Consider the following 264,052-nt stretch of genomic DNA (forward strand, 5'->3'; position numbering starts at 1 on the left):
CCCTTAGGGGATATGAAATATTCAGCGAGAATCATTTAATTTATTATTATTTTACTTTTGAAGGCAAGACAAAAAAAAAAAAAAATCAGAGGGCAACTACATTTGCTCCCCCTTGGCTTTCATTTCGTTAAGGATGAAACATAAACTCATATCCTGAAGAAAGTCACTTTGTGCTGCATACTGTAAACATTTGGAGGAAAATGATGGAAATTCAGCAAGGGTCAGACAAGGTTCCCGATGAATTTCGGCATGCTAAGAGAGCTTCGGCTCTCTGAATTTCAGCATGCTAACACACACACATAAACACACACGCACACATACACACTGTTACACTTCTCAGTGGGTATCCTCCCGCCACAAAAGGTGAAACATTTCAGCTTTTCATAAAAAGTGCTTTCTCATTAATGGCAGCAAACATGAAACAATGACCTTGCCTCTTGTGTTATTTGGTGCCTATTTACCTAAGTAACGTAAAAGATGTGACAGTGGATTTGGAATTGCCTTCACCCCCTCTTGGCCGAGGCAACACATCGACCAGCTAGGACAGAGACCACACTGAGAGGGACGCAGTTGTCAGTTTGTCTGCACATACAGCACATATACCTACAAGTATAACACAAAAATTAAATTAATTAATATATAGCATAATAATAAATAATAAATCCTAAATTGCAAGGTGGTGGAGCATATAGGCTTTCACCACTGAGAATTAAGTCATTTTTTGAGGTGGGTGAGAGGTTGACAGACATAAAATACAATGACCCTTAGGTCTGAGTTCTCACAATTATACTTCTGTACCGTAAAACCTCATTTAGACAAACAGAATTCAGATACAGCTTAATATGACTACACAACACATTTCCAAAGTTTAAAATTTCATTCTACAGTATTTAGAAATGTATTCCTCTTCTCCTCTATTTTAATTTACTTACTGCATTGAAAAGCCTCCTGTACCTCTGAGTCGTCTCTCCTGTTTTCACCCAATAGCAACATCTGTTCATTGCAGTCAACTGCAAATGAAAACAGCAATATTGACTAAGACTCTACAGCAGTGACATCCTGAGATATCCATATGTTCAATGTTAACAGTTGTCCTTGTTAGCAGACATGGTAAAGACTCATGGCACAGAAAGAGAAAGCAAAAAGCTAAGTACAACTAAGAATCAATAGACAATAATAGTACTGCTAAAATAGAGAAATAATATTTGGGAACAAAACTGCAGTTCTGAAATACATTTCCTAGTATTGTTGATTTACAACCAGTAATGTGCTGTATGTTTACTTGTCTGTGGACAGATGTTTATTTTGGGAGTGGGTGAGGCAATGCTTGTTTTAACATAAAAATAAATTCTTAGGTGGTTCTCCATCAGTTCCCCTTAGAAGCCAAGAAACTAAAATAGTGAATGGATGGTAATAAATCAAACGGGGAGTCCAACTGTGGGGAGAGCACTTCAGTAGTTTTGTGTCTGTCTGTCTGTCAGTCCACTGCTTGCTCTCCTTCATTCTCTGGCTCTCTCTCTCGCACTCTCTCTCTCTTTCCTCCACATTCCTGTACCCCTTTCACTCTCCCTTCCTCTCTTGCATGCTCTTACTCTCTCTCAATTTTCAATGGCACTCTACTGGGAAAATGCAGATTTTGAAGCACAAAAACCTGCATGGTTTAAACTGTAATTATTAGAGAACTATTTGATATTTAACAATGTATGTTTACAATGATATTTTAAAATTCTGGAAAAAAAGTTATGAAAGCCGAGCAACAGATATGAAAGCCGAGCAACATGTCTTACCGATGTTGATTACTGAAGAGCATCGGCTTATGGTATTGCCGATTTATAGAGGGAAACTGCTTTATACATGTAAAAAACCTGTCATTTTTGTATGCCGAAAGCATTTCTGGGGAGATGTTTAAATTTCCATTCCATTCCATTACATTTCATTACTTCATTTAGCAGATTTCCATGGGTGAAATTAACTTCTCAATCATGGATTCTGACAGATTTCTTTCTTCCTTCCTTCCTTTCTTTCTTTTTATTTTTCTGACAATTGGTTATAATTCCAGTAATGCTACCCAATTTACAGAATGAGAGAGCGAATTATAGAAAAATGAAGGAAGGGAGGGAGAGAGAGAGAGAGCTACCTTTGCCTCACAGCAACTATTACTGACTGTCCTCTCACACCGAATACATTGCTCCCTCCTGTGTAAGGTTGTTTATTGCTGATATTTTCAGGCTGTGATATGGGAGGTCAGCATTATTGTCAGAAGGAGTTTCAAGGCTAAAGGCAACATTAACATACGCGTGAGCATGATGATCCAATAGATGGTGCTTATTGCTGGAGCGTTGAGCGATGCTGCATGATCAGTGTTAGATGAGAGCTGGACCCACAGAACTCACAGCAGCGTAAGCGTGCCAGTGAGGAAAACAGTCATGTCAAGTGACCCATCTACTTGCAGTTAAACATCTTCCTAATAACTCGGCAGCAGACACTTTGATAACCACCCCCTGTCTTGGAGGAGGGGGGTGTGGGGGGAGGGGGGTCGAATGAGACATGTATTCCTGGGGCACTGGCACATTTATGCCTGCAAAAAGCAGTGAATCACTACTTAACCCCCACCCCCCTTCCCGGCTTGCATTTCACATGAATCAATATCCATTTATAGAAATGGAAAGCAGTATGAAAATGAAAGTGCTCATTAAAAGTTATGATGGCAGGTCCAGTAGTGCGCCGAATACTACGCAGTAATTTTGTCTCCTCCCTGCCCACTTTCCCAGAAGATTTACAGGGAGCACTTCTATCGCAGCAACCATCTCAATAGCGCAAAGAGGCATTTTTACCACAGTAAATCTCAATAGAACTACATACCAGAGCCCCACCCGCTGTCTGCAGAGTGTGGACAGCATCACCGGGCTGCTGCTAGGCAACATCTCCTCGCTGGAGGACAAAGCTGCTCATTGTTCTCTGCCGTTCAGTGTCTGTCTCAAGGTCTCTCCTATGCCTGTCTGCTCCTGTCTCCTCGGGGGACAGCACACCTGTGTAAGCGCTCACAAACAGGGACAGACAGGTTTGGGGATCTATCTCAAATAATAACATTCTGTCCATTGCCTTTAAGGAGCTTCTGGAAGCACATTTGGAAAACCTGCTGGGTAAGTGAAGTGCTAAGATACATACTGTTACCAACATTTGGGTTGTGGAACAAAGACTCCTCTCTGATGTGTAGCTGTTTGCCTTTTTCAGCGACTCTGTGCTTCAGTGTGGCTCTCGTTGGAGGGCTGTGAAGTTATCTATGTGTAAGCACCATGTTGCACGTCAAACCTCATGACATAGACAAGCAGTCAACATGTTGAGACCTTGTGGATGAGTCACTCACTGGCTGGTTAAAAATATCCATCTCCCATCTAGTTATCGCTCCTCTGAATCGAGTGTTAGGGGATCTAGGAGAGGACCTCACACATCAGGGTGTCAGGACTGAATGACTCAGACACTAACGCTCTGTCACTCAACATGGCTGAGTATGCTAGGCCACGCTAACCACTGGCCCATACACGCCCATGCACACACACACACACACACACACACACACACACTTCTGTCTGGGGTACAGCTGTACCAAGAGGCAGAGCTGTAAGTGGTGAAGACACAGGAAACATTTTAGTTGATAACTACACTTTGCCACAGAAAGTTCTACAACCATTTCTTATGGGGAAAACAGGCAGTGTATTTCCTAGCTTGCTTGCTAACATTAGAGCTATTTGCCGTTTCTGGTCACTATGATAAAGAAAGACATATAACCAAGAAGTATTGCTGAAAACTCTACAGCGCTTGTCACTGATGTGCAGGTGATTACTCTGAAACCAAATGTTATAGCGCAACACGTCTAGCTAAAATTCTCTCATTTTTAATGCGAGAGACTTTATGTGAGAAAAAAAATTTTCAAGGGAAATGATCAAAGTTTAATATTCCTGCTGTACTTTGCATTTCAAATAAATAAATCTTTTTTAAAAACTGTCCTATTTCTGTGTCTGTAAGAAATGAACAATTCTGTCTCAGCTCTTATATAATCCAAAGCCAGTTATTTTTCCCTAATTCTTATATTTTAATTATGTTAATGACCTAGCCAAGGCTAGCCAAGTAATATCAAAGCCTCATACTCCTGCCAGTCTTACCTTGTGATCATATGTTGATTAGATAGTTTGGGTTCACTTACAGATTGAAATGTGCTTTGTGACAGACCCAATAAGCAGCCCATCAAATCCTAAGATCACATAACATGTCCTAAATTGAGCTATAACATACTGGGTGAAGCCTGATAGGATACTAGCATTGGAGTTTGTATGCTTCTCCTGTGATTATTGCCTGCAATTTATAAAAAAAATAAATCTCAGGCAGTTGAGACAGGATCTGGGGATTTTCCTTGAGGGTTTTCCTCTGTAGTAAAACCCCGGGTCAGAATTAGGCCAACTCCCTGTTTTGGTGATATCAGACTGCAAACATTTTGTTTTATAAGGGAAATACCCATTGCTGTTTTAGACCACAAACCATTTTCAAAGAAGTACAGAGAAAGTTCAGCTCCGGTTAGTTTACATGTGAATTGTTTTGCACGTGCTGCATGGTAGACCCCAGTTGCTTCAGAAGAGTGTGTGTGTGTGTGTGTGTATGTGTAAAGCATGTGGATGAAAATGTGTGTGGGTGTAAGCATATGTGTGTGTTCACATGTGTGTGTATATGTGTCTACGGGTGTTCACATGTGTGCTTGGATCTGTGTGTCTTAAAACCAACTGCTATTCCTAGAGCATTGTAGATACTCTTTGATAAACTGCATTCCAGAAAACTCACAAAAAACATGACACCCAAAGACAGGCGATTAATGTTATGTAGGATTTTAGTTTGATTTCCAGTGATAGCAAAAACTGTTTAGGTGGTGATAAAAGATAGCTTATCTATTTTTAATACACTACCTTTGCTTGGGGGCATTTTCTTTTTTCTTCCTTTCAAAACAAGAAAACTTGCAGCTGGCCTTTGTGATAAGCCATCACTGTGTCAGCTGCAGCTTGCTCTTGAGTTTCAGTGAATGTGCATGCATGGAGCAAAAGAAATACAAACAGGAAGCTTTAACTTTGTTTTGCTTCCTGTATCCTGTGCACACAGTTCTGTACAAACCACAGAAATGGTCGCTGCCAAAGTCTATTGTGAGAGTGGAGCACATTTATGTATACTACAGTGCATTGGTAGATTTAGGAACATATCATTCTTTGTGTCCATTATTAGTGCCTCTATAACCAGGTAATTACTTAGTAATAAGGTAGTAGCAATGTAGGTGTGACAGTAATTTAGTATCTTAAGCTAATCATTTCTATGAACTTTAAGTGTACATATTAGGTACTTTTAACTAATCTAACAATAGTTCCTATTGCACAAAGTGTTATTATCATACATGGAATACAAAAAATGAAAGGGTAAAAATGAACATGGACATTCCACAATATGTCCCCCCTAGTATTTGGTAGAAAGAAGTATGCCCCTGGGTTAAAATGTTGGTCAGAGCAAAGCAGACCAGTATAAGGATTATGGTGTACTCAGATGAGCACCTGAAACCAGAAAGGTCGCTGTATGCGTTCTTGTTTTCTCCCCCACACCCAAAAATTTCTGACCTACTAAATACTGAAAGACAAACTTGAAAAAAGACTTCACAATCAAACGTTAATGAACTTCATTCACAATCAGGCTCTACTTTTTATAATTGTCATTATCAAACTATTCTTCCAACATCCAGGCTACTTTCATTCTGCAACACTCACAACATTACAAAATGAATGTAGAAATAATTCAATTGAAATAAATGAAACATGACACATGAATCGAAGAAACAGACAAACTTAATGACTGTTAAAGCAATCTGTGCTTGAAGTACTAGTGAGTACTAGCCCTGTAAGTGATCATACAAACTCTGAGTGATCGCATTCATTTATCATTATGATGTTGGCATTCTAACATTATCTTTCAGTTCATTAAAAACTTTATGCTGGCTCTCCCAAGTGGCTTAGCCAGCAAGGTGCTCACCTCTAGTGCAGACTGAGCCCTAGGTTTGAAACAGCCTGTGTCACCTAATGACAATGACAGGGGGCATACAGCAGCAGAAAAAATCGGCTTCATTCTGCCTGGGAAACTCAGCCGGGGTCCCCTCGTCGCACCACTCTCAGCACATGGGAATTTTCTAGTTGCTTGGATGACATCAACGGTACCTATCCTCCAATTAGCATCCCCTTCACTGTAATGTGCTGTGGGAGCTCTGGTGTGAAAAACAGTTTTATAGTCATGCAGATAGAGGAATGCGTTTGAGGGATTGCATTTGACTGGCTCGTGCTTCTGTGATTGCAGAGGTTGTCAGGGTCAGATGGGCACAACTGGTGATCAAAAATGTGAGAAAAGGGGGGGGGGGAGCAAAGAAGGTATGTGCTATATATTATCAAATATCACTTCAATTTTATGCAAACAATTTGGCCCTAAGCATGTACTAATCTACTTTAATCAGCCCATTAATTAAAAACCAAATAATTACAATAGTAAGGATTTATTAAAATAAGGATTTGGTCTGATATACCTCCAAGTCTACAAGAAGCTGGTGATCCATTTGCATTGCAAACTAAACCAATAAGGACCTGGAATAAGAAACAGGAAGGACGGGACACTGGAACTTAGCAGGTTAAGGGTATCAATAGATTCCATTAAAAAGTTCAAAATTTTGAACCATGCACTTTTGTGTGCCAACTGTGTCCTTTTAATCACTAGCATTTAATTCCTTCTGAGCCACCAACGGAGAACAAGCACACCTGCTGAACACAGCCTGAATCAAAGCAGTTCCTCTCTCAGAACCGAGCAAGCAAGAGCTCCTGCCTTTGAATCTGCAATGGGATCTCAGTGCAGTTCCACATTAGTCACTTCAGGTGAGAAAAATAAAGGGAAAGCAGGCAAGAACACACACACACACACACACACACACACACACAAATATACAGCGATGGAGGAAATGGCATATTTAAAAACTTCAAAGAACTACAAAAATACAACAGGGAGAATGAACTCCAAAAACAACAATGCAAAAAAAACCAACATATTAAGGCTAATAATTCATTACGTAGCACTGTCAAATGCAGGGACAGTGAGTCCAATTCATTTATTAGATTAGATTAGTCAGTTATTACATTCTATAAAATTTGTTTCTGTTGACTCTTGGAATTAAAAGCATGGGTTCATAAAAGGTAAAAATTACAAGGATGACATCTAAGGTGACATCAAGCAGAGGAAATATGGTGAGTAGTCTTTTCAATGTTTACATACATAGACTACAATTTACTCTACAAATAATCAGTGTCATAAGCATGGAATATGGGTTTAAATGGTTATGAGTTAGCCGATCCTGCCATTTACAGTTTCTGTAATTACCTTTTGTGTAAATAATGCAACAGTGTGTCCTGGGATCCATAACTAGTTATTGATACTTACACCTGTAACCACAGTGTGAGAACATAAATATGTCAGATGCATTATAATGAAACTATTATATGATAAACTATGGCGATTATGTGACTGTGTGATTTTTTTTCATCAGAATGGGAATCTAAACAGTGAAGCAAATAAACATCATTTTAAGCAATATTTAATTTGCCACCGTACATTTACTTGGGTGTGCTGTTTAAGTAAGACCAATGTTCCAAATTGAAATTAATTGGTATCATCCCTCTAATAGCCGTTAGCCATTATGGCTACTTTCACTCATGGGGTTGCACACAGAGCATCAGGGCCGATCTTGCCTCTAAGGCTAATTACAGATGGGCTACAGAAGTAATCATTTTCATCTGTGCAATGCTGAAGACATCTCATCCTAAAAATGATTAATTATGGATGGGGCTGACAATATGAGGCTTTTCAAAATTCATTGGCAGTGTCCCAAAGGTGTCCACCTTCAGCAGTGAATTGAGGAATATGTGCATGATTAGAAAGCTGTCACCTGTTATTGGTATTGCGTTAATATTTGAAGGGAGGTGGTGATGCACATCAAAAACAGCACCAAAAAGATAATCTTAAATTCAACAGATTAACGCATGATTGCCGGGTCTAAACAGGTATAATAACTGTACCACTGCTCACGCAAAGATTAAAAAGACAGATAGGCAACAGGTGACTGAAACTGACTGAATAAACTGCACAGTGGATAAAAATAGTAATATAAATGTACAGATTAATGAAAACAAATATATGAAAATCTCTAGACACAGTTATATTACAAGCTGGCAGCCTGATATATGTATCAAACAATAACAAGTATATACTACAGACAGTTGCCAACTATATAGACAGATGGGGTTTCACCACAGCATTTTTTTCTGAAAAAATGCATTGCGAGTGTAACTTAAAAACAGCAAACAGCAAGGGTATTGTGGCTGTGTGTGTCCATCCCCTTTGGAGCTTTTGGCAGACTTGGCACACATCATGCGTGACTTCCCTGCACTTCTGTCTGTTGCTTTTGGGAAATAGGAATGATAGACTTCAGAATCACAGTTCTGATAACCATTTCGCGTTTAGCAATGGCAGGAAGTCAGGCCATCAGTGATCTATGATGTTGCTGTGTGTTGTTGCTCCCCCGTTGCAAAACTGAGTCGTGCTTGCTCTTGGCACACATGGTGTTGATGTTGTTCGGCATTTGCAATCAATGCAGTGTTGATGGTCAGGTGGGACAAACAACCTGAGGGACTTCAATGAGTCCAAGGCACAATCCACCCAGCTCGTCTACCGGTCAAATTTATCAGTGGCTACCCATCTGTCCCAGAAGAACAGTTGTAAAGGATGAGGATAGCTTCGACAGATCCTTTTGTTTCCTGCATGTTTACTTTGCTTTAACGCGAGTGTGCTGAAGCATGTGTGCTTAGTCCAATCCTTTGGCAGCAGTGGAATGTTCAGCTGTCAGCTAAGAGGGACAGCAGCGACGGCAGCCATTGATTAGTATGCTATCCACCACCTCCCAGCTGAGGGAATACCCGGCAGAGGGGTGCTGAAAGCTCAAGGCTGTTTCGCACTGGGCTCCCAGCGATGTTGCAGCCAGTGCCATCTCAGTGAGTTGTCCTTGTCCACACACTGCAGGCAGCTTGAATTACAAAGTGCTGGAGTGGTACGTAGGGTTGCCATGGCTGAAATATAAAAAAATATTGGTCACAAGGTAGATGCCACGGCTTTGGATTTTTAAGCCTGTTTTGTTCAAATCTGTCATGAACATCAATATAGCATCCATTCTTGACATTATATTTTGTTCGTAATCGAAGTCAAACATTTAATCACTCCCCGCTGAACAAAACCATGGTTACAAAGATGACCTCAGACATTTACTTTTGGTTTTTTCCCCTTCTGCAGTCATTGTTTCTTCTTGTGGTGCTGTTAGTCCGATACCAAATCACTCATTGATATAAACTGTGTCACACATACTGTGCCTCATATAAACTGTAACAGGTGAAAATAGGATAATATGGACCCCTGCGTCCTGTATAACTGCATTTGCTTTGAATGCAAGGTGCCTTTTCGGTTAATCACTTCCCGTTCTTCCTCAGTCTGGAAGAGCGGGAAGTCGGGTGGCGTGGGAGATGGCCCCTTCGCTGACCAGAAGGCGGCTGATGAAGTGAACAGATGGAGGGGAGGGGTGACCGTATCAGGCCACAGTGACGGTAACGATGATGATGATGATGACGACACCAATGATGGGACAGGAGAGGCCAGGTGCAGTGGCAGGTGTGGGTCCTTGGGGCTGACATGGAGGCGGCGGGGCAAGGCCAGTGAGGCAGCAGGATGCATCACAGACAAGTATGGAGTGCCTTCTGCTGGTGAATCAAACAGATTGAGAGGTGAAAGGTGCTCAGACATTCTGCACGCAAGGAGGGAAAACCACACACCACTGTGTTACTGCACGCAGGCATTTCCTACCATGCAAAAACACAGAAAAAACAGATCTACAAGAACATTTTATTATTATTTAGCCCCTATTTTAGCCCTTTAACACTGAACAGAGCACTTGCTGTAAAACAGGTTTCACTGTGAACCGTATTATGGTATGGTCAAGAAAATACTGTAATCCTTTACCAAATGATAGAAGAGTTACTTCTTAACTGACATTATGAATTGATGCCTCTCACATTGGTTTATGTATTACTACTGTGTAGAAAGTACCTGATTCAGGAGCTGCTTGATTTATTTTGATACTGTGAAAAAGGTGATGCGATCACCTGGTGAATTGTACAGTGTACAAGGAAACTCAAAGAAGACGGAGAGGGTCATGTGGAGCTGGTGGAAAGGCAGAAGTGACTGAAAATGATTGTCCTGACATTTCATTTCTTTTCAGTTTCACTTACTTCTCATATCTATTACTTGTTTTCCTCAAAGGAGCAATTAAATCAAAAATGCCAATACCTTCAAAAGTTGAAATTCACAGCACGACATGACAGTGACTTTGAAGCTCTCTCTGGGGATTCGGTAGTGACATGGATGAAATGGATTTCTCTTTCAGTAAGGATGAGGAGGATATAGCTTATCGATTATACATTGATATATAATGATACATCCATACAGCTTCAAGTGATAAAGATTTTTTTTTTAATCCAACACCCTGTTGCAAGCTGGTATATCGCTAAATTATCCAGTTTTGGGTGGGAAGTGAAGTTTGATTTCCAGCCCAAGAAATGGACCTACAAATAACCACTTAAAAGCGTTCTCCATATATTGTTATGACAGGTTATTATCATTATCATTGTACTTATTTTGAGACTAATATTAGCTAAATTCAGCACTCCGCAACAAAGCATGTATTTAAAGTCTCCTTTGCACCGAATCATACTCTTCTGGTATAGTTGCCCAAATCGCTTAACATGTATGTAGCTTTTTAATACAAGGAGTTACAATGCAATTTTCCCTCACACCATTTCACATTCATGCTTTTCATACACAGAGTCTCAGAGATGAATGAATTGTGGAACAGTCTGTACTGAGTCCTGATTACTGACTCAACAACTAGATTGTTACAGCTCTGATGAAATATCTCTCAGGAAACCAACAGCCTCTCTGATCTGTGATGAGGCTGTGAACAGGAAGCACTTTATCTCTGTACATTCCAATTGTCTGGACCGATTCCTTCATTTTCTTGATCCTAATCTTCTCTGGGTGCAAGTATTAGTCCCTCAGTCATTACTATCTATCAACACATTCCTGCTTATAATGAATCTTTGCACCCTTTACTACCATTATATACTGTATGGGTATTTGGGGCCAACATCATAGTCTTGCAGTAAAATTAAGGAAGGACCTTGGATATTGTGCCTGATATTTTTCTGCTCAAACAGCAAAAGCAGACTCCAAAAAGCACTTCAAAAACAGACTGTTCAGACCAATTTTTTTCCACTATTGGCAGAAGAAATGAACGCAAATATGTTCCACAATATGAGTTAAATTCAGTGAAATTATATTGTGTGTATGTTTGCGTGTGTGTGTGTGTGTACGTGTGTTTGTGTCTGGAATTTGTGCATACATGTGTGCCTCTATGATGCACGTGTGCCTGTGTGTTTATGCGAGTGTGTTCCTGTGAGTTTGTGTGTACGTGGGGGAGAAGACGAGGGGGCTGAGGCTTCAGCAGTCAGCAGTGATGCCTGAACAAATGGATCTGAACAGACAGAAAATGAGAAACGGCATGGCACCCATTAGCTCAGCTGGTGGTCTCAATTAACCTGCAGCAGACTGGAGGCTCCATGGGAGTGCTAGAGACTGAAATCAAAATCTAAATGTGCCCACTAATTAAAGAATTCACATGCCACAATCTCTCATCGCCTTCTGATTGAAACACCTATTTCAGATCTGTTCTGTCTGGGATGAAGGCAGCACAAACAGGCAAGCAGTCAGACATCTCCCTGAGAATGGTTCAGTGTGAGCAGCGCCCTGTCATTTTCTAGCAGTGCAGTGTTCAGGAGAACACACACAATCAGACACACACACACATACGCACACACACACACAAACACATCAGTTAAATGCCTGATCTTAAGATGCTGCAGTTATTGGGGTATATATCTCAGTATGGCCATGACAGGAGATCTTCATCGTTATGCGGAGAGTTGGTGTGGGGTGGGGTCTTGCGTGGGCTGCCTCAGAGGTCACCATGAGGTCATTTTTGGTGGAGAGTAATGATGACAATGTCAGAGGTAAGGCTCAAATGCGAATCAAGGTGTTTTATCATAGCTTAATATGTCAACATAATAGAGTGGAGTCAGGCTGGAAGGAACAGGAGTCAGCACTGAGCACTGAGTGCCAATTTCAGCAGAGACCGATAGAAACCCAGATGGAACTGAGCAAGAGGTGAAGACAAGAGTAACTGACAAGGCTGCAATCCTGAATTGTCCTCTAAATATACTTTATTTCAAAATGTGTTTAAAATCACATATAATCACATATAAACTGCAATGACAATAATAATGTAATCATTGTGAAAACTAGCAACACAGCAACATTGATTATTCAGAGGAAGTACCAATTAGAATAGGTTCCAAACAGTGTTTGCTCTACATTCACAACTTTAGCAGCCACAACCTCTAGTCATATTCAGAGTCCCAATGACTGAGTTAGGATGCGTGCTCCAGCTAACTATCAATAGCATCATGTGGCTATAGTAGCTACATTGTACATAAACACTATACAATTGTGTGTGGTGTGGTAAGTCAAAACAACTACTTGCTTTATTTCATAAAAATCTTTATGAGACAGTTTCTTCATTTCCAGAATTGTTTTTATACAGGTTGCCTGTATACCTAACAACCTATCAAGCAAATTTATAATTGACAGCTATCTAGGTTTGCCCCTCAGAAAAAATTGTCCATAAAAACTACATACAAATAGGTAAATAATACGAAAATACATGAACCCTATCATTTATTGTGCTGCCACTGGCTTACTCTACACCGCTGGTAACAAAGCCACAAGGTGTGCTGGCAAGAAACCAAGAGTAGGTTTCATATTTCTCTGATGCCCAACAAAGCCTGGTGGACCGCCTGATGCCACTGAATACAGAATCAGGCTCCTGGCGTAGAGGACATTAATACACAATGTCAGTTCACAGGATCAATACCAGATCTGGGAATTCTAAGAGATGGACACAGAGAGGGATTAAAAGACAGATGCGCTGAACTTGGCTCCAGGCACTTAATCACAAAAGCTATAAAACAGAAGAAACACATAGCCTGCCCTGGTTATGGCGCCGTCCCTGGAGGATCCTGTTCAATTCAAGCCTTGGCTTCAAGCTTGCAGCATGCTGTTATGCGTTCTATCTCTGTGGGCCAGAGCCCTTCTTAATAATTCATCTGTGTAAATTATAATCCTGAAATGAGTGCAACATGCAAAAGAGGATTTCCTGACGTGAACTCCCCAAGCTCCCGGGGTGCAGGTCGGTCAGACGGAGCTGTAATTATATGCTGCCTCCTGTGAGTGACCTCAGGGAGGACAAGAAGTGCCAAAGCCAATAAGAGATAACGGCTGACAGCACTTTGTTTAATACCGAGCAAAGGAAACAGACGGCTACGACGCATTTGTATTAGAGAGGCGTTTGGGAAGATGACCGTGACCCATGACTTTGGAAGAAGACAATAAAATTCACATGGCTGTGACGATTCTTTGAAATTGGTGGAACGGAAATTCCCCACAGTTAAATCCCAGGGCAAGACCTCACCCTCCTCAAGCTTCCTACACAGGCAAATCAAGATGTCGTCCTCAGAGTGGGCGCTGATTGCTTCCCCTTGCTTGATGAGTGCATCTAGGACAAATATATGCTGTTCCTGACGACAGGCAGCTGGGGGGGGCTGGTGGGGTTTCTGCTTGTTCTCAGTCCACATCAGTAGTTATTCATATTGACAATAGCACCTGACGCTGCTGTCTAAGATTTTTGACTGATCATCATCTCTCCACCAATTTCTAATTATCTGGATGGGGGCGGGGCCTGTACCTGCACTGGGGTGACCCACAGGCACCACAAAAAAATTTTCCAGCCGAGTAACCCTTCCTAACCTCAACCTGTTCACAAACAGTTCCCAGCTTGAAAGCGTCATAACGCTGGGCTGTTAGTCTGATGCATTGTTCCAAACTGTCAGTGAGACAGGCCAAAGGTGGCCTCTGTGTGGGAGGAGATGGCACAGCTACAGAGATTGCATTCTTTTCCTTCTTCGTAAATCAGCAAAGTACCACTGCAGATTGGCTTTCAGGATGCAGGCTGCATTTCTGTACTAACCTGCACACTGCAGGCTGTTTGTTGTCCATGACTCCACGGACCACCATGATACTGCAGCATGGCTTTGCTGCCGCACTGGGCGTGTCTGCAAACTTAGTGAAAGCACCTGTGGAAACAATACATCCATGCACACTGGCATTCATTACAGTTGGAACAGGGCTATATTACACAAGGCACCATCGGGGCTGTGGAAAACAACCCTTTTTTTTGTTTAAATTTGATTTATTTTTTGTCTCACTGGACAAAAGCGTAGTATCTGTCTCACATCCTGGGCTCAGCTGGAATCTTAGACACAACAGAGCAAGAGCCCTTAATGTCATTTGGTCTCATTCTGGGCATCTGGACACAGCAATAGATCAAAGGAGATGTGCTTTAAGGTTGGGAAAATCTCTCACAGAGCACACAGCCCAGCCCCCCCAAAGACCCATCACTCATCTCCACCCTGTCCACACCAGGTGCCCAAATTGGGGATATCTTATTTCATCCACAATGTGGTTAAGTTCTTCTACAAGGCTGCATCATCCAGCTACTTTATCACAGATCTCTTCTGGGCTTTGCAATGATAATAAAATAAAAAAAGAAAAGGGTACAGCATTAGTTCTGTGCCAACAGTCAGCCTTCAATATTTGAGACTAGAATTAAATCTGAATCTGAGAATACTTCCTCTCGCTCTCTCTTTCTCTCTCTCTCTCTCTCTCTCACACACACACACACACACACACACACACACACACACACACACGCATACATGCGACCACAAAGGAAAGTAAGCACACACACTCTCACATTCACAGAAAAGGTGAGGTAAGGGCACTAGAAAGCTCAGCATCAAACATCACCTATGAGTCCTGGGGTGTTTGAGTGACAGGTCAGACTAGCCACAAGCACCTTACATATTTTTAGTTAACACATCCATATCCTGCAGTTCCTTATGGTAGATGCAGGGCTTCATACTTCACTATTGTTTGGTCTCTGAGACCAAAAACAAACCTCTTGCATTGTGTGAATGGGTAAATGCAGTTGCCATTCACTAGCACCCAATTCAAATGTTAATATCAGGAAATATAATAATGTTCATGGAGTGCTCTTAACTGTAGCGCCTATATACTGACTGCTCAACAGATATAGCAAGCAACCTGTGTCAGATAGCTTTATGCCCTGCAGGAAAGACTGCATGTACACAGCACTATTCTTTCAGTGTATGTGCATGTGTATGTATGTGGGCATGGTGCGTGTGTGTGAGTGTGTGCATACATGTGTGCTTCGGCAAGTGTTTGTGTTTATACAATCCTATACCTCTGCAAAAACTGAAATTTCGTTGAATAAGAGTGTGTTGAGACCAATAAATTTTTCTTTTTCGATGGTTATAAGAGCTTTGCAAAGAGCTCACAGGTCTGAGGCAGATAGAGGAGGCTCTCTGACTTGGCAAAGCTGTGATTGTCATAAGGGGACTGAGTCACGCCCAACAAGAACGGAGTAAGACTACACTGAATGTGATCAGGAGGCCCACACTCACCCTACCTGTACATGGTGACTCTCTCCTGCACCCACACAGCATCCTACCTGCCCTGAACGCGTTCCTCTTGAACACAAGGCTTTTTCAGCCAACGTCAGTACACTAGAGCTCCTAATTATAGATTGGGTTAATCACACCTGGCTGTATAAAGATAGAGAAGGCAGAAGTACTGTGTGCCTTGTGGCAGCATTCTAACCATAATGGGATTGTGACACGGATCCAGGCAAGTAAAAGTCAGAAATAAGAATTAAATCTGAATGAACATAAGTATTAACCCTGCTGTGTTGCATCAGAGCAAGAGGCTGCCTGAACCTATCTGTCTTTGATGTGGGGAAACAGCCTGATAGGTGGAATGACATTAAATACTGAGCAATGCTCCTCTGCTAATTATCCCCAAAAGCATTGTGTACTTTATTGCTGTAGCACCAGAGGCAGAGAGAGAGAGAGGCAGAGAGAGAGAGAGAGAGAGAGGGAGCGAGGGGGGGGGGGGAGAATACTGAAGAAGGCATGGAGGCTTGGGGTTCCTAATGTCTGAAGCTGACAAGGAAAACTGACTAATATAGCTGTTTACGTGCAGAAGATATCCATTGGCTCAGGCTCACGGGGGACCATCCTTCTGAATGCATGTGTCACTTTTGGACAGATGCATGCATTCATCGCTTCAGCTAACAGAGAAAACAGCTTCATTCTGATTTTACTTTGTCATCTTTTGTTGTGTGATTTTTCTTCCCATCCACAGGAACCTTTGTGGGCTCATCTGTAAAATTATGATTATTTTTCTCCTTCGCCCCAAATTATTCATCTCTGTTAGCGCATTCCAAATGTGACTAAGGTACTGCTGTTAATACCTCTGAGTTTCTAAATGCAACTATGAACATACTCTTCCCCAGTTAGCTAAGTAAAACTATAATAAATGCAAAGGTACTTAGTGAGGAAGTCATGCACTAAGAAAATTGTGCTAAAGGCTACAGACAACATAATGTGCTTCATTGTTCTTATGAAAAAGTAACCTTTAGTAAAACATGAACGAATAAGAAATGCAAAATATTAGGAACAAATGCTATATATGTTAAATCAGAGTATGTGTAATGGAATAAAAACGTAGAAAAGATTGTCCCCCTGAAATAAATGTGTAACACAAAATGACACCCCCTGTTCAAGCATGTAACAGTTTCATGAGTGCAGTTTCATGAGTTATCCTGTAGTTGCAAATGCCATTTTCAGTTATTTTAGGACCACTCCCATGGTGTGGCACAGTAGAGACTTGTAAGCTTGAAACAAGAGAGGTTGTAAATGTACTTTTAAACAGTTAATTGTCCTGAACTTATCTCTGATTCTGAATTCTGTGTGATTAACAAATGAGCCATTTTAGATAAGGGCTATTCATCAATATATTTTTATTTGATTTTGCTTAATGTGGTGGCATTGAGTTTGTAGCCTTTAAGACTATAACATTTTAAATCATAACACAAAAATAGGTACAAAATTAAGACCAATCTGCTTCTTATTATCAGTTAATTAATGTAGCCCGATATACTTATAGGCTACATGTAGCCTGGTCTGTTATAACTTAGATTTAAGTACACAAAGGTATTTCCACCACATCAGGGGATATCAAATATAAAGGAAATCAGTTGCAGTTCAGGGATCCTTATTTAAATATATACACTTGTTTATCATGCAAAACAATCAGAGACAGGTTCAGCACACTTATTAGTTTCAAGGAAGTAGGCATGTGGGTAGATTAAAGACAGCAGTTTCTACACACCAGCTCACAGCAATCCACCAGTGTTGAAGTATGGAGTTGGCCTGCCTGGTTGTTTTAAGGATCTCTTTCATTGCGTGGGTTTATTTGTTTGAAGGTTGCCCAGACGCCAAGGTAAAATTAGGACAGTCCAATTTATGAGCACTTCTTCCATGTTCCAACAGAGGTATAATTCGGATGCTACTTGTCTGGATATTTAGGTTAGATATTGATATTTTATTCGGTGAAAGCTTTTTGGAAAGTCTTCATAACGGTGTTGAGTATTTCTGATAGCAGTGAGGCTGAAGTTAAAAATATATAAACAAATGCAGGCAGGACACAACACAAAAAGAATGTTAAAAGTCAAATATTAGGACTGTAAAAGGCACCCTTGTCAGAGTCCTCCAATAATCAAGTCACCAAGCTCTCAGATGCCTATTGCAGTACAGTGCATCAGCATTCATACCGCTCCATCAGCTGTGAATCGAACTTCGTCTCCTCTTTGTACCTGGCTCATTCAACAGTAGAGGGACAACAGCAAAATGTCTCATGAAAATTTTAGTTAACTTTGTTTATATCCACCATTGAATTGAAAAATATGGTGCATTACTTGCTTTGTACTATTGGAGAACACAAATTCCAACATAATATAAAGACCTCTTTGTTTAATATGAGACAGAACAATGTTCTAAAGGGAAGAAAGGTATTTTACACCAGCTAGTGTTTATCAACAGAACAGTATCCCACGCATTTTTAGGCACAGCATGTTGATTTATTGGATGATTGACATTATCCATGAGTTTTCAATTTTTAATGATCCTTGTAAGACATGTTGGGTGATAAAAAATGGAGAACATTGAATGAACTTACTTGAACTTGCTTAATGAACTTGAATGAAGGTTTATTTTTAAATAACACAAAAAAACTTTAAGTTTCCAGTCATACAGTTCTCACTCATCCGTGATGTTGAGGAGGTTGCTGCCAATGTAGTACCTAACCCCAACAAAGCTTTGTTGTATTCACTTGTTTTGAAGAAAGTTGCCTACTGCAAAGTTGAAAGGTAACATAGTTGGCTCTCCTCTTTCATTTACTGTGATAAATTGACACTCTTAAATTTTTAAAGTGTTGTTTTGATATCACAGTTGTGAAAATCATGCTGTAAATGCATGAATGGATAAGTATTAGTGTTTCTAAGACTAGTGGTATCAGTTTTCTTTACATTTAATGTAAGACAGGAATTTTTAGCTAACAAGTCACGTCAGTGATGTACAAACTGAAGATTAAAGGCCCTAAAACAGATACTTGAGGGATACCCGTTTTGAAGTGCAGGCTTTACAATACCAGGACCCATGGGAATAGTTGTTTTTGGAGAGTTCAGACATGTTTTTGGGCATGTTTTGCACCTCCTCAATGATGTATGAATTGTTGTTTTGGGTAAAATAAGATGTTATTGTGTGCCTGTTTAGCATGCACGCTGTTGTTTGATCAAGGCTACAGCACTGTGCTGTTAATATTAATAAACCCCAGCTGCTGATGAAGAGGTTTCTTCCACAGCATTGCTGCTTGACTGGAACTGAATGCTGCTTCCTAAATTAACTTTGTGTATCCCTAGGGGATCTATGTGAGGAACTGGACAGGGTGAGTGTGTGTGTGTGTGTGCGCGTGTGTGCGCGTGTGTGGGGGTGGGGTGATGGCGATACGGAGGGTAAAATAATAAAAAGTAATTTTCTCTGTGATTAATACCCTCTACCTTCTTTTACTGAAAAGCTGACACACATACTCAATCAGGCACTGAGTCTATTAAAAATTATTGATTCAGAAAGGCAGGTGGGTATGGGGAGAGTGAGTGTGTGTGTGTGTGTGTGTGTGTGTGTACGCGCACTCGTGTGCATGTGCGCATGTGCATGTTCGTGTGCATGTGTGTGTGTGCGTGTGGTGCTGGTGGTGGGGGGGGTCACATTAAATATTTTTGGATACATCCTAGCACAGTAACCATTCTTTAGTAATCAAGAGACCAATTTTAGTTTTTAAAATGTATTTATAAAGTATTGACGCATGGGGCCCTCAAATAACGTAGTGGCTGAGGTTCTCTCCTTGGGCGTAAGCTGAGCCCTACAGCCAAAATTCAATCCCAGCCATGGTATCAGCCAACAATGACTTGGAGCCCACAGCGACGGAACAGACTGGCTTTGGTCTGGTGGGGATAGGGATGGGTGGATTGGCCGGGTACCCTTGTCTCACTGTTCTCAGGCACCCTGCAAGTTCCTTGGATGTTGTCAGCAGAGTACTGCCCATCCTCCTCTGAGCTCCACTGCAGCTCTCTGTGTCACTTGCAGTGTGGAAAGCAGCCATTGACTACATGTGAGTGTATCAGGGAACAAAGGACATTCCAAAATAAGGTTCCACTAAGGGGAAAAGCATTTAAAAAGTATTTGCACATAAAATGTTGATAGTCGATGTAGTTTGTGTGTGTGTGTGTGTGTGTGTGTGTGTGTGTGTGTGTGCGTGTAGCCCTGCTGCAAAATGGTTTGTTTTGTCCCGGTTATCCCCTGGTCTGTGACGGCATTTTCCATTTTGACAGTGGCATTATTTTTTAATTGCTAGGTGCAGCTGTTGACAAAGCTTTGTGTTTAAAAAGAGGAGGAGGAAAGTGGAGGAGAGAATGGTTTCATTTCATTTCTCCCCCACTTCCTCTCAGACTGCGTGTGTCAGTGGCCCCCTCACCTCTGCCCACCCCCACCCCCACCGCCCCCCACGGCAAACCTCCTGTCCATCTGCTGCTGAGGCTCTTGATTCCTTTTAGCCTCACGGCAGCTCATCACCTCCGCATCACAACAGCTGTCATTTCCTCCTGCAGCTCTGCCTCCGGCCAGCTGGCATCCATGCACAGCTCTCCAGGACGCGGCTGTTACCCTCACTCGACCCCTCGCTCTGCCCGGACCACCCCTGCGGAAAACACAGACATCACACCAGCCCGACAAGCACAGAGCCACGCAGCTGTTTGGACACAGATCGTCCTCAGTCAAAAACACTTAAGCCCTGACCCTGACACTGAAGAATGGAGGCACACCTGTGGCTCAAGGCTGCTTGCATTGCACATGATACTGCATCCTCGTTTGATGAGGGCTGAGAGAACCCAACCCAGGGGGCTTCAGAGAATCCAAGCGCTCGCCAACTAAAGTAAACCATTAAAAGTTTTTTCTTTCCTCAGATTTCATTATCTTATTCAGAGTTTTGCTTCACTGCTGTAGTCAGATGGCATCCCAGCATATGTTATAGCATGCTGTGAGATGGTACTGTAGGGGTCCAGAAAAGTTAGGCTGGCAGGAGTGGGGACAGGTGTGTGACTAAGCCCTCTTTAAGAAATGATTGCCCCCCCAACCTTCACAGGGACCACACCGGTGTCTCTGACAGCTGCAGAGGAGGGAATTACGCATGCTAAATACAGCCCTCTGCATTACCGGTGCAGTGTGAAGGACCTGGACGAAAGCATTCAGATGAGAGAATATTTCTTATTATTTCTGATGCTTGCTGCCGATAGGCTGACCGCTGGACTGTGAAGGGAAGTTAAAGGCGCAGTGGGCAGGCAGAGAGCATACCTGCAGTGTAAACACCAGCACGGAGCTTAATTGGGAAATGCGATGCCAGTTGTGCTGTTGTCACCTCATCAATCACGTGGCCCGGGGAGACGGCGGTGAGAGACAGCGCTAACAAGATGAATGAGCACGTCTCCATTCATTCATTATTGACTCTCTCTCCCCTGCACTTAGGCCCCAACAAGGTGACTCTACCTGCAGATATTCATATTTTTTCCTGTTTAAAATGCAGTAGAAATTCATTCAAATTCAGCACAGCTTTTGTGCTACACGGTAACAAGCAATGAGCAAAAATAAGCGTCCAAACCTCCTCACTTGGCTCTGATTTAAACGGCCCCCTCAGTCTTTGCACATCAAGTTTTTGTGACCCACCGGATTTGCATGCGAATGAGAGATGCATTAAAGATCATGGGTATGGTTAAAGGGACACTTAACCAGGTCATGTCCTAATCAATCAATGATCAGAACTGATCACCAGGTGTAGGATTATTATCATAATCACTGTGTTCATGTTTACTGTTATTCCTGTGTAGTGAGGGGATCAAACAAGGAAACAGAATTGCTGCCGAAAAGCTGATTGTCTAAAACATAAAAAGAAAGCCAAACCTCTTTTTATGGGCCTATGGGCTTTTTCTCACCTAAATGTGACAATATGGTTATGAATACACATTAATATTTGTATTCAGAATGACTAGCTTTTAACCTCTCATGTTTTCAAATCTTGCATTCATGTTTTGTGATGCTCATTTTTGGTGGGAATCACAGTCAGGTTAAAAATGATCTAACACACATATTTAGAATTAAAAACAATTTAACTTGCAACCCAAATAGAAATCCTATTGTTTCCAGCCCAGTTTATATCTGTTTATTAAACATTTAAAAAAGATTTCATACAGACGCATTTCAAAATCATTTCACAGAAAGTATCAAAATATTTATGAATTATTTCATTATTTTAGTGTATAAATATGTCAGTATAAACAGGCCCTTGAGTATAAAGTGTGACGGAGCAGAATTGGGACAGCAGCTGCCTGCTGTGAGCTTATTGGTCAATTCCAGCTGTCTGTCTTGGCTTTGTTCAAGCTGTTTCCACAGATGAGATACCAAGCAAACGTCTGCTGCTGATAGCCAGCTGAAGTGAGACTTATTGGCTCCAAGAGCCTGTCCATTTTTTTTTATGCACGAAGAGCGAAGGCTGGCTTTTTTCAGACCAGTATCAGTTATGGATATAATGTGACTTCAAATTAGATCTATTCATCATCACATTGAGACGCATTCAGGAAGGCTCTGGGGTAGAGAGGGAGTAGGGCAGAGGATCCTTTGTTGACATTAGGAATGATGTCACTTTCCTTTTCCAATTAACTTACTCCTAGCCACAATGACTACAAATAGCTAGTGATTATCTGATGGGAAAAACATGGAAAATTATGACAGGAGACATGGTTAATACACATGCATATTCATGCCACTTACTATATGTGTTCATGAAAGAGATTGACCATAAATTTATTTTTTCCGACATTGAATGGGAAAGATTTTCTTGAAAAGTAGTTGGCTACAGGTGGCAGAAATCTGTTTTTTTTTACATCTGACAAGTGATTGAAAGTGAGGCTCCACGATCCACAAAATGGGTGTAACATATGCCCTCATTGACTCATTGATTGGAGTAAATCATAAACAGTGTTTTGCTGTCAAGAGCAAAGTAGTTTAGGTTAGGTTAGATTAGATCAAATTAGTCAATGATTGACAGCATAGAGTAGTTTCACCCTTTAAGATGGATCATCAAGCTTCACTTTCCGATCACTAGTTTGTATGTTAATGTAGTAAGGTGATAGGACATATGCATTAAAACATTCATACTGACATGATCAAAAGGCCGGTCTAAGTGAAACACCTTGGAGGTAGCATCTGATGGATAAAGCCACATCCTCACATTGCAACATCAAACAATCAACATATACCTTCTTTTCTCTGTAACAGTCCCCAAATTGCATGCAAGGTTATGCAAAAAGACTAGGTCCTTGCTTTTAGGTGTATTTCTTCACCTTTGAAAGAAATGTTCTCTTTTTAACAGGAATATCTATCAAAGCAAATGAATGTAAATGTACGTTTCCTTTTATATATAATCATTCAGCCCCCTTCCTTAATGTTTAATATATTGACATCGAAATGAATGTATATGCCTTACTGTTATGTAGTACATAAATATTTTAAAATATAAAACTCAATAAACTGCATTTTCCTTCTAAAATTTCAGTTATTCCCGTTTCCTAAAAAGAAAAGCTGTGGGCATTTGCTGACCTTGTGGAAGTGGAGCCACAGCTTACTTGTGTTTATAATCTAATTTTGGATTCAGCGATGTGTGTATCATTAGCATAACTCAGTAACTTTTCACTAATTCTACAACACCTCAGGTCTTTGAACATACAGAAATATAAAACTGCTACGAGGGCCACATTTTTTAATTTCTGAATGTCAAAAAAACTCATCAGTGCGAGAGACATCAAAAGCCCCAAGGCCATGATTTTGAATTAGGCCCAGTACTCAATCAGCCAACTACAATAAATGAGAGGATGAAGAATCTGCTGTCTGGGGCTCCATTAGCATGGCAGGGCCATTAGCCTGCGGCCCGATCGCTCTCGGCCCCTAGCCTGACAGAGGGAATTATGGGAGCTGGGCTCAGGCCCCACTCTTCCCTCCCTCAGCACTGCTCATGCAGCACATCTCTAAATAGAATTTATGTATTTCAGTTTGGGCGGAATGACAGGCACGGACTTCGGCTGTCTATAATTATTATCCTCCTGATCCACTCTTCTCTCCAACAACCCTGCTTTTAAGGGACCCGTCACACCTCTGAACAGTAACAATGGACAAGACTGTAAGCATTAACAGCAACTAAACACGTCTGTTGTTTGTTTGAAAACAATACCCTTTGGCGAGCTAACTTTTGCTATCTGCCCTCCTTATTTTGGTCATTACATAATTATACTGAATTTACTTCTGTTTAATTGTATCTAATCATTTGCCCAAATAACTACTGAGGAAGAGAATGAAGACTGAGAAGAGAATGTTTTCCAAACATATATACAAATCTAAGGCTATGTCACTTCATTGCAACTTTTTAAATTCATCCTTGATGCCACTGGACAGTCATGCTTGGAAGGTCACTGTTTGCCTATAATGGGCCTTTTTTGTACATCCACAATCATATAATTCTTCAAGAATTTCCCCACCCATTTCAGAAGTGTTGCATCTCTTAATTGCTTCATTGATTCAGAGCTGTAAATGCATTGTATATTTGATATATGGAGCACTCTGAATGTAATTCCAATATTATTATTCCAAGATATCAAAGTTTTTTATAGTTAACACAGTAATGTGACCATGTTCATTTCTTTTATCTTGGACAACTTCAAATTTTCACAGTAATGCTAACAGTCATTCCAATTATCCTTATAGACATCACTAAGGCTTGGATGTTTTCTTGGACATCAACATATTACTTTGAAAAATGTGATAAGATTATTATCTTTTAATATGTATTTGTCCTTGATCTCCTATGAATTGTCTTTACTGTACCACACAAACAAAATAACCTAAGATTACTACTATTGAAGGCAAGAGGCAGTAGAATACTTCCACAAGAATATTGACACTACAGTCAGAGCGCAAAGATCACTTTTATCAAAAGACCAGTCTTCCAGCCAGGCTCATCTCACAGAAGAATTAGTTCACATTTGTGGGTAATTCTTCGCTATTTTGTCAGATAATCAGACAATTATCAATATCTTCATCAGTTCCCACTTCACTTTGATGTTGTAAGCAATGGTGCACCATCATGACATTAAGATATTGTCTTTCACACCTGTCAGTTCCATCACAACACACAGATCTTCCACACAGACCAAAACTGAGGCCAGGATGTCTGTCATCACATCCCACAACCCCCCACCCCCCCTAAACACAAGCCCAGCAGGCTTTTTTTGAGCACACAACAATGAACACTTCATGTAACAAGCAATTTATACTTGGTGCATATTTGCATGTCTTGAATCCAGCAGTCTCATTGTATGGACTAATCTCTGTGGGCTACCAGATACCATGCTGTCATGAGAGAATCACGTCTCAGATGGATGAAGATGTAAATTATGTCTTCAAAACATGATAGATGAAAATTACAGAAGGAATGGTTGATAACATTGGGGAAATTATCCTTGAGTTACTGCTTTATATTAATATATATATATACATATATATATATATATATATATATATATATATATATATTTATGTGATGCGTTATCCTACTCTTAAGCTCATTAAAGCACAGCCCTATTATCTGGGCTAATGGCCTCATCATCATTTATACAGTGCCAGTCCTTCTTGTTCCCCTTGCAGTGGCAGCTCACGCAAGCAGTGGCAGCGCAGCCCCCGCAAACGGACGCCACCATTCATTACTGTTTTGACATGGCCGCTCGCCGCACTTTGTATTCCTGAGAAAGCGGAGGGAGGGAGGCCAATAGAGGAGTGTCAGCAACTGCCTGCAACTTAAGTGTCAGTTTGTGTCATGTAATGATTTAAATACTTATTACAATTCTTCAAAATCACCAGTGAGTGTACTGCAAGTTAACCTAAAACACACAAAGTCTGGGTTACTAGGGGGAAACTGGGGAGTTAAGGCTGGCATACTGCATGAGTGCTGAAGTTGGGAAATAGCCACCTCAGGTCTCTGTAAAAAATTCAGAGCCAGCTGTCCACTGGTCACTGCTACCCTATAAAGTAACAGGCAATTTATTTCCACTTATCATGCTCCTGCTGTTTGTAGAGGTGGTTATTTGTAGACAGATTAAATAAGTCCTCATGCTCTTGCCACAGCTTAATAAACTCTTCATCTTCCATGTATATTTTCTATCTGGTGCTCAAGCCTTTTGCATTTTTATCTTTCTTATTCAAAGGCTGCCGTTGCCGCAGTTCTACAGGAAGCACAGACAGCTTAGAGAATTTTTTTTGTTGAAATATTAGCTACATTATGTGAGTATTATGCATACAAAACACAAAATGGAGAACTTCATAGAAAAGTTACCATGGCAAAGTAGCTTTTGGGCATGTTGCTTTGGGGGTGGGGGGTGTTGTCATGAATAAAGAATTTTGTGGGGAGCAGTAGAAAAAAACATAAAAAGAAAAGAAAAATTGTTGTGCTGAATGTGAAAGACCACCTACTTCTATAAGCACTAATAACCACAAGGACCTCAAAGAACAGCCACCTCATAGTGGTTGTACAATGAATGGCACTGACCTGCCATTGAAGTGAACCCGGTCCACAAAAAAATTTTGTATAAATGTACCATGCCAGCTGGGCAGCTGCAGACTGGGAGAACCATGAAGCTGGAGCAAGCAGGGGGCAGGGTGGACGAAATCAAGCGGTGCTCATGTATGAGGCAGTGGGACACAGACCATGAGGAGGTGTTAATACTTCTCTGAAATAAATGATATATTAAATACTTCTCTGAAATCAATGTACAATGATATATTAAGGCTGATGTAATCCAGGGCTAATGCTTCACAGGAATTTGAGGTCAAAATGTGCACTCCATTTCTGTTTCAGATGGTAGCTACTGTTTTTGTTCGGCAGACGTTTCTGCAGGCTGCCCCGGCCCCCTCTGGAAGAAAAAAAAAATCACAGATGCATGCCAAAGGGTAATCGCTTGGCTTCGGGGATTACACTTTGAGCACCGGCCTCCACTCCAAACAAGCCAATTACCCTTTTTTCAAAAAAAAGAAAAAAAATTTGGGCCTTATACCAGATTTGACAGTGCAGCCAATTCAACAATTTGGGTCAAATGGCTGTATCCTCTAAGAAGCAATGGCTTTTTGCTGCTCTATGTTGTAAAAATGAGAAAGATAAACCTAAAGGATATGCACAGACACACACACGCACAAAAAAAAACTCACATCCCAGGAATCCGGACCATGTCTCCCTGCAATTAAGCGCTAGCTCTCATTATTTAATAGCTTTGTGGGAAGGGACCGTGATGGGGAAGAAAAGCCTTCTGGCCGATTGCTCGGATTGACATGCGTTTCAGAGTCAGGGAATGTGTTTACACTCAGGAGGCTAACGTTGCAGAACTGGAAAACAATACTATCACAATCAACAGAAACAAAAGAGGCAAAAGAGGAAGCAAAAGGCATTAATATTTAAAGGAGCTGGCAAGACCAGGTGGTTTCACTGACATCTCATGGCAACAGTCACCTAGGATTAATTCCTTGCCATTGTTATCAATTGCTCTACCTATGTGTTATTACTGCTGCCTTTCCTCTCCTGTATATTGGAATAGCACTGTGAGCAGGTACTGGGGATGATAAACATTCAGCCCAGATTTTAAAAGTGCTTTGGAAGGTTTTTGCCCGGAAGAAAAAAAAAAAAACAGGGGAAGGAAAGACATCTCCGGCAAACAAAAGGCTGGTAATTAGGCAACAGAAAGTCTGAGTCTTATTCAACAGATACAAACGCTACCTCCCTTTCCCATTCCGTGGGTAATCTTTTAATGAACTGCTCGGGAGGTTATCTCCCTTCATTACTTCACACTCAGGCTGGAACCCGTTGCTCTGACAGGAGCTCAGACCAGCGAGGTGTGGCACATGGCTCAGTTTACCTCAAATCTGATTCCCTCTTAAAGGGCACCCAGAACTGTTCTCTGAGGTGAAAAAAAATCTGGCGTTTAACCTCCTATCATCATTTGACATAAAAATCTGACTGAAATTGACTGCTTCTGGAGAAAATTCCAAATGCAAAGCAGCTGTGTAGTGTTAGACTGATATATAAATGTTTAATACACTCTCTGGGGTACATTTTCATCTGGAAAGAGTAGGCACTGATGCCTTTGAATCCCTTGACAGCAAGAGATAATGTCTGGCACTGATGATGTATATTTGGTCTGTGAGAAGAGTCATACAGGTTTGTGTCATTATTTTTGACACACTGCATATTTGAAACTTTCTGTTGCTGCACTCACTTTCAATGTCAGGGCCTACTTTTGAAGCGGAACTCCAGTCAACATCGATAAACTGATGATTTATGAAGTATATGGATATATATATATATATATGTATAAAATGATTTCTTGCATGCCAGAAAATATAGTGTGCGCTACATCTTGAGCGGTGGCTTACTCTGTTACGGAATTTGACCAGAGTTCCCTTTAAGTAATGCACCAATCTCTGTGGCTCTCTCTCTCTCGGTTATCATCAGGTTTTCAGTCTGGCCATTTTGCCAGGTAACCAGCTACAGGTCCTACCAGCTGCTGACAAGCCTCACTGATTTTATAGATGGAACACCTGATTTCTTTGGACTGACAAACATGCGCTAAGCGGATTGGAAGAGACTTGGGGAAGAGGAGTCAAGCTGTTTGGTAGGCATATTATCAGCCCCCCTAAAGCCCATCTGCAGTCAGTGTATTCCCTGTGTTCCCATAACCAATCTCAGCCTGGGCAGAATGCAATCACCGCAGTGTGAAGAGGTCCTCGAGGGAATAGGGTCATGAGAACATTTAAATTTATTGAGTTGATGGATTCTTGAGTTGCTTGACTTTGCTGTTGTGTTGGGCAAATGGCCCGCGTTGTTTCACTTTGTTTCAGATCAACAGGCATTGACACTGCATTAGGGGGCAGGGCTCTTCAAACACAGCTTTGGTTTTTGGAGTCAGGCATGTAAAAGACATCTTGTCATGAAGGTGTCTTTGTGATTTTTTTTTGGTTATTAATGTGGCGGAATCCAAGCTTCGAGTGGCCATTTTGGTCATTGTGTTTAGAAAGCTGAGGTATTTTTGAGGGGTGCACAGCTGAGAGTCACACAGGTGGACTTCAGTGCACTGATGACAGTAAAGCTGTGGTTGACTGACAGAACAGCAGCGGTAAACAGCCTGCAGGATTCCGTCTTGCCTTAATGCCATCTTAATTTACCTCATTTCCAGGGGAATGCAGTCTTGCTCTCTGTTGAAGCTGATTTAATTGCAAAATCTCTGTCTAGAGCATGTCTTTGAGACCTCCATATTTACCTTAATTTTTTTTTTAATAAAAAAGAATGGCTGCTATCCATATCATCTTTATGGCATAGTTACCAGCTCCCTTTTTTCCCCTGATGGCTTTGAAGTTAAATTCAGGCTTAAACTTAGCAGTGCAGTGCAATGGATAGGATGCTACAGGCTAGCTTCTGAAAGAGGAACTGCTGTTGTACCCTGGAGCCATTAAATGTTAAGCTGTATAAATGTATAATACGTAAGATATGTGGCCTCTATAAGTTGATGTCACTTGTGAAACAGTGACAACATTAAAGAGGAAGTGAAACCTTTTACAAGTAGGATTCTTACTACAGAGGATGTGTTATTTTGACAGCAAAACAGGTCATTGCTTGGAAGACCCCTTAGACAGTATAATTTGCATTTTGAAATTCCCTCCAACAAATGCGGGCTGCCACTGCACGTGCAATGTGTATGATATCACATGCTGGTTCAATGGCTCGGGAATGTGAACTACCCTAACAGAAACGGACTGGGACGCCTCAGTAACTTACATAAAAGAAGATTACATATATGCAGTAAAAACTGTAGAATGTGGTTGATGCACATTGGTGGTGTCCTTCTTTGCACTTTTACATTCAAATGCTGTTGTCAGGCTAAATGGTGAGATCTGCTGAGCATGTGCAGCTCAGTGGCAGTAGTGTCACACAGACAAGTCTTTTTCCATGAATAACATCAACTAACAGCTTCCAAAAGAGCAGGCTGCTGTGCTATTCAATTTGATTTCAGCATTTGAAAAAAGCAAAACGACATCAGCCCATGTAAAATAAATAGTTGGCTGCTTATGTAATGGAAGAAGCAGCATATTGAGAAAACTAATATCTGAAGTATGATCAAAGTTATTAACTTTTTAAAATAATGCCACAAGCCAATACATCTTTTATTATATATTTTAAAATATGGAATGCATCCTTTCTGGTGTTTCACTTCATTTACATTTTAAGAGATACAGTCTTTGTGCCTTCTGTGTTTGCTACAACAGTGATTGCTGTCATCACTGATGACCCTCTAATGACCTCTGACATTGGAATTCCCCCAATGGTCTGTATTGGCATGGTCTTAATGCATCAAAACATTGTTATGTTCAAATAGAGATACTATTTTTTCAAGCAGTATAACACAGTTCAGTTTAGCCAATGAAGAATAGTTCAGTGGAATAGTAAATAATCGTGAACTGCTGATGCATAAAACAATTGGGCATAAGTAGGGATGCAGTGAATAGTTGATTAATTGATTTGATTAGTCAACTAAAGTTTTAGCTGAGAAGAAAATGGAAGCCACTTGTGTCTGTCTATTGAACTTACAAGCCATCAATAATCATTGGAAAAATACAAATTCCACCTAACATCCCAGCTGCTTACACATGTTTGAGATAAAACAAAATAAAAAATGCCATAAAATTACACAAGTTGTGTTGTTGCTACAGCTTACAGTACATAGCTAACTGGCTACTTCAGAGTATATGTGTATTTCTAAAACTCTCAAAAGAGTTGATGGTTTTCTTAACTGCATATGAAATTAGTAACAGCTGGCTTTAATATTTTAAGGGACAGTTTAAACTGCAGACCAAAAACAAAATAAATAAAGAACTGACTTACAAACAGATAAAGTATAATTATAAGAAACAAGAACACAGAGTTATATCAACGAGTACTGCAAGATGAGAAATGTTATGCTAGCTAGGCAACAAGTAACAACTGTAAACCCTGGCAAAACAATGTAAAAAAAGGCTATCATTCAGAATATCCAAATATGCTAGTTTAACTATGTTAAAATAAAATGTATTAAATTAAAAACAGATACTATTACTCTCTAATAATCTAGTATTTTCTCTAGTAATCAACTAATACGCCAAAAATCAATTATTTTTTGATAACACTTGATTGACATTAAGTGTACATACTATAAACAGTTTTACATAGTATATATTATACTATTCATACAGGGAATGGAAAGGGAAGGCAAATCATCCTTGGAGGCCTTTTGTTTAGTATGCTTTCAGTGTGTCTCTGTCTGTCTCTTAATTGGTCATATGCTATCCCATTTAAAGCACATGTACTGGCTGAAAATGTATTCAACAGGGGCAGATCACTGCAAATATTGAACCGGCTGGCTTCCCTTTCTGCTCCTTCAGTGCCCCAGCTTAAGGCTTGATCCTTCAGAGAAGAAATTAAATATTAAATCACCCCCAGGCAATGGTTTTGCAATAGCAAATGTACCAATGAAAGATGGTTTTATAACTTTGGAAATGCCCTCTGACTGTAGTGATAGTTGACTTTAAAAATTGGTATGATGGCAATGCTGTGTTCGGCAAACCCCAAAAATCTACAAAAACTACATTTCTATTAAATGGAGCATAGGGAAAAGTCCACAATGGGAGTGCAGGAAATGGGTTAGATCATAATGCTCCGGACAGTAATGCATTGCATGTCTGGTGCAATAAGTACAAATTAAGATGTGGAGTCTTTAGTCAAGGACCAGCTGGAGGAGAGAAACACAAAAGACAATGTTTTAAATGCCTTCCCACACACACAGTAACTCAGAAGGACAGGAAATAAGGGAGATTTTCAAAGAGGCTCAGCCCAGTGATACAAATGGCCTATCATTTCCCCCCCAAAAAAAAAGATGGCTTCACTTTTCCAATTCTTTTGGGTTACAGGGATACCAGATGTTTAGCTTAAAGAGCTCAAGTGAATTGTGAGCGTGGCGTATCTTGTCTGGGACAGAGATAACCAGGGCTTTAGTATTCTGACCATACTCTGCTTATTTGACAACCAGGACTGACGCACATACAGCCGTGACGCAGCCGCAACGTTTAATCAATGCCTCCTGTAACCGAGGAATCCATGGTGGAGGAGGCCCAAGAGGACACAGGCAGGCATGTAATGGCTGCCGGGAGGAAACAACGAGGGCAAGAAACAGCAGGTCACAAGCCTGGGCTGCAGTGAGCTGGTTTACTATCCCTAACCAAGCCCATTAGTCCGGCAGCACTCAGATGCAGACAGAACTTGTTGAGATGGAGCATCTCTCTGAGCCAGGGTGGGATATGTCAAAGTTGGCTTTGTAACATCCCTTCTCTCAAACTGTGGTTTTGGGCCACGGTGGCCCAAAACCTCCCACTGAGCTGGGTGATGGGGTGTTGACATCGCACCATAATTTTTCAAGTCTCTCGGGCAGAGTTGGGGTCAATTCCATTTCAATTCAGTCAGTTAAAGAAATAAATTGAAATTCAGTTCATGAATTGAAAATTTCCCCATCATTTTCTAAAAAAAATAATTCATGAATTGAATTTCAACTCCTTTCAATTCCCTGAACTGACCGAATAGAAATGGAATTCACCCCAATTCTGCTAATAGGTATCCTGTATGTGTCAAAATATTACACCATTCTCCTCTCTCTCTGCCACTGCAGCATGCAGATGGTACTTTGCATCGCATAGGAAGGCCACAGAATGTTTGTCCAACTTTGTCCCAAGGCAGTTTTTTTTTTTTTTTTTTTTAAATAGCTTAATATACTGGGTTTTGGGATACAGAGCTCTCGCCAAGTATGTAGATCATTAGTGTGAATGTGTGCCTCTCTATTTTACGCCAAATCCCCTGTTGGCATACCTTAGTTATGCGTGTCATACTGCATGACATATTTACACCTCTGATGATCCTCAGTTGCTCAAGCAGAGCTAATGTCTCCATCCCCTCCCCCAAAGGAATCAGATGAGGATATATGGCAAGCTGTCATTTGACCAACAGTTTACTGCTCCCCACCTATTGGAGGATGTGAGCAAAAATGCTATCTATAAATCTGATAATATGCTGCTTCTTATGTTGGGGCCATCAATGCTATTTCTGTGATTCAGAAAAGAAATATATTCTATAAACCTGCACTGCAATTTTGTTAAAAGGTTTATTTCGATCAATGGATGCCAGATGCTGAAGGAACTGGGGATTTGAAAGTTAGACTAATCATGCGCCCCTGTTTACCCACAAATTGCTTTGTAGTGTAATGAAGCTTTCAGGCCTTGATTGATTTGGTTCACATTGTAGCTTACACCTACAGCTACAGTGGGATGTTGGTAGGTCAAAAGTGACATCATTCTAATTGCACAACCTAAATTGTTTTTATGTTGGAAGCTTTTTACCATTAAATGTTGAAAAGTGCATTTAAGAAACAGTTTTTTAGACCCTCATCCTTGCTTGTCTCCCTATTTCTAACATTTCCAAGGAATTCAGTTTTGAAATTGTGTTAATTGCTTGTATCTCTATTGCTATGCTGTGTAAAGGAAACAGCAATTTTTGTTGATTAAAATGAAGCTTTGTCAGGGCAATGCTGATTGATTGATGTACAGCAGGACCAGTTGAGACTGGAGGTGAGACTTTATGGGAGAAGAGGTGTTGATGCTGAATCTGGCTGGAAAATGCATATCCTTTCAGCAGTGGCAATAGTAAAATGTCCTAATGTTATTCATCCTCCAGGGGACTGGTGGCAGATTACATGACAGACCAGACCACTAAAATAGGGACCAACATTTACACTCTTTTCAGGTCATGACAAAGTGCTTGTTGATTTTATGATTTGACTGTTGTGACTATATATAATATTCTTGATTGCAAAGCGCTGCATGCATTAAGCTTCAACTGTATGTTATGGTTGAAGCCATATACTCTTTAGTTTTAGTGGTAAACAAAAATGTATTCTGATATATTGTAAATGGGAAGAACTGATATAACTGAAGAACTGAAGTTGGTTAGCTTTTGCTCCTTGAGTGGATGGATGGAAGAAATGGATAAAACCCAACCCAGAACAGTCAATTTATTACCTGCATGAAGCCATGATCAAAAAACATTATCAAACATAATTTTTAACCTGTATTATACTATACTCTTTGCCTAATACTGAAAATCAGTTCAGGTGAATTGATCATAAGTAATACATATAAATGAAGTCACCGTGGGTGAGCAATTTTTTTGTGTTATTAATAGCCTAACACTTGAGCTCATTTTCATTTAAGCTCTCTGGATGGACGCCTAGGGAGAGAAATGGATCAAATAACAAGGTCTCCTGTACCACATGAAACGAACTTGAAGAAAAAACTGAAATGAAAAGATATCTCTGGGAAAACTTTGAGTATATTTCTTTGGTTTCTAGACATAAAGTTTGGTTTTTTTATGTGATTCATTGGATGACTCATGCCCATGTGGTGTCAGTGACAATCTGTTCGAGCAACTTTAAACAGGGTGGTGGCATGAGGTCCCCTGTAGGAGCATTCTCTTAAAGGGTTAGTGACTCCAGGAGAATGTCAGTATCCCTCTGATCCAAAACATGGAGCCCGTTGCCCTACTGGAGAACCGCAAACCTCCTATACCAGGGAGAGAGAAGAGACGTACTACGTGACAGCCAGCTTCCCCTACTTGACAAGGAGTGGGTTGAGAGGGGAACTGAGGCACTTATTACCTACAGCAGCCTCAGTGGTGCAGACAGCCTCCCTCGCAACGAGTTCAAGGCGAACCCTCAGCTTTCCGAGACTGCGCCGGGGAGAAAGACGGCACTCCAAGCCGTTGGCTTCGCATTAGAGACACTCGGCACCACTTGACATATGCACTCTCAGCATCTGGCGTGCCGTTGCCTTCGACAGGCAACGGGGAACAGCGGGGCACGATCCCAGGAGAACGGCTCACCAAAGAAGAGTGGAGGTACCAAAAAAATGGGACTAAATCATTATCCTTTGAGTGAATCAACTGGGAGCTCTTGGCAGCAGTGCCAAACAAAAACAGCCTTCCCTGTTCTGACGTTTCTTCTCACGGAACACGCATAGTGCATATGTGCTTCAGATCAGCTGACAGTGAGACCACGACGGAGAGATTCTCAAAAGACAGGGCCTCCGTTGCATTGTCAGATGTCTTATCTGAAAATTGAAAAAAAAAATTGTCGAATAGAATTTCAAGAATAATTTATTTTCACATTAACAGCCTTGGGGATTTAATTCAAAGCCTCATTTGCCTCTTCATTTTCCAATATCAGGCACTTTGGTCGTCAGGAAAATAAGAGCGGGCGGAAATCTCAGGCAGAAGTTAAAAGGCTTAACAAATCACTCTCTGACAGGGATGTGGAGCACAGCATGCGTGAGAGTCGGTCATCTGCCAGTTGAATAGACTTTGCAGGTGTCTGCACAGATAAAAAATGCTCTGCTAACGGGGCACACCTGCTCCTTAGTGACCATAAGGACAGGGGAGGGGCTGAATCCCCCCGCTCACCCACCCCACACACAGGCGCACACATAACCCCCAATACTACCGAAATGCACTCTATTTCGTTTGACCTAAGCATTGCTCAGAACACACCAGATTCACAGATGTTTGTGCTTCAAAGCAAACGTAGTGTTGTAGGACTGTCTTTCAGAAACAAAAGTGGTCTCTGGCCGTATTTTGCTTTAGAATGACAACTTAAGCTAGACATATCTGAAGGAACATCAGAGGGGAAAGTGGTCAATTACATTTATCAAATACATTCCCTAATGTTCAGTTAAATGGTAAAAACACTGTCTATCTATCTATCTGTCAGGGCTTCCGCTAGAATTTTTTCTTGCCGGTCCAGTGTCCGGAAAGAATTTATTTTACCGGACAAATTTGAAACTTAGCGGTCACGTATTAATAACAATCTCAATAATAGTCTATGTTACAAACGCAAATATAATGTACACCTAGGTTGATGAAAGAATGACAATGACCTCAAATCAGTTTGACTATTTAATGAACAGTAACAATTAAGCAAAACAAACAGTAACCATTGAGCAAAACCTCAACATTAGCCGCTAAAATGTGGGCTATTACGAAACATCTGTAACCTGTAATATCTGTAGCCTGTTTAAAAAAAAGGCTAGGCCTACATGGCATCAAATGTAGCCTATAGGCTTCCAGGTAACATTTTATTTTCTCCTTTTTTTCATTGCAGCAAAGTCCTCTGCTGCCGACTTGAAATCAAACATGTCCAATGTGTCTTTGCAGCTTGCAATGCGCATAAGCCACGTCACTCTCCCCTCCTCCAGACGACTTCACAGCGCTTTCTTAATTCAATTCTGCAGAGAGAAACCTCTCTCTGCTGGTCTAGTAGCAAGTATCGCGCAATAAAAGAGCACACCCTTTTGGGGGAAAAAAGTATTGTAGGCTGTTAATAGGCTGTTTCGCTGTCAAAACACAAATGTCCTCTTTAGGGATAGCCTTCATTATAGCTACGTTTTGTATGAGCATTATGTCGGTTTTTTATAAATTTTACCAGGCAAAACTGATAATTACCGGATAACGGAAACCCTGCTATCTATCTATATGGGTGATCAGGTAATCCAAAAATGCATTCCTTGAATATTTTCTAGTTAGTTTATTTCTCAGTAGATCAACCTTTTTGTCACACTGGCATGTGTTCCAGCCTAGTTGGAAATTTTAAACACTATTTGTTTGGTGTGCAATCTGTATTATCATTTCTAACACTTTGTCTCCAAAAATTGGTAAATTTCTTGATGCAAAATACATCACAGCTGAGACATTAAGACATTAAGGCTTCATTCTGATAGACTCAAGGCTTTGGATGTAAACGGTGAGCATAGGTAAATGAAAGTCATTTGCTTACATGCCAAAACAGTGGTAATGTTGTTCTTGGCAAAAGGATGCTTTCCACATATATGATACTGCATTGCAGTGTAAACGTTGGTGTAGTGTTAACTTCTAAAATTAGCTGTCATATGTTTTCTCTCAGCATCTAATCTGAAGCCAAAACTGGAATGTTGACATATCTCATTTTCTGGTGACTCTGGTTGTGGAACATCACTTCATCTGCATACCACTTTATTCCTGGTTAACCAGCAATTACCCCAAACTAACATGCACAGCATGTATATGGACAATTTCTTTTAGTGCCTAGACTCAAATTATAAATAAGCAGACAATGGTCAGCACTATACACAGTTCACGTAACCATGTCCCACCACAACTCTGGACTAGCCTCAGCTTCTTCTGCCCTGTGCCTGACTGACTATGTGAGTGCAGTACAGCTGGTCACCATGGCAATATCATCAGGAAGAGGAATCGTGGAGGAACTGGAGTCAGTATCTATGCATCCCCATTGTCCACTTTCCTTGCTGTGTGACGGGTGACATCTACTCCAGGACTATTTTCCACTGAACACAGAGCTGTCCGCTTAAGGCTCCATGCTGGCCAGGCGATGCTTAAATTATATATTAAACTGAAAGCTTTCCAATATGAGACCCATTTTGCTCTCGTCTTCTTGATTTTATTGCTACTGTACTAAAAGGCCATTCAGGCCAACTAGCTGGATATTTTCCCTGATGCTGATGGAATATCTGCTGTGAGAAAATCACAGAAAATAGTATCTCACATCTTTTCGTCTATATGAATATTTCCCCATTAAACAAATCAAGGGGCATTATTTATCTTTTAAGAATGCTTTTGGGGTGAAGGATAACAGATTTGAAAGAGGGGGAATTTCTGAATCACTTTCAGGAAGTAAGCACTGCTCCAGGTATTTTTTGGGTAAATTGTTCCTGTCAAACCCATTTCTGTTGCATGAGATTGAGACATAGTGATGTGGTCACTCTGTCATCTGTAGGCAATTTTGAGAACCTTCCAGCAAAAAATAGAGCAAGGAGTTGTCAATGCCCCTCCTAGCTGTTCAGCTCAGCTCGCAACTTCTCATAAAAAGCACCATGAAAAAACGGAGCCAATTAATAAATGAACAATTAAACATATTTGAGGTTGTTGACTTATTCATGGCAATCACTCCATGAGTGAAAATTCCACTTTCTGTTCTTTCACATGCCACTGAGCAGACATAGCCACAAAATGCACAAGTCCAACGGACACATGAAAAATGTATCCGCTTGTCATCATGCTTCTGCATTTGGACGCCCTGAGCAGTGACATGCTGAAATGCACTGTCACTTAAGCTCACGAAAAGCATAGCAAATCAATCCCACTTTACATCACCAGACCTTTATACCTATGCAATTACAAAGAAATACAAAATGCTACACATTTTAAGGATTAGGAGAGCAGTAATAATCTCAGGCAACATTAGTAACATTCAACAATGGGGTCCTCAGTACCTCAGTTAGTTATTAATGCAGTGTTTCCTCACCCTTGTCCTGGAGGTACAGGTCAATAAAACCTAATTAATGAAAAGCTCAAGTGGGGGCAAAAAAACAACGGCAGACATACCATGCTCTCTGGACCAGTGTTGAGAAACACTGAACTTATGGTTTATGTTCCTTCATTTTGCATTTCTTTTCAACAGCTCCACTGCTGTTTTAAAATAAACCACTCTTCTGTCTAATGGATGCAACTCCTTTCAGTGGTTCCATACTCACATTTACTACCAAAATAATTTCAAAAGATACAATTTAATAATTGTCTAGTTGTGTCTTCCTCCAGAAGCCCAATACATACATACATAAAGAGGACCTTGAAATAAATTCATTCTTCTTTTTAATAAAACTCTTCACTTTCAACCTTTCCATTCCTGTATTTTCAGAATGGGCTGGAGAAAAAAATCTATTCTTCTTACTAATGGCTTCCTCCCTCAAAAGTTTCATAGATGCATTAAAGGAAAGGACTGCAACAAATCTTCTCTTCTCTGTACATAAAATCTTCTTTCAATAGCTTTGTACCTGTATTGACAAATAAAATCTGAAAATCCAATCTGCTCCTACATTTGATTCTGCTGCACGCTCCATATGTTTTAATGCATATTTTGTCCTTGACAAACTACACAGTCATAGCCAAACATTTGATTCAACTGTAGCTGGGAGAAGCCAACAAGCCCTGAAACAGTGACAGAGAAATGTCAGTTTAGTTCTCTTTTCAGGCCTCTAACCAGCACAACTGAATCAATCAGGCTGTTCACAAATTATAAGACTTGAAAATGAGATTCAGAGTTCAAGGCTAAATGAACAAAACTGTATCAAATCAGAGGACATTTTTCCCTCTGACTGAAGAGTCCATTCAGCATCACCATTACAGCCTTGAAACCTGCTGTTGGCTATGGGGCTAATATTCTGCATCTTCTCAGTGTGGACTGGGGCGATGCCGCTGGGCTCACTCTGTTGTCCAGCATGCTGCCGGGTCTGGTACCCAGCCTTGGGCTGGAGGTGTTAATGGCCTGTTTTAAAGGGTCCCAGCCCAGATGCCAAGGGGTGGGAGTCACCATCTTCAGGGAGCCGAGGACAAAGAACTTCAATTTCCGGCATAGGCCCTGGCCATAGGCTAAGCTCAGACTCGCACCAACAGGGGCTGGAATGAGCAGACGGATCGCATCTCTCAAACCTGCAAGAAGGAGCGGGTGGCAGGCGGCGTGGCAGGGCCAGGGAGATAATGGCAATGTCAGCAGGTTCTGCCTCCCCCCCTCCGGCGCTCTCTCTCATCAAGTCCAGTAAATGAAGAAAAAGCCCATGTGCTTCGTGTGCTTTCAGCTGCTGAAGGTGAAGATGAGTGATCTTCTCCAGAAGGCTGATGAAATATATTCCTGCGAGCAGGGACCCACAGCGCTGAGCTGGGCCTGTGACGCAACACCGGGCACAAAATGGTTCCCGTGCAAACACAGCTGTGTTTGGTCAAGACATCACATGACTCTGACGGCCTGATGTACCTCAACCACAGGATCTCTCTTAAAATAGATAGTCCATTCATCCCCAGCAAATGCTTACTTGAGCATGCAATTATGTACAAATCAGACAGGATCAAATCCCTTTTTTTCAAATCGTATGTGAAAAAACACATTATTTGAAACCTGTGGTTATCCTGGCTCACAAATGGGGAACACAGACGTCACCAAGACAGTATGAATCATTATTGTCTCAGATCAGATCATTTACAGTAAGTAGTTATGTTTTCAGTCAGTAAGTATGACACAAGTTCATTTTGCTCTTATGGCACCATGTGAACATGATATATGGTCTTGCTACATCTGTCATTGCCAGGATCTGTGTGTATGTTAGTTTGATATAAGTCCATTGTATTGTGACATTGCACATCATGTAATATGGTCCAAGATTTTTTTTAGCAATATAGTTGATCAATTTAACACTGAGTTACCATACTACTGGCTTTTCTGTGCCTGTGTTCTTGCTCCTGTTGTACATTTAATATGGCTTGTTGTGACTGTCCTGTAAGCTGCACTCAGTAAGAATGTCTGCCAAATGAATGAATATTAATAAATAATAAATGAGTGCAAGAGCCTAGCATGTAATAATCCATCAAACACTGGAGCCTTTGGGATGTTATGTCTGCTTTGATTCAAAAGACATTCTGCAGCATAGGAGAAACCCTCAGCTATAATGGTTGCATACACAGTCACACGGGCTTCACCTAATGCCACCAGCATACTTTGATTTATGTAATTCTGCCTACTCTATTGTTTTTTTCTTTCTTAACCTTCTCACACTCCAAACGTGGTGCACTCTGCACTATCGTGTCGACCCCATTCATCTTTGTCCATCCTTACGCTTTATCAGAGAACAATAAAGAAAAATCTTGAAAAAAGCGTAATATTGTTTTAGTGAAGCGGATCTGACACGCAAATTTATTTTTCTATTTAATATATGAGGCTGTGTGCATATTGCACTGAAATGCAAAATGTAATGACATGCTATTCCGACACGTCAGACACATCACACACAACATGGTTTCACATGATAATTTCATCCGGCAGGGCAGGCGGAGCTCGATAAAGCAAGGTTAGAGAATTCAGTAATCAAATTATCCGTGCAGTGACTATGTCAATTATTCACCTTTGACAGATTTCCTCTTCAACTCAAAACTACATAATGCAACAAGATTGTGTTTGTGCATAAACACAATGCATTCATTACTTGGAAATGTATTTAGTCTAGTGTTCCCAGAGACTTCACAAAAAATAAATAGCATCATGTATTTTGATGCGCACTATATTAGGGTTATTAAAAATGTCCTCTACAATAGGGCCGAACACCCATAATATGATGGATGGGGAGACAGATCCAAACGTTTTCAAGTGGAGTTCCAAGTGGACTCCAGATGCAGCTTAGTCATTCCCCCTCCATCATGTAGCACACCCTATTTTTTTGTTTGGTTGTTTGTTTTGTTTATGAATCATAAACTGGCCTCTTCAATGCAAAGGCAATGGCCAGGAGAGGTGATTCTTTGGTACTGCTTAGCATTCTATAACAGTATAAAACATACCAGGGCACACAGCAGTGATGCCTCATTTCCTGAATCTGCGCTTGAGTTTGTGCAGGGAGAACAAAATAAACACTCAGGAAATTGAGGTGATAGTGAAGCACCTTTTTCCTCTAATCTTCACAATCCAAGGTAAATAAACAAACCCAGGTCAAACTTCATCTGCACGTCATGTTCTGCAAGCAGCAGATGTCACAGGGATAGTGGCGAAGCGCTCCACGAGATGCATTTTCAAATTTGGCTACAGCAGTGGTTCCGTCCAAAGTAACGCCAGCTTAAACGCAAGCTTGCGCATGCGTTTCGAGCCCGTGTGCATCCTGCAGCCTGTGGTTTATTTGACTGTTTTGTATAACAGTTCACAGCAGTTTTTCTTCATTTTTGAAAAGTGGAGGCAGAAAGCACTTTCTGTAATGCCTCTGCTTCTGTTTTAATGATAGCACTCTAAAACGGACGTTCAAAAAGGGGGATCAACGTCTGTGATGTTAAACTGTAAAGGAAAGGATGCATTATTTACTGTGTTGACAATTCTGGCATATTCTTTTATCTGACTTCTAACACAAAAGACTAATTTTTCACAGTTTAGCAAAGATTGTTTTCATTTGCTTATTGAAAATCAAATGAAATTTTGATACAGCATTATTATTGAAGTGAGACATTAACAATACTATCCGCCTGAAACCCAAATGTAAACAACTTACCATTTGCACTGAAAAGTGACTGGCTATTCTAATGATATTTTACAATCACTCACATTAATCATGCATCAGAGTTGTATTATGACACACCAAACTTGCACATAGTGTTTGAGTTCTCCATTTTACTTGTACTATCAGAAACTGTGTCCAACATTCACTTAAAAATAGCTTGCCATTTTTTATGCCTCCTCAATTACTACATTCTCCCTTATCTAGGTACCACTAATGGGTTTAAAACTGTAGTGCCAGCCATCTTAATAGCATTGTAGAATATGGCTACATATCAAACCAAGCAGTTTTAACAAATGCACTACAGATCAACTCAATTACTCCTTAAAAACATGACATCATGTATTCCAACTGTGTATAACCATCTATTGTTCAGTTATTAATTTTGTTAATAATAGTTTTAAAGAAAGCAAAGCCAATTTTCCGGGGAATTCACTTTGTATTCCAGGGAATTCACAGCGTATTAAGCATAGTCTTACGTTTCAGTGAAATGGAAGGTACAGGCTAACCTTTCATTACATTTGAAACATACTCTCCTATTACATCTTAACCCAATTAAACCATATAAAGTTCTTTGAGAACAACTATAAAGAGCATGACTATAACTCATGACCATAAGTCGTTACAACAGGGTTTTACAGACTTGTGAACAATAACGGAAAGGTCACACAGTTTGGTGTGCTGGCTGTTTTGGCATCTTCTTTATTCTGAGCTAATTATTATTTCTTCAGTAGTGTTCACAGGATAACTATGAAGCCTCTTTGCCCATTCAAAGGAAATAAAGAAATAAAAACAAAAGGGTGTTCAATGTTCTTGTTTCTCTTTTTGACCAGCCTATAGCATATTAAAGGACATACATCTCCCTACATTTATATGGAAGCTCAGACAGTAAGTTTAGAGGGCTTTACCAACCATCCGTTTGCAATGTTTTATTGAAGTATGATAAATGCACACAAGACATCTTTTTCACATTATGCGCTCCCCTTGAGCCTTGTTCCTTATTGTCACAACGATTTCCTGACTCATGAGTTCTCACTGCCTGTGTGTTTTATATATAAAGGAAATATAAAACAATGCCTCACACAAGAAAGCATTTATTGTAGATTAGTGCATTAACTGGACATGGAGACAAAGATCAGGCCTCGTTTTCTTCCTCGGGCAAAAGATGTCTTATGTCACTGGGTATAAAAACTTTGCCTGCCGTTGCCTCAGAGGAGTGGACAGGATCCTTTCCTGTGACAGGCTGATTCGGCGAATACATTTCAAATTCAATGAGATTTTTTCAGCCTTTCAAACCAAATGAACCGCCAGTCACTTGATCCGATTCAGCTCCCCTTATTTTCTTGTCGTATCAAATCACCAAAGCTCTGATTTCTCTCCCGAATGGCTGGGTGGTTATTAGGGAAATGCTGGAGTCTGCTCATTTGTGCGCATATTCTCCATCATGCCCAAGGTTCCATTTCTTTTACTGCATATGTCTGCCTGCCTGCCTGCACAAGGAGATTTGAGTGGCTTGCGTCAGGAGTCTATTTTTAGCTGTATTCCCATGACAATAGCAGGCAAGTCCTTGACGTATCACGTGACAGAAAGCCCTGGAGTGGAAAACCTTTGGCTCGTAATGTGGTCAACATTGACCAAATCGATCCTTCCATTCAATATTAGAGGAAATTTCTTTTTAGCTTGAATTCTACCACCTAGCTGCACAGTGAGAGTACCTTCCTCTGTCATTTCCCATTTTAACTGATCTTCAGGTTCACAAGGAATTAATCGACAGCAACAATGCTGCAGACTTTAAACGCGTCATCCAAAGGAGTAACGTTGTGAGAGAGAGCAGACCAAATGGAAACTCAGTGACTTCATAACAATGCTTAAAAAGGAAAAATTGAGAAGCTGTGATTCACCCGCTAACCGGTCGAGCATAATAGAATCTTCCCTGCCTCAATTTAAGTGTGGAGGGAAGCGGAGTACTCACACAGAGGAAAATTGGACACTATAAACTCTGATATGCTCAGAATCTCAGTTCAGCCTCATACGGTATTTCCCTCCGTTTCTCCAGACCGCCCTGTCTCGATGTCTATTCCTCACTGTTTCCTGTAATGGCCACTGTGCAGCATTTGTTCTTAAAGCAAGAACACTAGCATTGCTAAAGCATTCCACCTATATGACAGACATTACGCTAATTTTGGCTTCATAGAGTACTAGACACAGCTAGAACACAGTGGTCTTCCTTTAATTTAACAACAACAACAACAAAAACTGCTTCAGAGAAACACTAAAGATAGGACATACATGGAGGTCCCCACTTTTATGACAGAATATCTCAATATGTCAAGAACCAAAACTTATTTTCCAATAAATATAATGCCACGAGAAGTCATTAAGTCATTAGAAGTCAACATAATAGCCATGCAATATAAAGAAAATATAAAATGTTGTATTTAAAAATGCACATGAACAACTGCATGCAAATTTTATAATTTTGTTACACGTTAAGGTGTTTATTTACCTTTAGGGCAAGTGAGACAGTACACATATGCAAAGGATAAAATAATCTTTCACAAGAAACACACAGAAAAACTTTGCCTTTTCAGACAGTATTATGATTCTTTTTCACACTCCCTGGTGTTCTAGATTGTTCTAGATGCCATAAACATGTTCAGAGTGTATTGAACTCATAGTTTAGATGAGCAGAAATGCATTTACATAAAATGAAGGGATCGGAGAAGTGAGAAGACTCCCCTTCACAAGCTGCAACAATGCTCTGAGATTATATGATTATGTCTGCCTTCTTTAAAACAAGACAAATATTGATGTGTGGCTGTATGGAGAACGGCTACATATCGACACATGCCAGACTGGAAGTCACTTTTAATTGACTAATGAAACATACATATATACATACATACAAATAATAATAAATAATGTAAATAAATGTGCATTTTATTGTCTATGTATTATATAGAAAGAGTACTTATGCAGCTTTTCTATAGACAGTGAACTACCAAATGCCATCTAAGAGAATAACTGTTCACTGCAGATGATACTTTCACAGATGATACATTTGCTTGTATCTCACATAGAATAATGTAAGAATGCTGAAACTGTTGGTACACAAAAATGGTTAAAAATAAAGATTACAGATGATGCACAGAATAATTTCAGTCAAACCTCTGGAGTATAGTGCAGTGACTACGTGAGTTAAAATTATAAACAGAGATGGATAAACTTTCATTTACATTTCTTGTAAACCATCAAAATGTCTTTCAAGCTAGAAAATGTACATACTAACTTCACATTGTCTTAGTCAATCCAAAATTGTATGGTTACTATTTACTCATTGTTGGCCAGCAAAGAGCATTATGATGTTACTCTGATGGCACTTAGAAATGCATTGAAATGGAAAAAGTCTGAATTGTTGCACAATAAGCAGATGTTTAAGCACCCCAAACTCAAGAATATTGTCTGCAGTAGTCAGCTAGATTGCAGGTTTAAGATAGCAAGGGTCATCTGATGTAGATAAAATTAAATGTCCCTACTCTAGCCTTTCTTTTATCATTATTTTTCACCAAATGGCTTTGAACCCAATTTGAAAATTGGTGCACAAGCACTGCAGGCATACCTCACCTCGTCTCCTTTGCAATTTGATTGTTAATCGTGATTTGATTTTTAATGCTTGTGGTCTGGTCTGATGCCAATGACTGACTTCAAATTGAGGGGACATGTTATTTGCAGCCTGGTATCATGGCCCAAGTGTCAATATCTGTCATTTTCCCGGGGTGAGTGAATGTCAATATTAGACACATGGGGTTGTGTCATGTATCAATATTAGATGTTCAGATGAAAAAAGCAAGATTTGAACACCCTATCTCAGCACTTTAGCTTTGCAGTTTAATACTTTACTTTACTGTAGCCTTCCACATATGAAATCCGATGTTTTATATTATGAAACATAATGTAACATTGGTGATGTATTAATCAATAATCCAGAAATATATAAAACATTACATTTGTGCATAAATACCCCTCTGCCATTCTTGTCTTCATTGTTTTTATTCTCTGACATTGATATTTTGCTCTGCCTGAAAAGGGATGTTGGTGATCGGCTGACCTCACAGGGTTGTTCTTATTGCCTTCCCCCAGACCCGCAGGTTGTGCCTGATTGGCATAGATTGCATCAAATATAAATCTAGTTCACTCTTTTTGCGCATATACAGTATGTTTTTGTCATTGCAGTGTTCATCTGAACTATGCTACCCTTAATTAGGAGGTACTTGCATCACTTTATGACAATAACAATGACACATCCTTTTAAAAAAAATGCCAGATCCTTTCCTCAACACGCAATCACTTTCCAGGCAATCAAGGAAATTCCTTTCACATTAAGCACTAATTATAGAATTGTGTTGTTGCTGTTTAGATGAACCTCGGCTTTGGAGCAGTGTATAATGGTTTGGACCTTTGACAATTCACAATGTGGGCAACCAGCATGAAATGCATGCACAAGCCCTGGGCATAATCTGTCCCATTCTCACATTAGGGCTGTTTCTGTAATGCTGAGTGCATACAAGAGTCTTTGGTATGTGAGGGCTGGTGGGCACCCTTACCTTCACCTTTTTTTTCCCAGGTCAGGGAGGTCACTCAGAATACAAGCCACTCAACTTGTCACTGACTGGTGGTTACAAGACCCTTTAAATCTTGCAAAAATAAACTCAATTTACTTTAGACATGTCTTCATAATGGGAAAAAAAAGTTTCAATCAGAAATGATCCTTGATTAAAAGTTTGGACCCTATACATTTCATTCTCAGCAATGCTCCTTCAGCAAGCTTTAATTAACATCCTTGATGGAAGCAGAGAATGTGGTCATTGTATTTGAATACAAGGCTCTAGGAACATGTTTCATTAAATCAGAGCTGTTGACCCTGTTCAGCAAGAGGAGGCCCCCAATCAAACTCAAGGCCAGCACGGATCTCAGGGGAACGGGTACAGCGAATACAAATGAGCACCTATTAAGCACCCAGAAACAAAGGCACGAGGAGGACGATTCACTCCCTAGTTCAGGAAAAGGGATACTAAGGTCAGACCCTTGGAGGGTGAGTGGGTGGGTGGGTGACAGGAAGGTTGGCCGCGTCGTCAATGTTGCGGGTCTGTTTGATCTCTTGCAGAGGTGAAGGTGGAGGTGATGTGTGGGGGGTGCAGATCGGAAGCAGGTTTATTAGTCGGTTCACTGGCTGATTGATCTCATCCTCCCTCGGTCTTCATCTTGAGGTTGAAACCAGTTGCCTTGTCACTCCTGCTAGCTGTGTGTTATGCAGAATGAAAAGAGTTTAAACCTCCTCCGGCTGATTAAAGCAGGGACTATGGACCAAAAGCAGGTATGCCTGGAATAAATCAGCTGTAAAGGTCACATCGCGCATAAGACTTAATCATGGTAATCTGTCATTAATATTGTTTTCTCTGCAGGTTAATGTTTATTTTAAGATGTGAAACTCATTATGGAATTCATTTATTCCTACTGGAAAAATGTGCCCTTGGCCAATAGAGACAAAGGCCCTGACAACTGCTCCATGCTAGTTTTCATATGCATTCACACATCACCTTTACATGTCTCAATGTGCTTTTCTTAGAGCACGTTCAAAAATGTGTATGTTTAAAATATGTTTTTGGGAGCATATTTTTTGAGATTATATTTAAAATAAGAAAATTATTGCCTGTTTGATATATTGCAATATGTCTCTGATTCACATTATTATATTTTAATTGTATTTGCAATATATTCTTGGATTGAACAAGGTCTTTTTTCAATATATTTCAATACAGTTCATCTTTGAACAATGACATTGGATAGCTGAAGTGGAAAATACACTGGAAAACTGGTCAGGTCACATCAGTCCACCTGATGCAAGCTCTAGTCAATAGCAGAGTACATTGTAGCTTTAAGTGTCCAGCTGTCCTTGCCAGAGCATATGCTGGTCACTGCCCAAACCACTGGTCTTTTGTGACCTGAAGTACTGGTGGGTGGGGACAGGTATCTTGCGAGGGCTTGAGCTCAGGTTAGGAACAGCCAACAGCTGACCACAGCACTGACTCCTGCTGGCTCTAGGGACACAGAACTGTAGGTTCCATCTGGCCAGAGGATTCCTAATGCTTCAGTTTCAATGCAGTGCAACCTGCAATGCATGTATAAACACAGCGCACCCCTCTGCCCTCCAATCCCTTTCAGCAAGGTCGTACGTTTACACGTGTGTACGGCTCACCCTACACCCAGGTGGGGTCTGCCTGAATTGATCATTATGTGAGGCAGCCTGAGGTGAATGCAAGAATAAACACCTGTTAAAACTGCCTCAGATATCAAAGATGGTTTTATGGTTTATTAGCCAGATGTGGGTGTTTTTCATTCACACCGCTCTCTTCTTTCTCACCGCCTTTACCAACAGCACAAAATGACTCTACAAACCGAAGAGACATGCAAAACATGCAACATGTCTAGAATGAAAGAGTAGGGGTATTTCACCTCTGTAAGCAGCAGTGAGTGAGTTTTCCCTCATGCAACAAATGAATGTTACAACCGTAAAATGGAATGGAAAATTACCCCAGCATCTCATTGTCTTTTCACAGGAATATTGCTATGCATTCTAGGGGCATTTGAAAATATATGGCCTGTTCCATCTTGCGGCCTGACACTTAACATTATTTATAAGCATGTTATTGTTGTGCCCGTCATAGAGATTTATGTAAAAACTAGGAATATAGTTTCAGGGAATTACATCACTGCACGCTGGCTGGACTGTATCCTACAATGCTAGTTAATAATGAATGAACCAGATTGACAGGTTTACCAACACAGACCAGACTCCTGGATCCCTCACCATGTCACGTACAAGTCACGTACACAGGAAAAAGCCCCCGACTTAACTCGGGGTCTGACATATCAAACGGTGCCATTTAGCCAGCATGCTGCCTGCGGGTGCCTCAGTTCCCTTAGCCTGGGCTGTTTGAGCGTGCTTGTCTCTCTCTGTCCGTGTGTGTTTGTTTAAGGCACAAATGTGTTTAGGTTCACAGCTTGGGACACTGAAAGAGAATCATCTGTCAACAAGCCTTTCGGCAAAAGATCGCCCTGGCAACAGTCCTCCCTGCCCAAGGAGCCAGGCTGTTAGACTGACACAAGAACAGTCTTATTCAGTGCAGGAGCCGAGAGATCCACTTAGTATGCGCCCCCTGTTCTCTGTAAATGTCCTCAGTCCTTTATCAGGCTAGGCTGTGTGCCTGGATGTCTCTCTCTCTCTCTCTCTCTCTCTCTCTCTCTCTCTCTCTTTCTCTCTTTTCTTTTCTTTCTTTCCTTTTGCCGCTCCCTTTCTCTCTCACTCTGTTGCCTGCTTCTTCTCTCACCGTCTGTCCCTCTCCACAGCTTCCCTCCTCCCTTTATACTACTCTGTATCTCCATTCTTCTTTCCCTCTCTTTATCTCTCTTCTGCCCTCCCTCCCCTCTCCCTTTCCATGCGGTTCCAGTCTCAGAAGCAGCCTGCTGCCCGGCTCTAAGCCGAGCGTTAGTCGATAACCAGAGAACATTAATTTTGCAGCAAACAAAACCTGCCACCCCACTTGAACCTTGCAGCGTGTTTCACAAAGCAGTGTGAATCTCTGTGTGTTTGTTTGATTTACAAACGCTTCCCTTTGTCAGAGGCTGGAAGGCTTTCGAGGAAGATTCCTGCAGCGCTCTGGTGTTCCCCACTGCAGTGTTGATGAGATTGTCACCGAGGCGGGGGAGGATGAAGAGATGCCGACAGCCCTCTCTGCGTCCCGCTACCTGCGAGATTGATAGCCTTCGGACGGAGTGCACTGCATGTGCTCTGAGAGTGAACGCTGCTGCAGGACAAGCAGGGAAGCCCAGAGCCCACTGCTGATCTGGAAGCATTTTAGTCATTTAGCACAGGGACATGTAAAACATGAACAAACACACACACACGCACATGAGCACACACATGGTCTCACACACAAATGAACATGCACTGTTAAACACACACAGACACATGCACACAAGCATAAATGCAAAAATATTTACGCATGCATACACTTAAACTCACAACATACACGCACAACATGCACACACACCCACCCACACCCACACACACACACACACACACACACACACACACACACACACACACACACACAAACACTCTCCAACCATCTCACCTGTCTACGACTGACACATACACTCTTCAAAGACCCTCCCCTTTACTCCCTAACTGATTGATGCAGATGGATGAAGCAGGAGGGAAAACGTCCTCTCCAGCTCTCTCTCTCTCTCTCGCTGCCTCTCACTCTGTCCGTGCTTCTCTCTCTCCCTGCCTCTCTCTCTCTCTCTCTCCCTCTCTCCCTCCCTGCCTCTCTCACTCTCCCTACCTCTCTCTCTCTCTCTCTCTCTCTCTGTCTCTCTTGCTCTCTCTCTCCCTGCCTCTCTCACTCTCCCTACCTCTCTCTCTCTCACTCTCTCTCTCCCCCTGCCTCTCTCTTGCTTTCTTTCAAGCTCTCTCGCTGTCCGCAACTCCACTACAAGCATCCGATCTCACACAGGGACGGAGGCGAGCTCACACACACGTACACGGAGCAGGGGGAAAAATAAGGAGTAAACTTCACATGAGCAGCATAGCGAGACGTCGGATCCGCGGGTTCCTGCGGGAGACGTAGGAGGACCTCCGCACGCGCGCGTGTGCGTGTGTGCGCGTATGTGTGTGTGTGCGCACACCATCCCCATAGCGTCTGAGCCAACGAGGCAGCCGAGGACCAGCTGAAATGACCCGGGCAAGGGGGAGAGCCGTGGAACGCCTCAGTGGGCTGGCCAGCTGGAGGACTCTTTGATCTGTCTGTCTCTCCCTCTCCCGCCGGCGGCCTGAACAGCGAGGACATGGTAACCTGCACTCAACTGGCTGATGGACACTGAAGCTCCTTCAGAGACAGGTAAGACTGAATGGGTCGATGTTATTTAACTCGTAGTTCTAGAGAGAGCAGGCGGCACTGAAAAAAAAAGCACGAGGCTCAGGGCTGCTGTAGGCTACCTGTTCTCTTCTCTGTTTTTCTCCTGCTTGAGGAGTTTGGTCATGTAACGGTAAAGCCCTTCCCTCTGGACACTGACAGTGTGTAACTTGTTGTGTGTGAATGTAGCTGGCTCAGACTAACGGTAGTCAATTCAAATGTGAAATATTGGCAGCATTTGGAAACATGATGATATCAGAGACACAAAGGTTAATTTAATGCAATACCAGGTGTCACACCAAAGCGACAGATTCGTTCATCTTCATATATACATAAGTCGTCTCAAGTCTAGATAGACAACGACATAGACAGGGATCTTCATAAGTAGGAGAATGAGAAAGCCCAGTCAGAGACTGTGAGTATATTGGGATACTAAACCCTTCATCTGATGTTAACATGTTTCAGGGAAGGATAAGGTATTTGAGAGGGAGGGGGGGGAGGTGTCCCATGTTTTGTACCTTTGGTGGTGCTGTAGTGTCCCTGGTTCCTGTGTAACAGAGAGGTACAGTTTACTTAAGAGCTCTAGACAGATGGTATCCTGAGAGGGTAAAGCTGTCTAAAATCTAAAAGCTTGCGGGGGGAGAGACTGCAGGACACCACTCGGCAGAAGCAGAGGAAGAAGCTACAGGTTGAGCAGCAGCTAAGCAGAGGTGCAGTCCGGTGAAGGACGGAGAGAGGGAGAGAGAGAGAGAGAGGCAGGCATGCTGTACTGCGGCTCTCCCTGGTCACTGCAGTGGATCCTGGGCTTACTAAACGACTGAGAGCACTTGTGTTTCTCTGAAAGTGCTCTGCTTTTGTTTGAAATACTGCAACTGTGCCTTAATGGAGGCATTAACGATAAGCTGTGACATGGTGCTGTTGGGGTGGCTTGACCTTCTGCAAAGTTCATGGGTTGAGGGGATGATTCCTTTTTGGTGGTGGAGGGCACTAGAAAGAATGTCATCATTTTAATGAGTAAATGTTTTACCAGAGAATATAATTTGTCAGGAGCACTTCCGTTTTTGTTTATTTACCCATTTACATTTTAAGATTTTTTTAAATCTTAAAAAAAAAAATCAAAGGATTAAATTATTTGAGTGGATCAACTGATCAATGATTTTCAGTTTGTTTTCTGATTGAATAATCAGGGAGGGCTTTCTGTGACTTCAGTGGTTGGCTGTGTAAGGTTTCATTCCTACATACAAGTTCAGCATATATACACTTCCATTTTTTGCATGTATGGAAAGTTTTCACACTGAATTGAATGCTCTCAGAGGCTCACAAACCGGACAGCATAGAGGAAATACAAGTAGTGTGACCTGTACCATCAAGATAGACACCAAGCCTCTAGCAACTACAGCCATGCGCAGGCCTTCTACAGCAGGACGTTCTGTGAAATGCACATCTACGGCAGCAAGAACAGCACAGAGCTGTATTTCAGCAATCAGTACAGTGGCTGTAAATCTGATCTCTCAGCCCCTGTGGACACATTAACTGCCCACCAAGATGGGGTGAAAACACACAGCAAACGAACAGTCCACGGTGCCCATATTTGGAGAAAAAAGCAGCGGGCATGTTTTCCTGCAGAGACTCGGCTGGAGGAAATTCATTACCTCACTTAGCCAGAGCCAGCATTTTCAATGCTGCCAACAGGAGTGAGCTGTGGGATCAATTAGCCCTTGGATCGACAGGGCAGAGTTACCCCCCTCCCCCCTACCCCACCCCATTATACTTTACTCCTGTAAATAGGGAATTGAAAGACATGGATTTGGAATACAAATAGTTTTGCAAAAGGGACTTTAATTCTCTCCCAATTAGTCAGTGATCGATAAAAAATGCCTCCGTTGAGCGCAGAAGTACTTACCTTGCATAATTTTTTTTTTTTTTTTAAATATAACACTAAAAGGTAAAGGGCCTCAGATATAATACTAAGAATACAGTGTTATTTAAATAACACTTTTCATACAATTTGCTAGCAGCCCAAGGTGCAACACAGTGATGTTGAACAGAAAGATCTAGGTTCCCTGGCTTGAAAACAAATGATGAGAACTGGCTATAATGGGGAATCACTAGCATGACGTAATTGTGTGTTGAGCGTAAGTGCGTGAAGAGCAAACAAACGAACCCCAAAAATGGCAAGAGGCAAACCTTCCAACCTAAGTTAGCCAAAGGTGAACTCCTGGGATCTTTTCTCTGGCTAGCTCTGTCCAGGCTCCAGCAGCCACCATAGTTACAGCCATGGGTTGTTATGGCTGGGTATCAGCCCAACACCGAGCTTTGTGGAACCAAAGAAAAACAGGTTACTCCAAACATGCAGTCTTGTGAGTCCCAGAAAAACGAAACAGCATATTTAAACAACTAGTGTTATGGTCATGGTGGACAGCCAAACACACTGTTTATTGTGTACTGGGTGACACAGACAGGGTTTGCAAATGACCAAAATCATAGTAATCTCCAGCAATAGATAAATGGTCTCCCCATCCAAACTGCCTCAAAACTGCACACTGATGTTTCCATCAAGTTAAGTTTTCTTTCTCCTCTTCACCCGGTCAGCTGTTCACCTTTTCATGCTTACCTGGAAGGAGAGGCTGCCTCTAGCTGCATGATTATGGCTGCAACAAGTGCCAAGTACTGATGATGTGGCCCTGATATGTATCGGTTGCCTGTTCCAAAGTTTTGGGGGTATACACAGAAAAGTAATCTTCTATAATTCTTTTTTTTTTTATTTTACCTCGAGAACATACAGGGGATTCACCTCAGCATATCTTTGTTTGGGCTGACATTCTTTTAAAAAGTCTGCAATGCTGAACAAGTGAAAAAGTCAAATTCAAATCCAAAATTCACGGGCAACCAATACAAAGCTTCAAGGACAGGAATAATGTGTCATCTCCTACTAGTTTGTGTCAACTGTGCAGCTGCTGCATTCTGTACAAAGACAACGCTACAGTAGTCCAACCTACCTTTAGCAAAAGCATGGACTAACCTTTTGGCACAACACCATGAGAGGACTGGCCTTATACTGGCAAAATTCTGGTTACCCTTTGTTGATGAGACTAAAAGCTCAAATCAGACATCTAAATTACCCCTGGATTCTTAACTTCTAGTTCCTAGATTTTTAAGAGTATCTATCATTTAATCCAGTGACAAATATCCCAGTCCTTCTTGGTTTAACTGGAGGAAATATTGTGACATCCAAATGTTTAAATCTCTCAGGGACATTTATTTAGGGATAGACAACTTTTTTGTACTTTCATCCCTAGACTTTCATCAACCCAGTGATGTACAGTTACAGAGTATTATCAGCACAACTATGCAAATTAACACCGTCTTTGGTAAAGATTTTGCTGAGGAGGAGCATATACAAGAAGAGTTAGGGGCCAAGTACTGATCCCTCTGGAACCTCACAAGTAATGTTATCCTTTACAGATTTCTCCTAAGGCAACAAACAGGTTTTCTCATCAGAAAAAGTTTAAAACTATTTAACTCCTGAAAGAGCAGCTCAACTTTCAAGACAATGTATCAAAGTATCACGGTCTACAGTATCAAAGGTAACATTCAGATCTAGCAAAATGAGGAGAGCTACTCCATTAGCATCAATACAGGTAACTGAACTGCTTAAGAAACTCCAGTGCTGTGATTAGACTGGAAACCTGCCTGAAATTCCTCAATAATGTTGTTGACAAAGACATTAAGTTGTCTAAGAAACATTTTTTCTTGAATTTTACTTTAAAAAGGCAGGCTTAGTATGTGTCTAAAATGACTTTTAAAAGTCTAAACTGCTTTTCTTTAGTATGGGTTTCAATATAGCAGTCTTCACAGCCAAAGTTTATATTTAAAGAACAGTTTCTAATAGCAAAGATACTGTAGATGAGTAAAAATGTATTTAAAGGAATTTGTGGGTATGTGATGAAGAGACTGTCTAGGGGGTTTCATCTCTGACAATTTTACATAGTTTCTGAGCAACACAATTCTGTAGCTAGCATTCTTTAAATGTTCATCTCTTGTTCAACTGCAGTTTTACATTTACATTTATTCATTTAGCAGACGCTTTTATCCAAAGTGACTTACATAGGTTACAGTTGTTTACAATGTTATCCATATATATCAGCTGGATATTTACTGAGGCAATTGTGGGTTAAGTACCTTGCCCAAGGGTACAGCAGCAGTGTCCCAGCGGGGATTGAACCGGCAACCTTTCGGTTACAAGCCCTGCTCCTTAACCACTATGCTACACTGCCACCAGGTTTCATCCATTTCATCCATTTGTGTTGGTTGTGATCTTTTTTGAAACTATGTTGCAAACTGGGAAACAAATCTCACTGCAAGGATTGACAGCTAAAATTTATCAAATCAATGGTGAAGAAAAGCTATTTATGGGTAATCTGTGTTATCAGCAAAAATTTTTAGAAAATGTGCCTGTCTTACAATTGCTCTGCTGTAACACACAAGTTGTTTTGTTTTTTTTTAACCAGTCTCTGAAGCTGTCTTCAGTCATGCACTGCTTTTTGACAATTTCATTTCAGCTGACTAATATCTTCATTGTTCCATGGTGTCTCATGTTCTGAGGATACCTTTTTTAGTGGTGTTGTAATATCAAGGGCTCACCTCCCCAGTCTCTCTTCATCCCAACACAATACAGAGGAAAAAACTTTAACATTTGCTAGCATAATATTTATTAATTGTGCATTTTATGACTTATTTTCCCAGTTTAGCTCTTTGTGTTTATATTAAATTCTGATCAGTTTTGCAGTTATTAGCCAGCTAGCTAATTTGCAATTATAGTCAGCAAACAATTCACCTTTATCTAGTTTTGTGTGTTTTCTTTGTCATTACTGTAGTGCAAAAAATTGTCATGGCCCCATTTGTTGTCTTATGTTAGACCTGTGTAGCAAGGTAGCTAGTCATGTTTTCCCAAAGAATTGTGACATGTTTGGTACTTTGAAAGGAAACGAAAATTAACCCCCCCCCCCCCCCCAATACTCCACAGACAGCAGGGTGGGGGAACAATGGATGGACATGAGGGCCTTAGCCTAGATGCGGGCAGCTGCATTGGGCTGCATGTGCACACAGTGTCAACATGTTTAACTTCTGTATTAGACCTGACCAAGTTCAATCACAACAATTCTCCGTCAGCCAGGTTTATTTGATGAAATGGTCTGATGAACCGACTAATAGCTACAGCTCAAATAAATCCGTTATTAACTATTGTTTGTTAACCCATTGGCTGCACATTTCCATCAAATTCCTCCACTGTAGACAAGCACTGTCAGCTAACCTTATCAGCTGTGAAATGGCTGCTTCAGGCTCTAAGTTGCTAACATGCTAACATGTTAAGTATCTACAGCATAGCCTATATGACCAACACTCCAGCTGGGCCATGCTATGAACAGCAGTTGCATAACACAGTGCTCCTCATACACCCATATGAATATGTTAAATCTCAAAGTTACCAGGTCATGCCAGACAGTGCAAAAGGCAAAAGGCCTCATACTCTTATATGCGCATAAATAGAGTATCCTTATAACCGCCGCATTGAGAAACATCAATAATAGACAGGCCTACAGATTTTAATTACTGATAGTGCGCTAGTCCGGCCGTTTCTGGCATGGGCCTGATGCGAATACCAGAGTAGCAGCTGGCAGAGCCAAGCTGCGCTGTGGAGGCAGATGAAAGCACATTATAAAAACACACCCGCACCAGATAAAAAACCACAGATTATACCAATTACATTGGAGGGCATTTAAATGATGCAAACAAGCGAGCATTATTCAGCTCTCCAAGACACTTGATGCTTTGCAATGAAGTATCGGCTCCTGCAGGTACTCTGTCTCCGCTACCTCCAGCCACCCCTGGTCATTTCTTTGTGGAGTGTCTGGCACACATCCTGTGCTACCGCAGGCGCCCTCTGATAGAGGACTTGGAGACCTGCCGTGCCCTCCACCATAACAAGGTACTCCAGCAGGAAGGCGAGAATAGAAGCTCTCGAGATAGGCTTGTGGCTCTCCAGCTCTTCAAAGAGCAGCGGTGTGTTAGCATTCCCTCCTCTCCCCTATCTCTCACTGGGTGTGTTCCTACTAACACTTCAGATGGCTTCACCTAGCAGAGAGTTGGCACAATGTTGTGTCCTGTGTGTTGGAGCAAGAGGAACAACCATCCACACCACAACTCCAGTTCAGCTGGAGTGCATGTTCGAGTTGTTTTGAGTTCAAAGTTCAACTCAGTGGCCACCAGCGTAGCTGTGGACATTTTATGTTGTGGTTTGTTCAACCTTTTCATTCAAGATGAGTTTTGTTTTTTTAGAACCATTAAAGGCACTTTTTTGAAAAAAAAAAAAAAAATCAGCAGAAATCAATCAAAAATTAATGTATATTTTAAACAAAATTTTATGTAAACACTTCATTGATCAGTTCCCCAGTACATAAAATAGTTTAAATCAAGATTACATGTTTCAAATAAATGTCTGTGTTTATTTACAGTATTTACATTTGCTGTTACAATAACCTTAGCCATGCCCTCATAAATGTTTTAATTTCAATTACAAATAGCAAAACCTTTGTTCATAATGCAATCAAAGTCCATACAACAACAGTGCATACTGAAATTGGCAGAAAACATTTGCATATAAACAACATGGCACTTGCAAGGTTTTAGGGTCATCCACAGACACAGGGAAACAACTAGATACTGATTATGCAACATTTAACAACTTGAGAAATTATGCACTTAATCCAACAGTTCATCTGAAGACAGTAATGTCTCCAGAAGGAAACAGCCAGACGCCTGTATGGCATATCTGTTAATGCTCAGGGGCTCAACTCTCTGTACACACATCCCTATGGACTGTCATATGTTGCCTAACATAGATGAGTCAGGTTGTTGTACACACACACACACATGCACACGCGCCAGTTTTCACTATGGTACTTACTCCAAAGTGTCAGCTGTGAGAGATTTTCTCTTGTGTGTGTGGACAGAGCTGTATTTAGCTGTAGGAGGTATATATGGTTCACACTAATCCATTATGAATGAATATGCATACAAGGCCCCCACGGCTCCTCACCATTCAGTGTGTTTCAGGGGTGGTAATATCTCAGAGGAGACATCACACAGCCTGTCTGAAGAACTTGACTGGCTGCCTTGATTGCCCCCTCTTCTGAGAACAAATGCAGCAGTCTTCATTCATCCATCTGACAAAATGCAGTCCTGACCCAGACACACAGGGACCCATTTCAGGTTGGAGAACTGATGGATTCTTTGCACTCTCTCCATCCTCTGTCTCTCTTTATCGTTCACTCACACATACACACACGCACACACACACGCACACACACATATCATAGGTATAATGAATAATTATGGTTTAGTATCTTATCTGCTCTTAGACTAAACTTCTTTTATGTAGTCTTGTAAGACACTCTGAATAAGAGTGTAGGCTATTCGATTAAATGTAGATGATAAAAAAAACAGAAAACACATTTTACAGTTTTAGTAACTGGTGTTCTGACTGGAGTGGAGCTTTATCTGAAATCTGACATTAAGATCATATTCTGTCAGACACATATACTCAATGAGGGGTGATGAGTAAGATGAATTTGAAACACATCAGAGTTTTGACATGAAGACACTTTGCTCCCTGTATTTCATTCTTGGGTGAGCAATGAGGCATGGAGTATTTCACAGGTCATTCAATGCATTTACTGTTTCCTCAGCATGTTCTCTTTTATCCTGGAGACTGTCTTATGTTCAATCACTACTCAACAGTCCTTCAGTCTTCACACTTCCAATGAGAGCTCCACTCACCCCCCTCCATTCAGTCATCCGCCAGCAAAAGGGACCTCAAGGCTAACGGTGCATCACTGTGTATATGCAACACTGGCTACAATCTACTCCTTTTTGTTTTAGGTGAGTGAACTCTTTGCTGTTCCCATGGAAACCTTTGCAACCTATCTCAGTGAAGGCATATCCTAACACAAACACAAACACACACACACACACACACACACACACACATACACACAAACACGCACACATCTACACACACCCACTCAAAGACAAGAGTCCTCCTACTCAGCTCCAAACGCAGCGGCACACACCACGGGCAAGGAGTGGTCACTAAGGGGTTAACTGCATCCATGCCTACCTGCCTTTGGGCAGGAGCAAAGCTGCAAGCACCAGGGAGCAAATGATTGCTGTTTATACATGGAGAAGAGCAACTTGATTTCTTTAAACACTTTATAAAGGTTGGGTAAGAGGAACAGGCTGAGTGAGTGGATAGGCATGGGTTTAGCCTAAGGGGTATTAGCAGAGCTCCCATCACAAAACACTTCACATTTAAATCAAGGACTTCTTACTCTGTATAGCACGTTTGTGCAGATAACTTTGAATACTTTATTACAAGAGAACAGGCAATTTTTCCATAACAGAAAATATTTTCAGCAACAAAAATTAGCAAATATGGAGTAATACAAATGCTATATTTTGAAGTACATTCTTATGATCATTCAATATTTTACAGGAATTTGCAGGATTTATGATTTTCATATTATTAAGATTCTTTCCCTTGAGATGGTTGTGAGAAAAAGCAGAGAATATGGCTTGTGTTGTTTCCATGAAAATCACAACTCATTGTGATGAATTGTGGTCAGTGGTAGTCAAAAGAAGTATGTCAGGTGTAGCATTCTCCTATGAACTAACACAATCACTAAGTATGTAGCAGTGCTACAAATAAGTGCTTTGGTTCAAATTCAGGATGATTTCACCTGTAGTACATATTCCCCTGGGCAAATTTTGTGTTGTATAACTTTCAGTCTCATTACAATATGTTCCAACTGCGTTAACCCTTATGCAGTTACACCGGATAAGATGGCTTTACTTTACCACACAAAAGCAGACCCAGTGTTTTCTATATCATTTACTGGTGGACTCAATGACCCAGAGGGGACCTTAACTAAAAATCCGAGCCTGTAACTCAGTTTGTGTAAACTTGCTGCACAAATGATAGCTGTCAATGCGGAATATGCACTCAACTTGGTTTGGCCAGGCGCGAAATTACATTTTTAAGAGGTAATGACTGATAACTGAGCATTGACTGCTTGGCTGTTATTGTCGCTTCTATCATTCTCAGGAGGAGAATGAAATCGAAGGGGAAAAAAAAAGTACCTTCCAAAGTTTCACCATCTGTAGACACATTTACGTGATGAATAAGTCATCACCGAATGCCTGTGTCGCTACGGTGTAGAGAGTGTGACTTGTGGGAGAAGGTGAAAGCTAGCAGCTGTGTGAGCTATAGAGCGGGGGTTGGTGGGGGTTGGGGACAAAGATAGAGAGAGACAGCAGGGCAGACACAGCCTCTGTCAGTCCATCAGGGCTGCCTTCAACATGTTACAGTCCAATATGCGCCCTAAATCTTTCATGAGGCTTTAACCAAATAAAAAAGAAAGAAAACAGCATTTGAAATGCATATAGATATATTCATTTAATATTTCAATAGAATTTAATGGATTCCTTTTTTCTCTTTCGCATTTCTGTGTCATATTTGTTATTCCTCTCTTTCTGGCCAAATACTCCTTCCTCCGCTTTTATGGCAGGATCAGAGTGGATTTAACCAATTGAACATAACGATGTGCATTAAGGTGGATGGCAGTCTTTCTAGGAATGGGCCAAAGAGGAAAAACAGGTTTTAAGGCCATATTGTGCAAATGTTTATGGGGTCTGTCCCACTGAGCGCTTTTTCTGAGCATTTTTCAGTTTTCACTCACGCAGATTTCAGCTGTTGGTATTCAGACTTTAACTTTACGTTCACATATCTCAGTAAGAGGTATCAGGTTGCTTGCTATGGACTAATTTATTTCACACTGGAAAAACCACACCTCCATTGCGAGACCTGGTGACCAATAGTCACAGTTCTACTACAGTTACTTATCCTCATTGGAAAATCCAGCTGCATGACACTCTTCTGAGAAATGAAAGTAGGCCTGGAACTGACATTTCACCTTTTAAGAACACATAAAAGTTCCAGAACTGCAAGTTGCAGTTGTAAATTGTGATAAAATATTGTATGTCACTGTCAGATTTAATTTAAAAAGACAGAAAAAATAGCCTATCTGGTTCAAAGGACCAATGTGAAAATGTTAAAATGCTTGCATGACATGATGTAGAATGTTCAGCATAGTAAGAAAACTGACACATCAACAGGATAATGCAGCAGGTCTGAAGCACCACACAATGGTCCAGACTACTGGCTAGGTTGCTAACTAGTAAATGGAATGCAAAATATTAGCATTGCTTTTGGAGACCAGGACTTTCAGTTGTGACATGTCAACAACATCCCCCAACACCTGCTGAAAGGACCCAGTGGCTAGAATTCAAGAACACATGCCTTAGTTTCAGCATAACCAGGTTTGCAGTGGATTGATTTATGTGGCTTTCCAGGTTCTTTGGATGAAAGCCGGCATATATAATAAATTGCTGTGCAAGGGAAAATTAAAGTGAGGGGGCAGAATGCAAGTATCCTGGTATTAAAAGAGAGGCACCCTAATTTCGGGCAAACTCCAGTCCAAACACTAGTCTCCCATGTCGGCAAACTCATGTACCAATGTCATAATTTGTGCAGTAGCAACAGAGCTGCATAACTCTTCTTGAAGCACTTAAACAGGGTTAACATGCACTTATCTCAGTATATATGTATGCATTTCATGCTCTCTGAATCAAAAATGAACAAATTCATTCATTTCACTTTTGGAATTAATAGGGACTGATATAACATTATAACATACAGTATAAATACCACCGTTAGGTGGATGTAATATGAACATACTGAGGTATTCAGGATAATGTGGTGAATATTCTCTGTACTACCTAGAGAGTACTAGGGAGTTCTCTACTACCTTGTTTAAGTACTGTGTGTTTTCATGCTTGTGAGCAAGAGTGTGTGTATGTTGATGCGATGTAGATGCTCCTGTTTCCCTTTGTAATAGCACACAGTGAAACCTAATGAACTCTGCACCTTTCAATGGTAGGTTACTTGCTGAAATACAAAGCCTTGCTGTTTGTTTCCTTTCATCATGCTTAAACCGCATATTGATACACATATTCACAATTATTTTTACATGAATCTCAATGTCTTTGAGCAATTAGACAGCTGTCATTTTTTGTAAATGCTGTTTAGTATTTCTGCTCTGGCTTGTAGTACAGCAGACATAGGTCATGGGCTGATGGGGCTTACAGGACATGATTCAAAATAACAAGAAATGATCAAATCTTATTTTTTCACTGGAGTACTCACTTCCTCACAAAAGAATAGCCAGTTTCATACATTTGCACTTTGCTTTAATCCACATTTTAAGACATCAACTGGGAGGAAAAGCACTGGTACAGCACAGAAGAGGGTGTTTAGGTAGGTCATGGAGGGAGTTTATGACTCCGCTGGAATCTTATCGCCAACACAAGGATGATCAAAGCTGAAGCTGGATCACTGGTAAGGCTGGGCCTAAAGCATGCAATCACATTGCAGCTTAATGCATGTGCTTTCAATACATTTGCATCAATTGCTGTGGTGTACATACGTTTTTTTCCAAATATAAAGTATCAATTTAGCAAACTCATAAAAGGCTGAGAACTATATTATTTTTGATATATTGATATGATATATATGATTTTTGATATTCATTGTGGTGTTTGCTTGACAATTGACAAGGAAAATTGAATTTTTATTTTTGTGAAAAGTTTAGTTTTTTGTGACCTATTGGATTTCATACCGTGTTATTGGATTACAAACACAAGCTGTTCTGCACTGCTGACACCTTCCATGGTCCAAATACATTTACCACCCACCCAAACAGATGTGTGTTGTGTCAAAAAGCCATTAGCTGCAAGTGTGTCGGAGGATTGGTATTGGCACATCTCGCTTCCTCACATGTACTGGCACTTCCCTGCATGAATGGAGAAAGATTTCACAGCATGACCAGTTAATGTTAAATTATGGATTACAAAGCTGGGGTGAAGAAAGGATCTAGTCTTAGAATATAGTTACACTTTTAAAAAGTTACATTTTTAAAATGTATATTTTGGGGGAAAAACTTGCCACGCCATTTTTATGCCATGTAATCACACACCTGGTGATGACAATATAAAATTCACACTTACAATGAGAAAAGCTACACAGAAGTTATTCATTGGTGAGGTAACAGTATGATGGTGACTGAAGTAGCTGTCACAGCAAATGTATATAGCTGTTAACAAGGAGACAAACATTTGTGCCTTGTTTTCTGTTGGAGAATAAATTAAGAAAATGCTGCTGGAACAGATTCAATGTGATTCACTTTGACATCACATTTAATATGCTGTCATAGGCATCAGACATTATAATGAGGAAAAAAAAAGAGAATTGTTTTCCTTGTCTACATCTGATCTCATTGGCATAGGTTCCATAGGAGAACTGCAAAAACAGTTGAAGTTGAGAGGAGAGTTGAGAGAATGTATTTTTTTATCACTGAGGTTTGTATTGTAATGAATGGTCAATTTCCCTTTGAGTGCATATTTCATGTTTTCTGTAAGTTCAACTTAATTATGTTATGCTCAAGGTACATTGACTTTCCAGGGATATGTCTATATATGTTACAACCCCTGTATCCTTAAGACCCTTAATCCTATTGAGTTTTGTGATAAGAGTGAATTACTGTTCCTCTATGGCAATGGGACAAGCAAACTGTACATTTTATTTTGAGCTAATATATTATTGTTAGTGCATTTTACTGTCTTCAAATTGCATTGCTTTACCCATAACCCTTCTCCAATTCAATGATGCTTGATTACACTGCCTGTTCTATTATGAGAACAACAGAGATTCATTATTTTCGGTCATGTAGTGCTTTTGTTTACCATTCAAATTACCCTAAGCTGATCACGCATACTCTTTACTACTTCGTTTCAGAGTGTTTTTGCCCCCAGGGCTCAGCTATTTGTGGCTATGAACAAATGCACTCTCAGAATGTTTCTATTTGTCTATGAAAATCATCCAGTGAAGGACACGAATGATAGGTGAGGCAAATCTGGAAATGACTTTCACTTTAGTTTTTAGAGGGTTGTCTTGGACAGCTATTCCTGTGCCGGGGCAGCTCTGTGGGACAAGTTCCCTGACGCTGCACTAAACATTGACTGCAGCTCCTATAGATGGGAGAAAGGCTGTTGCAATCCCCAGATCCACAATCAGTGATTGGATTGGATCAGAGCTGATTCCAGTGATTTCAGATAATGGCTGCGTATTTTTCTGGTTTCACTGGTATTGCACTGTGACAATATAATGCATAAAGCAAATCTCCTAGGAGTCATGTGTTGTTTGTCGGCTGTAAATACAGACATGTTAATGTGATGAGGGTGCCATGGGGGTGTGAAATGCTGCCCTGGCAACCACACCAGTATTTTGGCATTATGACATGAGGAAACTTTTCCAGATCAACTGGAGGTGCTACACACAGAGATACACATACACACATGCACACAAACACATGTGTATGCATACACAAAACACACACACACACACACACACAAAAGGAGGCCCCACTGCCTACCATTTAAGAGAGACTATTCTTTTTTTTGTATGCTCTGTTAGCATTACACAGGTAACAAAGAGAGATGACATCCTGGCGGGATTCAAATCACACATTCTTGCAAGAGCATTTCAAAATATCTTCACACATCATCTTGGTGTACGGGCATACTGTAGTATCTGTTCTGAAATTAAATGAAAATGGTAGCAGCAATGGGAAACAGCCATACTGAGATACATGCGCACACACATAAGCCCACAAATATGCATGCACAAATGCATCAAGGATTGACATTGGATGAAATATCTAGAGAGGCAAGCCAAATGTATTTGTATTACCGGTGCTGAATGATTAATCACCTTTATTGTCTGTGCAATTACACACTTCTATCGGTGTTCTCTGATTTTCTATTCAACCTGTACATGTTCTGAATTTTAATTAACACACAGATGCTCATAGCACTGTGCTATTTTACCAGCCTAATGCACTGCCTCATTTTGTGTTGCTGTTTCAGTTTCTATTGTTGTGCCTTGTCATATTATTTTTTAATAGAAGTAATTTGTTAACTGTAACAATTAATTGACATTGATTCCAGTTGTTTGTAGTGCTTATTTCTCCTTTATGCAACACTATTTTGGAATCGCCAATTGTATATTTGGCTCATCTTGCCACAACAACTTATCCACTTACACAGGACCACTGAGATGACAAAAATGCAATGATTCGTATGCAGGCAATGGCTTTTATTTTGCACTGCTAGTCACACAGTGCATTGCAGTGGAGTGGGTGCTCATTGGACGATAGGTGCTACTTTGCTGATGTCATGATGAATGACAGGGTGCCTGAAAGCGGTGAGGCAAGAAAACCATGGCTGACTCACTCATTCCATCCCCAGCAGAATGAAGCCCATTTGTTCCGCTGATGTGGGATCTAAGTCAATGTCAGTTGATGACATGGCTGGGATCAAACCAAGGCCATAGAGCTCAACTTGCTTTCAAGGTGAGCACCTGAACTATTGAGGTATTTGGGAGCCAGATTCAAGTTGCCTTAATGTCAATTTTCACTGGAATTTGCTGTACATGATAAATGCAGCATAGGCCTGGAGCAAGGATTTTACATATGATCATACCATGTTTGTCACATTGTGTATGACAATACCCATTAAGCCCTATATCTCAACCAGTTAACCATTCAAAAAGTTAATATTCCATGGTCATACACTTGTATTTTTATTTATGACTTCACTTCACTGAACCAATATGAGCCTGGCACTCAGTACTTAAAAAGAGTAACACAATCAGCATGATTAAAAAAAAAAAAACATCATAATAACTATCCCTGAGGTAACAATATGAGTTTCTATGCCTTTTAAGCTGCTGCTAAATTATAGACATTACCTCATAAGCGTTTTTCAAGACTTCCAGTAAAAGCATTAGGGCAAGCCAGACCCAACCTTGTGGCATCAGTAACCACCGTGTGAAGGTTGACTATTAAACCTGATTATGTTATAGCTGATTCATGAGGCCACATTTATTCCTGGTTTTCCCCACAGACCCGTGAACTAGCATAAACTGTAGGCAATTAGTGGCTCTGCGGTCCGACGGAGCTTCTGTTTATCCTTTTGTCTTCTTTCCTCATGGGACGGATCAGTGTGATAAAGTGGTGACACAGAACAGAGATTATGAACATGTATTAATAAAAAGAATGATTAATGTAAAATATTTATCATAGTGCTGTATCAGAGTTTTTGCTCTTGGAGCTCTCAAAGATGATTGAGGAGGGAAATTTCAACATAACCCCAGTATGATTTTTATATATAGTAAGTATAAGTATAATGCTGTATACCTGTATCCTCTCATGTCAGCTGTTTCCAAATTCCCTCCCTCCTTCATTTATATCCCTTTAATGTTATTTTGTTGAAGATGGCTCCAGAAGGTGGACGAGCTTATCCATAGGGGCTTTCTGTAGATGTGGTATCTATTGAATTAACATAGTTTAATTCGGCTATATCCTCTAACATATCTGCTGAACTTGATGTTTTGCACAGGTGAATAATTGTGTCATGGTGAATTATTGCAAAAACATTGCTTATCTGTCACTACTGTGAGATTGTGCGCTCACATGATAACATACTGTAATTACTTCCACAGTAATTAAAATGAAATTCCAGTACTGGAGTTCCATAGATCCGTAATGCAAAAAAATGGACCAAAGCATATGCACATCAAAGGAGCTATCTTATAAGGAGCTATCTTGCTATCTTGCTAGCTTGTGCCATCAATAAATGTGTCTTAACTGAAATGCATAGTGCATTGTCTTTTTGCTCCTCACAGAATTACTTCACTGACTGAATGTTTCTGACATGCATAGACGTATCGGATGGCAAAAAAACTTCCGAGTCTGATGCTCACAGTAAGTGACCAAAAGCTGGACTTCTGCCAAAAACCCTAGGCCTAAACTGTTCCCCACAAGAGTCTAATTATACAGAGGACAGAAAGAACACACAAGGGACACTTCCTGAAACCAACTCCATTTCTCCAGGAGGAACACCATGTCGATAAAAACTGTCTCCAGCTTTTCATATGTAACTAACAATTGGGTTTAATGGTGTGAGTACTTATTCCCAGTACCAACTCAAATAATACGCCTTTTAATACTTTAACCAGAATAATAGTTTAACCAGCATCAGGTGATCCCACTGCATCAATGCTCCACCACACACTGGAACCATTGTCTGCTAATTAGTGCTAATAAGGGTCCTTAGGCTGACTTGAAAACTGCCTTTTTGTCATGTTCACATCACGAGTCATTTGTTTATGTCACATTCAACAAAAATAACAGATCATTTTAGCTGGCATGCGTTGTGCTTCCCATCCAGACTAGCATATGGTAAAGACAAGAAACAGTGGAAGTAAAGAGTGGAGTGAGTCATGTGCCCCCTCTTGGAAAACAGTATACCATTACACTGAGAACTACAAGTGAAGTATCTAATCTGTCTCAGGAGCACATCAACCAGGAGTTTGAGGGAGAAAAATGTTAGACATGAAGTGCTGTCTTGCTATTTTCCCTCCGATATCTTAAAGGCATTTGACTCATACAATATTGCACAGATACATTTTCAGAGATGGTACTGTAGAGACACCATGAGTATGAATTGCATTGCATTGTATTTACATGTCAATCTAGGCACACATTTGTGATCTCAGCATGCATTGTGCTTAACATGCTTGTTAATGTGTTGCTGGTGTGCTGTTTATGCAACTTTTCACGCCATTTCATTAGATGCACTGTGTAAGTCACTCTGGATAGTCACTACTGCATATATATATATATATATATATATATATATATATATATATATATATATATATATATATATATATAGTGTAAACCTACCCAATATCTCCTCTGAAGTGAATAACAAACATGTTTTAAGCAGGGTGTGATTCAAATTGATTTCAGTAATATCCTATGGCATTGCCATACAGAAGAACAGGAAACAGTATGTTTAAAGACCATGTTTATTCTTGCTTGCTTAGCGTCACATAAAGACAAATATCTTAATTGTATTTGGTACATGTTTTATGCCATTCTATACAACTGTTCCAAACCTACATGATATTTTGTACAGTATTTCTCTAAATGATGTTAGTTTTTCCTAACCAAACTCACTGGGGCAAACTAAAGAAAATCATAATAAGATCCAGTAATCACAGCAAAAAGACAATTAGTTTCTTTTCCTTTGCATTTTCCCCCTTTTTCACATAACCTTAATAGCTGCCAATTATGCATTTAAACCTGTCACCACCGGAACAACAACCGATGAGCCATATCTGAGTAACTCATTGGTGCCCACGCAAGTCCCAGGGTGCCAAGAGCATAGGGACAAGGGGACCCTGGCCAACCTATTCACCCCTATCCTCAGAGAAAGAAAGCTGTTTTTTTTTTTTTTTTTTTTTTTTTTTGCAAATGTAGGCTCCCAGTCATTTGTTGGCTGTAGGGCTCAGCCTGTGCTTGAAAAAAGCCCCTATACCATCTGATCCACTTCTGAGTGCACAAATGCATTTCTATGCTCAGTGCAAGCTTTTTACATTTACAAAACCAAGAGTCATGAAAAGAACCACAAAAGAAAACTACTGAACTGTAATTTTGAAGCTATTAATCACAAAAACTGCGCCTTGATGAACTTAATGAGCGAAACTAAGTAAAAGAAATAATTGATTAAATTGTGGTTACAAGGTTTTTTTACCCCTGGAATTAACCCATGCCAACCTAAATGGAAAACAATGAAATCACAAATACCTACCAAACTACAAAAAGAGTTTTACCTAATTCTAGAATATGAGCAAACCAGGCAACAGTGGCACCAGGCAGAAATTTCACTCTGAGAAAGGAACATTATTGGAGGCTACACTCAATGAGATGGGTCCTTTGGATCATCGTGGACAGACAGAGGGTCTATCAACCATGAAGCTTTTCATGGAATCCAAAATATTTTTGTGCTGACTAGGTATGCCATTCAGCATGAGGTGGAGACTGAAGGAAGCACTACAAAAAACGATCACATTTAAGCAATCAAAACCCCAGTATTCTATGTTCTATGCTCAACAAAATCCATGTCCTACAGAGAACAAGTAAGCCATTAGATATGATTTGCCAGCTTTACAATCCTAAAGCAATGAAGTTAACTATCTGAAATGATCAACTGACTATAACTCACAAGGATATGTGTTAATTTGAATCATCTCACATTACCATCGGTTTCTACACCGGAGACGAGAGGCCAGAACACTCACATGAAAAGATTAAAACAGTATGTGCAAGTAAAGGTCCATCACAACCATTGTGCCAGGCGAAGTAAAAAAAAAACCCTCAATGGAGGTTTCAGGGTGATGAGTTAGGGAGTTCTGAAAAAGACTGGAGGCAGGGAGAGGACAAATGAGATAGAAAGAAAATCCATTCGCACACTGTCCTTCAGAAGGTGATCTGCACAAGGGGTGAGGGAGCATTGACCATTTGGTCCGCATTTAATTAGATGTCACCAAGTCTGAACGCATTAGGTGGCCTCTGACAAATCTTGGCTCGGAAGAGCAGACGTATCATCACACAGGGGGGCCGGGGTGATATCCAGATGGGCAGAAGCAAGCCCGGGGGCTTGTGGCCATGTGGCCAACTTTTCCACTCCATATTTGTGCTGATCAAACATGTGTGTGGAATGCAGCTGCTACCTACCAGCCCCAAAGATACAGCATTCATGCTCATTTTAGTCACATTAATCCTATTTCCCATAATTCCGTTCACTCAATATTGACAAGTATCTGAGGGCCCATATTGCTGTCGAGTGCTTTGTCCTTTCTAATAATACGCAGCTGCTGCTCAGAGCCATTGTGACGTAACAGGCCACCTTTGCTGTGTGAGAGGACTCACTTGAAATTTTAACAGAAACAGATGGCTTGCATGATATAAATGTATATGTGCAGTTAGAGTGATTGGAAACCTATGGTATTTCTGGTCATTTCTTTTTTAAGGTTCAAGGGGTTCTATGAATATTTTCATATAAATTGGCACTTTGCACAAAATACATTAATTTATTGTGCCCTTCACATTTTAAACAGCTTTGTATATGCATGCTTTAAAATCTCTATTCTAAATTTCATTTCTATAAGCATACAATTAATATAAGCATACTATACTATATTTCTCTCACAGTACCAAAGCATGGACTTTACTGTTTAAAAGATGGATTTGATGAGAGGCATATTGTTTGGTTTAGTAAGGATATAAAATTTCCTAATACTCCACTTTCCAAATGGCTTTCTATTGCTTTCACATTGTTAGTATGATAGAAATATGACAGCATTGTCTACATTTTTCTAAATAGGCAATTCTTATACAATTAGTGAGAAATTCCATCATTTTGTATGAGAGAAGGCTGCTATTAACCTTCACACTTCCTCATAATATGGTCAGGCAACACAAATTAAACAAACATCAAAATGTTCAGTAACTCTGTTGCTACCCTGTTATGATGAATGTGGAAATTTCTCCCTGGCAATATGGAACACAGAGTATAATATGTGGGATTCAATTTATATGCATGAGAACACTGAAAAATAATAAAAAAATAATAGCTTTCTACAGAGGTGTGATATCTGACTCATGGGTCTAAATGCAAGGTATATTAGGGAATTATTTTATAATTTGTTCCCACCATGTTCAGTCCCAGCTCTGTTAGCACATTGTTGTATTTCTTTCAGTCAGTAAAGGTTTTGGTGGGGGGGGGGGGGGGGGCAGTACAGTAGGGCAGTGGGGGTTCTTGAACGTCCTGTGCTGATGTAGTGGATCTGCATGCATGTCCCGTCTCAGGGGTACAGATGGCCTCCCACAGATCTTGCACACGACTGCATCCCAAACAGTTACGCAACACATCCCTGCTGTTCACCTCAGCTGTGACGATTCTGCTATGTGAAACGGTCAGAGGCCTTGTTTCCAGACGCCCACTCGCTAATTATATTAGCTGTCAGAGGACTCACTCCATTGTTGCGTGCCTCTTAAATGGAGGGTTTTATTCCCAAAAAAAAAAAAATCGACCAATGATTTGATTTGACTATTTTATGACCTTTCTGAATGATTTGAAGAGCTGGGAGGTTTATGCAACATGGGAACACAGTTTCAATCTTTCAGTCCATACCAACACGGGTGAACCACTTCCACAACAGGAGGACTCTGCCGCGCCTCCCCCCAGGTCTTTAGCAATGTGATAGTAAATTATTCATTTACACACAATGACAGCACCATGAATGTACTCTGAAAAAGTGTACTGTTTTTACATTTGAATGTAGTCTGGGCCATGCAGCCAAGGAAAACTGGGTTTAACAAATTAACAGGCCTTTGAACACGGGGTATTTTTGGTGCCCGTGGGATTTTAATGAATATATTACCTTTAACATGATGATAAGTGTAGTTTTTATATATTTGTAGGACATATTTATCGCACAAGATCAGGAGTGACCTCAGTTTTTTCTACTGTTATTCAAATATTAGTCTGGTTTAATTTACCGGGCCATGATCCACAGGACACTTCAGACAAGTTCATGTAAACATCTAAGATGAAATATCTTGAATCACAGAGAGAAGCATTACAAATTGCTGTCATTTCTCTCTGGACCATGACAAACATTAGTTTTGTTAATTAAATTTCATGGTGCATGTCCCCAGAATGTCCCACTGACAAATATGCTGCCATAACAACACACAAAAAAAGGACACAAGGATGGTGAAATTTTAGTATATCAGAAATAAATTTGTTAAAAAGACACACAGATTTAAAAAAAAATAAATACATCGCCGATATCAAAACCCCAAACAAAATAATGCCAAGATGGTGATAATACTCTGCCTGCATAACAACAATAAAAAGATCAAGCTTTATTTCTATAGAAGTACAAATTTGCAACCCAAAATGCTTAACAATGTGTTGTAGCCATTGAAAAAACAAAATAGAAAAAGTATGTAAGTACAAAGCAGAGGGAATATTATGTATTCTACTCACTGGTGAGCAACACTTGTTTTCATGAAGTAAATATTAATACGATTAAACATTTATAAAACAATGCCAATCATTAGGGATTGTGGGATTAAAATACAAATACAACTTAATTGTTCAATTAATTTGGAGCCATGAAGTATGAAAGAGTTGAAAGTAAACTTTTCAACTTGGAAATAAAAAATGAGAAAGTAATGAGCAAGAGTAAAAAATTAAGCTGCCTATACTTTTCTAAGTTTTTGTCTTTTTTGTACTAGTGACTACTTCAGAATAAACTCCACTCACTGCTGGGAATTGATTTGTTCACCAAGTGCCCATATTGCACATTGCCATGGTAAACTGAGACTGGTTTGACTTGAATAGAGCTGGTGTCTTCATGGCTGCTCATAAAACAACAGGAAAACAAATGACTTTGTGGTTTACAACACCTCTTAATGCCAGTAAATGAGACATTAGGTCAATAGATCAGGCTTTAACTACACTATATGGACAAAAGTATTCGGACGCCTGACCATTACACCAACAGGGACTGTAATGACATTGTATTCAAATACATATACTTTAATATGTAGTTTTGCAGCTATAACAGCTTCCACTCTTCTTGGAAGGTTTCCACATGATTTTGGAGTGTTTCTGTGGGAATTTGTGCCCATTCATTCTGTAGAGCATTTATGAGGTCAGGTACTGATGTTGGACGAGAAGGCCTGGCTTGCAATCTCCGTTCCAGTTCATCCCAAAGGTGCTCGATGGGGTTGAGGTCTCTGTGCGGGCCAGTCAAGTTCTTCCACACCCAACTCATCAAACCATGTCTTTATAGTCCTTGCTTTGTGCACTGGGGCACAGTCATGTTGGAATAGAAAAGGGCCTTCCCCAAACTGTTGCCACAAAGCTGGAAGCATAGCATTGTCCAAAATGTCTTGGTATGCTGAAGCATTAAGATTTCCCTTCACTGGAGATAAGGGGCCTAGCCCAAACCCTGAAAAACAGGTGTGGCCAAATATTTTTGTCCATATAGTGGATCACTTTTGGTGTGTCTTTGCTGGTCATACACAGACTAGTATACACTGGACTGTTGTTCCATTTATAGGCAAAAAAGCTGATTCATCATTTTCTTTCAGTTCTTTTTTACGCTCCATATTGTTTGTATTACCACAAAACAAGTGCCACAAGAAACACACAGCAGCTAAATGCAATATCATTATTACAAACCTGCATACGTTTCTGTTTAAAGCTCATGCTTGTTTTTCCTGCAAGACTTCATGTTACAGACTAGCTACCTGGCTGGAAAACAAATTATGAGAGATGGCCATAAAGGGAATAGGCGACTGAACCTAATTGTGTGTTGTTTGAGTCTATGGAAAAACAAAAACAAAAAACAAACCTAAAAGTGGCATGAGGCACACCTCCCAATCCAAGATAGCCAAAGTGAATTTACTGACTCACTGACTCTTGGGCTCTCCTCTGGGGCCAGCTTGGTCATCTGGGCACCGCGGTCACTGGAGCAACAGAAGAGGGTTGACTTTTGCTTTAGTATTTGTTTATTTTAAAATGATGGCGCAGAGGCAGTAGTCTAACTCAGACAGTAGTTTAACCGGCTTCAGGAACCTGACCGGGGATAGTGACTCCAAGTGCAAGCTTCTGAGTCCAGGTGAATGCAACCAGCTGTACCAAAATGACCGCTTACAGGCCCCGGACAAAATCTACTGCCTATCAAACAGTGTAAACAAAATTAATTAAAATCTTTCTAACCCCCAACCAAATTCTATCTACTGGTCTTATTAAGAAAAAACAATTTGCACACTCCAAATCAAGCAAAAAACCAACTGCGCCAAAACAATAGTCAAAGTCTCCATCAATCTCAAGTTTTTCTCTCCTCTTCTGATCAGTAGTTCACCTTTATAGGCTTACCTGGAATGGGAGGCTGCCTCTCGTTGCATGATGACATCTGCAGCAAGTGACACATCAAAGAAACAATACAAAAAAGTGTGATGTGTTGACACTCCATCCGAACATTCATCAGTGGCCGTGTTTTAAAATAAAGCCACACCCAGCCAACTAATGATTTAGCAGATGGTGTGTCTCCCATCCTAAGATAAGATAATAATACTAATTATACTACTACTACTACTGCTACTACTACTAATAATAATAATAATAACAGATAATTATGAGAATATGTAGGGTTTGTGATTTCTGTTACTTCTTATTAGGTTTATATTAACTTTTTAAAATTTGTTAGAAGTTGATAAATTTGCCCCTGTCCCTACCTCTCTCACACAGACCATAACCCCCCCCCCAAAAAAAAAGGGTACGATATTGATCCAAAGCTTAACATTCATATTCCTACATTCGTGGCGACAGCTCCTTACCTGTATGTGTTACATCCAGACTGGAGAGGGAATAAAACGTGGTGCTTGCTGTTGCAATCTTGCCTGTTTGTTCGCTGCTGTGAGACCGGCAGACATGATTAATGTCATGACAAAATACTCCTATCATGGCTCCATTGCACAAGGTCATTTAGAGTGGCACCTCTGTCCTGCATGCTCCCTGTTTATCCCAGTAATATGCAGGCGGCTGGAAATCTCAGACAGAGCAAACCGTTTCCTCCAGCAGGCTGATCTCGCATTGCCTTTTCCTCCCTACATTTTTTTTAAAAGCACTTTCTGATTTACAGGATGCAGATTCCTAACTTACTGTCACCTGATTGTCAAAGGAAAAGTCTTTGTGAAAGTTGTGAGGAAGAGTGAAAAAAGTGTGCATAAACCTCGGACAGTCAGTCATGGTTACTACTGATGTATGACAGTGCATTGCTATTTATTACAGTTCTCCCAGTCCAAGGACTTACAGTAAAAGGTATCATTAATTTCAATGCAAAAAAAAAAAAATCAGAAGGCATGAGAATATGCAACATATAATGCTCAACAGAACAACAGATTGACACAAGAGGGCTAATGGTTCTGAAATGATCAGGTGTGTGATATACGGAGTGACAACATGATAAACACAGTAGATGCAGTAGAATCTATCCAGTTTGGTATGTCGCGCCATCCAACTGGGTATCTTGTGCTGTCCACTTGGCATGTTGCACTGTCCAATTGTGGATATTGCGCTGTATATTTGGGCTGTATATATGTTCTGCTGTGATACAGATTGGTGCCAGTCAAAACCCATCCTGGGCAGCTGTATATGCAATGATTTTAAATTATGACTCAAGTTCAGTTCAACACATTCCCTAGCTCTTCCCTAGTCAAAATCAGGCTTTGTAAACGTTTTGCTAACTGAGGCCCACATAATTCAACGCTCATTGAACAAGAACCAGACTGCAAACTGGCTCGATAAAAAGGAAACTTGCAGTCTATACACTGAGCAGTAATTAGCATAGAAGTTAGTCATTTTACTAACAAAAAAGCCAAAGAACAACTGTGACCTGAGCTGTGTCTCCAGGGCTGGTGACCCGGCAATGTCAGCACCCTCAGGATACACTGAAAATGGAGAACAAATCGGAAGTTTCAGCTATGAGGGTTTTCTCAGAATTAATTAGAATATTTTTCAGATACCTTATTTAAATGCTGCAATGCAAATTTAGCAATGTAAACATGAGAGAATTCCTTCAATCCCTCTGTTACAGGTTGAAAATATTTCCATTTGCCCCTCCTTGACTTTCTTTTCCCTTGGCACAAGTTTCTTTTTGGCTACTTCGTCAGATATCAAAGGAGCAGTCGCTTCATCCCTGAAATGAAAGATTAAGCTGGTTCAGCTCCTCAGAAATATCGGCCACATTTATCCAGTTTTGTCGGGAATTCAGTGTCAATGTAGTGTATTGCTAAAGGGGACCTTTTCTGTTCAAAAAAACATGCATCTCTTTCCATAATTCAGAGGCAATTCAGTGACTCGCCCCTTGACAGCCATTCAATTTCACTGTGGTATGATAATTGGTGTGCTCACATTCTAACTGCTCACATAAAGCAGAAAAACATCTTGAAATCAGGGCATTGTTTTTTTTTTCATGTAGTTAATTGTTTTAATGGAAACATCATCATTGTAACTCTGGAGACATGTGCCTGATCACCAAGCAATCTTGTCCAAAATATGTCGTCCTTTTCTATCATGGAGGCAGTGCCATTTATAAAAATTATGATGGAATTTCTCCAGTCCATCTCCTTCTCCACAAAATACCTGCGGAGGAAGCAGAAACAGTCATCTGCTGTTGTTCAGACTGGCAGGTCTCTGCAGACAATTGAATCCTTTGGTGACTCATTTCATCAAACCTCATGGCATATGACCCACGATGGATTTGTGTTGTTGCTGTTGACAGCCATATTTATTGTAACTGGGACTGAATTTACATGCATAATCTTTGCTGTCTTTGGAGCTCTTTTTTTTTCTTTGTTTTTTTTTTTTTTTTGTCAAAAACTCATTACCTGTACTAAGGAGGTAATGTGTACTGTACTCTTATTGGACAGACCATTGGTGACTTCAGGTCCATTCATTTAGCTGGCTTGATGGGAGAGTCAAAACTGCTTTCAGAAACTACTATTTGAAATGCTTGGTGGGGCAAGGTGAACATTTAGATCCAGTCCAGCCTGTAGAACCCAGCCTGGGACCGATTTTGAGATCTGAGAACTGAGATCTGAGAACTGAGATCATTCAGTTTAAGACATTATTTTAAAATAACCTTGGTCAATTGTATGTAGCTTGAGTTTTCGAGTTTTCCCTTTTGTGTCAAAATATAATATATAATTCACATATATACTATATAATATACAAAATATATATTTTATATTCTTTTAGAGGATAATGTTTTCTATATTTGGATGACTATTCTAAGAGTCAGGCCATTATTAACAAAGCCATGCCGATGTGTTTTAGTTCATTAGAGAATACAAATATGTTTTTGATGGAAATCACTACTTTAACAGAGAATATATCAAGCAGACTAATAATAATAAAGACATACATTATAGTTTTAATTAAACAAATTTTCACAGTATTCAGTGTGATAGAAGTAAAGTCAAATGAATTCAACAGGAACCTCAAACGTATTGAGTGGACTGGCTACTGCAAGGCACCCAACTGGACAAGCCTTTGATCGGTAGGCACAAAACACAACATTAGACAGTATGAAATAGCCAATTGGATGGTAAAACATACCTAACTGGGTTGCATAAGTTAACTGGTGTGGCTCTATTTCTCCAAGCCTTTAATCCGCATGCACTTCATAGCCATGTCCCACCAGCTTCTCACTGTTTGGAGAACTGAATTTTGTATTTGACGTAACGTGATCTTGCACTTGATTATCAATATGAAGAAAATATCTATGAAAGATTTGTAAGGGTCCACAGATTTAGTACACCACAAGTACCTTGAGGGATTTGGCATTGATGAAACAAGTTCAAAAAGCATTCACTTGGTTACAGTGTAAATAGCTTGCAAGGAAACAGTGGAGGGCTGAACTGTACTGTAACCCCCCTCACAAAGACCTGGTAATGCTGAGAGAAAAGCATCTTCTGACTCCTTGTGTGGCAGTGCTGTGGTACACCGACTGGCACTTAAGAAATTCCACATTCCTGTTTGCAGCAGCAACATCCTTAAGTGAACATGATGTTGAACCTATTCAGGGAATATCGTACGTCCAGATGGTAAAGTTGAGTTCTTTTGTCTTTCCAGTAACATCTGTACTCGTTTTGTAAATGACTTCCCCAATATACAACAGGGAGACAGAGAGAGCTCTCCCATCCCATGGTATAAGATATTTAAAAATCAACCTCATTCTAGGGTTCTGCAAGCCTTGTAGTGCTCAGATATTTCTAGACACTTCATCACAGTTATTAAAGGGCTTTTTATTTTGTAGGGGGCCTTTAAGTAAATGCAAACAACTAGATGGAGAGCCCACAGATGAATCAATCATTTTATTTCCCTTTTGCTTTTAAAGGGAAGTCATTCACACTTCAAAGGCTGAAACTGTTCAGGGATAAGCTGCAATGCAGAGTGACGTGAGGAGTTCCTGGGCTTTTGCTCCTTCCTTTGGGCTTGGGGAACTTCAGAGAGCTGATTAATCTTAGACACACACACACACACACACACACACCACCTCCCCTGTCATCCTTGCCCCTCCCTCATCCTGACCCTGCCACGGCAGTCAGCTAAACAGCATGCCGGCAAGCCACTGCTGACAGCACACAAGGTCTCCCTCTTAAAAGAGTCTAGCAGTTTCAGATCTGGCCCACAGATAACCTTGATGAGATCCAACCTCAAAGCTCGGTTGAGACATGCGCACTTGTGAAAGACAAGACAACAAAAAAAAAAGAAGGAGACGAGGAGACGACAACCACAGGAGGACGAGATCAAACAACAGAGTGACAGAAAAAAATGTTCAGATTAGGTACTATTCTTTTTTTTAAAATAACCACAAACAAATGAAAATAAAAGCAACATTACAGAGGATCTCAGGGGGAAAGAATGCTGGGAGCTGAACTCAGCCAGAAGCAAGCATACTGTCAGCCTCCCTCGGCTAACACAGTGAAGCGTGCCGACTGTGAAATCACACCGCTGCATCCGTCATTATCAGGGAGAGGCACAATCCACCCGCCTCATTCCAGCCAAGTGATTACAGGCTAAAACAAGAGAAAATCTTATCCTTAAAGGACCGAGGATCACCTCACTCTTAAGGGGAGACAGGTTTTCTGCATCATCTGGTCTTCCTATCTGTATCTGAAATCTCATATTATGATTATGATGCTGATGATGACCATTATTATTATTATTATTATTATTTATTATTAGTAGTAGTAGTAGTGGTAGTAGTAGTATTAACAATAGTAATAGATATGTCAGAGCTTTTCACAATGACACCAAACAGTATAGCCTTAATGGACAATTAAACAATAAAGCCAACAAGCATATATAAACATATATGTATATGGATCAACAACATGTTATGTATCTTCATTAATCAAGCAATAATAACAGCACATAAATCAGCAATTAAGCAGTTGACCACTTTCACTTTTGATTTTTTTTTTTCAACTGAAAGCACATAGTAGTACTTATAGTAACTATTTAAAGCAACAGATAGTTACATAATCTCACTGAAGAACATAGAACACTGTACAGGGATTTGAGAAAAGGCTGGGGTTGGAGTTAAAACAAGGTTGGGGTTAAGGAGACAATGTGTAAATGCAGTACATAAACCACATTTTTCATCCTCAACTGTGTAATAATGTAGCTTACATAAGCGGTGACACATATATGGTACTTACTATATTACAGTATTGAAAGGTAATTGCTGGGTATGTAAAAAAGGCCACAATATAAAATGAGTATGTATATCATGTCCTGTTAACAACAATCAGATACAAGTGCTGTTCAATTATTTCTGTCATGCAGCTATATCCCATGTGGCAATCCCTATGTATACACCATAGACAAATACAGAATCCAGGTTTAGCCCTTCACACATGCAGTTAAATGAATGTCAGAGGAATGAACAGTCATGTGCATGTGTGAATTAGTTGCTAAACACTGCATTTGACTCAGACTTCACTTGCTGTTCCTACTGAACCTGTTTGGCACTGGTGTCAAAGAATGTCGCGTGGGTTGCATTATGAAATTCGAAATCATGCAGACATCGTAATTAAGATTACTGAGGATGAGAGGGAGAGAAGGATTGGGAATAGCACATCAGTATGCCCTGGCTCCTCCAGCCGTCTGCGAGCGGCAAGCAAAATCCAATCTGGTTTCTCGCCACGTTTGCCGAGAGGTGAGCGAGACAGGGAGGGGAACGGAATTCAATAAGCCATCTCCTCACAGGCCGGGGGATGCAGCCGGCACTGTCAGACCCAGCACTCCGAGAATTACGACTGCCGGTCTCACTGGAGACCCTAATAGGGTTACGTCCCAGCTAAGAGAAGCAAGGGGTGATCATTTAATAAAACCTGCTGTAGCACTGTTGGGCGGATTTGCCCAGGGGGCTCCCTCCCCTGTTTTAATGAATGGTCTCACGCGCAGCCCTCCACTGCGCAGTTAGGAAAAACACAGCACGGACACCGGGTTTCCACCCCAGTGCTCGTAAACACACGGAGATAAGGCTCAGCTTGCTGCGCCATCCGCTCCATTCATAACGCGCAGCCGGCTCTTAATGAGCCTCTTGTTGCTTGGATACGGTGAGGTCAGCCCACTGGTACATTGAGCCTAACCTTGCTTACCAGGTCTGCCTCGCTTGAGCAAACTGGCAGTCATCAGAGCTGCGTGGATGGTAAACGAGGCTACATTGGGTTCTCCATGGTGCTCTGCTTCAGAAATGTCTCTTCCATACTCATTTCCATGATGATTTATTCACTTATTCGTTCAAGTCTTGATTGAAAAAGGCAATACAGTTTAACAGAGATATGACTGATTTTTGATTCATGCATCATAGATGTTCCTAAACACAGATGATCCTAAAATAATAACCAAAAAAAAAACCCACCAGGAACATGTGTCCTTTCATGGTGTCCTATGTTGATTTGTAATATGTTGGAGAACAACACCCCCCTCCCCCTACCTTCCCATCCAATCTGCCTCCTCAATTCCTACCGACACTGGGATGGTAGGTCCTGTCTGGTTTTATGGTCTAGCTTTGATAGCTCATTTAGTGCTGCTGAAAATGTGTAGTATTGGGGAAAGCAGAGTGCTGAGGAAGCAGGAGATAAATCAGCATTCCACAGCCCCCACCCCATCTGTCAGATTTATGGCCGCCCGGGTCAAAAGGACAGTCACGTTAACATACATTATGCACCTCCCCCCACAGCTGTAAATATAGACTAGGGCACTGGGGGTGGGGGGTAACGCTCAGGTTTCAAGAGCACCATTGTCAAGAGATGGAGCACAATTCACCATCAAAGTGGCCTCCACATCACATGAATGGTAGCGGTGATTCATCATATGTGCTGCGTACGACCAACAGGAAACAATGGAGTGGAGAATAACCACAATTTCATGATGGAGATGGCTTAGTGAGTCACACTCCTATCTTCTGAACTTGCAGTACTTTAAACTACTTGCCCATGGATTTCTAGAAGAGAGAAGGTCCTTGGTGTTGTAACTCGAAGAGCATCGAAGCATTGAAAAACAATCATACAGAGAAGTGGTCTCAAAAAGAGGTGTTTGGAGAACTTGTCCAGACTGGGAAAGGGACTTTTGTTCTTTGCTAAGCTGTGGAATGAAGCTGATTTTGTTTGCACACTGAGTCAGCAGAGACATCAGCCCTGCTATCTCTGTAGTTCAATGTCTGTGAATATCCATGTGCAAATGGTAGAAGTTCCAGCAGAGACAGAGAGCGAGTGAGCGAGAGAGAGAGAGAGAGAGAGAGAGAGCAATGTGGTAATGTGTGCATAATGTAAGTCCTGTTGAACGCCAGCTAACATGTCACTGCAATCCATTCATTAAGACTGTAAATAAACATTTTGGCACTCCACTTCAAGCCCTGCTCTAGATGGAACAGCAGGAGAAAAAAAATAAGTGAATGAATAAAAAAGACAGAAATAAATAAACAAATAGATTAAACATGTCTCTAACGTTTCCAGAAGAGCGATGTGCTGTCATTATATTATGTTACTTTTCGTGCACATGTTGCCGGATTTTCACATTGTCTCTGTGCATTAGCTCCCTTGGCAATGAATAGCAACAACAAAACTTAGCAATTGTTAACTTAGCAATTGTTCTTTGTAGCAGGGAAAAACTAAAGTTTAAAGTAAAATCAATTTTTGATTAAGTTGGGTGGTTAAAATACCTGCTTTGGATAATGCAAGCTTTTAAGGGACACAACATATGAAGTCTGTGTGTTTGGCGGACAAACACAAGAATCTGTCACATCCAATACCCTGCAGCTTTCATGTGGATTCAATCTAACTCTCTGCGTCTTTGTTTCTGTCTCCAAGGGCAAGGTCCGAGTCTTGGTTTTGCTGTAGGGCTTGTCAGATGCAGTAGCACGTTCCTTCAGAACCGCTGCATTCTCACAAAGAATACACAATCTGTCAACATTAATAATAAAGTACAGGTTCGATTTGACCAGGGGCAAAATGGATTTTTGAAATATCACATGCCATCAAAATGCCAAGCGTCCTGTATAAAATTCTGTGAACATATCCTACATCTGAATAAGAGCTTGACTTATGGCAGAGTTGTGCTTTTCCCAAAACCATTTTCTGGCATCTTTTGCTTTCTGCACAACAATAAGCATCAATTTATTGTGTGAATCCTAAGGTCACCTGAATCTATAGCAGCACCTTTGGGCCTGCAGGCTGTGGTGCTGTGATGTGGTATTTCACCACATGCACTGCATACTATAGTTACTGTTCATTGTAAAAGTTCTTGGCAAAGAATTTCTTGGTAAAGAAAAAAGCAATATATGCTGACCCTATAGCCAGAGGATATTTAACTGATCAGCAGAGCCTGAATGGCCTTCCATCTCCTACAGCTATATTCAATTTATCTCAGAGGGATCCAAGTCCTGTGCATCAATCATTGATGTCACATCCATAAATGTATTACAAACCATAAAGGGGCTTATTAATAATACAAAGAAGAGCTCTGAGAGAGATGAATGCTGAAACTTATCAGGCTACTTTATTTTAATACTCCACAGATTTTATTATTGTATTTCTGAAATAAGAATGGGGTGGAAATGAGAAAGCTTATTATTAATACAAATTCGGCCACAGAAAAATCAGTAAAGACAGGTGCATGCTGGGATACAGAATTCTTAATTCTCCCTTTGGTGTCCTTTTAGGCAAGAAAATGAACCAGCCTCAAAATGAACAATCTGTGCATTCTCTTGGATTATAAGAGCGGGTCACTGTTGCAGAAACTTTAAAATGCTGGCTTTACTCTTCGGTCACCTTTCACACCAGAAACACCAGCAAAGTTCTGATGTGTTACCATTCACATGAGGATAAATAAAGTTCAGACCTTCATCTGGCCAATTTAAGAGGGCTATTGAAGTCTTTTAGCTAAAACATGTTTTCTATGCAGCTCTGTTTTGAAATCTCCAATTCTCCAATGTCTCACTGCAACAACCACTGTACCCATGGAGGAGTGCTGGGGTGTAGAAAATGCAATCCAATACACTCACCCACCAGCTGCGACTGTTTTTCACACTGCAGGTTGACCAGCACACTACAGTGAGCTAAGTGCCCATTGGAGGATGGTCACAGCTGTACTAATGTCATTCAAACAATCTGCAGGCACCTGATGAGTCAAAGGGTGCCTGACAGCAGCAAGACAAGCAGCCCCTGCCAGCTTACCTACCTCTGTCCCTGGTGGAACTAAATCAATTTCTTCCATTGCTGTAGCCCCCTGGTCATCATCATTTGATGACATAGCTGAGACCAAACCTGGCTGTACAGCTCAACATGCCCTCAAAGGGAACACCTAAACAACTGAACCAGTCAGTAGTTCAGACAGGTTGGTTTTTAAGTAATAACAATAATTTCTTTTACTTCCATTATCCCTGAAATGGTAATATATTTTATGCTGCACCTTGGGGAAAGTGCAAGGTACCACCAGTACCTTTCTTTGGTTGGTGCCATTTACTTTGTGGGATCAAAATCTGCCTTTTACCATCTAAAACATGCACACATCTGTGCAGGAGTAATTTTCCAAAATTTTAAGAGGTTGTCTTATTTTCAAAATAGATGTTATTCTTCTCTCTCCACTTGCCTGACAGGTGATAGATGAATTAGTAACCCCACAACATAAAAACACTCCACTCTGGTACATTCTTTTCACTCAAAAAGGGTAAATTCTTTGTAATGATTTTCTGATAAAGTGTGAATGACAGAACTAACATGGAATGAGGCTTTTCGCATGCTGTATAAGCCATTTCGTTCACTGCAACAGGGAGAGTGCAGGAAACCTTTTTGAAAGAAAGTTTTTGGTCACAGTTACAGAGAAGTTGGAACGAAACTGAAAAACAGCACCTAAGAGCTGTCTTATCTGTGCTGCAAATACAAAGAGCGCCAATATCCAGGGAAATATGACAACTTTTTTGACCCTACGATTGGCAAGGCCGCCTGGTGTTTATGAAACATCGTTTTTTTCCAGCTGTGCAGCGGTGATTTACCAGCTCTGTCCACACTGCACGAACTGCCTCAGAGGCAGTATGAAAAGGAGCTCCAAAAAAGCTGGCTAGGTTCCAACTAGGTTGTGGATGGACCCCTTTCACACCAAACCGAAATGCTCTGAAAATGCAGAAAGCCACCTACAGAGAGGGGCTTTTCCTAACCACGGGAGAGTGAGCCTTCCTGGACGTGAAACTGAGTGCAGCATACATGTACTGTCGATGACATATTGATCTGAACCTGTTGGGGTGTTTTCCTATCGAACACCATGTCTTTTGATTACGTCACTTTAGTATAAGTGACAGCACAAAGCAGCTCCACACATTATGAGGTTCGTGAGGCCTCGCTACTTGTGAAAGAATGACAGCAATTTAAATCCATCTCACCTTAGTAAAGCAAGGTGAGCAATGAAGCGTCATGATTTCTATGTGAAATCATGGTCTGCGAGCTATGGTCTGCATGCGAAAAACACAGTCTCACTGAAATATGTATCAGAGAGATGCACATCTCTCATGTGAGACAAAGTGGGAGTAATAAGGACTGAAGGGGAGCTCTCTCTTGAGTACTGTGTGTACCACAGACTCCACTAGTGAACAGCAGCCTCTTCTGTCTCTCTGCCCAGTTTTAAAGTGATGCTCTCAATTATGAGCAATGTCTGATGAACATCTTGCAAGCTCTCGAGGAGAAGATTAAGCAGCATTATGTCCAAAACCACAATCACAAAGATCATGCAGGGAATGCTAATGGATTGTATTCAAATGCTGAGTGTTCAGAAAAGTCTTGCAGGGCAAAATGACAGAAGGGTGAAATGTTATGGGCGGGATTGATTGTGCTAACTGGGCTCAGGGCAGTGAGAAAGGGGTGGGGGGTGAAAGAGGCAGCTGGCTACCTACCAGCCAGAAGCCTGCTCTGGGTGTCCTGCTCATGGGTTTAGGTGGGTGTCACAACAGTCCAAATATTGCTTGTCCAGCAGCCCCTGGCTTCTGATTGGCTGCCTACAGACATAAGCTTGCAGTGGTCATTGGATGGCCAGGTGGCCAGTGAGACTAGGGGGTTACACTACATACATACAATACGAAACTTTTAGCATAGCCCCACCAAAGTTCAGCCAAGCTTTCTTTCCCATGATGCACCAGTACTGTACGTCATCTCATTCCCAATTACTGCTGCTAATTGGGAATGGTGCGGTATGAATTAAAACTTCCACCTCATTAGATGCATTTGCTGTAATTGGCGTGGGGTTCTGTCGTATTGATTACAGACTGGTAACAAAGGCAACAGCAGTAATATTAGGTCTTAAACAGATGACAGATGACAAGAGATTTAAAATGCTTAATCACTGTAGTATTGGTACAAGAAGGCTCAGGGGGATTTATTATATTTAAAGTATTTAAAATGTTAAAAGGACATATTAAAGTGGATCACGAATGGAATTGTGTAACCAGAACAAGATAGTAAAGGTAGAAATTAGTTAAATTAAATCTGACACTGACACTATACAGAATTTCTTCACACATACAGTTATTAGGGAACAGATTAACGTCTTAAGTGTGCGGTGTATATGCTTTTGTAAAAAAAAAAAAAAAAAAAAAAATCTGCTGCTATTATTATAAACACGATGAATACTAGTATTGTATTGAATTTTATTTCATGGTCAAATATTCCTTTGGTTTTATCTGAAATTGTGTGCAAATGTGAAGCACAGTTTCATGTCTATAGCATGACAGAGATGTTAAGACTTCACCCCAAGGCAAAGACTTAAAATACAAGTGCTTTTCCTCTGGGTAGGGTACTCACGTCACTAAAAGCCTCATTGTAAGTTTAAGAGGCCTTTCTAAAATGTCATGAACTTGGATAGACAAGGGCAGCTCGAACAAACCACATTTATGCCACAATCATATGTTTCACATTGTCCAGAAATACACACAATATGCACAATTAAATCATCTATTAAACGCCCAGTCAGGATGTGAATAAAGGTTGTGAGGCATTCTGGGAAGAGAAGCAACACACCATGTTCTATTCCAAGCACATGACAAACAACCTGAATCAGCCTGTGTCAGCCTTAGCCCTTGGCAGTGTAATGGAGACCCAGAGATGGTGTCCAACTCAGCTCTACCATGGGGTGTTATAACACAATGCAAGAGAATGGATTAGTGGTGTGATATGCGGCACTCACACTCAGAGTGGCAATGGCCAAAAGCACTTTAATAATACATCAAGCTGCAAAAACCAGGCATGCCTTGGAGCTCCAGGTTCATGAATGAGTTGTGTCCTATTTTGTGATCACAGTTTGCGCCACATCTTAACCCTATTTTTTATGTTTTCTGATGTTTTGGAATCCTCATGGATCTGTAATAATTACCCACATATGCTATATATCTTCATCTAATTTGTCTAATGAAAATGCCATCAGAAGCCCTGACCGTGACTTGAATTTGATATGCGGTAAAGTAGTTTTCACTTGTTTCTTGAATGCCCTTCTAAAAGCAAATGTGTCAGCTGAGCTGTCTCTACAAAGGCTGATAATATTGATTGTCTAGATTGTATACATATAACAACCATGTCAGAGGGGCAGTCCACCGCTTTGTAATGTCGGTATCAGGTAAAAATGTGCTCATAAATCTGAAAGTCAGATAATGGTGATGTCTTTTTTAAAACACTGGAAACAATAAAGAACTATTTACATAATTACATATATAAAATAACTGCAAAACAACAACAGACCACATACATAATAATATAAAGTCAGTACAAAACAATAATATATAACTATACACTACTATATTTGAAGTGATTGCAATCCAATATGTGTAATAATGAATCAGTCGATATTTCAATTAAACTACCAATTAAAAGTAAAACTGCTTTTAATAATATTTGTCTTGTCATCTTCATGGTCAGCTGAGCTGAGAGAGACATGCATCTGAGTACACTGCAGTTATCAATAGGTGAGGGGATTACATCTTTGTTATATACAATTCTGTTCTTTACCAGTTTCTGTGGACCCACGTTTCTGGTACATAGCAAAAAATGAAAATGTGTGTATGTCCTGAAAACAGAAGAGATATTGAACAGAAATAAATTTGAGTTCTTTCCGAAGTAAACAAGAGAACCAATGGCGATGCAAAAATATAGGCAGACTTTGCACCGCTATTGTGGAGACGATTTTAAGTTTACCGATAATATTTGACACATTGAAAGTGACAAGCCTCCTGCACTGGCAAAATAAATGGGAAGTTTCTTTCTCATATGGCTGTAATGTGTGGTTTTCACATTCTTCTGTGCTTAATATACCTCAGGTGGTTAAATACAGTCACAAAAACACTATTCAACATTCCACAACTTCAGATTGTAAAATTTCTCACAGAGGTCAGTCAGACTAATGAGGCTGCTCCCCTGCTACACCATAAATTTAAATTATAAACCTTTGTTTATGGAAGAAATGGATAATAGGATTTGCCAGTGTTAGTTTCATACCAGGGTGTGCAAGGGAGTCTCTTATTGAGCTATGCATATTGATAAAACCTGCATGTTGAGGTACCAGTCACTTTGTCTTTGAAAAAAATGCATGCTTATGAAGATCACCTTTAACAAGGTTATCAGGATTGTGCTGGGTTGGACTCAGACTGATAACTCCTAACTGATAACGCATTTCATGCTAAGGCTGGGTTCAGATGTGAAGTCATCTGGCTAAGGTTGGATGGGGCTTACATTTCAAGCCTAATAAAAACAGTTACGTTAAAGATTAGATCCAAATGCTGCATTCTCCCCAATTTTATATCTGATACTGCTGAAATCTACCAATCACTGTGACCTATTTCAACCTATTTGAACGTGACACATTCATGCTCTTTGACACATCATGAAAACGTTACACCAGTATAGCTTATACATATATGTGTGATGAGATTGATAATTTAATCCCCAGATCATGCTTGGTTAAATCTCTCTAAACCAGTGCTGAGATCTGAAACTTGGTGAGTAAATTTTCTCATGGTAGTCCACATGATAATGTGGAACGTGTAATGGGAAATTCTTGATTAAAGGGTTTCAGCAAATTGGAGCTATCCAAAATCATCATTTCTGATGAATAATGCTGGCCTTGTTTTCCCACTAAAGTCTCCCAGAAAAGAGATAGCAGGCCATACATCAAAGCAATTGGAATCTTTGTAGACATCAGTCTAGTATACCTTTTCAGATTGTGTATTAAAAATATGGATTTGCGTAGCATGATTTACACTCACTCCATATTCATTTCAAAGCCTTGTTCCCTGTAAACTGTCGTGAGATAATTCATCACTGGTTTGAAACCAGTGACTGCAACCCACATTCTAACATGCAAAAGCATATTTATGGCTCTGACAGTGACAGACACATTTTATACCTTGCACCATGATGTGATATAACACATTTTGAAGGAAATAACCAATCATATAACCTATAATATAATATATAATATAAACTATAACCTTATGCCATCATCTCTCAAGAGTGATTACTTTTTATGCTATCATATCATCAACATAAGTTGTCCAAATTCGCTCATGTTTGTGTTTTTACCATGCATGTTCTGAATTTTGTATACATGTATACGGATCTGGAGAGCTAAAGCCCAGCCATATGTTGCATGCATGTGGAAGAAATGGCATAGGCCGAGACTTCCTCATTTTCCATTGCCTGAGGAAAGATGTAGTTCCATTGATCTGAAGCAGAACACTGCATCTGATGGCAGCTGGAACAGAAGCAGATTGGCTTTTTTGGGGGGCAATTTTAAAGATGAGACAATACAAAGGATGATTCTTTTTTCTTGTTGTCATAATGCAAAATGGAAATGGTGCCCTGATGTTGAACATCACTGGCATGAGAATACTTACAGCAACACTGCACAACTGTGTTTTGTATGAATGTCTACATGGGAAACTAGTTGGTGAACAGTAAAGCGAACTGAACTGTGCTCTTAATGAAGCCCCCTGAGTCCAAAAACAACAGTGTACATTTCAGAAACTACGTGATTTGTAATTATTATGTTTGTATATGAAGATGAGACTAAAAGATTAAAACGTTTTAACAACTGTGAAAGTTGTTTTGCTGGCATTTTTTCTGCCATGAGTTAAGAACTCTTTAACAGCCTTATGGAAAATAGAGGAGCTGACTTGCAACCAGTCCTTAATAAATTGTATACCTGCGGTGATGTTTTAAAATGAAGTCCCTGACAAATGAAGGTAGTATGACAAATGTGTGGATCTTTTATGAATGCAGTTAACAAAATCAATGTTGTTTCACCAAAAGACAAAGAACAGATGCAAATGATATTGAGTAAAGAAAGGCTCCATCAAGTGATGATTTTCATTTTGCAAACTGCTGTCTCCACTTCATAACTGTTTTACTAATTACCACCACAGGGGACACTGTGGATTTATTCAGAATAAACATATGCATATTCATAGATGACTACTAATGAAGTTGTTTTGCACAACACCAGAAAAGTACCATTACGAACAATGAGGGGCTGGGTGTCATTTCAGGAGATCACCTTCGCGGTCCAAAAACCTCTCACCTGATTTGTCTTATAAAGCCTCTGATCCATGTGATCAGCGGAAAAGGCCTTCAGAAAACAAGGAATTCCAGAAGCAGTGCTTAAAGCACAAAGCACTAAGTGCTGAAGCTAGCCTGAGTTCAGTGCCTTCATCAAGGGCGGTGAGATCTGTAGAAATGGCTGGTGACAGATCTTCAATGCCAGCAGGGAGAAAATCTATTCAGGCAAGAGCCTTGGAGACCACAGGAAAAGATGAGGGCACAAGGCACGCGATGTGGCCCTGCCACTTCTGATGAGAGTCATGACTTGGAAAGCGAGACGCCGAGGGATCTGGAGTGACACATCAACGCTCTGGCGTGTCAACAAAACACGCACTTGAAATGACAAAAACACATGGAGGACTCTGGCATCAGGTTGGTTTTTAGGAAGTGGGTGTTGTGAGCTTACAGGAAAAGCGCCTGTAACTAAACATATGTGATTTAAATCCCCTTCCCCATTACAGATAACTTTCTAATTAACAGTGGCTGTTCTGTCACTTTGTAAACAAGTTGCTCACCAGCCTGTAAGACTAGCAAGTGACTGTTGATCTGATTGACAGCCAGAACCCATAGTCGATGTGGAAGCAGTCTAAGTAATTATATGCTTTACCTCAGGACATTATGGAAAAGTCCACTCCATTATGTGCTGTTAGCTGTTGAGTCATCATCACCTTCCGCCTTGAATTATTCCACTTAGTTTGGAACGGGGCTCCATAAATGTCATCTGCTATTTTTGCGGGAGCCATGGTTAATTCACCCACATGGAAGTCTGTGCTAGGACTCATTTTGCACAAAGAGGCAAAAAGGCCAATCCTGAACTAGTGAACCGATCGTCAGTGGTTTTGGAACATTTACGTCATTTTTAGCACAAAAGTGTATTTGTCACACTATGACTGCAAATGATAAAATTGTTGTAAAAATGATAAAGTACAAAATGATAAAGTACAGAGCAACGCAATAAATTAATTACTTTGACATACATGTATATATGCATTTACATTATATGTGTTTTATTTGAAACACGATTTCTATGTTTTGTCCTCACACAAAGTTTTTACCAAATGTCATTCAGTGTCATTCAGCCCATTTTTGATCACTGTCAGGGCACAGGCACGGACTCAAACGCAGACAAGGCATACTCAGGTTCCAAGTGGTTTTATTACAATTGCATGGCAAATTTGTGGCGGCAGAACATGCAGGGTCAAAAATCAGAAAGGCAGTCCAAGGCAGAACAAACAAGGAGCAGGGATCAAAAACAGGAACAGGCTGGGTCAAACCGGGCAGGCAGGCAGATCAGGCGACCAAGGCAGGATGGCAGGCAGGGATGATACCAAACCATACCATACCAAAAAGAGACCCATGTGATCAAATGTAATAGAATCACAAAGACTGTGGAGGACCTGGTCACTCATGAAAAAAATGTTATTTCTTTCATAAATTTCTTTCGTGAAAGCTCTCTGGAGTCATGCATCCCTCACGTCTCATCAAAACAGCACTATTTGTCCCATTATGATTACAACTGGGAGAGGATGGATAATTGCAGTGATAACCATATAGCTGTGTGTGTATGAAAGTAATTAATTCAATAGCCTTAATCATTTCGAGTACAGATTGCCAGTACTGTGATATAAAGGAGTTTTTTTTATTTACTTATTCATTCATTCATGTGGAAAGGTGGTGTTGAGATGGTTAGGTGGTCTGCAGAACATCTTCTACATGGTAGGTAAATGGCCACCCAAAAACATTTGAGGGGCGCTGATGTAGCACAAGAAAAGGTTATTGCCAGACCAGATATCTATGCTTAGAAAACCCCTGGCAGTTTCTGTGATGGTAAACTTTGAATTTGTGATCATTTTATTCTTTGTCCATATGTGGAATAGAATGCCATTTTCTTTCAAATGTCTAGGAACTTTTTTGACCATCATTATACATTGATGTGTGCGCCTGAATACATAAAACATTAGAGCACAACCTGCCTCTGCAATTTCATTTTTATTTCTCTTTTCATAACCTGTGCATAATTTTTAAAAAGAAATTGTTGTAGCTGCCAATTTCTGCTTGTGTTACATGTGCAGGTTTAGGCTGAGTTGATTGAGGGCCTCGCCACAGTGGATTGCATGGGGCCCACAGTTGGCCATGACTGCTAAGTGTTCTGCCATTGTACCACTTCCAAAATATATAATTACTTTGATAAGCCTGTTGGAGTAAATTAAATATAATAGAAAAGAGGAGCATTAATAATAAATAAATAGGGGTTTTTCATGGGGGGGGGGGGGGGGGGGGGCATATTTTGTGCCTTTACATATACAGTTGTAGCCTGTATACAGTCTGAAGCAATGACTAATCCTAACACAGAACAATGACAGCTTGAAACTTAATAATAAATACAACAGTTGAAAGTAAATGCATAAAATTTTCATATCAACACAGCTCTTCCACGCTCACCTGAACACCTGAAACACTACCAACTAAAGCAATTTCTTATGTCTTAAACTTTGTTCTCCTTATTAAAAAAAATTCAGATCTATGGTTTCATGCACTCGTATCTCTACCAGCTAGCTTGTACCTTGTCTGGCCAACTATTGAAACTTGGTCATGCGGCACTTTTAATTTTGTTGACTCCTTATATGGCTTTTTGCTTGTGTTACACTCTGCCTCACTTGTAAGTTGCTTTGGATAAAAGCATCTGCCAAATGAATAAATATAAATGTAAATGTAATAGTGTTTCCATTATTTGTAACACCTTCATGACCATGACCATGGCAGTAGCATTTTAGAAAGCAGCTGTTTTTACATAACAAATTTATCTATCAAACATGTCAGCTGTCATGAAGCACTACTTTTGTTTATAAATGCTTTATATAGTATTTACAGTACACTACACTTATGGTGTCATGTGTTTTATGAAGCTTTTATGAATGATAAAAAGTGTGACTGTTAATCTGAACATGCATTTCATGCATTTTCTAGTATGTAGTGTCAAATATTGCATGTGCTCTTAAAGCATAAATGGAAACAGGCCTTTAGAATTATATGTTTAAACAACGGGTAATTAACTTTAGTGAAGCTCATTCTCAGCTAGATATCTCCCTATGTACTTAAACTTGTAACTTAACATTGCTGTGCAAATCCACCGCTCACAATAGAGCTTTCAATGGAATAAGCAGAACCTTGATATCAACTGTGTAACACAAACAACTGCCGGTGCAGGATATTTCATGTGATGCGTTCTGTTGTCCCTCCTTCATTAGAGTCAGATTGAACTGTAGTATGTGTTGAGCTGATGTAATAAGTCTCACTTTCTCAGACAAATTTCACTCATATTCTGTCACCTAACAATAGAAGAGCAGTGATTGATTCGGTCCTCAGTCAGTCATTGCATTTATTGCATAAATAGATTGAACCCATTTCAATCAGGAAACTTGTGTAAATATGCAATCAGATTATCGTAGGCACACGGGTTGCACACAACTGTGTGGGATGAACACCTCTGCTTGAAGAAGCTGTTGGGCAGAAGAATATCTGAACAGCATATTTGCCCTGTATCAGGGGATGTCAGGCCCCTATTAGACGTTGCCGGTAAGCTGTCGGGAGCAAGGCAGAGGTCTAGAGAAAACCGAAGCAATCAAATGCAACAAGGAACAAGTGCACAGACAACATTTAAACTTGTCGGAGGACTCTTTGGGTAATTAATCCCCAGACGACAGAGTGCAGGGTCAGGATAACACAGCACGGAGCTCCAGTCAGAACTTTCATTTCACTATCACCATAGCAATTCTAGTAACCACAAATATAACTATAAGGGATGAATGCATTATTCAACATATTACTAAAACACACCTGTAAACAAATGCAGGCATATTGTCCTACTATCACAGACACATTTTTTGTGACTACCGGAGCAAAGAAACGAGACAGCTGACAGGCCACCAGAGTGCGCAGAGATGTTGGGGAGCCATTTTAGCTCACTATTTACTTATTCCTGGCTACCGTTCAAAGGATTGATTTGCTTCTGCAGTAGTGTCTATGTGCTGATAATCAGCCTGCTATTGCCAGACCCACAGACAGCACAGCTTGTTCCCTGTCCAGGGTTATTCAATTAGAGTTAAGACAGACTGTGATGTATTTACTTATTGCTGCCAAACCAGAACTAACCAGCACCCAAGGTTCAAGAATTTCTCAGTGCACCTCACAGAGAAAATATTTAGGTGGGTGTAGCAAGCACACTCTGAATACATGATCCCAAATTCATTGACTCTTACAAGGCTGATTTTGTGTTTAGTTGGTCCAACCTTGCACTTACTGGGGGTTTCAGTATATGTATATATGGTAATATTTCAATAACAATTTAATGAATTATAGTATGAATGTGTTATGAATTAAAGAACACATTTTTTCTCATTTCACCCTATTGCAGCAAATAACCATGCACATTTCGTGACTGTGATTTTGAAGCTGGTACCGTGAACAGACATAAAAACCAGACAATTCAAATTCAAATAAGTTTTTACAAGAATCAAATAGTTTATTAAAGGAAAAACACATGCATCAGTACAGGTGAAACTTATCTATACTGGTGGCCGGTCACACAATTGCATAGACACAGATAATGAAACTATTGACATAACCTGGTTTGCAATAGAGTTGACAGAGTGAGCTCTGTTACGGATAAAGTTGCTATTGGAATAAACAAGGATTCCAATTAAATGCATTCACATTTTACAATAAAGAATACAATTAACAGTCAAACAATTAGTCACACAGCTTTTGAGGACATGTTAAGGCTTCTCCTTCACCAGCAAATATATTCAGTTCACTTCAGTTCATGGGTTTGTATTCAGTCACTAGACTTCAGAAAATGTTAGCATCCAATTGACTTGAAAAATGTGAGAGGGTATGCCTTTGTGTGCTGTTGTCGATGAAATCTTTTTGGCATTGTGCATTGTTTTGAAAAGACCAAGTACTTCAGAACATTATTGTGGCTTATCGGCTTATCAAGTACTTCAGATGGGATATTCTTAGGCATAAGTGGGCCCCTGAGAGCATATCATGGTAACTTAGAAAAAATCCCTGTAAAATGCTAAAAGGAGATGATTTAGAATTGGGCTCTGAAGGCATAAGTCTGGCCACTGTGGCTGTTCAAGCATACCAAATGATTGTGATATGATTTTAAAAAAATATGAGGAAAAATGAATTTCTTATTAGACAGATCAATACAAACAGAGCACTACATTGGCCCTGATAATTGAATAACAATCTCAAGGTGCAGCAATGGAACAAAGGCAGTCCTGTGATTTATGTGAGCATTGAAGACTAGATTCTTTGTTTTATTGTGTGCGTTTGTGTTTCTTGATTTAATGTGAGCAATATCAATACCAATGTGTTATAACTTGATCATAAAATCATCATCCAATAACTCATTAAACAGTTAAAAGTGATCCACAAGAGCAGCAGCTGCCCAACTTTGACCATAACAGAACTCTCACAAGAAACAAAACCCCAGTGACACCTCTGTCAGTGACACAGAGTTCACAGATTTTATCTGTCCTCTTAAAACTAATCATTTCATACAGTACATAAGTTCCAGGGTTTCAGATTCAGTTCTCCTGTTTATTTTTTTATTTTTGTTTTTTTTTTTTGGACAGATTGTCCCACCTCACAGACCACTGTTATTCCCAGTGCAGATGCCAATTGCTACTAATCCAGGTGAGGCCTCAAAGCACTGCCATGTTGAATTAAAATAAGTTAGGTAGCAGAAGCAAGCAAATAAGTAGAAGTGAAACCTTAATATAGCCCATCTATTCACTGGTCACTTCATTGCAAGTTACATCAGTGTTGGGGAGATTTGAGAGGGTGGATGGGATAGTCCATCATTAGTGGCACTGGGATGCCTGGGGTGTGAGCCAAGAGAAGAGTTGCCTAAAGGAAAAGAAGACTGGGTGACAGATTTCGCAGAGATGAACAATTTTGGAAGAATAAAAAATTGCCTGCAGAGAAAACAGCAGAGAGGTGCGTTAGGGCGGAAAGAAAGTTTGAGAGTTTGAGAGGTTGATAAAGCATCAATGCTAGTCTAGATTTTGGCGTGACAATGTTTGTTCAAGCAACAGCAGACAGCGAGCCATGAAATAATTGCTGGTACACTGCAGCCAGCGTTTTAATTTCATGTTGTCAAACAAAGTGTTGCTCCACATAATATTGCAGCCATCAGAGTCAGTGAAATGTGAAAGAAAGGTTAGCAAGAGGATGTCTTTTACGGGATAATATTTCAGTATTGATAATTCGTTAACAACGTAACACTTGTTTAAATGTTGTTTAAAGACAAAGCACACACGCGTTTGTGTAAGAATATTTTTCAAAGCCTGTAGATCTTCCCCAATTAGCCCTTGTGACCATGTTCACATGTGGCTTCATCTTGCTCAGGCCATACAGAAAGGACTTTGCTGAACCCCTGCTATTTTTATTACACATGCTTGCTTTTATAGAATGACTGGTACCATAAATGCTGATGCAAGGATTTTCACATCAGGACAGTTTAATCAGATGGCAGTCCTGTAAGCGGCGTTCTCTCTGTCATAGGCCTGCCGTCACCTATCACGCATTAAACACCACACTGAGGGATGTGCTCGGCAGAGACTCAGCCATATTTCAGCTCTCACACACAGCACAGCCCCCAGGGAGCAAGCCATCCATGACAGGGATTTATTGCCCTTAACTGTGTGGGTGACATGCATGAGCAATTGTAAATAATGCCAGAAAAAAGGTAGGGCTTTTTTTTCCCCCTGAACTTTCAGTGGATCTGCCGCTGAAACTGCTGAATGAGAAATCCCTCCGTAGGTGGATGGTAATATGTAACATGTAAAGGGATTTAAACATGGATGTTAAACAATAAAGAGGCCATGACTGGGACAAGAACATTAAGGAACTGCAATCTCAGATATCAGCTACAGAACAGTAAGGAACAGCAGGAATGACCATAGCCAATAAAAAAATTCCTTCTCTTCCCACAGGGAATGTGACAGAGGGTAATTTTGTGCTAGCCTCTGTATGAGCATGTGCATTGTGTGCATGCGTATCTGTATGTGAGAGTATGTCGGCACTTGTGTGTGCGCACATATGCATACATCTCTGTCTTTGCACACATGCATCTATCCCTCTGTCTATGTTACTAACATCAACCTTTTAGGCTGATAAAGTTATGACATGTTATTTCCCTAACTCAGGCTGATGTACATTACTTTCCATTTATACAACTGGATAAATGTATTAACAATAAAGGTTATGTGCTTTGACATTGTATATTGCCAGTGTCTCACCAATAATTGACTGACTACTGCCCCAAACTGCAACCCAACTGATGCACTGTGAATCCCACCCTTTGCCCCTGACAAACAGAAAATGAATGTGTGTACAGGTGGCACTGCAGCATGACCAGGAAAATCAACATGGATGTGTGAAAAAATGTGTGGAAGAAACAGCGTTTTATAAATATGAAAAAACAGGACATTCTCTGTATTCATGCGCTCCAGATTGATTGTCAATTTCCTCGTTGAAAGCATAAAAGGGACAGTCGGAACCTCTGGCTGCCTGGTGTTCTGGAATTATGCAATCGAAATGCATTGAATAATTTGCTCTCTTTCAGTGTTATCAGGAACAGCTACCCTTTGAAAAATTGAGTCCAGTCTGACTGATGTTTGGCGGTGTCACACTGACACTGGTCACGCCGGCTTAATGAGTGTCCATGAAACATTTCCACAATAGCACTTTCAAGTTAGCATCAAAGGGGTTCCCCTCAGATCCTCCATACTTTAGTGGAACATTCCTCTTATAAAGCTGTCACAGACAAAACCAATTGTCCAAAACTGTAGCAGCAGAATATAAATGGTATTATATCATATTATATCATATTATATTATATTATATTATATTATATTATATTATATTATATTATATTATATTATATATTATTTACCTTTTGTATATCATGTCAGTCAAAATGGGTCTTTGTAACTGTTAGTGAAAGGGTAGAAATGTGGGAATCACAGATGAATATTGGTGCCAAGCCAGTCAAACTAATTACAGTGCTGTTGCATCATGGTGGTGTTCGGTAAGACTGGAAGTGTAACTGATGATGTTCCAGAGACAAGCAATTGTTCTCTTACGGTATGCAGAGATTAGATTATAATGCATCAAAGCAATTACGAGTGATGACCCTGCTGCTAATGGAAGAGTTAATGGTCTCCTCTTAACTGAGGTCTTCTCTTCTGAGGTCTTCTAGAGCACTTCTCTGAAAAAATAAATGAATACATAATAATAAAAGATATAAGATAAATAGAATTTAGATTTGAATGAAAGAATAATCATTACTGGTCAATAATAATATCATAATAAAATAATTATAAATCAGCAGGAAAATAACCCCCAAAAAATATGTACCAAAGACACAACATGTGAATATATGGCTGATTCATGTTGTAAAGGCTCGTCCCTGGTTTGCCCAACCCCTTACTCTAGGTGATAATTTCGCAGAAGGCCACCAACCATAGGTGCCTGTAAAGGATTTTCAGTCCGGCCCCACAAGTAGCTTGTCAGCTTGTCAGCTGCCAAGGTGCTGACTTAATCAGGTTTTCAATGTGACTTGGTAAAGAGCATTGTGTAATACCTTGGGTTGGAGTGGTGGTTGGGGGGCAGAGGGTCTTTTCATCAGCATTAACCCAGAGTTTTATGTGTGTGTGTATGTGTGTGTTTGTCTCCCTCTACAGTGGCCTGCTCCCCCTGTCTGGCACTAAGTGTGATCCCCGGTCCCAAGAGTCCAGCCAGCAGCCGTCCGAGTTCAGAGAGACCGTAAGTGCGCACGGGTTAGACTCCAGCCAGCTGTCACTGTCACCACACCACGCTGTGCTCAGAAGCAGATGCATCTGTCCTCTCTGGACTTGTCAAACAGAGCGGTGCATCTTAAAGAGTGACTGCAAATGCCCCATCAGTAGCACTGATCCCTGTTTGCACAAGCTCAGCACATGCGTTCCATAGCTTTTCCATCTGGCCAGCTTCCATACAGGGAGACATGCAACGTTCGGAAAGTCATGGTTTTGCTTCGCTGCAAACTGACATGGCTGCCACAGACCAGCACAGGCTTTGACTACTATGGAGAGTTTATGACTCAGTACCTTGGCTCAGTGATAATCTTTGGCCTGTGAATCAATGAGGTTGTTGCCCTATTATCAAGGAGGTCTTGACACTACATGATTAGTAGGCTGTTTTTGTACCGTATCTTCTGTGCTGTCCTAATGAGGCGTTTAATCTGATTCACACACCCAGTCGAGCACAGCAGCTTCTCTGTCTCTGTCACGGTTCCCGTAAGACAACCAACCAGAGGCTTCATCCCCCAACTAGGCACAGAGGTTACCCAGCACTGGTGGTCATGACCCCCTACATACTCTCCTCAAATGCAAGGCATCTGGTAACTGCACTGTAGTTGGAATCAAATGAATCAAATGCAATGCCTTGGATGCAACTCCGGTGCAAAGGTTCACTAAAAGGATGCCTATATTTAATATCAAAGAACGGGGTACCACTACAGGGTCAGAGCAGGTACCCATGACCAGGCCTCTGCAGGGATGGAGAGAAATGAGTATGACAAACCTGCAGTATTAAGAAACAGTATGCTACACAAATTTGGACTTTCAGCCATTGGCAGGTTTGCTCCCTCACTGCAAAGATGGGAGGTATTCTGCGCATTCATTTTTTACATCGTAAAACCTACAGCTAGCTGCCAAAAACAGAGAAGCAGAATTGTGATGTCTCAGTGCAATTTCCATTTTATTGTTTGGTTTTCAACAGTCTCCAAACCTCTACGTGATAGCTTAACTGCTTTTAAATAATACTCAGCATTTTTTTTTTTCGAAGTGAGCTTTTAATGCCCATTTGTTAATGAAATGGATATCTAAAACACCAAATGAATATTAATTAATAGTTTAACAGTAAACATTAAAGTAGCTGCAATTATTTACTGACAATTTTTCACACACTATTTTACTGTTTCATCCACAATTTGTGTTTTCAGTATTCAAGAGCCAAGAACTGGCTGGCTAATTTTGCATTGTGTTCATAAAATCTGATTTGTATTCATCAGAAACATAAATTCACAAGGCACTGGGTATATGGCCTTCCACTATTTTTTGTGTGTAATAGCAACAAAACAATCATTTCTTTAAAACTGTAAACTGCCAGTTTAGTAGATTTGATGGATTGTGAAGTTAATATATTTCAGAATAAGCACTCAGATTTCTCTATAAAAATGTGAGACTGTGGATTGTTACAATTGAATTTGCCTTCAGCTATTTAGCAGAAAATGAATGGGAATTGCACCTTACGAACAGCTTGGCAGCGCATTTCACCCCGCTCCACTCCAATTTATTGATGACATGAAAGGATGATGAAACAAAATGTCAGAAAGCTACTCAAAACCAGCCGCCCCATCCCACGTGTTCACAAGAGTAATGTTAGGGAGATCTCTCATGCTAGGGATCTTAAAGAGTGAGAAGCCAAACTGCTTGTCATAGCCCTTGCTACAGCCAAAATGCAAGCTCCGGCCCTCTCTACCCCGTAGCTGTTCCACCCTCAGTGTCCTTCATTTCTGAGCTGAAGCCGGTGGCTGTGTACCTCTCCACAGGCCGTGACCCCGCCTCCGCTGTGCCTGCATCTCCCCTCCTCTGCGTTATTCTGCAGGCGGAGAAATGACTGTAGCGCACATCCACGCAGCCCCACCGCACCTGCTTTCACAGTTACTTTTCTAAAAGGGTTTTGTACATAGTGTATTTCTGTGAGAGAGAGTGTGTGTGGTAAAGCAACATGGCTTGCAAGCGGGAGGTTGCAAGCTTTAAACCCAGAAGAGACTTTTGTACCCTTAAACAACATACATAACCTGCATCCAGCAGTGTAATGTAAGTTACCCTGGATAAGGGCATCCACAAAGCAAGCAGATAGTGGTGAACTCACACACAGGCACCTTGTATGATCTTAGGTTACAGCAGTACAGTGGCTCTATCTTGAGTGTTTGTAATGCTGCAGTCTTTTATTGGATTTGGGGTATGCAGAAGCTACACCTTGCACTTACTGCACCTCTGGTTCTGCCCCTGGCCCCAGGCCTCAACCAGCCTTGCTCTCCCTGTCATAGTGTCATGAAACATTTCGGAACAATCTGTACCATGATCCATAAGGCATTAAACCTACCGTTTTACTGCACATTCAGCAAAGTACAGGAATGTGCCTGTTCGAAATCTTGATGGGCCACTTTGACATTCTCTCATGATGCTTACTCTAACCCTTGCTCTATTTTTTTTCAAAGGACTAGGTGTGCATTGAGAGGGAGATTGTATAATCTCAATACAATTTTCCTGGTAAAATAAAAGATACATAAATAAAACATTATAAATCCTATCCTAAACCATATTCTTGCCTTAGAAAAGTGCCCTTGTCATATTGCAACAAAAGTCTGTCCCACCATTAAATTTGTCTGAAAACGTAAATATTTCACAGCAATCAAGCCCAATGACTTGCAATTCATAAGTGGTTATACAGTACACAGCATTTTCAAACAAACATCTTTGTTTGGTGGAACATAATAGCTTTTGTCAGAGGAAATAGACTTTCGCAAAGATGGAAATCTTTAATCTGCAAAAACATCTTTGGCAATGGACCCACTTATTATTATTTTTTTGTCCTGCAAATCAGCCTTCTTAGGAAAATACTCATCAGCAAGACAACTTTCTGTAGTAAATTTGCAGAAAGAAATATCTCTTCATATATCATGAATCTAGTTGCCAGGGAGACGTTGCGTCAGAGTAATGTCAGTCTATGTGTTCTATGCTGGCGGTTGTGTCATTGTGTGCTGGTCCTTCAGTCATTGTGATGCCTGTGAGTGGAAACCCTGGCTGCTGGGGGAACCAAGTTTACTGAAGCACTGCTCCTGGTTTTACAGGCCTAACAGAGCACACTGAAAGCTGTGTCACACTGTGAACATCATATGTATATTAGACTCCTCACCATAGCAGGTGGAGGGGGCTCTGACCACCCCACCTGGTTAGAGATTATTTGTAGAGAGGATTTACCTAAGTATATGTGAGTATAGGGTTCTTGTTGTACAAATAAACGAAAGGGAAATATTTAAAAAGCAGTTATTTTAATGCATACGCAGTTTTGATAATATAGACATTTTGCATATTTTAATTTATTACCTTCAGAGACCGCAAATGTGCATTTCTACTGTTAAACCATCTGTTTTGCAATTGATTAAGGGTGTAGTGTAAAGTAATAATAACCACTTACATATTTGTGTGTGTGTGTGTGCAGTGTGTGTATGTGTGTGTGCAGTGTGAATGTTACATAATCCATTATGTCTCATCATGCTGCGATGGTGCGTTATACATATTTTGTTTCTGAGTGCTTCGCTGAGAAAAGGTCATTTCCATCAATGGTTGATCTTGGAACACATTTTACAGTGTTTAAGTGATTCATAGCCATAAAGCTCAGAGAAGGCTGGGTAATAGAACATTAGCGTCCTTATGTGCCAGTAAATTTCTCCAATACCGGACTGAGGAGAGGTAGTGTCTTTGTGGTTTTAAGAGTTTATCTTTACACTTTCTGATTCAAAGAAATAACCACCAAGCCAAATATGTGGTCATCCACAAAAAAAAAAAAAGTACACTGGCATCGGTCTTCCCTTCTTACGCAAATCTGTATTCAACCCATTTTCTCGAAAAGCCCTCTTTTCACTGTGTAAGAATGTCATTGAGAAATGCTTCAAAGGAAAGACAGAATCGCTTAAACATCTCTTCTCAATTGGTAAACAGAGGAGGGCCTATAGATAATCTGCATGTGGTCTTGTTTGTCGAGGCTCTGTAACACAGTTGACAGTTATTTACATTTGCAGCCACACCTCCACTCTCTCCCCAATACTGCCTTTCTCCGAATCCCCTGCTGAATAGACTGACTCACATCTCAGTGAATCAAACACTGATAAATCTCCTTCAGAAAAATGAGAGGAAGCTCCACACATCCCTCAGGGAAATGCCTCATCTGAACAGCTATTCAGCAGCGTAAGAGCCAGGAACAACATCGGCTCTGCAGCCCGGGCAAGATTTCTATCCTGGACCCGAGGCACCGCAGGCAGGGAGACAATCGGAGGGTTAAATCTCTCAGAGATTGGACTAGTCTCCCTCATCGAGAGGACCTCATTAAGGCTGAGACACGTGCAGCGCGCAGGCAGAGAAATGCCGTGCGACGCCTGTGGAATGCCAATGATGTACGACTCCTGTTTACAGGAAATTTAGGGAGCGCTGTGCTGGCTCTCGTCACACGCCCAGCTTCAGCGTGACCCCTGCCTGGCTGGCACCTGTGAGGGTGAAAGGGGCACAACGAAGGCGGATCAGCCCTCTGTAGTTATCAATCCCCCTGTGTGTTGACTCAATCCAGTCAGACACAACGCCACCTCTGGGTAAATAGCACGTCTAATGAACCCCCTTGCCCCCCTCCTCAGCCCACTCTTACACTACCCCCTCAACTATTCCACGCAAGCTCACTCACTCTGCTTCTCTTTATCCCCTGCCTGCATGCATACACACAGACACACACACACACACACATAAGCACGCACACACACAAGCACACACACGCACACACACAAACACACACAAACACACACAAACACACACAAACACACACAAACACACACAAACACACACAAACACACACACACGTGCACAGTGGAGTGGATGCTCAAACGGTGTCAATTATTCTTCTCTCTGCAGCTCTTTTGAGCTGCCTTGAGATGGAAGAGCCAACAATAATTCTGATGAATAGTGGGGCTATACTGTCGGACATTTCGTTTGAATTTTGTGGATTTTTCTTGCTTTGTGTAGTTAATAAGATGCAACGTCTTTGGTGGCACTATTAAACTATTATCTATTAAATAGATAAACCACAGGAGGCATTGAACCTCTTGTTAAAAGAAAACTGATTTCTTTTGCATTTAAGCTGAGGAAGGCTAAGTGGGGGGACAAAAAGTAAAAATTCCCATTTATATTGTGTTGCAATGGTAAATCCCTCAAATATGTGGACTTTTCTCCATTTAATATAAAACCATGTTTTCTTTCTTAACTGTGCTTGTAAGTTAATTGGTACACATGTCCTAATCCTGACTAACATAAAAACCCACTTCAGCAGAGTAGGACATTCATCTCCCTAATCTTTCTGTCTGCACTACTGTGGTACCAAAGAAAACACAGAACACTAAATATGGGTTGACAGTTTCGTATTGTTGTATTTACAAATATAACTCTATCTGGCTCAATGAACAGTGCGAAATTCAGTACTGATACAGATAAATCTAAACATTACTACCTATACTAGGACCCCAGGAAACAACAATATAAATTATTTCATATTGATGAATAACTTTGTCAGGATTGCAAAACATTGACATTATGCTATGATAACCAACAACTGTAACCCCTAACCAAACCTTATAAACAAAGGGGGACTCTCTGGTGTAACTTCTCTGAAAAAAAAAATAATGAATAACCTACTGATTTATCACTTAATATGAGAATATATTAAAAAATAATTAACATCAAAATCAAGTCTCAGCAGTAAACATTCTTGAGCATTCCCTCCTGCTGGCAAACTTGGCTTTCTGCTTACCATCAAATATACTAGCATTTATTGGAATAAACCTCAGCAATGTATTTTTATTTGTTTATAATGCTTTTATTAAGCATTTATCAACTGTTTATATGCTACCATGAAAATCAGTGTTACAACAAAATAAAAATTGAAATAGAAATTAAAGTAAGTAATAGGGGCCAGAAAGTCACACTTACTGAGATGTTAGCTAGGACATTTAGTTAAGATGCTGGGATATCCACATTTAGCACCTTGGCCAAATGCACAGCAGCATTGCACCACATGGGATTTGAACCCTTGAGCCCCTGGCGCCAGACCCTCAGCAGTACCTCTGTTACCTAAAGCCATCCTACCGCACAGCCGTCAAAATCAATTATGGCACTCTCATCCCCGCACGCCACACGAACAGCATCTTCTGGGACCTGTCAGCCTTTGATTCAGCATTTACAGGGCCCAAGTATTGCTTCATGAGGAAAAAAGGCTTGTTTACAGCTTATCCATTCAAACCTGTTCAGACATCACACATAAAGCTCCATCAAAGCCAGTTCTCCACCACAGGGAATGAATGTTCAAGTGATCCCAACTGTTGCTTTGTTCATCCATTTGATGTCAATGTTCTCTCCATTGTCTCTGCTCCCTGTGCTCGTGAAACTGTTTGTGTCATGTGTAATGACAGCATTTTAGGATCTGGACCAGAACCCATTCACGGTTCACAGGGGGTAAGACTTCGGACAAAAGTTATCAGAGTTTGCAGATATGCTCCCCCCCATCTCACCTCAGACCCACATGTCTAAATAGTGCACTGTGGATATTTCACATTCACTCTCGCCAGACAGGCCTCCTTCATTTTTAACATTCAGAGGAGGTTCCTTGGAGACTGTCGAGTCTGCATGTGGAGATTGAAGGAAACGCTGAAGCGCTGGTGTAGGAGTCGACCGTTGTCGTTGCTGAGAGCAGACTTTAATGGTTTCCTGTCTTGTACATTGTAGCCACGAAAGTACGTTCACTAAGCAGATATGTATTCATTAGGTTGTGTTGTATTTCACTCAATACAATGTTGTCTCTCTAAGAAATAAATGAAGTCAAATACAGCAAGTCACGGTGCACGGTATTGATTCAGTTCTTGTTTATGATTAAAGCATCTATTTTCATAGCCTCAGGGATAAACATTGAAATAAAAAATAACCCTACTCCTTTATCTGTGCAGTTGTACAGCATATCTCCCAATTGCATATTTCATTGGTTGTTGCTGTTGTTTCCTCAAAATGTTTAGATAAGAATTTAGAGACTTCCAATTCTAAGCACAGTTTATCAATCCATTTTACATGTTGAATGTAAAAATGTTTTGAACATGTGGTTTTACTGCTAATTTAAAGCACAACCCACAAGTTGGGAGTCCACAGGTACAAAAAATGTTGCGCACCATTTTGAACATAACACTAATAACTTCTATCAATGTCAGAGAAATAAATCATAGTGAATCTCATGAGAAAAGGTTTAACTGCATATAACAACTACAGCAGCAACATGTATCATCATAGGCCTTGCTTATCATTTTATGAAAGTGTCATGTAGTAGCTGTCCTACATACATGTGAACGCATAGCGATGGTATCACATGTGATGAAACATTATAAAGAACTTATTATGTAGTCTTTCTGAAGATGAAGTTTTAAAAACTATTCTGACAGCCATGTCTGGTTACCGTTCAGTTAATATGGATATTTCCATTATAAAAGCCCAATAAGTATTCTTAGGTATGTCTGTGTTATCCCCACAGCCAATGTATTATGGGATTTGTCCAAGACACCAGTCGGTAGTATAGCAAACTGTATAAATCTGTACTCCTTTTTAAATGGAAGTATTCATCCATTTATAATTAGTAAATTCCACAGCTTGAACATTGTTTCAAAAGCCATCAAGCTCAAATAAGCACCACATCCCTAAACTGTGGCATCTAATTGGATCATCTGTCATACTGGGTGACCTGCCACTCAGATTAATGAATTGTGTTTTCCTTCGAACAAGTTAATGAGTCCATTATTTATAATGTCTTCTAATGTTTTAGGGCTATCACTTTCAGAGACTATGAAACCTAAATAATCATAACAGTAATTCATATAGTAATTAAGACTGTATATTATATATATATACACATATATATACACACACACACACACACAGATGCACCATATAATTGGGCTGTGATTATAAAGTGACCATGTAGTGACCATGACCCTGGAAAAGGGGCCAGAGCTCAGAACTCTGTCTTTCCTCCCAGGGTCTGATGGCAGAGACAGTTGTTGTTATTTCCCGATACACTGTGTTTTTTACTATGACTATCAATGCAGCAGTGTCTACCTGGCTGGAAGGCATGGCACACAGACAAGAGCACAAGGAAGGAAGGGAGAAAGCGAGAGAGAGAGAGGGAGGGAGAGAGAAAGGCAGGAGACAGAGTTACAAAGGGAGATGTAGATCAACAGATAGAGAAAGAAGGACGGAGACGTGAAAGTGAGAGGGACAGCCATGAAGGAGGAGATGTGGGAATACCAAGACAAAGAGAAAAAGTGAGTATTAGATGAATAAAGTAGAGAAGCTGAGAGAAGGAGAGAGGCAGAGGGGCGAAATGAGGAAAAGGGCAGCTATTCTTGCACTTACCATTGACAAATCAGAAATACATTTTGAAGTAAACTACTAAGAATTATCATTCCGAAAGTCACCGGCCTGAATCCAGCAAAAATAAGACAGTGATGTGTTTGGAGGTGGGGCAGGAAGACTGTGCACCTCTTCATATGGCAGGAGACTGCCATTCTGGGCCCTTGTATAGCTTTGATGATCAGGATGTGACAAGAGGATCAGAAGCAAATAATTCTCACTGTCATTATAAGTGTCTGCTTAAACTAAGTTTAAGCAGACACTTATAATTAAAGAGCTGATTAAAGAGTGCTTAAGTAACTATAAAATGACTATTTTTAATAGAGCTGACATGTATTTGGAGGAAATAGTAAAGTAATACAATAACTATCAGGTAGTAAATAAGTAATAAATTGCTAAGTGAATAGTTGTCTATTATTTCGAAATAACTGTTTCACACACCTGCTGCTGTAAATGGAGTGAAAAAATTACTACCCACTTCCTACCCACTTGGCATTCTCTTTAACAAAGTAGTGTTTCCTCACTTGTGTATCCCAATAAAATCTCAGAATTTTAAAACATTTTGATTCAACATAGTTAATCTTGTCACTGCTTCATAAGGCGCATACCAACATATCCATTTGGCTGTTGTGTTCAGTGGTTCACAAAGCCTCTCCTGTTAATTCAGAACCATAGTGCCTGCAGTGCCCTACAGAGGCAATTTTGAATCCCAAATCCCATCAAATGTGAGACTTTGTTGGAAATAGGCAAAATGTTGATGTTGTTTACAAACAAAAATAAAAAAGAGGAACAGAAATATGTAAATCACATTCAAAACTATAATTGATGGACCCAAAACCAAAATACCCAGCCGATATGTGAATTCTTAATTTGCACATGGTTTTTGGTATTGGAAAAGGAAGTCTCCAGATAGCACAGTGTTTTTGTTATTAGGACTGATTGGAATAGCCCACTACCACAAAGAATTTTTTTCAGAAAACACCTGATATTAAGACGACAAGCAGAGAATGACAGACATGAATGTGAGGGAAAGAGCAATTTCGATATGTAAAGAAAGCCTGTATTCGAGAACACAAAGCCAAGTGTATGCTTATTTATTATTTCCTAAAAAATGTCATTATGCAACACTTTTCTCTCAGTAAATAGAAGTACTTTAACCTGAAGCATTGACAGGATCTGAAGTTGATGTCTGCATTGTTCATTGTGTGTCAGACTCTACAGCCAAAACACAGCAAAGTCTTGCATACACATCACACATATTCGTGAATATAACCTCATGCACCCAACGCCTTGTGCAGGCACACACACACACGCGCACACACACACACACACACACACACACATTGTACGTGCACCTCACACAGCCCTTCCCCTGTCGAACATTACCTCAGGAACATTGATCCTGGATCAATGCGTAAATGCATAAATGTTGTTCTGGGAGTTGCCATGGTGACTGCTGAATGGTAAGCAAGGAATATGTAAATGCAGCTAGCGCTTTAACTCTTTGCCAAACAGAACTTCTCTCCTTGGTGCTACAGTATTTCATGGGCTTAATGTGGTGTTTATTATTGAAAAGAGATGTCATTCTAGTAGGGATATAACAAAAATATAACAGCACTGCTCTACTATACCAGTGTATCAGTGAAGGACTGGACAAGACCACAGGTGCTTGCAGCTGTATTCAATGCAATAAGATGAAAGTAATAGGCCATTTCTTCTCTTTCTACCACTCTGCCATTTCAGTTCATAGCTTGCTGTGGCAGCCCAGCTAATACACATCATTCTCAAGATTCCTGTAATGCAGGTGAAATGAAAACTTTGCAAACAGATCTATAACATTGAATCTGTGAGCCAAGAAAAAACATGAACATAAGCTTGATGAGGAGGCAAGGTGGACGAGATGGAGTCAGACATTAATCTCTGATACGCATGTTACGCTTCTGGTGAAATGGAAGTGCAGTGGCTATTGTCCATTTTCGGGCAAATTTTTGTTACAGTCGTGGAGCTGGGGCAAACAGTTTTAAAGGTAGTGTGACATGTATCCTGCTTGTGAAGTACATGGCTACCCATTCCTCACAACTCCAACAAAAGGTTCTTCCCAACCTACTATCTACACCAAAATGAAATATATTGTAATATATTGAAAAATATGTATGTATTGTTCATATTTGTATGTGTACAAAATATAAGTATTGTGAATATGTGAATATATTTTAGATAATATATTTTAGATGTTATATAGATGCCATGTTTTATACAGCACCATAGTGTTGGCCCCACCTCTTTCCACTTGCATTTGAAGACTGTGTTTGTATTAGACAACTGTTTAGCCTGTCAAAATCTGGCTCAGTGTCATTTCACTGAGAGAAGTGTTACAACCCTCCATGCAAGAAAAACAAACAAAACAAAACAGGTTCTAGTGCCAGATTTTCATTCCTCAAAGCTGTTCAAAAATTACTGATCCATGCAATATATTTAAATTATTTGATGTTAGGGACTGATATGACAGCAACAATACAGAGGATTGATACGGATCACATGAGAGATCACATGATTTAAATCACCTATTGACCTCAGGATAGATATCATTGCATCATTCAATGCAATGATATCTATCATATCATTGCTTCATTCCTTCACGCGTTTTGTTTTGTTTGTTTTTTTTTTTTTTTGCTGGTGTGTTGTGAATTCGATAATGTTAGATTACCTTGAAAGAACATGTTAGCGCCGGAGATCGGGACACAAACGCGGACCGCAGGATGTTCCGGTTCCAGGCGATAATAGAAAGGGACAGGCAGTCCGTAAATCCAGGGACAGGCAGGGTTCGAAACACAGAGAAGCAATCCGGGGGCAAATCCAAAATCGGGAGTCAGGGAGAACAGGGTCAGGAATCAGGCAGGTGAGAGGCAGCGATCAGATCCAAACGGCAGGCAGGAATCATGGTCAGGAAACAGGCAGGATCGGCAATGTAGCAACAACTCTCGGGACGAGACAGGTGAAACACACTGAAACGAACTAGCAACAAGACAGAGACACGCAGGGAAGATATAGTGCTGGGGTAACGAGGAAATGGGAAGCAGGTGAGCAGGCAGGCAGGTGCAGGCAATGAGGGAATCAGGTGGGCGGGGACCAGGCGGGGAGCAGGGCGGAGAGGGAACACAAGGAAAACAAAAGCACAAGGACAGGGAAAACAAAAACACAGAGGCTTAAGGGGGCGGAGCCCTGACAGAACACCTGTCAAGCTTCAATAAGAAACACCATATCTCAATAGGTATTTTTCTTCAAATTTTCAAAAGGAAAATAGGACAAAAACCCTATCCTGGTCCCCTAATAATCTTACACTGTTTCCATTGTCAAAGACAGGACTGCAGATTAAGCATTTTGCACTGATAAAAATATCCTATTAGCCTGGTAAGTGCACTTAAGTGCCATCACATTCAGAAGCTTGCTTGCAAATGATATGAGCACCTACTAGTGCATCATAAGTCAGTGGTTAAGACTGTCTCGACATGATTAAATGCAGTCTGTTGATTTTCACAGAGTGACAGAATTCTGTTGCAGTATGATGCCTGTTCATTACTTTATTCAGGCATGAAAATGGTGCAGGCATCACTATGCTGAATAGGCAGTAAAACATGCATTAAAACCTTAAATTAAGCTTTGAGAGCATTCCTTCGCAGCATTTTACACTGCAGTCATTAAATCTGAATTGAAACATTGCAGTTTTAAAGGAACATTCATTTGTATTTTAAAGGCGCAATCACTTTAATCAGGGCACAATTGCACATGCGTGATTTCATCAAAATGAAGTGGGATGACTGTGATTTTACTGGCTCACACCAGCCCCATTCTCCTGAAATGGACCCCTGAATGTAAAGAAAACCACGCCACTTCACACGGGCAAAAACTTCATGCCGTGTTGGCAAGGTAATCACACATCGTTATGAATGAGTTCACACGCTAATCACACTTCAAAGTGCAAGGCCTTTCCCAATGCCTTCCATCAAGCAGCCCGGTCTGTCGACAAGGAAGAACATCCCCATGCAGCGTCTCCCATGGGATCTTTTTTAAAAACAAGCAGGGACACACATCTTTGATGTTTTTTATCTTAGGCCTAATTAATTAGCAGAGTAAACAGCTGGTGAATACGACAACACATTGGCACTTGGGGTTATCACAGGGTTGAATATCTTTGCTTCCGAGCTTTGCCATTCCTCAAACGTACACGGACAAGCTAGGAACAGAGCCTTGCTTCCATAGCTCACATACTGTACTTCATTGCCGGTGACTAATCTGTGCTTGCTCATTTGTCATATCCCATACAATTATAGCTGAACTGGAATTTAGGATACATCTGATTTTTTGCATGTGAGGTCAGACCAGGAGTACAAGTATTTTCTTTAATCATAGGTCGTCTCTCTGTTACTTTATAACTCTGTATACTTCGTATTGTGTTGGATAAGAGCATCTGCTAAATGCATGTAATGTAATGTAATGTAGTGTAATGTAATGTAAGGTAATGTCATGTAATAAGGTCTCAGACTACTCAATAAATATGACAAAATAATTGCTGATTAGCATTTCTCATGTCAACAGTTTACTCGGGCAGTTTTTCTATAACTTAAATATCAGCTAATATTCCCATCGCATGTCAGTATGAACCAAGAACCATAGAGCACTTACCCAGCTGAGTGCTTCCTGAGTTATTTCAATTCCCAAATAGCAAATCTTGCAAACAAATGCAACTGAAACAAGCTTCCTGTTTCCATCATTACCCTAAGCATTCATGCACTATGAGAGATCTGTGCACAGCAGATACATCTTGACTGTGCTTTACACATTTTAGGATTAAGACATTGCCAGGGACGTTTCTGAAGCCCAGGAGTATTACAGCAATTAGACACCATTCCAAGCTTTAGAATATCACTTCTACCTGCACACTGGAGAATGTGGAGAATCTGAGAATGTTTGGCCAAGACAAACAAGCTCTGTTAAAGCAGGTCCATCTTCAGGACCCTATTGATTGTGTTTCTTTCTCCTTTTGGGCAGTTCACACTGCAAATCATAAGTCATAAATCTCATGTTCTCTGCTAATAGTATGATGAGGTCACAAAGTTATGACTCCAACACATTTTCGTTGTGACAACATGACAATGCAATGTTGTGATTTCCACAACACAGTGCATTATCACCAAGTTGTGACACTGTTGCATTATAACACTCCGACATTGTTGCATTAGAACTTGCAAAAGCGCTATGGGCACCGTACATATTGTTGCATCAATCTTTTCACAAAGCTGAAACACTTGGTTTCAGTTTCACTTGGTTATTTCAGTTTTGTGATCATGTATAGCTTGATCATGTATAGACTGAAATTTATTCTCAGGGAACCCACAGGGTTTTATATTGGAACTCAATTCAAAATGTAAGCTACTAAAAATATGGAGAGACCAAAACAAATGCGTTTACAATAAGGACAAGGTAAAAATGTTAAACAAACATACAAATTGACAAAGCCCGCCTTATGTTTTACACATATTCTGATGAAGTGCAGCAACAGCACAAATTAAATTCGGGCTTGGAAAGGATCTCCATCTGAAAGTATCTGTAAGTCCTCTGAGTTTAGCTCTCTGTGTTACTCTTCCACTGCGCAGTTATTTCTCCGCAAACAGTGGCATTTGCACCTGGAACAGTAAGCACCAAGGAGGAAACAAATTGCCCTGCTCCACTCTCAAGCTGGAACTGGCTGCCTGAGCTAAGTGGCTCCCTACAATTGCTGCAAATCCTGATCTTTTGATCTCCGCAGTTTCAGACTCCTCAGAAGGTCAATCTGTATTATAGTACCATCCTGTTACAGAGCACTAGGTTGTAATACAGGACGGTCTCAAAGATAAAGTCCCAAAAAATGTATTTATTTCATGACCGTCCCTGACCTGTGAAAGCATAAATGCGTGGCTAATATATATCATACACTGCCTGATCATCTGATTTCTGGCATTGGACTGGCTGGCGTTTTTGGAATTTAATGAAACACGGCAAGCATTTGCACTATTAATGAACATGTATTTACTTTGTAATTTTTTTATTTTAAAAGTTAATAGTTTCAGCACAATAACAAATGGATTTGTAAACCAAAAGACGTTTCAAACAGGAAGTTCCCACTGCAGAATTTTAAAATGGCTTTGCTCCTCGGAGGCACTGTTCCCAGTGAGGCCACTGAGCTAGCCAAATAACAGCATTAAATGATAAGAGAGGGTGCAGACAATGCTTGAAAGAACTGTAAATCCACATAGTCTAAAAAAAAAAGATCAGAACTGCACTAGTGCAGAATCAGTAAAAATCAGGATTAATTTTTAATCACCCACAATGTTACAATGACATTGCCACTACATTGTGTCTGTCCCAATAACAACTTCACTGCAACCTTCTGACGTGTTTTTCCACTAATCTCAGGCCAGTAACCTTTGTCAAGGGCAAGAAATATTTAGCATGGATGATGCTGGAAGTAATTGCTCAAAGTATGTATAGTACCATATTGTACAGTATCTGTCCTGTCCTCTGGATAATGGCACCAATTTCCCATACAGCTACCAAAGTAAATGATCATAGCAATAACAAGTGGGTGTACATTTCTATCCAAAGTACTGTAGCTAGATGGAGCTATATACATTAGAAAGAGATGATTTCACATCAGAACATCATCCATCCACAATGGTGCGTGCGCGTGTGTGTGTGTGTGTCTGCTGGTGGGGTTCAGTGGAGTGTGAAACAAGTTTCCCCTTGGGACAGTTAAGAAGTGGGGTGGCTGATGTCTTATTTTGTTTCTTAATTTCTTAATTAAGAGCATGCTGCATTCATCTCAGAATCATGAATTTCATCTTTCTTATCCCTCCTTGCCATGTTTTTGCAGGCTGTCACGGTCATGAATTAAAGTGCAAAAATGACCAATGATAGCGAAAGCATTGCAATTGATTACAGCTAGGCCTAGAATCTACTTCTGGTAAAGTGACTGTTTGGACATTTCGTCTCCAAAACTGAGTTTCTCATCTCAAAATATTCAGAATGGAAAACATTTTGTCATGCATTTTGATTCTTTACCATTTCCTTACTTTTTCAGTCACGCCTTGTTAGACAGAGCTTTTCTGAGACAGCATTCCCTGAGATTTCTCCTCCTGTTAAAACTTCAGAGATTAATTTTCTCCATCTCTTAAATGAGTACTGAACCATGGAGTGCTACAGTGCTAAAGGATGAAACAAAAACCACCATGCCAGGCAGAGAATAACATCTGTGCTCCGCTCCTGTTATTATTGTAAGGAAATTAATCGGGAACATGCTACTTTTCCGGCCTTAAATGAAATGCTAAGACATTTCAATTTAATTGCAGAATGAAAGAAGCAGACAACAAACATTTGGATGTTGTCCCATTTCTATGCCTCAAACCATTAGCATTCAAGCATTTTTAGCAGAGCCTCCCTTAAAATTGAAATTAGAAACTGTGCATTGGCAGGATAAGAAGCTGGGTCAGTGATGACTCACCAGGCAGTTGCCATGCCTGTTTACAGGAGGAAGAACTTAGTTAAGAGACGTCAGACTTTAGAAACTAAAAGGAACATGTCTTGGAAAGGGGTTACCTGACTGACAAGAGCTGTATGTTTGATGGGTGTATACATTTAAAACTGACGTTTGCTTATACAATTACTGAAGCGAAACTGAGCCAGAGCTACGAGAGCATTCAGTCAAACGTACTACAGTTGTACACTTTGAATTGCAGTAATACATGTAGAAATTACTGCAAAGTAATGCTGTACTTCAACACCCAGATGAAATAAATATTCCAGTCTCACTACATAATGGGTTAATGGTGTTTACGCTTTTCAAAGCAGGATAAATACTGAGTTCATAATTTATATATTAGTTCCACTTGTGTGTTATCTTAGTGTTGTGTTAATTAAACGGCTTACACTGACTTACTTTGATTTTGGGAGAGGTATGACCATGTTGCAGCAGTCCTGGGCCCTGTGACATCATTGGATATGGTGCAGGAGAAAACAACCATCTCAAAGATGAAGTTTCACTTTAATTTTATTTCAATCAGTTTTCAGGAGTGAGGGTGATCTAAGTTTCCCTCATATTAAATTGCATGTAATTAATACTAAAGCACAGATGTTATTTTGATATTATCATTTTTTCAGTGCTTGCTACTTAGCTGCAATTGTGCAATGGCTGAGCAGACCTGAGTGAGAATATGTAATAGGAGAGATAACACTTATTAAAGGTACCAGGTGAGGCTCTCCATAAATGCCTCGTTGTGTCAGTGGTCTCAATAAGCTGAAGGGTCATTTGGCTTGCAGAGTGATGACGTAGGAGGCCATTAGGCAGGGAAGAATTTCACAGAATTGGCTGCAACGAGAAAGACATGAAACCCTCACTGCGTCTCTGCAGAGCTTGGCTCAGAGCTCGTGGACGGCTAGCCGACGCGGGCGGAGAAGCAGCTCCGCTGATAAATGTAAATTGTAATTTTGAGCTACCAGAGCCGCTAATTAGCTCCGCACAAACAGGCTAATGAACAAGTCTCACTGGGGCTGCAATCGCTTCCCCCCCGGGGCTTGCGGAGGTGAGCCACTCCCCTCCGTTCTGCCCGGCCCTCCTCCTCCCCCCTTGTCTTGCATGTAAACAGGCGCCGCTCTCTCCGCTCACCTCCCCGCTCCTGTCACAACACCACCGCCGTGCCGCAATCATCGGCGCTCCGTCAGCTTCACACGCATCAGAGAGTCTGTGCTGTCACCGCACTGTCTGAGCAGCGGGTTCGGGGTTCCGCAGGATTGTATTTTCAAAGTCAAAGTTGCGTGTCGCTACTGCACTATTGAGCAACGCCCTTGGGTTCTATAAGCTTGCGGACCTTTCTTAAAAGCAGCAGTGGAGAATTCTGAAGCCTGTCATCAGTTCAGTAGAGACTATCATCATGTATTGATTTGTTGTATTAACATGGTACAAGAAAATGTTTGCAGATGGTTATTTACTTAAGCTTTCAGGCTAAGTGCTTCCCAAGGTTATAAGCCTCCTCCTAAGATTCATACTTGTAACTATCTGGTTACATTGCACCCTAATCACTCATATTCTAAGTGTGTTTTCCATGTGCTTTCAGTGATTGTGCTGCATCAGGTTTTGGCCTCAGTGAGAGCTGAGATAACACTGTGGTATTAAACAGTTCAAGTAAGATAAATTACAGCTTTAAATAGCAGTGATCGCCCTCAGCATGATATTCTGAAATAGAGATACAGCGAGGAGGGGGTCCACTAAAGACTCAACCCCACCCCCCCCCCCCCCCGTCCCAGATTCCATCTTTGTTTTCCCTTATTTCGCTGGTGTCAGTGTGCTGCTGCTGATTGCTAGACACACTATTGATTAGTGATTGTTAGACATGATAAACTGAAGGAGGATTTGCTCTGCTGCTTAAGACTTTCCTGTTCAAATCTACTGCTGAGGAGGGGATGTGCAAAGCCATACACACACATATGCACTTTATAGTATCCTACATACACACACACACACACACACACACACAGACACACACACACACTTCCCTTCCTTTCTGTAAAATGCTAAATTGTAGAAATATTTGATAGAGGCTCCACTGTAGCTTTACGCAGATCTCTACAAATATGCATGCTTCATTTTTGTAGTCTCACTAAAATGCTCATTCCAAAAGACAGCTGTACCTGGGTATACAAAATGAATATATAAAATAACAAATCAATTTCCAGACTACATACACTTTGAGTAATTTAATGTTAGACTGTTACAGCTGGAGTCAAAAAATGTACGCTAGTGTATATATTTTCTTGTCCTTTGCCGAGATGTGCATTAACTGGATTAAAGCGCTGAGGGCAGCCAAGCATTCATTCATTTCCTTCTCACTCGAGCATGGCCTAGACAGCAGAAGTATTAAACGGCAAAAAAAGATGCTGGACCGCTTTTGAAACCATAATAACATAATAACAGTACCAAAACCTTCAGGCAGACCTCAGCCAGATAATTAACTTCTTCAGTACCATTGTTGGTGGAATGGCAGTCTGCACGGGTCATCAATGGTAGCAAAACGTGATTAATGGAAGAGCCTACCATGCATCACGCTGCAATTAACAGTTCCAAATTGTATGAGGAGATTTGGTTATGGACTTGGAGATTTAGATTTTGGAAAACTGTTGTGTCACAGATGCAGTTTTCAGACTAGTTTAGACTTCATCAACAAATTGGCTTCATCCACAGAGGAACCAAAATGTGAAAGCAAAGCGAGGCTTCGGTTGTGTGAGGTTTGTGTGCCATTTTTTTCATCACCGTTTCAGAGCCGCATTTTATCCACATAAACAGAAAAAAAAAAACTGTTGGCTGGAAGGCCCGAGACACAGAGCAGCAAAGCTGTTCACAGTGGATTGTTTGACTCTGTGAGCTGTGGTTGGCTCCATTTCCTCTGGAGTGTGAGGTGTGGGCCCAGGCCAGTGCTTGTGGTGAGGTCCGCTCAGCCTGGCAGGTAATTGCACATGCACGAAGGGCGAGCACTTGGTATTCTCAGCACACCGCAGAAAACACACAGCCAGAGATGGCAGCTGGAAAAGGCCATCCATCATCCTCTGTGAGCCGCGATATCGAGCGAGAAATTTCCAAAGCGGCCCGGGCTAAAACATGACGCTAAAGGAATGCACTTTCTGTTCCGTCTGTAATGTCCGTCCTGTGGTGCTGAGGTCAGAGGTCACAGGTTAGAATGGACGCTGTAGCTCGCCAGGGCTTGAAGAGTATAATGCAGCAGAAAATTCAGTTCAATTCAAGGAACAATCCATTATTCTGCTTCCCTGGGACATTTTAATCTGACACAAACCTGTGTTTTGTGGTGTGGAGTAACTTAGGGATCATGAATATTTAACAGAAATGATTTTCAATGCATGTTTTGATCCTAAATCAGAATGGCATTCTGCTTGCCCTGTTTGAAACATGAGTAAAAGTAGGCAATTGAAAGTAAGTAGAGACAGTCTTAGCCAATGAGATAATATCAAAGTTCAGGGTTTATGGGATAGTATCTTTTCTGTAACCTAAAGTGTGAACCAGATTTTTGTTTTTCTTTTTTCAGAAATCATTACACAAGACAATAAGCATAAACTTCACAGTGGCCATTCTTTTCATGCATGTAGGAGCATGCTGAAGTGATGGCATAATGCAGTCCCAATACGATTCATGTATTCTCACATAATATGCATGAGTTTTATGGTTATTTAGTTGTTTTTTATGGTAATTCATTATCTTTCAATCATTGCATTTTTGTGGACATACAGGACTCATGGACAACATAACAGCCCTCCCATCTTGCACAGTGTATGACTGATAATTCCAGGTGTTTGCTTCCTATTGCAATTGCTAATGAGTTCACTTACTCTGGATGGGGTATACTGTTATAGTTTTAGTCATATTGTACACCTGAATTTGAAAACCCTCTCCCACATGTGACTTAATTAGCAGATATGGGGAAGAAAAACCAAATATTTTCTTTGTTCTTTCTTAAGCAAGGGATAGGCCAGTACTGTACTAAAAGTTGAACCCATTTAAGGTGCCTGAAACCATTGAAAAATCCAGGAAAAAGAACAGGTTTGCACTGCTCTTAATGAGGACAGCTGTTCTTTTTAAAATGTAAAAATCAGGAGAACAGAGAAAGAAAAGGTATAGCTCTCCTCATTTAAAGGAGTGTGAACTGACCCGAGCACCAACACCCCCACCCACCCCCCAAACCGCCCCCCCCGGGCCGGTCCCAGTGGGCTGAATTTATTTCCCAGTACACCCCTGCTAGTATCTGACTATAAAACAAAGCAAAGAGAGGACTGCAGTCACTGAATGTTTGGGGCCAGTAGCCTACTATTAGACATAACCCTAACTAAAGACATTCACTCAGTCAATCTGTTCCAGAACATTGCTTGATGTGCATGCAGGAAAATGGGCAAAGTAATTGGCAAAGGGAAGTATAAGGACCATATGCAGCTTATGGAGCCAGTGACAGTCAGAGGCTCTGCGGCGTGTCGAGAGTGACTGTCACTTGAGCAAGTCTTTCTGTCAGGGCAGTGCCTGTGAACTGCACCGAAGGGTGACAGAGGAGTTATAAGGCCAGCAGGCAGGTGTCTGAGCCGCTCTGTCTGAACGCAGCCCCAGCGGCTGAAAGCAAAGAGGACTCCTCTCTCCTTCCAATCATCCGCAGGCTGACACCTCACATGCTATGAACAGAAAGGGGTCAGCTTTGAAATTCTAATTAAATACATTCAGGTGGAGAGGAGCAAAGCTAGGAGAGCTGCCACTATATATTTCATCATCTCATAAAAATGCATTCAAAAAAATAAACAAAATATGCATATATAACCGCTCTCCCTGATCAGTTTCCTCTTTTCATGAACATATGTGTCACAGGGAACATTTAATATCTCAGATTTGGGTATAATTCCAAAGCTTTTTAATTTATTTCCTGTTTTATTATTTTTTGCAGATATTGTGCTGTGACGTGTTTTATTCTATTCTATATATGTCGATTGTCACTCCTTGCTTGTTAATTACATTGTTATCTGAGCATTTTTAATGGTGTAAGATTTAAATATTTAATATTGTAATTATTGCCTTAATATAGCTATATTAGTTGTAATAGTAGTTGTAATAGTAGCATTAGTATCAGTAGTATTTTATTATTACTACTGTAATAGTCTCTCTGGCTCATTTCTCGTCTCTCTTTCCTGCACCGGCTGTACTCCCCTCTTTGCTCTCATCTCTCAAAGTCTGTATTTTCCTCCCACTTCCCCTTTTTTGTCAAATTGCTTGCCATCCTCTTCTCCCACTATCAGTTCTGATCTCCTTTCTCTTATTTTTACTGTTTTGTCATCTTCCCTCAGAGAGGGCCATTTTCCCTGAGACAAACACTAAGCTACCTCGGCTCACTCCGTCATCTCTTACTGCCAAACACATAAACAGCCTCTAATGTTGATTATCTGCTTTCTACAGTAGATGCACCAGATCAAGAGTTAATGCTTGTTGACACAGCATTTAATTTGCTGTTTCATCAGTTCAACATGGTTTTGCAACCAGCATTTCCATTAATTTCTCAGCAGCGGTTGCCTTATCACAATACTAATAAGCAGCGTGTGACTCCACACCCCGGAGTAATTGGGTATTAGCGATCCATGTCTATCGTTCATATGTGTGTAATTTACCAGCTCTGAGGCGCTCCGAGGAGCCTTGCCGTTGAAGCGGCAGACCACGCTCCTGAGCAGCTGTGCAAAGTGGACCGTGATGAGAGAGTAATAAAATTGTGTCCCCAAGCCCAATACACCCCCCCCCCCCCCCTTCCTGCTCATTGCCAAAACTGCAGCAGCCCTAGCTACCCTCGACTGGAGTCTGCTAGCTCCAGGCTGAGTGCAGGGGTCAGTTTTGTAAATGGATGATAATGTGGCAATGTAAGTTTAATGCACACCTTGCCTTTCTTCTGGGTTAAACCATTCCATACCTGGAAAGAGAGGGGAGGTATGTTTGTGTGTGTGTGCATGTGTGTGTGTGTATGTGGTGGGAGGTGTTTACCACCACATAAATCCAGATTAGCACAATGAGGGTACTGTGTGTGGTGGTATGTCGCAGGTTGGAGTGTTGACAGAGGTCTTGGAAAAACCGGTGCTTAAATTTGACCCGGTGTTCAGCTGTAATCAACAATTGCCAATAAATGTTAAGCAGAAGTAATTGCAATGTCATGCATTGTAAATGTGTGCATATTAAAACGGACATCAGAACAAGTTAAACGCTATCTCGGGCAGAAGGTGAGAACAAAACGCCAGGTGAAACAGGATTAAAGGGGTTGTGATCAACGCTGTTTGTGAAGGATTCATTGAATCAGAGGCTCAGTAGAGGTGAGAACAAAATGAACGAATGTGATGACAAACATCTTCCAGCTGAGTTTAATCATGTAGATAGTTCAACAAAAATGTGTGGCCAAAAATAGAAGCTAGAGATTAGAGCCTCCATGGAGGTCAATTGGTCATTTTTCAGGCTGCAGATCAATATTTACAGCCCTGTGAGGCACACCTCAATCCCCTGACTCTGTAAAAGTCTGGTTTCTTATATAAATATATTATTGAGGGAGATGGTGTAAAGTTATTCCATGGATGAGTAGCATTACGCTACTGCCGGCCTTTATGATTGAAGTCATGCCCAGTGACCTGCGGAGACCAGCAAAGCTTAACGTCTGCTTTGCTAACCTCGCCCACACCCCTGACTTGACCGGGGTGATCAGTCACGCACTGCCAGTTCGCACATTGGATGGTCATTTTATTGATATTATAGAGTGGGGCCATCGTCACCGTGTCTGCTCTGTACAGTCACGTACGTGACTGGGTTACTGAGATGACAAGACCACCATTGCGCAGAAGGGATGTCAGGGGATATGGCCAGAGTTGCTGGTCTCTGCGTCGGTTTAAGCCAGGACAATGCAGACCTACAAGGGCCTTCTAGCGCTCTTAATTCACTGCTTTTCAAAGGCAGAAAATGCCATTCTGGGGGATTTGTGTGCGTCTCTATGTGAGTGAGTGTGTGTGTGTGTGTGTGTGTGTGTGTGTACGTGTGTGTTTGCATGTGTGTGCGTGCATGCCACACATGGGATTCAGCTCCATCTTAAAACTTGCCATACTTGCTTCTGCGTCGCTGATCACATGCTATCGGCCAATCAGTGTCATAGTAGCATCTTACTAAGATGCACAGCTCCGCTCAAGAGAGAAGGCGACATCATGCTGTGAAACAAATGAAGAGCTGTGCTGAAGGAGAGTGACGGGGAGAGAGGCAATGAGTGAGGGAGAGAGAGAGAGAGGGAGAGTGTAATGTTTTTGGGGGTAATGCAGTATTCTTGTGAAGGAATACTCAGCAGCTATTTAACGCACGGACTGACACTGGCGCGGGCGTGCTGATGAGTAGCAATATTAATTTCTGTGCGCTGGTGAAGGTCACCGCGGGATATGCTCATATTAATTATTGCTGGGTGAGTCAGGGAGCTGTAGCCTCCTCAGCTGCAAACTCTGAGTCTGTGAGTGGATCTTGGGAGAGATGGAGTGTTTATCCCTGCAGGAGTGCAACGCCGTCCATCAGCCACGACACACCCTAACCAGCAAAAGAGTGCGACCTTGTCTGTAGATGCATATTTCCTCTTTGCTCTCTCCATCTCCAGCTCTATCTCTCCTCCCATCTTTCTCATTCATGTTTTTTTTTTCCTCCCCACCTGGTGTGGTAATTCATTCAAGTAATGCAGAGCTGCCAGGAATTCCGGGCAATCAGCTGCCCATCAGAGCTTGCTCGTGGCTGGGACACATGGGAAATGTAGTTTAGAGAATTGTGAGAGCCATATTTCTTCTCGCCACAGCTGTCTGGCAAAATAACCCCTGCTTTTGCAAAGCGAAATGGCTTCTGAGAGAGGATTGTGCAGTCTCATCAGACACGTTTAGTATGACTTGCACCTGCCGATTATTGCTGTCCAGCGTTGGAACAATCTGTCTGCTCCTCATTATCTGCACCGCCCAGCTTCTGGCCCAGACCCCGATGCTTGCCCACTGGGTCTGCTGTGACTCCCCGCTGTCTGGCGTCCCTGCCAGTTCCATCACACTGTGCCAGATCACACAGGGCTCTGTTGCCTCGTCCCAGCCCTGGCCGCCAGTCGAGACATGCATTACATTTCAAAACCATAGTCCCAGCATGGCTCTTCCACACCTGCGCTGCTCCTGCAAACCTTCTTCTGCATCTTTGTCAGCACCCTTGCCTTCGCCCTCCACTTATCACTGTCCGTCTACCTGTCTGTCTGTCCATCTGTGTGTATCGTCCCTCTGTTGCCCCATGCCAAGGACCCACTCATTCTTACATCAGACCTCCCAGAGTGAAAATGGCCTGTTCACAACCATCAGAAGGCACAACCACTGAATACTTCAGGTGACCTTATTTAGACCTACTACCTCTATCTCCTCAGGCAGTGCCTGAGTTCTGGGTAACAAAGTTATGGCTGGCACTGTTACCCACCATGAATAACTGCATCTTACAAATAGTGATAATACTGTACTCTACTGTATCTCAGATGTAAAAGTCATGTGGCTATATGTTGCCTGGGTTATACTGTATGTAACTCCAAAGCTCAGAAAAGAATCTGACCTACATTTTTGATTATTTACTTCAGAGATATATAGTTTATAACATTCATTTTAACTGTGAAAAGAAAGTATTTTCTCTGATTGTTTATTGTGTCTGATCTATGACTGCATTTTAATAGTGATACTTCTGTATATTTTCAATTTTACTTGTTTTCAATGTTACTTCATAAAAATAATTGTATTTTCAACACAAATGATATCCATCCTATTCTCAATGCAGGTCTAAACAGCATTATGGTCATTTCAACATAAAAGTTTTCACTGCTCATTGCCAGTGTTTTTATTATTATTATTATTATTATTATTATTTGTTTAGGTACTTACCTGGAGCAGGGTATGGCCTTTATGAGTTTCTTATCTTCATGTTTAAAGGAGACATTTCATCAACAAACCATGAAATGAACGGTGAACCAGGGTTAATATAGAGACTGTGATGCACTTTTACAATGTAGCGCACACACAGATGATGGTGGGTCTTGAGTCTTTCTCAAACTGTGCTCCTTGCTCACAAACATGCACAGGCTAATGCACATGTTCAACTGAAAAGCATTGTTATAGCCCCCTAGAATATGGGTCTGCTCTAATTATAGTTTTTTTTTTTTTTTTACTGTTAATTACAGTTTATGTATTTTGCTATGTACTTTGTTCTGCCCCTATCTCAGTGTTTGTACACTGCTAAGCCAGTGTGCGCATATTTTGCGGTGGGTCACTGCGCACTGACTCACAGTATGTTCTGAGGAAAAAACACAGTGTGACTAAGCAGGGCCAGGGCAGTGTGTCTGGAACAGGTTCTGTTCGCAATGGGGGCGGTTGAGTCATGAATTAATCCACATTCGTCCCTTTTCAAAAACCATTTTCAATAGTGCCCCACGAATGCACTCATTTATACTTGCTTTTCATCCCTTTTTTTTTGTTGCCGAGTAGTAATGCAAGACGAGGACAGAATTACGGAAAAGAGAAAAAGATCAATAGAGATAGCTGGGCTAATGACAGTAACCCTCTCTTTAGCCTAGCACAGCCTCCTTTGAGATCCTCAGGGAAAAGGTTATTATTCTGAAACCTATTTCCATTGCTGTTGATTCAGTTATCAAATGTTTTGTCAGCGGCAACAATTATGGCTTGTGTCATCCATAGAGACTACTTTTTGTGAAGAGGACTGAGGATTTAAAATACTTTCGTCGCTTCTTTTTCTTCAGAGTTGGATAATTATGCGATCCAAAATTTGTGACCGTTGTTCCCTTTCAAATGGATTTGGTGTCACATACAAAAGGCTCTATTAGTAGCAAAAGGACTGCTTATACAGCATACCTTGTCTTTCCCTCCCACCCCAGTCTCTCTTTCTATTTCTGTATTCCTATCCTTTGTTCTTAATTAAATACACTCTTGTAGGCTGCAGTAAGCTTTTTTGTGGGTGTGTATTTTTTCCAGATGGCTGCACGGCTGGTGGGTGGTGGTTGGACATGAACTCTTAGCATGATGAATCTGTGCTGGGAGGCTAATAAACCCGGCCACATGAACAAAATGCTGACACAGTACCTCCAACAAATACTCTCCATGGAGACCAGTCGCAAAGCCCTCTGACGTCTGCATTTACCACCAGCACCCAGCACACGTTGACGCATACACATGCACACTCACACACAGACACACAGACATGCACACAGACACACATACACAGGCAAGTGCACAGGCACAAAATAATGCTTTCAGTCTCAATTCCTTGTGTCATTTGTGTATTTGTGTATATCACTGTATATTACTGTAACCACCAATAAACAAGGTGTCAGTTTCATAATAATCATTATCATCATTATCATCATCATCATTTTATAATTTTTCCCTTTTGTGCAACCCTATTTTGGAATCACAAACTGGCACCGAAAGTCTCAACACAGCAACTTATGAATTGCAGTGGACTGGGCACTCATTGGAGGATAGGCATTTCTCCCCTGACATCATCTGAGCAACTCGCTGGGTGCTTGAGAGATTTGAGATGAGGACAAACTGGTTGAGTACCCACCCCCTGTTCCAGGAAGCATGAAGCCAATTTGTTCCACCACTGTCCCAGTCATCAGGCCCCATGATTTAGCTGCAAAATTCAATGAGGCAGCCAAATTGCGTCATTACAAAACATTACTATAAATAAGGCATAAACTATACATCGACAATGTTTTCCAACTTATAAATATTGAAAAAAAAAACCTTAAAATATTTTTTCCTTGTGAACCATAAGTCTTACATGTGTAAAATTTCACGCATTTAACCATCGTACTATGCACAACATAAAGTGCGAATAATAATTTCAGTTTACATAGGCCAATCAATTTGAAGTCTTGGTTTCAATGTTTCAGATATTATGAAACCAGCCATTTAAATTCCACAAAACTTGACAGATTTATAATGATCTAAGCAAAATGTGACTGTACTACATTTCTGTGCAACTGGGCACATGGTAAAGATAAAATTGTGAATTTTTACTTAATTTTTGGAAAATATTTCTTGTGACACAAACTTTGGGTGCAAATCCACTTCTGGAGGCTGCAGGTCATGAAAGCTTGACTGTGGTAGTTTGCATGGGAGCAGTTCTATGGGGGCATTATCAGCCATGTGAACATAGAATACCCCTTAATCCATATGAAAGGTCAGATTGACTGACACCACATCATACATGAACACATGCGGTGAAAATTTGAATTCCCAATTACATGTACAATATCATGACTCCTTCTGTGCCACATCAATCACAGGTTTAGCACTGTTGGTTTTTCCTGTCTGCGTGATCCATTGAATAATTTTCAGACCAGCAGTCGATCATATGAAGAGAATAAGAGAGGGGGAGACCGGAAAAAAAGCAGAGCAACAAGTTTGAAAACCTGGCGTGAAACCACTTAACTGTGCTTTCTAAATGGCTGCCATCTGGCATTGGCAGGGGAGCAATTTGTGAGGCGTATGAGCAGAGGGTGACCAGCCTTCATACTCCAGTAAGAGTCAGGGACAAGGCTGGGACATTGGCCAGGTAGAACTCTGCATTGCTCCTTATGCTGACCAGGCAATCTGCTGCCATTTAAGCAACTCTCTGATCACTCCATCCAAAAGCAGAATGTCGCTTTGGTGTACATTGCAATATAAAGTTACAGTACAATACTCAGGCTTTGCTTCGTATGAGCTGATTGCTGCATTAAAATTGCTTTAATGTGTTGCGTCGCCATTGATTTTGTGCTTGCCCACAAGCCTCTTTGGAAGTTCAATCTCTGCAAAAAGGGGAGAGCCAGGGGAATGGTGAAGCGGAGGAGATGTGGTCAAACTAACCAAAGAAAGGTCCATTGGTGAACTGAGCGTGTCATGACTGCTATAAAGTGACCATCCTGAATAGAAAGAGAAGGGCGAAGACAAAGGTGCGAGAGTCTAATGCAGTGGAATGAGACTGGAGTGGAATCATAATAACTGGCAATAATAACTAATCCTAGCCCTGCCTTCAGTTCAGTTGAGGGACTGGGATAGCTCCTCAGCATGATGAGTCTCCAAACCCTATGAGCATTTTTAGCATCTATTACTATTATTACAAAAATCAGATTATCTGTGTGCGTAAAAGACTGGAAAGGGAGAGGATGAGTAAAAGACAATTGCGGTGAGAAAGGGGATTACATGAAGCACAGGCTGATTTGAAATTCATGATCTGTTGCTGGCATTGCCACAGAAGGTATGAGTTTCACCTGTCAAATAACTGGTAGCGTTCACCAGAAAATGTATTCTTTTTTACATTTTGGCCTGAAGTAGGATAACTCACCTAGTGCCCACCTTCTGTGTGTGTGTGTGTATGTATGTTTGGGAAGGGATATATTTTGTTCTTAATCTGTATAACCAGCCTATGGAAAGATGCTGCATTGCTAGAAATGTTCTTTTTTATGGCTCAAACAGGATTTCCTCAGATTTAGGGATTTATCAATCGTCTAACTGACAAGCAATCTGGCTTTGAATTAAGATATTTTCTGTGTGAATGAAATTGCAAAATCACATTTTGAATGGGGGCATTTTAGAAATGATTTAAAAAGTAATTTAATCTGTAGCCTTATTAATGCAGATGCATATTATCCAGGGTTTATATAGAAACACTATTTAGTTGCTTAGCAGATGCTTAAAATCTTTCACGTTCTAGAATCCATTTATGCAAGTAGTTTAATTGGAGCTACAGAGGTTAAGTACCTCACTCTTTGTGTACCTGGTCGGGCACAGCATCCTAACTGTTACACTACGGTTGTGGCACTTAGTTTAACATGACATCCTGTTATTACCCCAACGCAGAGTGTCACGAATGCAGCAAGCAAGTACGGGGATAAAGTGACCCTCAGTAACATTTGGAATAAGGTCATACCCCAAAATGTTAAAATTCTGGCACGCATTTTGAGAGCAGAACAGCTGCCTGGACCTGCCTTGGTGATTTGGTCGCAAAGCCTGCTGCGAGGAGCTGTAGGACAGCCATATGCGCAGGGCTCGGCTCGCACCTCTCTTCGCCGCAGACGATGCGACCGTAGCCATGGGAACACTTGGGCTCGCCGATGCCCTTGGGATCTGTTTCCTGACAGAATCCCTGGTTCCTCTCGCAGGAAAGGTCGGCCCATCACCGAAGCCATTGTTTATCCAGACTGACAGATGCATTGCCCTCCGGCTGCCTCACCCCAGCTCTCCTTCTTTGCGTCTTTGTTTGCCTTCTCCTCTGTCTTGATCTTGTCATTTAGGGCTGTCTATATTTTTTGTGTTTTATTGAGTTCATTGTCCTGTTTGTGTGTTTTATCTGTCAGACTAGCCACTGTGAATCATTGGGTGTGACAGCCAGAGTTAGATATCTGTCAGTTTGTCATGTGATATGATTGGGAAGAGCTAAAACAGTCACAAACACTTTAATCGAACATACACATACAATACAGTAGAGTTACACCTTTAAATTTGTTATATATACACCAAAATGTGACCTTAAACTAACATTTTTAAAATAGAAGGGTTCAGATTGACTCATGTAGTCCAAAGGGTCCAATGACTACAGTATATTCATGTAGCTACACATTTTGCTGGTCACAATATACTTGTTCTTGTGATCTTTTGAAAGCCTCTCAAACAAGGTAGAAATTGGTGTGCGAATTCTCTGGGTGCAAATTCTCTTCCTAAACATCCAGTAGGAATGCTCTGGACGTATGGCACGCCACCTGAGTAAGCCATCTGAGTTTCGCTCTGGTGAATGACAGCCGGCCTCTTTGTGGAGGATATTTACAAGGCCTCCCTGGCCAGAGCATAAATCCCACAGCCGGCATTGGGGGACGTCGGCTCTCGGAATGGTGGACAGATATCGGAGCCGTTTGATGGATGCTGATCCCCGCTTAGCCACCCTCTCGTCAGGTTCCTTTGTGCGTACGCCTGTGGAGGGGAGCCACGCGCCTGCGCAGAACCGCGCGATCACCCGGCTCATCAGCGGAACGCCATCGCAGGGAGCGGCAGCATGAATTATTCATACCCCCACCATCCCGGCCCTAGTCTCTTAAATTGACAAGTGGTTCATCACCGTCAGGCCCCTTTTTGAGAAGTTTTCCTAGAGTGACAGCCTGTCAGCCTCCATTTGACAGGCCGTTCATAGTGGGAAGCTTGGGGGGGGTTGATTTAAAAGCACAGGGGGGAGCGGCAGGAGCGGGGGGTGTCCCTCCCTCTTCCTTGCCTCTGTCTCTCACTCTCTCTCACACATGCACCTCCTCTGAGCCACCTCCTGGTCAGTCATCAGAACCCTTGATCTTACCATCCTTTGGTCACAGTAAGTTGGTGAGGCATAAGAGTCACTTGCACTGGGAGCTGTTAAAGCCCGAATGAGCAATCAGAGGGTGAGGATGATTTTCAGTGAATAAATAGAAAGTAAATAATTGTAGGGCTTAATCTAAACCATATTGCATAGGAAAAAAAGCTTCTGGGTGCAACTGGAACAGATGTATTTCCTCAGCAGGTAATATCTGTGATAAATGAAAGGAAACACTTCTGAATTGGCACATAGTGTAGCGAATTATGTATGTTGTGCATTGGCAGATAGCATTCTCTCAAAAAGAGTGAAAAAACTCTCTTTGACATAACAATATAAGCAAGAATTTCTGGTGTTGCGTGTGTGTGTGTGTGTGTGTGTGTGTAACAGCACATTGTTGACTGGCTGTGCCTTCTAAAAGGACTCCTTAAAATCTGTTTGAAGATAAAAAATACTTTTCAACTTTTCCATATCCATCTCTGAAATCACTTTATATGGGTCTGTATCAGCTATCTCTGCATCCTGTCTCTCTTTCTCTGTCTCTCTAAGAATCAGACAGACATCAGTAACACTTCAGTCTCATTGATGTATCAGTGTCATCACTCATCACCAACTGTTATCAACAAAAACAATACAAGAATGTGTCTACTGGCATGTCTCCCTTATAGTGTTGTGCTCAGTGATTCAAGAGCCTCTCTTATCAGCTTTCTCCTTTTTCTTTGCAGCATTTGCTTTACATCCTTATTTCTTTTTCCCCATGTCCTGACTGTCCATCTGTGTCTCACAACTGGAAAATAATTTTATCTTTGTATTTTTCAAAGTATCTTTCAAATATGTGTTTGGCTTTGCCAGCATGAAAATAATATGCACAAATGTGTGTACTGCCAGAGTACTTGAAGGACCAAGCAGGACCAAGAGTCTCAGTATTTCTCTCTTTTCTCTGGTCTCTCCCTCTCTCTCTCTGTGTCATCTCATTTTCCTTGGTCTGCCTTCCTCTGTTTCTTTCTTTCACGCCCTCACCCACACACAGACATGCACAATAAGTGGCAGTGTAGTGAAAACACACAGTTCGGCATCAGACAAGGCGAGGCCCGCCGTATATTATTGTTCTGACTGTTGAACAGCTCCTTCATCAAGGCAGCCATTAGAGAGGGCGAGCAGATTCGTGCCGTCTCTGGGGGATTTAAGTGCTTTTTGACAGATATATTTGAAATATCCCAGAGTGCTTTTAAAGAAAAAGCTTCTGGCTTTTTCCACATCCCAGGCTCTCTCTTCAATTCTGATTGTCCCTTTATAAATCTGAGCATAGACATAAGCCCGCTGCCACTCACCACACACTTTGGAACACCAAGTTCCTCCTCCTGGATATCTCAATTCAGCTACTGTGTGTGTTTTTGTGTGTAATAATTGATATAGTTGTTTTTTTTTTTTCACAAATAGTAAACTGCAACCTGAATGATATTCAAAGTTTGTCTTTTATCATTATAAATTTCTCTTTTCCAACATGTCCTCATGGGCTGCACAGCTGGAATTGATTTCTTAAGTTTCCAACAACTTGAACTACAAACACCATTTCCAGCATTGCCCTAATTTTTCTTTAGAATGGTCTCCCTTCCCAGTATTACCCATAAGCCCATGCCTGCTTAGCTTCCACCCTGAGGCACAAGAAAGAAGCATGGTGGTATAGCTGCTGGCTGGCTTCCATGCACATAAACCCCTTACATTGATTTAATCACCCTCTTTTCAGTCCTCCGTCTTCCTTTACCTTACCAATCCTGTGTGGTCCCTCCTTGTTCTCACTCGTTTCTCACTCTTCCTCCAGGTGAATGAGTGCAGAACTGGAGGAGTCCATCGCCGTGATACAGCGCCCCATCCCCGTCCCCGTCCCTCCTCTCAGGGGATGGCCCAGGTCCGGGATGGACACACAGACACATGTGGAAGGTGCGTCGTCGCCATCACACCCACCTTTTTAGGTCCAAAATCATCCAGAGAGGGGGAGGGGGAAATTAATTTAACAAAGAATTGAATGATGCAACTTCCCCTCTCTGAGGCGGCAAGAAGGCTCACTGGCCGGACAGCATAGGATGGGACATCGCCCTCTACTTGTAATGAGTTGGCTGCATAGCAGCGTAATAACTACATGCATATGACTGTCCACATTCCCCTCTCACCAAAGCCTAGCTGTGGTCACAGCCTGTGCTCTCCATACTGCCTTCAGATTTCAGAGCTAGATCTCCAATGAATGCAAGAACGTTTAGGCATCACCGAGAGACCACCAGGTGACCGACGAGTCACAGTCATCTCAAGGTCATCTGACTGATCACCTGAGTGGCTCCTGATCAAATCAAGGGTGTGTGTTTTCAAAGAGGTCAGTTGAATGGCCCCTGGGCAGACAAGGCCGGGGCAGGGCAGGAGTGATGCTGGCTGGCTCCTCGGGCTGTGAGTGAACCCCCTGCTGGGCCTGTGTCTGTGTGTGCCTCAGCCCTGCGATGTTAGAGGAGAGCCACGATGGAGTGGACAGTGGTAGCCTGACCCCTGGTTCAGCTCGACAGGTCTGCATTCAGCGCCACCCCAGCCAGGGATTCGGCTTCATCGCCGGCAGCGAGAGGCCCGTCGTCGTGCGCTCGGTCTCCGCGGGTAGGAGACCCACGTGAATCGTGTGGACGTCGTGTGTGGTCTGCGCAGTCCGAGGGAAGCAGTCTGTGGCTCTCTGGTCCTTAGCGTCCCTCAGTCCCATCTCTGTCACATGTCACTCCGTGCGCCTGGGTGCTGTGTGTGAGAGCCTTGTATGCGTGCGTCTGCGACCACATGTGCCTGGGTGACAGCGCCTATGTATCTGTGACACACGGTGTTTGCTTCGGCCCTTTTCCTGCCTCACTTTGTGCACCAACGTGGCTCTGTGTCAGTGCGCATGTGTGTGTGTATATGCGTGTACCTGTGCGGCATCTCTCGCGAAGCTTCTCTCAACCGGCGGCTCTGCATGTTTGTGTGTCTCAGACGGACCCTCCGCGGGCAAGCTTCTCCCAGGAGACCAGATCCTGGCCATTAACGAAGAGCCTGTGAGCGACGTTTCTAGAGAGAGAGTCATAGACCTTGTAAGGTAACATCCTTTACTGTGACCGGGATGGGAGGGAAGGGGTTAAGTGATAAATCTTATTAATTTTGGGTGTGTCCTATTTTGATACAAATTATTGACTTGAAAAGACTATTCCTGTTTAATTTCTTTATTAACTTATGACAATGTTCCAGTAGTTTCACATCTGCACACATGTTGTACAGCATGTCAGTGCTTTTCTGACTGGCTGCTCTCAGGGAAGTATAGGACAGCTTGCGATATGCTGGCATTTCCTATCACTGCATGAATGAGCAGGACACGGACACTGAGGGGAATGGTGTCCTGCAGCCATGGAATAAAAAAATTGTTTTCCTGAGGGACCTTAAGAAAGGCAGACTGGGCTGGGTCAGGATTTCTTCCAGCCCTGTGAGATTTTGAAATCATACACTGAAGCTAGCTCAAACAGTGAGAAGAGTAACAATCTCTCTCTCTCTCTCTCTCTCTCTCTCTCTCTCTCTCTCTCTCTTCCTCTCTCTCTCTCTTTCCTCTTCCAGGAGCTGCAAAGAATCCATTGTTCTTACTGTACTCCAACCCCATCAGGTTAGTGATGTCACATAAAATGTCACATGGCCTACATTTCTTACAAGGCTTTCAGAAATGCCTTTGGGTTATTCCCTTCCATGTATTTAAGAAACAGATCCCTCAGAGGCTTATTCTCTCACAAAAGGACAGAACTGTAGACACAGTTGCGCATTCATGTTTTTGCCCTGCCCACACAATCACAGATCCTTGTGGACTCAAGCACGTAATGAGACTTTAATGTGAACCATTCAAATGACATTAACCTTCAAACAGAATTGCCTCACGCCAAACACAATAAAGCCAGACGCAGTTTAATAGTTTAATTGTACCAATGTGTGTATCTCTTTAATTTTGTTTGTGGCGCAAAACTCGTGGTGCAAGCTAAACATTTCTGTTGATCTGGGTAGAATATTCTATTAAGTGTCATCTAAACCAGTTGTCCTCCGTTTCTCTCTCCCTTTCTCCCTCTCTTCTGTCTTAGTCACCTAAGTCTGCCTTTATTAGTGCAGCCAAGAAGGCACGTCTCCGGACCAACCCCCCGAAAGTGCGCTTTTCTGAGCAAGTGTCTATCAGTGACCCAGACTCGGTATTTTCCACCGTCTTCCCTATACACACACCACCTTCAGATGCATGCATGTTTCAAGCACACAAACACACACACATGCAACGCTAACTTGTTGCCCTCAAACATATACCCTCTGTGTTGTCACCAACAAGCCCAGCATTTGAACCCCCCCCCCCCTCATCTAGCCACTACCTCTTTTCCAGCTGACTCAACCCTCCATCTAAAGCTGGTAATGTCTTTATCACCTTTTTATCATCTGTGTCATAACCCGCTATGCAGATTAGCTCAGGAATTTGCAGTCTGGTTTTTAATACAAGACTTGATGCTCCCTTGATGTCAGTTGTACTTTCCATCTTTAAATTGCCGATGACCTTCAGACAATGGGAGAAACATACTGGCAGGTCACACCAGAACAAAATTATTTGAAACCCACCATCGCAAGCCTTGAAGGTCTTAGTCGTTCTCAGTGTTTTCTGTGCAAATCCCTGGGAGCTGACTTACAAAGAAACCATTGAGTCGACTATTGACAGCTGGGCACTTTATGAATTACATATGAGGCATTAGCCCATTGCTACATTACCTGGATATTGTCACAGCTGAGACTTATAATGTTATGCAAATGTCAGGGGGCTGTGGATAGATTACATAATTCACTCCTCCAAAAGGTGTTTTATGGCTGAAAAGCCCTTACAAAAAGGCCTGACAAAAACTTTTAAGAAAGAGTGAATATCCCAAAAAATGCCAAGTAACATTACCCCACACTATGACAGTACCTTCAGACCAATAGCATAGTAATGCCATAAGATATCCCACCCATGTTTGCTCCCTCTTAGACGTTAAAAAAGGGACAGTAGGTATCATTCTTAAATGCTTCCAGAAATGTATTTACAGCACCAGGGGCTACAAATAAAATTCTGCAGCCATGTGGGTATTCAGTCCTCTTTCCTTTTTTTTAAGTTTCCACTGGTTTTCACCTCATAAGATTTTGGGTGCATTCCTCGGCCAGATGACCAAAAGCAAACTGTGGAAACGGGTCTTCCTCCTACAGAGGGAAGCTCATCACCCAGACCCCAGAGGCTGGCTCAAACCTCTCCTCTCTCTGAGATATTTAATCACACGCAGATATGTCTCTCGTGACGCACAGCAGCTGGAGGGGATCGATTACATCACAATTGCTTATCGCGCACGGCATGTCTCATGTGATCCGGCGTTTATCGACAGTGAGGGAAAAAGATGAGGACCGTGGTAGGGCTCTCATGATGGGTAATTTGATCATATGTCACCGTGTGCACACCACCCACCTCACACCGGGGGGCCTAAACGTATGGACCTGCAGCCCATGATAAGCAACCCTGTTTGATTTTTTTTTTTTTCTTATAATGAAATGGCCATCGCTGACACCACGGTCTTCCGCTGTTCCTGTGTGACTTATTAGACGCACTCCCTTTGTTATGCTAAACACTGCCATTAATGCTCCCTGTCTCATATACCTGCAGGGTAGTGGTGGTAGAAGCGCTGACCAGGCAATGTATTATAACCTCCAGTAGCAGATTGTGTTTCTACACAGACCTGGCTGGCACCTCTACTTTCAGAGGGTGTTTGAATCCACTGGAGCACAAGTTGTGACACCAGAATCGTGTGGTTGGATTCTACATGTATAGCAAATTGTTATGTTTTTAAACAATTCATGACCTTCTTTTGCAATTTTTTTCCATTAACACCCTCACTCCACAACTACTTGCGTGAAATACATAATTAACCAGCAGTGAACAGGGAGGTCATGTCTTCGGTGGCAACCTGACCGTGGCCTGTCAAATAGATCACATAAAATGGGCTGGGCTTGCACTACTTGATGTGATCCTGTGGGAAGCCATAGAGGGAAGCTGCAGTATTGATTATGCAGTTCACCCCCCCCCCCCACCCCCCGTCTCCATAAACCTCCATCTTAGCTCTGGTCAGGCTTCAGGAGAGAATGTTCCAGGCAGAGAGAAGCCAGCTTCCAGCTCTCCTAGCTTCACTCATAACAAGGATGTAAACCAGACAAGACAGGTCCCTTCCAGTTTAACGGTCTACTTAGAATATATTCCATTTCATGAGCTGAAGTAAAACAGAGAAAATGGAACTTGTGACAGGCATTTTTAATGAGCTGGACTATTTCTGTGACATTTTGCTCTGTTCGAACTCTACCACAGCTGCTACATATGGGCTCATACTGTTCACATATCAGACAATTGGTACATCCTGCAGATATCGTGCAGTCTCTTTTCCTCATCTCTGTCTGCTCTGATACAGTCATGGTTTTGCCTGAAGTAGGAGTAGAATAGTTCCCATCTCCTTCCACACCTCTAGCTCTTCTCCAACTGATTTGATCTGCAATGTTGATCTTTAAATGGATTTCTAAACATTTTATTTTCCCCCCTCTTTCCACAAGTCAGTCCAATTCACTATGTGTTTTTCTTGTTTTCATTCTCATTACTCATTCTCTCATTCTTATCCCCTGTCTCTCTCTTTCTCTCGCTCTCTCGCAGACAATGTTAAAAGACGACTCTTTGCTCCTTATCCCCAATGTGCTGAAGGTGTTCCTGGAGAATGGACAAATCAAGTCCTTTACATTTGACAGCCGTACAACGGTCAGGGTAAGCATGTGTGCATGTAGGAAAGGCAGTATTAAGGCTACTCTGGCTTCAGGGAGACACAGGGTTAAGTTCAGTTAGGTAGGATTAATGACACTCATTGGACATTGACTGTGACATCATTGTTCTGAACGAAGAACCAGAACTTTAATTCAAAAAAGAGCTGTGGGGGGGGGGTGTTTTTTTTATTGGAGTATATAAACGATTCATTTTGAAGGGCAGTCTGAACTAAGCTCACCCCAGCAATTGTCAGTTGAGATTTTTCAGAAACTCCTGGCTTCTGAAGTGATTGAAATCTCAAATCTCAGAAGTCTCAGTTACTAGAACCAGCAGTGCAAATATAGTTGTGAATGAGTTCGGGTTTTTAGGATTTCAAAGGGGTTCAGAAACTGTCAAATTAAAATAACCACAGCTATACCAGAAAAGGTCACCACGGCCTTTAAAGGCATGCGCTGAGAGACTGCCAACATCTCTTACCAAATGTATTGCAGCTCCATTATTGGATTCCAGTAATTCTTTTCCTCTAAATAGATTCTTATTTTTTAAGAAAGGGAGGAATAGTATTAGGGAGGGCCCTCTAATGTGGTTCTAATTAAATGTCCTTAAATTAGAACATAACATGAAAATCAATATATGCTTGCTGCAGCCTAAGTTGATTAGATGACATCATGCTATAAAAGATTATTACAAACAATGTGTATCTGGAATGTCCTCAGGGCAACCGCACATCTTCAGTTCTAAATCCAGGACAACAATTATGCAGCAATGTTCAGCCTGTAAAACTGCGAGAACACTGAGCCAAAGCGGAAGAGAGTGCTGAGCCTAGACATTACGGGAACGTTATGAAGCTGAACATTCACAGGGTGTCACAATAACCAATAGTTTTTAGGTTTTTGGGACCCTAACCCTGGTGGCACCTGAACTGTGTTGGTCTGCATCAATATATAATGCAATTTTACATTTATTGAAGATTGTTTAGTGTGCATAACAGGTAACATTGCATAGATACATATATTCTCTTTATATGAGTTTATATGAGTGTAGAAGCCCCATGTGATTGAGGCACAGTCGTGGGATATGTCATGCTAGCTTTTTCACTCTGTATTGGCATAGCAATCTCATCCCTTTGACCAAGGGTCAGTGGTGCTTCCTGCTGTCTGAAACACTTCAAATTATGTGAAAGCCTTGGTCGGTTAGTGATCTGAGACAGAGCCCCAGTGTGCACTGGACTCTGTGGTTCCAATCTGCCCTTTCACATCCCACTGCTCCTGTGCCATTGATCAAAACAGATATCATCTGACACACAGGGCATTCACACAGAGAATGTTACCATACATTGATGTGCTCTGTTCACTGGTCAATATTTACACTACAAGTTGTGTAGCGTCACTTAAACCCCAGTAAGGCAGTGCAACATCAGGGGTTGCATGAGACACTCAGTTCAATATATCTCATAAGACCTCTTCTCAAGCATAGCTGTAGGGCAGTGACCCAAAATGGCCTGAGTCTCTGAGAGTCAAGAAGAAAGGACCCAACCAGTTAACTATCAAGACTCCAAGTTAACCTGTTAGGTACAGTGCCTGTATTCATTGTCTCAGAGTAGGAAATAGCATTACATTATTCCCATTTCACAGATGCTTATTCAGAGCCACTTACATAGGTTACATTTTACATTACCCATTTATACAGGTGGAGGCAATTTTTTGGGTTAGATACCTTACCTTAGGGTACAACAGCAGTGCCCCTTCGCATTACCACTACACCATACTGCTGAAACAGGTTCTGAGCGATCGAAAATTCCGAGAGTGATGTCAGTTTAGTCTTACTCTACTCTGATGAGTAAAAGCTACAGTATTTATCAAGATTGTGTAGACCTAAAAGTACTCCTATTCTGGCAGTCCTCATTAGCTGTCCTTAACCATTAGAAGTTGCCAATCGGTGGCTACATCAAGGCAGCACGTATGCGTGTTTCGGGAGAGCATTTGCATTTTGCATAGGACACAGGTATCCAAGATATCCAATAGATAAGGAGGGCAGTTTTTTGTCACCAACCTCTACAAATGCTAAATATTTCTTGAAGATACCAGTATAATCTCATATTGTGGCATGCTGGTGTTACGGGGGATTTAAGTAGTTTAATATCTGAGAACTGGTGAGATGAGTTCGTGAGGAGGATTATTGCCAGGGACGGTCAAGGAAAATTAAAGCGTTACTGAAAGTAAAGCTCTAAAACCGGATGTGTTCTCTTCCTCCTCCCCTAGGATGTGATCTCCTCACTGCAGGACCGCCTGTCTCTGCGCTACATTGAGCACTTCGCTCTGGTTCTGGAGTCTGGCGGACTGGATCAGAACCACCGACTGCACCTTCTGCAGGAGACCCAGCCTCTGTCACATGTGAGTCTGCTCGCTACTAAGGTCAGGCAGCAATGGGTCTTCAGTCATTGACAGAGATCCATATGACTGTTTCTCACAAAACACAGATATCAGATGTGATAACTGAGTTCATTCTTTTCCCTCCAGACTGCTGATTATATTCTTCCAGTGGAAAGACTGACATACAGTACCAGTCAAAGGTTTGGACGCACCTGATTAAGATAATGGGAAACATGCATTCAAAGACATTTTGATCAAAAGACTTACGCTTAAATGCTTGAAATTTGTTCCTTTGCAAATATGAATAGTGAAGTTGATGCCTATGTGTGAATTAAAAAATTCATTTGGAAAAAATATTTTTGGCTATTTTGAAGAATCTAAAATATAAGACATTTTTTATTTGTTTTTAACACTTTTTTGGTCACTGCATGATTCCATTTGTGTTATTTCATGGTTTTGATGACTTTCCTATTATCCTAAAATACAGAAAACAGTAAAAATAAATAAATAAAAGTGTGTCCAAACTTTTTACTGGTACCGTATGTCAACACACGAGGTGTAGTTATGAAGTGTGTTGCCTTACGAGGGGTGCTACACTGCAGGCTGCTGCCCATGCCTCTTGTTGAGATGTGGACCAGGTGCTGATCAGGTTTTTGGTATTCCTTAGGTGGTGCAGAGGACCTACTTCCAGGGGATGAAGTGTCTGTTCCGCATCTGTTTCTTCCCCAAGGACCCAGCTGACCTGTTGAGGAGGGACCCTGCTGCGTTTGAGTACCTCTACATCCAGGTACCATCCCCAGCTCAAACACTCTTCAAAACCAAAAGCAAACACTTCTGTCTGTGGTCTCCAGTATTGTGACAATGTTAAAAGCTTGTGCTTTGTCATGTCAAAGTCTTGATGTTTGGTGACAGGCACATAATAACGACAAACATAAAATGAGAATAAATGGTGTAAAAAATATATTTCCACTACTAACGTTTCAAAATAGATGTTCAAAATAAAATACAAGACATGTGCAGCAGGTCAAAAACCAATGCAGATTTTAGTTGCTACATCCTAAATAGTCTGTTAGAAAAGACTAGTAGTAGCAGTAGTAGTGCAAACTAGTAGTCGTTTCACAAAAACTTCATATAAAGAACATATCAATATCACTTGTAGCTAAACACACCACAGTCTGTCACCAAAGTGAAAAGAAGCAAAGAATGAATGGGGTGAAGGCCTGTTGTCTCCTCCACAGAGTCGCAATGACGTTATCAAGGAACGCTATGGTATGGACTGGAAGTCTGACGTCACGCTGAAGTTAGCGGCTCTCCACATCTTCATCACTGTGTCGGCGACCAGGCCCAACCAAAAGATCTCCCTCAAGCATGTGGAGTAAGTGCCATTGCCCATTTCTCCCAACCAGGGGGGCAGGTACATGGTGGAGGGCTTCACATACATTTTACATGTTCATAGTCCAAAACTGTTGCAAGGGTTTGCATATTCCATTGAGGAGGAGTTCTCACTCCCATTAAAGGAAACCACAACAGCTGGAAGAGGGTTTGGCTATCCAGCATGCCCCAATCATGAGGAAAAATGGTAAGAGAAACACAGATGGTGAACAAAGCACTGCGATGCAAAATCAGTCAAACCATCTTGTACAAAAACTGCTGGTTTGCAGAGCAGCGCTCCAGCATTTGGTTGTGCAAAACCATTGGGGGTAGCTTTTCATTTTCAGAAAATTACATCTCTTCCATGTGCAGATTTTCTCTGGCGGGTTTTATTCTGCACAGTAGTTATGGTTTCCAGGCGGGTTTCCAAAGTTGCAAAAGTGCTATGGTGTCACAGTATGGTCTATGTTTTTTTACATGCTCTTAACACATGTAAATTGAATTGAATTTGAACCACTGAAGAGTGGTTGAATTGAAGGTGCAAAAACACATGAAAATGGCTTTTAGATCTCTATTAAATGCCAATGTGTGCAAGACCATAGAATATCTTAATCATGATACACCCCCTTTCTATGCTCTGCACTGAGTGATATCTGTAAACCGGTACCTGAGCTTCTTAAAGCTAGCAGGTTTACCATTTGAATTCTGTAAAGGGAAACAAACACCACTAAGAACCATGTATCTGTCATAGTACTGCCTCAATGATATTCCAAAGCATACACAACTGATATCCTAGCTTCCTTTTGTTTATCCTTTGATACCTTGTACATGTGAATGAGCAGCTTTTGGCTAGTTTGCCAGACCAGCCTACAGTCTAGACTACAGTCAGAATAGTCTGATGATTGCGGTCACCTGTTAAATGAAGAGAGGGAAAACTCTCATTTACTGTTTCTCACTACCCTCTCCCCTCTCTCTCTCTTTCTCTCTCTCTCTCTCTCTCTCTCTCTCTCTCTCTTTCTTTCCCTCACTCTGTCAACTGCCCAGGAAGGAGTGGGGCCTGGAGCCCTTCTTGCCCCTTACCCTGCTGCCTACAGTCAAAGAGAAAAATGTCTGCAAGACTCTCTCCCAGTTGCTCAAGACCTACCAACACCCCCCACCCTCAGGCAACAAGGTGCAACCAGAGATTCTTGATAACATTAGTTAATCGGATATTGAACTCTTTATAATTTACAACTGAAAGTTATGTCCTTGTCATCAAACATTCCTCCCCATAGAATTCCTTGACACAGAAAGTCAGAACTCCTAATCAGTGGCAATAGTGGCCAGAACTATCAAGGAAGAAATGTAGAATGCATAGTCTCCTTGATTAGCAGTCTTAGGTAAGACCACTGACTAATACCAAATCTGCAGTGACTCCCGCAGTCTCATTTTGTGATCATATTCACATTGCCTTTGAATTACAGACAGTGTGATTAGACTGGGGTGCTAGTAGGTCGTTGAATGACATTTACTAAAAGCAGAGATGCTCTTCCAAATGCATATGTACTTGCCGTTCAAATTGTCAGTCATTACAGACATATTATTAAAGTAATATGTTTTCTTGGAGACAGTAGCAGAGCTATGCTTTTCCTCCTTTGGCATCTTCACTGCTTCACTTTATCTTGATATGTATCTGTTTTGTTATTGGTGACATGAAATATAATGATGATCCATAAACCTTTTATGGTATCAGTTTTCATGATAGAAATAAATCTCAGATTTTTAGTGCCATTCCTTGCCATTGTCCAAAAAAAAAGCTTGTTGCTGTGGTCAACAAACAGGGCTATTAATGTTCAGTGGGAGTGTTTCTGCAAGATCCTTTTATACATAGTGAAACAGTGTCTCTTAGCGGACATAAGTGGTATTGCAACGGTCCTGCTCCATTGTTTTTCTGTCTCTCTTTCACCCTAGGTCCCTCCTTTGCAGGGGAAGCTGCAGTACATGCGAGTGCTAAATGAGCTGCCACCTTTTGGAGGCCTCATCTTCCACACCGTGGGTTTGGTAATGGTCACCACTCTTAATTTTATGTAGAAAGTGTCACCATAGGTCCAAGTATAGGAGCAAAGAATAGTTAGTTAAAGCACCAAGCTCTAAGCCTCTGAAAAAAAAGTAATCAATCCAGCCAATCCAAACCTGTGACATCTACGTCCCGAATTCACTAGTCTGATCTGACCCATGAAACCTCTGGACTGGCCCAATAATACATCTGCTGTGCATTTTGTTATGCAGTAAATACAGATGGCTGGTAGGTCTATTGCTGCAAGGCGAATGCACATCTTAGCTGAGGGGAAGTAATTTCACAGTGTCCAATTTTTAAAGTGTGCAGTATGTCCCTATGTCTTGTATCCAGATGTCTGTCTGGCATGTAAGTGGTCTCGTCCGCATCCCTCCCACCAGGACGAGAAGCAGTCGGCAACTACCCTGCTGGTTGGGCCACGTCATGGCATCAGCCACGTCATTGACCTGAAGAATAACCTAACCACTGTGCTGGCCGAGTTCAGCCGACTCGCCAAGATCCAGCTTTTCCGGGAGAACCAGGGTGTTGCTCGAGTGGAGGTGGCAATCATGGAGGCCAAGGTAATGAATATGACACATAAGAGTCCACCAGGGAGAAAGTGACACAGAAAAGCACAATACACACTAAGTCTAGCATTAATATGTACTTCCTGGAGTCTCCATGACTTAGCATTTTATGTCCACTGCTAATTATACATAAAACAGTCAAGGGAAACCTTATCTTTAATTACTGGTAATAAATGACCATTTGGCATGCAAATTTAGGATTGTAGTTTTGAATTGTTCACTATATATGTATTTATGTAAATGAAAATGCCACTTGGGTGTTATTTAATTCATAGACTATAATTAAAGATAAGAGAAGTTAATTATACCTTTTTTGATATCACACCACATGCCAGGATATTATTTTGTTCTGGCAAATGTATTTAAAAAGCACAATCTCTCTTTATATTACTCTGCCTTTCACCTGCCTCACTGCCTTCCTCCTCAGCCACTGGTCCTGTTGATGGAGTGGCCAGATGCTACTAATTTTGCCAGCCTCATATCTGGTTATTACAAGCTCTTTGTGGACCCCAAGAAGACCATCTACTGTAGGACACCTGGTCAGTCGGACATGATCAAGGCAGGTATGTTAGTAGCCATCTAGTTGATTCCGAGTGCTGTGCAGATATGGGACGTGCAATGCTAACACCTTTTTGTCGACTGAATGTGTGTTCATGTCTTGCATACCATGTATACCAGGGACTTAAATTATCAGAGCATTTCAGAAGATGTCCTTGTCACCAGAAATTGTTTCAAGAGCGCCTGGCTCCAAGAGAGATAACGAGGGAGGAAGAGTTTGGTTGTACAGTACGTGCTGTTTGTCATGTATAAATCAGTATAGGAAAGGCCAGCTACAAAATGTGCATTTGCTATGTCAAACCAAACACTTGCTTTAGATGTCATTTTCAAGTACTTGGCTACTACGCTACAGAAAATGAATAAAAACAGCCTCCACTTCTGTTGACTGTGGGTCTTATTTCATGAAATACATTCATCATTTAAACAGACAGAACACAGGAGGGATAAACCAAACTCTCAGTGCGTCATCTCACATAACCAAATAAAAAGACATTCTTCCAGAGCATCTCTGGTAACACCGATTGTACTACATTTTTTATTGTTGAGAAAATTTTCAGCTGCATTTATCATGAATGAAAATGATAATCAATAAACATTGCATGAGCTGTCATGTCAATTACAAGAAACAGCAATGCAGCCCTGGCTCCCTTAACTCTTTGTCTCTCAGCCAAGTGCCATTCATTAAAGACCACACCATCTGGAAAGCCAGCCATCTCGCTGCAGCTGAAGCCACCTGGACTATCATCCTCTTCATGCACGACTGGACCTGCTCCATTGAGTCATGTTAACAGTCATTTCTGGGAATGTCATTCATGCCACTCTGGCCGAGGTTTGCTCATCTCCATCTCCAACTTGACTCAGCCTGTTCAAAGGACAGCTCGGCCCCAATTCATCTGTCGGTCTTCATCTTCCAGAGCTTACATGCTGGATTTATTTCTTCATGCATCTTTGTCTGTGCTGAGAAAACTTATAACTGTCAGACATACAGCGGATATCTCATCAGAGGCCACAGGCCTGTGCCTGTGTGGGGCCTCTTAGTGCAGAGTGCAAGACTTTGCACAATGAAGGGAGGAGGCTGTATCTCCAGTAAGCCTCCAGGCATCCATCTCCAATAATCTCCATCCCACAAGGTTGAGCTCAGCATTCATCTGAGCAAAACCCCATTTGCCAGCTTTAGCTTTGCCATCTGGACACGCCCCATCTACCTTACGACTTTCTGCCTTTCAGCTGTTACGATAACTCCTGTCTTTAGATTACAGAAGCACCCACGCACCTCAGCGTCCCGTGCCCTCAGCATCCAGTGGTAGCCGGCGCTCAGAGGAGAGGGAAGGCCCTCCCAGGGACTCATCCCAGAGGTTAGCTGGCCCTCCAGAGCCTCAGCACCTGGGCCTCTGCCACCTGCACCTGAAGGAGCAACAGCAGCTGCAGGAGCTCCAAGTGCAGGCCGAGGCTGCCGTAGACATCAACAAGAACCTCATCTCCCAGGAGCAGGGTCGGCCACGCACCAAGTCCGACCCCACCCTCAAGAGCTCAGAGTCTATTGCGGGACCAGAAGGGGACATTCCAAACAGCCCGGAGCTCCGGAGCCGAGCTTATACGCTGGAGCCCTCCCAGCGGCCCACCCGCTTTTTCTGTGACTCCTGCAAGGCCAAGCTGAAGGCAGCAGCAGAGGGTGTGGTGGCTATGAACGGAGGGGGTTCCCAGCACCCGCAGCGCTGCTCTAACGCCTGCTCAACCCGCGAGGGTGGCGCCGTGGACCTCACCTCCCTCCCACTCCCGGGAAGCGATGAGGACGAGGAAATGGAAGAGGAAGGGGTCAAGCTGCAGCTGCCCCCGCCCGCCATCGCCGCCCCTCCACCAGGATTCAGGGACAACAGCTCTGATGAAGACGACCCCAAGAGGGCTCAGAAAGCCCAGGGCGGGGCCACAGCCAGGGAGGTGCAGGAGGAGGTGCCTGTGACGCTCATTGACAGCGTGGCCACACGGACGGTGCGAGATCACGCACAGGAGCTAGACGACGCACTGGTGTCCACCCTGCAGGCACTGGAGGCCCTGGCAGCATCAGAGGACTACCCTCACCATCACCAACAGCCCCCACAGACTACAGGTGGACACATCAACATCAAGCCTATGGGTGCTTGCTCTAGCAGCAAGGGCCACTATAGTAACTCCAGCTGCCTATTCTAATATCTCTTGCAGCCCTTTGATTTTTTTTAATCATACAAAAAAATTGAAATTCCACAATATTCTAAAATCCTTGGTAATCTAACTCAATATATTATAATTAAGTGAGGAAATATGTTTCTGAGTACTGTGCATACTTAGAATTTTTAATTTCACAAATGACTGAGTGTTAATTAAATACTTTAATGACTAGTATGAATTACCAGAGGGGTAATCAGTAAATTAAGTTTATTTGACTAATGTAGGCTAACAATGACTATCTTAGCTGAACAATAAGGGTCAATGACAAAAATGTTGCAACACATAATTACTCTAAAAAGGAACCATTCGATTTCAACTGAAATTGCAAAAACTTCAACATGACATTATATGCCATAGGCTCCAATTAATATTGTGTTTGTTATAACAACAATCATTTTGACAGAGCTTCATGCTTATTCTTTGTGTAGCTCCCTGGCATTTGCCAAACCTTAAAGGAAACAACACAAGTGTTTTTTTGCCTTTTTGAACAAGAGAAGGGCAGGGCCTTATTTACAGTTTTAACAGGCACAAACAGCTGCACCTATAAACTATGTATCAGCATTGCCTATGTCTCTGTGATGGTTTGAAAAATAAATATATTTTATATCACTTCAAAGCTCACAATCCCCACTCTTCTGTGAATAACTCCCTTTCTGGCTATTTCCCCATTTGGCTGTCTTAGGGAAAATTTTATAATACTATCTGAGGAATTGTTAGTCTATGAGTTAATCTATGGCTCTGACTCTGATCTGTGCTTCACTTTCTGCAGGGCTGATTGTGCTAGCAGCCATCACTCCTGAGTCTTCGCTGGACTCTGGACATGAGACCAATTCCTCTGAGCTGACAGATGTCTCCGAAATGGTCTCCGCCATGAAACAGAACCAGACCTACCTGTTGGCCCACCACATCAACAAGGATCGTCTCTTTGGCCGTCGTGACTTCCCTCTCGCAATCTCTGGCTGCACTGCCCAGACTCTGGGGGCAGGTGCTCTCTCTCTGAGTCAGTTGCGTGCCAGTTGTCCCCCTAAGCCCGTCATCCTTAGTAAGACTGTGCCACTGATAGTAAGCCCCAGCCAGGAGACCACCAACGCCAGCCTTACAGGAGAGCAGAGCAGAACACAAGCCCCTCTTCAGAGTGTGCAGAGCACAGGCGAGCTCAAGCCTTCCCCAGGGACTTCAGCTGACCCCTCTTCTAAGGTCATCAAGGAACTGCAGGTTGTTGACCAAGGTGAGAAGTGCCAAGGCAGTAAAGACCTGAAGGTGCCAGTGCCATGCACCACAGAGGGCAAGCAGAACCCCAAGCCCTCTGCAGATGTGAAGGGGAAAGCTTCTGGAGCTCCTAGCCCAGACACTACCAATAAAGCCTTACCCATACTCCTGCCTGTTGACAGAGCTGTCTCTGCAAAGATTCGCCAAACAAACATGTGCCAAGATGCCGAGACTGCCTCCAGTAAGACCAGCAAGCCTTCAAGCTTCATAGCCTCCTTGCCAGTTGATGACCTATTCTGCACATGTCCAGTGCGGCCAGAGCCCAAACCCCCTCTGCAACTGAAGGATCCACAAACGCACAAGGTGGTTGTGTTCCACTCATCCTCACCGACAGATGATGAGCGTCTGCGTGCCAAAGCCAAGGGCCTACAGCTGGCCGGCAGCAAAGAGAGCGGGGTACGAGGCCCAGAGCCTAGCCAAGGTAAACCCAGCCTCCTAGCCCCACCTAGATACTCTCCACGTGTCCCTGAAAAGAAAGAGCGTGAAGAGATGCCAGAGGTCAAGTCAGATAGTTCCCTGGGTAAAGCCCCCAGTGAGCCACAGAAAGGCTCTAAAAGCCTGCCTGCATTGGTAGAGACTACCTTGACCACCGGCTACGCAGATAAGGCGGCGACAATCCCTACCACTGAGTTCAAGAAGCAGGGCAACAGCAAGGCCCCAAAGCAGCAGCGCAGCGCCACTTTCCTCAGTTTCAGGAACCTGCTGTCGGCTACCTTCCCAGCTCGCCTGCGGCGCGAGACGGACGAGCGACAGGCACAGCTGCAGAAAGTGCGGCAGTACGAGCTGGAGTTCCTGGAAGAGCTGCTGAAGCCTAAGGCAGCACAGTCTGAGTTCTTGCCCCCAGGGCCATCCCCAGTGCCCGGGGGCACTCCCTGCTCCTGTCAGCTGCGCTCCAGCCCCGTGCAGAAGGTTCCTGGTGTATCCCGAGAACAGCGCCGCAGCTGTGACTGCAAGAGGCTGTGCCGAGGGATGCGGCTGCCTGACACGCCGGTCGGATCCGCCTCGGAACGCAGAGGAAGAGAGAGGACTGTCTCAAAGACGCCGCCGGCAGTCCCTAAAACCCCACACTTGCAGGAGGGACCCAGGAGACCTCAGACCTTAGAGATCAAGACTACCAGAATCCGCTCCTCTAGCCTGGAGTCCCGTGAACCCAGAGGAGAGGCTGCATCCTGCCTGCCCACCTGTACCTCCCGCTCAGAGTGCTTGGGCGCCCCACAATACAAGAAGCTCCAGAGGCGGTACAGCATTGGAGAGGCGGACAGCAGTGAGTGTGCACCCCTCTATGCTGAAGTGAAGCCCGTCAAATCCAAGAGCTTGGAGAAGGAGATGGAGCGAGTCAGGGCGACGGGACTTAGGCTTCCCACCCCTGTGGAGCCATGTTACACTAGTATCAGGGACGGAAAGAGGAAGGGGTTGTTCTCCATGCAGGGTGAGGAACTTCTGCGAGAAGGCCGGGTGGGCGAGGTCGTGTTGGGGCTGCCAAGTGAGGACAATGATGACAGGAACAAGTGTTGCTCCTTTTGCTTCTGCTACCGGAAGTGTGAAGCAGCCGATGAGAACAGCGAGAAGGACGAGCTCTCCTACTCCATTCCTTTGCAGGTGCTGCCCGGAATGCAGCTGGATGCTCATTCCCTTCCTGTGGTCAGCAAGACCCTGCAGGTCCTGAATGCGGAGGACTGCAGCGGAGAGGAGGAGGAGGAGGAAGAGGAAGAGGAAGAGGAGCCACAAACCCAGGAGATTGACCTGCGAGCCTGTGGAAGGCTGGAGGGAAGCCTGGCAAGGGTGCAAGCCCTGCAGGGAAAGACGTTCTCCCTGCCTGACGGCTTTCACAATGCCCAGCTGGACGCCAATGAGCTGCTGACTATCCTACGACAGTGTGCCAGCAGCTCCCATATGGAGGACGAGCCCCAGATGCAGCCCACGCGGCTAGCCGAATACAAGCAGGAGCTGGCACTGCGCTTCAAGGAGTTCCGGGCGTCATGCCGGCGGGTTGCAGGGGTTGAAAAGAGTCCTACACGAATGCTGAGCGCGGTCACTGCCAGCTTCCAGGTTCTGTGTGGCCTGACACAGACCTTCATCCGGCTGGTGCGGGGTGTGCGCTCAGAGGCCCAGAGGCTGCAGCTTCTGCGCAAGGTGGAGGAAGTAGCAGTGAACTACACACTGCTCCTGCGTGCTGCAGAGGAGTCCATGGGCCACTCCAGCAGCCTACCTGCCAAGAGTGCCAGCCCCCAAGCCGGCCCTCCTTCCACTAACATGGGCTCCCTCAACCGTCCTGTGAAGACTCTGATTACCAAGTGAAGCCCATGCTCCTCTCCTACACAGGGGTGTCAGTGAATATTCCACCGTCACCCCACCCCACCTGCTCCTCCCTCCCTCCAATCTCTGATACATCAGAGAAACTGACCTTTGACAGTCACGAGTGTAGTGGGTACATTCCCAGGCACTCTATAGTAATTTATTGTTTACATTAATTTCCTTTAACTGCACTTGCAATGATCCATCTTTGGACAGCATTGCAATGCAAGTGCTCCTTGACACATGTTTACAGGGGCTACATCAATTGCCCCACTATACTGCAGAGTGCACAGAACACCCCCAACATCACTACACAGGTGGGGCTGAGAACACACAACCTCCCACAGACACACACACACTCAAATACGCACACACACACACACACGAGTAACATGGACAGGTGTACATGTAAAACCCACACATTTGTGCTGCAAGGGGCATTATCATCTTTGTCAAAGTCTTTTTTTTCTTTTTCTTTGCAAAGAAAAATCAATTTTATGTTCAAAGTTATATTTATCATAATGATTATATCAGTAATCATGGTAATTAGGATAAAATATCCAGCATCTAATGAGCACTGAGCAAAATAATCCTCAAGTGAAACATCGAGTAGCGTATTCTGTAAAACGAGTTTGTGCAAAAAGCATTGGTGGGGTGATATGTTTGTTTGTACATTTATTTGTTTGTTGTGACAGGAGTACTCCACTGGGTATGGACAATTTTAAGTGTCTTAGGTGCAACTGTAAAGCATACAATATGTTCACAGTATTGGACTATGTGTCACTGAACAATTTTTAAAATGGCCACATGTTTGTACTGCGCATTTGTGAGGCACAGACACACACGCACACGCATGTGGAAAGGAGACACAGGTAAGGCACACCTGCTCAGGGCAGTCAATGTAGCAGAAATTCAAACTCATAGCTCATCCATTTTCAGTAGGGACTGAGCGCACTTCTTTGAAGAACTATAGTAACACAGCCTCTACCCCTGAAATCTGGCTTGGAGCTCTTCCCATAATCCACACCCTGCTATTCATAAGACAGAAGAGAGTCTTGTAGACACTTGTGTGCCCAATACTAACCTGGCACCTCATCTAATGCATTGATTGCTAACTCATTTCAATGAGAAAAGGCTCTTGCGGATGAGTAAGCTTGGAATCAGCTGTATAGCCTCCCATGCTTTTCCCATACACAACCAGCTCCTGTTTCTCTGCACATGCCATGCTCAACCACTCTGTTGTTTCCAATGATTTTATTGTTTCTGCACAGTATAGAGAAGTGAGCATTCATTATTTTTTACATTTAACAAATTCAACAGTGAGATCCAAACAGCCTTCTCTACAGTGTCCATTGCTTTTTTATATGAAGGAAGAGACCTTATTCGACATTGTCATAGCAAACATGTTACCTTCATTTTAAGAGAATCCTGCCCCCTTTTGCCATCAGACTTGACGCTGCTGTTTTATATGTACTGTTTATCCATTGTGCATCCTTGGAGATATTTAAGAAACATACACACAAAAGTAGTTTTTTATGTATTTTAATAAAACAAACACCTGTTCGCTGTCTGAACACTTCTCTGTCTCTTCCTGTACCCTCCTTTGACACACCTGATGAATATAAAGATTTCAAAATCCTGAATGGCATGTTTTCATTTGTAAAATCATTCAACCCTCTTTTTCCTGGTCCTCATTCTAGCTTCAGCGCTGGTGATGTTCATGATATGCCATGTATTGTTTTGGTACATCAGCGTATCCTGCATGCAGTCATACTTGCACTTCTGTCTTCCTGGATGTTCCAGTTAGAGATAACCTGGTTCCTACTACTGAGGATTCATGTTACTCTATCTGTGTTAGTGTACAGATGAATTTAGATTAGAATATGGTATAAACAATGCAGGTTTGTTTCACTGAAATAGCACTGGTCACAGAGAGATCAGAAAAGCCACTTGCAGACCAATGTTTTACCATGACACTGCTTTCATCTCTATGAAGGTGTATACTTATGTAATGACCTTGTAAATAATGTAAATCAAATAGGATATTTGTGAATGAATGATGAAACTTTTAAAATATTCAATATTGGCAGTGTGGAGATTTATTAAAAATGCTTCACTGTTTTGTAAAACAAACAAAAACCATCATAACATCACTGTACCATGTCATTTATAGTAGTACTGTATCATAGAGATAAATAGTGGAAAGCTATATTTTAAAGAATATATATAATATATATTATAACTATAAAGCATGGGCCATGTTTATTTTTATAAAATATTTCAATTTCAGTCTTACTTTTCTCCACAATTTTTAAAGTTTTTTTTAATGTTCTGTTGTTGTCGTTGTTTTCTCACAAGTTGAGAATTTTCTTGTGACATGCACTGTTTGGCTGCATTCCCAAAATGTGACTATATCCCTCTGTTTCATACACATGTGTATTTTTGTTTTGTATTGTATTGCCTTATTCATTTACTTATTAATGTCTTCCGTTGATTCTTTTTTCTTTGTCAATGATCTTGTCTTCATGTTGGTCCTCTGTCTGTGTATAATGTGGTTCATGTTTTAATAGCAATAAAGTGTATTAATGATGATCCGTTCAGCTTAGGAGTGAGTGAGTGTGTGTGCAAGTGTTTGTGAGAAACGGGGAAGACAGATGTGGCGACATTGAAATTACAACGACATGAATAGCAGACCAACAGACACTGGTGACGTTTTTTTTTTTTTGTGGCTTCACTGACGTTATCAAATAGTCCTGCCAGAATCACATGATCTATATGCGTCAACACAGTAACTTGAATGTCCTATTTGTTTTGGCTCAGGATGTGAGACGGATGTTAGTTCTGTTATCTGGCTTTTTGCAGTAAAGTCATTTACATCAGGTCATCACATGGGCCAACAGTGGCTGAAGCTGCTTAGCTCTCACGGTCTCTCCTAGAACATATGTTGTCAGCAGCAATCTCTGGAGAAATGCAGGACTGTGGAAATAGGCAGAGTATATTTCCACAATAGAGCTTCCACGGTAGCGCATCACCTGGATTGCAAGGTGGTGTGGTGGCGCAATGTTTTTACAAAATGTATTTTAGTCAGTGAAACATATCACATAGCGAAATGAGACCACTCATGAGCACAGCTGAATTAGGTATTCATCCCAGATATTTTCAGGTAAGTGTAAATGTACACTCCTTAAAATGTAAGTATTTGTTAGAGGTAATTTTAATATTTTACTTATAGAACTGAATCAATTTGACAAGAAATGGTTAGAACCCCATTCAGGTCAAAAGAAGGCACCATGCAAACACACAATAAACCAGCTTATACTTAACTGTTGTCTTCAGTGGCCAAAAACTGTTCTACAATTGATGTGTGTATATTTTCTGTATATTTCCAGCTAATCCCGACATTGGCCAAAACGTTTCAGAGTCTCTTTGTTAAAATCAAAATTTGCGATTGGAATGAAGTCACTGATGCAATGCCTCTCTAACGGTGACTTTTGAAAATCAGCCGCTAGATGGAGACTGCACAATATTCGAGCAGTATTAAATAAGTCAAGCTAAGAAGATAAAAAGCAAGCAGTTTTGCAATATTTATTCTTCCCAGCGGACAACCAAATATTTAACTAATTCTGTACCCAGGTCCCAAATCCTAAAGATGTGCAAATCATTAGTAAATCATAGTATGTCTGGTGTGCTAAATATGATGGTGCAAACGAAAATAAACTCCATAAACCATCGAGGAGTCAGGAATGTATTGCATTATGTATCATTGTGCGCGTGTGCAATGCTAGCTAATGCAATGCTACTGTAACGTTAGCAATGCTTCAAATTATGTAGCTACCTTTTAAGCTAGATTTGTTCAATTTGAGTAAATGGCAAAAAAAAACATGCTATCTTTGGTAGTTGTTTCATGATACGAGCAATTCACATTCGTCAGTTTACGTTCAGAGTATCGCTGTGGTTCTACTAAGGACATCACTTATAACAACATCAATAAAGAATCAAATAGAAAATAACTTATGTAAATGTCACGCAACGGTTAAGTGGCTATATTAATTACATTCCCCTTCAAGATCAAAACTTTTTGGAAAATGTCCAAAGATTTAGGACATATTCCATCTGCGAACGCAGAACGCTTTCACACGTCCAACCACGTGAAAAAGGAAACGCCGTGGTGACGTCATGTGGTAAAAGTGCTTTCGCGCGCTGCCGAGAGGAAGCGCGCGGAGGTTATGATGGAGGAACGGTAGGGTGAGGTGTGCAACTGGCAGAGAGAGCTGGACATCAGATGACAAGAGAAATATCTAACTTTATTTCGCTTCGAGGTGCAGGTTGTTGACGGGAACCGCTTCCTCGTGTCTAGGCACGGGTTCAGATTCTTTTGTCACTTCAGTTTTTTCGTAAACCGACGCCCTGGAACGCATAAAAATGCCGAACATCAAGATTTTCAGTGGTAGCTCCCACCAGGATCTGTCTCAAAAAATCGCCGACCGCTTGGGGCTGGAGCTGGGGAAGGTCGTTACAAAGAAATTTAGCAACCAGGAGACATGGTGAGTGGGCTTGCTGCACGGTTTTGTGTGGGTGATGGTGTGCTGCTTTGTTTAGCTACCCGTCAATAATGTTTTTTTTTTTTAGTTGAGTTTATTTTATGATGTGTAATTCGGTTGTTTGTACCACATGGGTTATCTACAAGTGCTGAATATGGGTAGCTAGCAGCTACCGTTTGCAAGGCATGCTGGGCCTTGTAGTTATCTTAAAACGTAGGCAGTGGTCTGTTCTTTCAGCACAATCAGCTGCGACACTTCAATTCCCAGGAATAGTGTAGGCCCTCAGAACGCTTTGCCTGTGGGACATGAAGTCAGGATTCATTTTTAAACCGGCCCCGCTCTGCCGCATAATTTAGTATTGTAGCCTCACCTTTCGCTGGAAGCAATTGTTGGGTTGAAGCTAGCCCAGCTTGTAGTTAGCCAACTAACTTTATTAACTGTGTCTGGATAGCCATGTTTTATGGAATTTACTATGAACTACTAATATAGATGAGGTTTGAAAGCAGTGTCGTGAAACTGTAGGATTAATGTGTGTGATTCAGTGAAATTTGGTAGTATGTTTTTGGATTTATAAGATTGCTAACTTAAATGTTGTGTGATGCACTGAATTTTCAGGAGCACACTGGCAGTTTCACTGAAACGGAAAATAAAATACGTGCGCTGGAAAATTCATGCCGCCCTCAACCTAATAAGTGAGTGTTGTGACTACCTCGCAGCTGTGATGCTGAGTCTTCGCGAAAACAAGGCCCGCTTTTCAGTGAAAGGTCTCCTTTAATTTGAAACTGCTGATCGGAGATTTAGAAGCGAATGCCTGCTGCGTTCTATCCGTGCCATACTCCACGTGCCACCCACAATGCTGAAGTGTCCTTTACTGGTTCTCTTTCTGCCGCTGAGCAGTGTAGCAAGCCATATGAATACACTGGCCTCCATCTTCCTCAAATCCAGTGGAGGTCATCATAGGAATACGCAGAATAGATGTATCTGTGTCGCGTTCTTTACATCTTTTTCCTGTCAGACTCTTCTGTGTCTTGTGACCCTTCGCTCTGGAGAGTGTTTTAAGACCTTTATATCATGATTTTTCCAAATTTACAACTTCCAACTACTCTACGTTACTGCTCATGCCATGGGTAGCATCCTTCTTTAAAAAAACTGTACTTCTGTTTCAGTTTTTGAAGTTTTTGTTGTTTTTATTGTTTTTTGTAATCGACTAGCTCCTGAGCTAATGGTAAAAGTACGTCACGTCTTCATTTCATTTGTATTTGCCTGTAAAAAGCTGAAACAGCAGTTTTTCTGATACCACCTTTCACAGCTGAGGGAGTGATCCTAAAAGTGAATAGAACTGCCATGTCACCACATGTCACTAACAGTGAGAGGATTGAAGTAATTGGCACTTAAAAATAAAACGTGTAAAATACATTTGAGATTTGTTGTTTGTTGTATAGTGGTTATTCAAATCTCAGTGTAACATAACAGTCTGGTAGTAATGTAAACTGAAGTTCTGAAACCCAACAGCAAAGTGTAGTCACCCCCCTCCTGCAGTCATTGAGGAATATCTTGTGTATTGCAGTGTTTTCTCGGGGCAGTATGATGATAGGAAAATCGCCTCACCCTTGAGACTGCGCCTGTCTTTATGGTGCTCTCTCAGTCCCCAGGTTTCACTTCTCCATCTACATTTTTGTGACATTGTTTCAGTATTGCAGCCAGCGGAGTCAAGAATTGTGGCACTGTTTCCACATGCATAAAGCGCGAGGAGTTGTTGCCTGAAGTGGTGTTGCCTTTCTGTTAGGCACCTGTTGAATGCAAGCCCCTGCGGACTTTGGTTGTTAATCCAGTGTCTTCCATCTTTACGTCACACGCTCTCTGAAAACCTCTCCTTTCCCTTTTTCCTTAGGGATTATTTTTCTTAAGGTTGTCTTGGAGATATGTGATTTGCAGTTTCGGTCACTTTTTTTTGTTCCCCTGCTGTGACATCAGTCCTTGCAGCCGGGACTGCAGGATTGCGGCTTGATCCTGTGGTGTCGCATTAAATCCTTTGCTAAATTCCAATCCCCAGGTAATCTTGTTAGTTTTGGGTAGATTGTTATTGGCTGCAGATGAACTGGCCAATGACTGGATGGTAGTATGTACAGTGTAGCAGATCAGTTCAAGAATATGGTATATGCGACTCAAATTCAAGTAGGCCTGCAGCTTGGTAGTTTGTACAAAATGGCAAAATTATTTACCTGTTAGTTTTACAGCTTCCCATAGTTAAACATAAAGGAAAAAGACTTCCACACTCTGAAGTACATGTTTGAACACGGGCGGCAAGAAAGAGGGATCATTTTGAATCAAGGAGTTTGTGGAACGAACAAGCCTTTTTTAGAGCTGCCAAACAAATCGGTGAACATGGGACACAGTGTACCAGCGCTACTGATTGCAGCTTATGTCATAAATTCACCATACAACTGACAGGAAATATGACTTCTGACAACTTATTAATGATTCAACTAACAGATTCAGTAGTTATCATCTACTCTGTCATATAAACAACAAAGATGAAACAATATGAGAATATTGACATTGTACAATAATTAGCCAGTTACGAGGTAAATAACCAGCTGCTATTCCACCTGAAGATGGATTTTAGATAAATGTCAGAGAGGTTAATCGAGGATGTGACCCAAAGAGAAACCCAATAACAGAATCACAGAAAAGGTTTGAAGTCCAACTGCTTGTTTGTCATAGGAGGTGACAGAGTTAAAAGGCTACAAGTCCAAGTTGCACTGATTTAGTTTTTCTTTTTGTACTCAGTTAGTTTACATACATATATCACATACTTTTGTGGGTTGATGGGTGGGAGTTTTGGATCTGATGATTGAATTTTTTTTCTGATTAAAAATTAAATTGCATCAGTTTTCACAGGTAAGGTGTGAATTTAGACTTTCATGTAGTGCTCAGAAACCTCCCTGAAATGGTTGGATCATATCTAAATTCTCCTACTGTCACAGGGTCCTGAGACAACATTACATTACTTGATATTACTGTCATAGGTGTGAGGGGTGTAATTTCAAAGTTTGCCAAAGGGTGACAATATTTCACATTATTGTATTATTAAATTATTCACAATAACATCACAATATGGAACAATGAATCTCAAAACACATTTTTAAAGTTGTATTGCATACATAACTCCAAGACATCATTTGGGATGTTGAGGAGGCTACGGTCACTGCTGTATCTGATCAATCCCAGCCGGGTCGTCAGTCAGCAATGAGCAGGAACCCACAGCAGTGGAAGAGTGGCTTTGTTTCACAAGAGACAGGGGTGGGTGTGTCTGCAGGGGTTGCTTGTCCCGCTGCTACACCCCTTGGCGACTCGGGCGCCTCCAGGCTGCTTGGATGACGTCAGTGAAGCTACTCCTGATCTCCACTTGGTGCTTAGCTCAATTTAGTGCCCTGTGCAACTTGACCTGAAAAAAAAAAAGTTGTTGTTGGTGAGTGAGGGTATTGGACCATTTTATTTGGCGCACCTCAACGTTCCTTCATGACTACAGTGGCTAGCATGGCAAGACAAGCGAAACATATCCAGGTGCTGACTGAAAAATAGGGCTACATAAAGGGGGAAAGCATTAAAAACAGCGGCAGTTGAATGCAGTTTGCCCACTCCCTCAGTTGTGCAGTATAGAGAGTTGCTGTGCATTAAATTCATTGGAGCCCTTCCTCATGTATCACTGCCTCTCTTACGGTAGCCACAACCATTACTATGGCACCTGAGGATCATGCTCCAGCTAAGACTACGTGTATGTGTGTGAAGATTACATGATGGGTGACGGAACATCTTAAACTCAGACTGGTCTTTAGAAACCTGATGTATAAGCCTTTGGTACATTGCTGCCCTGCGCTTACTTGCAGCAGGTTGCAGAGGGAGCACGGTGGAGGGACATTGACAAGCAGGTGGCTTTGGCAGGTGGAAAGCACTTCTGAGAAATAAGGTTTCTGAAAGCGTTCGTCGACGTAAAAAAACATGGCGGGCGACTAACGGGTTTCCCGCTGCGCGTCTCCCTCGGCAGCGTGGAGATCGGGGAGAGCGTCCGTGGCGAGGACGTCTACATCGTGCAGAGCGGCTGCGGGGAGATCAACGACAACCTGATGGAGCTGCTCATCATGATCAATGCCTGCAAGATCGCCTCGGCCTCCCGCGTCACCGCCGTCATCCCCTGCTTCCCCTACGCCCGCCAGGACAAGAAGGACAAGGTGGGGGTGAGGGATATCGATCTAGTTTCTTTACTCCACTCCAGCTTCCATCCCACATCGTCCATCCCACGCCGCAGCTGCAGTGAGGCTGAAGTCAAAGCGGGTTTGAGTTCTGAATGGGGGAAAACATGGGGTCCTGAGATTCTGTAATCTGAGATTACTGGATTGTTTTTTTCAGTTTGACTTCAGACACGCTCAAAGTTGTCATCATTTCCTCAGTGTCTCTGCCACTGTGTGAGTCCAGATGCGCTTATTGCAAGTACTAATTGATACCAGCACCAGGTAGATGCTTAATAGAGATTTCAGGATTACAAATATAATAATATTTAATAGCTTTTGCATTTTGTTTAACATAAATATTATTCAAGTAAGTAAATGCTGGAGAAATCAGGTTGCAGTATACTTTTACGTCATAATGAAAGATGACTGTTTTCAGTAAGACACATCAAGATATAGTTAGATATAGTAAGATTAGTTTGCTGTTCAATAAGTGTAGTTTAGTTTTTTCTTTCATTACAATGAACGTAATCTGACTCATACTTTACCGGAAAAGGCCAGGGCTGGTTGAGTCCCCTGTTATCTTATCTTCATCAGCAATGGACCAACTGGTGTCATCTGACTGTAGGCATACATCTTACATTTTCATGTCATTGGTCAACTACGTTCAGCCAACATTTCCTCTTTCAAGCATAGCTGCAGTGTCTTTATCGTGCCCTCCTGCCATAAAAAAGCAGTGTAGAATATAAACTGTCCAGGGGATGAATGCATTGGCTGGTAAAATGCATGTGTAAAAAAATTGTTGCTGTAGAATGGAGGGTTAGGTTCAATGCTTTCATTTTCTACTGCCAACAGTATTTGGGAGGAATGGTCAGTAATGGGAATTGTATACTTTCTGTACATTTGAATCTCAGGCTGTACACTAACATTACCATTTTGCAGTTCCATAATTTGCATGGATTTTTCAGATCAATGGCACTTCTGTTTTTGATGCCTCTATACCTTTTGAAGTGCTGTAAGAGCTAATTGGACCTGCTAAGGCATTAGACAGTGTCATGTGGAGCGCTGTCTGTCTGACAGAGATAATGTGTCTGTCCCTACAGAGTCGAGCACCTATCTCTGCTAAACTGGTGGCCAATATGCTGTCAGTGTCTGGAGCTGACCACATCATCACGATGGATTTACACGCCTCGCAGATACAGGTGAGCTGTGTCAGTGGGCGTATGGACCAATACGTGCACACTGTCACTGCACCGAGGTCAGTGGGTGCACGGACTTATACGTGCACACTGTCACTGCACCGAGGTCAGTGGGTGCGCGGACCTATACGTGCACACTGTCACTGCACCGAGGTCAGTGGGTGCACGGACCTAGAAATGCACACTCTCACTGCCTGTGCCACCAAAATTTCCCAAGTGTGTTGGGGAGAAATTATGACTCAAACAAGCAGAGAGAATGCAGGGAGCAGAAGAGCTTAATGTGAAGGGGATGTGGTCAATTACTCAGCAATGAATCATGAGAGGATATGCAGTCATGATCCAATAGTTTAATGCAGCTTACCCGAACACTGTATTCTAGATAGTTTTTGGCATCTGTCCCCAGTTTCTTTTGAACTAAACAGTGCTTCCCAGAAAAATGGTAATTGTTTCAGGAAAGTTTACTTGGATGAAATTTTGAAGAGCTCTTTACAAATCCGAAAAGCAGAAGGCAGTGCTAATGAGATTGGAAGCCAGAAAAAAATTAACCCAGAAACACTCCTATGCATTCAGATAAATTTACAGTGAAGAAACGCTGCCTCGCTTTCTGTGCTGAAGGTTCATGTTGTTGCTGATTGTTTTCCACAGGGTTTCTTTGATATCCCCGTGGACAACCTGTACGCAGAACCTGCTGTGCTCAAGTGGATTAAGGAGAACATTCCGGAGTGGAAGAACTGCACCATCGTGTCCCCTGACGCTGGAGGAGCCAAGAGGTGACTGATGAATGACATCACCTATGGGAGGCCTGGGTATTTCTGCTGAATGGGGGAGAGGGGGTTATCCTGCAGCCTTCAGAGCCCCTCCCCTATTGATTTATCCTTTTTAATACCAATGGGTACGTTAAAGACAAAAAGGCACCTCTACATGAATTTGTAAAGGGACCTCTGGTGGCCCAGGCAGGGAAAAACAATGCTACAATGGTGGTATGTGGTGTCAGAAAGTACTCTTGACTTGTGATGGGCAATGTGCATACATTTCACTATCATAAAATCCTATTGGGGAAATTCTAAATGCATGCTTAAATCTTATTCTGTGTCCTACCTTGTCAGAGTCACCTCCATTGCGGATCGGCTGAATGTAGACTTTGCCCTCATCCACAAGGAGAGAAAGAAGGCCAATGAGGTGGACCGCATGGTTCTAGTGGGGGACGTGAAGGACCGGGTTGCTATCTTGGTTGATGACATGGCCGACACTTGTGGCACCATCTGTCATGCAGCTGACAAGTAAGTCCCTCCCACTCTGTGACCAAGTTTCTCTCCCCTGTACACCCCCCCTTTTTTTGGGTTTCCAATTGTACCACCAAATTTGTACTGTTGAGGGTCTCTTGTAGTACTTGTTTTATCACTACTGATTTAGTGTACATGGTAACAATGCAAAATGTGACTTGGCACTTGCGTCCCATTTACCTGCAAATGTATGTGGCCAATATTTAGCCACATTTTTATTGTGTAAGCTTGTCTGTTATGGCAGTGGCAATACATTGACATCCATTTCCAGGGAAGTTGGTCGCAAGTGATCAGGTGATGAGTGACATCTGGTGTCTTAGTAATGCTCTTCTAATTGTTGCATGCAGTAGACATGGCAATTATGACCATGCACCTGAAATCTTTGACCATTTGGACTTCAGGTCCAACAGGGTTCATGTTGTGGACCTGTCACAGTGTACAAAACTGAACTGTACCATCTCTTAACACTCAGGCTCTTGTCGGCTGGTGCTACCAAAGTGTATGCCATCCTTACCCATGGAATCTTCTCTGGCCCAGCCATCTCCCGCATCAACAATGCCTGCTTTGAGGCTGTAGTCGTCACCAACACCATCCCACAGGAAGAGAAGATGAAACACTGTCCCAAAATACAGGTCAGGGTTCTCACTGGCTACAGTAACCAGATGCTTTTTAAACATTTGAGTTTGTCTTCAGTGACAGTTAAGAGACCTGGTTTAGGCAACCCTGGGCCTGGAGTCTGAGAGATGTCTCTGTTCTTCTGTTATCTGGGCTAAGCTTTTTTTTCTTTATTAGGTTGTCCTATGTATGAGTGCACATTGTCCCACATTGTTTAACATGACTTCATAGTGCAAATACACAGTCAGGTGTTTTTAATATTTTGACCCCATACCCTGCCATGTGCAGAGTATGTGAATTTCACTTCAGTATGTCCCATTAAATGATGCGGCAACTCATTGATGATTGGCCCCTTCCCTGTAGGTGATCGACATCTCCATGATCCTGGCCGAGGCCATCCGTAGGACTCACAACGGCGAGTCGGTGTCCTATCTCTTCAGCCACGTGCCCTTGTAACATTCTCTGTCCAGAGGTGTGGTCCTCTCCTGCCACGCCCTGCCCTGCCCTGACACAGGAGGACTTCTCCCCCAACAATGTCATCACTACCTCCTCTCTGCAGTGATCTACCCACCCTGCTATGATGGGGCAGTCCTTCCCCTTTCTGCCAACAAAAGTCACCTGCCGCCAGCCCTCCCAGGGGGGTGGCCACACCTAAGTTTCAGGTGGTTTAGAAAGGCTGGTGTCAGTCTCCTTTCAGACCATTCTGACTCCATCTTGGACATCTCTCTTCTAGCTGCAGCACTAAGCTTTAATCCTCCCTTCCCCTCCTCTAAACCCGCCTCCCCCACCCCCTGGTCATACTGTTACACTGATTGTCAATGTGATTGAATTTTGATTTTTAGTTTAGATCGGTCTCCTTTTTTGCATGTCTTTGTTTTTGAGGCTGTGTTTGGCAGCCATTGAAGAAAGAATTATAGTTTACGGTGCTGCTGAAGGCCAGTTTGAGAGGAAGACTTCACACCAAGAATATGGATCAAAGTGGAAAGGGTTTATTTTTGAGATTCCTGGCATCCTCTCTTTGAAGCGGGGATTTAGCTTGGGGTCTCTGCAGGCAGGAGGTTCCTTGGAAAAAAGGCTAGATCTGCTGTTTTTATTTTTTTAAAAGAAACCTCCGTGTGAACATTTTTTAAGAGAAAGATTTTAGTTACATTTTCTAAGGAAGGTCATTTCAGTGCTACATTCCAGCTGTTGCTAATCTGTATCTGTACTTGTTACTGCAGACTGAACCATTGCTTTTCTTGAGTGTTAGACCTCAGGGAGGCATTCATAGTTATCACTATTCTAGCTTTGCCTCTGCTGTTCTTGCTTATTCCCATTCCATGCCATGACTTGTTATACTGCTTTTTATTTTGAAAAGTTTGGAAGCGCATGATACTGTGACATTAAATCAGGTGTTTGAAAACATGTCTTAATGGCTTGTCCTTTCTGTGGTAAAACGTGACAATCCTGCACATTTGTGACAGTAGTGCAAGTCTCTACCAATGAAATGTAACCTGAGTACCGGTTCAGGAATGAAGTCTGATGAGCTTTATGCAATATCTAGTGAGGAGCTAGAAAGCGGAATCTTATATAATATCCTGTGATTTTGCGGTACCCCCACACGCAGGGGCTGTGTTCTGAATTGTGCTGCTGCATCGCAATATGCCATGGAGCCTACAGCCAAGTAACATGGTTCTGAACGGTATGTATATGGATGTGTGGGAAGCTGTTCTGCTTTATTTACTGCCTTTTCCTAGGTCTTTCTCTGCCTCAGTATAAATTGAACTTGCAGAATCTGCTGTGGAGAGGCCTGCCGTGGAAATGTGGATGCCTTAACGTGTGAGCCATGTGCTGGACCATGTGTCCTCCCCTGGTTTTGCTGTCCTGATTCAGATGAAGGGGGCTCACTGATTACAGATATGTCTATCTCCCTGAATGTACTGCATCTAAGAATGGACTATTAAAGTAATGTCTGGTTTCAAATCTGGTGTCTACTGTGTTCATCGCTGAGAAGCACAACGAGTCTGATGGCAGGCTTTAATCTCATAAGCATGAAATGTCAAGGCTGAAATGTCATGTGTCATGTGAACACACAAGGTCTACTCTGAGGAGTTTCTAGCTCCACCATATGTTGATCTTGGGAAATTTTCTGGGGATATTTTTGGTGCCTTTAAAATAACCAGGAAATAAACTTGCTTGACAAAATTGTTTTTGGAAATGCATCAGAAGAATGTGAAGGTGTTATGGGTAATATGGAACAGAAATCCAAAAGTAATGCATTTAAGTTGGATAGCAAAACAACAGAAGTCACCCGAACACTGATTTGGATTTCACGAGGGCCCGTTTTTTACTTTAAATCCATCGAAAACGTGTCGTAAGCCCTCATAGTCTGTGAAATGTATGAGGAGTTATTAGGATAAAAACAGTATAAAACTATATTGAAATATGGTCTAACGTGCTGGTTGATTTTTTTTTTTTTTTTTTTTTGATACGGTCCGCTTCATGTCCATACCTACGTCGTTTAATATAGGTGCAGCGGTTCATTTAGAATATTTAGAAATTGCCGTATATACTAGATCACTGACAAAACCAAGAATGCTGATGTGTAGAATCAAAATCAACACTCTTCCCAGTGAAAACGGTCGGTTTGAGCTGCTAACGGTTAACGGACGAGCAAGTCAAGCTAGACAACACTGCGACATCACCTCATGTCTACCCTTCTACGAAAGGTTGCACGGTGCCCAGGGGACCAATCAAATCACAACATCGTAACGGTTTAAAGGGTTCAGCCATGCACACCGCACATCGTGTCCTACTGAATATTTTTCCGGTCTTCTTTTTGTTTAATGTATTTGTCTCTTCATCGCCGATTGTTTGCCACTGTAGCTACAAAAGAATGAATTTGATGTGAGTACTATCAACGCAAACATTTGACGTTTCTACCGGCTCTTTGATTGATATCCAACGCAGTCCATTCACCGAGAGCCGTCTTAGATGATTCCTCCAATGGTTATTCTAGAAAGGGGCGGGTCTATACTGCACAACAAAGCGAAAATAGCGGACGACGCCTTAGTAATATATTTGGCAGAATCAATGGGCTGTGAGAAGAACGTGTCTAAAAACCGGTGCAGCAATTTAGTTATTTCAATTTAATTTGTTTCTTGGACATTTATTGGGCTAGTATTTGGTAGATTAATACAAGTGTTTATAATAACAATAAAAGATAATCAGGACTGTTAATTACATTGATATTTTTTTTGAATTCTTGATGCAGAAAAACTGCATACTTGTTGGGTTTCGTTAAGCGCTGTTTTCCGGTCTGATACCGCCAGTAATCAGGTAAGTGCATTAAGCACGAGAATGGCGGTTGTTTTCCCTCTTCCCTCACTGCTTTTAGTGCGAAGCTTCCTTTCCAAATCAAGTTTATTTTCGGGAATCGACTTGTCTCGCAGTTCCATTTCAACAGCACGTTGTACGTTGGCCCATAACAATGACGCTGAAATGAACGAATGATTCATTTTTAACCATGCATGTGAACCTTTTTAATAACCCATATGTGTAAGCTATAAACAGTGTGTCTGCAACTGTAAATTGGCATCCGAGGTATTTTCCCCCACATTTCCGTGCCTGTGGCAACTGTCAGGATTGCACTGCTTTCTGGTTTTCTTCCCTGCTGTTTAGTATTGCACTGGCTTTATATAATATTGGTATAACTGTGCTAATCAATGTGGCTAACATATATAGATAAGACTTTTAGTTTTTTTCAGCATCATTTTTCTAATTAAATTTTCACAGCCATTAGCTTCATTGTGTTGTACTTTTTTGGTTGGAGAATTTAGTTACATGTGTCACCTGGGTGCATGCCAGGGTGTCGATGTATTCGTGTCTGTACGACCAAGCTTCACCGTCTCGCCAACATGGCGGCGCTGTGCCCCATTGGACAGGAAGATGCAGCGGAGTCCGGGTGAGTGTGATGACGGCGCAGCGCTCTCAGGCCGAGACCCCTTTGCACGGCTCCGCAGCTACATGCACGGGGGGACATCCAGCCTGCTTTCCACCATGACCACGCTGGTCACGTTTCCCGTCTACAAGACCGTGTTCCGCCAGCAGCTGCACAGCACGCTGGTCCGCGAGGCCGTGGCTCAGCTCTACAAAGAGGGGCCGCGGAAACTCTACAGGGGGGTGGTGCCGCCCTTCCTGGTGAAGACGCTGCACGGGACCCTGCTCTTTGGTCTGCAGGACACCTTCCTGCATCAGCTGTGTCCGGAGGGCGGAAGCCCCGCCCCCCTGTTCTTCCTGCAAGCCCTGGCAGGTGTGGCCACGGGGGTGGTGGAGGCCCTGGTGTTCACGCCCTTCGAGCGTGTGCAGAACGTGCTTCAGAACGCGGGGAACGACCGCGCCCTGCCCACCCTCAGGAGCGTGCTGCTGCACCTCCGCGCAGAGAGCCTGGCCGCCGGCTTCTACAGGGCCGCCCTTCCCATACTGCTCCGCAACGCCCTGGGCAACGGGCTCTACTTTGGCCTCAAGGACCCCATGCGGGACGCTCTCGGGGAGCGGGGGCTGCCGCCCGTGGCGTCCTCCTTCGCGTCGGGGATGGTGAACTCCATGGCCATAAGCCTGCCTCTGTACCCGCTCTCCGTGCTGGTGGCTAACATGCAGGCGCAGGTCGGCGGGGACGGGGGAGGGGTGAGGCGCTCCTGGGCGGCGCTGTGGGAGTCTCGGCAGCGCAGCGTGGCCCTGCTGTACCGGGGCGGCTCTCTGGTCATCCTGCGCTCCTGCCTCACCTGGGGCATCACCACTGCCATCTATGACCGGCTAGAGAGACGCGCCGGCTGAGGGCAGCAGGAATGACGCACACCTGTCCCCTTCTGTGATGCCACTTCTCCCTTTCGTCATCATCGACGGGCTGACATTCTTATTAGTGTTTCGAGGACCTTCCCTTAACTCAGGCTTATAAAAATAGCAGCTTTATCACATAATGACTTACTAATTATTTCATAAATACATTAATTTGTGCAAAATAAGATACCTTTTCATAGGGAGGAGGCTTCATATTCTCATTGAACTGAGGTATTTTAAGACTAATCATATCATCACTGCCATTTCTTTGTTTTACACTCCATGCACGTGCCTTGGGGGGGGGGGGGGGCAGCTTGGGTCTTTTATCATTTCTTTGACTGAGTGCTGCTGTCTCTATGCAAAAACATGCTCACATTCTTTAAGGCGTTTAATACTATTATGATCACTTATAAATCCCTTCCTCCCCTTTCTAAGTGGCAAGGGCTCTGCATACTCGTAACACACCACCTTTTGTTTATGTTGTGAGGAATTAGGTGGAATCGCACTCCACACAAATTAAAGACATATATATGAAATTACCTATGTTACTAAGCTATATGTATGTGAGTGTAACTATACTGAACTATTCTATAAGTGACATTGTTGCATATATCATTAGGAGGATTCCGCTTATACTGCACAGTACTCCACTCAATGTTTCTCCAGCAGAGAGCACTGTTGTGAAACTGACATGAATGCACACACTTGATAGTCATATTTTTCTAGGCAGTATTAGACAGTAATAACTAACAAAGGGGCCATAGCATCCCTGTCTTGTCTCAGCTGGATTGCTCTTGGTGCATCTGGTTCAGCACCAGCAGGTAAATGAGACTACTGTACATTGAGTTTAAGCTCAAAACTGTCTAAATGCTTGTAAGTGCTAGGTCTTAACTCAAATTCATTTACGTGGTGCTCTCTATTTTTGAACATTTAAAGGTTATTACGTTTTTTTACTTGTTCTTTAGTTTATAGTGTTGTCATTAACAATACATATGTGCCATGCATTCATTTATATTGATAGCTGAAATGAGTGCTGAATTTTTTGTACTTTTATGAAACCACAGTTACATTCATTTTTCAGATACTGTTTTTTAACTGGCTGTATTTTTATTTCAGTTTATTTTTTACAGGTAGAATTCATCAGTGTACAGTTCAGTGCTCGAGGGAACAGTAACAGATAACTCTGTACTTACAAATTGAGTATTCATATATATACACCTTAAGATTAAAACTGAAATGACGGAACCTGCTATGCTGTCCAATTGTTTTTGTACAGTATATCAATTAAATGTAATTATGACACAAATCGTGCCAAGGTAGTATCGGCATACTACTTTGGCACACTAAGGAGTACTAACCACTAGGCGGCGGTTTCGTATCGCTTAAACAATAGCTCAATCCCAAATAAAACCACAGCGCATACACGAGCTGTGAACTTTTAATTACTTACGTACTCAGTTTATTTCTGTGGTATGTGACGTATTTGTACAAAAATATGTAAAGTATTTTTGCTTTTTCATCATTAAATTGATAAATTCCTTTACTGTACTCGAATTTATAGGCCATGTATTTTGAAGGACTGTGTGTATGGCCAATGGTATACATGACTGGACGAGAGTGGGCCAATGGCTGCGAGCGGGTTGATACCTATGATAAAGTGGTTTAGGGCGTGCGTTGCTATTTAAACCGCTTTCCTCATACAGATGTCACAGAAGTAAAAGAAAGAAGGATTTTACTGAGCGTTTGCAAACTGCTAATCCCAGGTAGGGTATATACAGTAATATGGAAGAACTCAAAATGACACGTTTGGATGTTATTGGGATTTTTATTTGAGGGGTTTTAATGATATTAATCGGTCCTACGTATTCAGCATGCTAATCAATTTTCTAAAGTTATGCATTATTTGCGCTCACGACTGTTGGATACAGTGTAGATAGGTTCAGCTACATCGACGGTCACGCTTCTAAATCAGTTAGGCGATAGCACAATAAATGTGGTTCATTATAGATGAGTTAAATCGAAGATCTTTGCCAGTCTTCACGGTTAAATTACGATTCGTTTTCTCTTTGGCCCTTTACCATGATTTTTATCGCATCTGCAGCTGCTGTATTTAATATGAACTGCTTTGTTACGTTCCTTTATGCTGAGTGTGGTCAGCGAAGTGTGTCGTTTGTGCTCAGCAGCTCAGCTATCATGCGGATCATTGCGTTACAGGAATATGCATTTATATTTCCAAAAAAAGGGAAAACATTGTCAGTTTTTAGGCGTGGAGCAGGTAGAATTCAAAACGCTCCTCTGAATCTGTTGAAGATTCATCACACATTCCTCTGCAGACTGCCTTGCACGCGCGCTGGCGCGGGTTCGGTACCAGGGAGTGACTGTTGCCGCACCTGCGGGCGCATGGTGTTATTCCCTGGCATCGACTCGACCAGCAGAGCCTTGTCCAGCCTGTCCAATCCCGTATTTATGGGTTATCTTTCTCTTTACTGGCATGCGTGTATTTTTCGTTTCTTTTCTATTGAACAATGGACCGTTCCTTGGCTTGTAGACCAATGTGAAGCACGATGCACATTTCTATCGTAGATAAGGGTCAACCGAGAACAGAAAGAATACAAATAATGTTTTTTCTGATAAATGGTGGTAGGAGACGCGATATTCCCACGAGACATTCGCAGGCTTTGACCTTCAGTTGGCTGTGCGCACAGGTGTAAACGAAGGTCTGTTTCCACCCAATGTGTAATAGAAGGTAATTCCCTGGCCTTATCATTTCATGTCGCAACACTCTATTATGGATTCAGAGAGATGTTTCTTAGAAAATCAGTCCGCGGCAATAAAATAGATGCGTGTAGTGTCTGAATTAAATTGCATTTATTTTGAGAATTGGAAACTGAAGTGCCTGACATTTTTACGAATTTGAGATGTATTGCAGTTAATGACCTCCACGTCTTAACCTTTTGAAATCCTGGCATGGGTTCTGTTTAAACCTTACAACCTTGTTCTTGACTGTGACACCAGTGGTCAGCAGGGTGGTATAACAGCTCAGCAGCAGTACTTGAGTACTTGAATCTCCAAACTTTGCGGTTCAGTTCCTAGGTGGAGTCGCTTTTTGTAATGTTGAGCAAGGTACTTGCAAAACAACAATTGCTAAAGTAAATATTCTGTTATATTACATGTAAATGGAGCTTTATAGATTGCACTTGTAAAAATTATAATTGGCAGTGACAGTTATTCCTACTCTACTGGTACAACTTGTTACATTTCCAAATAGACTGGTGTTTCAGTGGCAGCAGACAGTGCTATATTAGTGTCCAAATCTTTAGAATTCCTATGCATCAGGTTCAAATGCTAAATAGTTGGACTATTGATGGAATTAGGTTTAAATGGATTTTTATTAATGAATTTTTTTAATCCTAAAACACGGACACTACTGCTTTTCAACAAAGTCATCTATTGACTGCAGTTTTATTAAGAAGCATGAAAAAAACAAAGACAGGGTATTGCTTGTGGAGACATCCACACCACTTTCTTAAACTGCAAAGCAGTGCTGATTTGACACGAGTCTGAAGCACCCTTCTTACAAGACTGCTGCTCCTGCAGTGCAGGGGCGGGGTTGGGGCAGGGAGCGGTGGTGGGTGACTGGAGCCCTCAACAGCAGGGAACTAAAAGGAATGAGATGAGGTGGGGCTGGATCATGTTAAACACACATGTGGACTGTGGTTGTGCAACTATAATATGGTTCCCGCTTTTACAGTGAGCCACTCACATGATTCAGGCCTCTGGAGATGAATTAAGCTGATCTTAGAATGTTGGAAAAGAAATATCTCCCCCTTAGTCTCAATGACATTTCTGTCATGACTGGACTCCATACCTTTTAGTAGCTGTGGTTGCTCTGGGACAGCTGTGGAGCTCATTCTGGCTGTGGTGCTTCTCTCTTCATACATGTGCAAATGTCTGTGGTTGGGTTAGGTGTGCCACACGAGGCATCTTTAGTAATAAAAAAGAAAGAATCCATAGTGTGTGTGAAAGGGAAGCACACACCCACTCCTTGATTCCCAGAAATCTGCAGCTTATCTACTGCTGTAAGTAAACGGCGTAAAGGGCAAGATCTGTGCTGGCCACATGGTCTGTTGGACCTGAGCCTGTTTTGCGAAGGACTCGGTTGTTCTGTCTAAGAGGCTTGCACATATGGCATTGGAATTCTAACATACATCACTTTGGTGGAAAAAAGCGAAATATGTTTCCACATGGTTTAATGGTGTCCATTTGCTGCCCTCAGTGTACATGATGTAGTTTCTGTAGTGTGTTGCAATTACCATTTTTATACAGTCACCTTTTTTTTCTTTTTTTGTGAGCACTCACTTGTGTCATTGAAAACTGAGACTGTCAAAACCTGTAAGCCGGTTTAAGATCATCATACATGCATACTTTTTCATGTGTGTGGTCCAGCAACCCTGTGCAGTTAGGGCTAAATGTTGGGAATTATAAACTAGTTCAGCAGTGTGGAATTACAAATATCTCTGCGTTGTATTTTATTGTGTAAACAATAATTAGACTATTATTATAACATTGTACTAGTAAAGATTGTTACAGTTAATGATTTATTTTTCTGATCATATTTAAACAGTAAAACATTGCAGTTGGGGAACATGGAACTGTGGGAATGTGTTTTGCAGCTGTGTCAGTCTTTCAGTTGATTTATTTCACTCAATCTTAAATGCAGCTGGCTAGCACCCATGAGGAAGGAAGAGCAAAGTCCACAGTCCTGTACTTAGGAGTGCACAGGAGACATCACCACTTAAACCCACGCCTTCTCCTTTAGAATATCTGTATATCTTGTATTGAAAAAAAAACTGCCAGGGTGTAATGAGTGAATGTGTTTGCAGAGGCAGTGTCTGGGAAAGGTTTAATGTGTGGAAGAGCTGGTATGAGTAAAGTAGTCAGCATTGTTCCCAGTTCTTCATATCCTGGAGTGAGCAGTGGGTTCTCCCTGGTGCTGTACATTACCATCTGCGACAGTGGTATGAAAACTAATACACCACAGCACTCTCCGCCAGTCTCCTTGATATAAGTCAGTCCATTGTGTCCACAGTCATGAGTCGGTCCATTGTGTCAGTGGGTGTGTGGCTGCAGTATCGGCTCTATCAGCAGTGCCGCTGATTAGATCTCTCCAGCTCCTGACTCATTTTGTGTGGGAGGTGGTAAGAACCTCAAACAGTCCTCATATTCACACGCATTCATTTTGTAGAACTCCCAGACTGAGAATTCAATCAGCTGGTAGCAACCCAGCACAGAGGGGTCCAGCCCTACATTATGGCTAAGCTGTGAGAACAATATGCTAGAGTTTGAAATCTGACACTTTTCCTCAACTCCCTCCCGCAGAGACCCTCCAAAATGAGTGACAATAACCCCGTGAAGCAGGAAGTGCAGAACTTTGACAAGAAGTGTCTAAAGAAGACTAGCACGGCAGAGAAGAACACCCTTCCCACCAAGGAGGGTAGGTACATCTGTCTCCATCACCCCATTCCCTCCTCCTCAGAGCCCACTGCTTAGCACACTTCAGGGGTCATGTTCACATACGAAAATACAGCATTATCTCCAGAATCAGAAGTTAACATTGAGTTGTGACTTCTCATACTTGTTTTGTTCATGAGCACACAAATAAGCTGGCCTATGACTTGTCTGTTGTCAGCATGATGCTTGGTGCAGTTATGTTATGCACATTGTTTTTTGACAGTAAAAATCAAGTTCATTAGTCTTACCAAAATGACATTATTTTTATGATTTGAAACCAATTCATTGCATGTATTTTCTCTTAAAGTATACACGTGGCTAGATTAATGTACCCACATAGCATAAGATTCATGGATCACCTACTATAAATTCTATGAACAAGCCATGCAACACTTGTTCAAAAAGTGTGTGCATGGGGCTATGCCTCATGTATGCAATTTTTAAAAATATTTTTTGAGCATGCAATAAAAGAAGAGTGTTCTTGCTCAATGTGTGAATCCCAAAATCTGAATGGAAAACCACCTGTTGAGCAGTTTGCATGTTTTGATGTTCATGAATGTCATAGACCTGGGAAACAGGTAGCTCAGAGTAATTGCTATTCAGGGTGCATGAATTTACACACACCCTCATAGTGAGTGCCTTCCACTGTATTCAGGCATTGAAAGCAGGCAGATATTTGGCAGTAAAACTGTACTTGTGATTAACGGCGTTCTCACTGTATGCACCTGCCCCCTTGAAATGCCAGCAGCAGGACTATGTCTGGTCTTGTCACACCCACAGCCTGGAGTAGCCAGCAACGTTCCAGGTGCTCTGTCACCCTTGAGTAAGTTCAAGAACAATACACAAAGGAGTGGCTTGGAGCTGTTTAATCTCAGTACAACTTGTCTCCATCTCCACTTTGCTCTGCTTGTCTTTCAGGAACTTAACAGTTAAATGAGTAAATGAAAGACGGCTTGTGCGGCAATGGAATAAACAAATTGCATTAGTGCGCTCATTTTGTGGTACATTTACCATAAAAGTAAAAAGGAGAATTTAACAGGCCGTGCTGAGGAGTTACAGCTACTTTGCTGGCCAGTCCTCCATCTTGTGGGAAAACAAGGTCCCGTGATTACTTTCTGGGAGTGGCTCAGTCAGTAAGCCAATGAGAGAGTTAAGGACAACCCCATTTCTTGGGCAGCTTCATCCAGTCATAGCCACAAACAGAAAATACTACGCATGTCCAGCTCAAAAAAGACCACTGGCCCCTTGGTGGTTTCACTGATTCCCAGTTGACATGAGTACTGTGGGAACACTGAGATGCAGAGAGAAATAACCCACTCAGCCATAATCCACCGCTTATCATTGAGATTCGTACACTGAGGTCACCACTTTGAGATCAGTGGAAGTTCAGGCCCCATTTGCAGGGACAGAATTCAGCCCCAGAGGAATTTGGCAGAGGTCTCTCATCTCTCCCACCCTCAGCCATTGCTAATGGCGAAAGGGGATGTCAGTGCCCAGGGCAAAATCTCCTAGCATGCATCCACCCTCATTCCTCTACAATCACATCTTCTCCCTGCAGTTCAGCTGCAACAGAAGTGCTCTGTTTATCCTCAAATCCCCTTGTATGTGTGTATAGCCTTCAGAGCACTTGAAGGAGACTGCAGTGCTGAGAGGCCCTCTTAATCAATGCGGTAATTCTGCATCGTCAGACAGTGACAGAGTTGCTTACATTGATGCTGATACACGTTTTTCAGATGTGTGGATTAGACTAAGAGCAGTGCTAATGGGTAGAGAGTGGACTGTAACACAGCCAGGTCATACTGCGATATGGAGAGCCCATAAGTCACTCCAGCTGTTTGTGCCCAGCTGTAACTTTGTAACTGATTTGGCTGATTCTCTGGCATAAAAAGTTATGCCACTAATCAGTGAAGGTATTTTTGCAGCCAGGTGATGCACACAAAAGAATGTAATGCTGCACTCAGGGGCACAGCAAACCCATGACCCCCTGCTGCCCCGTATTGTACCTGTTATCATTCAGCCCCCCTGTGGGAAGGTGAGCATTTACAGTATAGCACCCTCTTGAGTACCAAATGTTATCAAATGCAAGATTACAGCCGTTCTTGCAGGTGCAGGGTCTAACTCAGCTTTGATCATCCATGCGTAGATTTATGGGCATTTCATGACAGGAATGCGAATGGCTGCAGGAATGCTGATGTTCTTTTTTAATTTCTCCTCCAGTTATTGAACAGGAGAAGAAGGCATGTGCTGAAGAAGGCTCCAAATGAAAAGCCACAGTTCCTGCCCCTGGTCCCCTCTCCCCCTCACCTCCCTTCCCAATGTTGCTATACAACCCCCTTCCCTTTAATTTTTCATTCCTTCTTGATTCGCTCATCCTAATGTCACTCACTTAGATGCAGCGGGGCAAAGGGTGGCTGGCGCTGAAAGGATTGTGAGGGGGCCGAGTCCACTCTTCAAGCCATTCGCAATCACAGCAATGTACATTGTGATTTTTACTTTGGGATTCACTCCTGGAAGGGGAAGAAGAAATTGAAAGTTGGGGGGGGGGGGGGGGGGGGGGACCTTGACAGCTGATGCATTGAGCTTTCGCCAATCAAATGTCACCAGTTATTTGGCTGTCAAGTCTGTCAGGTCTCCCCATTCTGTATCTGGTGCCATTCTGGATTTGTTTATCCTTTAAGTAACATGTTGAAAGAATTTTTTTGTTTTTAAATGAAATAATAAAGATGTTTTAAAAAGGGAATAGCTGTGACTGGCTGTTTTTATCATGATCATGTGTGGAAAGATTTGACTCTCCATCTTGAAAGTAAGCATGTGTTTGGAAATGTGACTTCTCCTACAGCGCATTAACCATCAGCTGTCTCTTTGTTTACTCACAATGGCAGCCCCGAGGGTTCAGCGATGTGACGCAATGACTCATTTGTATTATTTAAGAGTAAACTCTAGTGAAGAGGGCTCAACACATGGAACAAATCAGCCCCAAGTGCTTAAAATAAAAAAAAAGTATTTCACCACTCTTTGGGTCTTTTGCGAGGGGTAAACATGAGAATTCTGGCCTGAGCAGAGAAATGAGAGCAACATTCCTATGGTCTGATGAAGGAGAAGTCAAGGCAGGATGCTGTAACATGATCCAGCCCACTAGTGTTATCTACAGGGCTGACTTTCAGAATTGTAAATATTTACAGTGTAGCACAAAGGTACCATGACTCTGTGTTGCCCCAGGGCGTGTGCCAAGTGTGACATCACCTTGGCGGCTCTCACACATCTCTAGTCCTCTACAAGGTCTGGTGTAAACAAAATACCCTTATAGCATATAGCTTAGTGTGAATGTGAGTGGTGTTCCATGGCAGAAGGTATAAATGTGTTTAATATGTTTCTCTTGGTGCACTAAGACAACTGTCTTTCACTGGTGGAAGTAATTAAATTGGGTTTTTTATGTATTTATTTTTTTTTACACATTAAATGAACACTCTGTAGCCTTCTACCAAATGGCTGAGGCCAAGTGGAGTTGGGTTGGAATAGCACCTGCAGAAGAGGCCTGGAGAAAACTGGTTGCAGAACATGATTTTGGCTGGCATGTAGGAGACAGTCTTCTGCCTGAACCAAGTAATAATACTTAATACCCTGGTGCCTTGATGGGGCACTACTGATAAGGAGACACTGTCTTTTCAAATGAGACACATAACCAAGAAAATTACTGAATGCTGAGGATTGCCTTCTATGGCTTAATAAAATTAGTCCACATAAATGCAGGAGACTTCATGTTGGCATCATCTGTTTAAAACTCTTCGCATTCAGATGAACAGTATTTGTAAGGAGGAAAAAAAACAACAGTTGCAAGTAAAGGAACATGATCGAAGTAAATGTATGGTTTTTAATGGAGTGTAAACAGTGATGAGACAGCAGAGGAAATACAGAGGTAGCATTTAAGAAGGCAGGATGCATTTCCTTGGTTCTTTGGTTGCATTTTGAATTGCAGCCACACCATGTGAGCTCCCACGACCTGAGCCAGCGATCTCAGACGGGCAGGCTGGGCAAAACAACAGAATGAGTAGGGGCTGGCTCCATTGCACGGTATGTGCTGTGTAGCACTCACTGCATTAATGTGCAACTTACTGCATTTACTGTGTAAAACACAGGCACAATCCACTGAGGATGACATCTCTCCCCAAGGTCTCTCAGCCTAAATCTGAGGATTGTGTTTTTTCCTTCCCCACAGTCAAAACTCCCATATTGTCCTTTTTTTGTGATGCTTGTTACACGGGCATTTCACAACACAGTTACCTTCACATTCACCTTTATAGTTGCAAGTTTAAATGCAAACTCATTTTTACATATCCTGTTTTGAGTCTACACTTCCTGGATTAAATTGCCTTTGGCAAGAGCAGTGGTTACAAACCTCTCTGTTGTCTGCATTGTGGTATGCACGTTTTTAATATTTAACTCAGCCAGTCCAGTTTCTCAGTGCCTCTGCTACAGACAGCAGGACCACACGTGCCTGTTCACACTTACAGCGCCGAAGGTGGATCCAATCCTGTCTGCTGAAAGAGCGAGGGAGTTGAGTTATCTCCTCTACCTCCCTCCAAACCCAGATACAGGCTGCAGCACGCCAGCAGCGGGGTGTGGTCTGCAAAGTGCAGACCAAGAAGGCCAAATATCCTTTGCACAAGGTGAGCAAAATAACTGGTTTCAGTCAGTAGGTACGAGCTGGCTGTGGCTCTGTCTGAAGTGGATGCAGTGCTGCTATATGTGTGTGTGTGTGTGTGTGTGTGTGTGTGTGTGTGTGTGTGCTCTTCCTGTTCTCTTCAGGAGAGTCCTGGACACACTGCTGCATCGCCCGGCCCAGTGCACCTCTGAGAGTTAACACTAAGGAATGCTATTCACAGCTCAGAACCTGTCTGGGCAATGCTCATATTTGAGCAAGTCTGCACTGAGGGGACACCCTGCCAGGTCAATACAAGAAAGAAAGAGAATCCTTATATTCAGGTGATATGGAGATGCTTGCTATTTTATTGTTGCTATCTAACCTAACAGTTATAATCTTAAGTTATACATTTATTATTGTTGTTATTATTATTATTGTAGTTCTTTAAATCTGGTTACATTTTACTTCAAAATTAAGCCTACGATTACATAAGTTATCGATACAGTTCAATCATTAAAATAAAGTTCACACTCAACACACTTCACAATTAATCATGGAAATAGTATATATACCAATTTCATTCTTCTGAGCAATCTCCATCTTTTCTACGTCAACTGAAAAATAACTTACTATGTTCTCTCCCACTTTAGTACTCCATGCAGTTGTATTTTCTCTTTGGAACAGTGGCTGCAAAACAGGTCTTAAGGAGAAGAGGGGTGGAGCACCACCCATAATGCCTTAAGAGACCAGCTCTGATAGTAGGCACTCACAGATAAAGGACCTGGAGATATCTGATCGCCGTGTGACCCTCAGCGTCACATACTCTCTCCACTCTGTTTGTTCATGGGTTGTCAAACACTCATGAAAACTGCAGCCAACTATCCATGACGACTGACGCATGAAAATAGCGTCAGAGGGTAGGTGAGGATGGTACTGTCTGCTGATGAGGAAGACATGCAGGCTGGTTCTGAATAGCCCTGAATAACCTTCCATTCACTTATTTCATCAGCTGGAGCTGACATTTACATTTTTATCATTTGGCATTTAGCATCTAATAAAATGGCATGAAAAATGCCATTACACTACAGGACACTACTGACCACATTTAAACATGCATCAGTGCAAAACACAGCACTGAGATCACAAGTGCATACCTGGTTCATTGCGTAAGTGCAATGAAATATACCTGGTTTTCTAGTATGTTAGCATTATATCAACTGCACACAAAGCCATGCATATTCATGTCTATCCATCATGTCTGCCCTCCAACTTCTCAATAATCTATTCAGCAGAATTTGGGATGGTGGCACCCTCTATTAGTGCAGACTGCATCTGTTTCTACTAAACTTGTTGCACTCTTTCACCTCCAGGTCCTTGAATGGAGACGTAGTCTATAGGTCCTACCCAAGCCTGGTTGTAGCCTACTGGGCAGCAAGAGGAACTGCACCCTCCTACCCTCAATATATTGTCAAACCTTACACTCCTGCCAGACCACTCTGCCCTTTAATGTCTGCTGGCCTTGCAGCTTCTTCCTTAAAGGGTTTGTGGAATGAGCTCCCCATAGCAGTCAGGCCAGCTGAGTCACCGTCCACCTTCCACCGCAGACTGAAAACTCAACTGCATCTTTGTTCACCTAACCCCACACTTTGAACATTCATACTATTTCCTCAGAAACATTTGTACCATATCCTCAAAATCCCTCTTTCACCACTGTGGCACTTAACAGAATGTTGTGTATTATGTAATGACTGCTATTCTAGGATGACACACTGATAGTTTGGTATTGTCTCCGCTCTTAGCCTAGCCTTTTTGTATGTGCTTTTTTAAGTCACTCTGGATAAGAGCTGCTAAATACTAAATGACTAAATGGAGGGAGCTGCATATTTGCTTGTGTTTCTGTAGCGGAGCTGAAGTGATTAGCTCGTGTGAGTCCTGCGTAAAAGCCTTAGGTAGCGGGTAGCAGGTAGCCGAGTGGTTGCAGCGGCTACGTCACTCCCTCTGAGACATGGTTAAGTAGCGTTGTCGCCGACAGGCTAATGGCAATTTGCCTTTAGCTCAACTGGCAACGACGCTTGCTTTAAGGGGTTGGCAGCGAGCAGTAAGAACCTCGGTTCGAAACTCGCTCGCTCGCCGACCCACGTAACATCACATTAAATCTAATACACAACGCAGTAAAGAGACCACCCGTTACATTGGTGCCGTGACCCGGATCACTGGCTAAAGCACAGCTTGGCCGCCAGTGGTCGCTGAGGAGTCAGAGGAGGTCAAAGGGGGGTGAGTGTAGCGGAGCTGAAGTGATTAGCTCGTGTGAGTCCTGCGTAAAAGCCTTAGGTAGCGGGTAGCAGGTAGCCGAGTGGTTGCAGCGGCTACGTCACTCCCTCTGAGACATGGTTAAGTAGCGTTGTCGCCGACAGGCTAATGGCAATTTGCCTTTAGCTCAACTGGCAACGACGCTTGCTTTAAGGGGTTGGCAGCGAGCAGTAAGAACCTCGGTTCGAAACTCGCTCGCTCGCCGACCCACGTAACATCACATTAAATCTAATACACAACGCAGCAAGAGACCACCCGTTACATTTCATCATTCAGGCATACTGTTTTACAACATTGTTTACACCATATGGATTTGGCAGAAAGTTTTGCTGTTAATTGATGTTCTTCTCTCACACTCCCCTTGAACAAGGACCACATGTTACTGAGGAAACAACTGCCTAACAAACATGTTTCTTCAACATGCCAGGTTTGGAGCATGAACATCAACGCACCACGGACACCAGAAAAAGATTCTACGGTTCTAAAGTCAAACATTCTGTAGAGCTGTGAAAGTGGGAGTGGTGGAATGCAGAAGATGAAGTGGTTTGGAGACAGATCCAAACATGAGGCCAAAGGAATGCAAGAGAAGGGAAAAGACAGAAGGAGAGAGGGGGAGTGAGATGAGAATAGATAGACAGATTCTCTTCCAGAGGAGGAACACAAAACATGTCATGATTTGTTCTCTGTGTGATGATGTGGATCAGTCGATTTTAATCAAAACAGAAGGCAGGCATGTTATACTGTGTACTTTACTTCAAATTTTCTCCATGCCTCCCTCAAAGGGGAAGCTTGAAGGGAATTTTAGATACACTGGATGAATGTGCAGTTATCAAATAATGTGCAAGACTGCGAGGGGGAATGTGCATGTAATAATTTGACAGTGGGGAAAAAAAAACACATGAACTGTCTATAGAGCCCCATCATGAAGTAGCTGGCTGATGTTCTTCACATTAAATAGGCCTTAAAAGAGTAAGAGCTGGAAAAATATGCAAAATGTATTGATTCCAAAAAGTAGAGTAAAAGAACAGCCCTATACTGAAGCTCTCTCATAGACTCACTTGCTTTTAAATTGTGGGCAACTGTAAAAAATTAGGTGTGGCACGCTGAGCCAGTTGTTGCCTTGCATCCTCTATAGAGACAAAAACTACAACTACAATGACAGCTGTAAGGTGGATCTTTCTTTTTTTTCAGTTTGAAGGACGGTTTGCCAACAACATTACATTATTGGTCGGTTTTGAATTCATGCACTTTCACTTGACAGAAGATTTTCAACATATTAAGGGAACATATACCTGCTACTTGTATTGCTTATATTATTTGTTGTTTATTTTACATGTATTATTGCAAATGTGTTATGGATTCTGTAATTTAGTGACTGATGTATGGTAGTGTGCGTACTTGGCTTCCCTTAATTTCTAGGCTGTCTAGTCAGGTACATACATTAATTTGTGGTAGGGCTTGAACAGTGTTACACTTCACACTCATTGGTCTGGGAGTGTTGTTAACCTGGTCTGACACTGTTTCTCATTCAACCTGAATGGATACACTTTTGCTCTTTCGTGCTGGAATTTGCTCTAGATAAGAGTGTCTGCTAAATTAATGTAATGTAATGTAATACAAATAAAGTCTATCTTGGTGAAGATAAGCCATGAATTTTCACAGATCAATAAAAATGCCTTTTGGCATCATTTTTGCAAATACTGTACATGTATTTTGCCAGTAATATAAGAAATCAATCAATACAGTGACACTCAATGTAGACTCAATATCTAAGCCATTGGCAGTACCAAATAATAACAATTCTAATAATTCTTTGTTGTGTCACAGGCAATCATTTCACCCAGTTTCATTCAACAGAGAAACACAAAGACAAACAAAGAGGCGATTGCATAACCTCTCTTTAGCTTAGTGGTGACACAGCAAATGAGTCTTGGATCTTGTATCTCTAATTTCATCATCCGTCCTCTTTGTCACAATTTATGAGCCATTTTCCAACACAGTGGTTGCCGAATGATACACTTTCCTGTACTTGTGAAGGGAGCCATTTACACATGCACATTAAGATGTGCAACGATTGTTTCCGAAGTTTCCCATAAGTAATTTTCTCTAAAAAAATCTTTATGGAGCTGGCTAATGCACCATGTGTAACAGCAGAAGGAGAAATCTTTTACGGAAATTAATTAATCTACACAAAACAAAAAACTCAAAAACTCAAAAAACATACATGAAGTAATGTTACCAGAGCCACAAACAAATGTAACTGGGCTGTGCAGCTAACATCTTAACCCAACTGCAGACACACTCTACACACCCTATTTATTCCAAGGCTAAATAAACAGGTGTGGCTTACTGGCCAATAGCTGGCCTTCTTCACACTGACAAACAATTAACTAGTTTAAAATGATGCTGAAGCAATTGATCTGTTACTGATAACTTTTGCAAACATAAAAGGAGGATGCTCAAATAAACAAGTCCTGTACTCACTCACTGTAAAACACAAATATACATGCTACTGACTACACATTTTGTTTTTCAGTCAGTTACAATAAGAGAGAGGCCGTTTCAATTCAGATGAAGGCTCCTCCTTCACATTCTTAAATCTGACTGGAATTGTAATTGTAATTAAAGTTGGTATCTTTATATTTTATTATTCATTGATATTAAGAGTGTATACAAGAGACTTTTGGATATCACAACACTATCATGTTCTAATCTAAATGATCCCCTTGCAAACATATCTTCTTTCACCACACAATATGTGTGAATACAATCTGTTTCCATTTTTGAAAATATCACATGGGTGGTTTGTATGATTGCCAGATATTAAATACATTCAAAATGGCCACTTCACATAAAGAAATGAATTTCAGTAATGGTTCAGGACAATTTTTCAAATTAATATTCACGTACCAACAAATCCATAGCACCTTAATACCTGTGAGTACATGCGTGAGCATGTGTGGGAATGTCGCAATCAGCCATGTGTAAATGTAGCCTGCTGACACAATGTATTCCTGTAGCTGCATATCAGGGCAATGGATTGAGGGGATTAACAGGGTGGAACCTCCTCAATACCTTACACAAAGGAACCATCATGGATGTTACACCTCTTTCTTTCCCTGAGATTGCGCAAATGCAGTTCCTCTTGACAGTTGGAGTTGTTCAGTGCGTCTTATCTACCACCGAGCAGCCTTCTCTGAAGAATGTGCGCTGGAAAAAGGGCATCATTGTTCAGAAAGGCTCTTCCGGCCGATGACTTGTGCAGTGCTAATCTGGGCCACTGACATTCTGCTCTGGGCTGTATCCCTCATTAAATACTCATTGCTGGAAAGCAATTCCTGGACTTGATTTGTTTCTTGTTTCTTTTTATAACCATCCCCTCACTTTTGTCTCCCAAGGGTAAAAAATGTTTCCAAAACACTGTATTTCAATCTGGTGTTCCATCTTGATAGGAAATTCCCACAGTGCTCTGCTCAGTTCCATGAAACTGTTTACCAGACGAGGTTAAAGGTGAGGTGTCTGTGCAAGGCATGATGGGTACACAGGATCTAATGACTGCCTCAACTTTTTAAAATGTAATTTCATCACATAAACAAACTATATTAACTTACATTCTTTTTTGCAGCATTTGCAGCACAGCAAGGGAAATACTACAGGAGCACTGGTGAACATGGTTTTCTCTAGATGATGCATGCTCCTTTACTCTCACCCCACCACTTGCTGAAATATTAATGCAACATTCATTATACCCATATCACTGTATGATTCATGTCCTTATCTGTTACTAGGGTGTTAGAAGGAGGGAGTTTTGCAGCACGGCAAAGCATTACACAATCGCAGGCACTACTAAGGCTGCAGGATGCTGACATAGATGTCTACCATGCTGAAGGTATCAAGTCCTCACAATGTTCTGCCCCCCTCTGTAGTATATTGTTTTGAATCCTGTATACTCAGGGCTTGCCAATTATAGCCACTCCTTTTTAAACCAAGAGTGTAACCTAAATCCTCAACAATTGAGGTCCCATCCCACAACCGAAGACCTCGTAACACACATTGAATTTGTTTGAGTCATGGAACTTGATTAAACAAAAAAAAAAAAGAATCAATCGGAGTCACATTTCTTGTGGGCGGTGAAAAGGTTTCACATATTCCCACCTCTCGTACTGAAAGAGTGTGCTGACATACTCTTTCCTCTCTGTGGGTCTTCGCATCTGCCTGGGAAGAGTTGTGAGTGAGTGGTCAGGGTTAATCAGCCTCAGCTCAGCCTCATCGCGGCTAATTTGACGGCAGATCCTGACCTTTGGCCTCCTTAGCCTCACCATTCCAGGGCCTCAAACATGCACAAACTTGAGTGTGTTCCCTCTCCTGAATCCCCACACTGAATCCCACTTGGATTGCTCCTGCTAGATGCAGTGGAATTTTACCACAGGAAAGAGGCGACATCACGAAGCAGATGCTCACATACCCATGCAGCCAAACGCATGCATGCAGGAACATGCCGACCCGTGTTCATGTGCCAGCAGCACTACGACCAGAGACTTGTTCATTCATTCAAACTCTCATATTGCCCTTGCCAAGAGCAAGGTTTAGTGAATGCTGTATAATCTGCCACTGGCTCTGTCAATGCAGAGTTCGGCAGAATAGAATGATCGTAGTAAAGAATGGAACATAGATTGATGCTTAACTAGTGCACTGTGACATCTTGGTTTGCAATAGTACTTATCCATTAGCAATGAAGATATATAAAAAATACACTTTCAAGTGTTATTATCAATCAGACAGCTAATGATGTAGCTATTGCCACTAAACCACAATGCATGTAAGTGTAAAATTTAGGGGACGTGAATTCAGGAAGATACTCATAAAACGCATTTTGTTAACAAAATATTCTGGTAGTTACAGGCAGGCGGTAAGGCAGACACTTGCGCAAACACACGTACGTGCACAGACATGAACAGATCTCCGATCACACACCCACACACATTCCCAGATTTGATCTTCACTCAGGTCTTTGTATTCCTGTGTACGGTTCCGTTAACACATGCAGGGAGAAAGAAAAAAGGCAAAAAGTGTTACAGTTCTCACATGGGTAACTAACAGTTCAGACAGCAAAGGTCCACAGGTCATACACTACCTTAGAATGTAAATGATCTTACAAAACAGCCTGATACAAACACAGTTAAACAATAACATCTACTTTTTAAAGTCAGCTCTACATTTAAATGAGATAGCTGCAAAACATTTGAAGCCTCAAATCTACAGTTACATGAAAAGGCTACAAAGATAAATGAATTAAATGTATGGATGTCACTGCACACCACACCCAAGATCAGTGAGCAAGCACAGTAGTTTTCATGCTAGGATAAATATTTCTTGAAATTTGGATGGTGATGTTACAGAGACATCTGCTGTATGTGTTTGCAACTGCAACTGCTTAAAAGTTCTTACTGCTTTTGTCACCATACAACAAAGTGATAACTTAATAGTGAAAATTGATGTCCCAATATATTAATTTCAAATAAATCATTCTCCGGAAAACTTTGTAAACCTAAAACGTATTTGAACGGGTATTCATATTCATATACGTTGTTCCTGACTGCTTTTCCTCTATTGTCTCTCTGACACAGATGACTGCATGGAAGGCTAGGCTTTGCCGATGTGCGTTTTGATAAAGCAGTGGGTCAAGTATAAAATAATAACATTTTAAGATACTCATTGCCTTATATTATTGCAGAGTATATTCATTTGAACGCTCAAAATTGCAACGCACTATGAAGATTACAGAAGAGTCTTGCCGGCTCGATGCAATTTTAACTATTGCCACTAGATGTCATCTCGCAGTTGGTTTTGGTTTATGAAGTGGTGGTGAAATAAATTACAGGCACAGAAATACAAAAATTATCACAGTTTACAACATTCTGGATAACAATTCTGTGGTATACTTTAAATAATCCATAGTAAGATGCTTGTTGTGGGTAAAACTGGACGGCGCAAACCCTTTTCTGAATTCATATTTTGTATCGATTGTATGACTATGCTGCCATCTATGCTTTGGAAGAGACACTGCAATCAATCTTGAGAATCATCCTTTTCTTGCATATTTACACGAGTATTAGTGTTACCAAGGAGTTACCTTTCCACAGTTACATTTCGATACAGGTCAGGTATCGTTGTCAGTAATGACGCCTGATTTTGAAATGTAAATTGCCACGTCTCTCTTCTCCATTAAATAACCATTACTTCCTAAAACCAAACGGAAACTGCATGCAACGTTAACTGTATGTAACAGCAAACCGGATTTGCTAAACAAGGAAGAAGATCGTCATTTTACGTTGGATAATCAGAATGTATGTGCCTACAATGCTCCCTAAGCAAGGAAGACCGAAGACTGATAATAATTTAATATCTACCCCCATCGCTCACAGCATGCCTTGTGCTCCTCCCGCCCCTCTCTTCCTGTGAACGCGCAGAGAGGTGGCGGTGACGAGCGTCATTGAGCCGCGAGATAAGAGAACTATTCACTATTCAGAGCTTAGGTTTAACCAACGTTACTCCACGGTGTCGCGGCGGCCGCACGTTAACAGAAACACGGAGATTCAACAACGCCGTTTTCGTGTACTGGACTGAAGCTCTCGTTCAGTTCGTGAATATTTCCGAAAGTGCATCGTAGTTCGAACATTTTGTAACGGAATCGGCACACCGGCGGCGGTAGGTTTTGTTTTGCTAGCTAGCTAAGTAGCTAACGTGGGCTAACAAGCCCTGCAACGGTGCCAAAGCATCGGATTCTGTTTCAAAATAAGGATGACCATTGGCCGGCTGGATAACGTAGCTTTTTATCTAGCCGCAATTTTAAACAATTCAACGGCATGCAGCATTAACAGAGTTTGTTTAGTGATGCCTGATGATCAGCTAGTTTTTAATAATAAAACACAGTAGCATGCAACTTGGCTAGCTGGCTACACAGATAGTTTATGTGTGAATTCAGTTAGCTATAACTGCCTAGATTGTGGGGGGAAGCGTGGAAAGTGGAGACCGTTAACGTTATTGTTAGATAGAAATTCGAATTTTTTTGGTTAGCGGTAAGTCATTTGGAAACATTGCAATGGCATGGCATTCATGTGGCTGCATTAGCTAATTTAGCGAGGCGGTTGGTTAACTGGCTGGCTTAATGTACGTTAATCAGCCATTTATTTTACCGATATGTTGACGGAGCAGAGTATCGTTACAGTCAGGATTTTGTGAATTTTACTGTCTTTGTTGTTACGTTGACGTTACGTAATACTACTGGGTCTAGTTTTCTCTGTTAGTGATTAGTAGTAATTACACGTTGCATCGGCTTAGTATCGTAAATAAGTTAGCCAATTAGACTGTTTTGGTGATTTCAGTGTTAAACAAAAACGTTATAGAATCGACCTTGGTTGGTCAGCAAAAATGTCACTGGTCAACTTTTGCTAACTAGTTAAAGACAAACTTTTAAATTGGCTGGCCAGCCAGCTAATAGCAGTTTAGTGAAGACTCACTATTTAAGCTTAGTTAAAAGTGGACTGCTTTTTTGGATCAGAACGCTAACGTTAGCTACTCGGGCGGACAAGTCGTTTCAGAGCTGATTAATTGTGGTCATGCAGTGGTGTCGTTGCTCATTGCATTGTCGTTACTGTTAGCTATGATAGGAAACGTAACTTTGTGTGTTTTCAGTTGGTAAAGTCATAGTCTAATTAATGTCAGCTTGCACATATACAATATATGTTTTATTAGGGGAGGTCACTTAATGCTCGCTTACAGGGTTCAGATATACTACATATAATTTCTGCGTAATGTATTTGCTAGAGGAAGTAAGTGTTTCGTTTGGATTATGTATACTACTTATTGTGTATGCAGCCACGATGCTAGTTGCAGCACTCGTAGACCCCTTTTATACTGGCCTGGGATCTGGGTTTTTGAACTACATAGCTAACTATAGTTGCGTTATGTGCCAGCATGAGAACGGGGCATGTCTCCAGGTGGAGTGGTTAACTGCAGCCAGGTGACATCACTTTGTCAGTCACAGGACAAGAATGTTGCTCTTGTCGTTTCGGGAATGCTGTCTGTCTCCTTGTTCGCAAAGCTCTTCGCACCACATAAGTTACACAAGGATGGGACATTTAGCTAATTAACGACCTTTGGAACACTGCGTTCCGTCCGAAAAGTACTTTGTTTGAAGACTTTTTATTTTATTCGTCAAAACACTTTGGGCTGCACAGATATGTATATATGAAAGTTGCTGTATAAGTAAAGTTATTAAGATAGGATGTCTTTGCTCCAGCTTTCACAGCACTGTGTAATACTGTGTTTGATGCCAAGTGCATGCTCTGTTGAAGTGTGCATTATTGTAAGATGCAGCTCTCAGGCAGGCAGCTCTGCAGTTAAGCTAGTTGAAATTGTGCTTTTTTTAAAATCTTAAATCCGCTTCCCTTTTAGAGGCAACAGCATCCTTTTTATTTAGCAAATCCTCGTGTAAATTTGTCCAATTTCATTTTCTTTGTGATGTCATAAAGAGTAGACACTCTCAAAGAAAACGAATCCTTGAAAGCCCACTTGTATGTTTCCTTGCACAACTTGCCAAGGGGTGTGAACTCAGAATCACAGTCTCTCATGCCCAGCTTTCTGCGTGCACTTAACCTAAAATCTGTGCAGGAAACCATTCGGCACTCTCCTCCGCTTTCACCATTGTGCACTCTGTACAATTAAAAGACCGGGCTGTTGCCCCCCACGTCCACTCCACATCCTGTTTAGATCCATCATTACTCGCCACATTGTTTGGTGTCCCTTCCCCGGCTTTGCGGGGATGAGTAGGAGGTGCAGCTGTGGAACGCTGCTTGTAAAGGTGGATAATGGCAGCTTTTAAAACCTTCTATTGATCAGCAGATCATACAACACCTGTGGGAAAATGGCATATTTATCTAGTGTGGGCTGAGAGTGTCCAGCCAGTCCCCCTGCTGCTGCACCAGAGTCCACTGCTCTCTGAAGTCTCTAGCTGTGTAAAAAAAAAAAAAAGTCATTTGTTGGCTGTGAAGCATCTCACCAAGGAGTTTCTTGGTCAGCGTCAGCACACTGTGTGCCGTCGTTTCAAAAACCGTAACGTTAGACAATGTGCGGCTTTAATATTTTATTCCGGACCCGTTAAGTCGATGAATGTTTCATTGTTCAGCCTTTTCTTGGTACGCCCGTGTTTCACCTCTCCTTGTCTCCGTTCACTTCCGTTCACAGCCCGCACCGCATTCAAGACTGTGGCACAGGCTGTGCAGCCAGGCGCACACTCCTCCTCCAGCGATTCGGCAGACCTTGCGCCTCTGCATGAGCTCTCAGCTCGGAAACCCCGGGTCTTCCAGCAGGTACTGCCCTCTGTGAACAAACTTCCCCAAAGCACTTCCTTTTCTCACTGATCCCTTGGTGGTGGAATGAGATACCTGCAGGTGTCACACCCGAAGAACCATGAACCACCTTCTGATGCAGACTTAAAATGCACCTGTTCAGACTTTACCATAACCTTGGCTGTCCTGTAACAAGTGTCCGGTTATTCACCATTTCAAACCCAAAGATCTGATCGCAATTCTTCTCTTACATATCATTGTTTGACAGGTTGTGCGTGTCAGTATAATGTAAGGTAATCGAGCTGCATGGACGTGGGGATAATTGTTGACGATAACAAGGATCTTGGGGATAATTGCTATGCGTACCCTACAAGTATTAATGTAGTCTAGAAAGTTAGCGTTGTTTATTTGGTTTATCACTTAATTAATGTGCTGCCAGCTTTTCTGTAGCAGTGTCCTTATTGTTCCTTTGCCTCTGCAGTAATTATTTAATGGACCCTGCCATGCTGGTACCAAGTTGCTGTTGGCTAGAGTGTCTGCCAAATTAATAAATTTTCCTACTTGCCAAACCTGGGATATTTAGAAGGTTCTCACTGTCTGATTCTAATGTCTGCAGTTAGATGCATTCAGGTTTATGTGTTATGAAACTGTTTTCTAGTTCCAGTTATCACAGTCCTGGAATGATCTCCTTGGTAGTCAGCCTCTGGCAAGGGAATGCTGTAGCACTGTTCTGTTGTCAGAATGAGTTATAATAACTTGACTACACCGCTTGAATTAATGACGTCTCACTGTGGCGGGGCCATTTTGATTAATGGTGCCCAGCCAAGGAGTAGCAGTGGATTAGTGTCTGAAAGACCTGGGGTAGCTGGGCTGCGGAAATATTGGCTTTGTTTGTTTATGGCCTGAGACAGTCTGTTGACCTGGGTGTGTCTCAGGGAAATGAGACCTTTGCAGTGTTATCCGTTCTCCCATTTCAAACGCATGGAGCCAGAGCATATGCTGCTCCAGTGTAGGGCTGCTCGACTGTGGTAAAAATCATAATCACGATTGTTTTGGTCAATATTGAGATCACGATTATTTGATTATTTAACATGATTACTCATTGAATTTGGAAACATCATGCATTTATTGAACTTTAAAAAAAAAAATGTCTTTTTAACAGTGGATTTTCTTGAACTTTGAATATAATTCAACTGAAAAACAAATAAAATGCTAAATGAGATAAATAAAATAAATAAATTTTACATATGTGTATATATATATATATATATATATATATATATATACACACACATTCACACAACAGCTGCATTCACACAACAGCTAACAAATAGCCAATAAGGAGGGAGTTAGCTGAAGTGGAGAACAATCCATCTTTGCTGCCATAAGTAATGGTTGCCTTGAGAGTATGATGGTCTGTGTTAGTGGGTGGTAAACCAGTGTCATAACAGCTGCATCTCTTTGCTGAGAGGTGAGAGGTGTTTGCTGACTGAAGCTGAAATACACCACTTGTCCTTTTAAAGGCTTTACTGTAATAAGTGAGTGATGTGCTAGTGCAGTATGGGGACTCTCTTAAGCTGTTGATAATTCAAATTTCAAAAAGTTCAAATTAAATTGATTGAATTTAATATGGGGTTTGGTGGCGCTGAGGTGAGGTGTGTGACCTGGGCGACTCTCTTCCTTTCAGTAGGGTGTGAGGATGGTGGTACCGGAGACTGGAACTGTGGTCCAGCAGGCAGAAAGCGGTGACACCAGCGGCTTGGGCGCGACTTCGCAGACGGCGTTTCAGATGGAGCAGGACCCGGCGGGGATGGAGCTGGAAGAGGTGCGCAAACTGCAGGAGCTCGTGCACCGGCTGGAGGTCCAGAACCAGACGCTGCGCAACCGCGGGAGCAAGAGCCTGCTGGGCAGGGGCAACAGCAACCTGCTAGCGGGCGTCAACATCAACGACAGGACGCTGTCTGAGGAGGTGGCCACCTCCCTGCTCAGGCCCGAGGACAATGTCAACGTCGGCGGCCAAGACTTTGAGCCGTCGCCCCTGCAGGACAGCAGCAGCAGCAGCAGCAGCGGTGACATGTCCCCTCTCCCAGAGGGCAGCAGGCCAGAAGAGGAAGAGGTGGGGGCCGAGGAGGGGAGCTCGCAGTGCAGCAGGTATCTTGACCTGCCCTGCAGTAACGGACCAGAAAAAACCCAGGGCCCAGATCTGGAGAGGCCCGAATCAGAGCAGCTAGACAGAGGGGACACAGGGGTAAACCACTCCGCTCTGGACGAGGTAGATGTCCTTGACCTGGAGGAGTGTGATGAAGTGGAGGATGAAGACAGCTGGTAGGTACCTGCACGGTGTGAGCTCTTTTACTTCTGCCCTGGTTTCTCTTAAAATACAGATTGTAGCTTTGCTGACAATAGAACAGTTCTGCTTCTTATTAATGGTTCGCTTTACTGTGCACTTCGAGATGGCAGAATCCTGCTGCTTGACACACTTAATCCTGTAGTAAAAGTCAATATTTATTGCTCGTGCCCGAAGACTTGACTAATGTATGTTTTCAGATACACAGGCAAGCAGCTGAAAAAATGTAATGGATTCAAGAATTTGTGACAGCTTTTCAGCAACGGACCGATGGCTGCCATTCAAGTGTTATTACTGCCAGCGATGCTTCCTTTTCATTGGCAGCACCTAATGCTGAGAACATGACTGCATCCGATTGTTTTGCTGACTGTGTACACTCAGCAGCTCGGCACTCCAATCTATGTTGTGCCTCTGAAGGAATGTGACAAATGAAAAATCGTCCTCCCTCCCAAAAACTTTTTTTTTTTTGGCTGCCTCATGGTTGTCACAGCAGCAGACAGCTCAATGTTACTCTCAGCCGGAGGATCGGAACGCGAGAGTCAGTTGGGACAGCGTGAACTTGTGTGCACTAGACGCGCTCCCCTGCTGTGCGCTGAAGTGAGGGTCCCCCCCTCAGACAGTGACTGGCGGCGTTGTCACGGCCCGGCCTGTCGCGCTCTGCCCGTTCTGCCTTCACTCTGTTGCTGCTCCCGCGCCTACCTTTTAATGAGATCTGAACAAATGTCTGATGTCAGCACACATTTGTTGACGTGTTGCCCCATCCCTGTCCTGGAAAATCAGCTGGCTGTCCGGGCAGGCTCACAAAGCTCAATTAGCTAAAAGTCATTGGATCTGTCAAGCTGTTGAGTAGGCTTCTTATGGATGCACTGCTATTAGAATATACACAGTAAAAATGTTGACGCATCACACACTTTAATTACAACATCTTTTCTATGGAATAAGCACTTAACACTAAGCAGCAAGCATCATAATCTCATAGGATACAGCAGCCGTGAGCCCACCGTGTGACTGAATAGGTGGGCATTGTCCTGTGAGGGGGACGGGCTGTGAATAGGGCCCAGCTCTGGCCTCCCATAGTTCCCCACAAGCCCGTCTATGTCTCAGCCAACCACGTGCTCCGTTCACACGTGTCATTTTTGTGCAGAGATCACAACAGCCCGTCCTGCTGGGGGAAAGGCTGAATATTTAAAGATGTACTAATAGACACATGCAGAGATCTGGAGATACTAAGGCTTTTAATGTTTTTCTTTGCTCTATGAAAGATGACAGTTGGTGCCTCTGGGGTTTTGTATGTTTAAACAGTGCTGACTACATGGTGTAAAATATATACTTGCAATGTTGCTACACACCAAACATGCAAAAAAGTGTTATTTTGATAGGTGGCAATGCATACATCAGCTCTTTTAAGAAAGTTCTATTTTGTGATGTAATTTATTCCACCTACCTTGTTACAATGGAACAAGCTATGGATGCCTCATCGCAGTTTAGCCTAATGTGAGTGTTAATGCTTACAGTAGGGGCGAAGTGTGGAAATGTGACATTTCTAAACCTTTTTCTGCAGCGTACAGGTCAGTTGATTTAATAAGGCTGTGGAGGCCTTCTGCATGAACACTGCCTACATTTGTCTCTGTGGCAGGCGATATTTACTTGGCACAGTCACTCTGCATCTTCGTTTTGTGTAATTGCCTTGCTCTATATATAGAGGCTGTGGCTCTGGCGAGCTGAACGCTCCACTGAGTCTCTAACTGAGAGAGCTTACCCAGCTTGCAGCAGAGACCCAGAGAGCCAGCAGCTAAGTACACTGACCTGAGAACAGTGCTGTCACATGTATGCTGAGTGGAAGGAAGGAGTTTTGCCCTCAGGCAGTCAGCTGTGCTTTTCAGGGCTGGAGTCATCACTGCAGCTTTTTACTGTAGGTCTTGGGAGAAATGACTGTTATTATTGTCATTTTATAAATGGTTGTTACAGTGCTGACTATTTAGAATCCTTTCTATGTTGCTGTTTGGCTTTGTTTTAATGTCAAAGTTCAGTATAAATTTTAATACCTATCTCCACCAGTTCCTGGTGGATCTGGATTTGCATCTCTGCTGAGCACACAACACCCACAAGTAAACAGTAGTTCTCCTTTCGCAGTTAGCTTGAAAACAAGGCAGCGGCAGACCGGTGGTGGAATATTCCTGACACTGTGCTGCATTTGACATCGTGCAGATGACTGTGCGTCTCTGAACTGTGGCACAGCCCTCCGTTGCCTGTGTCTGGGTACATGCAGCCGCTCATAAGTACTGATGGGGGTTTATGGCTCATAATGGCCGCTGCAGTGCCTCCAGGAGGGAGCCATGTGTCTCAGTCTCCGAGACAGTCATGCATTGCTGGGCCTCATACGTTGCCATAGTGCCAGCAGCGTGGCAGAAGGCTCTGGCAGCGGGGGGGGGGGGGGGGGTTCAGGGTGAATCTCCTGTTCCCAGGGCTCCCTCAGCACATGGCATTGCAGCTACTAAATAGACTCAAGCTGGCTGGTATCCATCCACTCCAAAATGGTTGCTAGTAGTGCTAGAAGCCGATGTCCTGTGGAACGAAACTGCTCGATTCCGTGCTGTTTGGTATTTCTCAAAGGAATGGGGATGGACGTCAGTGGTTTTTAAGTTTTGCTGAGTTCTCAAAGGCTGATATGGCTGTCTGATTACACTTCAGGCAGGGTTGTAAAGGATTAGCTCGATAAAACCAGAAATGACAGTTTTTTTTTTTTTTGGATAAGGAATATTTTCACTGAATTGTAAGACTTCAGTTTGAGGCTTAAGCTGAGAACTGTTATGGTAAGGAGATGCAGACGTTTTGTCAGTACATAGGATGAGTTTTTTTTTACAGTATTAGAGGAATATTAGTCTTACATGGTGCAAGAGTGCTTCTTAACTCTATTGTATGATGTTCTGCATATGGGTCAGTCGTGGGTTGTACTGTCTGTTGTTTCCCTCCTGGTGGTAGTAAAGCTGAGCAGCTTGATGCCAGTACCTCTCAATGTAAAAAGTGGATTAAGCTGCAGCTAACTGCAGAGGTGGACTACCTCAAGCTACAGAACTTCTATTGAGGTCATTTCTTCTGCAAAGGAACACTCAGGAAAGAAATACAATTTAAGTATTCACAGCAAAAAAAAAAAAATGAGTTTGAGAAGGTTAAAGCAGTGGTGTTCTATGGCTCAGTGAGTATTAAGAGCATATCCCCTGAGAGGGGTACTGTGTCCCCTGAGTAATATGCACTCAGCTGGCCGCTGTAACCTCAAGCTCCAGCTGAATTCCACCTACCAAACCTTTTTGTTTCTCTTTTTGAGGGAATTAAATCCACCTCATTTATTTTTAAAATTGAAAAGCTGTCGGATTTGATTTGGAAAACACAAGCATTGGGTGTAGTTAACTGCTAAATCGTATAATCCACAGCTCCAGATGCACTTCATTTCAGTTATATGTGTGCACTTATTTGCCCTGCTGTTGAAAGCTCAGTGATTATGTGTTTCATTTTGTATTCCGTCAAACAGGTGCCTGGTTGTTTTCCAGTTGTCGTAAGAAAGCTTAGCTGTTTTATCCATTGGAAGAAAAAGAAACGGCAAGCCAGTAATGACTTATTCTCTGTTTCATATAATTAGTTATTCCATACACAGTGCAGAAGGTTAGTAAAACTACAACATTGAGTAATGCGTTTAACGGTTGTAATCCGCTCTGGGCTGGGCGCTAAGCTGCTTTGGGTGGGCTTGCACACCGCATGTGATCCCAGTGTTGATAGGGCCATGTGGGACAGACTCGCAGGCCATGGCTGTGACAAGAGTGATGGGTCAGAGGCCTGTGGTAGGCCTGCTGTCAAGAGCTGTAATTTCCCCATCGATTTCCTTTGTGTGAGGAAAAAGTCAGGAGCTTTCCATAAGCATTGCGGTGTGCAAAGCAGATGTACGCCTCTCACAGAAGTAACAAACTTGGTGTTACATTCCTCTGTGTCAGTATTTATTGCTCTATGAGAAAGTGCAGTGTCAATCCTTCAGTGCAGCCAGAATTAAAGCTGTGGTTTTGTGATGTTTATGTTTTGCAGATAGATACACTTCAAACATGCAGGATGTGTAATGCTGGCATTTCACTTTCAAGTGTGTGGTAACCGGCTGGCATAAACATTATGAAATCAGCAGTGCCAAGTGAAATGCAAAGTAAATACAGGGAAAACAAGCTTAACATTTCAGTATGAGGTGAAAAGTGTTTTTTTTTTTTTTTGCTTTGACATACTTTCAATTAATTCACCTAAATTCAGACCTGGTGTTAAAGTCAGCTTCCTGCACTGTAGGCATGTGACCGCGTGCAGGCTGCGTGTGATTTCTATCAGTCACTAACTCCACTAACAGCCAGAGTCCTCCGCTCCACCCAGCTGTCAAACAGGATCTGTGCCCTCGCTGCCGCTCTCAGCGCTGGCTAATTGTTCCTCCCCTGCGGGACACAGGATCCTTTGTGTTGATCTAAGAGGGAAGTTGATTATTTGTAAGAGCGAGCGCGGGCACGGCTGTGCGGGGATGTGCTGCGGCTCGTAATCCCTGTGCGTCGGGCATGGCGCTGGCCACTCGCTGTCCTCTGCTCTGGAAGGAGTGATGGCTCAGCAGACTGGCCGCTTCTTAGCCGAAGAGCCAGGGCCCTGCAGACCGCATTAAGGCTGCTGGCACCGTCGGGCCTGTCTGCTGATTTACTGCCCTTCTGCCTCTGCTCTGTAGAGCTGATCATTTTATCGCTCGCATGACAGGACGACCCAGGAGTGCTTGTGTTTGTGTCTTTTCATTCCTGCTGCACTCCCCCACCGCAAGCACCTTCAGGCAGGTTACATAACACAATAAAAGGAGAAGGCACAGAAAACTGAAGAATTGATGCTTGTGCGCAAGTGTTGTTATGTAGTGCCTGCTCCACAGCTGAATGTGAATTCCAAAAGCTATATGAGCTTTCCCAAGGTGTCCTGTTTCACTGAATGCCGTCTTGGCAAACTAGCCTTGCTGGATATCACTGACTCTCTCCCTCTTCTGGCCACAGGCTGTATGTGTCCCCAAAGAAGCAGATGTCAGCGGAGCAGAGACCCGAGTCGCCTCTGAAGTGGTGCAGGAAAGTGCTGGATCACCCCAGCCCTGAGACAGAGGTGGCATGTCGCACGCTCATCAACCGCCTTGACCAGAGTATGACCGCATATACACGACCGCTAACACACACACACAAATCTTTCTGTAATAAAATGCCTCTAAATAGGCCATATTAAGTAATTTTCACTTTCTTGTTTCATGTATATTAGGGAATGTGGGAGCAGTCTGCACTCCACACAAATGACAGGGAGGGTAAAGAATTTAAATGGCAGCTATTCTAACCCTGCAGCCAGGCTGTTCAGTGTAGGCACTTTAAAACATTAAGAAGTTAGATTGCCAGGACAAGAAGTCAATGTGAGTGTGATATATTAAAATGGTGTTTGTAAAAATAATAATAATATAAATTGCATTCTGAATCAGTAAAAAAAATCAGTAAGCATTTTTAGTTGTTAAAGATGATGCTTTTATGAATAATAAAAAGTAGAATGTTTATTAATTGTGTGGCTAGTGTTTTGATGAGATGTGTAATCCCTGTGTGGCTAGCTTGTAGTACCCTGGCAGGAGATTTCCTCGACATGCACAAGGCTGTTCTGTCTTCCACAGCCTGTTATTTGGCTGCAGTCTTACTTACTGCTCAGAGTGATGCGGAACCTTTGTGAGCTCCCCTGTGTGGTTTACGCTGTCCCAGATAGCTGTCCCATAGCCACCTGCCAGGCTCACGGGGTACAGCTATCCATTATTCATTCAACAGCCAGCTCCTCACTTCCTGCAAAGCCCTTCAATTCAACAACAAAGCCGGCCACGCCCGGGTGGAGCCGGCGGGTGAAGTGACAGACTGGTGTGGATTACCTTGTCCTGGATCGGTTTCCCTTTTTCATTCAGACAGCAGTACCTGATTGGCAGTGTAATTGCCACCTGAGCAAACTCAGAACCAGGATGTAACAATGTGTGTATTATGACAATATACTGAATGATTAGTCACCTGTTCAAATTACGTTTCATTCAAGCAGTGCTTTTATTATTTTAAGTATGATACACTACAGTCTTACTTTAACGTGCTGTAAACAAATTGTTGAAGGACAGAATTCGCATTTATGTTTTTCATTACTTAAATGATTTAAACAGACTGATTTTTGCATTATTATCGGTGGGCTTTACTGTTTAGACAGTGTGAGTAAAAATGGTAAGAGAACTCAGGGATGGTGTTGGGCAATATTTTGTGCTGTTTGAAGTGTGTTTCTGTCAGAATTCCCATATGAACAGCAGCTGTAGGGAAGGGCCCAGCTGTGACGGGGGAGTGGGAGTGGGAGTGGTCTAACGTTGTGTGCCCTCTCTTGTCTTCCCCAGCCGCCCGATGGAGGAACATATATAGCAGCCCCCCTCAGTCTGCTTATGGGCCCAGCTCGGAGGCTGGCTCCTCTGGCACTGCCTTACTCTCACCTGGGTACCACAAATCAACTAACAAAACACTACTAACCTGTGGCAGCTCAGGTATGGCATGACATTAACACACTGTGAGTCACATGCTTCCACTTTCAGGCAAATACCGGTTTTTCTGGAGCTCAAATCAAGAGTCATAACAACATGATCCACAACCTCTCCCAAAATTGGGGCTTTTCTGAAACACTGGCAAACTCTGTAGAAGGGTCAGAGTTATCTGTTGCTTCAAAGTGCAGAACATGGGGAAAAATGCAAGGTGTACAGTAGATGCACTCACTGCAGGTTTGGTTTCTTGCATGATCCTCTTTTCACGTAACTTAATCTTACTGTTTGTTTGAGAGTAACAAAGTAAGATGCATACATCTGCATGTTAAATATAGTTAGGCCCGTTAGAACAATGTATCACGTAGAGGGATCAGATGCTGTATATAAATAAAAGGTTGAGGTTTTATGCAAGACTTCACACAGGTTCTGTGCATTGCATGGTGAGGCAAGATCAAGGTCTGTCTATAAATAATCTGCTTTGCATGAAACTTTTATTTCTGTAAAGAGCTTTGCCCGCTGATGATGAGTCTTTCCCATGCTGTCAGCCTCCCCTTGCATAAGAGTATTTTTATTTCCGACAGCGGAGAGGTACACTGTGTCCACTGAGGCAGAAGTAGAATCTAAGTACTGCTAGATTCTAACACAGCTGCCTACCTGGAGTTCTGGGCCGTCAGCAAGTTGGTCTCAGCATATCAGTCAGTTTAGAAATTTGCTGTCTTCATGGCAGACCTCAGCATGACCACAGCTGTCTGCTCAGTGCAATTTTCACTCAGTTTTGAATGTGTTCTTTGTGTCAGATGAATAAAATGATGCACAAGGGTGCAAATGGGGTGTGGGACAGTGATATAGACTGAAAAAATGTTTTTAATGTTAATTCACGCATCTGTTCTGTGAAATCTCTGTCCTCTGAGAAGCGCTTAACACAGACTCCTATCTCATTAACCTTAAACGCAGGAAGTGTGGAAACGACAGGGAATTCTTTAAAAGTATCATGAGAATTCCCCCGTGTATGAATATGTGTGAACATGAAGGCACTGTGTGCTGGAGCAGGGCTGTTAAGTTTCTGCCGCTGCTCTGTGTGATTGCAGGCTACATGAACATGCACTCGGCCCTGAGTTCGCAGTCCTCCATAGACAGTGAGCTGAGCACCTCGGATGACTCCATCTCCATGGGCTACAAGCTGCAGGACCTCACGGATGTCCAGATCATGGCTCGCCTGCAGGAGGAGAGTGAGTGACATCATTGCATGCGCTAAAGCAATAGAGCCCTTTTTGCTCTATTGCTGTCCCTTATCCGAACGCAGTGAGTTAGGGCTTGTTGGTCTAGGGCTATGATTCTCACGTATGGTGCAAGATGTCCCGGGTTCAAATACCAGACGAGCCCTTGCTTCATGACATTGAAACTGTGCGAGCATTGCTTGGTGTCAGTTCCAACTTGCCTAACACTTTGAGGGGCAGCAACATGGCGTAGTGGTAAGGAGCAGAACGTGCAAACCAGAGGTTTGCCAGTTTGAATCCTCACTTGAGCACTGCCGTTGTACCCTTGAGCAAGGTACTTAACCCAGAGTTGCCTCAGTAAATATCCAGCTGTAAAAGGATAAAAGGTTAACACTGTAGCCTCTGTAAATTGCTCTGGATAAGAACGTCTGCTAAATGACAGCAACGTGATGTAATTATGCTGATGTGATGTTAAACAGAGCACATATGGTGTTTATGGAACACTTTGTACAAGGGTGGACTCAGGTTGTGAAAATTCAGTCTTTGCTGTTCAAAGCTGCCATAGTGCAGGCCATCAACACCATTAAGAGTTACTGGCCCATCCTGGCCTCTGCTGCAAAAATAGTATAGCATGTAAATAGGTTTGGGAAAAGTATTTTAAATATCCTAACATAAGTGTAGGCTGAAACACCCCTTTGAAACTCTGCTAATAGTTTTCTGTGTTTGTGTTTGTGCGTGTGCGTGTGCGCGTGTGTGTGTGTGTGTGTGTGTGTGAAGGCCTCAGACAGGACTACGCCTCCAGCTCCGCCTCGGTGTCGCGCCGCAGCTCCAGCGCCTCCATACAGTCGCTGCGCCGCGGCACCTACAGCGACCAGGAGTTCGACACCTACAGCCTGGAGGACGAGGAGGACGACTGCTGCTCGCTCCCGCAGCGCCTGCACCGATACTCCCCCTCGCCGCTGAGCTCGCCCCGCTGCCAGTCCCCCAGCACCCTGGCCGAGTACGGCCGGCTGAGCGCCCAGCGCGTCCGCACCCCCCGCCGCTCCCTGCAGGGCCCGGGACCCGAGCTGCTCAAGTTCGCCAAGAGCGAGGGTAGGCAGAGCCGCGCAGCTGCACATCATCCGCTCAGCCAGAACCACTCCACCACATTGGCAGGGAACTCTGGGAGCGCCAGTGCATTTCACGTCTTTCTGGAAAATCTTATAATGCAAGCCTCTTTATTTCTGCAAGGAAAGCCATATTAAAATAAATGACCAGTGTTAAGCTGTTGATGTTGTGATGTTACAGGCATTTAGCAGAGGCTCTTATCCAGAGCAACTAACATCAGTTCCAGGTTTTTACAACATTATCCATGTATACATGCTGGATGTGTACTGAGGCAATTGTGGGTTAAGTACTTTGCCCAAGGGTACAGCAGCAGTGCTCCCGAAGGGAATTGAACTGGCAATCTTTTTGTTAGGAGCCCTTTTCCTTAACCACAGTGCTACACTGCTGCCATTTTCACACCATGTATTGTCATGGTGTGAAAGTGGTTGCTGTCAGATAGGTATCTGTATTTCTACACTTGATATCCAGTATGTCAGGGAAGTGTGTAAACTGGGCCCTGTTGTCTCTAACACCGTGGTTTTTGACTGTGAAACTCAGACTTTTTTGTTGTGTGTTTGGCTCCAGAGGAGTTAAGGCACAGCATGCCCAACCTGGCCCCACGCACCAGCCTGCGCTCTCTCGAGGCAGTGAGGAACAGCCGCAGCATGGAGGCCAACCTGCAGAGTCCAGGCAGCCGCATGTCACGCCTGCCCCACTCCACCACAGGTTTGTACCACTGTGCAGGTATGGACAGCACTGCTGCCCCACCATACAACAGGCTTGTACCACTGTGCAGGTATGGACAGCACTGCTGCTCCACTGTACAATAGGTTTGTACCACTGTGTAGGTCTGTGCCGCACTGCTGCCCCACTGAACAAAAGGCTTGTGTCACGGTGCAGGTTTGTACTGCACTGCTGCCTTACTCCACGAGAGCCTGTACCACACTGCTTCTCCACTGCACTGTGCCTGCCTGCCACTGGCTCCTACCCTTCTTTGTGCTAGACAGGCATGCTCATATAAATTTGGTGAATGAAGTATAGAGAAAATACCATTCCCATGCTGGGGGTTGTGGTGTTTGGTAGAGAACCAGACAATGACAAAAGAACCAGAGGCACTGCTCTGTTGCTTCATAATTAACAGGTAGGAATAAAATACGATTAGCCAAGACAATCATGTGAGCAGCCAAGGACTGGGCTAATCGATGACTTGGCAAAGATGTGCAAACACTCATTGTATGACTATCATCTCAGTGTGCAGATTTGCTCACCGTGGCACAAACCAGGTCTTCCTGTCCAGATCTTTGATCTTCTGCAGGTGGCAGTTACTGTTGAAATGAGAAAGTGTCTCACCTTTCCAAAACAAACAAAAAAAAAACACAATTTTAGGCATATATCAGCAATTATGTAATGTAGGTTTTCCTAGGTAGTGCCTGCTTATTTATTTTAACATTGCATTTTCTGATGCCCTTGGAAAATACCTTGTATTATAAACGAAATAATATCAAAACCGTTTAATCCTTGTGGATCACACAGGGGTTTCAGCTTTGTTTTGAATGCTGGAATTGTGCCTGGTAGTTGTAAAAAAGAGATGGCATTTTCTTAGGAATACAATGAACATTTTGCTCAGATAAGGACATTTTGTGAAGTATTTTTGTTTACTCAGTGAACAGAAAATGTATTTCTTTTTCTTTCTCTGAGATATCTCTGCAGTTACTCTGTACAACTAATTCACACATGGGTTGCAGACTTTCCTCATAAAAATAAGTCTTTTCTTGTTTGCCATCCAATAAGTGATTCAGTGCATTACCTATGATTTTTCAGTGGGTGGAAGCTAGAAAACCTTTGAATGCTAGTACCATGTTAGTTGTCCAAGCTTGCTTTAAATGTAAATATCTAGACGTCTTAAGATTTCTGCTGGTTGTGTTCATAGGCAGTGTATTCACATAAGAGTCACACATATTGGCAACACATTGAAATTCCAGCAGCTGAAGTTACGGACCTGACTGAACAAGTTGCAGCACTTGGTATAAGAGGGAGTAGCATGGGTGCATAACTATTGTTAGTGGTTGGGTTTCTAGCAGTCTCCCTGAGAAGAAAATGGAGAAGTAAATAGCATTGATGAATGATCAGCCAGTGGACATTCTGTTTAATATAAGCTTGAGAGGGCGTGGTCTTTTGAAAACCATGATCTATAATGTACTGCTCATAATGAAATCTGACAGCAATGGAGTGGGTGCTCTATACTTACCTGTATTGCCATCTAGTGGAAGCTGTCTGCATGCACTATGTGCAGCATTGCCTCCAATACAGATGTATTGCTTATTATAATGAGGTACAACATGAATTACAATGGCCTGCCTGTCTAGAAGTATTTTTCATGAGACTGTCCTTAGTGGGTGTGCATCTTTATCAATATTACAGCATAGAAAGTAAGATTGTGAAATGTAGAAAATACACATTTTGTAGTACAGTGCATTAATTATGCAGTGAAACAGTATGAACTGGGGAGAGACAACGTAATGCACATGTAATGTGTTTATACAGTTTTTGTTTTGTGTTTATACCGTGATTACTCATGCATTCAGCTTCTGCTCTGAGACTCAGTGTGGCTTCCTGAAGGTAGTGGCATTATCTTGGATTTACTGGTAGATAAACTAATAAGCACTAGTAAGCCAAATGTTGCACCAACATAGTCACAACCTGTACCTGTGCTAGTCTTATTTGTAATGTTTCTCTGTGTGGAATGTGACCTCAGTAAGTGTTACTGTTCTCTCCTGTAGGTGTGTCCTCTGGTAGGATTCGGGGCAATGGCCAGTCGCCCCTCACACTCCGTGCCCCTGTGAAAGCCCTTAGCCCTGTGGGCCCCATGGCTGGAGTCCGGCAGCCTTTGAGAGGACCGGCACCAGCACAGGGAGGTCTTTCCGGAGGGGTGCGGAGAGTCCAGTCCCCAGGCCCCTCCAATGGGGGAGCACCCTCAACCAGTAGGGTGGCTTCCACGGGTGGGAAACAAACCCCAGGACGCACCCGGGCCTCACTTGGGGGGCCAGTACCTGCACAGCGGGGAAGGCTGGCCCAGCCCTCCAGGAGGTACAGTATGACAAGGAGACCAAAATAAGCATTAGCCATGACAGACACGAGTTAATTAAATGGAGCAAGTTGAATCAAGGGTCAACAGAACATGCTAGTTATGATTGTGACCTCAGCTTTCAGGAACTGCAAACTGTTTTGCTTTTGATACTGGTCTTTATCAACATGTAATTCCATTGAGCGTGATTTTCCAATATTCCTAGCAGATAGTATTTGATATATGACAAGACAATTGGAGAAAATCTTTGAGATGATTAATGCTTGATCTTCCTGTGTTTATTGAAATCTGGCATTTGGTAAGGGAACTGTTTGGGAACTGAGGTTTGCTCAATGTATCTAGTAGATAGAAGTGTTTAATACCCCTGGCACGCATCTCTGCATACCTGAACTGACATCTGGCTTCAATTAAATCAGAATCCATGAAATTTACTTGGTTAAAGTTTTCCTTATACCTTGACCTCTGAAAGGTTTACATAATAAGCAAAATTCTCAGAGTTCAATGGGAGCACTTTCCTCTTCTTTCCAGGTCGCTGGGCTGGACCAAATCATGCGGCCCCTCCACAGATGAGTCGTGGAAGGATGGCTGTTACTGAGGCCCAAAGGCCCCTGTGTGTCTCTCTCATCACTCAGTGTAACAACACCAGTGCACTGCCTCTCAATAGCTGAACCCCAGCAGGCTGGGTCACTGGCTGCACTGCTGCTCACAAAGGACAGGTGATGCCACGTCGTGGACACCCTCCTCCCACAGACACACTCGCAAAAGGCCAGAGGGACAGCATGCACTGTGGGCCAGAGAGTGGGACAAGATGGACGCTGACATTGAGGACTTCATTTGTTTTTCGGTGTCATTTCAGTCCGATTTATCAACAGTTGTTGAACCTGCTGGAATAGTACAGAACAAATTGTGATTTAAGTTGTAATTATACATTGTATGTATACATTTTTCAATTGCATTGTACTTCTCCTTTATGATCTTATTACTAGCTCCAGAATTGTTATTGTGTTTTATGCATGTTGTTCTCTTCCAGTCAACCAAAACTGGACATCCATAAAATTTTCCACCCTCAAAGTACAGATCTGAACTGTAATGTGACGAACAGCCACTCTTCAACACTTTTTTTAAGGCATTTTACTTTTCATTCAGGTCTGTGGACAGTGAAGTTATATAGTGAGACTGTTTTTTGATATGAAGGTCTGTATTGTAAATGTTTTGTTTGAAACAGAAATGCAGTATGTCTGAACTATTCCCTCCCAACAACAAAAACGTTTTATAAATAGAAAATGAAGTTTCCTGTGTTATGTAACAAGTCAAAACTTTTTGCAAAACCACAAAAGTGCAGTAAAATCGGCTTATGAACTCTGAAGTACGAACTGTTATCTGCACAGATGCTGCTTAAGCTTTTGAGTCGAATTGCTCTTTTTATTTAAATTCCTTAAACCTAAATTCTGTCCAGATTCCCTTTAATGGAGTTAAATGTTCTGTAGGCATCTACAGCCCTCACTTATCACAAACTTTGACACTGAAACAAAACTGAATTTACACCATCTCTGTAAGGTAGCTTCTAGAGGTTGAGCGACATGATTGTTGTTATCAGGATAACCATAAATCTGAAAGTGCAGCTGCACTTTGACTGTTTGTAGAGGTTAATGTTCCTTCAGTTGTGGCTCTGTTTACCCATGTTGTAGTTTTTTCAGGAGACAGAAAGTGACATGAGATTAAAGGTGGGTTGAACTAAGGGTGTTTTTCTGTTACGTTACCCCCATCAAAAAGAACATGCTCACCTGGTTCAGTTACAGAGTGGATTCCTGTAGTTCGCGCCTATTTATGTTTCATAATTAACGTAAATTTCGAGACCACGGGGTAGTTTTTACTTTGCACTACTGACGTGGTTTGGACGATAAGACTCAAAGCAAGTCTGCCAGTTTGTACACATCTGTTTAATGTAAGACCACTTATCTTGCTTGGCGTCAGTATACTAGCGCTTCTGGAGTTAATGAGGCAATAAACAGTTGTGACATCGGGGTATTAAAATGCTGTATTTACGCAGGATATGGGCTTAATTTGGTTTTCTCTGGGAACAAAACTACCTACCGAAATCAAGCCATGAGTATGTGCGCATAGATGAAAATGCTGAGATTGGTGACTTGATGTCATGTAGCTAGTATTTAACAGTGGGAGATGTGTCGATATAGAAACTGGAAAACCACTACTGTATTTGCAAGCCAATATTCAGATCCTTCACATATTATAAGGCATACAAAAGTGTGCAAGTTTCAGAAATGAACTATAAGATTTTAAATCTGAGCCAGTAAAGAACAGATTTCGGCCAGGTTAATTTCATTTTTTGGATAGTCTAGCCACTTAAAGGATCAATGGTTACAGCTGCCAATAGTCTTCTCGAATTACAGTAATTTATTTTAAATGCGATTCCACAAATGGCTGGAAGCCTAATCCATATTTGACACTACATATTACGTAGGACAACTACAACATTTTGGGGGAGAAATGTCTGAGATAGAGACTTCTTAGAGTTGCTGTTTTCACATTTTCACATAGCATTCAGCGATGCTGTTTTGAATGTGATTACAATAAAGTTAATCGGGTAACGATGATCACTGTTAATAGCTATCGGTATCGGAAGTGTTTCCTAGCAAACTAATTGTCGAATTTAACAGACTGTGGTCTGATTTAATAAATATTCTGGACGGCGAAGTTAAGCAACTGTAAGGAGAAATTTAACGTTAGCTAGCTAGATAGCCAAATCTATAAAAGAGCCAACGATTAGCTCGTCAGTTAGCTGCAAGTATTTTTAGTTAATATTAGCTCGAAGGCCACGTTCGCATTGGGGATTCGCTGTCATAGAATGAAATATTTTTTTCTGGATATTATTTCACCGCAGGCGCCTCGTACGCGTTAAACCAAGACGGTACTTTTGAAAAGAAAAGTGGACTTGGGACCGCGGACTCCCCGGTCTATGTTGCCCCGCAGCATCCAATTTTAAACCCAGCAAAACACTACAGTTTTTCACTCGAGTGACGTAAATACACAGGGATCTGCTGCGAAGGAGGCCGCGCGCGATGTCTCCCCCTCCCTCCCGCGCTGTCAGCGAGGAGCCTGATTGGTCCAGGCCTGGAAAAGAGAGTTCGAGAATCCAGAATGTGCAGGCCGCGGTGTCCCTACCGTGCGAAAAAATAGCAAAACAGTTCGCGACAAAACAAAGAAAGGACAAAACCTTCCAGGGACGGAGAAGGGAATTCGAAAACAGGTAAGGTATTTCGAATCGGCGGGAGTGCAATGGCGAGTTTGCGGCGAAGGCCCTCTCAGTCGGGCCTGGGCCTTGTTAAGCCCGCTCGGAAAAACGCAACAAAGGAGAAGAGGGCAGTTACCGCATGCTACCTTGTTGCGTGTTGCGTGCACGATTTCTAATTTGCTTTAATGCATGGAAGTAATTGGTATAGGATGTATGAGAAACTGTATTTTGGTATATGCACAGCTGCATTCAACGAATGTAATTTCTGATAAAAGAATGGGAAATAAACATTTCCAAAGCAGCTAGCTTGCTAAAATGGCGGAATACAAGATGTCGGCCGCTATTGCAGGACGTCTTGTATGTTGAGGTCGTCGGCTAGCTGGCTAATGTTTGCTAGCCAGCCCTTTAAGCATTTTGCATTAGAACGAGAGAATGCAACAAGGACCGTTGCGTGTTCTTTTTTTTTAACTTCCTCAACAGTGTGTAGTTAATGAAATTGGTAGGCTAGGCGGCGTCTTTTAAGGTTTCCGTTTTCGCTGGCCGCCTGTCTGCAAATAATCGGAAGATACAAGAGGAGCGGCCATTTTCCCGACCTGCCATACAACAAGATAGCTAGCTGGGAGCTGGGCTGGATTGACAGGCGCCAAGCAGAGACGACCGCGTGGAAGCATGTCGTGAAGCTAGCCAGCTAATGCACAATGGTGTGCAGATGGCTAGATACTAGTCAAGTGGAAGAATATTAACACGAAGCAGATTAGCTACCTTTAGCCAGACGTGTTTGTTTTCCAACCAGCAGCCTTGACAGGACGCTATTTTGATTTTACCTAGCTATCTGCGTGTATGGTAGTCAATCTTCGAGTACTGTGGCTAGCTAGCCATTTAATGTATGGAAATCCCGTGTCTGTGTGTCAGTAGTCACCTAGCTAAAATCAGACAAATTTATGGATAGCTAGTCTAAGTAACAAAATTTGGTAGTGTAATCGATTTTTTTTTAATTTTTTGACAAATGCATTTGCAGCAAAAGCGAGGTGAGGTAAATTAGATATTGCAGTAGCCAATGTCATGAAAACATCATGAAAACATGGCTTGTCTCATTCCTCAGTAGTTTTTTTGCCAAAAGAAGGAAATACGGTCGTAGTTAATTCCTCAATTCTTAATACTTCCTACTAAAGTGACGTTTTCAGTGTTGCCCCCTTGGGCTGTCAGATTTATTGTTTTTGCAGATTTTAACCTTTCCGTTCTTCAGGACAGAAATTAGTGGCATCCCGGGTTATTTACAGGCGCCGATTAGACCTGGTGCAGGATAGACTCCCGTGGTTTTAGCGCGCATGTTTCTGCGCGACAGGTTTATGCCGAATGGTGCTGGTGTAGTCAAATCTATTCTTTTCTGTGGGGAGGAAGGAGGGAGCCGCTTTTCATTTCCCTGCCTTTATGTGACAGATTTTACAATATTACGAATAAATAACACATTTGATTTATCGTTACTTAAAATTATGTTTGGATTGCCATTTTCTGTGTCTTCAAAGCCTTGAGCATGCAACCAGGTTTAAATTTAACAGCTGTTGGAGTCCAATTCATGATGTAATCATGCATTAATTAAATGTTTAAACATGATTGCATGCCATATATTCAGTGTCTTCATGCCAAATGTTTAAATGAGCGCATGTAGAATTCTACAGTTTAATGGATCGCCGTCAACCTGATTGTATCTAGTTGTGCTATACATAGGTTTACATGGAGAGGAACCCTGCACCTAAGCACACGTAGTGCGGCACGCACAAAGGAACATTGCATATGTTGCAACAATAGAGGCACTTTATTCCTTTTGAAAGGACATATCCTCTCAGTGACCTGTGTTTTTGTAGCAACCAAGGTATTTGGCTCTCTTTCAAGTCACCTCCTTGCAAGCTAGCACGCTACGCACCTAGGTAGCTGCCTACTGTATTTCCGTAAGGCATTTTCATTGGAAACTGCTCGGTACATCAACATGTAATATATGATGTAACATAATTCTCCGTGATTGACGAACATTTTAATGCAAATTAAGCAAGGCATGTTTCATTCATGAAATTTTTGTGAATCAATGAATATGTGGAACGTCATATTTATTTACAATTTATAACACAATGTAGGCCAGTATCCCATGTTTTACTCATCAAAACAAATAAAGACCTTTTATTTATTTTTCCTTTTCCTTGTTCATCTGCTCTTGTGTTCTTATGGTCTTAAATGCATTGGAAGCAACGCAGAACTCATTTCACACTTGGAAGCACATGTAGTATTTGATATATGTTGCAAGTAATTTTTAACTTGAACATTTTTCAATGCAAAAATGTGAATTGGTGTAAAATATAATTAGGAGCTTACCCTGTTAGAGAAATGTGACTGCTTTACACAGAGAGCCTGAGTCTAGGCTCCAGAGCAGCTACGTTCCTATACACATGACAGTTAGTGCTGTATATCTTAGCAAATGGATCCAACAATATTTATTGTGACTTAAGTGTGTCAGCAGGATAGATAAAGGGACTGTTGGTTAGTAGAATGTTATTTGGTAAAGTTCTATGCAAATAAGGTATTCCACTAATGTCATGAATAGACTTATCTATGGGTGCTCCTCTCTCTAAAGAGCACGGTGAACACCCCATGTTCTGCACCAGAATTTAAATGGTTCTAAATATTTAACGAGATGTGTAGTGTTCCCACAATTCTAATTGTGTGATGTGGTTCATTGCCCACACTAGCTGTCCAAAAATGTTTAACAAAGCCCTTTAAGAACTGGTGCCAGAAAGCCATTTGGACACTACACAAAAGCATTTTTTTCTGTTTTGCTTTGATCATTTCAAAGCCATATTTAAGGTTTCTGTCATAGTACACAGGAGTACTATCAGTATATAAAGCACAGAATAAAATTCAGCTATGCTAATTTGACTCTGCCTGTATTTCAGGTCACTTTTCTACAAGACACACAAGAAGAAAACTTTATTTTTAATTAATGTTTTTGATTGAAGTTTGGCAGCAAATGTGAAGGTAAGTTTCAATCGCTCACTGACCGAGCATTAATATTGGCTGTAGTGAATGAACAGGTGAAGGTCAATTTGACAACATTCAGTATTTACTCACTTGTGAACAGATGGCTATATCTGGGTGGCTTACACTGGTCACATTTTATGCTACCCATTTACACCACAGGGTATTTACTGAAGCAATCTAATTTATATTCCTTGGCCCAGGGTTCAGAAGCAGTGCCACACTTTGGATTTGAACCCGTGATCTTGCCTGCCACACTGCTGGCCTGTGGTATATTCTCATTGTCTTCAGTTTCCAAGGCTTCTATGTAAAATGCTCAGTGGAAGCAAATGTTTGAGATTTGAAGCTGGTGATGAGAGTTGGCTATGTACAAATAATGGAAATATTTAGCAATACTCTATTTACACAATTTTAATCCCCTTTCCCAGTGCCCCAATAGGCACTTTATGTGGAAGGATGGTCTTCCTACAGAATTCAAATTACATAACAATTTTTTCTTACCTGTTTGTGTGGTATTTCCAGTGAAGTTAACTTGTGTGTATTGACTTTGTCCTGAATTTGTTCATTTGTCATTTGTTAAGCTTTAGGAAGTAAAGGACAATGGACCAAGGTGGTGGGGTCTTGGAGTTACACTCACAGGATCTGAAAATGCCCCACACAATGATAATGCAAGACTTTGGTAGGTATAGCACTTTCAGTACTAGCGTTACTAATAGCATAATGATATGAAAAAGAAGTCATTTTCTATGGGTAAGCTTTGTCATATTTCAGAAGAAAAGAATGGTATGATGGCACTACAACACATATAAAAGCATCAGTATTTGCTTTATGTAATTTATGTAGCTCATGCGATCAGGCACATCTTGATAATGATCTTTGCAGTTATTCTCAGATTAGTTTTAAAAGCAATCCTTTTGTGTATAAAGATAGCAATATCATTCTTATAAGCCCAATGCCATGTTTCATTTTGTGGTGGCATTCGATACGCTGGAGTAATCAGCAGGGTTATTTCTGTGTCGCACTAATTGAGTGTCCTCAGTAGTCACTGGCCTGGGAGGTTTGAAAGTGGCTCAGCATAAGCAAAGCCCTCGAATGTCTCCACAGTGGCGGGCATGGGGGGCATGGCCCACATCGACGGCGACCACATCGTGGTGTCGGTGCCCGAGGCGGTGCTGGTGTCGGACGTGGTGACAGACGAGGACATCACGCTGGAGCACGGCCTGGAGGCGGAGGTGGTGGAGGGGCCGGACATCGAGCCGGAGGATGTGGTGACGGCGGAGGGCGTGATCATGCCGGAGTCCGTGCTGGGGGCGGAGGTGGCCATCGAGGAGGCGCTGACCACCGACCTGATCGAGGAGTCGGTGCACATGGCAGACCAGGTGTTCGTGGCCGACCTGATGTCCCACCAGCGGGACGGACAGCTGGACCACGACATAGTGTCCGAGGAGGTGATGGTCACCAACTCTGACGCAGAGGCAGTCATCCAGACGCACGAGGGTGTGCCGGCCTCCACTGTCACCCTGAAAACGGACGAGGACGAGGATGGAAAGAGCACCTCTGAGGACTACCTGATGATCTCCCGTAAGTGAATCGTCTCCATGCTGCAAATGTGATAGACTCCTGCTGCTTAGATTTTACACAGTGCTCTGTTTTTTTTATATTAGGATCAGAAACACTTGCGCACGGTGATGAAAACAAACTATCAGTAGTGGTGGTATCTTAAATGTTAGAGTTAGATAAAGGGTCCAGTCCAACAGATTAGCTTTCAGTGGATGCTTGTTCACACGCTCTCTTGTGAAAAGCGCATCCCCATAGGAGTGAGGCTGTTGTTTCTTAGGGTTGCCAAAGATATCTTTTATGTGTGCTTTTTCATCATGCTGTGTCCCTGAGCCCTTGTGTGCTCCAGCTTACTGTGAGCTCAGAATGCTGCTGTGACTTCATAACATCATATTTTTTGAGCAGTAGATGCTTTCCTACTTTTAATTTTGTGTTTATCTCCTGTTTTTATATTCGTATTTATTTTATTTTATGTTTATCGGAGGGAAATGTGAAATGTATAGTAATGCTGAAGTTTTCTTGTTTAAGCAATTTTGATTTAGTGCTGATCTTCCCAGGTAAATTTTGTCCTATGTGGTAATATTCCAGCAAGTGCTGTGTGTGAGGGCACCTGTCTGTGGGACATGGCTGGCTTTCAGTACAGATGGGGATGCTGGTTTTGTGTTTGCGCAGTGGACGACGTTGGCGAGAAGCTGGACATTGGGAACACCCCCCTGAAGATCAGCACAGAGGTGACCCAGGGCGACGGTTCCAAGGACGGCGCCTACGGCTCCGAGGTCATCAAGGTGTACATCTTCAAGGCTGAGGCCGACGACGATGTGGAGATCGGTAAGCCACACGCTCACACGGGAGGGAACTGTATTCCTTTTCAGTGTTCATCATTAAACAGCTGCTACCTAAAGAGCAATTAGCTATTCTGGAAAAAAAGTGTTAGTAGGAGACCCCCATTAGATATACATTTCAAATGATGTCTGTGACTTTTAATTGATTTCATATGTTTGGAGTATGAAATGAATAAATTGATGAATTGTAGAGAAAATATTGGTACAGCAATAACTGGTACACACCACACTGGTACCTAGTCAGTGAATAGTGTTGCAATCATTTGGCAGTCAGCCACCATCATTGAGCCTTGGTTAAATTCATTGTGCAAGTCAGTATTCCAGAGAAACTGGTATTGTCAGTGTCATTGTTTGGGTTAGGATTATTCCTCACATTAATGTTAATGGATTGGACAGAATATTTTGATTGAATCCTTTCTGCAAAAAGATGTGAAATTTTGGGACCTGGTAGACCAGAGTCACCAAAGTGTGACCAGGATTGTAGCCCACTAAAAGCAGTGTGTGCTGCAGTTTTTAGTTTATCTGATGTCTCACATTGGCTCACACCAGTATTGCATTTGTAGATAATTACCACAGTGAAATTATACATTACATTAATTACATTACGTCCTAGCAACTTTATCAACATAAATCTCTTGTATTAGTCAAGTGCTCTGCACACTCAGTGCATATTTAATGTTCGGGTGTGTCGGACAGGAGTCCCATCAAACCTGAGCCACATTTGCCGTGACTACTGTCTCATGCCGTGCTGCACCTGAAGTTGGTGGGATGACGGTGGTGGTGTGACTGTGTACTTGTGCTTGGTGTGATTGCAGGTGGGACAGAGGTGGTGACGGAGAGCGACTTCCATAATGGCCATGCAGTGCTGGAGCCGGCGGGCATTGGAAGGCTGTCCAGGGACAAGATGGTTTACATGGCAGTTAAGGACTCCTGTCAGGGAGACGAGGACATGAGTAAGTGTGGCTGTGGGATAAGTGTAATTGTGGGATTGAATCCCATCTGATGATGACAGAAGAGATAGTGCCTCTGTGCTACTAATGGTACTGTTACATTGCCCTGAGCATCAGTATAACTCAGTGCTTATGTCCACCCAGACTGCACAGAGATTGCAGATGAGGTATACATGGAAGTGATCGTGGGGGAGGAGGAGGCCCCTCCCATTCAGGAGTCACAGCTGGAAGATCCTGCCGTCAATAAGACGTTCGTTCCTGTGGCCTGGGCAGCGGCTTACGGTAAGCTGCCACTCAACTCTCACTCTGCTTCCACGGCCTCGGGCCTGCAGCGCATTAAATGCAGCTAAGCGCTTCAGAAAGACAAGGTGTACTCCACCTACCGAAGTCTAGAGAAGGGAAAATATTTTCATTTTACCTTTTTTTAAGATACAGAAGATGAAATACATTGCAGCAGGGGAAAAGGTCCCTTTTAGCCCCCAAAATTATGGAAAAGGAGGATGATGTTTGCTGTGTTGGTTTCGCTGAATTCAGCTGAGTCTTTGGATTTATCTTCAGGTAACAACCTGGACACCAGGTTAGAGAACAAAAATGGTGCAGCCACGCAGTACCTGCAGATCACCGACAGCCTCAGCACCAGCAGGGCCCTCAAGCAGAAGGCCAAGAAGAAGAAGAGGGGAGAGACACGGCAGTGTCAGACTGGTATGGGGAGCAGACTTTGAATTTAATGTGCACTTAAAGGCTAATCTGAATACGCTTTAGTGTTTAAGCTTCTAAATCCTTCTAGACACTCCTTTTAGTGCTGCTTTTATGTGTTTTTTTTTTTAATACTTCATGAGTTCAGTGGTGGAAAAAAAAAATACCTGCCTAAATTTGTGAATGAAAGTTTAGGTTACATTCACTCTCTGTTGTAACTCCAGTGGGTGTGTGAAAGTGTTACTTATCTAACTGCATCTTGTGCACAAGGAGTGCCAGTAGACCTGTGCAATTCTCATTCTAGTTGTCCTTTAAGCACAGCTGCATGTGCAGGTAAGAATGGGATAGTGAGAGTGAAGATCCTAGATAAGCATGTTGTTTTGTGAAGGCCCTGCATCATAGCGTTGTGTGTGTCTGCAGCTGTGATCATCGGTCCGGACGGCCAGCCTCTGACGGTGTACCCCTGCCACATCTGCGGGAAGAAGTTCAAGTCGCGTGGCTTCCTGAAGAGGCACATGAAGAACCACCCGGACCACATGTTCAAGAAGAAGTACCAGTGCACGGACTGCGACTTCACCACCAACAAGAAGGTCAGCTTCCACAACCACCTGGAGGGTCACAAGCTGATCGTGAAGACGGAGAAGGTGCCCGAGTTCACGGAGTACACGCGGCGCTACCGCGAGGCCAGCCCGCTCAGCTCCAACAAGCTCATCCTGCGCGACAAGGAGCCCAAGCTGCACAAGTGCAAGTACTGCGACTACGAGACGGCCGAGCAGGGCCTGCTCAACCGCCACCTGCTGGCCGTGCACAGCAAGAACTTTGCCCACGTGTGCGTGGAGTGCGCCAAGGGCTTCCGGCACCCGTCGGAGCTCAAGAAGCACATGCGCACGCACACCGGCGAGAAGCCCTACCAGTGCCAGCACTGCGAGTTCCGCTGCGCCGACCAGTCCAACCTAAAGACTCACATTAAGAGCAAGCACGGCACCGAGCTGCCCTACAAGTGCGGACACTGCCCGCAGGCCTTCGCCGACGACAAGGAGCTGCAGAAGCACATGGAGATCTTCCAGGGCCACAAGACGCACCAGTGCCCGCACTGCGACCACAAGAGCACCAACTCCAGCGACCTGAAGAGGCACATCATCTCCGTGCACACCAAGGACTTCCCGCACAAGTGCGAGGTGTGCGAGAAGGGATTCCACCGGCCCTCCGAGCTCAAGAAGCACTCAGAGACTCACAAGGGCAACAAAGTGCACCAGTGCCGGCACTGTGACTTCAAGATCTCCGACCCCTTCACGCTCAGCCGCCACATCCTGTCTGTCCACACCAAGGACCTGCCCTTCAAGTGCAAGCGCTGCAAGCGGGGCTTCCGGCACCAGAACGAACTGAAGAAGCACATGAAGACGCACAGCGGCCGGAAGGTCTACCAGTGCCAGTATTGCGAGTACAACACTACGGACGCCTCAGGTTTCAAGCGACACGTCATATCCATTCACACCAAGGACTACCCCCACCGCTGTGATTACTGTAAGAAGGGCTTCCGCCGGCCTTCGGAAAAGAACCAGCATATAATGCGGCACCACAAAGACACGCTAATGTAACCTCATGCACCCCCTTCCACATTCTATAGAGCCCCTTTTCACGGTGTCACTGAGCTCACAGGAAGGGGTGGGGGCAGCGGAGGAAGGGAATGTAGTCTTTGGAGGGTCAAACCACGTTTAAATTTTAACTGTTATCCTTTTCGGAGCTTATTCCCGTTTTCCCAAAATTGTGAAACAAGTCTTAAAAGAAATCCCGTTAGTAAAAATATTAGACAATAGCTGGGTGGGAGAAGTTGCGGGAGGAGCAGTCACTCCATTCTACCTGTCATCATTTTGTTCTCCTTGATTTTGCTGCATCAATGTTTAGGGGGGTTCAAATGTCTTTTTTTTTTCCCTTTTCTTTTTAACACGCCCACTTTGGTAAGAGAAAAGCAAATAATATCCTCAATAATGGGAGAGATGCTCAAGCAATGTCTCACAGTATGAAACAAAAACCCCATGTGAGTGACTTTCCTGTCTTCATTTAACTGTGCTGGAGTGTGATGCTTTGTCATTCTCAGTAAATAACATGTAGCCTATATATGTATATTTTTCTTTTTTACCAGCCCGTAAGTCTTTCTTCACCTGCTTGCTGAACATTTGCTTTAAAACCCAATTAAACAGTGACGTCATTGATATGAGTAGCCCATTTATGTTGTAAAAACTAACTGCTCGGGAAAATGTTTACATATGCAACATGGCATAATTTAGCTATGACTGAAAAAAAAGTTTCAGATCACCAGATTTTAGGAGGCTTCTTTGTATTGTTCTCAGAATTAATTTGGCTGTCAAATCTTCTGTAATTTTAGGTCTCCCACATTTAGACTGGACAATTGTTGGACATATTATCTTCTAATGACCCTTACCATTGGAGAAGTACTGTTTAATTGTTCTTCACTTTGTGATTGCCACTACACAAGTGTATCCATAATGATGTGTACCTGGCAGGCATAAATGAGCGCACCTGTAGCCAAACATTTTGGGATTCTCTTCACAATCATGCCTTACATGTATTGTCATTTTCATGCACTGTATTTAGTAAACTGTAATCAAACAAATGATTTTGTAAAAGTCTATTGTGATGTATAAGTTGTGTTTCTCTGAAACTTTGTGTATATTTTAGTAAGATGAGATCATTTTCTAATTTCTTACACAGATATAGGAAATGAGTATTTATTTCCAAGTTTTCTCGCCAGTGTATTGACTGACCCTTGGAAATGGATTCGCTTCAGTTGCACTGTCTTGTTTTTGCCCTTCAAGTAAACTGCTTATGACGACAAATCTGTATGAAGCCTTATCATAACTAAATGTTCGTCACTGAAACAGGTTTTTCGGGTGGGGGTGGTTGTGCCTTGGTTTGCTTTTGTGACATATTCAGCCCGATGTGCAGTCCGGACTAAGAGTACTGCTCAACTGATATCCTGTCCTTTGTGTCACTTTGCTCCTGCTATACATGTGCCTGTGTGTGCCATCAGTAGACATTCTGTAGTTCAGTGTGCTGGTGTTTTCTCCCCTATACAGAACCCAGTCTGTCCTCTGCCTCTAAAGCACATTGTTGCGTGGCAGAGAACTTGGTCTAAACAAAGGGATTTGAGCCCCTGAAATGCGTGAAAAGATTTGCCCCCCATCCCCCCCCCCCCCCCCCCCCCACTGCCCCTTCTGTAAAATGAATCAATCTTGTCTCCCCAAGTGAGCCCCTTAGTGCTAAAATATGAACCTGAAGAGTCAGAGCGAGTGTGCAAGCTGGTGTGCTGGCTTATTAAAATTAGTTATTTTGCCATACATATTTAGGAGCTGCTGTACATTTTACAGTGAACTGCAGATGACTGTGGACTTAAGTCATCCCATGACGGAATACTCAAACCATCAATGTATGCTTTTTTTTTTTTTTTTTTTTTTTTTTAAGTATTTTTGTTTTTCTTTTTTGGTGTTGTCAATTGGTGGATCACTGGTAAGGAGGAACAAAAATAAATATACATTTTTTAAGGAAAGGTCCTCTTGTTGATGTCGCTGGATTTTTTTTTTTTACTGGAATGCAAGATGCAGCTGGTTTAGAATTACTGACTTAAAGTGTTGCGTAACAGGCGCTTGCCAGACATCTTTAATTGCAGATCTGGATAATGGCAGAGTTTATGCCATTTCAAAATGATTTTTGGCAGGCATTAGTACATCCTGTTCTTACTACTATTAAGTATGACACGGAATGCATCAATCCTTAAACGGTTACTTGACATTGAAATGCGTTAACAGGATTTGAACATAAGTGGGTTTGCAGTACTTCTAAGCCTCATTTTCAGTGTAGGATGATTATTATGAGTAAGAACTGAATGAGAATTAACACTGACACAGGTAGTCTTATGTTCTTTGTTCTGTGCTATAGCTGTGCTGTGTTGCATTTAGAGGACGAGATTGCAAAGTCATTTGATTCGGATTAAATCTTAAACATCAGTTAAATGTTAATTGGATAGTTCCTCAAAGTGGTGTGTTTCTACCCTCTGAAGAAGAATTTTGATGAACAGGGATACGCTGCTCTGGTCCTCAAGGGTGACAGTCCAGATGTATTTATTGGCAGCTTCATATCACCAGTCAAAAGCAAGGGCAAGCACTTTACAAATCAGGCAAGGACATTAATTAGTTAGATACATCAGGTGTAATGAAAACCATGCAGCATTCAGTCCTCTAGAAGTGGAGTCGTGTTGATGTGGCACACTGGTGTAGAGGATAATTTGCTGTAAATGCTATGAAATGCCAGGCTTGAGGAGGTGTGCTTCTGTAGCACTGTTGCTGAAGCTGCTTCTCGGGCACCCAGCCGATCTCCCTGCCGCTGTTACGCTCATGCTTTAGTGCCCTGGCTGGCTGCACTGAAGAATTCCTGCAGGTCCTGCTCGGTGAAGTCGAGCGAGGCTCCGGCCTCAGGGTAGCAGCGGGTGATCAGGCTCTCAAAGCAGCGGTACTGGGCCACAAAGTTCTGCTGCAAGGCCCTCCACACCTCCTGAGCGGGGAGAAGGTGGAACACGTCACCACTGTAATTTTTTTCATAAGGCACTTAGCAGCCGTTTTGATTCTATGAAGTCTGCCAGAACAAGTGGTTAAGGACCTGGTTGCTCTAGCCAGGACTGACTATCCTCGACGGGTTAAACAGCCAGGTTTTGTGTTTACATTATTGGCATTTAGCAGACGCTGTCATGCAGAGCAACTTGCATAGGTTACAATTTGTTACGTTACTCATTTACACAGCTGGATATTTACTGAGGTATGTCTGGGTTAAGTACCTTGCCCATGGTACAACAGCAGTGCCCCAGTGGGGAATCGAACTGGCAACCTTTCAGTTATGAGTCCTGCTCCTTACTGCTGTGCTACACTGCCACCCTTAATATTCCTGCTGATTGAATGGAAGTCGGCCACTGCATGACAGGTTCACACATTGTTGAGTAATTGTGTGTTAGTGGTCAGGACTCGAATTAACCTCTGTGGGGCTTGAGGTTGTAAAACCAATCGGGGCATCTGGTTTCAACAAAGTGCGTAATGCAAATAATGCCTTTTGAATACAAATGGTCTATTTGCATATATCTGGTGTTACGCACACGTTTTGTTAGTGTCATTCACACACATACCAAGTATCCAGAAGGAGAATTCACCTGAGCTATGGTAGTATCCTAAGCCTTATGGAATTAGCCTTAGTGTTTAAAATTGACCATCCATCGCGTTTGTGTGCGTTTTTTTCCCTTAGCTGGACGTTAGAAATAATGCTAAACTCGTTAACTCATCCCACAGGGGGGCGCTGCAGGTGTGGGTGGGATACCTGCAGCAGGACGGGGTCATCGCCCAGATCCCGGCCCAGCGTTTTGTGCAGGACCTCCAGTGTGCGCTGCACGTGCTTTCCAGCGTGGAGCGCTGTCAGCTTGCGCAGCTCCTGCTTGCTGTAGGCCAGCTGGAAGCAGACCTCCTCCTCTCGCACGCCGTGCGCCAGGCAGCCCTGCACCCCGTCCAGAAAATCCTGACGGGAAAGGGGGGGAGAGAGTTCAGCGGCTGCTGAGAGAGCAAGCCTGTGCTTTTCTTTCCCGCCGGGCCGTGGAGCCTAGTCCAGTTCCACCCATGCTACTTTCCATTTCACAGTCGTTTTGGTTTTGATGCTTTATCATAAGGACTGCCATAGGGGGGTGACCACCATGTTAACACCCAGTATGTGTGTTTGTAGGCTCCAGTCTCACAAGTTCGCGCTTTGTCCCTGTGTGATGTGTGGTCTGTGTGTACAGCTGTATCCATGGAGACCCTTGTGCCACTGCCCCCTCCCTGTACTTACGCTTAAACTGCCCAGCGGCCGCCCCAGGTGAGTGTCGATGTACTGCTGCACGTGCAGTGCAGTCCTTTCCCGGGCCTCTGTCTGCACTGCCCTTAGCTCTGGGAAGCCTGCCAGGAACCTCTGCAGCCAGTGTAAGTTCAGCAGCTTCACCACCAGGGGGCTGCAGCGAGCATTCTGTCCTATGAGGCTGTCCACTTCAGGACAGAACACAATGAAAATCTGAATGAAAATGTGGGAACTCGGAGGATTTTTGCACTGTATATTAAGGGTTAATTTTTTTCCTCCCTTTTTCATACAGTCAAACCACACCAGAAGTTTAAGAAGGCCAGACTGATGACAAGAGAGTTAATGCAAAAGAGGAAAACAGCCAAAACTGGACAGCACCTCTGTTGAGTCCATATCTAAAAAAATCTTTAACATACAGAATTTTTCACTCATATAAATTTGTGATGGTCTCACAGTAGAGAAAATGTGGAATATCCAGAGCAACACAGTAAAAAACAATGGGCACGGTTTGAGCCTTTCTTAGCGTGCAGCGGCTGTGCCCTGCACTTACGGGCTTGGAAGGCCGCGTTAAAGAGCTGGGTGTACACTTTGCCCAGCCCCCAACGTTCCTCTGAGCCTCCCAGCACCATCTGCCCCTCGTTGACAAACTCCTCCAGGCGTGACACGAACGGGAGCACCCCCACCCGATTCCTCTTCAGCACCCGCTGGCTCTCCATCTCCTTGTACAGGGCCTCCTGAGTGCACAGCAGCAGCACCATCAGCACAGTCACACTGAGCCAGCGATGCGCTCATAGTAATGTGCAGGAAACAAGACCTGCAGCGGTTATATTCACTCTTCTCCTTCCGTGTTTTGAACTTATCAATATAAAGGCCAGTTCTGAACACTCCTGTACAGTGTGTGCTTTATGTTGCAGCAAGATCCTCTGGTTTGAAAACAAATGATACACAAATGATGAAAACAATGCATGTTGCATGCTTATGTCTGCACTGAATGAAGGCTAGGAGAGCAGGCTGAGACATTGTACCCACAGGTGTACTGAAATACAAGTAAGATGGCTATGCTAGTGCTGTACTCAGTGTAAGTGTACAGAAGTACAGGTAAACTGAGTATGGTGAAGCCGTACTCATTGTGGATGTGCTGAAATACAGGTAAACCGACGGTGTTGATGTTCTACTCGCCGTGTAGTTGTGCAGGCTGCGTTGGCTGTGCTGGATGGCGCACTGCAGCACAGAGCAAAGGAAGGAGGCGTCGGGGTTGCCGCGGTGGCGGGACAGGCATTGGTCTGTGGTCTTCAGCACAGTCAGGCAGCACAGTGGCTGCGTCTTCTCGCACAAGCTGAGCAGTGCGCACAGGCGTGGCTCCACGGCTCCAAGCACCGCCCACACACAGTCCAGCTCCGCCCCCGCGCTCGGGTCCGGGGGACCGCTGCCCACCGACACCCTGCACCAGCTGTGAGGCCTCCTCTTCTGCCTGGGGTTACTGCAGTGGGAGGAGACACGTGATAGACTTCAGGGGGTGATTGCTAGCGTGGGGACAGGAGTGGGCGTGGGTGTGTGCAGTCAGTTTCCACTCTCTGTGCCATCGGACCACTCTGTGTTTCAGAGACGCATTATCATCTCCCCGTCACATTGCACAAAGTACGTGTTACTCACACATAGCTCTGCACCTGGTCAACTGCGCTGCCTCTCCTACCGAGGGGAAACTGAAGAGACATAAAACACGAAGCCGGATATTGAGGTGACATTTCAGAGAATTATGAGTTCCAGCCATCTTCTGACTTCAGCAATGACATGGAAGGTATGTTTTGTGTGCGTAGCCAACCTCGACAATGCTAGGCCTGCTGTCCAGCCCGAAGAAGGCAGTGAGGAACTCTTGCTCTGTGGCGCACACACACTCCAACTGACTCAGGACTTGCTGAACCACCTGTAACGCACAGGACACAAGAGCCCTGGAGTCTTACCACCTCAAACACATTCGCTCCTTAAGGAGGGACATGCCTGTTCTTAAGGGTTGTCTGGTAATTGCCATTGACGTAGTGAGATCTCAGTATAAACTATAAAGCGTAGCTGCAGCTCATACAAACTGGACTGCTTTGGGCCCACCTACCCTGCTGGCTCTCCCCTCAGAGCAGAATGGCACAGACCCACTGCTGAACGCACCGGCCACAGACTCCTGGGACCCGAGGCCTGTCCCTGCAGATATCAACACAGCCAGCCTTAGTCTTTAGGTTGAACAGGACAGAGCCAAACCTAGATATCTGCGCTCCCTTTACACCACCCACTTTTAGCATATTTTAGCATTAGCTTTTAGCATCATTTAACTTTTAACATCTCAATTAACTTTTAGCATTAGCATCATTTTGAACACCATTGCAAGAAGTACAAAGTACAAACTGTTGTACATTAAATGTCAGCTCGCATTTCCTGACCCGCCACCACGTCCATACTACATTTATGATTAATTTGAGCCAGTGTGAAGGCATTTAAGATCCTGGACACAGTACTGGGCCATGCATCACATGCCAATTGCCCTTCTGGTTTGAAACAGAACCTAAATGAACAGCAGACAGCACTGACCTAAAGGTGTGCATATGCATGTGCATGTCATGTGTAAATCTAGCCAAGATCTGGGCCACAAGATGGACTGTATGAAAAAAAAAGCAGGTGTGTAAGCAGTCCTGGTGTAAATGTCCTGATGAAAATGCAGTACAGTTTTTGGTACTGGCAACCTTGAAAGTTCATGATAAATAGCTAGTACACAGACAGCCTTGGTGTGAGATGACACACTGACTCCAGAGAAGATCCTGGCATTTAGAATGATGCCCTTGGGGACACCTGCTCTCTTGTTATGTAGCAGGTAAAGGACTGAACAGTGTGATACTCTCCACCCGAATCTCTGTGTCCTGACAGCACAGATAGACAGTGCTGTAAATACCCCACAATTGCTCATTACCTTTTTTAATGTATAATTTGGAATTCTCTTTGTAGATCAAAAGCCTGCAGGAAACTGACCAGCTTTCTTCATCTCCTTGACACCTGACAGCTGTAATCTGGCTGTATCAAAAAAGTCCTTCATCTGTCTGTCGTAAAGCTTGCCAATATTCTCAGCGTACACCTGTACAGAGAAATCAATAACAAATCACTCATCTCCTTGTCTGGGAAAGATCCAAAATCAGCTCAGTCATGCTTCTGTTAATGAACAATCCTGTGGGAGTACAAACACTATAAACATTGAAAATATTCGGGGGGAATAATAATAATTTATATATATATATATATAATTATATATTATTAGTATTATTAGAATGGTTATTGCTACTACTGAAATGAAATCCTCTTTTGATCTGGGGGACAGAACACTACCCTGCTCACTCAACATGGAGCAGCTTCACTATGTCTCCACTAGAGGGAAGTCACACTTTTCCCTTTTGCTGGAGTCTCAATTCAGAGAACCCCCCATTTGGACAACACTTGAGTTCCTCTGTAATTGCCTTGCACTGAAGTTCCTCTTTTACTGTACCAGGTCTGTGGCTTGGTTCTGACCTTGACGAGCTGCTGAAAGACCTGGGGGCTGCTCTCCCTCAGCCAGTCCATCAGGGGTGCATACTTCAGCAGGTGTTTGTGGAATTTAGCAGGCCTCAGCGAGGTCTCACCTTCCCTCTGGCCTCCCTTTACCAGACCCTGAGGACACAAGTCAGATAACAGGTTTACCCTCTGACTCACTGGCTCAGGCCTAGTTACACTACAGGGTCAATCAGCTCTGTGTATGACCTGTTTGGGGCTCTTGTCCCATCTGACAATGGGATTAGGTCATAAAGCTTCATTTTGCATCGTTCAGCAGACTGCACCCTTTACCTGTAGCACCACCGCATTGTTAATGTGCAGGGCCAGGCGCTGCTCAAAGATTTGGCGCACGTTCTCGAACCTGATCAGCTGCTCTGCCACACCCTGCAGCCTGCGTTGACCTGCCACACACACACACGCACACACACACACACACACACACATACTGGGGGTTAGCATGGTGTCTGCAAGCAGTGGGAGATCTTGACATCCATTGTCTTTTGTCATCAAGATCTTAAATGAGGTCAGTGTGGGTTTATGAGAAGGCAGACAACAGTGTCAATATAATTCCAACCAGGGCTAGACAGTAATCAGGTCCTTATTACAGGATTCAGGACTGAAGGGAATGTGAGCAAGGACTACTTTTCATGCCTTAAATTCATGTTCCTCTTTGGTGTTTTTTGGCTTTAACTATAAGCTGTCCCTTACCCATTAATGAACTCACAGAGGGAACAACTCTCATTTTACCACTAGATGGCAAAATGGCACTCATAATGCCCTAGAAAAGTGTCTGTCCTTTCTCTCTAAGACACCAGCAACAATCAACATATATCACTCAATGTGAAAGGCAATCCTAAAAGAATAATAATTTTAATGCCTACTTCCTTCCTTGTCATTCCTTATCAAAACTAGCATCAGAGGTGTGCTTTTGGCAATTCAGGTTGAGGCTTATGCAGGTTTCTCTAGGCTTTGTAAGGTTTTTTAGTTCGGAAAGGAAAGAGCAAGACCTACTTTACATTTTGCCTGAAGTACCCCTGCTATGAAATTAATGTGATTCTCTTTTTTGACTGGCTTCAACCAGCACTGAGGGTTAGTGATTCTCTGAAAGGGTAAAACTACGATGTGTATGACCATACAGCATGAAACATCAAAAAACAAGATCCAAAAGAAGCTAGTCTTTCAAAGCCTGACACAAGCCTGCTGGATATTACTTTCCTTTTTATATATATATTTTTTAAAACAAAAGCTGCTAATGTAAAACACCAACTTTAATCCCAACCCCCCCCCCCCCCCCCAACCCCCCCAGAATAAAAGACTGCAAGGAGCATGTTTCTGCTTGTTTAGGAAGGAAGGGAAGCAAATAGAAGAAGGAGAGGCACTGAAAATGATATGGAGAAACAACAGTGAGCTGTTCTTTAAAATACTAAGGTTTGGATGAAATCCAGTCCTTTCAGGACTCACTTTTTCCTCTTGAGACCGCAGCCCCAGGGAGTCAGGGCCTGCAGATCTGAGCTGACTCCATTCTGCCTCTCCCTCTCTCTCTTTCTGTCTCTGTGAGTCCCTTCAGCAGGATTACTCACATTATGACCTGCTACGCTTTTATGCTCCAAGGTTGGTAAATAAAGATGCATTACCGCTGGAGTGGAACAGAGGGATATACAGGAGGCTACAGTGAAAGGCAGGATTCCTTTGCTGCTAGACATGAGCAGAGTACACAAGCGAGGGGAGATTTTCATTCAAGACATGCCTTTCCTGCCAAGAGTTACTCCTTGCAAGCAAGCAAGCAAACAAACAAATAAAATTCCAAAGCTCAGGAACAGCCTCATATCGATACAAAGTGTTCACCCCAACGGTCAAATCCCACTGAATCTACATCTATAATATGGTGAGTGAATGTTTTATCGTTAGCACCTGCAGTGAGTGTTATGAGACCCTTTAGTGTTACACAGTGAGTACCTGCAAGGAGTGTTACACTGTGAGTACCTGTAGTGAGTGTTACAGAGTCTGAGCCCATACAGTGAGTGTTACACTGTAAGTACCTGCAGTGTTACACAGTGAGCCTGTACAGTGAGTGTTACACTGTAAGTACCTGCAGTGAGTAGTATGCTGTGAGCCCTTACATTGAATGTTACACAGTGAGTACCTGCAGTAAGATGGGTGCTTCTGCATTTGGATAACGCTTTGACCGCTGCGATGCAGGCCTTCACTTGCTCCTCATCCTCCAGGTCCCCTTCAGTGAGAGCGCGCATGTGCTCCTTGCTCAGCGTCAGCCCATCCTGCAACACAAAGACAATTATGCAGCACCTCCTCCTAGCCCACGCTCATCAGCCACTCCGACGCAGAGACAGACCACAGCACACCTTATCCGGCTCGCTCGCAGGTCTCACTGTACCGCACTTCATTAATATGGCTGGAACAGTGGAAGAGCAAAGGTCCACCTGTGCAGCGTTTCAGGGGTCTTGCATTTACCTACAGTTATCTCATATTAGCATTCTCTGCTCCATTCCATGTGGGGTTGACAGTGACTCAAAGATCCACGTTACTGTGGCACTTTTCCTTTGTTCTGTTTGATCTCTGCCCTCCTATTCGCATTGCAGTCAAGCGTGTAGAGAGTTCAATCTGTGATCAATCTAGATGACATACTTCCCAGTTTCGTTCCTTTTTTTCCACTGGTACAAAATGGTGGACCATGAGATATACAGCGCAGGAACATGAAGGCGGAACAGGTCAATGAGATTATGTACCTGCGTTGCTATGGAAACCACGCAGAAACAGCAAAGGGTGATTTATTCGATTATCCGTGAATAAATACGGTTTTGAATTTCTGCATTACTGTAATCCTTTATGGGACAACTTTCTTGCGTCCATTTTATTTTATGCAGATATAGGTTATGTTTGTTAATGTGAAAAACACTCTGGACTGGCAATCTATTGTGAAGCAGACAAGGATTTAGCTTTCACCTGTATTAGGAGGACGGAACATGTGTTGACCATGATCAGTTCCCCTAATTTGCTGCAGTGATGAAAATTATGGAATTATGGTCTCTTACACATTGTTGCCAAAGCAGACTATACTTCAGGAGTGCTTTCTATATGTACGAAAGCACATTGTGCTGTCACATAGTAACTACGTTCACTGACCATTCAAAATATAAAATGTATAAAACCTTGCAGACTACCCTTCCAACGGAGTTGAGTTGGAGTAGTGATGTTAGCCTGAGCTAGATTCACAATTATCATGATTGTCAGGCAGTGGGCTGCCGTCGTTAGATGTCGATGCCCCAGATATCCAGTGAAAGGGAATTTGCATGGCGTGTTTTTGACGAGCATGGAAATTCTGATTTGAACCTCAGCCTGCAATTACTCCATACATTATATGTACAAGGGAAACACTGAATTGACAGTGAGTCACGACTATATCAGGCACCATGCCTTACATGGACTTAGTCTGTATCCTCGCTAATGTGGATTTAGAGAACACGTGGAGTGTGTGGGAGTGCGGAGGGCAGAGTGGGGTGGAGGGAGGTGAGAGTTGCTGGAGGAGGGGCCGTGAGGTTGGCACTATGGCAATGGAAGTGATATACAGAAATATGCTTTGTGCGTCTGCCATCTCATGAATATACCGACCCAGCAAACAGCCTTGTGATCTGAACAGTATTCATTTGAAATCCATATCATTATTAATACTATTATTATTTGCCTAGCAGACAGCTTTATCAATTTTAAATACTTTTACGCTTATGTAACTGGATATTTATTGAAGAAATTTAGGTTAAATACATTGCTTAATGGAAGTGTGCAACCTGGGAATCAAAATGGGAATCTTTGGGTTATAGGCCTAATTCCATAGTGCTGTCCCAAGATTTGGGGAGATTTTATAATGCAATGATTAAGATGGCTCTTCTGACCGATTACTAAAAATAGCTGCATGCCTGGATAGACACACCATGACTGGAGATGTCATCATATACACATTAATCTACAGTCCACCTCAGTGCTCAGTGAGTAGATGCATTTGTTGTGGTATATATTGATTGGAGCACTTCACAACATTAAATTAACTGACCCAATAACACAACCACCTCATGAAGACATATTACATTGAATTATTACAATAAATGCTCCTATTGCTAATACTCCTACACTACAACACTACTACAACTACTTCCAAAAATCCAGTTATTATTATTACTTGAGCATAAAAAGGATAGTTGATCTCTGGTAGCTGTGCTCTATAATATGTGGTTGTCTGCTTAAAGGGAAATATATTAAAGATACGTGCTTGGAGAGAAAGCTGTTGAGGCATGAAATTACTGAAATAAAGATGGTGTGTTCACATGCTCAGGGTAAATCATAAGAAAACAGAGCAAGACCCCTGATGAGTCTATTTCTTCCCTCGAGTTATTGTATTTTTGCTTGAACAATTTCTGTCACCTCCATCCATTCTACTTGTGTGGAGAGAGGGTGATGAACAGCCTTTCCCATCCTGCAGGAAGCCTATCTCGACAGTGAACAGCACAGACTTCTGAAGCAGAGACAATAGTGTGGGCAGGCTCACAGGAAAGGCCTCACTCTGCTCAAGCTCTGGAGGGCTTGAACACAAATACAAGTGCAGAACTGTTTGTGCTGCTTGTAGTCACCAGCCACACACATCATTACATACAGAGAATGTGGAATGTAAGGTTGGGTGAGGGTTAGGGTTAGGGCTCTCCCCCCCCCCCCCCCACACACACAGATGGGTCGTGCTTGAGCCCTGAGTCAGATGACACTCATATCCCAGCTAAGACATCACCCAGCTGGTCCCTCTGAAGGAGATATTTAGCTGACACAAAACCATTGCAAACTATTGAATCTTTTTTTTCCTCACCACTAGGTGGCAGAGCTTTTATATTCCTCACCACTAGGTGGCAGAGCTCAGAGCGCAGCTGGCTGTGGTTGTGTTCTGTGTGTTGCAGCCAGGCACTGCACATGTGGAGCTGCTTCATCTGCCTCTGGACACTCCGCAGGAGGCGATCGTGGTGGGACAACACCTCCTCGATGCGCTCCACCTCCTTCAGGGCCTCCTCAAGCAGGTCCAGCAGCAGTCCCCCCTGGCACTCTGCCTCCATCAGGGCTTGAAGGTTCTCCTGGTGAGAGAGGGCTGGAAGTAGTTAACACTTCCTGATTCCAGGGGACAGGTCATTGTGGCGTTGGCATTCATCGCCATGACAAAGTAGTTGACATATGAAATATACCAATACGACAAATGAGTGAACTTACACTCCCGGTGTCACTGGTCTCTGTTCCTAAAGACATTTACATGATAAAATGTTACACCTATAATTTTAATACAAGGCTGTAACTTACCAATGTATGAGCTCAATGGCAACAGTATATAAAGGTGAGTACCAGGTTTAGAAATGTAAATGGAATCCCAGCGGTATACAGTAACACGACGACTCAAAGCTTCTACGTGTTTTATGTGTGTTGGTTCTGTCATGAAATATGGATATAGGCCATTGTGTTTTTGTTTGGGTGGGGATAACAGAACTAACATTGCTGGTAGTAAGAGCCAATTATTCCAGAACTGTATTCACATGACTCATTGCACAGGCATGAGCACATTATTCACCAAGACAGTGAAGAGGAAACCCTCAAAGCTGTCTTTGTAGAATGGAGAAAAGGGTGTTCCTCAAGGTCCTCTTCCTGGACTGATAGGACTGTGGTCTAGTTAAACCCTGAAGAGGGAGGCTTGGCACAGAGGTAGGTGTTCACATACCAGATAAAAATCAGTTCTGATCCATTTCATGTGCCAGCAAGCCATGATGGTCATTGAAGAAAAAAAGGGAGAACACAGGTTGCCTAGTGCAAGCACACCTGCCAATAGCCCCTGACACTCTTCCCTCTACTCCCTACTCAAAGCATTTGCAAAGAGTAGAGGTGGTGCTATACATGCCTGTGGAAGGTTAACACAGCAGCAGTGCAGTTTTTGAGGCAGGTGGTTTTCAAGGGGATAGTAACCGGGAACTGGGACAATGCTGGGCAAAAGAGTAACCCTCAGCTCAGAGTTTTTCCCCCTCACCTGGTCCATGTTGGCCAGACTGGCACGGAGAGCCTGGCTGAAGGCCGTGGCGTCAGACACTGCCAGCTCGCTCTCCTCCATCAGCCGCTGGACGTCGGCTGCCTCGCGCGCCGTCAGTTCCTGGAAGCCTTGGTTCTCCTCCTCTTCCTCCTCCTGCACCCCCTGCTCCTCTGCTGACACCCTGCCCTGCTGCCGTGGCAACACCTCTGCAAACAATAACAGGCACACGGTATGGAGTTGCGCTGCCAGCATCCGAACACACACAGCGTTCAGATCTAAGCAGTACCCGCATGGTAAAATTGCCATCAAGTCTACTTTACGTTTTAATTATTAGCTACCTTGTCCAATTTTTGAACATTTATCTAGAGTAATTTAAATGTGGGTCAGACATTTACAAAAGTGACGGGTATTATAGCAACATATCAAATAAGTCTGGTCTTTCTTGTACTGTCCAGGTTTTTCCAGCCTGCATGAGTGAGAGACTGTCTCAGTTCTGATAGCCACCACCCATCTGCTGGGGAAGATCTGTATGTGTGTGTGTGTGTGTGTGTCAGAGAAAGAGAGAGATGAGGATGGGGGGTGGGGGGTGGGACTGTCATACTGCTTTGGTGGCTGAATAATGAATCTGTTTCATCCTCATATCTTGATTAGAAATAAAAAATGAGGGAAAAAAACATTCAAATGCAAATCAGAATCAGGAAACACTGGCAATTCTCTCTTTCTAGACCTCCCCAGTTGGGAGCGGAGCTGCATCTGTTTATAACAAACCTTTCACAACAAAAGGAGACTCACACACTGATCTTACATCCAAATTCCCTCTGGCGAACGGATGGAGGAGCAGGCTGCCGTTTGTTTGAGTCAGTGTGCAGCTGTAATGCAACATCCGCGAGGGAGAAAACATCTTTCAACTCACTAGCTCATTTCCAACACAGCTTCAAGTATAACTGTGTCACTGTTTTACTAAATGACATTCCCCCTTCCTGAAAATTACATCAAGTCCTCAAGCTTTGCTCACAGTTTTCTGAGGCAAAAACTGGGGCTAGGTGACTTTTACAATCTGCCACATTGCTGTTATTAACCCAAAATACAGCTGAAATGGAAATACAGGAAAAACTGAAAAGATAAGTAATTTTTAAGACCTGGGAAGTGAGTTTTACAATGAGTATTGATCATGGGATGTGGAAAAATGCTACTAATAATTTGTTAGAGGCTTAGAGCAATAATTTTATTTTTGAAGATGAAGTTAATTTGTCACGCCTGCTGAACCATTTCTCAGCCATGCAATGTTGCCATTGGCTCCTCATAACAATAAATCGCCCCCCCCCCCCCAACATACGTACACACACTCACACACACACACACACACACACACACACAGATCCATTGTAATTGCAGCAATTAAGTGTTCCACTGAGCGAATATGTGTGTTGGTGAGGAAATCAACAACATCAATACGGAACATTAGTGGCATTGACTTCCCACCAGGCTGAGAGAAGAGAGAGAGAAAAGCAATCAGGAAAACAGCGAATGCCTCTGAGGTCTGCTTTTCTTTTTTATGGGCTTTTCTCTCTGACACACCGCTACTAACCAGCAACCCATATTAAAATGACTGTACCTCTTCTTCTTTCAGCAGATTACAGTGCCATCTTACTGCTGTGATGTATCTGTGTTTACTTTCGGATGATTTGTTTTTAGATACCAGGTGCCATCTGGGAAGTATAGCGTCTTCGTGTGTGCCTTAAAACCAATTCACCAGGCACCAAAAAAACATATCCATCAATCCAAAACACTCTCAGCTGCAAACTCGGCAACAGAATTTTGTCATTGATACGATGGATGACAGTGGGTAGCTGGACACAGAACATTCACTCTTTCACCAAAGTTTTAAAAGTCAGTCACATATTCAGTAGAAGGGAAGATAGGCCTTTCATAGCCATTGTGTGCTTGTGACGGAGTGCCGTCACTACGGTTGAGTATGCGCTCTGACTGCCATACCAATGAGCCTGGCTCTTTGGGGTCGCGGTCAAAGTGGCATGGTTGGTACCCTGTAGACCTGGGTTCGAGGCCGGGTGGGGTGACTGCTCTCGCCCTTCGCTACAAATGGTGTCAGAAGTGGGATGGCTTGCTGTGAGGCCATTGGAGGTGTGCCCGGTGTGTGAGCTGTATGAGGGACCCCCAGGTTCAGTTGACCCTGGTGTGTGAGGGACCCCAGAGATAGGTAAAGCACAGTGTGAGGGGCACCCTGGGATGGGAGATGTACGGTGGGGGATGCATGAGGGACGCCTTTGTGCGTGAAGCGCATGGGCGCGCTTCCCGAAGGGGAGGGCAGTGTGACGGAGTAAAGGGGGAAGTGTTACAGTGTTACAACAGCAAGGGTGAAGTGATGGGCACACTCGCAGATGACCACACAGCGGTGTGCCCTGAACAGCCTACCTTCCAGGATGTCAGGGCTGATGTTGACGAACTTGACCCGGTCCTGTAGGTAGCGCTGATTGATCTTCCACAGGCAGGTAATGAAGGCTCTCTTCTCTGCGGGGCTGCTGGACACCCACCTATACACCTTGTCCAGGTGCAGGTGGAACTCCACCGTCTCCTGCCGGCCCAGAAAAGAGATTCCCGTGACTTATGAGCAATGGCGTGTGTCAGCGTGTGGTCCTGCCGCGAGACAGACGGAGAGGTCGCCCTACGTGGGCGGGCCCAGCCGGTGCGGCTCGGTGAGCGGTGTCAAATGTTACGTTTTAATTGCTTCATCTGCGCTCTGCCAGCGCTGACAAATGGAACCTTTACTGCGCCGAGACAAAGTGGAAACGGGTTTAAATAATGTTGAAGGCATAATGAGCCTACATGACTCAAACGTGGGCAAGAGGCCATTGTTATCTTTTCCGTGGAGAGCAGTCTCCGCGCACTCCATCACACTGAGTGAAGAGGAGGGCGGAGTGTGATCTCGCAGGCCTCTGAGCGCCGTCTGTGTTGCCTGCCTCTCCGCTGAGGCTCTGGCTGCGGCCGGGGCTCTGGGAGATTTGGTGCGGGGCTTTTTCTGCCCGCCTCCGAGAGCCCTGGCCCGCTGGCCTCATCTCTCAGCCCCTCCTCAGAGGATCGGCTCTACGTTCTGCCAGCTGCCCCTCGCCCACACAGTGCGCCAGACACGCTGAGCGCTGAGCACATTCCACCTTAAAACTGCAAATCCAGCCCAATCCCCGAGATGGAAAACAATGCGGAAATCCCCAAAGGGTCTGCAGAAGCTAATTTTCTTCAAACTTTCTTGACAGTTTTGTAGGGTTTTTTTATTTTCTTGTCTCAATCCATCTGTATTTTGCCCTTATTTAGCCTTTTCACAGTATTGTTCTCAAGGTATACATCCCTGATATACAGCAACTTGGCCAACACACACATAATTCTCACAAGTTTTCTATAACATTGTGGCACACACGTCACATCCATTTTTTTTTTCAAATCTGTATACACTCTAATTCTTGTGTTTCCAACACAAGATGCACACCACCATGCAGCACAAAACAGATCTGTAACAGGAATGACTAATGTGCACCATTGAAACATGCTGTACTTGCTGAATCTAGGCTTTAGTGCCCAAAACCGCCACGGGCATCACTAGCCAAAGCACGTGACGCTACAGCAGGAAAGCCTCTCAGACTCTCTGCTGTTTCTCTATTAGGCAATGTAAGCATCAGAGAACACTCAGTATTCCAACCATGAAAATTTAACAATGAGTCACTCTAATGATCTGATTTCTCTCTGTAGCAAGAGAAGCCTGGAGTTTAAGCTGATTGCTAAGTTCACAGCATGGTCAATATCAATTAAGGGTGAAATGAAGAATGGGATATAGCCTTAATAAATAACTAATATTAAGATATAAAATCCAAAATGTCACATATTTTAATATTTGCAACATTCAATGCATACTGTATGAAAGTAACACATTATTACCATCTGTGTACATGTCTTTTAATGTATATATAGTGGGAAATGTGGTGAACAACAAGCGGAGAACTTCCCTTCTTAAATTAAAACTGCTTTGGGGTGACTTCTCATTTTTCTCGACACAGTAATCCATGTTTAAACATTGTCTTCTAACCTTATCTGTGTCTTTCCCATCGACAAGGGAAAGGTCAGAGGCAGACCAGCGTGAGGACAGCTTGTAATGTCCCTTCACCCCCTTCACAGTCACCAGGGTCACCTGTCCCCATGACTCCGAACTCACTACAGAGCAGCGGAGAGAGAAGGAGAGGAAAGGAAAGAGAAAGAGAGAGAGAGAGAGAGCAAGAGAGAGAGAGAGAGAGAGAAAGAGAGAGAGAGAGACAGAGAGAGAGAATAAGACTGAGAAAAAGACTTGAAACTTGAAAGTCAGATTAACTGATGTATCAATTTAATGCCTTGCAGTAGATCAATATGTGCTGACTCAGATCTAATTGTGGTACAGACTTCTTAAAGTCATATTATAATTGTGCTGTAATTGTGCTGTGTCACCTCCTTCTGTTTACTTTCAGCTATTAAAGGCAGTATTGCCCATTTTATTATTGTCTGTGCATCAAAATATAAGAAATAACAACACTGCTGTCAATGATTTAGCTGACTATTCATAAAAAGGCACTTCTGATGCATGAAGAACAATATCTCATCATATAGGCACACCAGCTCAGCTTGGTAGCTTGTCATAACTGGAAGCAACTCCCACATAAAACATTTCAAAGACAAACAATTCTATCCCTGAACATTTCATCAAACCGACTGTTCCAGACCCTTCTTCTCTGTCAGAGATGACACTTTACTTTCTTCCCAGTGCTTCAGTGCCTGTGGGTCTTTACTGGCATAACGGCATCCCTCAGAAGGGGTGTATCACAGAGCCCAGGGCGTTTGGCTAAGCTCATAGGAATACTCTCCAAAGAAATCAGATAAGTCCTCACAGAGGAGCAAAGCCAGGCATCTGATGAGTCAGAGGAGACCTGTAATGGCTCAGTGTGTGGTTGGAAAATGAGTTACTCAAACTGCATCTCAAATGAGTAAAGGTTTTCACCCCTGCATTAGATCACATTTTTCTCTTTTACTTAAGCCTGGAAGTGAGTCCACAGTAGAGCTTCCTCACAGTGCAAACCCAAGCTATATGCTGACATGGGCTTTTAACTCACATAGGTGAGACACAGCACACAGCATGACTGATGAGGTATGTTTTCAGGAGGGGTGTTTTTATATTTGATTTTTTTTCTTTACCTGCAGCACACAGAATGGTGCTCTTCCTCTTTCTGCTGGCCTTCCAGACAACGGATGCAGCCAGAAGCCTTTCCTGCTGTGGAGAGAAGATCTCTCTCTGAAGAGTGCTGCGCAGGGAGAACACCGCCATGCTGAGGACAGATGCAGAAGACACATGCAATGAACTTACATTTGCTCTGACACATCCACCATTTCTAAAGAAGGCAGCCTGAAAGATCTAAGACTACGTTTCTGCCCTATGTCACCTGCCAGCTCCACCACTGAAAACACATCCAAAGACCAACGCCGTTCATCTTTCCTGTGTGCTTACCTTCTTAAAATGTTTCTGCCTACCTCTAAAAACATTAGTGTAAAGCTGTAAATTCAGAGAAGGCTCTTCAAAAGAGTGATGTCTGAGATTCTTACTGTGTTGCGGTGTAGGCCTTTCTTGTTTTTGGCTCTTTGCACAGCCGCAGAAGTAGAAGTCCTTCCACCGAGGTTTTCAATAGAGTAAATCCAAGCAGGTTGCGAACCTGTGATGGAGGCTGACTCTCAAAGCATACTGCTGTGCTATCTCTGTTGTGTTTCAGTTAGGCCGTCAGGCCCGGATGTGGTTAGCTACTGAGCCCTTTCTGCCTCCTCTCATGCAGCCCACGCCACAGTGTTGGGGGAGAGTGCTTAACTTTTGCAAAAAAAAAAAAAAAAAAGGATCTGTTACACTGAACATGCTTTCACTTCTTTATTTCACTACTTGCCAGCAGGTGAGTGGCTCAGAGGATTAAGGCACTTGCTCTGCTCTGAGTCGTAAAGCTCAGATCTGGGTTCAAGTATGATGGCCGTCATTCGCCGACAATGATTGCAGCAGCCAGCTACAACAGCTTCACTCTGCTCGCCTTGCAACTGTGGTGCCCTCTAACGGCTTATGAAGTACCTGAAAGTTACCTGGATAATGTCAGTGGAGTTGTGCCTATCCTTCACATCAGTATTTGCTTAACTGGAGCACTGTGAGATTTGTAGAGTGAAAAACAATCATCGGCTTTGTGTGATTGAGTCAGTGGATTCCACTCACTTCAGTGCTCCTGTACAAGAATAGAGGGTGTGCAAAGAGGCCAGTCTTCTGTAGTACAATAGCATTCAGCAGTTCTGAACTGAGAAATTGGGGAAAATACATAGAAAATACTAAAAAAAAAAGGTTACTCTACATAACCAATTTACTGTGGTAACTGTCCCTTCTAGTCTGTGATCACTTCTAAAATACATTTAGGGAGTATAACTTGTTACTTGACACACTTTTTTGCTTTGTTTTGCAAAGGCAGGTTTTGGAGTACCATTAAGAGCTTGTAAAAAAAAAAAAAAAACTGTATACACCACCAGTCTGAATTGAACAAAATCACAGCAGTCAACAGCAATACTTTTGTTTCACATCCTTTCACAGCCACACATATCATTTAGTCTGAATATTGCATTGTTGTTCATTTTGGCCAGTCATATCACGGTTTTGTAGCAATTCTGAATGCATGTTGTTTTTGTATATTGGTTCCAGATCTAACTAAAGACAAAAAAGCACAGCTGAAACTGACTGAAAGCAAAAACATGACTTTCTGTGAATATTTAAAAACAGACTCTCTTTAGTCTTTAATGGCCCTTACCAATTGTGGGGCTTAATGTTTCAAAATGGAAGGTTGTTCAAAACAGCAAAGTCACATTCAAGGATCTGCTTCAGTTCTGAGGGACCGCAAGGGGCCTTACAGATTCTGCATTGAATTGAACGCCTCCCCAGAAAATATGGGTAATGAGCAAGGATTTAAGACTTGCTAAAGAGTCTCTGATTAATCTTGGTAAAGGAATCCAAAAGCTCCCATAACTTCTCATTTTTTTCCAGGAATGAGTTAGAAGACCATCCAGACTGAGACCTAATGGATGAATATTTCTGACACATATGTGGGTGCTTGGACATTGAGGTTTTAGTAAGATCCTTCATCTTACATTCCACTTTGTAGAGAAAAACAGAAAAGGAACAGAAGAACACACTTCATTCAGAATCTGGGTGACTTGAGATGTGGTTTGTAGCCCTTGAGAGAAGATAAAAAGTGGAATTCTCGATGAGCTGTAGACTGTGTAAGGATGACTTATTTAAAACTTTAAATAGCCACATCATTGAATGAATAAATAAAATCATGAATACAGGTTGATTATGAATTACAGGCTAATGCTGGTTTGATCTTTAAGAGTTTTCCTGTGTGAAAATCTGACACTTTATGACTGCTAAATGTGAGAATTCAGTTCAAACTCAGGATCAATATTCCTTCCTTAATGTCTAATTTTCTGTTAAAAAAAAATAAAATAAAATTAAAAAAAAAAAAAACAGAAAAACCCTGAATTCATAGCTGATCAGCAAAACACTGTGAACTCAGTATTTTCTATATTCAGTAGGAGAAAATAGGACAGAGTCTATATTATATAATCATGGCAATCTAAAGCAAGGGGACACAAGATTACTATTGAGGCAAGAGAAAGAAGGTAGGGTATTGGTAGCACGAAAATGACAGTTATCATTGTGACTAATCTAATTATCCAAATGGAAAATATAGATATTACACAACAGTGAGCTAAGGACTGACTCTGGTTGGACTCCAGGGATAACTGGTTTATATGAATAAGCTGTGCCGATGGAGGTTATAAAAAGTCATGGAAAGGTCATTTGAGTGTGTTTTCAAATCCACCACCAGTGATTGGCAAGGCAGTGCAACTCAGCATATTAGGAGCAGTCTGGAGGGAATAACTAATAAGCATCAAAATGCTGACAGTCACTGAACTCTTCACTGTAACTTAAAGACAAAGAAAGAGAACTTTTCATCAGATTCACCCAGCACTCTTTCAGTCCTTCTAATGAGGAAAGCATGACAGGTTCCTCTAAGTCAGGGTAGGCCATTTGCAATTTTTTTTCCCCACTCGGATACTCTCAGATCAATGCACACCTTAATGCTGAAATAATAGTTTTGTGCTCCATGCTGACAGTGGTGAAACCTTTACTCCATATCCTGAAGAATTTAAACAGTGTATATACTTGTACTGCACGTGGAACAGAGTCCATGTGTATTTAATCAGAACTGCTTATCCAGTTTATCTGCACCACATGCATATTTGCAGCGAAGTCCCTTTATCATGTGTGTGTATGCATATTCTTGGTATGTATGCGTTTAGTGCAATCCCAGGGCTCACTCACCATATCAAGGTCAGCAGAATGACAATAGTTCATTATTATTTGACCGCAGGAATTGTAGGGAATCGGGAACCAAGCTTAAGAGGGCGCGGAATTTTGGTGAAATATCTAAAAATGCCTTACATCGCCACGAAAGAGGTATTTCGAAGTCGTATCCTTACAGCTGTCTAGCTTGACGTATGTATATTTTACACGTCTGCAGTCTGCAGTAATTAATGCGCTACTGAACTATTTGTGGGAAGGATGCTCACTAGATGTCGCTATTTTAATATGAAACATCTTCTCATTTTAATTTGTTTTTAAATCGGAGCTGGAATTAATTCCATGAACTGTATTTTCATTCAAGCATGCGTCCTATACTTAATTGATTCTTTTTGTTTTTTGAGGATCAAACTATTTATCTAAAGCATTACATAGTACATCGAATTGGTGTACTGTTAATGCACAAACTACTACTACTACTACTACTAATAATAATAATAATAATAATAATGATAAAAAGAAAACAAATTCCAAAAAACGATTACCATTACCGCCGTGATGTACACTGTATTTTTTTGAAAACCATGATTCCATTACAGTGACCAGGGGGCGGTTTTACGTTTAAATTGCGTAGTTTGGAAGACGGCCCTCTTATTTCATCAACTGCTGTTCCTACTAAATAGACTATGAAGTTGTGTTATTGAGAGGCTCTTACCATGGAAATCTCGAAAATCTCAGGAATAAATTTAATAATATTCAGGGCATGAGGAGGGAGAGTTAACACCAGGACCACTATAAATATGCGTATGGAAACAGCTAAATTAAAATTGATAGCCTAAATTAAGCTAAACTGTCCAGGCATTGAAACAAACAATTAAAAGTGAAAGTACATTGCAAAAACTAATCAAACTTCACAAAAACAAGTTCAACTTCAAACAAGTACAAACATTTATGTCCACTAACAGCGCGCACAAGCAATGGCGAGTTGCATCAACTTCCCCCGCTTCACACACTCGCTACCCCGCAATACGGCACTGTGCCCCATCGACTGATGAATGTTATGCAAACTATCAAGTCATCGCCGAGTTTATCCATCTTTGTACTCTAACCAATTGAGTTAAACGAAGTGATGAAAGGATTGTCCACGCATATTAGTACATGGTTCGCATTTCTGTTTGTAACTACGAGTTAAACACCAGCTGAACGTGTCAACATTACCCAGAAACCGAGCCAACACGACGTCACCAGAGTGTAGGTGGGGTTAATGAGGAGAATATTATAGCGCGGTAGCGTAGCTTCGGTTAGGAGAAGATACAGAGCAAGTACGAAAGCAGGACTGCCAACATTGTGGAAACGTTAGTTACAGCAATGGATTCAGAGCTCTTTTTGTTTGTTTCTTTATCCTCTCATTATCTCTCGACGTGCATCTTAGCATATACGTTGTATAACTATGCCTAATCTGTAAGTAACTATTATTTTAATCAAGTTACATTTTACTCTTTTATTTTTTCATTACACCCGAAGAACTGGGACTCTTAAAATATACATGGATTGGACTACTCTCCTGTTTTAAGAGGACTTGTTTTTCTTAATCTGAGGGGATTGTATTCTACCCAATTTCCCCTAAAGCTTTTGATCCACTGAACGGGAACAGGACAGAAGGCGTTTTTATTTTTGTATATATACATTTATCAACGGACGCCTTCATAGAACGATTTGTTCTCTTGTAAATACTTGTAAATTCGAGAAAAACATCAATATGCAGTGAGTAAATTTTGCGTCTTTTTTTGACAAGCTTGTTGGTGTTGTGTTGACAAACCGAAGGGCGACGTGTATCGAAGCGGGTGTATCACACCACTCATCCGGACGGGCAGTTTCAACATGCCTCTCCTGCTGTCAAAGACAGCTCCGCGGCGCTGGTGCAGTCTGCTGTAAGCAGAAAATTGAAATCTCACATCAAAGAAGGCAGTGAGAAAAGTGTGTGCTGGTTTCAGACCATACAGAGGAGAAAGAAGTCAGTCCCTTCACTCCCAAGGAGCCACTGTAACAATCTGCTTACTCAGCCACGAACAGGTGATATTAATTGCTCTATTATTTTTGGAGGGATTTTTGTAACATGCTTTTCTACAAACTCAACTTCTTCACATTAAGCCAAATTTCAGCATTATAATAGTGAATACATCCGTATTGTACCATTGTATATATCAGCTGTGTCTTAACAGACAGTGTGTAGAATTGAGTGAGGTGCAGGGATATAGACTGAGCAACCAGAAGAACAAGGAGATTGAAAGGAAAAAAGGGAGCGGAGGGTCTCCAGCTGCTTGGACAACCTGCCATGGCTTTGCCAGATAACTCCAGCGGTGTTCCTGTGGAGGAGCCCCCTTTCCCCGAAATCGTGGAGCTGAACGTGGGGGGCCAGGTGTACATCACCCGCTACTCCACGCTCACCAGCGTGCCTGATTCGCTCCTCTGGGAGATGTTCAGCCGGAAGAGTACTAAAGGGCTGGCTCGCGACACTAAGGGTCGCTTCTTCGTCGACCGCGACGGCTTCCTGTTCCGCTACATCCTGGACTACATGCGGGATCAGCAGCTGGTGCTCCCGGACCACTTCCCCGAGCGCGGGAGGCTGCAGCGCGAGGCCGAGTTCTTCAACCTGCCTGAGCTCGTCAAACAGCTGGCGCCCCGGATCAGCAAGCAGAACTCTCTGGGCGACGAAGGCTGCCAGAGCGATCCAGAGGAGTCCTCCCCCAGCGGCGACACTGCCCGTAACCTGGCAACCCTGGGGGCGGCGGCTGCTGCCTGCGCCAGCCTGGTGCCCGGGGCGGGCGGCGAGGGCAAGCGCTCTGGCTTCATCACCATCGGTTATAGGGGCTCGTACACGCTGGGCCGCGACAGCCAGACGGACGCCAAGTTCCGGCGGGTGGCGCGGATCATGGTGTGCGGGAAGACCTCGCTGGCCAAGGAGGTCTTCGGTGAGACGCTCAACGAGAGCCGGGACCCCGACCGCCCGCCCGAGCGCTACACGTCCCGCTACTATCTCAAGTTCACCTTCCTGGAGCAGGCCTTCGACAAGCTGGCCGACGCCGGCTTCCACATGGTGGCGTGCAACTCCACGGGGACCTGCGCCTTCGCCCACGAGCAGACGGACGACAAGATCTGGACCAGCTACACGGAATATGTGTTCTACCGTGAGTGAGCTCAGAACCTCCCTCCCCGCGTCCTCCCCCCCCGGCCTCCTGCTACTTTCTGTGACGGCTCTAACGTTGTAGATGTAGAGAACTCCTGACTCTACCCTTCCGCCTCTTCCCAACTGCCTCCCCCCCTGAACAGTGCCCCCTGGTGTCCATCAGATGCTTTTTACCCTCCTTGAGTCGTCAAGTTCCATCGTCAAGCTAACCCTGCCATCACCTGCCAAACCACAGCTTCCCCCGTCAGCTGGAGAGACTATACCTCCTTTTGTAACTCCCTCCCCTGTATTTTATATGTGAGAATTACTGCACAGTTATTAAAAGATGTATTCAGCGATGTTCAATGACAATGTGTAAGCGTAACATTGGAGACAGGGCTCCCTGCGAAGGGCTGTGTGGAGATTGGTGTGACTTTGCCCGATTATAGCAGGTGAGCAAGCCGCTTGTGAGGCTTTCCAATCTACTCAACTGCCCACCAAATAATTGGAAAGCTTATCAGCTTTGCAGAATATCAACATCACTACACAAGTGGCAAAGGTTGACATCTAATTACAACTCCTGTCCAGAACGACTTCTTCGAATGTTTCTGTGACCGCAGCTCTAAGGGGTGGGTTATTTCCTAAGGTGAACTTTAAAAAGAATGGTGTCTGCACTTTCCCATTTGTCGTAAAGATGTAAATTAGCTCACATGCTTTTGTTGTTGTTACTTTCTTTTGATTCTGCAGTTCAGCTAAATAAAGCCATGGCAGTAGTTGTAGACTGCAAGTTAGATCCAGCTCAATGAAGTCCTAGGGCAAAGAGCACTGAGTATTTTCCTCATAGAGGCAGAGACTTTTAGTCCATAACACACAAAGAATATATGTGGTTGGAAAGAGTAAGCTCTGTGCTTCAGAAGAAACTAGCATGGATCTGACGGTGCAGGTGGGGGAAAGAGAAATGCAAAAAGGGAAAAAAAAGATGTATGACTATAAATTATTGCTGGTTGGAGCTGACTTTCACCATTGCTGAATGGTGAATGTTGACTGAGCAGTGGAGCATTTAGTGTTGAAATTGCCAAACGGAATGGGAAGCTTTACATGACCTACCCTATACATATTCTTTTTATATTACTATTGTGCTGTCTTTTTCTATTTTTTTCCATTTTGCTGTTTGTTCTTTAAATTACTATAACATCTGAGGTGTGTTTATTGTCGCTGTTTCTTGCTTCTCTGTTGCCCAATAGTGGGTAGGGCCCTGTGGCCCCTGCAGATTTGTTGGATAAAAACAGGAAACACATTGCTCTGGCTCTGAAGTCTCTGTTTCCTGTGTCATCTACTGAAAATCCTGTGTCTACTAAAGATGAAAGATAAAAAGCAACCACATCAAGTTGAGATACATGCTAATAATGTGTCAAACTTTTTATTTGAAAAAACAAATCATGAAGCTATTCATTGGAGCACAGTAAACTGTTATCATTTTTGGGGCAATGTTGTACAGTTTTATAGATTTAGCATGATTGTGTTGGGGTAGCTTTGTTTCGTCCCCATTTTAGTTTCTACAGATTCGAAGAAAATGATATCTTGTTCATAATCATCATGCCTTCCTCTCTAGCTAGCTGCTGCACAACGTTTTCACAATGTTGTTGTGAGACTGTAGCACCATGCCAAAATATTTAGAACATTGTGAAAGTGTTATACATTAGCTGGGCTCAATGACAGGTGTGGTTTCAGAGCTGTGGAGAGAGAACTTGTTTCCAACTGCCTTTTTCAGGTGTATCCTTAGTACTGCAATTCCTAGGTCTAAGCACAGCATTACTTACCTCAGAAAACAAGTGTGCATTTCTTAGTCCCCCAGTTCACTTTGCAACTGGGGTTGCACAAACGCTTTCATAACACTGGTGGCATGAGGTTAACTCTGCAGGAGAAGAAGCAATAGCTCATAACAGCATGATGCGCACGACCCCTTCAGCTCCATCGCGTACGCACATGCGTGCGTCAGTTGAATTTTCTGGTGAAGGGTTCCATTTGACTCTCAGCCAAAGTGGCCAAACTCTGGCCGTTATTTCTTAGAAAAACACCGGCCTACCTTTCTGTCACCCTTTTCTGCCACATTGAGTGACATACGGTCGCTTGAAGTTTGTCAGGCTGTCAAACGGTGGCTTTTGTCATCTGGGGAGCCGTTTAAAGCCAAAGGGTTCTGTGAGAAATTAGACGCACAATGTGGCAGCAGCTCTAATTATTGTGTGGCTCTATCTTGAGCACACATACTCTTTTTCCTGCTCACAGGGCAGTCTCTGTATTGCTCGTGCCTGGGTCGCAGGCCTAGAAGAGGTGGCAGCAGAGCTAGAATAGATACAAGGACGCGCAGATAACAGGCTCTGTCAAAGCAGATTAGAGCTCTTGTATTGCTGCAACTAATCTGGGTAATTAGGACAGAGATTTAAATATCTAGTATTAGAAGAGCACTTAAAAAACATGGGAAGTCTTAGGAACACATCCAAAGTTGTTATCCAAAAAATGAGGCAAGAATGCAAAATTTGTTGGTGTGTGTTTGGTACAGCCTGGCATAGTATACAGCTCCACCCGATTAAGTACAAGGGTTCTGCTGCAGACTCCTAATCAAAATTGTCTGCGCAGTGTATTTTATGTGTAAAATCAAGAGAGCCTGAATCCCTCTCCCGTTAACCCTTTGACCCAGTGGCAATGAGGTAGAGAAATGTCTGGCCCGAGGTCAGCAATGCCGGAGAGTTTGCGACCGAAGATTAAGTGTGTGCAGTGGCCTTCAGTCAATCAGCACAGGACTGATCCTGCTCAAAGGCCGAGATAACTTTGTCTTGAGGCTGTAAAAACCCTCATTCTTTGGCGGCACATCTGATCTGGGAAGCAGAAAGGAGGAAATAGCAGGTATTAGCCCTAACTGATGTGACAAGCTCTAAATCTCTGGGCCACAGAGCTCGGGAGGATGAAAGCATTCAAAGGCAGGACGCAACTGACCTTGTGCGCGCTAGGCGCAATTCTCTGTAAGGATTTATTTGCTCTTTCTTCAGTCTTGTGAGTAGAATTTCAATAGAGATGATGAATTAGGAGGTCTTTGACAAGACACAAAGGTACGAGTGTAGCATGCATGACCATTATCTGACTATCAGTGATTCCATTTGTGGTGTACGGAATATTTCCTGTTTTTGGAACAGCACTATGAGGAGATATGTCAGTAGCTACAGTTCCTTGCTGCTCAGGCATGCAGAGGCAACTAATGGTAGTCAGTCATTGTAAGCAGCTTGTAACAAGAAGCTGCTATATAAGGTAATAGCATCAGCTAAACCCCCCCAAGCAATACACACAACACAAAAATGGCCAAAGCATTTGATTTGAGGGCTCCAGTATGGCTTCAAAGCTCTTAAGATGAACAGAGGGAAAAAGTGGCCTTGATTGGTCTTAACCACAATGCACGTTGCCCTTAACATTGCCTGTGAGTCTAAGCAAGTGTTCCTTTTTCATTAGTAACTCAACATGTAGAATTTGGTGGTCTCTAAAATTATGAAAATTTATTGTGGTGCAATGGGATACATATAGTTCTTGCTGAAAGCCGTCCCTCAACAGTTAAGGACTGTGCCCTTCATTCCCCCCAGCTCCCCACTCACACATATCCTTATCCCTCTTAGTTTGTCAGACCATGCCAATAACTGAGGTTGGAGGTTGTGTACATGGGTTCGTATAAACCTATTAAAGTGCTCTCCATTGATTGAAGAACTTGAGATGACTCTGATGTGCTCAGTTATCCAGTGTGCCAGGCTGAAAGCAGAACAGCCCCTGTTTATTACAGTTTTGTTCATCTTTTTTATTTAGTGGATTACACAAGTATGCGTGGCAGGGCTCGTAGTGTATTTCTGCACTGAACGCATCCATACACCGCTTCCTGTGTGATAAAATAGAGCGCTTACCACAAATACAGCCTCAATTGTCACCCTGTGTACAGTATAGGCAGCAGCAGGACAAATGAGACATGGTTTGCAATTAGGAAGAAAGAGCAGAAGCACGTTGGGGGATTCCACGAAACCAGAATGCCTGCAGAGGTTTTTAGTTTGTATGTTGCCTTCGTCTACGTTTTTAAATGCCTTGTGTTCAAGTTTGAACATTAGTAGTACCACCATCAACTGTACTGAAGCAGTGGGGACTGTAGAGGGCCAGGGACCATAGGAGAAATTATTCCCCCTTTCAAGGGTGAAAAGATGCCTGTGTTATACTCTGTTGTGAAAACCTTGGCTAAAAAGTTTAGCATGCATGAATGTGTTCCAAATAGCTAACTCAGCTTTTGAAACTACGTCTACAAAATAGTACAGTATGCTTACTGCTACCAGAATCAGACAATAAAGTTATTTTGTGATGAACTGTGCTAATCTGGTTCCTGTATGATGTCAGTGGGTGTGTCTCTGTTTCTGTGAAAGCATTTGAAGGAATCCCAGATTCATACATGCATACATGCACACACATCCACACATATACACTCACACGTTACACTCATGCACGCACGACTACACACATGCTCACACCCACACTTACACAAATACATACATGAAGCGCGCACACACACACACACACACACACACACACACACAATGCACTTCTGCTCACCCTCAGTCCATGTTCTAGCACTGCCATGGAAAGGTCTCTCACTGGGCCAAGGGTTACTCAACCTCCTCCCACACAGTTAATTAGAGCCACTATGACGCAACTGTGGATCCATCTCAATCTGTCTACTAAGCAACCAAGAATGCACATTTACACACACATACACACACACACACACACACACACACACAGATGCACACGTTCCTTCCATCCATCCCTATTTTTGAAGCTAAATTCCATCAAGCACTCCTCTCTCTCAGTTCCTTCTGTGTCACCCAGGCGCCCATATTGGTAGTAGATGTAGTGAATGCATGTGATGCTGAACAGGGGTGCAAGCATTTTGAGATCTTCTTGTCTGTGCAGGTAAAGATGGAACAGGACGTTACCCAGAAACGGCCGAGCAGTCACCCAGCCATACAGGTATGGTCAGTCCACAGCACACCCCCCTCCCCCCCACCCATCTCAGCTCCTGTGGTGCGTTACATCACTTCCTCTTCCTCTCAGCTACCCGCTCCCAGCTCCCCGTTATCTGCCAATCCATCCTGTACTTCTGCTTGACCTGCTGTCACTGACTCAACAGCCATGGGGGTTTATCTGAGTAGTTCACTGCTGTGAGTAGTTAGTACATGTTCTTTTTTTTTTCCTCTTTCCACAACCCGTGCTCTAGGAGGTAGGAAAACGGCTCCTGGTAACCCAGATTCACATAATTGTTGGCCATTAAGCCATGCATTGAAAGATCCACATATGGTCCCTTTAGAATAATTTATAGGTAATGCTTTAGTGTGAAACAGGCACATTGATGTCCCAAAAAGATAGAGATTTTGTGTGTGACTCAGTCCGTACTCATTTATTCAGCTATTTAAAAGCTCTTCCACTGAACCCTACAACAGAGAAAACACTGGGAGATGAAGATACACAGAGCAGCTATCCTTTATTGGGAGGTAATCAGTGTACACAGCAATGTGCTGCGGATCCTGCAAACGGATGACTTTCCCAAAACATCACTGCTGCATTGTAAAAAATAAACAGCAAGTGGTCAGTATTTAACAGATAGATAGAACAGAATAGATACGTTGAATGGAATTTCTTCTCCTATAATCTTATTTTTTTGTTTTACTCAGTCATAAAGGTGCATGCTAACAAAATATCCAGCATACTGTTCTGTGATCCAGTGAGGTCGTGAAAAATAGAGTCCCACCCTCTATGGCTGTACCTGTTATGGGTGGGGGGGGCACAGTACAAAAACACATTTGATCAATTCAGCTCCCTGATTGTTTCTATGTGAGAAATCTTTAGACTCATGAATCCCACAGGATTGTATCTGACAGCTCAACAGCTGCTGGAGGCTGTGGTAGTAAGCGGCAGGAATCCTTCAGACAGCGGTAATTGGTGACCAGTGGTCAGGGGAATTATCCTGTGTCTGCACAAGTCTGGACACCAGCTTGAGGCAGCAACATGACTCATGTTTTGCACATATAATGTCCTCGCATAATATCCTTAGTGTCCTACAATATCCTCACAGTACTTAGAGGAGAAGCTTTTCCAGGAAAGTCCCTCTCACACTCATCTGTCCTCTTAGGCATGTGACCCTTACAGGGCAGCCAAAGCTGAAAAATAGAGGAAAGGCTTCTTGAATGTCCCAAAACAACACACATCTTGCTTGATACAGGACCATGTCCTGATGTTATCTGATGAAATTTATTGTTGGTTTTAGTTTTTATATGATGCTGCAGTATGTGGCATGTTTACCCGGTACCCTACACGAACGTGAAAACATTACAGCTTTTTTTTTTCTTGCTCATGTTGCTTTAATGTCCATAATCCTTGTCTTGTCTCAAAAAGCTACACCACAGAGCTTTAGCCCTTCCTAGTCCCCGATGCGAGGTTGGTTATATCCTTTAAAGATGTATCTCGGCAGACGAAGCCGCAAGGGTGTCCAGTAAAATGGATCTTGTGTCATGCATCGCTTTGATATGCCCTTACAGTTGTCATTGTTTTGCCTCAAATATTGTTTACATACACTGTATAGTACCATACCATGGCACATCTTAATGCCACTCATGACCTTGGGTTTGCTTTGCATTAAGGACTGTTCCGAACACCATCAGGTTATCCGATTCCATTTCTGGCCAACTACACAACCCAGGGCAGCACAAACCCCTTCTCAGATGCAGACATAAGACAGAAATGTCATTATCAGAGGTGAATACTGTTCAATATTCTCATGAATATCATGAATACAGTAGCCCACAAGACACAGCACTGAGAAAGATATGAGTGACAGTAATGAATACAGCAGAAGAGAGTGCAGTATTTTACAACTGTAGCACTGACAGTCTAGATTCCACCCGAACTGATTAAAACTGACAACAATATGCTGTGGTTTCCATAGCCACAGTATCAGCAAGACTGCAAGACTTCAGACTGAAATACCAATATTATAACAATTTCATTGTTCAATGGTGAGAGAATGTGCCCTGTGATGGTATCTTTGTGCATCCACTTTCCACTTGAGACATGGATTATTTGAGAAACAGAAAAAAAGCAGGTTTCCTTGAGGATAAGGAACAAGGAAAAAGTGAGAAGTTCCTACCTCTACTCTGCCACCCCCACAGCTAGTGGCTCCCTTCTCTAGCACAGACTAATAAACTGAGAGATTAATATAATTTCTACCTCATGCTCCACAGCCATGCATTTTACATCCCCAGACTAATGACTTTATGGCAATGCAATGCCTATATTAATTTCCAATGCAACGATAAAATACTGACTTGCATTTCCTTGTAATGCAACCAGTGTTTTGGAACAGATATGGGGAAATTTTGCAACAACATTCCCAAATGTGATAATGTTGCAAAACACATCTGAGCTGAGACCATTAATTTGACTGAAAACATTTTTATGTGAATAAAAGTCAACACTGTCACGTGAATTACATTTGGAAAGTGCCTAGTGTAATTATCCAAAGCACAACAAATTAATTTAGAGCACCAACTGGAAGAACTACAAACACTTACCGCACAACTGGGCAGATATTTTCATATGAAAACAGTACAGTAAACAATAAGACTGCTTCCTCTTTGTGACAGTGGCACTACTTTCCTGATGTTTTTTAATGTAAGTGTTGTTAAAATGGTAATGCTTCAAAGAAATGAGTTGATCCTGGGAATTAGATCATTTAGCATGTGCTAAATAAGCAACTGCATTCTGTACGCTCACCCAGGGCTGGGAGAAGCCAGCAGTACTGGACTCATAACCATTATATTCAGCAGCTCACCCTGAATCATTGATTTAAACAAGCCTCTTAAAGTGCAGAAAACATGCACTGGATCCTAGAACTTATGAATCTGTGAGTTTAAGAAAAGCTTGAGTGCAAAAAAATAATTAATAATTTTTTCAATTAATATTGATAAAGTTTGGTGGCAGTGTGGTGCAACGTGTGTAATGAAACTGAATAATAAGTAAATAACAATGGAGCCTTGGTTTAGGCAATACTGAACATATTAAGGGAAAAGGACCATATGCGTTGGTGAAAAAAGCTGTTGTGGAGGTTTGAGTGATGCTCTGCTTCCTCTTGTCCTCTTACAGGATCCAATAAATAAGCGACATAATAACTGTAACTGAGGGGAACCAGCCACACTGTTTAATTAGAGCACCACTCCACCACACAACAAGACACGGCACAACGAGTGGCAGGAGAGAGGGCAGCCAGTGGTGGCCCGACCTGCTGCTGCTTTCTCTCCAAAGCAAACCGGGCCCCCGAGGACGGTCCCGACGGCCATGTAAGCCCAGCTGCTGATCCGCATGCTTTGTCCTCAGCGGGGGCCTCTCTCTGGCCCCCGTCTCTCCAGCGCTTTGTCAGCGGGGCTATTTATAGGCGCTCGGGCACGGGGCCAGATGTGCACCATCCGCGTGCGGTTGCCTGGCAGAGGCCGCCGCGGCTGGTAATTACTCACGGCGGCTTCTTGCAGTCGCGGCAGACGCTCCAGAGCTGTTGAAGGCGCGCTAGCCCGCTTGACACGGGAGTGGAAAGTGACACGCTCGGCTGAGAGATTTTCCACATTAGGGAGAGCGCGTGGCGAGCGGGCCGCGGCTGAGACGGAGACGAGGCCGTCAGAGTGGTGTGGCTCTGCCGTGTGACCTCTGCTGGCTGTTCTCTTTCTCTCTACCTCTCTCATTCTCGTGCTATTTCTCAGTCATGTAACGGCTCACAGACGCTCAACAAACCTAAAGCAACTGTCCCTGGTCCAAGCAGATAGCTGTTGGAAAGCGGTGGGCTCCGAGTCTTATTGTGACAGCCCGCAGCCAGCTGCCTGGAAAGTGTGTGGCAGGCATCAGCAGCAAGGCAGCCAGTAATGCAGTTCATCTCCTGAAGCCATTGAGCTGTAATTGCGCCGCGGCCATTAGCGTTGTGATTAAAGCTTTCCCTGACATCTGAAAAGTACAGACAAAATGGGACACAGAGCCAGCCCCCCTGCAGCGTTGAGGGGGGTGGGGGGTGGGGGAGGGGGGCTCTGTGCCACTGTTTGGTCAGCCTTAGGAAAACCCAGAGAGTGCAGGCTGGAGGGCATCTCAACCATCTGGAGAATCTGGTGTCTAATCTTCCCTGTAATTATTAATAATCTGTGTGGGGGCCTTGTCCTCGGAGTCCTTACCGGAGGAGATTTATAGCACTGAATGGTGGGTTCCTGGTTGGAGGTTTAAGAGGGCAAGCTGACCAGCAGAGTGCAAGGTCTGTGAGCAGGTGACAAAAACTGCAGGCATACAAACCAACAGAAACATTAACACACAAACACAACCATACATACGCACACACACACGCACGCACGCATACGCACACCCACGCACACACACGTCCCCCGTCCACCACATTATGGCAGGGGGGATGTGATTCATGCATACTTTCACAAATTGCTTTCGTATTGGAGGTTTCAACCCCATCTACTGTCCAAATAGGAATAGAGTCAAATCTAAATTTCATGTATAACCATAACTGCAGAAGGTTCAAGCTTTGACTGCTCATTGGGTCTTTGTCCACACTGATTTCTGTGATGTGATGCAGCCAGCCACTATATACTGACATACCCTCTGGAGGGGAAATGACTCATTCAGTGGCCATGATGCTGTTCTTTTTTTGATAATGTGTACAAATCACAGAGGCACAAACCCAAAACCCCAAAGATTTAAGAGGAACACTCAGCAAACAGATCTGCATAAACCACTGAGAATTGTTTTCATGACAAAAATAAGCAGCATATTAAACCATGTTCAAGATATTGCTTTTGCTTGTGCAAGCAGAAGACTACATGTACATCTAGCAAGTATACAGAAGCCTGAAGGATGCTGTACTACAAACAGTTATTGTCTAAAAGGAAAAAAAGAAACATAATCTCAAACAGACACACTTGCTGAGACTAGAGTGACTGAGAGGGAGACTGAAACAGCCTTAAAGAGTGTAAAAACGGGAGTTTGGAGTAAAAGTGTAATAGACAGAGTTTTCTTGGCAGACAGCTTGGAGGGATGAAAATCTGGTGTATCTCAGTTGTTCTGAGGCTGTTTTATCTGATCAGAGATCAGAGTGATATTGCCACCATGAGCTGTACCACAGGCAATCATGTATCATGTGACCCCGTCTGGAAAAAAGGTTCTAAATATAAACAAAAATCAATTAATTGATCAAAGCAAAGGAATTTAAGGAACTAAGGCCAAAAACGGCATCCGCATGCACAAGAGCATGTCCTGTTCCCCAAATTGCATTACGCGTTTCTCATCTGTTACGACACGTTTCCTGAAAAATATCCTTCATTCTAAAACGGTTAATGCAAATGTTGCAGGAGGCTTTCACTTGGCATCACTGCAGAAATTACTTACTTATACAGCAGTGCTTTCAAATTCAGTGTCCGTACCTGAAAATCAAATGTTTGCATAAAAATTATACTTTTGTCATCACCCCGATAGGTCTCTCTATCAGCTGTTTCACACAGGTATAAATAATGTAAAATATTTAAACACCGAAATATTTAACCCCTTCAACTGATTTTTATTAAGTAGGTCATTTCTATCTGTTGACACTCTCTGCTCTGTTTGAAGGCAGTTTGCAATTTCTGTAAGGCCTCATGCTTACAGCCAGACTACAGAGAGTAAAAAAACCATCCTCCTATGCCTCTTCCATGGCCTGGAGGAGGGTGGCCTGCCTTACAGGGACTGCAGCCATAAACCTTTCAGTGTCTGGAGGAAACAAAACCTCCTATATGGGGTACAGAAAGGAACAGTAGGTTGGGAGGAATGCCACTGAGAAGCATGATCATCAGTTGATGGTCAATAATATTTTGTCCTTGTCTCCTTTTTGGTACAAAGCCAAAACATCCATGAGTGAGGGTATGTATGTTTAAGGAACTTTGTAACAATGCTGATATCTCATTCCCTTTACCCCTTCCTTGAAATTCGTTTTAGAAGAACATTGCTCAGTATGACCATGTATAACAACTGCTGCCACTTTTCCCTCTGTAAACAGTCGCCCTGTGCCATCAATAAGCGAAATGTGCAGTTGAATACATAAATACAAACACACATCTGCAAACACATTTCCCTCCTTCTGCACTACAGTACACTAGACAATAGGAGTGTTCAAATCACAACAGTGACTTATCTATTTTCATTTCTGAAGGCGCAAATGACTGCTGCAACCGTTGAAATAAACTGACCACCTTTCCTCATGGTCAATGCGTGATTGACTACACGATCAACAATGGTCGTTCTGATCTCATTTGGGTGAATATGTGCTCTCTTTTTGCTCTCCTGCCACCTCTTTCCACCTTTCGCGCTTACAAATAAAATTTTGCCTCAAGTTTGCATTGAACGCTGAGATTTGTACTGTGTTTTGCAAGACTGTATTTTTGAAAACCAATTTTAGTTTTGGTTTTGTTGGACAAATTTTTGGTTTGAACTTTGTGACCATAGCTCTAGTTGTTGTGCTACAACTGTTGAGAAAACCCATTAAGGGTGCAAACTATAACCAAATATAATTAAACATGATTCATTACTGTTGGGGCTGATACTGTTAATAGCATTAATGATGACCATGCAGACATGTGGCACCGAGAACAGATGGACAGCTAAAAAGAACATGAGCGAGGCTGGGCAGAGTGTGTGTACTCTGTATGTACGAATGACAGGGAAAAAGGAGAGCATTTCCGTTTTTCCCATAAGCCTTGAAAGAAAATAAGCACTGTGGTGGATTATCCTCCTGCCACTCACACACCCACATACACCCACATATAACCACTTGCAAACACATGTAACCATTATCTCGGTCTCTAATACACAGGCACATGCACAATCGTGAATACACATAAAACATCCTCTGAGCATATATTTAAGATCCATTCATACACTCATGCATACAAACGGGCACTCTCCCTCAAATTTGCATACACACGCCCACACAGTTGTGTGTGCATGTGCAGACAAATGCATGTATGCGCAAATGCAGAATACATGGCCAAGACAAAATCTTACACATTTACAGACACAAGCAGAGTAAAAAGCATGTGAAGACACAGACAGTTGCACACGCACACACACACACACATACGCACACATACGCACAAACGTACACTGCCGCTCTGAGAGACAAGCAGCTTTCCTGGCTCTGGTGTGGTTATATAAGCAGGTTACTGTGTTCATGAGCCTCTCTGGTACAAATAGAGCATAAGCACAATGCCTGTGTGTGTGTGTGTATGTGTGTGTGTGTGTGTGTGTGTGCATCTGTGTGTGGGTGGGTAGGTGGGTGGGTATAGTATATGTATGCATATGTGTGGGTGCCTACATGTGTATGAGTACTTGTGTGAGAAGATGAAAATGGCTGTCTATGTATATATGTGTGTGTGCACAGGCACCCCGGACTGGGTATGTGTATGTCTGTGTGTGAGAGAAGAGGAATGCAAGCACTGGCTTATGCAGGGAATGTCTTCAACATTATCCATTTCAAGTGCACATATCCTTCATAGGACAAGAGCACTCTATTTCTCTCTCTGTCTGTGTGTGGAATGTGTAGAGTGATGGTGGCACAAAGAACTATGGAAATGTTAATTCAACCTAGCAATTGCAATACAGCCACACACCCCATTGACAGCTCCGGCCCCCACTTTTGACCCACTTCCTCTTTGCACAGCTACTCCCCTTTCTTCTTCCTGTAACTGCACCTGCTTCTATACCCACCACCCCACCACTGTCTCCCCTTCCTTCTGGATGTCCTCACCTCACTCTGGGAACCCAGCCGATCTCAAAGCCTGCAGTCCCTCTGAAGTGTCCTACCTTTGTGGCATTCATGGTGGTGGCACTCTTTGAAGGTATCCTGCCACATACAAGTGGAGCCATTCTTCAATCAGGCATTGCACTGTAACCTCACTGTTACATTTATACAGTTCTCCCCACCACCAACCCACCGCCAGCCCACACACACACGTACTGTCTAACCACATTTAAACATGGATGCAATTTGGATACAGTCTCCTCTGGCCACACAATAAATGCCCAAACTGGACCATTTTCCTTTTCTGCCATGATTTTTTTCTTCTCTTTCTTCCCCATCTTAATTTGCCTGGTCGTTTATATGCTACATGTAAATGTTCCAGTATAACAACAAAATTAGTACAAAATTTGCTCGGGTCCTTCTCATTCCTACTTCTCTGTCTGTCACATCATGCAATTTTATGTCAGATTAGGTATCATTTGTTCTGTTGATGTAAAATTATATCAGTTGACATTGATTTTTTACTTTTTAGTATTTTAATGATATTTTTTATCAGTGATTAGTCGTTTAAATGTTAATTAGTTAGCTATCTAAATGCTACATCTGCCAATATCAGTACAATGTTATAAGTGAATTAGCAAGCATAGCTTGGTGCTTAGGGAAGACTTTGGGACTAACCTGCATGTACATTTTTTTCCCATTTCAGAAATTCTTTGCATCTACTCAACAAATTTCAGGTTGGCAATCTGTCTTAAATATGACTGAGCTAGTGATATGCCTAATGCTCTCATCTCTCTGCCGCTGTATCTCTCACATACTTGCATTCACCTCCCTCTTCCTCTCTCTCACTCTTGTCCGCATGCAGGTCCCACATCGACATGCCCGGTGCTGCTTAATGCAGAGCCAGACCCTTGCATGACCACCGTCTCTGCCCAAGCAGAGAACAGCATGGCTCTGGACCAGAGAAACGGACCTTCGCTGGACACGCCTCTACTGACTCCTTCCCCTCCCCCCCCTCACAGCCCTGTCCTTCCTCCCCTTCCCACTGTGGATCCACCTCCATCCATTGTACCACCAGCACCTCCTCCCCTTCCCACTGTTAGCCCACCCAGACCGACCACCCTGGCCCTCAAAACCTTGCCCCACCCACCAGCCAAGGTAAATGGGTGTCCCCTGGGGCAAGATCCTGAGGAAGAGGAGAGGAAAATAATGGAAGAAGAGCTGAAGAAGTGCATCGATGACTTTAAGAAGATCCGTATCCCCAAGTTCTTCCCTGACCGCAAGAGGTACTGGCAGACTGATCTGCTCAAGAAATACAATGCCTAGTTGCCTGGACGCCAATGTGTATAGTGCCCATACCATAAACACCTGGCATGTGAACTGTGAGTAGTTCCGACGCCTCTCTGCACATGGTAGACAGTATGCCTACCTGAGCCTAAGAAAAAACAGGCTAGCTTTAAATGTTTTTTAAAGAGTTAAGAACAAAATCTCTCTTGGTAAGAGCATTACATACACGTTTTTCCTTAGAGAAAGATTTATACTGTAAGTTAAACTAGCAAAAAGAGTGTTGAGAAGATCTGTATTTGCAGAATATGTATGGACATTGGATGACTCAAGGCTAAACCAAAAGATAAAGTGCTGTTGACTAAAAACATACACACAGTTAGGTAACAATTCACCAACAAAATTACTCTGTAACAGCATGAACATTGTGTGTAACTGCCATACATTTACATGTAGTTACACAATTTCTGTAATTATGTAAAAGTGCAGAGCTGTTATGGATTAAGATTGAGATTAAGATTATGGTTATGTTAAGCGTTGGGTTTAGAGTTAAGATTATGGCTGGTGTTGGGATTAAAGTTAAAAAGAAGATTACTCATGTGATTATCTGGGCTGTCACAGAAAACGCAAATTGTTGATTACTTAATAAAAATAGTTACATAGTAGTTAAACATGGATTAAACAGCAATTACAATGTTAAACTTCACTTTTAATGTGAAGTCTTCACAAATTCTTTGCCAAGTCCTCTTAGGAATGGCACTTCGTAAAAGAGGACCTTCATGTGTAAACAAACATTTAAGAGCATCCTGTGTTAAAGCTTATGTTAGGCAGGTGAATGGAGCAGGTCATTATTATTATTTTATTTATTAATATTCATGAATAAAGGAGGATCACTTTGGAGATTAGATTTTTCTTTGTGTGAGCAAAGTTCATTGGAAAACAGCTGCTTTGTGCTTAATTTCTAAATAATAAAACAAAAGCGTTTGAAAAGGTCTTGACATGCCTTGCATTTTAATGTGCTTTTCACAACTAATGCTGTGCTCAGTGACAACAGGATGGCACATACATCTCAGGCACTTTGTAGAGCAACTCTAAAGAAAAAAAACAAACACATCTAGTCTCTTACATCAGCGATATGTATATACATGTGTGACATTCCAGTGAGGATTAGTTATTATGTGTTATCAGGTTTCTTTAATGTCATAGTAATATTTTGATAATGTTATGTAATCATTGGAATACATGTTGAGAGAGGGTTTCTGTGTCAGTCACAAAGACTTTGTTGAAGTGGTCCTGTCCCCAGGGGCCTATCAGATATCTGGGAACAGTGTCCCGGCAACTCTCCCGAGTGTAATCCAAGTGACAAAATGATACCAACACATCTTTCCCTTTGGGTGACCGCTTTACATACAGCTGTTTATTTGCTTTACGGCACTGTGTAGATTGCTATGAAATGCAAAAATGGGTGCAATGGGTGATGGGAATATGGTATATAAAGGGATATTTATTCAGGGGGACCGGAGCAAATCTAATCTTGATTAAACAGTTACTTGCCATACTTCTCAACATTGATGAAGCGCTGGTGAGCGTAATGTGTTGTTTTTCTCATCAGCATGCTGATCTGACTCACAACAGACTGCGACTCGTGTTAACTGTGGATGATGATTACATAACGGAGAGTACAGAACACTCAAAGCACAGGAAGTCTAAGCACCATCAAAACCTTGTTTAACATGGCAATGTTATTTCTTTTACGTCTATGTGTTCCACAACCACGGAACTCATAATATTTATTGACTCTAGATGGACTCAAACATCCTCTCCTCCAGAATAATTATCCATTATCCATCACAATAATCCATTATCCATTATTCCTTGTTTGAGGAGTGATTATCTCCCCCATTCCAAGTAGAATAGCAGGAAATTATTTGTCTCATCCTCCCATTTTTGTTGTATTGTTAAGAGCAAATATTAATTACTGTTAAATGCAGCCTATTGAGGATGGATTATAAAAGCACAGCAGTAAATTCCTCCACATTCAAATTTTACCTCATGTTCAAAAGAAAATTTGCCTCTGGGATTATCTTTGTTTAATACACTGACTGCCTCGTGGGCATCCCCCAAAATGTTTGCACATGTCTACTGCACGTTTGAGCCTTCAAAGACTTGCCCCTTTTTGACTGGTTAAGCCAACTGACCCCTCTAAAGGGAGGTCAGTTTAGTGTGTGCATGATTAATCAGCCCTCCATCCAAGTACTTTGAATAGTGTTGCTCCCCCTTACAAGAAATAAAACAATGAATGTTTGTTTGGCACGGAGGGACCAATGAACAAAGGTTTCAAAAACTGCGAGACTTTGTTGTACAGTAGTTAGGTCACATTTGTCCCTTACATCGCCTTGAGTCTGTGGTGACTGCCATCAAGGGGAAATGTATTTAAGGTTGAGGAACGATCCACCTCATTTATTATTTAATTGGAGGCGCTTTTTATGGCCGTGGCACAATGATCTGCTGTGAAAGTGACCTTGTTGGGGGACTCTCCAGCGGTTGTGCTCTTACTACACCAAAGAGAAGGAAGAAGGGAGTCTCAGAACTTGTCCTGTCCTTTCATGGGCAATTTTCACACTTGAAAAAAAATGCTGCTGAAAAAATACAGGACTCACTCTTAATTATACTAGAGCTGTTTTCAGTCAGAGTGATCAGAGTACACTTGTATGCAATGCCAGATAAGCACCTGCATAAGCAGCTGCATTTATTCAATACAATTCAACTGTAAAGATTAAAGAGAAGACCATTGTCTCACATTGGATAGCACTCTGGCAGTATTTGACCTTTCCCTGCCTTACTAATAGTGTCTGCAAGGTGAGTATTAAATACATCTACATTTATTTAAATCAGTGGTCCTTAAAGACATGCCCATGGGCATTGTTGTGACCATGAGAGGTGTCTGTGGTGCCCATGAAGCATATTATAAAATAGGCTGCTAGCTAATAATTGCTTATTGAGATGTAACTATGAAACAAACATATTTTACCTACATTAATGTGATCGTATTTAACATTTAACATAGCCACTGACACACAGAAAACATATGCAGGAATGAAATAAAAACTGTATACATAGTAAATTGGTTAAGTTTATGTAGGAGGTCTACTAATTCAAATTAAGCTATTGATGATCATTGGTATATTATCATGCGTCACGCTCTAATGAGAACAAATTTATGGCCACAGATAATTTATGTTGGGGAGCACTGATTTAAACTCAACTACAGAAAGGCACGTAGCAGGAGTTAACATGATGTTTATCTGGTGCAGGCTTTATTTGAAGCAATCAATGCTATCAGTACCTTTAGCAGATTCCATTAATACAAGTTTATCAAATAAGGAGGTCCAGAAAAGTGTACTCAATGCTTCACAATGGACAACATCTCCTCCCTTCCAAGATTTAAATTTCTTTAACAGCAATTACTATTATCACCCTGTTAGTTTTCATTTCTTTATAAAACCTGCTCATTTAGCTCTTCTAGTTGCACTATACATGTACAGAATAGCAGGTCTTTTTACAGGTTCAGTTGCTGTGGTGGATTGTCAATGCTTGTCAGATATTTTTTTGAAGCTGTGGTTTCCTGGTTTGCATGTGAAGGACATCTCTGTGCAACATTATGATGTTCATCCACTTGTGCAATGTAACGGAGATAGTAGCCAACTCTGAAAGCTCCTCCTTCTCGAGCGTGGCTATCGTTTCCTGCGTTTGCTCATGTGGCGGTGCTAAACAATGTCTGGTGGAACTTCCACCATTTAGGAGCCATCCTCTTTGCTCTTTCATTTTTTGGCAGTATGGCCCAGGAACAGCATTGCAGTGGTTTGTTTGGTCTTTAAATGTGTTGCAGTGCTATAAGCAAGCAAAAGATTAACAAGCTTCTGTTGCCAAAATCCACTCACAACCTTCTTAGCTTGAAGAGTTTGTGTTAGACCTTGCACACATCTCTCAGCTAATCCATTTGTTGATGGATGATATGGTGCTGATGGTGCATGTCTAATTCTGTTTTTCCTCAGAAACTTCATGAATACTTCAGCTATAAACCGAGAACCATTATGGCTGGTTTAGGGACCTTAATGTCTAGCCAAAAAGACTTCTTGCATCTATTTTGTGTGTGTGTTGCAGAGTTTATGGCAAACACCTATGGCCACTTTGAACAGGCATTGACAGCTGAAAGCTGCACTGTCCCCATAAATGGCCCAGTGAAGTCGATTCCCATGACTAAAATTGTGCTGCTTTGGTCATCTTTTGCTCATTTTGGTGAATTGAGCAAGGCATGGCGAGTTGCTTAATTTGTTGGTCAATCCCTCGGTAAGACAAAACTGTGTCAAGTCTATTCATTTTCACCACTCCTAAATGTCCAATATGGAGTTCTCGTGGCACATTTGGTAGTAGCTCAGTTGGTGTAACTTGCTTCATGCCCCAAATGGTACAGCCACCCCCCAGGGAGAGTACATCTTGGTGCTGATAATATGGAGTAAGCTGATGCATTTGGGTAAGTTTGCATTCATTCTGTGTAGGGCTTGATCCAATATAACATTTCTTCTTGTCTCTGTCTTTAACATTGCTATTGTGACAGGATGACTTTCATTTGGTTGAGTGTAAATGGATGCAGCAGGTCATTTCAACAGCATTTGAACTCAATCATTTGCTTGTGCCCTTTGTGGAACAAAGCCCAACTGCATACAGAAGATGGAAATCCCTTTCTGTTTAATGAAGGTCAAAATCAGCGGCTGATGGTCAATAATTAACATGAATTTGTTGCCGTTCAGACATTGATTACACCTTTTCACTCCACAGCCTAAACTCAGAGCTTTCCAATTGGGTGAGCATTTCTTTTTCTACAGAGTGAACAAGATGCAAAGGCTATTTCTCTTTTATTCCTTCCTTCATTCCATGACACATAACAGCTCCTGTGTCATATGGTGAAGCATCAGTGTTTTCTTTTCCTCTTAAAAACACATGTTTGCAGCCATGCAAACCGACTCTGAAGCAGCTGATTTCTTACATGGACCACTGTTTCTAGATTTGGCAAAGAAAAACCTGTTTTACAGTAGTTGCTGTGAAATCCCAGAAACGATCATATCTGTGACACATCCCTGGTGTGGAGCTCTCACAACAGCTTGAATCTTGTCCTGACATTTACGCAGTCCCTGTGCATCCACAGTGTGCCAGGAGTATGTGACACATTTTTCAGGCTTGCTCACAGCCCATGTTCTTCCAGTCCCATTAATACCTGCTTTCACCATTTTATAACCTTCTGGGACAACAATATCATCTAAGCAGCAGAGCGCCGAGCACCCTTGTAAGACGTGATCCTTACCATAGGGCTAAAATCGACACCATGCCAAAAAACGATTCTGTTGTAGCTATGTAGTGCTTTGTGGGCGTTTATTGTCAGGAACACCTTGAAGCCTTCTTCCTTTTAAATCTAATGATAGGCTTTGGCAAGGTCCACCTTACTGAATTTCTGCTCAACAGATAAGTTACCAAAGATACCGTAAAACACCTGTCAGTAGCCTGGGGGTATCCATTTGCTTAGAACCCAGATTAGCTGCAGCATCTGTAAGAGACTGGCGTTTAAAAGTTTCACTTCAAAAAATGTGGGACGTGTGAATAGAAAAGAGAAATCATGATGGGTATAATATTGACAGACCTATTTTTTATGGGAAAGATAGCATGATGTTTCAGTCATTAGAGCTGCCTCAGCTTACTCTGACAGCCAAAACTGACACATTTTCTTTTCAGTGCAGTCCTTGAAGGCCTATCATTTTTTTAAACAGCACCGCAACCTCAGTATTTTTTTTTTTTTTTTTTATCTATATCTTCGGCTCATAGCATATCAGAAGAGGACAGGATCATTTTTACTTCGAGTTTCCCGTAATATGATGTCTTAGATAAGGTGATCAGGTGGCATAATCAGTTTGTCAAATACTTCCCTCTACTTTTGATAGGCTTCAAGTCAGATACAATATTCCACTTTCGAGCAAGCTGCATGTCCGGTCCTCTTTTGCAACAATGTGTCAAGGGACTTAAGAGGAAATTAAATGTTTGCTTCACAGAGGATGGTGGTTTTTTAAAAGCTGTACCATAACATTACAAGATTAATCATCACTACCAATGCTTGTTGTGTAGGCTGTTGCTAAATGAGAGTGCATGTCCAAGATTCAAAAATGTTAATGCCAGACAGTTAAATGAATAACTCTTGAAACGTAAAATAAAATGAACATTAAGGGCATAGTGAGCATTTTTCTGTAAAATGCGTTTTTGTCCCCAGACACTAAAAGGGACTTATTAAAGACTTGCTATTTAATAGAAGTTTTATGGTGTATTAGATATTAGTTATCTGTGAATCAAATAAAATCCTCCGTCCCCAATCTTTACAACTCTGTTTCTGCCTGGGGACAGGTGATGTAGGGTACTGGACATGTCTTATGGGACTTGGGTGTGGCCCCATCATTACATTACATTACTACATTACATTATTGGCATTTAGCAGACACTCTTATCCAGAACAACTGCTTGTTAATATGCACCCTACATATTGAAAATATCTAATATAACTTGTACTGTTTTGCTTTCAGCATCAGAATTCGTGTTCTTCAGAAGCTTGCACATCGCTGATTTCTTTCTTTGTCTGAGATTCTTCTACCTTCCATGTAGGTTTACCTGCACGACAAGCTCTCTGAATGTGTCCAACTTTGCTGCAGCTCCTACAGATGCTATTCATAAATTTTCACTGAAATGGAGTGCACAAGCCACTGCCACAACAATAGCACACTACAGTCTGCACTGTTGCCTTTTCAGTTGTTTTTGCTGCTGATTCCATTTTGTTAACATGAGATACAGCTTTTACTTTTATTTGTAAGTCAGTTGAATCTCTTGCAGCTGTCTCCATTGAGACTTATTTTCAGCCCATGTACGAATGTTTATTTTTTTAACGATCTCTTTAAGAGCTATGAATGCTAATTGGCTGGCAGTTGTTCAAGCTATTGTGACATAACCATATATGTAGAAACTGTGCTCTTCCCACACTGCACTCAAATGAGGTGGAACCCACTTCTCAGCAGTGATATCATTGATGTCAAAATGCTGCTAGAATCTCTCTATATGCACTATTCAGCCTCAGTGACAGTATCAAAAGCATTTCTTTGTGCTACATAACCAGCTATAGCGCTTTACAGTTTAGCTACTCACTGCATGAGCAGACGTTTTTTCAAACACAAAATTAAATAAAGATGTGGTGCACTTAATGTGCTGTTTTTCTGCTGCAGGCATTGTCTGAATTAAATCAATGTCAATGTCAATCAATATTAGTAGATTTTGTTGATACAAGTATATTGAACAAGGAGGTTCAGAGAAGCAGATTCAACAATACAAACAGATTGGTGTAGGATGAATCAGCACATGGAGCAGCAGAGGCAGACACACAGTACTCGACTCCTCAGTGCTCTCCACAGCGATAGTGGCAATTCCCGCTCCCTCCCCGCCATCTCTTACCCCCACAACCTACAATGGAGAAGCATTTTGTCTCCTTTTACTGCAAGACTGCCATGGTCTTTCTGGTAAACTACTCCTTCTGACCAAACCAGTCATTTTCGTCCAATCTGGACAATTCAAACTTACTCTTGAAAGTGAACATTTTTGGACAAAAGCTCGGACTCAAGTACCTCTTTATGGTGTTTGGCCCCGCAGGTTTATTATTACCTATCATTCAAGTACTGCTTACATGGCTTTGAAGTACCCCTGGGGTATGTGTGCCCCTCATTGATAACTGCTGGTATAATGCATTGGGTTATCCTCTCTAAATCAGTGGTCTCTAACCTTTTCAAGCACAAGACCACAGTTAAAATTTAGAAACGGTTGGGAAATCTGCCAAATTTTCACTATTTTTTAGTGTTGCTACTGATATTACTACTTCATCATCTCATTTTCCAAATAGACACTGCCCTTAGCCAGGTCATTAGAGGGGGCTGGTATCAATCTAACCAGCACTGATGGAGGCGCAAGGGAGACATATGGAGTCCATAATGCCCCACACACAATGTTCAAGGAGACAGCCGGACTTTACAACACAGACACTTAGCCAAGGGCAGGGACATCACAATAAACTGTCACTGCCAGACCCATATATCTGGAGTTGTTATTTTTCTTACTCTAGAACTAAATATACCCTCATACTGTTGTAATGCTCTTTATTTAATGGAGAAATCAAACAACCTTCCAGCCACTGAGGTTCTTTGTTATTTTGAATTTAACTGCTTCACAATTAGGAAAAATGGCAGGATATCAATCAGGAAAGTATGTACAAAATTTGCACTTCAGTTTATTTCAAAACAGAAAATAAATAAGAGATCAGTATTAATCAATACAGGATTACATATTTCAAACCATTTCATGTACATCTGAGCTACTGCCAGATCTGTCCTGCTATGATTAAAGTGCAACAGCTATTCAGGGCCAAAGGAGTCATAACAAGGTGTGAGAGAGAGTGCTGGCCAATAAAGGTAAAATTGCTCCTCCACTATTACACCCAGGAAGGAGACTTGCTGTGGCTCTCAGCACCTGGTCATCACAAATGCTATTAAGAAGCAAGCTAATGAGGTGGTATTCAGCGATCTAAGGGCCTGAGAGAAGAGCATCCTATGGCAGGTCCTCACAGTGCGAGCTCTAAGACTCAATTACCTCTCTGTGGAACTCTAATTATTATTTCTAATTACGGCCCACCCAGAGTGCCACAATATGAGGAGGGGTAGGGGGGCACAGGGAAAAGTCATTCATTACTCTTCAGAAGCAAATGGTGCCAAGGCACGCACACAAGCCACATAACCTCAAACAGCAATAAACCTGTGTACCGATTACGGCGCTGGATTTGAGAAGTTACACTCAGGGGAAGCAGAAACACATTTTTCATAGTATTGCAAAATGAATATACATGCAAGTTTAAATGATTATCTCTTGTTAGCAGCTGATTTCTGTCTTGATTGCATTGAATGTGGTAACGCTGTTTTGATGCACATCACACAAAATCACAGTTACAATGAAAAGTGCTCGTAAGTTAACAACTGATGGTGAGTATTTTTTATGTAATCAAAACTATTTAATGTACATGATAATTTCTATGAATAAAATAACTTATTGTAGAGTATACAGACTGAATCAAGTTTGTGACATTACCAGTTTAAAGTTAAATTCTTTGCCTCCCTGTCCATAACAGCACTGGACCAGCTGGGATAAGCACTGGACCACAGTGGGATGGGGCTATATCATACCAGAATGGTCTTCGAAAGCAATTATATTTTGTATATTTAAGGTATGACTACTAATCAAGAAGAATTCAGTCTACTTTACATCAACAGTTCATAAAATAAATCCACAGTTAGTCATGTTGATAGTGCATTCTAATTGATTACATTAATCAGTAATGAACATGTTTCAAGCTAGTGACTTATTCATATCAAAATTAAAACACAAATACCAATGGCAGCAATGCTAACTGTCAACCTTTAATAGGCAATGTGTAATAAAATACTCAGTATTAATCATGACCACAATTACACTGTACCATCTTTGAAATCATGAGTAATCACATACACATACACACACGCACACACACACACCACACACACACTCACACACACACACACACACACACACACACATAATATAAGAACAGAAAGGACAGAAAAAGTCTATGAAAATATCTGCAGTATGCAATGCTCAAGAAAGCAACAGAATTTGAAAATAGAGGGCACCTCTTCATAGAGAGAGCTGTGGGTGTTGGAATCACTGTGCATTTATTACTGTTCAGCTGTGATGCACGTCCATCTGTTTTATGAATCAGATACTCAGATACATAACACGATAAGGATGGCCTCCACTTATTCATAACCTTTCCACAAAACTGTAACAGACAAAAATCACTTATTCGTTTTTTGGGCTCCTAAGGCGCTGATTGTTTAGTGTCTGCAATCATGGTAAAAGGCTGAGTGGGAGCTGGGTCATATGTAGAGGTGTCAGCTTTGAAAATTAATTCCTTTCAAATGTAAAATTTTCTTATTCAGTCAGCAGTTCAAGTAACGTATTTGATATAATTGCACCACTTTAGAGCTCTGCATAAGAGCTTGCTGTTTCATCACCAAATATAAGATATGATTGCACTATAACTTTTCAATCCATAGCAACGTATATTGGGAAATGTGAAAATTCTAAGGGGAAAGTGAAATTTTTCACTTGGAGCTACAGGTTACACTTGCATGTGGCATGCAGACGGAGATACAAAACAACCCAAACTAATGACTTATCCATTTTGCATTCTGTGACACACTTCTTTCTTGGTTGCTACACATTCAAAGTGCTTGTGTCAGCAACTGTATTTGAGCATACTGTAACTGAAAATATGTCGGTTGTGATTAATTTAGTTTAAGCATTCTGTCTTTCATCGGATCGGGACAGATCAGAGAGACAAAGCAGATGAGGAAGATGGCAGAGGGGACACACTGCTGCTATACATGTTACAACTTTGACTAAAATCCAGGCAGAGTGTAAACATATTGGTGAGTTCCACTCTGTAGTAAGAGGATTGTATCATTTAAAACAAGAATGACACTGATTGGTTCACTCATTGGACCAATTGGAATATTTGGAATACTGGAATTTGGAATATATTTCCAGTTTTTACCCTTTTTCACCCTATTTTGTCAATGCAAAGTTTTCATGAAGAAGCTTACAAAAATGCTATAATACTACAGAAATTAATTGCACACACAGTTTTCCCTGAGCCAGAACTTACAAGCAGTACAGGACAGTTATACATTTCATAACTTGCATAGTTTGCATGAAAATGTGCATACGCGTGAC

General features: G+C 42.3%; 8 protein-coding genes across 9 annotated transcripts; all 8 read left to right on the top strand.

The window, feature by feature from the left end:
• The first annotated feature begins 98,733 nt into the window (after nt 1-98,733).
• Nucleotides 98,734-149,197, top strand: frmpd3 (FERM and PDZ domain containing 3). The gene is made up of 16 exons (XM_036549148.1): nt 98,734-98,772; nt 131,060-131,178; nt 131,720-131,874; nt 132,235-132,337; nt 132,847-132,892; nt 133,356-133,460; nt 135,968-136,075; nt 138,334-138,465; nt 139,112-139,231; nt 139,683-139,819; nt 140,860-140,986; nt 141,766-141,855; nt 142,252-142,431; nt 142,865-143,000; nt 144,248-145,102; nt 145,970-149,197. Exons 2-16 carry the CDS (start codon nt 131,138-131,140, stop codon nt 148,765-148,767), a joined length of 5,133 nt encoding a protein of 1,710 aa, XP_036405041.1. The 5' UTR covers nt 98,734-98,772; nt 131,060-131,137; the 3' UTR covers nt 148,768-149,197.
• A 3,771-nt stretch (nt 149,198-152,968) lies between these two features.
• Nucleotides 152,969-162,536, top strand: prps1b (phosphoribosyl pyrophosphate synthetase 1B). 2 transcript variants are annotated; one of them, XM_036548815.1, is made up of 7 exons: nt 152,969-153,308; nt 157,354-157,543; nt 158,638-158,736; nt 159,379-159,503; nt 159,840-160,013; nt 160,489-160,648; nt 160,995-162,536. In XM_036548815.1, the coding sequence occupies exons 1-7, from the start codon at nt 153,187-153,189 to the stop codon at nt 161,085-161,087; spliced, it is 963 nt and encodes a 320-aa protein (XP_036404708.1). In that variant the 5' UTR covers nt 152,969-153,186; the 3' UTR covers nt 161,088-162,536. The 2 variants fall into 2 exon arrangements, with proteins under 2 accessions (XP_036404708.1, XP_036404709.1); XM_036548816.1 differs by having other exon boundaries at nt 157,354-157,537.
• A 1,917-nt stretch (nt 162,537-164,453) lies between these two features.
• LOC118791234 (solute carrier family 25 member 53-like) lies at nt 164,454-165,451 on the top strand. The gene has a single exon (XM_036548532.1). It carries the CDS (start codon nt 164,454-164,456, stop codon nt 165,444-165,446), a length of 993 nt encoding a protein of 330 aa, XP_036404425.1. The 3' UTR covers nt 165,447-165,451.
• Nucleotides 165,452-167,114: 1,663 nt separating this feature from the next.
• Nucleotides 167,115-173,506, top strand: tmsb1 (thymosin beta 1). The gene is made up of 3 exons (XM_036549098.1): nt 167,115-167,212; nt 170,829-170,943; nt 173,178-173,506. The coding sequence occupies exons 2-3, from the start codon at nt 170,841-170,843 to the stop codon at nt 173,222-173,224; spliced, it is 150 nt and encodes a 49-aa protein (XP_036404991.1). The 5' UTR covers nt 167,115-167,212; nt 170,829-170,840; the 3' UTR covers nt 173,225-173,506.
• A 10,911-nt stretch (nt 173,507-184,417) lies between these two features.
• Nucleotides 184,418-203,808, top strand: zgc:66447 (SLAIN motif-containing protein-like). Its single transcript, XM_036547539.1, has 10 exons — nt 184,418-184,620; nt 187,159-187,283; nt 188,950-189,587; nt 194,658-194,797; nt 196,049-196,192; nt 197,275-197,415; nt 198,181-198,495; nt 199,075-199,215; nt 201,270-201,576; nt 202,103-203,808. The coding sequence occupies exons 3-10, from the start codon at nt 188,962-188,964 to the stop codon at nt 202,167-202,169; spliced, it is 1,881 nt and encodes a 626-aa protein (XP_036403432.1). The 5' UTR covers nt 184,418-184,620; nt 187,159-187,283; nt 188,950-188,961; the 3' UTR covers nt 202,170-203,808.
• Nucleotides 203,809-204,043: 235 nt separating this feature from the next.
• znf711 (zinc finger protein 711) lies at nt 204,044-214,515 on the top strand. The gene is made up of 9 exons (XM_036548360.1): nt 204,044-204,842; nt 207,773-207,854; nt 208,436-208,533; nt 208,959-209,435; nt 210,084-210,239; nt 211,069-211,206; nt 211,348-211,485; nt 211,762-211,905; nt 212,320-214,515. Exons 3-9 carry the CDS (start codon nt 208,455-208,457, stop codon nt 213,495-213,497), a joined length of 2,310 nt encoding a protein of 769 aa, XP_036404253.1. The 5' UTR covers nt 204,044-204,842; nt 207,773-207,854; nt 208,436-208,454; the 3' UTR covers nt 213,498-214,515.
• A 22,627-nt stretch (nt 214,516-237,142) lies between these two features.
• LOC118791063 (BTB/POZ domain-containing protein KCTD12-like) lies at nt 237,143-243,374 on the top strand. Its single transcript, XM_036548305.1, has one exon. The coding sequence runs from the start codon at nt 238,156-238,158 to the stop codon at nt 239,014-239,016; it is 861 nt and encodes a 286-aa protein (XP_036404198.1). The 5' UTR covers nt 237,143-238,155; the 3' UTR covers nt 239,017-243,374.
• A 622-nt stretch (nt 243,375-243,996) lies between these two features.
• LOC118791064 (BTB/POZ domain-containing protein KCTD8-like) lies at nt 243,997-253,195 on the top strand. The gene is made up of 2 exons (XM_036548306.1): nt 243,997-244,035; nt 252,735-253,195. The coding sequence occupies exon 2, from the start codon at nt 252,785-252,787 to the stop codon at nt 253,193-253,195; it is 411 nt and encodes a 136-aa protein (XP_036404199.1). The 5' UTR covers nt 243,997-244,035; nt 252,735-252,784.
• The last annotated feature ends 10,857 nt before the right edge of the window (nt 253,196-264,052 follow it).

The sequence above is a fragment of the Megalops cyprinoides genome, chromosome 16, assembly GCF_013368585.1.
Source record: "Megalops cyprinoides isolate fMegCyp1 chromosome 16, fMegCyp1.pri, whole genome shotgun sequence".
NCBI lineage: Eukaryota > Metazoa > Chordata > Actinopteri > Elopiformes > Megalopidae > Megalops > Megalops cyprinoides.

Bases quoted from the DNA above. Each gene is read 5' to 3' on its own strand.
- znf711 (XM_036548360.1), top strand. From the start codon at position 208,455: ATGGACCAAGGTGGTGGGGTCTTGGAGTTACACTCACAGGATCTGAAA. The intron at 208,534-208,958 runs GTAGGTATAGCA...ATGTCTCCACAG, and splicing joins AATGATAATGCAAGACTTTG to TGGCGGGCATGGGGGGCATG. The intron at 210,240-211,068 runs GTAAGCCACACG...GTGTGATTGCAG, and splicing joins CGACGACGATGTGGAGATCG to GTGGGACAGAGGTGGTGACG.
- frmpd3 (XM_036549148.1), top strand. From the start codon at position 131,138: ATGGCCCAGGTCCGGGATGGACACACAGACACATGTGGAAG. The intron at 143,001-144,247 runs GTATGTTAGTAG...TCCTGTCTTTAG, and splicing joins GTCGGACATGATCAAGGCAG to ATTACAGAAGCACCCACGCA. The intron at 145,103-145,969 runs GTGGACACATCA...CACTTTCTGCAG, and splicing joins ACAGCCCCCACAGACTACAG to GGCTGATTGTGCTAGCAGCC.
- LOC118791064 (XM_036548306.1), top strand. From the start codon at position 252,785: ATGACCACCGTCTCTGCCCAAGCAGAGAACAGCATGGCTCTGGACCAG.
- LOC118791234 (XM_036548532.1), top strand. From the start codon at position 164,454: ATGTGTCACCTGGGTGCATGCCAGGGTGTCGATGTATTCGTGTCTGTA.
- zgc:66447 (XM_036547539.1), top strand. From the start codon at position 188,962: ATGGTGGTACCGGAGACTGGAACTGTGGTCCAGCAGGCAGAAAGCGGT. The intron at 196,193-197,274 runs GTATGGCATGAC...GTGTGATTGCAG, and splicing joins ACTAACCTGTGGCAGCTCAG to GCTACATGAACATGCACTCG. The intron at 197,416-198,180 runs GTGAGTGACATC...GTGTGTGTGAAG, and splicing joins GGCTCGCCTGCAGGAGGAGA to GCCTCAGACAGGACTACGCC.
- prps1b (XM_036548815.1), top strand. From the start codon at position 153,187: ATGCCGAACATCAAGATTTTCAGTGGTAGCTCCCACCAGGATCTGTCT. The intron at 153,309-157,353 runs GTGAGTGGGCTT...CTCCCTCGGCAG, and splicing joins TTTAGCAACCAGGAGACATG to CGTGGAGATCGGGGAGAGCG. The intron at 160,014-160,488 runs GTAAGTCCCTCC...CTTAACACTCAG, and splicing joins ATCTGTCATGCAGCTGACAA to GCTCTTGTCGGCTGGTGCTA.
- tmsb1 (XM_036549098.1), top strand. From the start codon at position 170,841: ATGAGTGACAATAACCCCGTGAAGCAGGAAGTGCAGAACTTTGACAAG. The intron at 170,944-173,177 runs GTAGGTACATCT...TTTCTCCTCCAG, and splicing joins CACCCTTCCCACCAAGGAGG to TTATTGAACAGGAGAAGAAG.
- LOC118791063 (XM_036548305.1), top strand. From the start codon at position 238,156: ATGGCTTTGCCAGATAACTCCAGCGGTGTTCCTGTGGAGGAGCCCCCT.